The sequence below is a fragment of the Epinephelus lanceolatus genome, chromosome 12 (assembly GCF_041903045.1).
Source record: "Epinephelus lanceolatus isolate andai-2023 chromosome 12, ASM4190304v1, whole genome shotgun sequence".
NCBI classification, from domain to species: domain Eukaryota; kingdom Metazoa; phylum Chordata; class Actinopteri; order Perciformes; family Serranidae; genus Epinephelus; species Epinephelus lanceolatus.
The window spans coordinates 36,044,686-36,286,574 of record NC_135745.1 but is presented as its reverse complement, the minus strand read 5'-3'; the positions used below and the strand labels follow the sequence as shown (position 1 = coordinate 36,286,574).

Sequence of the window (241,889 nt, the reverse complement as noted above, 5' to 3'; positions counted from 1 at the left end):
TCGGGCCAGATGTTTGGGAGTAGCTGAAATGCCATTGTTCTTGTCCAGGATGTGTGTGAAATGGCATTTTGTTATTTTTTTCTTTTCATTTGACAGCCTAATACCCATAGTCCCCTAGAGGAAAAGTGGCAGCCTGTGTTAAGACTTTATTAAAGAATTATGAGATCCTACTGAACCTGTGCAGTAGCTATGTTGCTATCCACAAGGCTGAAAATGTGCCACTTTATTGGGTATGAACAACCTGCACAAATGTAGGTATGCATTCAGTGTTTGTCCCTTGTGTCTCCGTGTCCTTGCTATCACTCTTCTTTGGTGCAAAATTTAGTTTGGTGAAAACTCCACATTGTTAGGCTGCGCATTCCTCCCACTGAAGGAGACCTCAGAGACCTCTTATGGCATTCAATATGTGCGCCCAAGCGTGAGATCCAGATCCATTTGGCCGAGAGATCCGCTGGGAGTGTCTGGGGTAACCCAATCTCTCACACCGGCACTCCACATCCAGAGAGCCATCTTTTCACTTCAGAACTGTGTCAGCAAAATGGACGCCTGAACCTCAGTATGTAGCCCTGCCACAGTGTTTATGGATCAAGCACTAAAGGGCCTTTGCTATTGTCTTTTGTTTATATGCTGTGTAGTTTTGTAAATGCTGTGTCTGTGTCTTTCAGGGTCCAGTGTGTAGGATTTCGGGGGGTACATTGGCAGAAATGGAATATAATATAAGAAATACATTGTTTTTTTTAGTGTATAATCACCTGAAAATAAGAATCACTGTGTTTTTGTTACCTTAGAATGAGCTGTTTATATCTACATCAATCAATCATATATTTGTCACTTGTCAATTATACAAGGTACAGCTCCTTTAACTTGCCCACTGTACATATCTTACATTGTTGGCTGCTGCTTTATAATTGTTTGGGTTTCTGGATGTGGAATAATTAAACTGTCTGGACCCCAACAAGACGACCACATGGTCCCTTCTCCCAAACACGGGTAGGGCCGCACTACAGCCACCTCTAAATGCGGTCTAGCCCTATTCCACAGCAGGAACAGGACAGCACCTCACATTCCCACCGTCACACCAGCCCTTATTCGCCATAAAGCACTCAGCTCCTCTTCTTCTCTCGCCAGTCCTCTGCTCAGATAAGCATTAAGGTAGCGAGCCTCCTGGTTAAATGCGGTGCCCAGGATTTAGCCACATCCGGTGAAACAAAGGATATTACAGTTCCTGACATCCCGTTGGAAACTGATGCGGTACAGAGGTCACCCAGTTTATTTTCCAACACCTGCACAATGGCTAGCAGGATGCTAGTTCAGCTGGTGCTCATTTGTTCTCCATCTTTTTCTTGATGTTTACTGATGTTCACATTTGAAAACCTCAACCTGGGTAGCTAACTGAAATAGCAGAGGAGAGTTTACAAACTGGTGAGTTCACTTCTTCATCCCAGTGAGTGACTTGCAGCCACATGGCACCACCATCCAAAGACAACCACAAAAGGCACCACCAACCATTGCTAAATAGGAATAAGATTATAAATTTTGCGCAAATTTGGCAGAGCTGACAGAGAAGCTGGAAGCGTCCGCAACTACATCTTCCAGATCGTCATCCACATAGGGAGCATTTGCTTCCATGGAGTCCATCCCGTTCCACTGCGGTGTTTCTATAGAGGCCTACAACGGACAAACCAAGTGATGGTAGGGCTGCTCCTTGCGTCGGATATTCAAATTGTGACCCCTCAGTTGACTGAGATTGCTTTAAGTCGAGCAATTGTTTTGTTTAGTTTGTTTTTTGCTATTCAGTTTACTGTGCAGTGTACTTCTGGGGATGTTTTCCCCCCCCTAGATTTTGCTGCAAAGTGAGTGTTCTTGACTGTCACGCTACTCTTTGGTACAAGCAGCTGCGGACACAATGCAGCAGTAGAAGAGAAGGAGAAATCTTAAGTTATCAGATAAAATAGGTGAGTACACAATAGTAACTAGGTGCTGGGCTAGCAGCCCGTTTTTGAAGAGCCAAACAGCATAGGAGATATGCTGATTTGTAGGGTGAAACTGCTTTATTCAGTGTTTTTACAGGTTCAAATTACCTGGTCCATTTGAAGCAGAAAGGAGACCTCTGCGGATAATTGGCTCCTGGTAAAAACCTCCTGAACAAAATAGTGAAGGAATTCTAAGCGGGGGGAGTTTCAGCTGGTTGCAATCTCCAGTCCTTACTGCTAGATGCCAGTAAATCTCCCTAAATCTTACACACTGGACCTTTATAATGAGAATAACAAAAAAAAAAACCTGTTGTGAAAGCTACTGTATGTCTCAAAAAGTCCTCTTCAGAGTAGACTTACTTTACAGTCTGTTCTTCTGCAAACACATGGATGGCAAAGACAGTTTTCAGGTGATAATTATAAAAAGCGCCTGGAGCTGTGAATATCACCTTCAGAGGATATCCACCTTTATCCCACACTTGAAGCTAACAAACTATAAAATGTGAATAAATGTATTTTAAAATGAAGCTTTTATTCAGGGTTGATTTCAGTCGGGAAGATGCATCTTTCATTCCTCCATACATTTTCTAAACCGCTTATCCTGCTCAGGGTCACAGGGGATTCGGCCTATCCCAGGGCACACTTGGGCAGGAAGCAGGGCGCGCCCTGGACCAGTCGTCAGTCTATCGCCAAGCTAACACACATATAGACAAACAAACACATTCTTCCCTCCTCTGTAGCCCCTCGTAATGATCCCCCCTGTCTCCTGAACTGGGAGAGCTGAAGGTGAGTATTCCCCTCCAGTCATCTCCCTTTGCCTCACCAAGACAAACACTTGAAATAGACAAGGCACTAGATTCTTTTTTTTTTTTTTTCCGAGGATGGGACGGGGGGAGGAGGATTTTCAAAAATGTATTAAACACCAAGCAATAAAATATAGACCAGGTGGGGTCAAATTCACTGCAACTCTCCAGGCTCCACAGCCAATGTGGCCGGTGTGATGATATGAGGACAAGGTAGGAGTCTAACAAGAGGAGCGGAAAGGGAAAGAAAGTATCAATAATGCAGCAAACACCGTATGCAGCTGACAGTAAAAATGGAAAACACACTGCCTGAGAGAGGAGGAGGGCACGCTCAATTCTGGTCTGAGTCGCGTGTTGTATCTGTGTGGCAGAACCTAAAATTTATTGGTTAAATCAGGTCTCTTCAATGTTTTTCAAGCCAAGGACCCCTTGGCTCAAAGACAGACAGAGCACGTTCAGCCTTCTATATATTGTATAAAATTAGATTGTATAAGAATAAGTTGCATTTCAGATAATTCTCTCAATATTTTCAGGTCTATTATCGTTTGCGCAAGAGCTGCTAAGGCAGTAGCAGTAGCATGCTGGGCGCATTAGCTGGCCACTAGCTGCTAAATCAGCAGCAGTCAGTGGTAGCATGCTAGGTGCGTTAGCTTCACCCTCTGCACCTTCACTGGTGGTATCTGAGGTGGACGGTGTGTCAGAGCCTCTTGCTTGAAAAGTTACAAGAGCTCACATGAATACACTTTTAATAATAATAGAGCTAAGTGGCTAATATTTTACAATAGCACGCAACTGTTAGCTAACTAGTTCACCACGCTGTTCCGGATAGGTGCCGCACAGTAGTCCAGCGTTAGCTCGCTAACACGATTGCTAGCTAACAAACAGTTAGCCTACCATTAGAATGCACAGAAGTTAACATCCCCCTGGTGCCCTTGTCAGAAACCCACTGGTATTTTTCCATTAAATTTTGGATAATTGCAAAAACACAAGCTCTGTGGTAAACAAAAGTTTATGATACATGTTTTGTTCAGCAAGATAATGCTCACAAATGAACACAAGTGTGTGAATTTTGAAGCTAATATGGAATCGCCAGCAGTAAAAAGCTAACATTAGGCTATAAACAAACCATACTATCGTTAGATGACTTAACATCTTAACCACAATGAGGCAAAATCGTGTTCAGCATGACAATGTTCTGTAATCTCATTTACTGTAGCTACTTGTTAGCAACCATCTTTTTTAAAGACATGTTAAAGGCTTTAAAATGTATAAAATAGGTATTTACTGACATTTTTTATGTCATAGAACAAAACATGAAAAACATGTCTCTTAAGCTTGTGTTAACCACAGACATATTTCAGGCATCTAACCAAAAACCCATTGACTTTGAGATGGGGGAACCAGGAGTGCTAAAATAATAACTTATTTCCGGGTTTTCAGACTTTTGTTTGTTGTTTATAAATACCGTAAAACTTCATTTAAAAGCCTGGATGCAATTAAACGCCCAGTCTCTTTTTCTAGCCGGATGTAGCTACACATTTTGACAAATAAAGGCCTGTCTCAATTAGACGCCTGGTCTGGTTGCCAAGCAGATAATTTTTATAGAAGTTCTTTGGATGTATAAAACCAGATTATTGACTACACAATCCAGCTAACATTAGTTAGCTGTTTAGATACAAATACACATGCAAATATAAATGTTTTAACTTTTGTCATTAGCCATGTTTCCATCAGCCTGTTTAGATGTGCATCTAGAAATATCACATCGGAAAATTATGATGGAAACGCCAAAATTCGATCCCCTGATTCGCACAAACTAAAATATGCTCGCTTTAGCCGGGTTTTGGTTGATTCGAAAAAATGTTGATTCGCAAAATGGCGGATGGAAACAGTTATGTTCGAATTAAGTCTGATGGAGCACACCTCTCTCCATGGTGATATCCACACTCCGGGTCGGGAAGGCGGTAATGCATTTACAAGCTGGTTGCCAACTGCCAGAAAACGTAGAAGAAGAAGAAGAAGAATGCGAGACTTGTTTTGTTTCTGGTTCTGCGGAAAACTCGCGCAAGTTTGTAGTTTTCACCAAAGTCCATACATTTAATGGAAACACACAGGATTTGTAATTCTTTTAATGCGCATTTCCCAATGATTCGAATCACTTTTGGTGGAAACTTAGCTATTGTTACCTCTGTCCAGAGAAGACTCTGATTCATTTAGATTTACTGGCATGACAAAAAAATGGTGACTCCCTGCCTGATGTTATTCAAAGCATAATCTTTATACAAATAACAGTCATACTGGTTAAAATAAACAATGTGATTGAATTTCCCGTCTTGTGTAAAAGGAATTAAAGGCCTGTCCCAAATATAAGCCTGTTGAGTTTGGTGATTTAAGCAAATAATAGCCCGGGCTGCTAATTGAAATTTTATAGTCGACCATTTTGTCTTTGCTTAAAAGAAATTCATGTTAATGTATAATTTCAGACAAATTCTAATTATTAGGGGAAAAAAACTTTAAAGAAAACTTAGCCTATAAAACAATAATTTAAGTAAAATTAAATCTGCAGTAACTTTGGGGACCGAGAGGTTAAATGATGAGTTTGTCATAAAACCAGTTCAAATGTTTCAGCACAAGTAGTGCCAGTGGCCACATACGCAACACAGATTTTTCTACGATTCAGTGCTTTCAGTGTCAGAGCAGAAATCTCTGTAAATGTACACATTAACACTGATGTGAAATAATCTTTGCTTGCTGACATCTGCCATGTGTTTACTTAATGAACACGTGGCAGATAAACACTGGTATGTGTTGGAGAAAGTGTGGAGAAGGATGCCAAAGTAGAGTACAAGCAGGGCTTTGTTTTTGATTTTGTTAATGTTTATTCCATTTATTTTTGGTGAGTCTGTAAAGTCGGTTAAACACACACTGTCAGTTTCACAATTATTTCCTTTTTATTGGTGATGAACTAAAAAATGCTCCATAATGGAGCCCCTTGGGAGATCCTTCCTCGCTCTCTGTCTCATCTCTTCTCCTTTTTCTTAATTCTATCCCTCTCTTTTTAAAAAATAAATAAATTCAGGCATCCCGTTCTTGTCCTGTTGTCCTCATCCTTCACGACCATCCTCTCTCGCCCATGTCAGTCTTCCTCTCCCTCGCTCTTCCACCATCCCTCCTCCTCCCTTTGCATCTCTTGTATTGTAAACAGCTCACAAAAGCATGACAAGGTCTCTGCTCATGTTCCCCCTGCCTCCCTCTCTGTTCTCCCAGCTATTTGTTATTGTCTCCTCGCTATCGTGTGTGTTTGTCTCTATCACGCGTTCTTTATTCTGTTTTTCCTCTGCGTCAGAAAAGCAAAAGTTAATTAAATATGGAACGAGATGGAGCAGCATCTCTTTAAACCATCATGTCATTAAAATGGCATCCCTGGGAGATCAGCTTAAAAGGAGTCGGAGAACAATGTCTTCTCCGTCAGATATTTATGGGCCTGGTTATGTAAACATGCTCCCTTTATTCTCTATGTATATTTCATGTAATTATCACTTTTTGTAGCGCTTCCCCCGTGAGATTCGTAGAGGCAAGAAGTTACTAGGGGAATGTCATTAGAAGAGACTATTGTTACAGCGCTGCTATGATACTGCACCAGGAAAAAGGCTGCATTCCAGTCCTGGTGAAACCTTTTATCTATATTTGACTTCATCATATAAAAATCATCAATGTCTTGGTACAGTGTATGTGCAGACTAAAACTCTCGGCCCATTCTCTGCAGTTGCCCATCTTTATTTAAACGAAGAAACACACACTGACTGAAGCATTCAACAGCATTTTCTTCTCCATCCATGCGTCTGATGTAGATACCAGGAAATTCACAGATGATTTACAGGTTTTTGCAAAAACCTTGATGCCTCTCACTCAGCCCGCCCATGTATCCATCTGTTAGAGGAGCTGAAGATCTGGAGTGAACTGGATTCCTTCAGCAGCAGAGGCCAGTGACTGGTGCTTGAAGGCCTGGGTGCCAGCTGACGGAAGCCGCTAATTAAGAGGGCTGAGGAGCCAGTGGGGTGCCTTATGAAACAGGGGCACCTGGGTTTCACAAGAGGGGGCCGGGTATCCATCACAACTCATCTGTGTTGCACGGGGAAGACTATAGTCCGCTCCGGTGCTGCGCCACGTAGCACTCTTTCACTCGAGCATAATGTCAAATATGGCTTGCACAAAAGCCGTCCTCCCCCCTGTGCCCGCTCTCAGCTTGTTTGCCATCACAGAGGGAGATGTTATTGCATGGCATGATGAAATTGTATATGTCAAGGTGCATTTCATTCACTGCAGATGCACCTAAATGTAGATGCAGGAACAGAACAGCTGTGTGAGGACACAGTCAAATGCACATATGTAATGTGAAAAAAAAAACACACACACACACGCTCACACATCTGGACTCCCACATGCATAACTTAATGTCCCTCTCCTTTCTTTTGTTCGCTGAGTCTTCTTTGCTGTAGGGTCAAAATGTCTCCAAGTAATCTAACTAGCTCTGACTTAAGGGACAATATAAGGTCCGCCATGAGTTCTATCATTACTGTTTTACCCACCACAGGCAGACACCGCTCTCGACCACCACTGAACCTGCCATATTGCTATCCAACCTGACCCCACAGATGCAGTAAACCTAAGTGAACCACAGTTTCGAAAGTCGACAGCAATAACCACTGCAGAATTGCTTTTAATCAACGTCTGAAATGAGGGTGACTTGAAGCGTCGCCCCATGCTGATTAAATGTAATTGTTTAATTGCCAAGTGCTGGGAACCCATCCTAAGAGGATTCCAATGGAATTATTTAATCTCTAGTCAGGAAGTACACTGCAGGAAAAAGCAGAGGGAAAAACGGAAGAACGGAAAAGGCAAAAATGAAGCAGAAAATAGTCTGTTTTTTTCTTTTTGAGTATGTCCCTCATGAAATATTAAACTGCGGTTTACATTTAGTTAGCTGAGAAAGTGAACAGCCTACGTGGGGGGAAGATGTACACTAAGTGATGCTATGACTTCAAAAGAGGTCACAGTTTTGACCTGTATCCGCAGACTAAAGTGGTTCGGTCTTGTCTGGCGGTTCACTTTTATATTCCAGCTCCACTTGAAAATACTAGTGAAGCGTATTGCTCATCAAAGAGTGTGTGAAATGTCTTATGTGTTTTATCCTTATGCCAGACATTACAGTGGCTTCATTCCACATCTGCCACCTTTTATTGTGCATTGTGTAGGCCAGAGGTGTTAGCCAGTTTGAAAACAAGAGAATTCAGCATTAAGTCATCCTAACAAAGTGCTAAAGTGGAAGCTCTAAGAGTTTAACTATTCAGAGACTCTCATGGGGAAGTTATATAGGCCCTCTCCCCCTCTGATCGCTGACTGAGTCTCTGCTAATGGGACTCTATAAACTTAAGGGGCACAGGTGTGCTCCATTTGGGGTCACAGCTTTTAGATACATTGCTTGGGGTCACAGACATCCAAACCTCCCATAAACACATTCACACACTGAATAGGATTAAAAAGACACACACCTCTGCATGCACATAATTAAAATCTCTCATCTGTATTTTTCATGGCGCTACCCTTCCCAGACCAATTTAAGTTGGCATGATCTGCAACACAGCCTCAGTCAGTCGGTTTGGCACACATGCCATGACATTTCAATCTATCAACAAAATCAATAGCAGTAGTCCTCCTAATATAACTGCACACAGCACGAGCGTTCCTCACAGCTCTCGCTGTCGCATTTAGATACACAGGGAGTAAACCCAGGCTCGCCATTCTGCTGATAAATGCAGTTCTGTCGTCCCGAGGGAAATGTGCCTGCATCCCTCTGGTCAGAAGTGTGCCTCTGTCCCCCCACCACGCCACAGGCGGAGAGGGAGCGAGGAGGGGGGGGTAGCAGAGGCCTGTTCCCCGCAGCTGTGCCCTTATTCCCAGCACCTGACCAGGGGCCCAGATGTGCACATGGGCAACAGCAACAATTTGAGCAATGTAAGTCCCCTGTGGGACCCAGGCACCTGCAAATGTAACCCCACTATCTAACATGATGGCGTAATTACAGGTCTAATAAGTCTACATCTGGAAAGAACTCATTTAATCTATCAAATCAAACGTAGCCAGACTGGGGAACAATACAAAAATGGTATTGCACTCTCAGCATTTCATCTGCACATCAAACAAAAGCCACTCTGCACTTGGCACTGACCCAATTAGCCATCAGGTAGACGGTAACTACATTTAAAATGCATCACAGGGCTTAATTCATTTATTTTATGTTGTGCATAAAGATCCTCAGCTAGTAACAGAGACGTGTTTACTTTGGAAAATTATAAATATAATTCACTTAAAATAAGCACAGTATAGTGTAACTTTCCTCTGAGCCATGAGGACAACATTTAGGCAACCACTCCTATATTTGAGTTACACAAACAAAAAAAATATAGAGCATAACAGCACTTATAAAGCACCATATCAAACATTTACTAAAGCATTGGACGTACTGTAACTGTTTAAGTATTGCAATTACAAGTGACAGTGAAAGGGCTCGCTGTGAATAAAAAGGGAGCACTGTGTAATTTCATATAGACCGATGATTATTAGGTTACATTCCTCGATTACAGTTTCAATCAGTCAGGGTCCTGGTGCAAAAATAAAGCATGTATTTAACCAACAATTCAAACACGAACAATAAAGTAAAACAGCTAATGGAAACTGTGAAGCTAGTCTCAGACACTGACTTCACTCTGTGATGAATTGTAGCTTGATGCTGGAGCACTGCACACACAGGAAGCTGTAAAGGCTAATGGTGACATCTAGTGGCACAAAAGTAAACATGCATCTGCTGGCCACAGTAAGATGGTGTTTTGGCATTGATTGTAAACAGATTGCTTCTCTCTTTCACATAAATGGATGTGCTCAAAATTACTAAAAATAAATATAAATGTTTAATCTGTTTCTCTAGTTTGTTACAGTACAGCAAAGAAGGTATTTATGTTTTAACATGGGGTGATGACTGTGCAGACAATGTGCTCAGAGTGTGGAGAAATGTAATAATCTACTATATAATACCTATCTTAACACATTTCACATTACATACATGTATTCTTAATGGCACTTTTTCATCACTGTGCTTCTGTAATATGAATTATTAATAGCAGTAAAGTTTCTAACAGCAGAGGGTGATAGTGATCTGTTTTACTTCAGCTGGAGCAGGGATATCACAGTGAGAGCAACACTTACATATAATTCCTCAATATAATGTATATAAATTCAAGATTACAGCTGCATAACTTAAAAAAGTGGACAACATAACTGGTTAAATGATATCTAGCTTGTATGGCATTCAAGACTTGGTGTTACAGTGTGTGAAACCTGGTTGGGAGAAGTATTTCATTCCTATGATGGATGTTAATTCATACTTTACATGTGAAGACAGTGAATTGTAAATAACATCATACCTTACAGTACCAACCTTATACATCCAAACACGGAAAAGCACAATTGAAAACTAGTTATGGTCTATATGACAAATTCTGGTGCACAGTTTAGTCTCATCTGCTGAAACTGTAATTTATGTGTTGAATTTTTAATATTTCCATCCATAGTTTTGGCACATTGTTCTCCCCCATCCTTCCATGGGTATCTGCTCGTCACTGGCCAACACGAAGGACAGATGATGGGGGAGTAGTATGCCGCCTTGGGCAGAGAATCTTGCTGAAGGCCCTGCGGAAGCTGCTGTGGCAAAGCGGGTACAGGAATGGGTTAATAGCCGAGTTGAGCCACAGGAGCCAGAAGGTGACCTCGTACCAGTGATGCTGGATGCACCGCCCTCTGCAGGCAGCACGGATGATCATCAGTAGGGTGTACGGTGCCCAGCAGATGGCAAACACACACACTATGATGGCCAGGGACTTAGCAATTTTCTTATCCCTGGACAGACGGCTAGGCTGGGCAGCCCTGCTGGTTGAGGGATCTAGTTTACCCAAACTGGGAGAGGAGGTCTGGGAGTGGATAGAGCCTCTTACAGCCAGTTTCATCCCACACCCCCAGTTTTGGGACAGGGGGATGCCTTTCCCCTGGGCAGAGGCGGGCTCGCTCAGTTGAAGGTGGAGCTGGGCCTCCCTGCTGTGGAGCCTCCTCCTGCGTATGCTGAGGTAAATGCTGAGGTTGAAGAAAGCCACAGAGATGAAAGGAGAGAAGAACTCCAGCATGGAGGCACTCAGCAGGAAGTACCAAGAGTAATAGAACTCCGCAAAGCACTCATCCTTTGGCACGCTGCTTCTGCCCACCACCAGCTCCCAGAATATGATAGCTGGGCCGTACAGGACAAAGGCTAGCACCCAGACGGCAATCATCTTGATTATGGCTTGGTGAGTCATGCCCTGTCTGGCACGGTAACTTACCTGCAGTAAATATAAGCAGAAATCACAAAACATACTGAGTGATACAACCAGTGTGGGGTCACTCAAGTTTATGTGCAATTGCTGCATCCTAACATTACTGTACATATAGGGCAAAATAGCAATTAATTCTCCTAAATGCTGTCTTTAGCCGTAAAAAGGTAGGCAATGTACATTCAACGGCAGTGGTGGAAGAGGTATTCAGATTGTTTGCTTAAGTGAAATATTAATTAAATGTTTTAAACATATGAAAGTGTTGTCACACAGGCACCATTTGCTTAAAAACTGGATTGTTATTAGTGATGCATTATTGTGTGGGCAGCATTTTAATGTCGCAGCTGGTCGGGATGGAGCTGAATTTAAATGTTTTACATACTTTTATGTGTTTAATCTCTAAACATGGATGATATTTCATGAGCTGATCACGTGTTGTGTATGTAAAATAATTATCTGTAAAGCAGTGGTTCTCAAACTTTTCTTGTGTCCTACACCTCAAAAGATTTTGGTTGTTAGATATGATTAAGATCAGGAACCAAATGCACAAAACACCTTTGGTTTCCTCCTTAAGTATGACACTTAAAGCTTAATTTCTCCTTAGCTGAGGGACTTAGACAGTTGAACAGAAGCCCTTCAAAGGTTTTCTTAGTTAAGAAAAAAGGTTAGAGATTGTTTGTTTGCTTGGACTCACACTTGTGACACCTGTAATCATCTCACAAAGTTGACTTATAGTTAGACAGTGAAAAAATTGGCAGAAGAAAACAAGACAAGAAAACCATATTGGTCAGAGGAGGTAAAAGTTATACTTCTGAAAGAATACAATCATAGTAAGCACAAACTACAAAGGGAATTTGATCCCCAAATACCAGAAAACAGAAAACGATTGTAGGAAGAAATTGCAACTAAAATTAATTTAGTCAAATTTATAGTGTAAAATCAAAAGCGTATCTACTAGGCTCACCTGGTCACAGAACACTGTTCTTGGGGTGTGTTAGTTTTTTCTTTTTTCACCTTAAACTCAGTCATGTTGCAATTAAGATGGAGTAAAAGGTACCCTGAATTTTTTGTTGTTGTTGTTTTACCTAGCTTTGGTTGTTCAGATTTTGTGCAACAATCTAGGGATTCCTTAAGTATAAGACCAAGACAAGGAGAAAACCATCGATACTTAAGTGAACATTTTACGGAAACCTTAAGGAGAAGACTTTGTACAACTGATTTTATTTTGAGGAAACCTTAAGGATTATAAAGAAAATCTTAACTTGAGGTGTTTTGTGCAACCGGCCCCAGAATTCTGTAGTTGTGAATTACAGCTGAGGAGATAACTGTAGAGGAGGTGAAGCCTATGATCAGAATAAGCACTCCTATGACTCTTAACGTATATTGCACTCACTTCTGTAACTACCATAAAACTTCAATTAATAGGTTATTCTTTGCTCAAATCACTGAAATCAACGGGCCTATATTTGGGACAGGGCTTTAAGTCCTTTCGCAAAACTGTTGCTCAGCAAAGATCGGGAAATACAATCAAATTGTTTATTTAAACCAGTATGAAGATCACTTGCATTAAAATTAGGCTTCAGATAACATATGAATTATGAATCATTTATTTGATCTAGCTCCGACAGACAGCACATCAGAGAAAATGTGAGTTACAGCACTCAAGGATTATGGCACCCGTCCTACGGACACAGCAACACTTTATCCTGTTAAAACAATACTCACAACTTGGATTAATTTATATGAAAAACACCTTTGATTCTTTTGCTCTGAGGACCTTTAGGGACTAAAGGAATATGAATAATTTACAGGGTAATGGTAGCCTGGAAATCCAGTCCAATCCTCATCTGGCCATGAGTAATGAAAATGGCCCAACTCGAGGGGCAGCATCAAGCATGCATTTGAAAATATCACTGCATGCAATTGGATAACACTACGACCAATCAGAACAATACACGGGGTGATGTATACGCTTAGCTACCAGCGGAGCTAACTGGTAGATTAGACTCTTGCCGTATCCAGTCGGCAAAACAGCAAAAACGTCCTTCTTGCAAATGAAAGATTTGAGCGCCGTCTTCTGTTCCTCTTTTAGAGAAAAAGCCAAGTCTAACTCGTTCATTGTAGCGGCCAAAGCCGTTTCAAACAACTAGTGTTCATCTGTAGCCATCTTGCAATGTTTACTGACTGATTCCGGACTTCGTTGTCGCAGTGTTGTCGTCATCTTTTTAGCTCGCCTCTGGCCCGCCTATATTAGATACACCGATGTGATTGGTGCAGCTCGGCTACAAGGGCATGGATAATGAGCATCATTACTGATTGCCAGAGTGACTTGCTGAGCAAATTCAAATTGTGCTCTCGCGAGAATTTCCAGGGTAGGGTAATGGAGGAGTGGACGTACAATTTGAGGTAGCCAACAACCCGGTTGTATATATCTAAATAACTTCTGTCAAAAAAATGAGCTGCTTGGCAACCAGACCAGGCCTCTAATTGAGACAGGCCTTTATTTGTCAAAATGTGTAGTCATATCAGGCTAGTTAAAGGGACTGGGTGTTTAATTGGGACTAGGCTTTTAATTGAAGTTTTACAGTAATTAAATAGTGAAAGTAAACTATTCCCCATTCTTCTGGGGACCCCTGGAACTCCCTGAAGCACCCTAGATGAGAACCACTGCTGTAAAGTAACTAGTGATGTACCAATAGCTGTCAAATGGGGTAAGTAGAGTTGAGAGCACAACATTTGGGAAAGTAGCGTGAAGTAAAAGTATTGTATAGCGTCTGAGTTAATTTCTCCTTGAACTAATCACAGCACAGTGGTACAATGAATACAGAGGCTACACATCAACCAGAAGTCATAGCTTTAAACCACCATGTCTACAAAAAACATTCAGTGGATCCCTTAAAACGTGGAGACACTGTTGAGCCCACAACTGTGAGTTTTACATAATAACACTGGACCATCTTTCAACAGATACATAGTGTTATCGGCTCACCTTTTTTCTCCTTTAAAGGTGGTGGCTTTGTGGGTAGCCTGTGAGGGTGTGACGTGTGTTTCATGGGGTATAAGGAGGGAAGCAGTTCTCTCGGGGTGTCATGGCGAAGACACATGCAATAGTGATGATAGCAGTAGAAATAAATGTCTAGATGAGAGGGCCATGTTTATTGTTTTGTGGTGAAGACTGCAATATAGCCATTGTTGTGAACGGCAGGCGAACATCTTGCCGTCCTTCCCTCTGCAGAGTGGTCAGGACTGCTAGAAGCTAGTTATCAGCAAATAATGAGCCGAGCTAAAATTAACGTTAATGAGCCAGCGTGTTGCCAACTACGGCTCGGACCTGGTAAGCTGTCACTGAGAAAGGTAACAATAATAATCATGTTCGTGAAATCACAGAACGTTTTGGAGGAGAAACACAACATAAACTTTCCAACATCATGCACTGCAGAAAAGTGTGTGATCGAGTGTTAAGTCAATGGAGCACCTCTCATGACCACTTGTCTCAATTAGTTTCAAATCCTGTGTCCCTGTCCACATTCTTGTTCAGCAGGCAGCGTACTTTACACCCTCTCCAGCTGCTCTGAATATATGCCCCTGTTCTGAAAGACAAAAAATAAACTGCAGCTCTTCTTCATAGTAGATGGAAAATGGTTCCACTTAGGTTTGTATAAATTCATTGGCTGTATGCCAATTCTTGCCCCTGCTTCATGTGGCGAAGCATCTCTACAGGTTGAGTGCAACACGTAGAGATGTTGCACTCAATTGAGAGGAATCAGAAGTGCTGATAAATCCAATCTGATATGTTGCATATCTTTTGATATTGTTAGAGTCCCTCTGGGATTAATATTAGCTCACTCTTATAATGTTGTTAATGTGCTGACATTTCATCTAACTGCCAAACATATGCATCTAATCTGACTCCATGTTTTCTTTCAGAAGACAAACTTTGTCCTGTGACTGGTGACGATCCTTTGTCTTTCAATGTTCAGAGAGAAAGCTTTTAGGAAAATGCTGCTTGGCAGCCGGTGGCCTGTTTCTGCTGTGATTGATCTCTCCAGGTTGGAAGGACCATGGCACGGAGGAGGATTTCTATGATCAAAGCTAGCTAATTAAAGAAGAGGCTCTCTTTCTCTCTGGTGTTATTTGTATTCATTGCTCTGATGTTAAGTGTTTGCTTGTGAAAGGGAAGAGAACACTCCCTTTGTCTACTATGCCAAGCCTCGTCCCACCTTTGAGTTAACACACGTGTATAAGGTACAGTCAGTGGGCTAATGCACAGACAAGCCCGACGAGAGGTTCAATGGGCCTAAAAGCTGCAGAGGTTTGGAAATATATGCTAACGTGCCAAGACAGGCAGAAAATAGAAAATGGACATTACTGATGCTGTACAACTGTGTCTCAGAAAAACAAAGCAGTGGAACACAGTTGCATCAGCACAGAATAAATTACTCAAATCTGCTGATGTGGAAATATATTTAAGTTTAGACATCAAATGTTAAATTATTCACATCCTGCGTATTTTCTGAAGCTCAGTTTGTCCCAAAGTCGAAATGTGACTTTTTTTTTTAATCTTCGTCATGGGAAGGGGCTATAATTAGGGGTGGCACTGGGCCTGAATGGGTCAGGAATGATTAACCTCTGCAGATGGGCACATTTGGGAGAATGAGGTGGCACTGCCCCTACCAATGACCTGGGAGACTCACCAGTCAGAAATTAAGCCACAGACCACAAGCAGTGAACATTTGTATGGCTACAAAGGAAAAAAGGGCGCTTCAGCTTTTAACATTATAGACCACCGATACAGAAATTGCTTCGCCTGAGGGCCACTTTTGCAAAATAATAGGAGGCCAGCTAATAAACAGACATTAATAATAGTCATCTGCATATAAAATAAATTGTGTTTTCAACCTTTTGACATTTGCTGTCCTCACTCATCTTTGCCAAGAGGCAAATCCAGTCAAAGCAGTGCAGTGCAGGTCAGGTGTGCGCTGGAGGGTTCAGGAGCATCCAGTCCAGTCACTTGAATTTTTATTTGATAAACAAGCTGTATGAGTCATTTTTGTTTGTGTTAACAGGTAGCAGCTGAACCCAAAGTGTTTTTGATTTAAGCGTTAGTTTATTTACATGGCTATATCCTGTGTCCTCATAAGGCCATCACATTTTGGGTTTACTTGACCTTTTACTTCATTCTGCTTAACTTCAACTTGCTGTCCTCGTTTGTGGACACTTGTTTGTGCCATCTAGTTGTAGTAAGGGCACAATACACTGAGCCATGTAAGAGCAAGATGGCGGCCATCTCTGCTAAGTCAGTCTGCAGCCGATCCTGATACAAAAGTGGACAAAGCCTGATCACATTTTATAGTTGAGACTTGTTTATGTATGACTAATGATGTTTTTAGTTTAATATGGCAACAAATTTGACCAATTTTAGAAACAGTAACAAGCTAAGACGCTGTTAATTAGGAAGTTCTCGTTTAAAGACTTTGGACTTTATTGTTGTCTCGTTTGTGGACACTGACTTAATTATCGTTGACAATGTTTAGTGTTTTTATACTTTATCAGGTCCTGCTGATCCCAAATAGCTAGGAGAAATTAAAAATGCATACCAAACAAAAGTTCAGGTCGTAGGATTTTTGTAAGTGCTCTTATTTTGAAACCTTGACTCACCTACTGAGTGTGGATAATTAGGATGGTGTTGCAGGTGTGTCACATTAGTTAGTGAGCTCTGGAAGATGCCAGCAAACAGTTTTTTAACCATTTTGTTTGTCTCAGGTTTCTTTTGTTACCTGTAATTATTATTGGACTATCCTCACTGGTATCGCCATACTGGACCATGGAAATCAACCTGCTACAATTAACAATTTAAACACAGTAAAAAACGCAACTCATCACTTGTATCTGTGGAGAGTGTGTTGGAATCTCTGCTGGGCATCTACGTGTGGAAAATCACAGCAATTAGAAGCCAGTGCACAAGCTTTGATGCCTTATTTACATTCACAGTACAAAGAAAATCCCATTGTGAACCTGTTTGTTCTCATTGTAAGTAAGAAAATGGTCAGCATCCTATGGAGAGCCAGATTTGGCCCACATGCTGTAAAGAGCGTCACTGTTACAAACCTCTGCTAACTTAACAACATAAACATTTTAAATTGGCCCCTTTGTGCTTCCTGTTGCAATGTTTGTTAATGCAGTAGCTGATGGGAAATCAACGGGGGCCAAAGCTGTTCCCGTAGCAACAGAAAAGCAAAAATGGCTATACTTTTAAAGGTTTTACTCAAATTTATAGAAATAAAAAAGTTGTTTTCTGTCTGCGTTGACACTGAGAGCAGCAAATGATCCCGAGCAAGTTTAGAGTGAACTCCAAACATCCCACACACTCTGCTTTACCTTCATTTGACCATGACATTCAACTGAGATTTTGAGGCTAATGTGCTCCATATATGAGTCACAATCCTTAATTCATTTTGATAATGGCCAGGTGCATTTGAGGCACAGGATGTTCCACTCACTGCTCTGGTGACGGACAGGAAGCGGTCGTAGCTGATGAGGACAATGTTGAAGACGGACGCGGAGCAGAGCAGGTAGTCCATGACCAGCCACAGCTTGCACAGCCCTCGGCCCAGCGTCCACCTGCCTGTGAGGATGTAAGGCATGTAGACCGGGATGCAGAATGCACCTGCAGAAACAGTAATTGGAAAGGGGGTCAGAAACCAAAGCATACACATTTGACATACATTTCCAGTGATGCAAATTCACATATGATAAAAAAAAGGGGGGCTGGTTTAAGTAAAATCTCATAAAATCTATATTTATCTTGCTGTACTTTAAAAGAGAAAGGAAGTTGGCAAATAGTGATAAGCGGGTGTGACAGAGGAGATCATAGAGAGATTGCACATGTACAAGAACTTAGCAGTGATCTTGCCAAATAAGGAAAATGCACTCTAAATATATATTGGTGGTCCAATTCATTGAACTAGTTTGCAGCTGCTTAATTTATGAATGTAACTACTCTACTTAGCAGCACACATCTAGAGTGCAGAGACTGACAGTCATAAACTGGAGCATCAAAGATATTTTAAGGATATCATCAGTCATATATCAGCATGAATGCATAAATCATTGCACATTATAGCACACAGAAATTAGCCTTATCTCTAACTTATATTTGCTATTCCAGGTTCCTTTAAAAAGACAAGCTGGACTTACCTACAAGAAAATCTGATATTGCCAAATTCAGGAAGTAGTAATTACACTGTCTCCTCAAACTCTTGTCCACTTTAAAGGCCAAAATGACCAGTGCGTTACCCAAAACTATCACAACGACCAAAGTCACCATCATCCCCATCAAAATGACAAACATGGGTCCCGAAAACACGAAGCTGCTCTGGACTCGAGTTGAGCTGTTCTCAAAATAGTAGCGGCTGGAGTTGGAGTCAGTTTGTTCCACCGACATGGTCCCGATGTGATGCTGAACGATGTTAAATCCTCAACAGACCAGCGTTGGAAATAAAAAGCCAGCAACAGGTGCCAGGCGGATGGACACTGCATCCAACAGCCCCATATATGTATGCTCTGAAAAGCGTCGCTTTCCTGCTGAGCACAGTGTCCAAGAAAATCCACGAGAGAGCGCACGACCACCTTCACAAAACGCAGCCTGGACACTCGGTGAATTACGCATTGGTCAGTTTGAGTTAAGGTGAAGCTTTGCTGTGGTGAGATTACTTCTGCAAGCAATTATTGCCATCCCACATTGTGTTAGGAGCCAGGTTATGATTTTAAAACATTCCCACAATCTGTGTCGTCGATATAACGAAGTGGAAACACCATGGAGTTTGGTTCTCTTCACTAGTGCGTAATTAAAGAGTTTGTGACCATGTCTGAGGAAACATATGATGCTACGCCAGCCACATGGTGCACTTTGCTCAATGGAGATAACTTCCCAAACTAAGATTGGCACTTCGGAATATTTTCGCGGACGTCATCCAGTCCATTTCTATTCTATTCTTTTATGTATGCATTTTTTTTTAAGATATTCGTGCCGTGAATCAGCAGAGACTATTTTCCCTGCTGGAATCCATCCCCTCATATTTGATTCACAGGCACACAGCCCCTCAGGAGCGCACACAATTGAATGGGCTGGCTTGCGCACACCACCACAAAAACAGCCTCCCAATTTTGGCTGTTGCCTCAAATTCACGTGTGTGCAGGCGATATGACACAAGACATGAATATGAACAAGGTGTGCGGAAAGCATGGCACAATCAAACAGTGATGACCACTGCACAGCACAGGAGCATTACCTTCCAGCTACAAACAACTGATGAAACTACCAGAAACGCAGATCACTCTGTGTGTGTTTTATTTTGGCTTATTGGAATATCTGTGCAAGGGCATGTGTTTCTTTTCAGCATTGAGGTGGACTAATGTGAAACGCGGGGCATCAAACACATAATTTTCTTTCATGTTGTGGGTGACAAATGCATGTCCTAAATATTAAAGAGAACGCGTGACCATACACCTATGTGTCTGTGCATCCTCCATTTTCTTTGCAAACTGGTGACGGCTTTTCTTTCATCAACGCTGACACTTTGGACGCTGAAGGTTTTATGATTTATATATTGAGTTAGAGGATTTTTTCCCCCAAAACAAACTCACATCTTCTGCTTTTTCTCCAACCCTGCCACCAGCCAGTATCTTTAATCTGACTGATATGAAAAGCCAAGCTGCAAGCCAGCAACAGCATGATAAACCAAACAGGAGTGAGTGGGAGGCACATGTACCAGAGGTCTCTTTCTGAAGCTCTCATCCACACACCTTGTGAGATAAACAGTTTTTGTGCATATAAACTGAATTCTATTTCTATTGTTTTACCAGCCACAATAAAATATTTAGTATCATGGCACCTAACAGTCCAGTATGTAAGGATTTGTATATTCCATGTCCCTGTTTAGATACTTGTGGATGTATAACCTGCCAGTGGCGCACAGTGGAAGAAGCTGAAGGCCTTATTTGCATTCTGATACTATCCTGTCAATCCCCCAGCTGTGGTCCAAGAGAGATGAGAAACACTACAGAACAGTAGAAGTGACTGAAGGAGCCCAGCTTGAATTACTGTTATATTCTCACAAATGGAACCACCACCATCTCTCAGAGTTAGTCACGTCACAGATGCAACAGCAGTGCAGGTAAAGGCACGACGAGCGTAGGAGTTTCAGTGCAGCTCCATTCAGACTCCTTAGCTGTGCCAGCTCACAATAAGCTCAATTAAAGTAAAAGCTCAGCTCTTTAGAGATTTGACCATAACTGCTTTTGTGGATTCTCTTCATCAGGTGACTGGCAGTCTGCATTGACAGTTTTGACAAAAGAGAAATGATTGGGAGCTTCATCGTGTGAGAGATGTGTTATAATGAACAGTGCAGGAATTTGTAGTTGTGATTCATACCTCATGATGGCTGACTGAAAAGCAGCATACAGAAAATGTGTGTTTCTTTTATTCTCAAAGGCTAATATCTGAATATTTCCACATTTAGTAATGGAGGTTGGGGACTGATGTTCTGTTTTAAAGGAATGGCATGTAAGATTTAGGGGGATTTAGTGACATCTAGTGGTGAGAATTGCAGATTGCAACCAACTAACGCCACTCCCAGTTAGATTTTCATCAGTGTTCACTGTTCAGGAGGTTGTTATTGGGAGCCAAATTATCTGCAGAGGTCTCTTCCACTCCTAAACAAACGGACCACGTGATTAAAATTGCTTAAAACACTTAATAAAGCAGTTTTACTTTACAAATCAGTGTTTCTTATACACTGTTCAGCACGAAACATATGTGTTTTTCTCAGACACTCAGTGTTTCCCGACATGCTCGTCACAGGAGCTAACAGGGGCCAGTGCAACTTGACAATCTCCGTGGACAAGGACTCACCCCCTATGTAGATATAAAGCTCATTCTATCATAACAAAAACACAGTAACTTTTATTTTCAGGTGATTATACACTAAAGAAAACCTTATCATATTCCATTTCAGCCAATATAGATCCTCTATATCCTACACAGTGAACATTTAAATATTGTATATGAGCAAAGTGTACTCAAGTCATATACAGTACACATTATTTTCCCACTGCTGGAAAAAGATGACCCACAAATGGCTTCATATTTGAATGGTCTTAAACCCTGTTGAATTGTAACTGCTTGTGTCTGTAAATTTCACCAAGGCCACTATTCAGGCCACATCTGGCTACCTATAAAAAGGCTAGCGGTAGTGAAACACCCATTAGTGAGGAATGTCATTCAAAATGTCATTCAAGAACGCAACAAAGGCACAGAGACGTCATGGAAACTGGTGCCGTGCCGTCATGGAAACTAATGCACATACAGATTTACACCAGTGCTGTACTATTGTTGTGCTGCAGAGTCATTAATTCCGCTCTTATTTTTTATCTGCTTCTATCAGATTGGAAATAATCTGTTCCCAGTAATAAATGTCATAATATAAAGATCATACAGGAGTCTCAGCCTAACATTATTATCAGATCATTACTCCAAACGTGCCCATGGTGCTCTTAAATGGAGAAGCTAGATATTAGGAACAGCATCTCCAGAGCCAAGGTGTATTAATTTTAATATAATATTTCTTTGCCTGTGTAAAATATGTTAAACTGCTGTGAACACATTGAACAGAATGCAAGGAAAGTGTGTCAGGGAAGCAATGAATGGGGCAGGTGCATTGCCGCTGGATTTGGAAATACAAGTGCGGCGACTCATCTGAAAATGGAGGGCACTCAGAAACAAAGCAGTGCCACAGAGGGTACACAGAGGCTCTAGTGTCGCTGATTATACTGTGCCCTGCTGTGGCTCTCCATTACTCCAGTACTCAAGTGTTTGTGTTTGGATGCTGGGCTGGAGTGCTGATGCTATCACACTGTAACGGTGTGCCTATTCACAGTAATCACAGCTTAAATTAAACGTTAAAGTACAGAGTACACATCCCGATTCTCTCTTTAAACTGCAGTGGAGGCTTTATAGGAGTCCATCTAAAGCTGTATTCATCATTCATAGCAGAGTATATTGGAGCTTAAACATCAATGGTTGACATATTAACCTTTCAGTGATATACTATTGATTAGGTTTTGAGGTTTAGAAATAGATTTACCTGACAATACGAAAACTAGCCACAGGACTGCAAACACGCAGTCCTGACATATGAATAAAACTGTCAAGAATAAAAACACAAAAACTAGAAGCCTTTTACAATTTTGGTCCTTGTCAGAGAAAGAGGGTAAAATGACAGATCTTCAAGTCAGGCATGACAAGTTAAATACATACAAAACAAGAAAACAAACCTTGCTCACTTCAAAATTCATACATGTCATTCCTGTGGTCCATGACAGTCCAAAAGTGTTAGGAAACATGGACAACTCTCTTCCAAATCTAAAAACTGGAGTGCTAAAACTCAAATCTGTGACCAAGTATGAAGTCTGGAACTGCTCCATATGAATTGGGAAAGATGTTATAGATAATGAATTTTATTGAGGTGCCTTCCAAAGCACTTCTGACACCTTACAAGACAAATTTAAAACTAGCATTACTGCCCCACGGTTGTACACCTCTGGTCAACCAGTCAAGTTTCTCTTACAGTTTATATCCATGTCTGTAAAAACATGGATGCCTGACACACATCCTCCCTCCGGCAGCACAGAAGATCGATACAATCACCACAGTTTCAAGGTGGACACCCAAGATTAGTGTCATCAATTCAGTATCTGACCAACTGTCTCCCTTCTGTTCCTGAGATATGACGTTGAGTAATGGCGAGAAAAGTGTCTCCTGCAGAACATTATGATGTCACAGTGAAGCTGACCTTTGATCTTTCTGACATTAAACGCCATCACCTAATCATTTTATCCTGTTGGACATATCTGTGAAGTTTTGTCATAATTAGCATAAGAATTATTGAGTTATAGCTGAAAACATGTTTTAAGAGGTAACAGTGACTTTGACCTTTGACAATCAAATTCTAATCAGTTTATTCTTCCTTCCAAGTGGACATTTGTGTCGAATTCGAAGACATTTCTTCATGGTGTTCCCGAGATACCGTGTTCACGAGAATGAGATGGATGCAAGGTCACACTGAGACACACAAGGTCAGAGTGACCTTGATCTTAACCTATGACCACCAAAATCTAATCAGTTCATCGAGTCTAAGTAAACGTTTGTGCCAGATTTTGAGAAATTCCATCAAGGTGTTCTTGAGATATCGTATCCACGAGAACAGACAAGACACAGTGACCTTAACCTTTGACCTATGACCACCAAAATCTAATCAGTTCATCCTTGAGTCAAAGTGGATATTTATATTCTTTAGATGTTGCATTTCTGAGAATGAGATGGATGCAAGATCACAGTGACCTTGACCTATGACCTATGATCACCAAACATTAGTCAGTTCATTAATGAGTCCAAGTGGGCATTCTTGAGATACCGTGTTCACAAGAATGGCACTGACGGATGGACGGAAGGATGGACGGGACGGACGGATGGACAGCCTCCTCCAGCCATGGCTATTGCCGTTGTGGAGGTATAAAAAAGAAGGAGCCATGTATCCAGACATCATAAAATCAAGCAAAGCAGTAATGTAGCCTACAAAAGTCAATAAATAAGATAACAGATCCAGATCATGAAGTCATCATCAGCGTAAAACCCAATGTGTGGGTCACCTATAGAGTCAAGATCAGATAAATGACACCAAGAACACCCAGGAGAATAATCTGAATATAGAAAAAAATCACAATGTTTGTTAACAATAATTTCAGGGTAGAAAACTACTGCGTCATGTACATAAAATAAAAAACAGCACTAAGCAAATGCTGCTTCATGACTTTAGTTGTTCTTTTATCTCAGACATGTGTTAGGATGTTACATACCTTGACACGTTTCGGTGGAAACTTCCTCCTTCCTCAGAAGTGTCACTTGGTGGTGGTTGTGACGCGTCTTTATCAGCTGATATTAGGGAGACCTGCTGTCCATTTGCCGCCTTTCCAGGACGCTGCTCCAGGTGTGGGAGAGCATGTATGCCCCCTCGTCCCTGTTCATAGTCCCTTGGCCCCCCTTCCTTATTTCAATAGCCTCCCTGATCCAACGCCGGTATTTGTTGTCGTCGGTGAGTATGACTCTGGCCTTGTCCCAGTCCATAAGATGGTTTTCTCTTTTGCAGTGATCTGTTATGGCTGATTTGTAGGTTTCTTGTTGTGCCTTTTCTTTTATTGATCTTGCTGGTCTTATTTTTTTAGGTTAGTTTCCGCCAAAACATGTCAAGGTATATAACATCCTAACACATGTCTGAGATAAAAGAACAACTAAAGTCATTATCAGAAACTAAAGACATAATGAACACCATTGAACTAAATGTTGCTTCAGCTGGTTAGTTTTTAGCTACCTTAAAAAAAATCACTTAAAGTGTATATTTAGGATATTTTCACTGCTTTACCTTGCCATCAGGCAACGATTTCTGACCGGGAACTGAAGCCCTTATCTGAAAGCCACCAGACTCCATTAACGAAGACAGTAATTGTACTTCACAGAACACCTGAGCTGCCTCCATCAGTCAATGTGTATGGGAAGGGAATGAAAACAGCCAGTGGGTCCACAAATTAGTCTCCCATTCATTGTCTTTGGCAGTGGTTCTCAAATGGTGCGGTGCGATGCAGGTGTGTGTGGGATTTTGTGATAACCACATATTATTATTGCAATATTCAATGGGGCCATTATTCAAAAAGTTATGAATGAATTTTGAATTGACTGTATCAGTCACCGTTCATGTGCAGGCATTATAAGTGTGTGACACAACACGTTACATGTTATAACTTTACATTATTTCCCATTTAAATGGATGTGTTATTGGTGCTTTGGTGTCATTTTAAAAAGTTTAAAATTAATTCTTGAATGATTTTGTTAAATGTTTCATGAGTAATGGTTGTCAATTGTCATTTGATATTAGTAAATAAAAACAAACATTTATGTCGTGATAAGAGTGTTAACACACCTTACAGAGACTATTGTGCTCAGATATATAAACACAGGTGTGCCTTGAGATTTTAACTTACCCTTTGGTGTGCTTTGGGCACAAAAAGGTTGAAAACCACTGGTCTATGGAGCAGCTCCAGACTATCTATTTGATGACATCACAAGTTTGAGAGTTACTTGTCTGGTTTCTGGCTTTTAGAGAGAGTAGCTCTTGTTCATAAATATTGATTGAACTTGATGAACTTTCCTATAGGCAATAGAAATTACATATTGGAATTCATCTGAGTGGTTGTTATCCTTTAAGATTGATCGGTTATTAACCAATGCATGCTTATGGCGATCTCTCTTAAAACTGAAATGGTTCACCAAATAAGTGTATATCAATTTTAAAGTTACAAAGTGCCTCACAGGATACATACGGAAAAATAAGAAACATAAATATGCATATAAGCTAAAAGGATATATAAATACAGAGGACTGAAGTAAATTACAACTCCTGCAGGGAAGGCAAGTCGATAGAGATTTTAAGAACGTTTTTTGAAGCAGTTTATGGACTCTGCTGACAGACGGAGGGAGAGTGTTTCAGAGGGATGGGGTCCTTAAAGTAGCCAGGAATTGCAGTCTTCACAATTTTCAGAGTGAGAGCTAACTTGGCTGATGGCTGATGGGAAAACAAGATATAGAAAATGTGCAAAAAACAACCTTTAGCAATGACAGTGAGCAGGTTAGGGTTTACAGCTTTGATCCACTGACTGTATATTTGCTTAACTAGCTTCCTGTACTTGATTTGAATAATTTTGTCTTTCATTGTAAGATGTGTGAGTGACGGCTGCCCTTTAAATTTAAATTTTGATCATTTTGCTTTTGGTATTCGGGCCACCAAGCCTCCATCAGGAACAGGAGCAGTGCACTTATGATGTGAGAGGAACACTAACATTTTAAAAGCATACTCAAACTATTGAACTGGCAGGGCTGCATCAATACGCTGCGCATGGGCTAATTGCCATTTGAACATAACAGAAACATCCCCTGGTAGTCTCCGTCTCCACATCACATCAGAGCTGTCACAGTTTACATAATAACTGCTAATCATTAATGAGAGAGCTGAACTCATAGTTGGACGGCTTCACAGCCTCACAGTCTGTTTGGCAGAGATGCTTGCGAGATGAAGGGTGCTGGCATTTACCTTATGCTCCAGATCCACAGAAGCTCATTGAAATGCTGGGGGTGTGCCTCATCGTGACAGTATTTTGACTTGTTAAATTTTTCATTTCATTTTCTAAAGCTCCAAGCTGGGTAATCTGTGCGTTGCTGTACCCGACCCTCATTTCAGAATTTTGAGCTTTAGCCGGATGTCATTGTAAACATCACCGTGCAGTAATTATTAATGTGGGAATTATGTAAGTATAAATAGAAAACTTAGGTATTAACTAGAATGCACCATGTTTAGGCAAAGAGCTGTGTGTTAAGCTGTGTGTATAATGAAAATGTAAAAATGAGGGCAATGTGGTTGCGAAGGGACAGAATGGCAAATAGAATATAGATTTTATATCTCTTCTGCTCTCACCATGATGCATGAAGCACTGGTTGTTTTACTGTTGGCATGATTTACTGCCTCCACCTGCTTTTGAATACATTTAAGTCATTGTGATGTAAAAGTTAAAAAATGCATCATGATTGCCTGAAAATGAGGTTGTTTACTTCAATTTCCTCACTAAAGGTGAACAGACAAATAACTCGAGGTAATCTGTCCCAAAGCATTGTTACATTTATCCTGCAGTAATAAAGCAATTATTTTAGAATAATTTTCCTCATGAATATAAATGCTTTAGTATTCTAACATCGATCAGTGTGATTGACAGTACCCCTGTGAGAATAATGGCTAAACCTGATGATCTGCTGGGGTTCATTCAAAGAGGAGACAATGCACTGGAGAGCTTTTTAGAGAAACAATGCATGTGTCTGGTGATGAGTTAGTGTAAGTTACTTTTTAAAGCATTGTTAACTTTAATTTTCATATAAGAAGCTATAAGATATTAAAGAGAACAGATAGGATAACTATATCATTTATATCCTAGAACTCAGAAGTGCAAATTACAGGGCCATACAGTAGATCTTAAAGGGTGTTAGGGTTGGGTAGTATTCATAATTATATAATCAGATTTCAAAAAAATAAATCACTCTAATTAGCACAGATTGCATTTGAAAGATTTTTTTGATTGTCATCATGCTCACTTACATGTACCCAAACCTTGTGGGTTTAGAAGACACCATTACAATGACACTGCAGTAACAATCCAATCAAAAGTATATGTTATCCAACTACTCAGTCCAGAAACAGGATACTCTGCCTTCCATCCCAGGCCTGGCAAAGAAATTCACCCACGAAAAAGGGTTTCCCCTCTGAAACAAAACTCAAATTTTTCATGATCATCCAGCCAAAATAAATCAACATAGATAAAGGTCATCTTACCGAGAAGTACATGATTTTTTTATATGTCTGTGTTTGTGAGCTGAAACCATTTCCCTCAGTGGAAACAAAGCTTTTATTTACTTTAATTTCACAGATTAGAAACAATAAATTTTGAAGACAATAAAGCCTCCACAGCATATAGCAATACACAATAGCATTTTAAGTCTTGCATGCGATTTATCCTGGCTTCATATGAGCAGAGGAAATCTGAGCTAATATATACAATGTAAAATGCCATAGGCTTGTGTTAATAATGTTAGCATGTTGTATTTGTTTGGAAAACGTGTTTAATATAAGACAGTTGTTTTGTGGGTGAACCTTGTGAGTTGTAATGGAGCCGAAACTTGTACCATTACCTTTGTTAAATGCTCCTGTTGTTCCTGGCTTCATATGAGTAGAGGAAATCTCTGCACGTCGCTAGGCTAATTTATTCAATGTAAAATGCCATAGGCTTGTGCTAATAACGTTAGCATGTTGTATTTGTTTGGAAAACGTGTTAAGTATAAGACAGCTGGTTGGTCAGTGAACCATTTGAGTTGTAATGGAGCCAAATTATGTGCCGTTACCTTTGTTAAATGTTACTGTTGTCCCTGGTTTTATATGAGAAGAGGAAAAGATCGCTAAGGCTAATTGTTTACAATGTAAAATGCCATAGGCTTGTGCTAATAACGTTAGCATGTTATATTTGTTTGGAAAACATGTCCAGATAAAGACAAATGTTTGTCTGTGAATACTGCGAGTTATAGTGAAGCTGATTTGTGTACTTGTGTTTGAAATTGTTGCTATTCAGCCATGTTTAATGTGTGTTTAATGTGTTTTGAATCAACTAAACTTTACAGCACTTCACAGAAACTCCACCGCCCACCAGTGTTTTGGAGGTGTAACTGCAGAGTGACACAGACACACTGCACAAGGCTTCACACTGTAGCTATTCTTTATGAGACGATAAGTTCATAGTTTTGGTTTGTGCCATATGTCAACAGACCGAAACACCTCACTCCTGATCTCCTAAATACCACAAAATAAACTGTTCTGAAAAATAAATGACAAGTTGTCCAAATGAAATAATGATTTCAACTCGTTAGCCTGGGGATGACAGTGGGAGGTGTCCCAATTAAAAATATTTTTAGTGAGTCTTTGATCCTCTCAAGTCTACTCCACAGCCAAAATGCATTTGACATTTACGCCTGATGTTTGGAGGTACGCATCCCAAATCTCCACTAATGACCAAAACTGAAGTAAATTTATGGACACCCAGGAAAGATCGAATCGCTCTATAATGCATCGTGTTACAACTTATATGTTCTTGCACCCCAAACACCAGAAGTATAATCAGACACAGGACACACACATGGATGACAGAGTTGTGTATAAGAATGAAATCCTAGATTGGTACATTGTTTAACTTTGCTCAGTACAGATCCAAACGCTCTACCTGCTGACTGAGCTAAAGAAAGAATGTGTAATTGTATCATAGTTCCATTAATAAGGATTACTTAATCACATATTTGATTGCATCTTTGAAATAGCCCATGGCAATTTGAAAATTATTAAACTGTTTTTCATGATCACCAATGATTTATTAAAGGTCCAGTGTGCAGGATTTCGGGGCATCTATTGACAGATATGGTATGATATTCATTACTTTGGTTTCATTAGTGTGTAATTGGCTGAAAATAACAATTGGGATTTCATTACATTAGAATGAGACGTTTATTTCGACATAAATAGCGGGCCCTCCTTCATGGAGTCCGCCATGTTGTTATACGGGGGCGGCAGTAGCTCAGTCCATAGGGATTGTCTTGGGAACTGGAGGGTTCAAATCCCGTTGTGAACCAAGTATGGAGCATGGAGTGGTGGCTGGAGAGGTGTCAGCTCGCCTTCTGGGCACCGCGGAGGTGGCCCTGGGCAGGGCACCGACTGCCAACTGCTCGGAGCACCCATCCAAGGCAGCCCGCTTACTCTGGCATCTCTCCATTTAATATATGTATAGGTCCTGTTTGACAACAGAGTGAGTATATCTTCTTCTACAACAGCTCAGTATGGACAATTCAAAGTTCTTAAGCCTCTTTCACACAGAGCGCGATTTTCGCGGCACCCACCGCGGGGTAGGGCGCAGAGCAAGCGGAGAGCAAGGTGCGCAAGACAGGATTTGGGGGAGTACAGACTCGTTCAGGAGCTACAGCTCCATGATGACCGCTTCCGGGTCTACTTCAGGCTCTTCTCTGCTATTGGACGCGCCGAGGTGTCGTCACAGCGCGTTGTGGTGAAATTAAAAATTTTCAATTCGAGTGCAGGCTGGCGGCGCGCAGACGCCGCGGCATGTGATCTCTCGCGCGCCGCTCAGCTCGGCGGCAGAGCGGTGCGCTCTTGCGCTGCGGTAGCACATACACAATGAATGGGTTCGTCGGCGGAGGTCTGCGCTTTGCGCGCTCTGTGTGAAAAGGGCTTTAGTTCTGCAACCTCACCACTAGATGCCACTAAATTCTGCACACTAACTGATGAAAAGTGTGTCTGCCTTATGGGCTTTTTTTAGTTAAGTGCTCCACTTTGTGGTGGACCAGGTGGGAGAAAAAAAAAATTTTGTGTCAAGATGAAGGTTCAAGTGCCCCTCTTGTGTTACAGGAGCAAAGTCCTTCATGTGGTCTATGATTAAAAAAACAGCTGCAGCAAAAAGTTACACACAAAAGAAACATCTTCACATGTTATGGAATAAACGCAGTGGGTACACCTGTGGTTTGTGCCAGCGCTGTCTCTGTAAGGGTAATTTGATTTGAGCAACTCTGAATATGCAAATTGCTTTGTGTCTGCATAGAAAATGTTTTGGGATGTGGATTTGTGGAATTCAAATTTGTGTGACTGAATCCATTGTTTTAGTATAAAGCAGTGTTGTAGTAGTCAGTGTGAAGATCATTTGTTGAAGGTCTCTGTCTCATTTGGACTCTTTTGTTTTTGTCTTATGTTAGTTCAGAGTTGAATAAAGATGATTAAGCTGATTTTAGCTTCTTGGTGTTTGTACTTGTTTGCACATAGAAAACAAAGGAAACACATAAGCAGAAACACATAAAATTCATCTCTGCAACGCCTTTTGATTATTTTATCAAGACATTTATTACGCTTACATATCTACTGTCTATATAGCAATAAAAGAGGAGAATGAATGCAAATCTTTTTCCTTTTTTTGTGGGTATTTGCAAGGAAATGTGGATCTCTGATCAACATGAGGAGTGCCTTTGCTTTGTGTGTTCCACATTTAAAGTCTTGGTCATGACTTGAGGTCTCATTTATAAAACGGCGTGCAGGATCCATACTAAAACTGTACGTATGAACAAAAAAACTAAAATGGCTTCCACCTCACAATCTGCGTCGCCAGTTTCCCGTCTCCGAAATGTCCGTAAGCATGGGTCAAAGTTTCTCCTATCAAGTCTGTTTTAATAGACCACAACTTTTGCATTTTGAAGTGGTGCACACCTCTTCCAAATTAGACTCTTGACCTTGATTGAGGGGGTTTTGACTATATCTCTGTTATAAGGTGCAATATTTTCAATGCTTCATTTTGAAAGTCATCCACAAAGAACTTTTTAAACCACTGTATGGTTCTCTAGAGGTTCTAGTTCCTCCCTCAGTAAACTGAACAAAACTCAACTGAAGGACTGGTAGAGAGCATTTTAAGCCTCTGTATGGTTCTTTAGAGATTCTTTACTGCTTCTTCAGTTTAGTTTAGTTTAATTTACCTACCACTTGGTAAAGAATAAAAGCACCAGATTAAAATTGCCTACATTCCTTTCCTTTCCAGAGGAAAACACATTAAAGCAGCAGCTCTCGACCTTTTCGCCCCAATGTGCACTGAAATATCACAGGTTTAAAGAGCTAATGTATTGTGTTTCTTTTTTCAGGATTCTGATTTTTTAAGCCAAAATTTCATAATAAATAATTAATAATCATTCATATTTGAAGCACAATTGTAATTTAGAAGCACATTGACTCATCCATGGTATTATCTGGCATTATTCATTATTTTGAGAGAGACATTATGCAAACTGTAAATTTCCTGTGCAAACAGAAGACAATGCATGTAACAGGCAGAACTTGCAGTGTCCCAGAATGATGACAGCCAACGCACCTAGGGTACCTTTCACGTCGTATCAGGACGTGAAAGGTCCATGACCAAATGTCGATAAGTAACGAAGTCAGAGTGAGAATGTGTTGAAGTGGTTCTGTGTGCCCTATTTAGACAAAGGTGCCATAAAGCACCTTTAAAAGATGGGTCATATAGCACCAAAACAGGCTTCCCTATGGTTACAAGACTTTTGACTACTGTGTGGGTGTGGGTATGTAGTGGCTGCGCTTAATTGACACCCATCTGTCCCACCTGTACGGGTGCACAGAGTGTTTAAAAATATGTAACTGTATATTCCATAATTGTGAATGTATGATGGCAGCACAATTACTACTGTATAGACATGCTGCAGCAGACTGTAATCCTGCAAAGTGCTCCCTGCCTTCTCTACAATATTCTTTTTACTTGAAAAGAATTCAGCTCACAAAAACTCCTCGACACTTTAGAAAAAGCATAACGACTGGTGAATCCCAGTTAGAGTGAGCTTTTAATAGTGTGTTTCACACCATAGGTAAGCACACTGCATGTTGGACTCAAGGAGAAAGAAGGACTATTGATTTGTGGTTATTAGTCGAAACATTCACTGAGCTCATGCTGTACAACGCGAAGTATAGTAGAATCAAAAGTCATTTATTGGTGGCTATTATCTTCAAAATAGGTTTTAAAGCTCCACTATCCAGTAAAGAAAAAAAAGCATAATGTGTCAAAAGACCAACTTATCAAACCTGATTCCTTTGAAGCCAATCACTTTAGTAAGCAGTCAAATCAACCTCTCCTATTCAGACAGCTCTATGTGAAGGGAATACATGCTGAACTTCTCTCCCCTACCTTTCCCGCGCTCGCTGTCTCTCTCCCTGCCTGTCCCTAAAATGTCCCTGCTGGGGATTCTATCTCCTGGTTCCTTTTGAAGCAGTGGCCTCTCTTTGCCTCCATTATCTTGTAATTTGTGAGGGATTACGCTCTGGAGCACACACAGTCCACCCCGTTGCTTAAGAACTGTGACAGCTTACAATAATTGCCATGCTAATTAGCAAGAACTAGCCCAGTGCGCTTCTTTCCCTCACCAGACCTGATTTGATGAATATGCTTTGATTAACGTCTGCAGCAGTATTTCCATAACTTCCTAACCCTTATGCTTAAATATATAATAATAATGACTGACTAACATCAATAAAATGTGGAGGCTATTGTTTTTAAAGAGCAGAGAATGAGTGTGCATTCAGTCCAGGCACTGAGAAGGTTTTATATAGGTGTTGAACCAGTGTAGGGTGCCGTAATTGCAATGAGATCAATACAAACATCCCTGGAGTGTGAAGGGAATTACAGTATGATCAGCTCGAACATAATGACTAGAAAGGGCCACCTTTAACCCATGATGCATTTCTCCAGTGATGGAAGCGGTTTATCCTTTCTATCAACAGCATTAGAGCTGTACAGTGTGTGGAGCGTGGCACTAATTAGAACCAACGACCAGATATGTACACTTAAAATTAAAAGGAAGCTGTGCCATGGCTTTTTCTTGCCTCAGCTGGTGCAGTCCACATGACCTTGTCTGTGTAAACAGGTGAGAGAGCTAAGATTGAGCACATTTTCTCCCAATAGTCTGCAACATCATTTTGGCTCAGCGGTCATAGTATTATAAAAAGATAGAGTCGCTTAGATCGTACAAGGCCAAACATTGCTGTTTTTGTAAATAATGCACATTGCAAAACCATCTATGTTTTTATTATTGAATGTGGGCTCTGGCTCACAAAATTGCGAAAACACCATTCTAATAAGGACTTGAACACTGACAAACTAAATCATATATGCAAGCATATATTTGCTGCAATGTTAGGTTGCATGATGAATGATGACAAACCACTACACAGAAAACATTTGTCTGGCAGATCTTATTTGCGTTTCCTCTTTGTCAGACGAGTTTGTCTTTGTTTGGCATAATCGTCGTGATTTCCTAGACTTGTTACTCTTAATTTCCTGTGTGTTCTGCTGGATGCATCTGCAATTTCGGCACCGCTGAGTTGGCCTGTTTGGAGCTCTGTTGGCTGTCGCTTTGAAGAGTCATATAACATAGGGCCAATTTTCAGGCTTCGTTTACAGCTGACAAATGCTGCTTTCACTATCCAAACTCGAATGACTTAGCTCTGCGGCATTGTTTGTGCATGGGATCACAGCCGCCTGACTTGTAAGCGAACTATGCAGCTGCTTAGGGCCATGTCGCCAGCAGAGGGCCCCGAAGAGCACACAGAGCTGGGCAGCCTAAAGGGGGATTTATGCTTCTCCGCTGAATTAACCCCGTACCTACGGTGTACGCTCTGCATCGACGTAGAGCCTGTACCCTACACCATAGCCTGACGTGCACCTCCCCAGAAATGTAACTGCATGTCACAGCAATGCAGATCTCCTGTCTGTTTTTGTAAGCTGAAACCATTTCCCTCAGTGGAAACGAAGCTTTTATTTACTTTAATTTCACAGATAAGAAACAATAAATTGTGAAGACAACAAAGCCTCCACAAAAATAACATTTTAAGTCTTGTGTGTGATTTATCCTGGCTTCATATGAGCAGAGGAAATCTCTGCTCATTGCTACTCTAATTTATACAATGTAAAATGCCATAGGCTTGTGTTAATAATGTTAGCATGTTATAAAAAAATAAATAAATAATTTGTTTGGAAAACGTGTTTAGTATAAGACAGTTGTTTTGTCGGTGAACCTTGTGAGTTGTAATGGAGCCGGAACTTGTAAATTACCTTTGTTAAATGTTGCTGTTGTCCCTGGCTCCCAATTTATACAGTGTAAAATGCCATAGGTTTGTGCTAAAAACATTAGCATGTTGTTTGTGTGCTTGTATTTGAAATTGTCACTATAAAGCCATGTTTAAAGTGTGTTTTAGGTGTGTTTTGAATCGACAAAACTTTACAGCACTATTAGTGTTTTGGAGGTGTAACTGCAGAGTGACACACACACACCGCCACACAAGTATAAATGCTCACAACAGCGTAGGCTCTGCATACAGCTGACGGACAAGTGTAAATCCTGCTTAGCACTCACTACACAAGATTGGTAGGGCTCTGTAATTATGCAAGGGTTTTCCTATTTTTTTGGGTTTGCCATGTGAAGTTGTAACATGTTATTATGAGGGGGGCCCCAAACCAAATCCTACTCAGGACCCTCAAAAGTCTAGAGCTGACCCTGCATATGATTTAGTTGCTTCAGCATTTAACTCCTACCCCACTGGGTGTTTATCTTGTTTTGTTTATCCCTTGCAGCTCCACTGTGTATTAGCCTAGCCTCTAATTTAGCTTCCTGGTCAACAACACAGTCCCTCAAAAAGACACCTCTCTTCTCACCGGTGACGAGGCAACTAATCCTTGAAGTCCGCTCTGACAAATACCGTGCCTTCATTACAGCTGACTTCCCATCATCTTCTCCACCAGCTCTGCACTTACCTCAGGGGACCTTGTTGCTTGAGGTAAGCAGGGCGTTCAAAGTCACATACAGAATTGACCTTCAATTTAAAAAAAAAAAAAGACTGCTGCTGCTGTTTAGAGTAGTACTGGCCAAAATGTCTGGGATGAATGACCTTTAAAACACAAGTAAGATGCAATTAAGGGTAGGGGGTTACAATTTGACTGTGATGTGCAGATCTACGTGTGGTTTTTGCCCAGACATTGTTCCTGTCTCTCTGACAGAAGCTTTGGAAATAAACACAGCTGTAACCTGTGCAGGCGTCAGCTGCTGCAGCAAATACTTCCATCTAGTGTACAAAATAAGAACTGGTCATGAGCATTGTAAAGTCAAGACCAACAAAACTCATAGGAGCCACCATGTGGAAACAGTGTGTGCTATTGTGTTGTGACACAAGAGAGGATTTTGGAATTGGAATAATATTTTCAAAGGATGTGAGGGACGTGTAGTTTATATGGTTAGGATACAGAAACACAGTGACATTGCTAGAGTTAATCCACAGTAGTACAGTTTGGACATTTTACCATCCCTACACTCAGGGGCCGATTATCAGACAATGGGCCCCTTGGCATAGATATGTAAAAGGCCCCCACATCTCCTACATAGGAGCAAGACACACACACTCACTGTATAGCTGTTTAGCCTCTTTTTTGTTGCTGTTTTGCATCTCTTTGTAGTCGTAATGTATGTTCTTGTGGTTTTGTGTCTCTTTATATTAGTTTTGTGTCTCTTTGAGGTAACTCAGAGTCTTTTTTTGCTCGCTTTGTTTCTTTATGGTTGTTTCACCCCTTCTTGTAGTTATTTTGTGTCTCTCTGTGGTCATTTTGAATCTCCTTCTGGTAAGTATGTGTTAATTTGAGGTCAATGTGCCAGACCACAGAGAAAGTGGAGGCATACAAATACCTTGGCACCACAACTGACCACAAATGCACTTTCAAACCAGTGAAAACATTCCCTCCAAATGTTGGCAACACCTCTTCTCTCTGTGGAAACTGTAATCTCCAGGTCCACCAATCAGTCTTACAGGTGCTTCACTGAATCCACCATCACCTTCTGTAACAGCCTGGTTTGGTGCTTTGTGCAACATCCACCTCAATCCTCTCAACAAAAATCATTGGAATAAGCAGCATACTCATTGGACAGGACCAAGAATCAGTGAGCACGGTTACATGCGCACAATAATCAGATAACTGTGAATAATCAGATAATGGTAATAATCTGATTTGACGCGTTTACGTGCACTTCAATAATCTGATAATCAGAAAAACCTGGTTTACATGAGTCAGTCCTTCAGTTGGATTTCTCCTCAAGTACATGACATAAAACTCAAACTTCTTGTTACAGCAGGTACTCATATCTTTGAAAAACCTCGAAAAGTACGCAAGTCATATATTTGCAAAATAAAGCACTCATCATGCTGACAGCTTATATTCTTACAGTACTGTTTGTTTTTATCATTAACAAATACATGTGAGAGCATTCTAATGTGTAGTTTATCAATGTGGAGCCAATTTTACATACTTTGGGTAGATTTGGAGTAAAAGTACTGCAAGGTGCATTATACAAGTGTATTGTATATAAACTTGTCACACAAAGTGCATAACATATAAGTAAGATAAAATAAAAGTGACAATTTAAACACTGAGAATATAAAAATATATTATTTTATGTAAAATCTTTATCTGAAAGGAAACAAAAGCTGTCAGATTAACGTAGTGGAGTAGAAAGTACAATATTTCCCTCTAAAATGTAGTGGAGTGGGAGTATAAAATAGCAAAACCCGAAAGAAACCAGATTAAAGGGTATACATGCACTGAATAATCTGACTATTGGGGAAAAAGCTAGGTGTGTTTATCTGATTTCTCATAATCAGATAATGGCTTTTATCTGATAAAGCCTATCGGATTATGCTGTTTACACGACCACTTGAATAATCAGGTAACTCCAGAAATCAGATAATGATCGGTTTATTAGTGTGCATGTAAACGTGCTCATTGAGTCGCGTCTACTACACAACCAATACAGTCACTTGTCCTCGCGGCAGATACACTTCCACTCATGACCAAGTGGGCCATGTCAAGCTTTGTTGTTGCTCACAAGCAACACAAGCAGTCAAATTATTTAACAGGATGAGCCACAGTTTAACTCATTGGGGAAACCAGTTTATTGGCAGTGAAAAAAATGTCTGCTACAAACAGTTTGGGTAACATTAATTATTGTTAACTTGTAAAAACAGTATGTGTTTCTGGTAATGTGATAAATGAGGGATTTAATTACAACCTTAGTTGTTGGTGATGTTTTATTGTTTGTTGTTTTTTGGCATTTTGGGAGGATAGACAGGGGGTCAACAAAGCTCCTGCTGGGATCAAACTAGGGATGCTGCATTGACATGATAGGCTGTGCATCTGCATTCAGGTGGTTTTGGAATAATTGGAAAAATTAGTTCCTGACAGGGAAATTTTGCTTAAATGTTCCCTAAAGTTGGAACAAATACTCAGAAAGTCGGCCAAAATGTTTATACACGAGTACTGAGTTGACATCATGTATGCCGAAACATGACAGACGAATGTTAACAATGGGTTGATGGTATTAAACATTTTAATTAATTCATCTGTTGCATGTAAATGTTTTACTCACATGTAATTTAGGCTGTAGAAAAGTTTTTTACTATCATTACCTAATGCGTGTTTTTTTAATCTGATGGATGGATTTTTTTAGGTAAAGATTAAACAACAAAGTTATGATGGGTTAAAGTGTGATTTGCCCCATTGACCCCCAAAGTCTGGCTTCTTTTATGCTGTCACTGTCACCATGACTTTTCCTTTCTTATAGTTTCCTTGGTTTTAGGACTCAATCCTGGGGCACTCTATAATGTTGCTGTGTAACATCCAGACTTAAATACTGCAACAGCGTCCTCTACGGCACCACAAACACCGTCTGCAATAAACTTCAGTACGTACAGAACTCAGCTGCCCACCTTACCAGAACCGACTCACGTGACGTCATCACCCCGGTCCTCCACGACCTCCACTGGCTCCTTGTTAAACACAGGATATACTTCAAGATTCAACTCATCACCTACAAGGCCCTTAACAATCTAGCTCCTCAATCAGCATTCCATGAACCCTCCCATTGTCTCCATTCTGCTGATGCCAAACTTCTTCAAATACCAAGGACCAAGCGCCGAACCTGGGGTGACAGGGCGTTTTCAGTCGTTATCCACCTCTCTCTGTGATGCCCCCTCATTGCCAGCATTCAAAATGGCCCCCAAAACCCACCTCTTCAGACTTGCCACTCCATTTTTATTTCCCCAGTTGACTCCAATCAATTTTAGTATTTTATTTTATTGTCTTCAATAAAGAAAGTATACACTATATAAAGTCTTTGAGGACTTTGAAAAGTGCTATATGTGTGATGTATTATTATTGTTATTATTGTAAACTCACTCTCTCTTGTGTATCACTTTTTTTGTTTGTTTTTCATAATCTGCTTGTAAACTCAATACTTTTTTCTTTTATTTGTTTGTGTTTTATCTGTGTAATTTGTAACTGTGTTTTGTACTTGCTGCTGCCTATCTTGGCCAGGTCTCCCTTGAAAAAGAGGTTGTTAATCTCAATGGGATCTTCCTGGTTAAATAAAGGTTAAATAAAGTAAAATAAAAATCACTCATACCTGTCCCCACAAAAAAGGGCGGGTAGGAACCAATTAGCTCATAACCAAAGGAACACAATGACTCAACTTAAACACCGCACAGGAAAATACAAATGAGACAAAATACAAAATGCTATAAATGAAAATGAAATAATATTTTACCAGTAACTCAATAATGCTGAATTTATTGCTACTTAAATATAAATAACGTACCCATTAATAAATAACACAGTAACTTAAGTAATAAAAATAACCCAAAAATATACCATAGCATGATGGTGTATCATTGGTGAGAACATATATTTTACAGCTTGTATTATTTGTTTGTTGTTGTGTATATTATTTGTTTGTTGTTTGAGCAGGGGTTGGAGGGGCACAGGGCTATTTCTGGGGTGGACAAGGCCCTTAGCTGTGTCCCTGAACGCACCGCCAGTCTGGCTGCCTGGTCACGTGATGGCTGCCAACAGCTGTCAGCTGATTGACATGATCAAATTTCGGCTGTGAAATGTTGTGTACCTTCACTCTGCCTGTGAAGCAACTACAGTCTGCGAAAGTTGGGTGAATTAAGACTTGAAAAGCTTCACCTGTAAGTCTGAAGTTGTTATCTAATTGTAGCTAACCTTAGCTAACATGCTAAGTTAATTAGTTAGCTGGTTGGTGTCCAGGTGAAGTCGTGCCAAATGCTTTGGGAATGTGTTGCTGTTGGTTTTAAAGTAGGTTTCCTTCACTCTCAAGCTAGAAGACAGACAAAAGTCCAGCTAAGTTAAATAAACAAGCTAAACATGAAGTTAAATTTGTTCCTAAAGATTTGAGCTAACTCCCCATCCGTCCACAATGTCTTGGACAGAGATTTACTTTCATTACAGGGTCAAAGGAAGTCAAGTGCAAATGGAGGCAGACACACCTGAGGAAAAGCTTCTCCTCTATGCCAGAGAGGGCAGTTGTACTAATATTCAAAGACTCCTCCAGTCAAGACTCGACCACAGCAGCTCTCTGAACATCAACTGCAGGTGTAAGTGAAGAGAAAACGCCATTATCTGCCTGTTAGCATGACTTCAGGTGTGTGAGGAAAGTGCTCATGTCCCTCTCTGTGACTGTAGCCAGGTCTAAAGCCAGCTCAGGATGGACACCCCTCCACCTGGCCTGTTACTTTGGACACAGGGATGCAGTGGAGGAGTTACTCAAGGTGAGAGATGTTTGTATTACTATGTATAGCTTTAATGCACATATTGCTGCTCTAGTTAGGAAGCTTAAAGTGCAGATTGTCTTGTTTTACTTTCAGTGCAAAGAAAAAAAAATCGATTACGATGACATGTTTGGTGTTTCCCAAAGTCAAGGATCCTTCCTTGGTAGGATGAGTCCTCCCAAGAAAGGATCCTACACAGGCACGGCAAGAGTCCTTCCTAGTGAACACGCATTGGAACAGGCTGAGTGTCCCCAGGTGTGCGTCACAAACCCTCAGCGGACTGAGGGGGCTGCAGGGTGCTGTGATCATTTTTACACTCTCTAATGTTGTTGTACAATTTGAACACATGTAAGCACTGTTTTCAGATTCATGTGACTTTAAGGGGGGACTTATAAAATTCTAGGTAGTCTAAATGAAAGTTTTGTGGCATTAATATCACTCCTGTAAATGATTAATTTAAAAACTTATGTTTTATCTTAATCACGTTATTTAAAAAATCTTATTATGTGGCAGTGGACGCATTGGAAAGTGTAAATTATGAGGTTTCTGTCAATATTTTTTTCACGCTTGTATGATAAAAATTCGTGGAGATATTAATCCAAATAAATAACACATGTTTTTAAATCCCGCCGAGCTCCGCCAGCGCAGGTTTCATTGAAGAGGCCCCGCCCTCACTCGTGTACAACTCGTGTACTGTGCAAAGCATTTTGTGAAACTCGGAAAGATCCTTGACATTGGAACAGTCCTTTGGCGGGCTGATGATGTAGCATCCTTCAAACTCAGCTGTTTGAGAACTTTGAGTACTTGAGGACTTGACTTTGAGAAACACCTCCTGTCCTCTGTAGAATTTAAAGAACATCCTCTTTAGAGCATCCTTAATATTCAGCCATTTAAGGATCCTTATTTGTCTTTGAGAAGCACCCACTGTATATGCATGCAGCCTCCTCCATTTTACGTAGCTTTGATTCAGTATACCAGGCATCTCTACGTTTTAGTACAAATGCAAAGTCATTTACTCATCACTACATTCTTTATGATTTGGTGGGTTGGGCGTCATTGACCACTTGCAGACAGCAGCACTGGTATATTTTATTATTATTTTATTTTATTATTATTTTATTTAGTTTCTTTGCAAAATTTTAATTATTAATCAAATATACAAAGCTGCATCTCATCCATATTTGTCCATATGTTTCATAAATTTTGCAGTTGTTGAAACTCCAGAAAGAAAACTGACCTATTATCTAACCCTTCCCTCCCCTCCCCACCCCTGGCTGGCTTAGATGACCTGTGATGGAACAAGAGAAGGAATGAATAGATAAATATACATGCAGCAATAAGATGAGGAAAAAAACATAAGTTAGATCAATACGTATATGCACATATGACCACATTGAGCATAGTGAACAACAGATACAGACTGGTATATTTTTATCCGTAAAGCAGTATTAGGCAAACTTCTGGCCTACCTCTGTCTTTTTTTTCCAACATTCAAGATCATAATATCTGTATCCTCTCTATCATCACTAAAAGCTTTTATGCTGCTCAGATGTCCTGGAGACACTTCGTAACTTGTGCATTCAACATACAGCAGATGAGTAAATTAAAAGAAAGAAATCAGCATTTTAATAAATGATTTTTGATCAGGGAAAGGATTAAGAAGTCGAGGCAACCCATCCTCTTCATGTAAATGTTTTCCTGTGTCTGCACCCCTCTGAGTGTCAGCTCGAGTAGTTACCAGCTACGCTCTTATGTGGTAGATTAACAATGAACCCTGGGTTGTAATAGATTTGGGGAAAACGCATTCTCCTACTGCGCACCTTGGACATGGAACAATCTTTAAAGTTAGAAGCACTTACATCCATTGATGAATTTAAGGATATCATAAATGTGAATGAATGTGGTGACAGAGACATGTCCTTGTTTTTCTTGAGAGACCACTGTGTTTGAGTAGTTGTTTTTTGTATTACATGTTGTGTTTGTTGCATTTTAAATGTGTTTCGATTGGCTGCTACCTCGGCCAGGTCCCTCTTGTAAAAGAGATTTACAATCTCAATGGGACTTCCTGGTTACATAAATGATAAATAAATGATATTATGTCCAGCACATATTTGCAACCAGTGACAGCCACTTACTGTAACATGTTTGCAGGCAGGTGCTGATGCAAATCTGCAGAATAACATGGGCGATACACCGCTACACAAAGCAGCCTATACTGGAAGAAAGGTAAAAGACCAAACAGAATTCCTGCCTGCCCATTAACTATAAGGCGAGGTGCGTTCTGTGTTCTAACTTAAGATAAACCCCTTTGTCCTCCACACTAATGCCAGCTGAAATCTGCCAGATATTTTCCATTTTCCCATTGACGCTTTTAAGTGTTGGCAAATGATGGTCAGATTTGAATCTTTTCTTTGCTTATTAAGGAGATAGTTCTGTTGCTGCTGCGGTATGATGCCTGTTCCAACATAATCAATGGAACAGCCCAAATCCCTAAAGATGTCACAGAGGATGATGAAATCATTACGATGCTGGAGGGTATGAAATGATGGGAGTTTTTTTTTTTCCTTTGTCTCTTTCTTTCTTTTTTAAAATCGCTGATGGCTTCTCATTACTGCAGATCAGATGCCCTTGTTCTCAAATAGTGTTTGATTTGTGCAGCTGCAGAGAGAAGAGAGACGAGGCGGCGGGAGGAGAAGCTTCTAGAGGCAGCCAGAGAGGGGGACATCTCCACTCTGTCTAAACTGGTTAGCATCTGACCTTTTCTAAGAATTTTGCAGAATATATTACACTTTGACAGCATCTTTCTTTATTTAAAGAAGTATTTCACTGCTGGAAGGATGGTCTTTTCACAAAACTGGGCTGTCAATGCAGCAGAGAGATGCAAATACTTTTGAAATTGGTGCTACATAACCCAAGAAATCAGAAGGAAGGGGCTGTGGTATTCGCTTTTGCTACTACGACAATGCACTGCGCCATACTGGCCCAATAAACGCTTGACGTAGAGCAAGCGTGGCCGTTTTGACTCTGGAAACAATATGGTATCATATCAGCACTGCTTAGTTTTGTAGTTTGATCTCCGTTTCTTCAGTCTTCTGCAATACAGGAAATGGAATTGCACCCACTTCTTGTTCACAATTTCTCGTATTACGGCTAAACAGTCCACTAAAATATGTTTCTGAGGTCATTTTCGGTGAGAAATAGGCAACGCAGCTTGGTTCATATTTGATCAGAACTGCTTATTTTAAAGTTTGATCTCAGTTTTTTCAGTCTTCTAGAAGACAGGAAATGGAATTGCACCCACTTCTTGTTCACAGTTTCTCGTATTACAGCTAAACAGTGCACTAAAATATGTTTCTGAGGACATTTTAGGCATGAAATGGGCAATAAGATAACAGAATATTAGCTTATATTTGATGAGCTTTGCTTTGCTTTACAGACCAATCTTGTCTGTAAGTATGGTCTGAGTTTGAGAGAGAGGGACGTCTTTCTCTCTTATCTGCTTCTATACTTTTTCTGTCCATGGTGTCTTAGCATAACATAAATGCAGAAATGCAATTTGCAGCTCGAGCAACAGCCCCAGTTTCATCTGGCAGATTGGAGCAGAGAAATCTTGGCACTAACAAGATGGAAGAAAAGTTTACCGCAGTTCATTTACACATATTGTCCACATTGCTATGATACAGAGCTCATTGAAAATGGGCACAGTATCCCTTTTAAGAATATTTCACACAATGAGTCTGTCACATCTTATGCTGCCTCTGGAATTGGTAAAATGCACAAACTATGGGATTACATTTACATTTGTCCAGATTCTAGTTTCAGAGGTCAAATTTGAGAAGTGTCTGATATCTCTGTCTAGACAGGAAGCAACAATTCTGATTCATAGACAGCCACAGACAACATAATATGTGCCAATTTCCTTAACAACCTGCCCTGTTTTAGCAAACCAAAGCAGATTTATGAGGAAACCAGGTCAAAGTTAAAATGTCCTATTTTTCCTGTGTGTTGTGATACTGGCTAAAGGTGGATACTTTAGATATTTAGATATAGATGAGCTCCTGTTGCCATTAGATGTGTAAAAGAGGTAAATGTGAGGGTCTTTTGCTTTGTTAAGTTGTTTTCAGTTGTCTAACGGTTTTCTTTCCTTCAGCTCAGTAGAAAAGAGGCGCCAGATATTCACTGCAGGGACTCTGTAGGGAATACACCCTTACACTGTGCGGCCTACAGGGGGCAGAAGCAGTGCATTATAAAGCTGCTCAAGTCTGGAGCCAAAGCCAGTGCTAAAAACAACAACGGTATATCACTGAACTTTGAACATCACATCTTATCATTCTCACTAATGTATTATTAGCACAGTAACATTTGCAATGAGAGTCACAATTTGTGAATACACAGTTTTGTAAATACTAGAGTATGTTCTGCTAGTTTTGTTTCTGGGTATTACATGATGTTTATTCTATGGCTGATTGTGTTGCAGACCAGACAGCATTAGACCTGGTCCGCAGCGATGAGCTGAGACTGATTCTAGCTGCCTATCAAGACAAGGTACAGTAAGCGCAGATGAGTAGTTTTCAGTCACTCCTTTAATAGTAAAAGACAGGCACTGGCACATGAATTAAGGTACCGTTGCACATTTTCCATCTCTTTGTATGTGATGTAAAAAATGAGTGCATGTGCTATGTGTCAGTCTCATTCATTCAGTCTATGTCCAGCTTGAGCCAATAACTCTACACCACATTGCTATTAAATTCAGTATTTGAGTTATGGTCCACAAAGGATGATTCCTAATTATTGTGGTGATCCTCTGGCCTCTCTGCTATCACCACCACTGGGCGAGAATCTCGTCAAGAAAAAATCTAATGAGCACATTTTAGTGAAGTTTACCAAGTTTATTCATGTTCCCTAGAAGATTAAACTTTCTCATTTTTGGCTCTCTCTGAGCCAATAACTCATTTTTTGTATCTAACATTAATAATTGGTGTGTCTAGCGCCTTAATTACAGGCTGAATGCTTGCACCTAGGAAAAAGTGCTACCCTGCACCTGGCCAAAATATGGCTGCGCACAACTATCTTTTTGCATTTTCTCTTGTCACATCTCTATATAAGGTCTGATGACTGTGTAGAAAAAACCTTGCAAGTCAGCAGTTCTTGCTCTTGCTTGGATGTCTGATAAGCCTGGCACAGCTTCAGTGCAGAGCATTGCATAGTCACGGTGGAAGTAAAAAAGACGAGGCTATTAAGTAAATTAAAAGATATATTATTAACCTCTGAAACTTTTACTGTAATACAAGAAAAACTGAGTTGAGTGTTTCTGGTCTCACCAAAAACTCAACGCTGTCAGTCAGGCTCCATCTGTGCACAGGTCTGAGAGTTGTTATGTTTTTCTCACAAAGGATGTGAACAGTGGGGTGCAGAAGATTGAAGGCCCTCTTTGGAAGGTACCCAGATGCTGAAGTGTAACCTTTTCTATTCTTGATGTCAGGCTGTTTTTTTTGTTGAGACATGCTTGATAGTATAGACTTCACTTTTGTCCTGTAACTCCACACAATATAGGATATATATTGTATATATTGTAGATTATAATATAAAAAAAAAATCAGCTTACAGTGTTATCTGTGAATTCTTTAGTTTATTTTTAATATCATAAAAAATATTAGTAATAGTTTTAAATAAAAAATGAACATTCTACATATGATACATTTATATGATTTATATATTTGTTGACTTCATGTGTCTTTGACAGAGTTCACGCTTTCTTGGATGGCGATCCCACTGGGTGGTTATTGAGGATGGGACTCTCTCCTGGTACCCCAGACAGTGAGATAACTTTTTATGTATGCAGTTTTCTTAAGCTGAAAAATATACTATGTACATGTATAGAATATCGTATTGTCTGTACGTATGCAGTGTGAGAAAGCCACATTTAAAAGGGAACACCACCTAAATTAAGAATTGCAATATATTACTTCCATAACCAAGGGAATTTCAATCAATATTTGTGAACATGAGCTACTCACACTGAAAATCAGAAACCAGATAAGTCTAAGACACTTGAGATGTCATCAAGTGTAAAGTCTGGAGCTGCTCTATAGACAATGAATGGGAGCCTGATTTCATGGACCTACAGAATGTTTGCTGTCTTTTTTAATATCCAAATGAGCTTGATTTTATTGTAGTGTTCTCAGTCCTGAGGCAGAAATTGTACCCATATACGCAGAATATTCCCCTGGGTGCTCGAAGTGTCATCTATAACATCTTTCCCTATTAAATGTCTATGATGCAGTTTCAGACTTGATGACATCATACATTTGAGTTTTAGCACTCACACTGGATTTGAAAGAGAGTTGTTCATGTTTATAATTGAACTTTAATGGAATACATCACCTACCAAATGACTGTTTGGTAAATCAAATACTCACTGCATGTTACCTTGAATTCGTGAAGAAAACTCTCACATGCTTTTGTTGTAAATGGAGAATCCATAAAAGGTGAACATTCTTTATGCAGTCAGGGTCCTCATTTAACAACAGCAAAACTATATCAAAACATTTGTTTGCAAACTTTCACACAACCCGTAGAGTATGATCCAAGTCTCATTTATCCAGTCGTAGGCTCAGTACTTAACAAAACACGTGCATTTTTGGTGAAACGTTATGATATAAAACATTCATTCTTTCATTTTCTATAACCGCTTATCCTGTTAGGGGTCGCGGGTTTGCTGGAGCCTATCCCAGCTGACACTGGCTGACAGGTGAGGTACACCCTGGACAAGTTGCCAGACTGTTGCAGGGCTGACACATAGAGACAGATTTACACTCCCATTCACACCTACAGGCAATTTAGAGTTACCAATCAACCTGCATGTCTTTGGACAGAGGGAGGAAGCTGGAGTACCTGGTGAAAACCCACACTGACATGCAAACTCAGCACTGAAGGCACCACTGTGCTGCCCTGATTTAATACACTTCTCACAGTCTCACAAAGAGAGGGGAAGCACACCTGGGTATATGTGCGCATTTGAACTAGAGCTCAACTGCACCTGTGTGCCCAGGTGTGCTCAGGAAGTGCTACGCATATGCGGCAGTGTTTTATACTGTAACTTCTTACCAATAATTCATGTGTGGGAAGTACTGAGCACATAACTGGATAAACGACAGTTGAATTATACTGCCCGGGTTGTGTAAGGGTTTGTTAACAGATGTGTTGACGTAATTTTGCTGTTACTAAATGAGGACCCTGCTCACTTAGATTTAAGAAGAATGTCCACCTTTTTTGATTCTCCGTTGACTGTGGACGCATGCCAGAAAACCAAAGTTCTCAAAATGCCTTTGTCTTATCTCTAATCTGTTTATGTTTCTAGGTCTGATGCGCAGGCTGGTGTCAGAAAACAGGGCTGTAAGTCTCTGACACAAGCCTACTGCATGGTAGGTGGTCGAGGTTAGAGGCTCGTAAATTACCGTCCAAGGATGCTCAGTGCTTGGAAGTTTCAGTTGTGATTACCTTGTACCTATGACATGGCGATGTTTGACATCTAGTGCAGCATGCATGACTGTAAGTAATTTCATTTTGTCATTCTAGGTCAAACCGTGGGATCATTGCTTCTTCATGCTCAGGTGCTTTGATGACACTGTTCATAATTTTAAGGTCCCTTCAAAGACAGATTCAGTGGCAACAAGAAAAGTGAGATGAGATTCACCTTATATGCTGTTGCTGTCCCCCCACCCCCTCCCCAAACAAGCTGATTGTCTTAAATATATCTGCGAGGGTGGACAACGTAGTAAATGTTTCTGGTATTTGTTTATTTAGAGATGGTTGGATGCTTTTGAGGCACATGCATCCTATAGTACTCGTCACTGCACCCAAGAAGAGATTATCAGCGATGCAGGTGGTGAAGGTGATGAAGCAGTGAGGAATCTGTCACAAGCACTTCAAGTAAGATTAAATTCAGACCTTTTTTAGAAAGGTATAGTGCTGTTTAGGGAGGAGGATTCCAATGTATTTCTCTTGTCCTGTGCTCTTGTAGGCAGCCAGCGCTTCCCAGCAGAAACTGGAGGGTGAAGTGTCAATATTTCTATCGATGGTGAAGAATGAGGAGAACTGTGGTAAGGGTCCTGGAATTGGTCACGTATTGATGTGGTTAATCCAATACCCATTTCTTTTAACCTTTTACACTAGTGATTAAAAAATCAGCACTGGTATATTCATTAATTGTAAATATGTTGTTTAGCCAATGGGCAGAAAATTAATTGTAAAGTATAAAGATAAACTTCATCCACACCCTGTGGTACTCGACTTGGGGGTTGATTGGAAATGGATTTTTCTGGCATCACTAATATTGAGAGGTCACATGTAGGCATTGTTTGGACATTAATAGCCTATTTACATGTGGTATTAGCATGTGTCTTGGGTGATTTAATCACAAGTGGATAGTGCTAAATACAAGTTGTGAGCTCAACACTTTAACCACCTGCTGAGGTGGTCTGGGACGCATTTGACCACGTATCTTTTGTCGTGTAAATGCCAGTGCATCTTGATGCATCCCCGACAAGGACCACATCATTAGTACAAGGACGACATGGTTATTTCTGTGACAACGCACCAATGCTCTATAACTTGCCCCTTTTATGACATGCTGGATGAAGCGTTGCATGACCACCTGTCGTTTTGCCCCATGGAAAGAGTCATTTTTAACTGCTGATGGCTGTGCAGACACAACTGTTAACGAGCATGCTAGTGAGGACATAATAACTGCATGGAGCCCTTTGTCCTCCTGGAGTGAGTGATGTAAGCAGAAGTGAAATCTGAGCAGTGGTCAGCTGGAGAGGCATGATGGACACAGGTGTGTGCGGCGATGTGTCTCAGTTCTCCATTTGTGTTCAGATCACCAAAACACATGTTAATATCAGGTGCAAACAGGCTCATAATGGACATCAGTGGCCTAACCCCTAACTCTGTAATTGTTCATTTAGCTCGGAAAAGTTGCGTAATTTTTGTTTTGTCAAATGTGAGAATTTTCGGTTTCCTTCTGTACTTCAGTGTGCAAATTTTTGGGGTGTGGATTGTTGATCAGACAAAACCTTGCTATGAGTTCTTGTAAACTTACTTACTGAATCATAAAAATAGCCATCAGATTAATCAATATTAAAAAAAAAAAAGCTGGTGGGTGAAGCCCAATTTGTACATGTGCACTGAAAATATGATTTCTGTATTTTTCTAAAAGCATTGGCTGCCCCTCTCTTACTGAAAGCTAAAGAGACCAGTGAGCTCTCCGTTGAAACCTGTGCTGCTCTCCAACTGTGCCTCGAACTGCTGTCAAAACAGGAGGAGGTAGGGAAACATCTTCATCATCTTAATCGAGCCTGTGTCAGCATGTACACCAACAAACACCACACAGTACAGTCGCTATATTATCCACCGTGATGCCAGTCTTCACACGTACTTTAATGTAGCTGAACTATAATAACTTTGCAAAGGTTTTTCTAATAATTACTATATTATTGTAATGTTTATGAATGTGAAAGTGTTGTGATGTTTTTGTTTTGGAATCTAGTTTTCTTTTTAGACTAGCATCTGTATGAATCTTCATCTCGTTGTTTCCCATACTCTCCCCCACGTGCTGGGCTCCTATTGGCTGAATAAGTTATATTGAATGATTACAAAATCCTCAAGCCCCTCCCCTTTACGTTAGCTATCTCATACCAATAAGGTTTGAAGTTCGTGTGTGTCCCTGTCCACCTGTCCCAGTGGCTGTGCCGTGCCCTTGGGGGGTGGGGGGAGCAGTAGAACAGTGTGGTAATCACTGGCACGTCTGTAGGAAGGACACAGGCAAGATCCGCTTTTATGCTTAGGTCTGCATTCAGCACGCAGATCAGTGTAGACACACACAGACACCCTTAGACTTGGATCCACACACTCCCGCTCTAGGGAGAGGCTGTGCATTGAGCGAGGTAACTGAAGCGCGTGCATATTCACAGGCTCAGCTGGAAATGCATGCATTCACCCTCGCACAGTGAAAACACACACTCGCAGGCACACTTCCACATGCCAGAGCATCCGAGCGCAGGAGAAAGAGGAGACAGTGACGGCACGCTCATCCACTATCTGCACAGGTACAAACCAAACACTTCTTGTATCATCTCGCATCTCAGTATTTTTTTATTGCCGGTTATACGGCCGGCTGTGTTTGCAGTGGGCTGGTCCCTGATGACTAACTGTATCGTAAAGTGTTTGAAGTTTGGCATAGATTGGATTCAGTCTGATGTTTTTAGAGTGTTATTTGTTTGATGGTTGGTCTGAAGCGTCGGCACAGTGGAAAGCTATTCATTAATATGCTGAAGTCATTCTTATGGATTTAATCATCTTGATTCAGAGTGTGAAATTGAGCATGTTTGACATGGCACTGAGCCTTTCACTGCTCATTACATCTTTTTACTGACATCATCTCGTACTGTAATGAATTCTGTCAAAGTAAAAGCATGAAGAGGGGTAGATTAAATTACACTGAGTACTTATTATTTAAAGTTACTCTTAAGATAGACATTAACCATTTAAAAGCAGCTGTGCTTTTGTGTTTCGCTGTGATGTAGCGCCTGAATTAAGAGCTGAGGGATCATAAATTAGTCTTACCTTTTTTTTCCTCCCTTGTTATCAATTAATTTGAAATTGGCACTCTGTCAAAATGTAAAACCATTGTCAAAGCAGGAATTGAGATTATAATTATGTGGATATTAGTCACTCCTGTGTCTCCGTGTGTGGTTTTGTATAATAAGGTGAAACTAGCTGATTTCATTCCCCATCAGATACAGTAAGATGCTGCTTTGAAAGTCAGCTGGATATAAAACTGCACAACATTGCCCAAATGCAGCATGTTTACACGGTGATGTGTGCAGTTCCATCTTCATATCAATTGGCAACAGCTGCCGTCCTGTCATAAGGAATAACCTGGCTCTGTTATCACAGGGAGGCTAAGAACATTTAATGCAGCCTCATCACCCAGGAAGCATTGCAAGTGTCACAACAATGGACACTAAATTAATTTCTGACAAGCAGATAATAAAATAAGAAGGAAATGCCTTAACAAGCATGTCACATCCACTGGTCTCATGCTAAGCTGGTTCTACTACATGGTCTAACTGGATTATATTTTCTACACTGCTGAGATTGGCTGTATTAGGCAGTATTAACTCTAATCCCACATTCCCATTGTCTTGCCACAGATGCCTCTGTCGCTGCCAGTTACACATTCGTTGTTTACAGTGCATCACACACAGCTGTCATGTGCTGTGTCGTCGTGCTTTGATGTCAGGGCAGATGTGAAATGGAGAAGCATGATTTATAGCAATTGCAGCGTTACCCTTCAGCGGAGTAAATGTGGTCTGACCCATTTCAGCAGCAGCTGCAGAAATAAACTATGCCAGTGAGTGTCACATTTATACAGTACATGCAGGGCAGAGTTTAACTGGTCGAGGACGACACGGCATTTAAAGTGGCAAGATTTGTGCTGCTAACTCTCAGACACCTGACACAGATTTATAAGCCCGACCTTTCTTGGTGTTTCTCAGGCGGCAGACTTCCACACCTGTCAAGAAAACAAATGGAGGCTTACAGCGTGAAACCACTTAGTGGTGACACGCAGATAAGCGTGTCTGTCAGTTTGGATTGCTCTGAAGGCAGGAGAGTGGCAGCAAAGCTTCCTTTTTTCTCTGTAGTCATAACTTTTTGTCTACAGTTTGAAAGAAAGCAGATTGTCCTTCAAACCCTTGGGGATTGGAGAGAGCACAAAGAACCGTTTGACTTTTCTTCAACCATTGCCACATGGGTAACTGACCCTCTGACTCTCACCCAGGAGAGACTAATGTTGGTGTCGGCCCCTGCGCTGACTTCTCTTTCTGGTCATACGAGATCTGAATAGAGGGGGAAGTGTATATTCAGTCTTCTCTTATCTAGAGAGGTACCTGGAAGTATTTATGTGTAATTGCTCACATATCATACTCAGATAAAATCATTTTTCCATTGCTTAGCTCCCAGCCATCATGTAGTCACGTGCAGTAAGATATACAAATACAGTTAGTTACAGTTATTGCATAGTACAGTACTGTATGGAGCTATAATGAATGTGCCCCTGAGATTTGCCTCCCCCTCAGCAGAGAAAGCAAATTTCAGAACAAAGTAAATACACTACCCTTTGGGGTGTTGGCCAAGGAGAAGCTTCCCTCCCAGGCTCCAGCAACAGCTACTGCACACAGCCTCAGCAGGGCTTAAAATAGCGCTGTTTGTGCTCAGGCGAGAGGATGCTGTGAGAGTGAAAGAGCTGGCTGGGATAGTTACACAACAAAGTGTATCGTTCCTGGATGGGCTCTCAAGCCAAGTGCCTGGGACAGGTAATAACAGGCTTCTAAAGAGCGAGCTCTTTCACTTTAGACCGCACATTTAAAAAGAGGCTTTAATTAATCAGGGCCTCTCAATGACGTCCTTTTTGGCACACATTTGATATTTGAAATGGGTCCTATTATCCAGTGTCACGGTGTGTTTTTACTGTTGCTGATAGGAAGCGTATTCATTTTGGCAAAATGGTAGATCTGCTAAAACATTGTACAACAGCAGGATAATGCTGCATTTCAATAGATTAGTGGTTCCCTTAGCCAATTAATTTCCTCCAACTTGCTTCTGTATTTGTGTGGAAGGACAGATCTTAAAGTTGGAGGGAAAACCATAGAGATCTCTGAGTGTTTTAAATAAGAATTGAACATCACTGATTTACAACAATATTATACAGTGGAAACGACTAGCGATCACAGTTACAGTGATCAGCTGCTTCTATGGCTAAAAAGCTTGGGACAGAATCATTCCTTTACAAGTGCTGCTTAGCGAATTTGCTTACAGTAAGTAGTCTGTTTGCAGTGTTCATTTTGGGTCTTTTCATACCTGACAAAATATGGAAAATCAATTTAAAACTAGGGTAATTCTGATTTTTTTTTTTTTAAACTTTACTCCCATGATAATTGCCTCACGGTAACCTGTCTACTTCCAGCTAGCTACCTGAGGCTGCAACTAACGATTATTTTCATTGTCGACTAATATGTCGATTATTTCTTCGATTAGTTGACTAATCATTTTATCGAAAAATGTGTTAAAATGTTGAAAAATGTCTGTCTGTCTCTCCCAAACCCCAAAATGATGTCATCTAATGTCTTGTTTCGTACTCACGCCAAAGGGTTTTAGTTCACCGTCATGGGAGTGTGTGTAAAGCTGCTAATATTTGAACGTAAGAAGCTGCAATAAGAGTATTTTGGGGTACTTTTATAGTACTTTTCTATGAAAAAGACTCAAACCAATTAGTTGACTACTAAAATAGTCACCAATTATTTTAATAGTCGATTAGTCATTGATTAGGCGACTAATCGTGTGCTGAGTGCACATGGAGAATGTTCTCAGTGAGAAACGTAGTCTCGTTAAACTGCCAAAAACGAGCCAATGAGATGCCGCAGTGGAACTTGGTGTTCCTCAGGTTTAACTTGTGTAAACATACAGATAGTGTGTTCCACATGAGCGACCATGGCATGCAGCCATCTTGCTAAGGTCAAGATATGGAAACAAACTGGGCGACGCATACCCCCAGTGACGTGAGCGATGGTGTTAATAAGAGTCTAGAGCACGCATACCCCCAGTGACGTGAGCGATGGTGTTAATAAGAGTCTAGAGCACATTTCAGGACGTCACAGATAACATCAGTGAATTCACAGAGTCTGTAGTGGAGTTATGTGTAAAACAAAGAAACTGTGCCCAAAACTACAGTGAAAGCATTTCACAGCAGAAACCATGGATTACCAGAACCATCTGGAAACATGGACGACTATGAAGCAGCAGCCTACAATTTAACAGGAGGCAAAAAGGGCCAAATTGCAATGCACATGCTGAAGGAGCTGACAGGATTGTATTTCACTGGAGTTGATTAATTGACACTCAGATGAAGAACAGTCATGGCTATAGCCAAATCACAATTTGAACTACAGTAAACTATATTTTATATACATTACTGTACTGTATAATGGTGTATTGCAATTATACATAGTACAGTCATTTAAAAAAGAGCTGAAGACTACTGTGTTTTTAAACAGTCAGTAAAATTCATTAAATAGTGAAGCTGTTTGTTTCATTACCATGGTAATATGCATGAGAAAAAAAGTCCCCTTATAAAGATCAATCTGACCGAGATAGACGTAATGACTGTCAGTGGTTTCCACGGTTTCCATACAGAACGTGTCAGGGCTGAACATACAGTACAGTAAGTGTGATGACACATTAAGAGTGAAGGTGTTAGTTTGTCTTCTTAGCGTCTGTCACAGTCAAGTCCAGGTGTATCTTCAAGCACACATGGACACAGGTCTATATAAAGTGCACGTGGATAACTTCAGTGTGATTGTGGGTATTTGGTTACATTGTTTTTTGTTGTATTGGTGTAAATGTGATGATCTGTAGTGTAGCAAGGTCATGAATGCTTCAGTTCTGATAAACTTAATGTAGCGTGAAATGTTCCACCAGAGGTGTTTTATCGCTCTCTGTTGCAGAGGTAGGATCTGCACTTCGTTGCACATGAGTCAGTTTTATCGAGTCAAAGTTTTGGGCACAAGAGAAATCAGTTTTACATTATGTATTTCGGTAATGTATTTACATAATAAACCTGTAGCTGGTATTAGGGTGCTCCAATCGATTATGCGTGGATTGGAATGGATCAATATTTATTACCAAAGGCCGTATCAGCAGTCTTGAAGTTTGCTGATCAGAACAAAAACAATCAGCAAAGTGGTGAATGTGTCACTCAGGGCTCTCACTGCCTCATCCATCACGTGTGGCTGGTCTCCACCACACGAGAGTCGGAAGCAGTTTATGTTCCTGGAATAATGTTGGAGCTGCTGACAGTAACTCAGGGTCATTATCTACATACGTTGTATTCATACACTCACCACCACTTTATTAGGTACACCTGTTCAACTGCTTATTAAGACAAATGGCCAATCACGTGGCAGCAACTCAATGCATTTAGGCATGTAGACATAATCAAGACGACCTGCTGAAGTTCAAACTGAGCATCAGAATGAGGAAGAAAGGTGATTTAAGTGACTTTGAACGTGGCATGGTTGTTGGTGTCAGACGGGCTGGTCTGAGTATAGGGATGGGGCCGATCCGATCCAGTATCGGTATCGGGTTCCGATATCAACGTAATTCACGGATTGGAAATTTCTGATCCACGAGCTGCGTCTGTGCTTTCACGTTGTCTGCCAGAATGATATGATGATTGCAACATAGTAGTGTTGCACTGACCGAGGTTCTGAAACATGAGAGTACATATGATACCATAATGTTGGAGTACTGTAGTACTACGTACCTCAGGTACCACTACTGTGGGATAAGATCAAAGTCCAATCGCAAGAGCGTGAGTGTCCCTGCGGCATCCAATAACGGCGCGCGGCACTCGCATTTGCGACTAAAAATAGTTTTGCGTGCACAAAATAAATCATTCAGCACGCTGTGCCAGTACAGATTTCAACCAGCAGCAGAAACTAAAGGCAAATCCTGCCGGTTGTGGGTTGAACGGGGGTCACAGACACAGACAGGAATCTATTCCTGTCAAATACGGCGGAGGCTCATAGTGCTGCGTGGCGCAAGAACGGCTTACCCGCAACAGCTCTGAAGTCCGACTCCAGGTCCAATAATGTCCTCTTCTTGGCGTCATGACTGCCCAAAAGTACTTGAACAGCCGAACTGTGGCGGCACGCAGGTATGTGACGTGTCAGAGGAGAAACGAGCCGTTCACATTTCTCTCTGTGTGGCAGGTAACGGCCCACAAACCTCACCGCACTTTAGGGACTGTTCTTTACTTATGAAGGGACTGTTCTTTACTTGTCAGGGGAGGAGGGTGGCTGGTTGATTTTTATTTCATTTATTTATTTTATTTTGATTCCCCCTATGTTAATCACTGATTGATGCCGTTTTTAAAGTATGAATAAGTCAAAAAGTAATTTATTCCATTGAAATATCATTGATGTATTATAGAAAAGTGATTTATCTTTTTATAAATGACAAAAGGCACATCTGCCTCATTTTTGCTGTGGTATCCTGATACTACTCAGAACCATGATACTTTCACTGGTATCGTACAGTGGGTCCCAATTTTGGTACCGTGACAACACTACTACATAGTAGTGTCTACTTGATTTGTATCTGTGCTGTTCAGATTAATATGACAGGTACTTTTTGTTTTTTGATAGTGTAGATTGCACTAGTAGTTTAACACTGTCTTGGAATTTAATAAATATTGACAATCAATTTGAAACCCTTACAACTGCATATTTGTTTTCAGGATGGGATTTTTCCTGGATTTCCTGCTTTTCTGACCTTATACTTACCTCAAGTTGCCTTTTGGGACATACATGCATACATACGTACATATCATACTTGCCTGTAGAGAGGAGTTTATTACAGCCTCATATAAAATCAACAATAATGATGATAATAATAATATTAAAGCAAACAGAGCTCTGGTATCGGAATAGTATCGGTATTGGCAGATATCCAAATTCAGGTATCGGGATTGGATCGGAAGTGAAAAAATGTGGATCGGTGCATCCCTATCTGAGTATTTCAGAAACTGCTGATCTACTGGGATTTTCACACACAACCATCTCTAAAATGGCTTGTTGATGCCAGAGGTCAGAGGAGAATGGCCAGACTGGTTCAAGATGATAGAAAGGCAACAGTAACTCAAATAACCACTGGTTCCAACCAAGGTCTGCAGAAGACCATTTCTGAACCAACAACACGTCCAACCTTGAAGCAGATGGGCTACAGCAGCAGAAGACCACACCAGGTGCCACTCCTGTCAGCTAACAACAGGAAACTGAGGCTCACCAAAACTGGACAATAGAAGATTGGAAAAACGTTGCCTGGTCTGATGAGTCTGGATTTCATGAAAGCATGGATCCATCCTGCCTTGTATCAACGGTTCAGGCTGCTGCTGGTGGTGTAATGGTGTGGGGGAGATTTTCTTAGTACCAACTGAGCATGGTTTAAACACCACAGCCTACCTGAGTATTGTTGCTGACCGTGTCCATCCCTTTATGACCACAGTGTACCCATCTTCTGATGGATACTTCCAGCAGGATAACGCACCATGTCACAAAGCTCACATCATCTCAAACTGGTTTCTTGAACATGACAATGAGTTCACAGTACTCCAATGGCCTCCACAGTCACCAGATCTCAGTCCAATAGAGCACCTTTGGGATGTGGTGGAACAGGAGATTCACTTCATGGATGTGCAGCTGACAAATCTGCAGCAACTGTGTGATGTCATAGTGTCAATATGGGCCAAAATCTCTGAGGAATGTTTCCAGCACCTTGTTGAATCTATGACACCAAGAATTAAGGCTGCTCTGAAGGAAAAAGGGGTCCAACCTGGTACACAGGCACAATTTATAACCAACCTTGAGCACATCAGCAGATGCGTTGACAGGTGTTTCTTTGTGCATGGCTGTGCACACAGCTGATAACACTTCAGGCAGTATCAGAGATGAGGATGAACTTTTCTTCTTCAATAGAAGACGATGGTCCTGCTTTGCAGTCTCAGATTTACAGTGTGATTTACAAGCTCCTGTTTCTCTCCGCTGCCTTCCTCAAGGTGACTCTGGAAGGGTTTTTAACAGGGCAGGCTAGGCTCCATTTTTATGAGCAGCATTATTTTATCAGTGCACTTTGTTTGCTTTGTGATTGTGAATGATTTTTCTTGTCCGTTTATAATTTCTGAAAATGCATTAAATTCATAAAAGTTATATGATAGTTTTCATTTTTTAAGAAAGATGGCCATTATCTTATTCCACGTTATTTTTGTTAGTATCTGTGGATTTTTGTGAAGTTGCCTGTCTTCTTTTTGGTCAGTAAATGACGCACAAAGACAGTGTTAGACAATAGGAAACACTGATCTGGTCTGTTCCACAGTGGCCTGGCTCAGGTTGCCCTGTAGAGACACTCAATCCTGGGCTACAGAGCTGTCAAAGACTGGGGTGTTTGGTTCCGACTGGAGGAAACCAGATATGTGGGCAGGGTTAGAACAATGACCTGCCATCAGAACCACAAAGACGCACACACTGTGGCAGCTACAGAAGCAGATCAATACCTTCATATCAGTCAAACCATCAGTAAATCTCAAATTTGCCAGATTTTCCATTCTGTCTGTACATTGGATCAAAGTACATGAGCATATTCTTTTATTTACTTTACTTTGTCTCTAGTGTGTGTTTTATTTCTGTGGTGGTCCTGTGTTTGCAGGTGTGGAGCCTGAAGTTAGAGCAGGAGGTGGAGAAGAACAAAGCTCTGACTGAGGCTCTGCAGACATTGGCAACTGAGGACCACAACCTCAAGCAGTCCCTGTGTAAGATTAGGAGGTCGTCGACCCTCAGTACCCTCACTGGAGACGACTTCTATGATGCTTTGTCAGGTCAGCAGCCTCAAGGGGGACAGTTAGTGAAGTAATCAAGAAGTTAATATCCTACAGGGGTTACAGCAGATCAGTAAACTACAAATTGTTCCTCATACCGTGTCGTGGCTAGGTCATCAATTAGATGAATTTAATCTCAAGCATCATCTGAAGCCTTTTCTTCCCTGGTTATTTCCTACTTTTACTGATGTTGCACTTAAAGTAATATTGACTTTAAAGGTAACTTTGATATTTTTCAACCTGGATCCTATTTTACCATGTTTTTGTGCCTAAGTGACTAATGGGAACAAGACTTTTCAAAATTGATCTAGTATTGAGATGGGATGGGAGATTGGGATTTTGTTTACTTTAAATGAAGTATGTTTTACACTGGTAAAATGGAGTCCGGTGGGTTTGGTGATGGTGGTTTCTTGGCTGTTTCTGGTTAAACAAAAAAGGATCTAAGGGTGCTTTCAGACCTAGAGTTGTCTCCTTTGGTCTGAATCAGGGAATAATTTTGTTGTATAATTATCTAGAGTTGGTTCGTGTTCTCACGGCAGCATTTATGGACCAGATAAAATGCCTTCTGTGAGAAAGCTGCTCTTGATTGGTCAGAATTTCCATGTGGGAAAAATCCAGGAAGTAAACAAAATGTTGAAGAAGAGTACACTTGCAAGATAAATGTGACACTTTCTAATGTCACAATGGAGGAACAATTACGCAGGTTGATTATAGCGCTGCTCATCGTGGACTATATTGCTGTCATTGTTCATTTTAGTCAAACCATACAGTTTGAAAACGAGGCGCGGCTCCAACTAGAAAACAATGTTTTGATGCATTGGATGTGCTGAATGTGCATATTAAGGCAGTACAGGAGGAGGTGCACATTAATAATCCTCCAGGACTGTAACATGCTCATGTTTAACCCAAACAATGTGTCATGTGACTGGAGTTGCTTCAGATCCAGGTTGTAACACGTTCGAACCGCACCAGTTTGTTTACAGCCAGACCAAGACCACCTCTTCAAGAAGGTCTTGGTTCAGTTGTTTTGGTGCACATCTGAGTGCAATTGCTGTGTTCACACGTGCCCAAATGAACCGCACTTAGGGGGCAAACGAACTTGAGTTTAATTGAACTGAACTGAACCAAACCCTTACTTTTTGACAAAAAAATCTATCTCTGTAGGGCCCTTTCCATAATGCTGTCAGCAGAGGTGGACAGAGTACACAACTTCACTACTTGAGTAAAAGTACAGATACTCCTTGTAAAATATTACTCCAATACAAGTAAAAGTAGCTTAGTCAAAATATTATTTAAGTAAAAGTACTAAAGTATTTGCTTAAAAATTACTTAAGTAAAAGTAGCCTACTTAAAAAAAATCTCAGGAAATACAGGAAAGGAAAGTAGCTTTATTGTCATTCTGACGCGATTCTGCTACAGAAATGTTTATGGCTCAAAAAGGCAAGAAGCCTCAGAACACAAACTCAGCTGCATTCATCAACAAATGAAATTGCTTCATATTGCCAAGAAAACACAAAAACCAAAATTTCCTTTTCTTGTAGTTACATTTGAACACATCATGAAGTCATGCAGTCGACACTGCAAAAACTCAAAATCTTACCAAGAATATTTGTCTAATTTCTAGTCAAAATGTCTCATTTCTAGTCAAAACAAATCTCACTACACTTAAAATAAGACACATCACCTAAAAAGTAACTTGTTTTTAGACAATTTTCATATTGTTTCAAGCAAATTTTATAAGTAGAAGAATCTGCTAGATTTTTTTTTTTGCTTGTAATAACAAAAAAAACCCCCCGAACTGATACGAATCATTCTTCGTATCAAAAACCTCGAACATGGGCTTGAGATACGGCCATGGATGCTTGGGGCCGGGGACAGTTTCTCCATCGGTTTCTTCCTCCATCGCTGCTGAAGCAATCGACACCGCTATCGCACGATGTGGATGTGAACCGCCAAAGTCAAGTTTTAAGCATGACGTAGTACAGGTACAGCAATACGGCTAAGGCAAACCATACGCGAATCAGCAGAAACAGTTTATTTTCTCTGGTATCAGAATTTAGCAGAGAGAGAGAGAGAGAGAGGGAGAGAGGGAGAGGCAAAAGTAGCGAGTAACGAGAGCATCAAATGTAGCGGAGTAAAAAGTACAATATTTGTCCTTCAAATGTAGTGGGGTACTCAAAAATGTACTTAAGTACAGTACTCAGGTAAATTTACCTTGTTACTATCCACCACTGGCTGTCAGACACTGAGCCTGTCAGTGGCAAAAACAAGCACTTATAGTGGATGTAAACTGACGATGTACAATTGCCCATTGTTACACTGCAGTCTGTTTTGCCTCGACCAGCTGCAGTGCTCTCTCAACCATTTTCAAAAATTGTTGTCTCCATTAGTCTCTTAGACACAAAAACGTGGGAAAACAGAGTCCAGGTTGAAAAACACTGGTTAGCTTTTAAGTGCATTGTTCATTGAGCTGCATGCCGAGTTTTTTAAATGTATCGTAGAGTTTTTGCCCTCTGGTAGCACTATGGAGCATTGCTTCTAGCTTTGTTTGCATCGTCCATATGCACGAGTATACTGGCTTTACATATTCCTGCTGTTGGTTTCACACTATTATGACAACGCTCGATAGTTTGGCAGTAAAGTGCAAAGAAGCAGGGCAGGGAAGAAGAAGTACAAGCTTGCAAACATGGATGTAAACAACACACAATGTTAAACATTAAAACATCATCGTTCCAAATGGTGTATGAGGAAGGCATTTAACAAGTTCGCAGGCCTCAGGGATAAACAATGTATCTCCAGTAACAATGAATGTAAACATAACTTTGATTGTTTGCAAGAAAGCTCTACAGGGCGACTTCAGAACAATTGTAACCTTTATTAACTTATTTGTGTCGGAACAAACGCCTCCAGCACTGCATGTTGTCCTGATATGTAACTGCTTCACAGTTTCCAGTTCTCACTTCAGTGATAGAATAATTAGCATGGTTAAAAAATACAGCTTTACTCTGTGTGTGTTTGTGTGTGAGTGGGTGTGTGTGTATACACGGTGACACTCCTTTGGCTCTCTGTCTGTCTCTGAGATTGCGCAGACAGTGCTGCCAATGTCTTCTTGTCTTATACTGAAGGGTAATGAGATAGTGATCAGCCTGATGCTGTTACTGCTTCAAGTACAGTTGATCAGTAGTTGAAATAAATTATTTGACAGTGTTCACTGCTCTGTACGTTGATAACATACAGGCATCCATTAGCAACATGTCTGTGGTTAATTGAGTCATACAAAGTTTGCCTCTCTGTGTAGCCAAAAGCTTCACTATTGTGATTATTTACACAAGACTTCCTTCTACAACATGTTTGCGCACTATGGGCCAATCTGTCTCAGGAATCACTGCATAATTCATAGATAGCCCTGAGTTATCTGCCAGCTGGAGACACTCTGCCCACAGACTCTAAACTGTGCTCCGCATACACATGAGACTTTTAACATGCCGAGGTGAGAGTGTAAAACCCAATCACATGTTTTTGGTTGTGCAGAGGATGTTTATGAAGCCATGTTGTAACTGCTGCCACCATGAAAATTCTACATGTGATGCATTTTTCAGGATGCAAGTGAAAGTGAGCTTTAGTGACTCGCATATAGCTAGTGCCATACTGTACACACACTATTCTCCAATCCTGTTGTGAACAGTATGTGACAGTACTTGTATGGTCACTGACAGGGGAGGAGTAGCATCCAGCGAGCATAGAGCAAACAATGTTAGAGGAAATGAAGCCTCTGTGTGGCCTCTCAGTGGAACACAATCCTCAGGTGGGGTTTGGCAGGCAGCAGGGAGGGGGAAGTGGGAGAGGAACTCGAGCACGAGTGCTTATTTGCGGACAGTGCGCTCTTCAGGCTGCAGCGTTCTGAGCCTGGCCACTCGAACCCGTATGTGCATGCGTGTGCGAGCGTTTGGCATGACCTGGCATCTGCCCCCTCTCATCATCCCACAGAGTCGGAGTCGGAGCTCTCGGTGAGCGGCTTCCTGTCCGTGGCCAGTCACTCCTGTGAAGAGGACGAGGGGAGAGACACCCCCCTTCTCAGCAGCCTCCGCCATCCCAGTGCACTCAGGGGGCCTGCCGGAATGTCAGGGGAAGGTAACCATGGCAACCAACCCGCCCACCACAATGGAGTCAAGAAGCACAGGTGGGACATGCTCCAGTTATGATGTCATGCTTGTTTACTGGCTTAAACGATGGAAAAGGGACGAGTGGAAATGTAATGTCAGCTATACTGAGTGCTCATCAGACAACCTATTCACTGTTTATCATGTGCACGGATACATTTATGATAATTATCACAGCTGGTTGCAGAATTCAGTAGTATTTAGCTTTACATTGCTGAGCAACTAAAATAGATATCAGTGTTGGTGCCTGATGACAGTTTACAAACCTCAATCAGCAAGAGGATAGGCCAGTGAAGGCAGCGTCGGTGTAATCGGATACCACCTTTCCACTCCGGTTTGTATCTGTAGTCAGGTGTTTTTTGTTTGAGCACCCAATCCATAGAGAATAGCCTGTTTTGTTTTCCCTGAAAGATCCAAGTCTCCAAGCGAATAATCAACGTAGCGCTCTGTGTTTGTGAGGGATTTTTTTTTTTAATTATTATTGTGAAGAGTTGAAAATCTCTTTAATTTCCGTGGATGCCGATTCTGGCTCGGCTTCTCTTCCTTAATCCAACAAGTGATCCATGAATAATTCAGCATGTGCTGGCTCAAAGTATGAGTTGGAGGAAAGGGGACTGGCTGACTGGCTAGCTCTGTGTGCATATGTGTAGGCTCGTGTGTGTGTGTGTGTGTGCGTGTGTGTGTGTGGTGCATTAAAGATTTATGAGGTGTCTGTTTATTTGGAATTACTCCTGTCATTCAAAGATACGTCTGTCCGTGGTTGCCTGTAGATGGGCCTCAGTCTAGTTGTTTAACATTTCTCTGACTCTACATTTCTGTAACTGCTCCGTACCATAAAGTCTCTGGTGTGTTGGCTGCAAGAACAACATGCTTAAAGGTATCGATTTTAGCTTGTGTTTCAGTATCATTTGCTGAACAATGCAGTTTGTATTTTGGAAAAAAGTGTTGAGGATTCCTTTCCATATTTTAAGCTAAATGGATGAACTTTGTCGTTAAAATTGGAGCATTTCTTCTAAAGTGTGATTTTTGTGCTCAACAACTACAAGTCCCATGAATCTTCAGACATTCACAGTAGTGTAACGGATACAAATGAAATATTAGAACAGCTAGAACAGTCTGGTAAGTCCAGAAAATGACATAACTTTAAAGTAGCCTTTAAAACCAGGGAAACAACGCATACGATATTTAAAATCTAAGATGATATCTAGTCTCATATCGATATCAATATAACATTTATATATTGCCTATTATCACATTTCAGTCCAGTGAAAGACATCCTTTGTGTGAAAAATAATTTTGGGGCTGAGCCTGATGGAGCACAAACTAGGCCAGAAATGTAGTGTGCCATGCATCACTGCTGCTCATCCTACAGATGGAGCAACCCCGCCTCCTACCTCTCTGTTTATTTAGCTGAAGTAATGGCTTTTATTTGTGTAGTTGCTTCAGCACTCAATTTTAAACAAGGACACCATCTGCCTTCTGCCGGTATACCTGTCACAGTCCACACTGCTGCTGTTGGCGAGGCTGGAAGGTGAAGTTGGCCTCAAAACACACCAGATTTAGCAGCAAAGGTTAAAAGTTAAAAGTCCAGTCATAATTCAGTGAAGTTGAGTTGTACATTCATTCATTGGTATTGCATGAGGCCTGACCTCAAGCTGAAAGCTCATTAGCTTACAGGTGTCGGATGACTTTGTTTCCAAATGGTGGTTCAAGCTATGTTGTCTGTTCCGCAGCTTTTAAATGGTACAAGCTCTCAGCAAACAGTAGGCAACATAAAGGTTTTAATGTGTGGTTTTCCCGTACTTGTAGGTGAAGCTGGGCAATATATCAGTATTATATCAATAGTGTGATGAGACTAGATATTGTCTTAGAGTTTGGATGTTGTTTTGTGTTAAATATCTCTTCCTGGTTTTAAAGGCTGCATTACAAGATAGTGATGCAAGTTTCAGAATTATTTGCCTTAATCCACCTAGTCAAATTATTTATCAAACATCTACACTGAACAAAAATATAAACGCAACACTTTTGTTTTTGCTCCCATTTTTCATGAGCTGAACTCAAAGATTTAAAACATTTTCTATACACACAAAAGACCATTTCCCTCAAATATTGTTCACAAATCTGTCTAAATCTGTGTTAGTGAGCACTTCTCCTTTGCCGAGATAATCCATCCCACCTCACAGGTGTGGCATATCAGGATGCTGATTAGACAGCATGATTATTGCACAGGTGTGCCTTAGGCTGGCCACAATAAAAGGCCACTCTAAAATGTTCAGTTTTATCACACAGCACAATGCCACAGATGTCACAAGTTTTGAGGGAGTGTGCAATTGGCATGCTGACTGCAGGAATGTCCACCAGAGCTGTTGCCCGTGAATTGAATGTTCATTTCGCTACCATAAGCCGTCTCCAAAGGTGTTTCAGACAATTTGGCAGTACATCCAACCGGCCTCACAACCGCAGACCACGTGAAACCACACCAGCCCAGGACCTCCACATCCAGCATGTTCACCTCCAAGATCGTCTGAGACCAGCCACCCGGACAGCTGCTGCAACAATCTGTTTGCATAACCAAAGAATTTCTGCACAAACTGTCAGAAACCGTCTCAGGGAAGCTCATCTGCATGCTCGTCGTCCTCATCAGGGTCTCGACCTGACTGCAGTTCGTCGTCGTAACCGACTTGAGTGGGCAAATGCTCACATTCGATGGCGTCTGGCACATTGGAGAGGTGTTCTCTTCACGGATGAATCCGGGTTTTCACTGTTCAGGGCAGATGGCAGACAGCGTGTGTGCCGTCGTGTGGGTGAGCGGTTTGCTGATGTCAATGTTGTGGATCTGGTGGCGGTGGGGTTATGGTATGGGCAGGTGTATGTTATGGACAAGGAACACAGGTGCATTTTATTGATGGCATTTTGAATGCACACAGATACCGTGACGAGATCCTGAGGCCCATTGTTGTGCCATTCATCCACGACCATCACCTCATGTTGCAGCATGATAATGCACGGCCCCATGTTGCAAGGATCTGTACACAATTCCTGGAAGCTGAAAACATCCCAGTTCTTGCATGGCCAGCATACTCACCGGACATGTCACCCATTGAGCATGTTTGGGATGCTCTGGATCGGCGTATATGACAGCGTGTTCCAGTTCCTGCCAATATCCAGCAACTTCGCACAGCCATTGAAGAGGAGTGGACCAACATTCCACAGGCCACAATCAACAACCTGATCAACTCTATGCGAAGGAGATGTGTTGCACTGCGTGAGGCAAATGGTGGTCACACCAGATACTGACTGGTTTTCTGACCCCCCCCCCCCCCCCCCCCAGACCCCCCACAATAAAGCAAAACTGCACATTTCAGAGTGGCCTTTTATTGTGGCCAGCCTAAGGCACACCTGTGCAATATTCATGCTGTCTAATCAGCATCTTGATATGCCGCACCTGTGAGGTGGGATGGATTATCTCGGCAAAGGAGAAGTGCTGACTAACACAGATTTAGACAGATTTGTGAACAATATTTGAGGGAAATGGTCTTTTGTGTATGTAGAAAAAGTTTTAGATCTTTGAGTTCAGCTCATGAAAAATGGGAGCAAAAACAAAAGTGTTGCGTTTATATTTTTGTTCAGTGTAATCGTTTAAATATCTTGTAAAAGCACCAGTAGTCAGTCCCACAGTGTCATTGCAATATCAATTTTGAGATATTTGGTCACACATATTGTCCAGCTTTACTTGTAGGTATTAGGTTTGTGCTCAGTGCCATATTACAGCTGTAAATCATTTTGAGTGTTTACGAGACCAGGTGTCATGCCCTCAGGCATCAGTGTTTGCCTGCTGTACATTGAAAACCAGACACAAAATAAACAATCGACTGATTTCCCATTGATGAAGTTTAAAATATATTATATTTACATGTAGTTTGATGTCATGACACTAATATAAATTCTCCTCATTGACTGTGTTTCTCTCTCTTTATACTGCTGCCCCACAGAACATCTTTACCGGCTCCCATGTTCTCCAGGAATGATGTCAGCATCTGGAGTATCCTGAAAAAATGCATTGGCATGGTGAGAACAGACTATTCTCCTCACACGCATCCTTTTAGTGTGCTTCGATTTACTGTTTGGAGAAGCTGAATGCTGACTTGAGTTATCGTTTTGAAGCATTCCTGCTGAATAAAGACCAAAAGTTAGGTAATTGGGATGAATTAGTTTTTGTACTTCCTCCTTAACTCGTGGCTTGAGGAATATAGTCATTAGTATCAGTGTCTTTGAGTCCTGAGGGATCTCAGTCCTCACTCAGCCCTGCCTGGATTTAATTACATTTAATAATGTCTATTAATGTTTTATTCCCCAATTAAATTTGGCTAATGATTCATGCATACGCACTTGAGCAGGCAGAAAGATATACAGTCACACGTGGGGTATCCATAAGGTGCATTGAAGAGTGAAGTCATGTGGTTGTTCAGTTATGTTAATTATCTTAATGTCTTTTCTCCACCTCATCTATTTTTTTTAATTGTAAACCACAGCATTATGTTTGTGTGCATGTCAGGCCAAATATTGTTGCAAATTAAACAGATGAATGTTAGAATAGACAGAATGGAGTCAGTGTGCAACACCACCAAAACATTGAATCCATATCTCAAACACCGAAGTAGAACATTAATTTGTAAATTATGATATTATTCTATTTAAAGATGACAAAAATTGAGAGAAAGATATTTTTTTCTTTACCACGTCTTGTACTGTACTATGCGCTAGTTTCTGGACCAACAATGACAATGGTATTTTAGTTTTTTCATTTTATTTCCTGAAACAATAAAAGATGTTAATGTCTCATCCTGCACTCGGGGACGTATAATATTTTTGTGTCCAACTAAAACGCTTTCTGGAATTGTTACGTCATTCCCCCGTGACTATAAATTCTGCCAGTAACCGTTCGGCGCACAGGACCTACAAACTAGCTCGCAGTCGAGTTGGTCATCATTTTGGTTGTGCAAACTCTCAGAGTTACCACTGATAATGGCATCCCAACCTGTAGTGGTGGGATGGTGGCGTCACAGAAGTCTATGTCCACCCTCTCTCAAGGCCCCCCTAGGTTGCCCTGATGAGTGTGAGCGAACTGCCATTCACGTTGTTAGCTCCGTTAGCACCACTGAAAAAGACATCCTGACCCACATTGGCGAGACAGCATCATTGTGGAAGAGGCCTCTCTCCAGTCCCCCATCCCTCAGCCCCAGGTCCCCAGGAAAGCAGATGAGCCGTGTAGCCAATTTTTTGCCAGAGGCCACTTGCGGTATTTCGGCAAAAAAAAATCCCCTGTGGCCAAAAAGCATTTTCTCCATAGGCCACCTTTATAAAACAGACTTCTCTAAAACTCAACAGGACACCTCGAACTGCAAACAAGGTTGATTATGTTTTTTTTTCTATTATGAATTTTTGATCCATGGAGATTTTATAATTATAAAACTTTCCTGACCCCAAGAAAAGAAAAATCTGTGATGTCGTCACAGTGTAACGTCTATGAGCTGAGCAGGAACTCAGGGGTGGGGCCAGCAGCAGACACATCACTGTGCATAGTCAGTTGGCCACATACCGTGGAATTAAACCGGGAACCTAAACACTTTTTTTGGCATATGCAGCAGTTGAGCAACTACATCAGAATGCAAAGGCACCATCTTGGCATGTGGTATCTAGGTATTATTTTAAACAGTGTTGGGAAGGTTAATGATGAAATGTAACATGTTAAAGATTACAAGTTACCCTGTTAAAAATGTAATAAGTAATGTAATACTCTACATATAGACGAATATAGACAAATGTTGCCCACTGTAATCACCAACATTTTGATGTGTAATTGTTATGTAATTACATACTTTTTTTCTCAGAAACTGTAACTGATTACAATTACATTTATTTCATATTTTAACTACTGTAAATAGTTACTCTCAACACTGATTTTAGCTCTTTCGGTTGCCCGAGTGCCCAGTTTCTTTTTCCTAGGATGGCAAAGGCATTACCTGCCCTACTCTTTCTCTGACTGGCTAGTACTCGTTGCCTTCGTTGGTTAGGGTGGTTAGGGTTAGGCATAGGAAGTTGGATTGGTTAGTGTAAAAATATCAGGGTAAGCCAGTCAGAGGCAGCGAAAGGCAGAAAAAAATTATGTCCTGGTTGGTGTGAACTAGCTCCCATTAGCATTGTTAGCTCTGTCAGCACTGTAATCATGTTTGCACTGTTCGCGCAGCTGGCGTTTGCTGTCGCCATTCTGGCTTAGACACCTCTGTTTGCATGTGACATCAGATTGGCCTCAATATTACCATCAGCCACTGAGACAGGTCCCTCCATCACTTCCTGTCTTTACAGAAAACACACAGCACTCTGCTCGCCGTTTCATGGGAACTTTAACTGTATAGAAACGTGTCATTGATTTATTACCACATATGTGTGCTTTACAAAGATGAGATGTAGCTCTGTTGAGTTGTGTTAGATTTTAGAGCTGTACCTAATGAGTAGAGATACACACAATCCATCCCCCAGTAGTTTGTGTCCTCACAGTTTCTTGTATCTTCTCCAACATCTCTTTCAGGAGCTGTCAAAGATTGCCATGCCTGTGATATTTAATGAGCCTCTGAGTTTTCTCCAGCGGTTAACGGAATACATGGAGCACACCTACCTCATCCAGCAGGCCAATGCTACAACAGACTCTGTCGAGAGGATGAAGGTAACACAATGCCCAAGTTTACTTTCTTAAAAAAAAGACACAAAGCTAAATCTAATGGTGATATCTCATTTGTTTCATCTCATGCAAGGTTACATTATTTATTTGCGTCGAATCAAATACTACGGTAGAGTTCCTTCATAGTCTTCCATAAAATTATACACCACTGTCTTTTTGAATAAAACAGCAGCTATTTTAGGACTCTATCATTATCACATATTGAAAAAGTTACCTGTACTTTGTTATAATGAGTCGATGCTCTGTAGTGTGTTGCAGCATTTGCTGTGTCAGCTGTAGCATCACAGTGGGAGAGGACTGGGAAACCCTTCAACCCACTACTGGGAGAGACCTATGAGCTCATCAGGTAGAACAGCGGACTCATCAGCACCTTAAATGCACAAATATGTTTCACGAGCAAACCTGTACACAAAACATGTTGTTCTTTTCCCCATCAGAGAAGATTTGGGCTTTAAGTGGCTGTCGGAGCAAGTAAGCCATCACCCTCCAGTCAGTGCCTTTCACGCTGAGGGCCTCAACGAGGATTTTGTCTTCCATGGCTCCATCTACCCCAAACTCAAGTTTTGGGGAAAGAGCATAGAAGCTGAACCCAAGGGAGTCATCACACTGGAGCTGCCCAAGTGAGTGCACAGTCCCACTGCTTTGCAAGTCTGATTTGGTTCCCTTTGAGGAAGTGTCATCTTCTGCTTCTCTGCCTCTGCAGATATAATGAAGCCTACACCTGGACAAACCCCACCTGTTGTGTCCACAACATCATTGTCGGCCAGCTGTGGATTGAGCAGTACGGCAGCGTGGAAGTGATCAATCATAAGTAAGAGAAATCCTCTTCTCTTTGTGCTGCTCTGTGTCTGTTTGTCTGCGAGTGCATTCTCGCCCACTTCATTTGCATGCACAGAGACTCGAGTGCATGAATATCTTTTTTTTTTTTTTCAGCGCTCTGCAGTGGGGTGTTGATCTACTTTGAGATTCAGCTTATTGATCATGGGAGCAGAACTGGGACAGTTGCCATTAGAATAGAAGAGCTGGATAATTAATGTTTGAAAGCCTCAGCTCGCAGAAGCAGAACAGTGAAAGAGAATCAGTAAAGAGTCTGTCATTCTGTGGCAGGACCGGGGAGAGATGCAGCATGATGTTCAAGCCCTGTGGCCTCTTTGGAAAAGAGCTCCATAAAGTGGAGGGATACATCCTTGATAAAAGGTATCTTCTTCATTTAATTACCAATGATTTCATTACTTGTCTCATGTTTAAAGTGGCAATACACAAAAGGTTCTTGCTTTAACTTATCATGAAGATCTAAGTATTTATTGCACATGTAATGGCTGTGGAGGCAAATCTAGCCCACAGCAGGGTGCCATGTGGCCCTCTGACCATCCTCTAATTCACAATGAAATTGAAATTAATTCACACAGGGATTTTGTTTGTACTTTGAATGTAAGGTGCCAGAGTGCATAAAAAGGCATCAAAAAATAGCTTGTTTACCAGAATAAAAGTACCAGGAGGAGGATCTACATACACCCAGAGGTCCAGGCAAATTATTTATGTATTATTTGTTAATGTTAGCTTATTAAGTGGCCCTTGGCCAGAGTTGGGTACTTTGATTACTTTTTGCAGTAAAGAGTAACCTAACACGATAGTTTGCTGTTTGAGTAATCAAATACTTAAGTACATTTTCAAACAAGACATCAGTTACTTCCGTTATTTGATCCTTCAGTTCCAAAACAGCAACAGCTGTCGTTTGGTTCTAATAACGGAGATAACGTTAAACCTATCAGTCTGAAAGAAGCCACGGAGCAGAGCAGGAGCTACATTTGAAGTGCCATACGTAAACTGTCAAGCTACTGTATCTTCCACAGGAAGTTGTGACAAATGTTTCAGAATAAAAGCCTATGTAGAAAATGGAGGGATTCTCTCAGCCGAGGTTATAAGGGGCTTTTAATTTGAAACAAGTGTTGAGTTTGAAATGACGGTGCGATATATTAACTTTATAAAGACAATAGGGCTGTCACGATTAGTCGACTAATCGATGACTAATCGACACTTAAAATAATCTGTGACTATTTTAGTAGTCGACTAATCGGTTTGAGTCATTTTTCATAGAAAAGTACTATAAAAGTACCCCAAAATACTCTTACTGCAGCTTCTTACGTTCAGATATTGGCAGCTTTACACACTCTCCCGTGACAGTGAACTAAAACCCTTTGGTGTGAGTACGAAACAAGACATTAGATGACGTAATTTTGGGGTTTGGGCGAGACAGACAGACATTTTTCAACATTTTAACACATTTTTTGATAAAATGATTAGTCGACTAATCGAAGAAATAATCGACAGATTAGTCGACAATGAAAATAATCGTTAGTGGCAGCCCTAAAAGACAACGGAGCGGATAAAAAGTAAATATATAAACACACAGAGGGATTAATAAAACGGACCGTCTATAATGTAGTCTGTTTCACATGAAGCTGGGAGCCTCTGCAGTTGTGGTGAATAAAAGCCCCGCCGCTATTTGTTAATGTTATTACTTTATGTCCGACCGTGAGGATGTACCATTGTTTGCTAGCTTGATGCTAATGACAGTAATGTTTAACTCAGCGGGTTGACAAAGTGCCTCTGCTGTTTCACACCATCATTTCCCCCTTTTACTGTGTGGTAACATTCCTAGAGGAAATATTAAAAACGCTGGGGTGTTGTTGTCATACAGTTGTCTACGGCAGCAGATCGTTCTGTGTTTCTACTGGTCAAAGTGACGGCTGTGATGGGAGAGCTGGATCTCAGTGAAGGGCAAGTGGTCCGTAACTTTAATTTTGGAGGCAAAAACATGTAGGCTTAGCGCCCTGTGGTCCATTGCCCAATAGGAAATGTAGAATACTCAAAAGTACTTTAAAAGTGCTTGAGTTACTTTACTCAGGGAGTAACGCAGGAAAGTAACTGGTTACTGAGGAAAACATAAAGCGATCCATTTGTCTTGCAACAGCAGCTCCAACAATAATACAACTTGGAAATGCTTTTTAAAAAAAAAAAAAAGCTAAAATATTAACAATAAAAAAAGTACATCTAGAGGAGGTGGAAAAGTTAATGTATCAATAAAAAGTTAATGCGACTGTGTGTAATGGAAACAGATTCAGCAAATAAATGGTGACATACAGTCTTTGCATAGACCACTGCAGGCTCGCTCTCTCTGTCTGTGAATGTCTTTTAATGCGCTCATGCACACAACGCTGTTACATCTCTTCCAACAGTGCATAGCTGTGACAATCACTGTTCACAACTCTGTTTCCATTGTTCAGTGTGCTCTCCATTATTATATAACATTGTTTTCCTTTGTTTGAGATTTGACTCAATTACGTCATGTCATTGTACCCTCTTCTGCAGTGGCACCTGACCTGACCTGAGAATTTGCGCCGTCTACTGTCTCAATATTCGCAGAACAGCAGTGGATGGAAAACTTGCATTTTCTTTCGCTGATTTTCTTAAAATTCTGCTAAAATTTGAGCCACATTTGGACCAAAACCCGACATATTTTACTCATCAGTATTGTCAGAACAGTACTACTCAGTCATGATGTATCAAATATCTAAATCTTAAATCTAAAGATTCACATTTGTTCCTCCGTTTGCAGCAAAAAGAAGCTCTGTGCAATATATGGCAAATGGACTGAATGCCTGTACACAGTCGACCCTGCTGCCTTTGACGCCCACAAAAAGACCGACAAGAAGAATTCAGAGGAAAAGAAGGTTAATAGGTGTTACATTATTGCTTTCAAAGTCATCTGTGGTCGGCCTCCATTCGGTTCAAGTTAAACTTAACGTGTGTGTATCTGTGGCTGCAGAACAGTGTGGATGAGGAGCCAGAGGAGATGCCTCCACCTGATGCTGAGACGGTGCAGGTCATCCCCGGCAGCGAGCTCATCTGGAAGATAACGCCGCGACCAGATAACTCAGCCAAGGTAGGAAAAGACAGGCGGGGTGGAAGGAGAACGAGTTGTAAACTTTGGTTGACAAGGCACAGTAGCTTAAAATGAGGTGTTGCGTTACTGCTTTGCTTCTTGTCCTCTGTGACTGATGACATTTGTGGGGATTTAATTCTCTCTCTCAGTTCTATGCATTCTCCACATTCGCCATGCACCTAAATGAGCTAGAGAAGAGCATGGAGGGAGTTATACCCCCCACAGACTGTCGCCTCAGACCTGACATCCGCGCCATGGAGAATGGAGATATAGGTACAATGTATGACCTGGATTTGAGTCCCTTTACACCACCTTTACACCATCTGTTGTGGTACTTAGATTTTTATATCCACATCTTTAATAGATTTGGCAAGTGCAGAGAAGAAGAGACTTGAAGAAAAACAGAGGACGGCACGGAAAAATCGCAGCAAAGCAAGTGATGAATGGAAAACAAGGTTAGTCACCGTGTACTATGATGTAATGTCTTTGCTCCATTGCTAATTCATTGTGGTAATCGCCTCCCTGTTGTCTTGTGTCATCAACTATGCTGCCTGCTTTATTATAATTGAGAAGGAATGCTGCACTTGGCCCAAGGTTTGGTTCAGTGCTTTGCTTACTTAATGTTGTGTGCTCTGGTGTGAAGTGCTGCACTACACTGCCCTCCTCAGGACAAAATGCACAACTACAACAAACTATTTAGTTGAACAAGAAAAACTAGTCACATTTTTGCCATGAATATTATATACTTTTAAATGTGTGTTGATTGTTGTCTGTGATTCTTTAATATCTCTGTGTACTCGTATTAAACAGCTCTTTCTGTTGTTAAAACTCTGCAGGTGGTTTCAGCAAGGACCCAACCCTCACAACAAAGCTCAGGACTGGCTCTACTTGAAAGGCTACTGGGACAGGAACTACACTCACCTGCCTGACATCTACTAATAAGTAGACACACACACACACGTAACAAACACATGGATATCTACTTTCACCACCTTTGGACTTTATCTGCTGTACTGGGGCGTTTTGCAAGGGCTCCCTAACACATGCAACAGTGTCATGGAGTTGGTACACAGCAGCAGGTAGGGTTGAGAACACGCTAAAAAAAAAAAAGAGTCTGAAATCAGTCAAACCCAGAGGCATATATATTCTTAATAGATGTGTGTGAACAATGAAGCACAAACTCTCTTTTGCTTATTTATTGTGGTTTTTGACCACTTAAGTATGGTATAGGCATGTCTTGGATAAACTAGAATGTATTTTAGAAATATTTATATATATAGATGGAGTGTTTAAACAGAAACAGTGGTTTTGTTGTTGGTAGTTCGTCCATAATTCTCCTTCAGTGCAGAGAAACACTAGGCTACACCACTACAAAAACAGTGTGTGATGCATCCTGAGCATGTGTTACATGTTTATTTAGCTCTGAAACTGACTCTACCTGAACATGCATACTATAATGCAGTGCAGTATTTGATTATATTATGCTAGTTTGCAGATTCTGCTTCAATCGACTGTAAATCTGTCTGGCTGTTTCTCTGCACAGTTGGCAAGTAAAATGTCACTCAAGAATTGTGGCCAGCACCACAATAAAACTTAAATAATATTAAAACATCATTAAGCTCTAAACTATGTACTGTATAGATGTGTATAGAAACTAACAGCGTTGCACATAAGTCTACCTGACTCTGTGGACACAGTAGCACTTTTTTCTAACTGTACTGAAGCAGGGACTCTGGCTCTGCACTTATAGATTTGTGTGTGTAAAAAGTCTTGCCATAGTTGAGTCTGATTATATATTCCTGATCTATTTGAAATACAACTATTATACAGTTATTGCATGTGCATCACTATAACTATGCAAGCCTTACCTTCACAATCAAGCACTGAATACTCCTTTAATGTTGCAGATAGCTGCTATACGGTTTAGTTTTTCTGTTATCACTCGTTTGGGTATCAAAACGGAATTTCTATTGTTGCTAAATAAAAGCTTAATGTTGATTGAACTTTGTTGGTTTTGTTTTAAGAAAACACGTTTACACAAGGTGGATGTCTGCCTGATTAAAGGGATAGTGCACCCAAAAATGAAAACTCAGCCATTATCTACTCACCCATATGCCGAGGGAGGCTCAGGTAAAATTTTAGAGTCCTCACATCCCTTGCGGAGATCCAAGGGGAGAGGGGGTAGCAACACAACTGCACCTAATGGAGCCTGATGGCGCCCCAGATTCAAACGTCCAAAAACACATAATTGAAACCACAAAATATCTCCATACTGCTCGTCCGTAGTGATCCAAGTGTCCTGAAGCCCCGACATAAAAATTTGTTTGGAAAAATGTCATTTGAACTCCTGTAGCTCTAACTGCCTCTCTGTACACCGCGCTCGTGTGCGTGCGCTTGTGCGAGACCGTGAGACATGGGCACCACGTTCATGTGTGTTCCCGTGCTTTTGCTGGTCTCGCGCACATGTGAGCGTGGTGCACAGAGAGGCAGTTAGAGCTGCAGCCTACAATGAGGCTAAAAAACAGAGTTCAAATGACGTTTTTCCAAACAACTTTTTACGTCGGGGCTTCAGGACACTTGGATCACTACGGACGAGCAGTATGGAGATATTTTGTGGTTAGCTGTAATAAGATCTTGATTTTGTGGTTAGCTGTAATAAGATCATTCGCAGTACGTGCAAATATCACACGCCTAACAAAGTATACTGGAAACAACAATTTTACAGTGCCCATTTTATTATCTTAAAACAAACAATATAAATGAGATCCAGTTTACAGCCAAGAGTAGCACTGTGTATCTAGGGCCACTCAACATGATGTTGGCACATCTATTAAAACCTGTGTGCAAGACATATTTACACAGATAAAAACAAGTCTGCTTAAAAAAGGGGGCTGCACTAAAAAACAATCACTGTTTGGTACTCATGCCTATGGATTAGCAAAGCCTTTACAACCAACACTGAGATGGCTGAGTCATTAATTTTAACTGCTTTGTCAGTTAATAGTTTATGTGCCATAACTTGACCTGACTCAGAGGAAAAACTCTGAAGCGATTTCACTAACCCTTTTCAAAATTAATGTATAGATTTGACTAGAATCTAGTTTTGAGATTAGCCATGTAAACAATAAAAACCTGATTAGTTAATTTATTTTAAAATACAGTAACATAATACCTTCTGTAACTATTCTCCCTTAAAACAGCTGCTGTTTATTGCACACATTTTAAAATGATGCACTGGCTCAGAATATGAAAATAAATTAAAACAATATAACAGTGATGACTTGAATGGTTTTGTGGCTTTTTAAAAAGACATTTCTTCCAGTTCTTTCTGAGGTGCAGATGAAATGTCAAGGCTGTGCTGCAGCAGCTCTCATAGAGGCCAGAGCTGAATGAATGCGAACATGGAGCCTGTTCTCAAAGTCATAGCCGGCGTAGTCCTCCTGCACAGTCCGTGAAAAACACACAACAGTGAATCAAATAAAAATGATATTTTGTCCGTGCTCTGCCCTCTAACAGTCTCTCCAGCCAGCACTCAGACTGATCAATGCACTCGCTGCCCAATCATGTGGCAGCATGCCCATTAAAGAAGCAGGGAGCCCACTGCTCGGCTCCTCCTGAGCTCCTGTCAGACAGCGCTGCATCTGCTCAGGCATGCAGTCGGCTGTTACAGCAACAGCAGAGAGAGTGAAATCAGTGCTCTGTCAATGTCAGCTGCCCATCCACTAACAACGTCAATGCTGTTGCATCAGAAATCCACACAATTCAGGTGGGTGAGGCTGCACCCAGCGCCCCACAGACAATGCAGATACTATTTACTGTGCTGATATTCTGGGTGCAGGCCACTCTCAGCTCAGTGTGAGTGGGATGTGGCCTAATTCACTGTGTCATGACTTCATGCTGAAGTCAGACAATGCAAATACACCTTAGCTAAACCAACAGGGCAGTATGAGGTCTGCCTCTCCCTGAAGGCGCAGAACATTTCAGATGTCCTCAACATGGGGCGGCGTACCAGCGGAAGTCCAATTACCTGGCTGCTGCACGCAGACATAGTGACAGAACCTGGCATAGCTTCAGCCAGACACTCATTGTTTCCAAGGAGAATGAGTATCACCTGTGCTCATCCCTACAAATGAACGTCACCTGGCTTGTCCCCTCGTTAAAGCTGTAGTTACTTTTACTGATTACTGATACTGATTTTAAAATCTGATTCCTCTACCGACTATTGCCTTGTAGCACTTCTAATGGCCTTACCGCATATGATCAAAAACAACCAATCAAACTGAGGACTGTAACGCAGCTGTCACTCATGTCAATCACTGCTTGTGAACTGCAGTCAAACTGTCAAACTCAGCAGCTCTGACCAAATATCAATAAAGATTCTCTTACTGAAATGGACATTTCTCACCTGAAATGTTCTCAGAAACATATTTTAGTTCACTGTTTAACTGTAAAATGAGAAACTTGGTCCAGCCACTGGGCAATGCTCTGTACTTTGGTCAACTTTTTCCAACATGGCGGCCAGGTTGCAAACTTTTTTCATTTGACAGCTAAACACACACTAAAATATGGGAAGAAATGGAGTGGAGCAGGACAATGCATTTGAGTTAGGTTAAAAATTCAAAAAACACAGCTACTTACATTAAAACACCGACCAGTTTCAACCCTAAAGTCTTCATCAGGGTGCAAAAGGGTAGACAAGAGTCGAGTGAAACATTTATAAGCTTGGTAGGGGGTGTCACCCAATCCTGATTAAGAAGTGAATGCAGGTGGGTGACTGCTATGGGTTACAATGAGAGGCCATTTTGAAGATGACATCACACCAAAAAAAAAAAAAAAAAAGTAAGCAAAGAGAATGCAATCCTTAAATTTAGTTGTATCCGTGCAGAAACATACAACAGAAAAATAAAATAGAAAAATAAAATCAAGTCTGTATGTTTACAAGACACACTCAACACATAAAAATGTTTCTGAAAATATTTGAGGCAACAGAAATCTGATTCTTTTCTGATCAGCACTGCCGAGTGTGGCTGCAGTCTGGAGCCACGATCAACATGAATGACAGCTGTGTTAGAGACTCCTCGGCTCTGATTGGTTGTTGCAGCAATAGATTTTAGTGAATGCTAAAATTCAGCAAAGCTATTTTTATAAACGTTACCAACTTTAAGGTAGACATGTTAACACACTCTCAGGGCTGCTGAACACTAGCGATTTTCCCCAACAACTAATTTCTGTGACATTTAAACTGTTAAGTTCATACTTGGACTAGTCAACTAGTCTAAATGCAAGAAAACACTCATAAAATTGAGCACAATTTACTCTACTACTTGTATATATAAATACTGCGAGTAAGAGCCACTTAAAAATGTTAACGACATTTTTTTGGGAGGGTGATGGAAATGCATAAAATAAGAATTTTAATAATAACTTTAGCCAGCTGGTGAGAGTTTAACTGATTAGTCAAGTAATGGCGCACAAGCCTACTGAGCACGTCCTTCTCAGGGAGTGCTCTTTACTTGGCCTCATGATCTGGTGGCTGAGCAGGGGAAGACAAGCCTCCCTTTAGGCAGCTTTTCAGACCACACATACCCAGTCTACATCCAGGGCCTGTAGAGTTTGTTGGCTGCTATTTTTCCAGCCGGTATGTCACCATCAGCCCCCTGTAACTACAGTTCAGTGTCCTGCCGCGACCCACTGTACTTAGCCGGCTGACTTTATAGGGAGCCAAGCATTGGGCTTGCCACACCTTTGTTGGATAGGCTATCACCTGATCAAGTAGTGAGTGTATTGATCCGTCAGAGTGTGCACATCCTAAAAAGTTAACACAACTTTGATCAAAAACTGACTGAGGGTGGAAACAAGACAAATCCCAAACACTCTCCTAATAGCTCTTCTAATGAACCCTGCTACAGGAGACCGAGTCACAAAACTTGCTACCGACTACTTAAAGCTTATGAACAATCTATAAGCAAATAAGAACCAATACAAATTTTAGGAAGCATAAAGTAAAAAAAGGAAACCTCCTGTACCTTAGCCTGAAGCATCAGCATTCTGCCCTTCCCTGCAGACTGGAAAAAAATACAATGAAATATTCAGACTGTGACTTTTCCGCCATTCTCAGATCAGGGAAACAGTCTCTCTTTGTGTCACACACACTCATAAACTTACCTCTGGGGTGTTGAGCAGCACACAGCCCAGCTCATAGCAGGAGTAGGGCTGCACGTAAGAGTTGCTCAGACGACCGACCTCATCCCTCGCGGCCAGATGGAAATACTGAAAAAAATCAGATATGATGCACTTGATCAGTTATAGATATTATCACTACAGTGCTGACTGTTGTGTGATGAGAACACTGTTTACAACAATCCTACAGCTACAGCTGATGAGCGATTCATATCTCCACACCTTATACAATGACTGTATTATTAATGTGACAAAAGAGTACCTGGATGGCATCTTTGGTATTATGAAGACATCTGTTAATGGCACCGAGAAGCAGGTTTTTCAGGCCTGCACATGAGGCATCGTCAATCCCCTGCAGGACTACAACGACAAGAACACAAGTCAGCTACGCCCAATGACGACAACAGCAAACACAAACTAGTTCACCTAAGCTATAGTCCAGTACCTTGTGTCATCGTCTGCAGCTTGGCGGTGGAGCAGTTGGGCAGAGCTTTCCAGAGGTAAAGAATCTCAATCACAGACAGGATGCAGAGTTCTCTGGACAGGCTGGTGGTCCTTAGCTTCTCAGCCTGATAACATGAGCACATACATTATTATTGTCACTGCATTTTGCTCCAAACATTCCCAACAGAAAACCAGCTGGATGCACACTCACCCTCTTCATGGAGAACAACTCGATCTGATTATTTTTGCGTTTGAAAAGCCTTTCAACATCCTTAAAAACCCTGACAGCTCCCTCCAGATCACCTGTGGCTCCTTGGCACACTGCACAACATATAAAAATATAATATGGATTAGGAGCTGATTAAAAAAAAAAAACTCACGAAAAATGCCCTTGAAGCCTTATTCGTTTGTAGTGTTACCACCTCCAGTTAAATAGGCGTAGTAGCACTGGGACCAGCGAGACTCTGTCTTCAGTCGCTCAAAGGCCCTGTAGGCTTCGCTGTAGTTCAGTTCGATCATGCTGCACCAACCTAAAATGTTCAACAATCAGAAATTATGATGCAGACTAGCGCTGAGCAAGGTGGTTTGAAAACTGAGAGGGAAAATAGTACCTATTTCATATAAACACACGTGCTGAATCTCCCTCTGGTCAGAGGCCAGATCTAAGGCATCACGGAAGGACGTCAAGGCATTACTGATCTGGCACTAGAAAGGGGAACTTTGTGGTGTGAGTTACAGGCTGAGACAATACTGAGCTTTCCCAACCGAGGCTGGAGAACAGGCCACAGAGCAGCAGATAATAAGGTTTATGCTTAACGCGTATTTACCTCGAGGCGTTGGACTCTGCCTTTGAAAAACATGAAGAGGGAGGAGTTGGGATAGATGGCCTCCCTTTGTTGTAGGATGGACTTGGCTTCCATCAGGCCTGCCTGTGTGTCTGTGCCGTCCAGAGCAAAGAAAGGCTGCACTACTGTGTGGTACCACAGGAGGGCCAGGCTGTGAGGGGAGCACACAGACTGTAATGAGTCAGAGAGTAGAGATGACACCATCTGGTATGAAATTAAAACAATTTGTAATGATTTTTATTTAGCTGCTTGATGAAGTGAGATTAACCACGTTTAACAAATGCTGATTAAACATGCTGAACAGCAGCTTTAACATTTTAGACAAATATTAATCAACATTTAGATAACTCGGTAGACAAAGCTAAATTATCACTAATCATTTTAAAACAGGGTTAAGTACAGACATGGGGCTTCATTTACTATTATCTTCTCAAGTATTTTCTCACATTTGTTGTTGAGAAAGAAAAGTCTAGGTGAGATTCTTGACGTGTTCTTAAACCGCACCTGTGTTCTTTTAGAGTGTTTTGACATGTGGTCCTTTTCAGCCCTCTAAATGGACGTTGTATTTAGCCTTATAGATCACATGCTATTGCACTGGGACACTTGAAAAATCAAAGGAAAACACGTCGGCCTGTAAAGCTTGCAAGTACGCAGGATGAGGAGTAGTTTGGTCCACTGGAGACACTGCGTATCTGCAGATGTGGAATGTAGAATAAATCAAACGGCAACAGTCTACAGCACAGAAACACTAAGGTTTTCCTCCATTTTAGGTTCATCTGAAAGCAAGAGGCTTCATAACTGCACTGCAGTGCCACATCAAAGTAAAAACAAAAATATGTCAATATATATTATATATATATATATATATAGGCTGCATGTAGCTTTTCTAAAAGTTTATTGTTGTGTGATTTATTTATTTTTTGGTCTCTCTCTCTGTCCCTCCCTCTCTTTATGTATCACTTTGTCATATGGATGACTAATATTTTTATGTTGATCTTCCTGAGGTTTCCACCATTTTTCCCCCAGTTAAATGTTTTTTGGGGAGTTTTTCCTTATCCGCTGTGAGGGTCCTAAGGACAGAGGGATGTCGTGTGCTGTAGAGCCCTGTGAGGCAAATTGTGATTTGTGATATTGGGCTTTATTAATACAATTGAATTGAAACTGTATACGCCTGCAAAACCCCATGAAAGGGCATGAGACTGCAGGGCCGTGTGCACACACAGAAATTAAAGAAGAGGAGGACCAATAAGAAGAAAAAGAAAAGTTTAGCACTGGACTAAAAACATGAGAAAAAATTCCAATAGTTCTGCAGGGAGTGAACACCAAACGTATGTCATATTTAGTTACACAATGAGTGGATAAGAAAATCCATGGGATACTAAAAATAGACGCTAATCAACCACCCGAACCCGACCCGTCCTGCAGCCGCCAACTTTATGCACTTTAATAGCACAACTGTCAGGACTGAGGACAGACACAAGCAACACGGAGCTCTCCAAGGTGTGTGTGTTTCTGGGACACAGAGAGAGATGGAGAGAAGGTGGAGTTTTTCACATGATGTTTCTGAAAGTTTAATTAATAACTCAGAACGCTGTTTTGTCACGTTTTGTCCCGGCCGCATGAACCACCTGTGTAGTTTCTACAATGATCAATCACTAATTTTAAGCCAAAATGCTTTTTGTAAAATAATCAAAATTACTACTTAAAATATTTGAAATTATTAAAATATTATTGTAATTTAAATCCTACATTATATACTACGATTGAATTGAGGAAAACACAATAACCAATTAAAACTGAAAGCAGCGATGATCGGGCCCTCGCACCTCTGCACAACTCGGGGGTCCTGGCAGGACGCCGGCTGACGCGGCTGTTCTTTTCTGTGAAAGTCGGACGCCACACACTGGCGTGAGATGGTGTTCTCTACATCGAGCGTGGGCACTGGAAGGATCTAACAAACATCAGTAGCACTCTTTTTGTTCCTCCTACATTCAGCATTGTCTCTTACTGTTATATGAATAGGGTGACAATTATTTAATTTGAAAACATACTGGGAATGTAGATAAATTACTGATGGCAAACATTGTAGTATGAGCACAGTGATGTCTAAATAAAATCAATGTATTTTAATGAAACTTGTGATTTACACCCCTCGAAATGTTGCGTATGTCTACAAATGCTAAGCTAAATATCATTTTTGTCACCAATGCTGCATTTATTTTATGATTAACTTTTGTTTTTCTTTCAGCCTCAGCACAAAATTGTAAGTAAGCGTGCTCTTGAGTGTGCTTACAGTAGATCATGCAATTATCTAAGACCAAATCCGGAATAAGCAAAATCGGTGCATGTCAGAATTTTTGTGGAAACTGCGGGTGGGTTTTAGGAAAAGAAAAATCTCAATGGCTGGTGAATGAGGGCCATAACTGCCTGCATATTCTAGGAATAAAACACAGTTTAAAATGATTCATTATTTAAGCATGATGGGACAACTTTTGCTGCAGGGCCTGCCATCAGTCTGTTATTAAAGCTGTTCACAGGAAGGTTTTTATATTATGCATTTCATTGATTCTGTTTTTATTATATATTTGGTCCATGCAGTAAATTAAATTATTGCTATGATTCATTGTAGCCACCAACACAAGACAGTAATTCATCTCAGGAGATAACATTTCTTTTCTTTCCTTCACAAATGATGCCTCCATTACTTCATCGTATTGTTTCCAACTGAATGAGTTAGATCATGTTTCAGTATCGGCCAGAGTACAGACACACATACTCACTCACATACTCACGTAGCTAAGGGGGCCTTCATGTCCTTACTTTCACTGGCGTACGTGAGCGCTGACAGGCCCTGAAGGCGGTCGCCAGGGAAGCCCAGCAGGTTGACGATCTTCAGGAGGTGCGGCGGCACCATGGAGATGCAGAGGTGGAAGAGGCCGTAACCGAAGCTGACCGAACCTTTTAGTCGATCCAGCGCCTCGGGGTTGATGCCGTCTAGTCTCAGGGATGGGCTCGGCCCGGGCGAAGAGGAGCGGCTGTGCTCGGACTTGTCAGAGGACAGAGACGGAGGCGGCAGTGCTTGCTGTTCGGAGGCTCGTCTTCTGCTGCCCTCCTGCAGGTGTGTGATGTCGCTGTAGCATTTGTTGTACATCTTCCAAGCTTTGCGGAGGATCCAGCCTCCTTTGATGTACGCTGTTAGGAGATTAAAGTGGAGGTCAATGAATCATGCTATCCTCTGCACTGGACTACTGATATTTAAAAAAACAAATATGCATCTGTTAATATTAAAACTAAATATTCAGAACTGCTACGATCTGTATTTTCATTCCACATCAATAAATGTGCAGTCTACTAAAGGTTCTCTTACACGACAGCTCTTGTTTGATGAAAGACAGCACTGCAAGGTAAACCTGGCAGTCTGCGATGATGATCTGCCTCTGGAGTCGGTCCACTGCGGCCACCCCCGACCTCTGGGAGTCCATCTGCCCACACAAACACCTCACACATAAACTCATGTGACATGCAAGCTAACAAACAGCAAACATAAAATGCTCCTTTTCAGACTAATTACATTTGTTCTATACATATCACATACATTCAATTAAATGTTGCAGAGGTTACTCACACTCCTCTTGATCTTGTTTTTAATGGTCTCAATGACTCCAGTGTTTTCACTCTCACACAGTCTCTCTGTAGCTTTGAGGTCCTCAAAGGCCATCTGCATTTTCTCCTCCTCAAATGTCATCATGGCGTTCTGAAAGAGCGGTAGAAAGTCAAATAACCATGTTACGTACTAAATGAAAGCTGGTGAGCCACAGCTCTTATAAGTAAGGCAACATGTCTAATCCTGGATTGAACCCTGGAGTCCAGAAAACAGGGAAACAAAACCAAACTGTAATCTTCTTAGTTTTCAGATTTCATACAAACAAACTTAAGCAGTCAGGAGTCCTGTATTTCTCTTCCATATACACTCACTGGCCACTTTATTAAGTACACCTTGCTAGTGCCAGGGTGGACCCCTTTTGCCTTCAGAACTGACTTAATTCTTTGTGGCACAGATTCATCAAGGTGCTGGAAACATTCCTCAGAGATTTTGGTCCATATTGACATGATGACATCACACAGTTGCTGCAGATTTGTCGGCTGCACATCCACAATGTGAATCTCCCGTTCCACCACATCCCAAAGGTGCTCTACTGGACTGAGATCTGGTGACTGTGGAGGCCATTGGAGTACAGTGAACTCATTGTCATGTTCAAGAAACCAGTTTGAGATGATGTGAGCTTTGTGACATGGTGTGTTATCCTGCTGGAAGTAGCCATCAGAAGATGGGTACACTGTGGTACATGCCCAAATGCACTGAGTTGCTGCCACAGGATTGGCTGATTAGCTATTTGAGTTAACATGCAGTTGAACAAGTGTACCTAATAAAGTGGCTGGTGAGTGTCTTTAAGATCAGTTTATCAAAACCCTCTGAAGACAACATGAAACCACCTGCACACACCCAGGAACACTTCAGCTTGGCCTCCTCCACACACATCAGACAGGAGATTATAACTCTAATCCTTCAAACACACTGCAGTGCAAATGCTGTTGTGTAACAATTATTACCAAACTATGCGACCATGTAGGGCGTGAGATGCGTTAGAATTATTGCAATCATAGCTCATCTGTCTTTGAGTGCAGATTTGTGGTGACGTGTGTTCATGTCGTGACGCTCTGAACCAGCCCGACACTTCCTGAGGTAAAGCTTTTGCTTTACAGAACTTATCACTTATCATGTTTAGCGGTGACGCAGCTGTTTCAAAGCTATGAGACCAGTAATGTGACAGGCTGAGGGTTTTTAATAATCATAACAAACACTGGTCGAAGCAATATTCACCTTCACCAGCCCTGTGCATGTTGTGCTGCTGCAGGAGGTGAACATGGAGACTCAGTATTTCTATTGCTTTAAAGGGATAGTTTTGAAGTGGGGTTGTATAAGGTACTTATCCTAAGTCAGTATATAACCTACAGTAGATGTCCTTTCAAGCGTCCCCAGTTTGTAGAAGCAGGCTAAAGTCTTAGACGAAAGCTAAACAATGCCCTGCTGTGGAGGGGGCAGCAACAAAACCTATTTCAGCCACCTAAAAAATCAATATCAGTTTAAGTGTACACTATACTGGGACGCTGGTGGCTTAGTGGTAGAGCAGGCGCCCCATGTACAAGGCTGTTGCCGCAGTGGCCCGGGTTCAACTCCAGCCTGTGGCCCTTTGCCGCATGTCACTCCCTCTCTCTCCCCCCTTCACGCTTGTCTGTCCTGTCAAATAAAGGCTAAAAATGCCCAAAAAATATCTTCTATCCATCTATCTAAAAAAAACAAGTGTACACTATAACTATAATATTATTACTTTCATTAATGTTGTTGTAAGCTACTGTCATTACCTGCATCTCTCTCTCTCTCTCTCTCTCTCTCTCTCTCTCTCTCTCTCTCTCTCTCTCTCTCTCTCTCTCTCTCTCTCTCTCTCTCTCTGTCTCATTGTGTCATATGGATTACTGTTAATTTATTATGCTGATCTGTTCTGTACGACATCTATTGCACGTCTGTCCGTCCTGGAAGAGGGATCCCTCCTCAGTTGCTCTTCCTGAGGTTTCTACCGTTTTTTTTTTTTTCCCCGTTAAAGGGGTTTTTTTGGGGAGTTTTTCCTTATCCGCTGTGAGGGTCTTAAGGACAGAGGGATGTCGTATGCTGTAAAGCCCTGTGAGGCAAATTGTGATTTGTGATATTGGGCTTTATAAATAAAATTGAATTGAATTGAATTGAAATTGAACTATACTGAGAATATTTTCACTGCTTTACCTTCCCAACAGATGGCAATTTCCAGCGGGAAAATGGAGCTGTTATATCGTTCTCCTCAAAGCCAGACTCCATTGAGGAAAACAGTGATTTACCATTGCTGAACGCAGGAGCTGCTGGTCTACTGCTGCCTCGATCAGTCAGTTTCTTTGTGTTATCCTATGACTTTTGGCGTTTAAAAGGGTTAGTTCGGATTCACCAAAGTCACACAAAAACACAAACAAACAAACTAACTGAGGCAGCGGTAGATAAGGAGCTCCTGTGTTCACTGAGCCAAAATGACTGTTTTTGTCAATGGGGTCTGGTGGCTTTGATAGATGGCAAACTGAAGCCATTTACAGCCTCCTTGGCAAAAAAAAGATGAATAAAGAACTCTCAATATCGGGTACAATTAAACTGTTGTAGATTTTTTTCAGCTGGACTGTTTTGGTGGCTAAAATACGTTTTGCTGCAGCCCCCGTCCACAGCAGGACATTACTTTGCTTTCGCAGACATCTGTAAGTACTGCACCGACTATGGATGAGTCACCCATACAACTCCAAGTTGTCTATTTGGTAGGGTTTTCATGTTTTATGACATCTTCCTCTTGTTCCTATTGTGTTTGAATCCACCTTCTGAAAAGGCATTACTTCAGTCAGTCACACTTCTGTTTTTGTGCCAGAAAAAATAAGAAGTCTGGCTCTGAGCCCAGCAGCAACACAAGGGAGATTCCTTTAACCTCATTATGAAACTGAAGCGCTTTTTAACTGGAATTTACAGTCATTTTTGTGTCGGCATTTGGACCACAAAGTAAAACAGCACGGCGCTACATCTTAACTCACCAGAAAACTCACAAAACTGGCTCCGAAACTCATCAAAGGACTGTGGTTCCTGAAACAGAGGATAGAGAACAGATGCATGACTTGAAAGTGACTGACGTGTTTGAGCTAATAACAGATCTAGAGGCCGTAAGACGTCCATCGGTGGAGCGACAAAAATGTGTTGAGCCGGTTTCATGCGTGAAGCACTAGATTGATTGACTGTGACGACATGAACAAGTTGAGGCACAAGGTGACAGTCAGACAAGAGCAACTTGATCCAAAGGGGATGTGGTTTTTTCAGATATCCGTCCACAGCGCTGGTGGTGATTTAAAGGGACAGTTCAACCCAAAATCAAAAGGGCATTTTTTTTCCCTCTTAGCTGTGGCGCTATCCATCAGTCTAGACTGTTTCGGTGTGAGGTGCCAAGTATTGGAGATATCGGCCTTCTCTCAGATATAAAGGACTAGATGGCACTCGGCTTGTGGTGTTCAAAGCACCAAAAAATACATTTGAAAACTCAACAGCAATGTCTCTTTCCAGAAATCATGACCTAGATACTTGGGGTAATCCACAGACCTTGTCAGCAGTTTCATGTAGGAACTAGAGTTGTACCGATACCAAAACCAGTATCGGAAATGCCTCCGATACTGCCTAAAATATCGGGTATCGGCGAGTACAGCCTATGACCAATCCGATACCACGTAATGCCTCACGTCATTACGCATACGCACGCTACAGGCAAACGAAACAGAAACAGAGAGGAGTTTAAAAAGCATTCTACTGTAGCCTTTAAAATGTCTTTTTTACCAAATTGTGTGGCTGCACTTTAACCTGTGTCTTGATCTTTGTCAACACTGAATAATAATAATTAAAAAAAAGTTTTATGGCATTCATTCTGCTATTATGTATTTATTTCTTAATATTTTACATAGAGTTTTAGGAGTTGAGACATACAACAATTCATATTCCCATACATTTTTTATTTTACGCGCTGGTATCGGATCGGTACTCTGTATCGGCAGATACCAAAGGTTCAGGGATCAGAATCGGTATCGGGAAGGATAAAGTGGTATCAGTACATCTCTAGTAGGAACCATTTCCTTTCAATTGAATCACCACTCAGAAGGAAGCATGCATCTACTCATGGACGAGAGGCTCATGACAGCGCGAGACGTAAACGGTAATGGCGTCCTCCTAGGCTGAGCTGTAACTCAGCGGCGCTAGGTGAGCTAGCAATAGGTGCACACTTCCTTCTGCGTAGTGATACGGTTGGTGGGTGTAGTTTGTTGGAAAGAAAACAGTTCCTACATGAAACTGCTCACAACAAGGTCTGTGGATTATCTTGAGTAATCAGGTCATGATTTCTGAAAAGACACACTACTGTTAAGTTTAAAATTTATTTTCTATAGGGCTGCCCCCTGAAAGTCGGAGATTCGAATCATCAGTCAGAGACCCCTCAGTCGACTGAGACTGCTTCAATTCAAGCAGTCTTTTTTTTCAGTGTGCTGTGCAGGGTACTTCTGGGGATGTTAATGTCCCCCGCCTTTGCTGCAGAGATAGCATTCTTGACTTTCATGCCACTCTTTGATGCAGGGCACTGCTGACAAGCAGGCAGCGGCAGAGAAAGAGAGGGTTTGCATTGTAAGGCTCTAAGACAACTTTATTGTCTCTCTTCTGTTTGGAGGTGGTGAATTTAGAGCTCACAGACACTTTATATGTTACAGTCTCTGGCTTTTGTTTGATATCTAGTGTCGGCAAAAAAATGTTGTAGCACATCTCTGACCGGTCGTTAGCAGCTTGTTTAAACAGCCAAATCTGATTAGACTGACATAATTCTGAGTCTGGTACAGCCCTAATTTTTGGGCGCTTTGAGCACCACAACCCAAGTGTCATCTAGTTCCATTATATCCAAGAGAAGGCAGACATCTCTGCAGCTGATATCTCCAACACTCTGCAACTCACACCAAAACAATCTAGAATGATAAACAACACTGCAGGTAAGAGGAAAAATATGTATATATTTGATTTGGAAGTGATCTGTCTCTATACAGCATCACTGAACCCATAATGCAACAGACACCACCCTAACAGAGCCATGGAGGAACTGGTTAATACAGTCACAAGTTGGTTTTATGTTGCTGTGTTATGCATCTTTCACTTCTCTCAATCTTTTCTGCTGATGCAATCCAAACAGGATGACACCTAGTGTTTAATGCAATTAGTGGAAGAGATGACATTTAAGATTTCACCAGGGGTCAGGACACATAGGGTTTGCCCTGCTGTGGCATCAGCATGCAAGTTGAAAGCGAACCTTTCCTAGAGATAATCAGCCCTTAGAAACTACACAGCATGAATGAATGTATATAAATCCTGTGACCAGGAAGGGTACTTCCCAACCAGAGGTTCCCAACCTTTTTAGCTTGTGAGCCTTAAACCAAGTAATGTCGTCAACCAAAAACAGTGTATTTTTTTTAATGGGTATCCAAAAGATTAAAAAATTATACAGTTATTCACACAAAAAAGGGAAAAATTAAGAGTTACATGTGGAAAAATATTATTTATCTTAACACAAATGTTTATTCCATCTTTCCTGTGTTGTAAAATGTCTTGTAAACCCTCAGGATGACCTCACAGGACTGGAACCACTGGGTTAGAGCACTGGTTCCCAACCTAGGGGTTCTGACTCTGATTTGGGGTCATTAAAACTGTACAAGGTGGTCACAAGACCTTCTTGATTTTAAGGGGTGTAAGAAAACTTTATATACAGTAGGCCTCAGCATTTAATTAATTTCTGTAAAGACAACTAAATTAACTTGTTATTTTAAAGTTCAGATTATTATTCAAGATATAAACTTTTAAAACAGGATAAGGGCTTTAACACAAGCGATATTCACAGAGCCTTCACTCTCTGTTAAACAGCCTCGTCCGGCACTAGAAAAATACGTGGGTAAAACAAACTGCCAAGCATCAGGAGTCTGTTGGTGAAGATTCTCAGTCATCCAGGTCATGGTGATCTTAAGTGCTGTATCGCAGGCAACTGGACGTTTCAACTCTCATCCAAGAGGCTTCTGCAGTTTAGTTGAACTAAAAAAACCCTTGAGGACTTAACTGAGAGGTCTCCGACAGATGATTTGAATCTCAGACTTTCGGGAGAAAGCCCCACAAAAAATGCATTACTCTACCAACTGAATCACTTCACAGAAAGAAGTGTGCATCTACTGCAATCACCTCCTTCTGCAGGGAGATTCAATTCAAAGAAAATAGTTCCTCCATGAAAGTGCTCACAACAAGGTCTGTGGATTATCTTAAGTAACCGGGTCATGATTACTGGAAAGACACACTGCTGCTGAGGTTTTCCAAGTGTATTTTTGGTGCTTTTTGAGTTGAACTGAAGAAGCTGAACTGAAGTCCAGTTCCCTACGATATAGCACTTATGAAAAGCATCAGGGAGAAAATAAAACACTGAATTTGTCAAAAGGAAGCCTATTAAGTATGTACAATTGTTAAAAAAAAACAATAAAGACAGAGAACTAGTAAAAAAAATCCTAAATCTATCAGGAAAACTTGTAATAATCTGCTTAAAATTCATCCAAATCTCTCAAACTTCCTGTAAGTGTGCACTATCTGAGGGCACTTTCCCTTTATTCCACCTGGCAGGGGATCTGTGACACCCTATCCACAATCCTTGAGTCACTTTCCCAGTGGATCCGGAAGTATTCCTTTTGGGCAACCTCTTATATTCTAATATCAGACAGAGCCATTCCATGAAGCTTACAGAAATCCTGTTGGCCAAAAAAAAAAAAAAAAAGTATTGCAATGAGGTTGAAGAAAATATGGCATCCTTTAATTAATTATATGGAAGTGTAACTCTGAGTCTGGAAGCTACAGTCACTGTATTTGGCTTTGTGTGAAGCTACACAGCTATTGGACTCTATGTGCCTCCTACTATGACTCCAGGATGGTCATATTACAAATATCAAACACAAGAGACATTTCAATCTTTTGACTTTTGCTGCCAAGAAGAATATTCTTCTCCTCTGGACCAAGTACGCTGCTCCGACAACAAAAGCCGTGCCACACTCTTATAATGCAGTGTGTTCCCAATGAATATATCTCTTGTATGCTTCACTCCTCAGAGGCCTTTCATACAGTTTGAGACCCTTACTTAAAGTACATTGGACCTTCGCTGTCATGTTCTATTTTATGGGGGTTCCTAAATCGGCTTAGCCAGTCTCTCTCTACACTTCCTGTAAATTAGCCCTCTCGCAACCTTGTTATTTGTCTATATGGCCCAATTGTTAGTCTGTTTGTTGCTGCCTTTATAAGGTTGTAGGAGGTGATGACTGCTCCCTAATTTTCTTATTTTCAACTACTCCTTTTATTCTCCGTCTTATGTCCAAGCTGTTCTGTTCTGTGTCTTATGCAAAAAAAAAAAAAAAATTGCAATAAATATATTCTTTAAAAAAACAGAGACTATGCAATTGTGGAAGACTTAAATTCAAGTGTTCACATATGGGAAAGCTATTAAAAAAATCCATGCATTTTGAAGTAGGTGATCAGAGAGGAGTTGTAGGCACTGCCGTCCACCTCCATACAACCACCAGACTACCCTATCTCTCACACCCCCACCTCCCATTTTTGTGGTGTATTTAATTTCATTACATTACATTTTACGTTACATTTTTTATTTGCATTGTTATGTGCCGATTTATTTCATTGTCTGTTGATATATTTTTGAAATGTTCGTAATGTAAAACAGGTGTTTGTGTACTGTCAATTTGTGACTGTGTGCTTTTAAAAATCTAAAATAAAATATACAAACAAACAAAAAAAAAAATTCCTGCAGCTACTGTGTTTGCTATTTGGGTTAAGTCTACAGTTCATCAGCTGTTCTGTATCGTTATTGTCTGGCCACACAGACACGACCTCTAGTAAGAAACCTCGGTGTAAGTTTTGATCGTGATCTCAATTTTAAAGCTCATTTTAATTTGTTAACAAAAACTGCATTTTATCATTTGTGCAATACAGCTAAGGTACGACCTCGACTGAGCCAGCAAGACGCTGAGAAGCTTGTTCCTGCTTTTGTTTCCAGTCGTCTTGACTACTGTAACACCCTATACACTGGCCTATTGTAAAACTACAGAGCATTCAGAACGCTGCTGCTGCCAGGTTTTTTAACAAAAAACTAAAAAGAGAGACCGCATAACTCCTAGTATCTTTTAGAATTGATTTTAAAATCCTTCTTTTGGTTTTTAAGGCTCTTAATGCCATCAGCCCCTCCTGTACGATAGATTCCCAATCACCTTATGTCCCTCAAGAACCCTGAGATCCTCCGCAGCTGCTGTTTTATCTGTTCCTAATGTCAGTACAAAAACCTCTGGGCTACTACGCCCCAAAAATACAAAACACCCTGCCTTTAAATATCAGACTTGCTGGCTCAGTGGACAGTTTTACAACGACTCAAAACATATCTTTTTAACATAGCAACTATCTGTTTTAATATTGTTAATAATTTATTCTTCTCTTTTCTCCTTGAATGAGTCTGTGACTATGAAATATCCATAACATATGTCACTTAGGGGTCGTCGGTTAACTCCGTGTTAGAACAGGGGTCCCTTAAAGAAAAGGTTGGGATGCACTGGGTTAGATGACCAATCTTTACATTTAAATACTAAATTACTTGGTAAAAACAAGCCTCCACAGGTGCAACTGTGCAACAACTAACAAACTACCTGGGCCAGGATGAGAAATTCACCACAAACCTGTTTAAAGAAACTAAAAGACAGTAACTTGCACATCAGGAATAAGAACCTGTTGTTTCTTCTTTGACAACATTTGTGTATTTACACTGTCTGATGGTCACAACACTTACAGTAACACCAGCCTGTTGCCTCACAATAAGAGAATTATTATTATTATAATATTTAAGTGTTGAGGCTGTTTGAGCATCACAAGTTACACTGTGGGTGTGGATATTTGCCCTGGGTATTTACCCAACACTCATCCTGCTTGTGACCTGATCATATGGCAGTACAGTAGACAAGCGTGACAAGGATGTTGGGTTATGTTTTGCAAGCTGAGCAAAGACAGAGACAGAGACAGAGCTGAAATGAATTAACATGTCTTGTGCTGGTTGACCACAGTAGTTTGGACACAATGGCTACTTTGCAACATTCACTGACCCCCTGTAGAGAGTAGTTAATCACAGAGATTTTCAGCAGGACGTTAAAACAGACAGAAATATTGTTTAATATGTGAGACATGGACTCTCACAGACCTGTACAATCTGAAGAGCTCGTCGCTCTCCTTGAATCCATTGTTGAGGAGCATATTGATCCCCTTCAGCGCCAGCTCTGCGTCGTTGATAGTCTCTGTCTTCTCATCCTCCACGCTCCTCGGGGCTGGTTCCGTCGGGTCCGCCATTGAGACACCCGATACCGGAGGTGAGGAGCTGAACGCGGCCGCGGAGGAGGAGAGGGAGGGAGGGGAGGTGCGGCGGTTTGTCTCGGTAGTTTACTTCCAGGCAGAGTAGCTAGTCTCAGCCGGTGGCGCAGTTTGGAGCAAACGCAGTCATGTTCGAGACTAATGAGCGGACAGGTTCAGGTAACTAACCGCTGACTACATGCGTGTGTGTGTCAGAGAGAGTGTGTGTGCGCCGTTCAGCCAGCGGTTGTGTCGCTGTTCCGTATTCTGCCGCCGCCTGACCGGTGGCTCGTGTGTTCCTGTGCAGACAGGAAATGTGCTGCGTTTGGGTGCTGTCGGAATTATTAGCCTTAAGAGCAAACACTTAAATTGAACATTTGGATAACATAAAAAAGCATAAACATCTCGTAGAGGATGTGAATTCTGTACAAATACAGAGAAAAATAAAAGTCAACCTCTACGAAGGTGAGGAAAATTAAATAAAGAAAATAAAATAGACTAGAATTATATATAATTAGATAAGAATAATAAAACAAATAAGTTCATGAATTAAAATAAGAGGCATACAAAATTTGACCAACTGGAGCAAAACATCAAGATCCAAAACAAGGACCACAATTAAAAAATAAAAAAAAAGTGAATTTTCAATCAGACACCAGACGAAGCAATAATCACTAAGGTAGGGCTTTTAGAAAAAAAAAAAACATGTCTGGGGTTGGGTATTTATCAGAGGAGGGTATGGGTGCAGATCCCGGGGGGGATGGGGGGGACATGTCCCCCCCAAATTCTGAAAAACACAAATTGTCCCCCCCAATTCTAAATAGCTTAAATGATTGAAATTGAACAAATGTATACAGTAATCCTATATACTGGGAGAAAGGGAAGATGATGAGGAGAAATGGGAATCCGTGAGAGGCGAGAGATGAGAACGTGAGTGGACATAACATGCCTGAGACCCTGAAACTAGAAGTAGCATTAACTAACAGCGAAGCAGTGAAAAGGAGGGTGATGGCTGGTTCCATGTACTACTGGCTGTTTAAGAGAAATAAACAGTAAAGGTAAGCATATGATTCTCTTTGTAGTGCTTTTTGAATGACTTGGTGATGGTGATGAGCCTCTATGAAATCGTGAAATATGCTGGCAATCTCAAGCGCTCTGTGGGCATGATTTGCACATGTGCAATTAAAAAAAAATCACAACTGATTGTGTCCCCCCCAAACTTGACATCAGATCTGCACCCATGGAGGAGGGTATGGCTGGGATGTCATTTCATTTTTTATTATATATTTTTCCTTGACCCTCCCTGAGCGACTGGCGGAAAATGCACGACCCTGCACAGGAGAAATAGCTTCACATGCACTCGATGACATTTTTTTATCTGTTTTTTTGGACCCTAATGGCGTCTAGTCAAAATATTTCTTGTTGCCAAGGTCAACTCATTTGGCAGCCATCTTGAATTGATGTCCACACTAATTCAAAAAATGTTTTCACAACTCCTGAACCAGACAACAGACAAAGACAAATTAACCCACTTGTTCATATAATTTGGACACCAGGAATCAAATGGAAAGGTTGTCGACATGCTACAGCCACTCTTTATGGCAAAAAAAACTGGCAAATGACACATTTTAGGCTCATAACAATATAACTTATACTATTTTGTCTCACCTTTGTTTCCTGCAATAGCCAAGCCACTCAAGTTACTCCAGATAATGTTCATTTGGCAGCCATCTTGAATTGATGTTCACGCGGAAGCCGTCAAGCTTCCCAGACAACAGTTTATCTGCTCACCTGTGGAGTACATCTGCAGCAGGCATTATCTGGAGTACCTTGAGAGTGATGTAAAATAATAAAGTAGCTACATCTGGCTATCACAGAAAACTAAGGTGAAAACTAAGCTTTGTTGTTTTTTTTACCAATAAAGAGTGGTTGTAGCATGTTGATGATCTTTCCATTTGATTCCTGGTGTCTAAATTATATGAATAAGTGGGTTCATTTGTCTTTGTCTGTTGTCCGGTTCAGGAGTTGTGAAAACAGTTTTTGGCAATTAGTGTGGACATCAATTCAAGATGGCCGCCAAATGAACCCTGTGGGCCATGAGTTAACCTTAGCAGCAAGAAATATTCTTAACTAGACACAATTAGGGTCCTGAAAACAGGTTACAAATATTTCTGTGTGGGTGCATGTGAAGTCATTTCTCCTTCTGATGTTTTAAAGTTAAAAGTCAAAAGTTGAAGACGAACTCCTGGAGTTGAAAAAAAGCCTCGGGTTTTTTTTTACTGTTGTCGTGCATGCTGGTTAGTTAGTGCAAACAGTTTATTTTTGGCCATTTTTACAGTGAGACATAGAATAAAGTGATTTTGATGAAAAATCACTATTTTAATTTCATTTCTTTTATTTGTATTTATTTATTTATTTATTTATTTTGGAATGTGATGTGTCCAAAGACTGTTGAAAAGTTGAAAATCCAAGGAAAATTTCTGTTTCTACAGTTTCTGGCTGAGATCAATGGTGTCATTTTGGTAATAAAATCTGCAGTAAAATACATTGGCTTCATTTGTCATCCATACTGTATTATTCATAATAAGGGACTGTCCATTACTTAAGAGAGGAGAGGGGGTGATGCAAAATGGCTGTTGCAAGAGGCTCTTCAAGTATTGTTTTTAAGCACCAGGAGGGAGTTACGTTTGGTTTAAGAGAGGCATTCAGTCTTAAATTGCTATATTTTGTATGCAATTTAAAAACCTTCAGAACCCCAAAACTCACAAGTGGATTTGAAAAGCATGTTTTCTTTAAAAATCACCAAAATCACAGTTTGTCAACCTTAAACTGTTAAATATGGTTATTTATGGAGGAAGGAGGGTCATGCATTTCCCCTCATCACTCAGGGAGGCTCAAGGACAAATATTCGTACAATAATATAATTCTGAAATAGGCAATTCTGCATAATGAGTAGTTTTACTTTTGGTATTATAAGTAGGTTTTGAAAAGGAAAAAAACTACATGCATGACTTTTACTTGTAACAGAATATTTCTAAATTACAGTACTGCAACATTTACTTCAGTAAAAGATGTGAGTACTTCTTCCGCCTCTGTATGTGACAAAGCTGTACAAAAACATTTGCTCTGGCACATAGCTAAAATACCTCTGGTCACAGAAGCTGGTGAGTCACATCATTTGGTGCAGCACCTGTTTGCACAACTCTGCAGCTTCTACTCGTGACTTCACAAAGGCCCTGAAGGCAGCATCAGAGTGGGCGTGGTGGTTTGTGATTGAGATGCAGCCAAAGATGTGAAGAGCAGGTCTGAGAGGCAGCTGTGGTCCAGGATGTCTCTCCCTGTCAGAGCTGCTGGTGTAATATTAGAAATACTGATGTGAGGAATCCAAATGGAATAAGTTAAAGAAAAAAAAGGTCAAATATATTTTTTGTAAATTAAATGATATCATGATGATGGTGTAAATACTGTGTCAGAGCCTTCTCCACACAAGAGAATAATTCCTGTGGAGAGATGCTAAATTCCTTTGTATTCTTCTTCTTCTTCTCATTATTATTATTATTGGCCTTTTATAACCCCTATTGTTTTTAAGCAAAATATACCCTAAAACTTCAATTAAATGCCCAGTCCTGTATAGGCCTGTCCCAAATATAGGCTTGTTGATTTGAGTGATTTGAGCAAATAATACCGCGGGCTAGTCACTAAAGTTTTACGGTCGTCAAATTTTAAAGATAGCACCCTTTAAAAATGAGTACAGTCATCTTGCAGGATGTATGTGTTTCCTCAGGTCGTCGAAATCCTCATATTCCCAGAAACAATACTGAGGGTGTGACTCCAGTGTCCTTATAACAACTGCCCTGCTCTTAGTCAAATTATAGGAACATTATTATTCTCAGAGGGCCTTAAAGGATGTGTTAACAAAGAGGAAAAACCTGCTCGGAGGTGTAATTACTGAACACCGCCTTATCTCAGTTCAAGCCGAACCACTCCCAAAATGTAGGCATATGGAGATAAATCAACATTATGTACTGTATTCCAACACATAAGACCAAATTATATTTATCCGATCGTACAATTACATGTATCCACATGTTGCTGAGTATAATTCAATATTAATCCCGCTTGTCTGCAAAAAAAGATGCATGTTTTAGTACATATAACTGAGTCAAGACCTCATTATGGCACTGAGGAGTATTTATAAAGAACATTAATTACAAAATGGCTTACAAATCAGTGGTCACAAGACAGGAATGCATGTACAAACCATCATGTCCAATCATCATGCATATTGTTTCTCATATCACATTATGTACAAAGCAGGTAAGTAAACATTTGCAGGGGAGTTTTAAACACATCAGATACATGTTGTTTTTTGTTATATCACTTTATAATATGGGCTACATGGTCCCAAACAAGACTTGTGAGACTTATTAGAAGCTAACTGCACCTCGATGCTCCACAAACTTCAGTTCATGCTGTTTTCTTGTGTGACAGCCACACAGAAAGCCCTCATGCATGAAAAAAGGAATGCAAAATGGAAAATGAATTCAGAGCAACAGTAATACAGTGTAGGAACAAAATGATTTCATGGCCTGTGTGAAGACTCAGTGTCTATTAAGCCATGCTGGCATGTGGATATGAATATAAAACAGCGAGGCAGCCCCTGAAATGTCACTAAACTGAGCACCGTGGGTGTAAACGTAATTATTCTGGTATAAACTTTCCAACAAACAAACAAAAAAATAAAGATCATCATAAAAGCACCATCACAAAAGGCATCATTTGTTTTCGTAAAGTGCTGGGATGCTCCTACTGCAGCCCGACTGATCACAAGCATATTCAGTAGCATTTGATTGTCGACAGAAAATAAATGGAGCGACACGTCAGACTGTAAAACAACTGTTAGAGCATGTGAGCTGGTATGCACGATTTTATCACATAATAAATACAGAAATGTTTAACCAAGCAGCAAATATTATGAACCTGTAAGCTGCTGTTCATATCTCTATTTTACACACAGACCTTCCCACACACACACACTCACACACACTCGCTCACACTGAAACACACTCCGCATGATATATACATTTTTACACACATTCTCTGTCTTGGCAACAGATTGCACATGGGTGGCAGCGGACGTGGTCCCAAGGTTTGTTTCATGATGACGCAGTGAGACATTCAGCCTGGACACTCTTTGACGTTGACCGGACCGAACGCACCAGACAGCCTTTCCAAAGAGACAGGGTCGCCGTTGATCCTCATGTCCTGGATGCATCCCACAAAGGATGATGTGACAGGGAGCGTCTGATGCCTCAACATCTCTGCAGGAGGAAGGCAGATGTGGTGAACATGAGATGTGTGTGGAAAAAGTTAAAGGGACAGTTCAGAGTGGACACCGTAGAGGTGTTTGACTTCTCTTCGGTATGATGGAACTAGAAGGCACTCAGCTTGTGGTGCTCAAAGCGCAAAAGTAATACATTAGATCAACTCCTCAGCAATGTCTCTTTCCAAAAATCACGAGCCAGTTACGCAAGATAATCCTCAGACCTTGTTGTGAGCACTTTCATGTCGCAACTATTTTGTTTCCAGCGAACTACACCCACCAACCGTATCGACACACAGAAGCAAGCATGCATCTACTACTAGCTCACCTAGCATCACTGAGCTAGCTAATGTTAGACCCTTTTCCCATTGTCACTCTTGGCCACGTCGAGTAAAGCCATGTGTTTCCGTTGTCACGCCAGAGATGGACCTTCCCCTAAAAGCCAGGCCTCCCGCCCTATAGCGGTGACGTCTCACCGTCCGCAGCCAACCCTTGACGACCCCCCTTCTACCCCTCAAACAAGTGTCTGTTGCATGACTCCACTCTCCTCTGTCTGCAGGAGACCCGAGAGAAAGGTGTTTTTAAAAGTCGTTGTGTTCAGCTTTCAGTACTTTTGCAGCTCTTGCAAATCTCTGTGGTTTGGAGTTCAGTTTTTCTCCTGTTTTTACTTTAGATATCTGATTTATTTTACTGTCTCATGTTCACTATCCACCACGGAAGAAGTTGTGTGAAGTTGCTGCTCAAAAACGCAACATTTCCTTATTTTGCTGCTTCACAATAAAAGTTTATACATGACAAAATAATGTGGCTCTTTGAGAGGAATCTATAGGATATTAAATGCAGCTTCTCTCCAAGAAAGGCAAGTCTAACAATACGGCAGGAAGGAAGAGTCACAGTGAGATGTTGATGAAGAGCTGCAGACACCAGGCTCTTACTGCACCGCTGCAAACAGCTCACCTCCAACAGGTAAAATTCTTTCACTTGCCCTGCTATGGAAAAACACATGCAGCAAATACAACAGCTTTTAAATGTCATCACTCAAGACAAACCATCATCAGTTTAAGGCCATGTTTACACGAAAACGATCCACTGAAAACAGAATCGTTTCTCAGACGATAACGTTTTGATAACAATCGCCGTGCACACGGATCCACAAAAATGACCAAAAACACTGTAGTATACATGCCAGGCCAGTAGTTGGCGGTGTGACTTCGCAATGAAACAACATGCGCCTGGACACATACCCTTCCTTCTACAGAGCGGCGATGTTTACAAACAAAATGGCAACCGCACAAACGTTTGTCTGGACGGTCGATGAGGTGGAGTTGCTACAGTAAATCTACACTTTGACGGGGAAGCATTGATAAACTCAATAGGCTGAGCAGCACAAGCAGAGTTCGGGAGTACGCCATTGTTGTTGCGATGGTCGACTTTCTCGCGCATGCCTAGTGACTGGAAGCGTAACGTGCACGTGGGAAAAGTCTCCATTTTCAGAGGAACTGCATATTGCAAGTTTACGTGACAACGGAGACGGTGCTGTTTCCAAAAAATTGCACTCTGGAACCTGTTTTCAAAATGATCGGCCAAAACGCAACTAAAGTTTACCATTTTCAGTTGAAACCGTTGTGGTATAAACGGGGCCAAAGACACACCTTCAAGAAGGTAGCCCTGTTGTAATGGAAATGCAAATCCCTGCTGTGCTAGGCTGACGGCCCATAGCAAGCCAAGTCAAGCTAGCCCACGACTATCGAAAAGGGGCATTAGCTCACTCAGCCATGTGAAAGAGGACTCCATAATATTTACATCTCGTGCTGTCACAAGCATGAGCCTCTCATCTGTGAGTAGATGCACGCCTCCTTCTGCACAGTGATATGGTTGGTGGGTGTAGTTCAGTAGACAGAAAAATAGTTCCTGTATGAAACTGCTCACAACAAGGTCTGTGGATTATCTTGAGTATCTGGGTCATGATTTATGGAAAGACATACTGCTGTTGAGTTTTTCAAATATATTTCTTGGCACTTTGAGCACCACAAGCTGAGTGCCATCTAGTTCCATTACATTTGAGAGGAGCCAGACATCTCTGCAGTTGATATTTTCAACACTCAGCAACTCACACAAAACAATCTATACTGATAAACAGCACTACAGGTAAGAGGTATGTGTTTTTGATTTTGGGGTGAATTGTTCCATTAACTAAAATGACACTAAGTATATTAGCTCTCAGATGAACAGGTTAATACTCACCAGGAATGCCGCCCACATACAAGGAGTTTTTGGTCAACGTTGTGGTGGAAGATGGTGGTCCAATCTTGTAATTGTCCACTGTGTCCACGTGCAGCTGCACAACATTTTTCCTCTTGATCACTAGAAGACACAAGACCAGGGTGTTAATGCAGAACACAATTTATAGCAGAGTCCAAATAGGTTCTAAAAGCAGTTTTAATTTGTCTTTCATGAAGTGAAATGTACCTGAAATTTTATGAAACATCCCATCACATAAAGAAGCCTTCGGCTTCACCGACACCATGAATTTTCCTTTGCCATTGTCGGCTTGTGCCACTACCTGGAGATGAGAGCAAAGAAAGTGCTTTTAATCACATGTACAGGAAACACACTTTAGGTTGATACAATTTTTCAGCCTAGGCTTAAAGGTAGGATCTGTTCTGTGATGATAAAGCATGCAAAACATGACACACAATCCAGACTCAGTTCAACTTGGGTTAGGAGCCAGGTAAAAGCAGCTGATGCAGCATCATCACAGTCCAGCCTCACCTCTCCTCTGAGCATGTAGACAGTGAGATACTGGTTCCTGCTGGAATCACCGACATGTAGCAGGAGTCCGTTCAGACTCCGCGGACGAATATTAAACAGCAGTTCAAAGCTGTAGCCCACGACAAAGGAGTCATCTGAAACACAGAAACCAGATATCATCACGCCTGTCAACACTGACATTGTTATAGACATCATAATTTACACTCTAAGTATTAAAATAATGAGGACACAGCTGTGAAATGAACATATCATGGAGACTCTTACAGGTCTCGTGGTTTCTTTGAAGTAACTGACATGTAACTAATTTCCTGAGAAGTGTGTTAGAAAGGACTATCTAATTTGGATCTAATTATAGAGAACAGGGAGACGGGGTTCTTTAATTAATCAATTCCAGTTAATATCTAGTGTGTGACGTAGAGAGTGTTTCACTCAGTGCACAGCAGGTAAGTGAAACATGATGAAATATGAAATTTCTGTGTTGTTGTATATTACTAGCATACAGGGAAGGTAACAAATAAATACAATTAATATTTGAAAAATACATCACTTGGACTCTGTTAGTTGTTAGAGTTTAGCAGTTTTTTCAAGGAAATTTCTGCTTATAACACCCCCCCCTTTTTATGTAACTCTATTTTTTGGGGTATTTTATCCACATTCAGTTAAATAAATATCAGAATGCGAATCAGAAATACTCGAGGGGGCACTTTGATTTGTTACAGTCGCTCCGATATAAAGAATAGAGAATTATACGAAGTAAGAATAAGAGTATGAAATAGAAGTATGTCAAAATAAAGCAATAAAATAAAATTAAATAAAACAAATAAAATAAAATTAAATTAAATAAAACAAAATAAAATAAAATAAAAATATAAATAAAAAAGTAAATCAAAAATAAAAATAAAAACATTATACCAGTACTTAAGATATTAAAAATGTCAAAAATAAAATATATATTGTCAATGTGCTGAGGCGAAAGTGTGAAATTTAACTACAATATATACATCAATAGAATAAAACAAGAATAAAATAAGAGTAAACACGTGACATATGTACAGTTATGTGCATGATACAGTCATATAATGAGAAAAAAGTGCACAGCTGAATAATTGCACAGTCTATCTAATACATTAGTATTGGATATAATTATCAGATATAAAGACACAGTCCTGGTCAGGATATTAACTAGGAAGTTTAAGATTAAGAATTCACTAGACCTGTAAAATAATATAGTTTTCCATATTTTTGTATAATCTGTGGACTATTTCTGTGAGAAATTCAGATTTTTACTCAAATAATAATCAATAATTCTTAAAAAGATCACTTACATCCCTCTTCTCTTTTCTTTAGGAAAAACAAAATAAGGGAAACCAAACTTATGCCCAGTGACACTGGCACTTTTGGATATGTCTTTATTTATTAGCATTTTGTGTCGCTGACTTGTTCAGAAGTCGTCAGATTATGTGGATACGATTAAAATTCCTAGGCTGATAGAGTTCATTATGGTGTTAGAAATACATCTGCAGTGTTATATGATTGTTATCAGAGGTGTGTACTCACTGATCATGACATGTGCTCCATTCCCTGAGAAATAGGCCCCTCTCTGTGTCTGTCCCTCGAAGCAGGGGCCAGCACCGTGGTTTGAGGTTGGATTTACCATCGGTGCTCCGTTCATTTTAAAATTGCGGATACAGCCGGAGACGCTCTGCCTTGGAAGGGCCTTCAACTGAAAGTATATATTTAAAAAAAAAATGAATAAAGAAGAAACAGTGTGTATCAGTGGTTCCCAACTGCTGGGTCGTGCTCCAAAAGTGGGTCGCAGGTCCATTGTAAATGGACCGCAAGTGACTCACAAACAAACTTTATTCTTAAGTATAAAGAATTTCTGGCACAGAGTTTTTATTGTGATGAGCTGCAGAGTGAGTGTATAATGGACAGATTCTTAACAGAGACAGCAAACTAGCTTGATGATATGGCCAAACACAAGTATGGCGCTGGATTTATTGAACTGTGTGGCCCTTGAGCTAATGACTAAAAAGAAATCTGGACCAGCTGGGGACCACTGGTATATATAACAGTATATAATGACATTTGTGAATGAATTGTGTCAGTGTGTGGGGTTTCTTTTACCTTCAGCTCTTTGTGAAGGGACTCTGGGGTGCTGCCCAGGTACACGGGTGACACAAACTGCTGCATGGACGTCAACTCGGCATTTGTCAGCTGACCATCCTGGGCTCTGATCCCATCCACAACCAATCGAAATTTCTTCCTCTCCAAACTGAATATGACCTGCAGGATTCACCACACACGTACAGACTGATAAAGCTTTGCTCTGTAATGTGGATTAAGTGATGTTTGAGATTGTACATAAGTTTGGATACATCTTGAAGTACAGGTATGATATGAGTCCACTGACCGTGTGCCACTTCCCATCATTGTACTTCTCCCTGTTGAAGATCTCCTTCTGTTTGCCTACAGACAGTCTGATCCTGCCTTTGGATATGTACAACGCGAGATGAGAGCGCCCTCCTCTGGTAGCAGCAAAGAACAGCAGGCCCTCAGGAGCTCGAGTCCTCACATCCAGAGAAAAGTGAGGCCTGGGGAGGGTAAAGAAGTCTTCAGTGTTTGTGTGTGTTGGCTCTGACAGAACTGCAGCAACTGTTCTCAAGCACGCTTCTCATTTGGAAAACCTCCACTGAACATTTCATGTGTGTGCTTGCATGAGTTGTGAAATGGCAGTTCAGCGGGGTACGACGGGACTCACCTGGGCTGCAGGACCTGTAGGGGAAGGCTGTAGGTGAGGCTGCTGACAGGGCCGCCCATGCGATAGGCATTTTGAACCAGGGTGGGTAATGCACACGCTGATGGACTCTCGTTTATGGGCTGCATCACAACATCCTGAAAACAGCACAAGCATAAAGACAAGACACTCAGCACAGGGGACAAAGTTGGCCCTCACATCACGGTTTCCTCACTCATCTCATCATCTCCAAAGCGGCTCCAATCTGTCGATTAATAAAGCTGGCAATGTATAGTGGTGAGAATGAGAATAATCCTCGTTTACATCCAAAATGTCTTTATATTCTCTTTTTAGTTTTACCCACAGACGAGATCATTCAGGACGTGATGTACACTGAATAAATAAATGTAGGATTTCATTATTTTCATTGCTGATTCATCTGCAAATTATTCTGTAGAGTAATCGACTAATCGTTTGGTCAATAAAATGTCAGAAAACAATCATCCAACAGTCTAAAACCCAAACACATACAGTTTACTATCATAGATGACTAAAGAAAGCAGCAAACATTTTCAACTGTGAAACTAGAATTAGTGATTTTTTGGCATTATTTGCTTTAAAACAATTATCAGAATTGTTGCAGGCACATTTTCAGTTGATTTGCTGCTCAGTTGATCCACAAACACCATCACGCAGTGTAGAGAAACAGTAGATGTCTTCCAAAGACGTCACCAATTTCATAAATAGCAAACTATAATCTGGTAGTTATAACTGAATCACTCATGAAATTAGTATGTAATCATTAGTATCTTGTAATTAAAACTACAAAATCACACATTGAATGTTTTATTTTGGTTACATGGAGGGTTTTACTGTAACATTGAGTTTCTTGAAGCAGCACAACCTCCGGCAAACTTCCTGTTCAGTCAGAGGTGTTTGGTTTCAACATTTTGTTCTTGTTCTGGAATGTAGTTGCTCTGATATATGATTTTAGTGATTTCAGATTGTCATACACTCAAGGATAAATACTTTAAATGGAGTTGTAGTGTTTCTAAACTTTAAACACACTCAAAGACTTTTTCTAAATGGCTTATGTGGTCCTGATATTATAGAAAACACCAATAAAGGACAGGGAACCAAGAAAAGGTGTCATGTGTGATATGATATGCACAGTCTCATCTGTGTTTTGTCTTTCTGTGACTCCTCTGGTTATATTTCTTTCTTCATGTCTAGACTGTAGCGTCAAATGATTATTGCACTTGTGTGAACTCATGCAGCAGCTGAGAATTCATTATTCAGGCAATCTGCTGTGGGTCAGGGGTTGTCGGAGATTGTGGTGGTGATACGGCCCGCGTTAATCACATGCTCTGAATTAAATGCACAGAGCTTAGTAAATTATGACGGGCATGCGAGATCCACAGTGATGTGCAGAGATGATGTAACCATGCTTTGATAATGTGTCTGAACACGGTAAGCTCTGCTAGGCCCTCACATATTTCACTGCTTATCTGTGAAATACCGACAGTTCATCACAGGAAATGCTGCCAGAAACGTCCCGCTGGCTGTGTTATTTATTCTAATGCACAGCAGTGTTTCTCAGCCTTAATGCTGAGAGCCCAGTCAGAGTTGTTAGAGATGGAAGACTGATAAATTTAGATGTGGTTGTTAAGTCAAGACAAGTTTATTAATGTAACAAAATCTCACAGGGCTTCAGTGGCCCACAACAGCAAGGGTTTCCATTTAATATGCATTTTAATTTAAAATAATTTAACAAGTTTAAAATGTTTAATTTGTGTCCACCTGTGTCCTTAAAAGTAGAATATAAAAATATTCACATGAAGTCTGTCGATGATGTTATCATCTGTCAATGATGAGAAACTCAAATGCAGACCTTGTTGTGTTGGATATTAGCTGTAATGATTAGTAATTTTATTTGATAATGAAATTACAGTTTATATCATTTCATAATCAGGCATGAGTGTCTGACAACAGTGAGTTAGAGTGCACGTGCTTGTGAATGACTGTTAGTGGTTCATTAATGTTACATGAAAGAAAGAAAAGAGACATGAGGTGATTTCAAGCTTGTTATTCACAAGTTTTTGTTTGTAATTAATGTTTTTTTTTAAATAGAACAGACAGTGATACAATACATGTAGTAATTCTTGTGATTATTGTGAATGTTCATGCAACTTTTTTATTTAAGTACACTGCAGATGAATAAGATTGTGCACAAGCAACAGAACATTGTGGTGCAAGGTGCCAGTTTTTCATGTCAATATTAGATTCTTGTCAGCATCGGCAGGTCATAGGGTTCCTCCTTCTTCATCTCTGGAAACAAGGCAGCAGAATATCATGTAAGCAATGTCAACATGAGACAAGCAATGTGCGATTATCAATTCGCCCTCAACAATAATATCATGCAGTGGTTTCACTCTGCAAATGTGTGAGAGTTACAAAAGGTAAAGATAAAAATAGGTATGACTTACTGCTAGTGAATGGAAACAACCATCAAGTCATCATGCTCTTAATGAACATGCTAGTTTTGACAGTTATACCTTTAAATAAGATGGATCGCTCTAGTTGTTAAACAATAACGTCAATTAGTTGATTTGCTTTGAAAAGAAGTTTTAATTATTTCAATCAAATGTCAGTGGAGGCTCCTGAGCGGCCAGTGAGAAAAGCATTTTCTGGTGATCCATGTTCTTAGTCTAAATGGTTTTCTCTTTAGTGTTTATGATTTAAGAACAAGTGAAGGTTTTGCCGGGATAATCTTTGTCCGTTACTTAATTTTTTTTCATCTATGAAACAAGTGGTAAGAAAAGGTATCGAGGCAGACCCTTTTTTGCACCTGTTCTAAAGTCATGAACACAGGAGAGAAAGCAATTTAGATCAGACTTAGAACATGCATTTTTTTTCTCACATGCCACTCAGGACTTCGGTATTTTTGTCAGTTGTTTACAATCACAACAAACAAACCCTCACCTTCTTAGAGGCGCGGTCAAGCATCAGTTGAGGAAGACTGTCAGCAGTACACACATCCAGCAAGACATCTCCAGAAGCCTTAAACTTGCTGAGGTCCTCGGCCTTGTACAAGTGGGATGGCCTGCAAACAGAACAGATGACAGATAATAAGATGACACTATAAACACCCCACATCAAAGTGTCTAGACATTCAGTGTGCAAACAATTGATGTGTAACCTCAATAATAAAAGCTGTGCATGAATCTGGAGGTATTTCTAAATGATGCAGCCATGCAACGCAAAGGGAGGAAATATTACCGTCTTGTGTAGAGGTTGGAAACGCAGCCTTTGAACGTGTCCTTTCCAAGGATTGTGGAGCCACCTGTGTTAGGTATGGAAGCAGTGCCACTCTGCTCCTGACCACTGACTTCATCATCAATGAGCAGCTCAGTCCTGTTTGGAAAATCATCATTAACTGCTACGTAACAAGTGTCACTGTCCGTGTTAATTTCTTAGCCCACATATCTGCTTGTAAAATTAAAATCACACAAAACCACAGACTACTGTATATAGTTGTTAAAACAATATTAAATCTGTATGGATGTCAACATTATTCATTGTATGTCTGAATGTAAGATCATTGTCTCCTTCATACCTTCCACTTTTTCTAATTGCAGTCAAATAATGCCACTGGCCATCGTTATATTTCTTGTTTGACTTCCAGAGTTTGTTGTTGAAACTGAGAATCACGTGGCCATTTTCCAACGCAAGATTAATCCCATTAGCCTGGAAAACAGAAAAAATTAAATGGTCTAAAAATCAAATCAAGTTCTACCTGTTGTCTCACACAAAACTCATCTCATCTCAGTCTCATAAAGTCACAATTAAAATATCACATTTCAAAATAAATTTCAGGACTGACCTGATCTTTGTTTCGCAGAATGAGACCCTGATTCTCTGTGCTCTTGAATCCGAGGGACACAGTAACGTCATTGGCCAGACTAAAGTCTGAAAGGTCAGCTAACAGAGAGCTCGCCAGGCTGAACTCTGCTTTACGGGAAACCTAGACAAGTACATGGACACGATGCATTAGTTAATTAGTTGACACATAAGCCTTGTGATGTGGGAAGTGATATGTTGGTAACTGGTTTGGGGAGCAGAGGATAACTTCCTACCAAGGAGTCCTTGGGACAACCTTTGCTGATGCCCACTTGCTCGTCAACAGGTTGAAAGTTCGACCTCAGCTTCAGGTTCCTCAAGCATCCTCTGTATGGCTGTACGGTGATGTTATGTCTGTAAAGGGGGACAGAAAATCAAGTTATTTTCAGTAAAGGGGGAAAACGTTGACCACCTAACTCACAACACAAAATAAGAGGAAAACTGATAACCACGTACCTTTCCCTCAAGTCTTGTGGGGCACCACCAACGTAGAATTCTTTTATTTTGCTGTTGTCAAATGCGACTTGGGCTTGGACTCTCTCTACATTGCCAGACTGGATTTTAATTTCTCCTTTATTTGTACTAATGATGCGGAATTCTGTCCAGTCCTGTGTCTGAAGAAAGGTTAGAGAAGCAAGGTGTGGTTGAATGAATGATTCTTGATTTACAAATGTTATCTCGTTGAGTAACATCAATTTAAAAGGAGGAGCACACCAGTGTTTTTTGATTGAATTGTCAGGGAAGAACCTGACTGCAGAAAACAAAACCAAGAAAAGCTTCTTACCGGGAATGATTTCTCTTTCGCTTTAACTGGTGCTGGCAGCAAATTACTACGTATGACAAAGAAGCCCTTCTCCATCTCCAAGGTAAAGTAATTGTCCTGTGTTGCAGGAGAAATAGAATAATCAAATTCTTGCAAATAGAACATATAATTCGAACAAAACTTCATCAAAACAAGATTTATTAAGTTACCATGTGAACAACAATTTACCTCACTTCCTACGTATAAGAGCAGACCGTTTTCTGAATGAGTGAGCAGATTCATACTGATGATGAGGAAGGCATTTGGTCTGTCTATGTTCACTTTTCCATAACCGGTGCCTTCATAGTAGTCAGAATCCTCTGGCGGTACATATCTGGATAGAGGGGAGAAAAGGTCAGAGAATTATATTTTAAAAATCCGATCCTTAAAAGAAAACTTCATCCACAAAATGACCATTTGTATATAAATTAGTCAAGCCGGTTTTAATCACCTGATCCATTTGTTTTTGAGAGTACGGGTACTTTCATACCTGCCCTGTTTGGTTCGGTTCAATTGAGCTCAAGTTTGTTTGTCCCCTAAGTGCAGTTCGTTCAAAACAAGAAAGTTTGTTTGTCACCAGACCAAGAGCTACATGTCCTGGAGGATTATTAATGTGCACCTCCTCCTGTACTGCCTTAATATGCACATTCAGCACATCCAATGCATCAAAACATTGTTTTCTAGTTAGAGCCATGCCTCGTTTTCAAACTGTATGGTTTGACTAAAATGAACAATGACAGCAATATAGTCAACGATGAGCAGCGCTAAAATCAACCTGCGTAGTTGTCCCTCCATTGTGACATTAGAAAGTGTCACATTTATTGTGTAACATTTTACTTCCTGGATTTTTCCCACATGGAAATTCTGACCAATCAAGAGCAGCTTTCTCGCACAAGGCATTTTATCTGGTCTGCTTGTAAATGCTGCCGCGAGAACACGAACCAACTCTAGGCAAGTGAACTCTAAGTCTGAAAGCACCCTAAGAAACCTCTGTGTATAATTCGGCTCCTGGAAAAAAAACCCTCCTAAACAATGAACACTGAAGGAATCCTAACTGGGAGAAGTTTCAGCTGGTTGCTATCTGCAATCCTCACCGCTAGATGCCACTAAATCTTGCTAAAACTTACACACTGTTCCTTTAAATAGTAAGGTTTTAATGAAAATGCATGTGTTTGGAACATATTGAGCATACGCTTGGATAATACTGCAGGAGTTGTGTGAGACTTTTGATATAGTTTGGCTGTTGTTAAACAAGACAATGTTTTCCTCATGAATTCAAGGTAACACTGCATGACTTACTGATTTAAAAATAGTAGTAGGTGAAGTATTCCTTTAAGTAAGAGAACGATAACCTCCGCTCATCTGTCACTCCAACAATCTTTAAAGAAATTTTGCTTATCAAACTCATGCACTCAGGATCACAGTGGGGATGGAGCCAACTAAAGCATCCACTGGGCTAATATGCTGACAAACACTGAGTAAAAGGCTATAACCAACCTGACCTACATGTCTATTTGAGGAAATAGACCACTACACGAAATCCACAAAAACAAAAAACAGGTAGAGCATATGAGCACCTCATAGAAAGGGCTAATGCATAGACATTGCATGGCAGCTTGCTGCAGGCCGCATTTACTTGCTTGGTGTGTTTTCGGTGTATAACATACTACACAACACTAATTATACCAGGACCCACCTCTTGCATGCAGTCTCCAAATTGATCCCCACTGCCTTTTGGAAATTGTAGAGACTGACGACTTTGTCGTTAAAAGAGGAGAACTCAATGCAGCCCTTGTACTTGGGGAAGTTGAGAGGAGGTGGCGGCTGAGGAGAAGCAAAACAGAGATTTCTTAACACATGCTTGTCAAAAATAAAAAAGAAATGAACAGTATTGCTGGTTTTATGTCCTTGCTGCTTACTGTGAAGTCATCAGGGTAGCCTCCAACATAGAAAACAACATCACTGGGACTGATGTCCAGGAGGTTCTTGTTCGCATTGCCTTGGACACTGGCCTTGTATTGCTGACCGGGGGTGGTCGAGGTGACATCTTTGGTGAGGGTCATAACTGCATCTTGGTAAATCCTAAAACCACAACACATTTACAACATTCACAAATATCCTTGGTCTTTTTCACTTTAAGTCACAGAGGATAAGAGCATGCACTTAACCATAAAACACTGAAAACAGGTGAATTACAACAGAATCATGTTGTCAGTTTACCTGTGTAGGTCCACTCTATCAAACTTGGCCGGCTCGGACCCAGACATGGTGATGGGACCCGTTTTCATCTCATTCTGGACTCCGTTGAGCTTGTACACACCGTAAAGCACGCCGTCCCTCAGAAACATACCGATGTAATTCTTTGAAGGCTATAGGATGCAGTTTGTTAGTGCCCAGTGTCAAATCTCAAACTTAATCTTTATGTTAAACTATGGATATGGATTTGGAGTCACTTACATCTCTATTGCCAAGGTACAAGACAAACATGTTTCCTTCGCCTGCTGCCTGTCTGCGTCTGCGACGTCCATCACCCCTGCCAGGAGGTCTCTGCAGCTTCAGAGACAGAGACGTGTAGGCCTTCAGATCATCCAGATTCTTTGGCGTACGCATTTCCACGTGGCCTTCACCTGTGAACTTCATCGGGATCACAATCTGGAAAAGAGACATGAAAAAAGGGAAATTAGATCTATGGAGGCAAAATAGGGGACTGTTTGCTTTGACTTTGTGCTTGGTTATGGATGCTTTTACAGAGTGGGACCTCACCCTGTTAGCTGCGTCCCGGGCTTGTTCAATGAGGTCTTTGATCTTCTTAATATTCTCAGATATGTTGCTAATGGGTGTGAACTGGGAGGTCAGATTCTCCACCTCTGAGATCTTATCATTCAGAGATGGGATGGTATTCAGCAGGTCCTTCACTGTTAGTAGAAGATGAGAGAGGGACAACAAATTGAAAAAATGCAGGATCTATACTTTGAATCCAAAAGATTCATAATGTAAAAAGTGGTTATTCCGTACCTTACAGTACACAAAAAGAACATCGTGTCTAATGTGTCTAAAGACATCATTTAGAATTCTCACCTGACTTGTCCACATCATCCAATACATTGCCCAGGTTGGGGTCTACGGGACTGACATTGATCTTTTTCATTTCATCTTTGATGGCGTTCAGTCTGTCCATAGTATTGCTGACTGTGTCATTGGCTGCAGCTGCCTTATTCTTGGCTTCATTAATCATATTAGCGATGTCATCTGATGTGAAGAAATGAGTGGTTAGGGAAAGTGAAAAATAAATTTGGACACAATCAGTTAAATACTCATGCTGATGCTATAACGCCTTGACTTGTTTTACCTCGATTGATGCCATTTAACTGGTTCTGTGTATCAAGCAGGTCTTTTTGAAGAGCTTTCTTTTTCTGGTCAGCATCTTGTAGGCGCTTCTTCACGTCAGCAATGACATTTTTAGTATCTATTTAAAAAAAAAAAAAAAAAGCAGAATTAGTGACTGAGCTTTCGGTTCTTTTAAAAACAATAATTTCATAGTAGGGCTGAATACCTTGAAGGTCTGCTTTTGCATCCTTTGCATTCTTCAGGGGGTCGTCACTATCCCCTAATAGCTCTCTTGCTCTCTCTGTGAGCTTCTGGTTATTCACGTTCTAATAGTGGAAAGAAAAAAACAAACATTTGTTAAAGTGAAAAAGGTTATTAAAATATATCTGATACTTTATGCATTTTGTATCAATCCAGGAAGTGTGTACAATTACTTGTTTAAAGGTCCAGTTTGTAGGATTTAGGAGAATTTATTGGCAGTAATGGAATGTAAGTATGTTTTCTTTAGTGTATGATCACCTGAATCATTGTGTTTTTGATACCTAAGAATGAGCTGTTAGGGTCCTCGTCCACCACTATGTTTCTACAATAGCCCGGAGCGGACAAACCAAACACTGACTCTAGATAGGGCTGTTCATGTTTCTGCATAAGGCTTCTGTAGTTCACAGGCCCTCTGTGACGACAGCATTGCAAAACCCTGTTTTTTAGCATGGAACTTCTTCATTCAGAGTTTTTACCAGTTTAAATCACAGGGTCTGTTTGTTTTGGAGAGGAAGAGACCTCTGTGGATAATTTGTCTCCTGATAAAAACCTCCTGAACATCTGGAGGCTATCGGAGAAAAGCGATGAGCGCGCATTAGCAGGTGCTAGGCTAGCGGCCCGTCTGCAATGAGGAGAAACACTGATTTGTAATGTGAAACTGCTTTATCCAAATCATCGTGTCCGTTTGTTTTGGAGAGGACCTCTACAGATAATTTGGCTCCTGAACAATGAACATTAAAGGAATCCTAACCAGGTGTTCATACTTGGCACACTGGAGAAGTTTCAGCTGGTTGCAATCTGTAATCCTCACCGCTACATGCCACTAAATCCTACACACAGGTATCACATCTATGGCTTACATTCAAGGCTTTGTCGGCAGCATCTTTGGCCTCATTGGCAGCAGCCTCGGCAGCATTTATTGCATCTGTGATGTTCTTGTAGGCGTCAATAGCGTCTTTGGCGTTACGCACCTCAGGACGTCCACTTGCTTCCTTCACAGTACTGTTATACAGGATAACAAGTGAAAAACAATAAACAAGAAACATGGAGAACGGATGCAAATGACATCCATCTCGAAAAACTAAGCAGACTACTGTATGCTTGAATAGCACTAAGGAGATCTTCCATAGTATAAACAACAGACAGTGGTTTGCTACTCAGGTTATAATGTGTGTCTTCATTGTGTGCACAAAATACTTACTTTTCAAGATCCTTTGCCAGCTTGTCGAGGGTTTTAGCATGATCTTCTGCAGATCTCACAAGGTCCTCCTTGGCTGCAGCCTTGGCAATCTCATTCACCTTCTTGATCAAGTCAGTCTTGGCACCATCCATCTGTGCTGCCAGCTGTTCATATTCCTACAGATAAGCAAGACAGGTGAATGGGTGCAGGTTATTCATAACAGCAGGAAATACCATTTGGCTTGCCTCAGAGCACAGCGAGCAAAAGCACTGATCATTATCTGAGCGGACTGCATGTTGGGACCTGGCAGGTTGCTCGTGTGCATCAGAGATGGGACTTTTTATTATAACATACTGTAGCTACAGCGTGTCAAATATGTTTAGACTCATGCCAAGAAGCAACAGAATACAAGATATCTGAGTGTATGATTCTGAGTACAGAGAATATTTCGGGAAAGGGACATGCAGGCTACAGTTTGCCAAACGTACCTTTTTGCTGTCAGATAGCTTTTTCACCATGTCCTCTGTTTTCTGCAGCTCTTGTTCCGCCATGTCCATTTGGTCCTTAACAGTCTCCTTCTCCTTTTGTAAGTCTTTGATACGTTTCTGTAGGGAGCACATGAGTCAATTAAGAGTACAACTGAGGAGTTAACATAAATAACATTAATAACCTGCAGGACATTCTGCTAACACATTTCCTATAATCTTAATGTTTAACTGCACTTTTATGTTATAAGCCACTAAACAGTCCCCAGACATCATTGGTCATCAACCAATTCACAATCCTACATATGGCCCCATTACAATTTCTTTCCTCACTAACCATTAACCAACACACACACACTTTTGTCTTGACTGATTAACTACTCGATTATGACTTATTACCTGCAGATCTCCCATTGCCTGAGCATTAAGCCCGTTCTGGGTGTTGGCTTTTTTCACCAAGTCCACTGCCTCCTTCAGGGCCTTGTCCAGATCCTTCAGCTTTGCCTCGTAACCCTTCAGAAGGCCCCGAAGCTTCTCGGCTGCTTTCTCGTTCTGCTCAGTCTGCTTACTCACATTGGCCTTAATGTAGTCCAGCACTGGAAAATAAAATAGAATATGTTGATGGACATCTTATTGACCAGTCTACAGTGGTGTTTAAATTTTCCAACAACCACATCAGTGCTTTGATATGAAATTCTGAAGGGGGATTAAAGGGATTTATTTATGCTTAGTCCACAACATACTGGTATTTTTTCAAACAAAGCTTTTTCTATGTGTTTCAGCGTTTAACTGCATTTTAGGTCTGACATTTTGTAAAGCTCCTTCCAGGGTGAAGATTGTCAGAACTCTGTTTTCACTTTTGACATGTAGACAGGGAAAACTCAATTTTTGGCCTAAAATGTCAGATTGTGAGGCATCATAAATAAGGCGACATTTTGTGTAATGGTGGACATGGCCGAAATTGCGCTGGTTCTAACCGTGCTAACAGGACTTTTTACATGTTTACACATAAATGTACAGTTACTCTTCAACTACTTTGAGAAACAGAGCCATCAGAAAGTCACATACGATTCCCCTCTTCCTATGACAGTGCTCCGCCTACTGAGCCTTTTGGCAGCTGCAGACCAGATCTTACTGTGCACGTGTTGTACTACAAGGACATGACGTCATATGACGCTGCGACGTCTCCTCTTTTTAACCTCCTTGGATGCGTCCTTGCAGCCAGGCAGCCCCTCGATAATCACTGTTTGTCAGGCTTCTGCCTGGCCAACATCATCATTCTTTTTCTCTGCATGGCTTTAGGGTTAGGATTTTATCGTCACCTGCTGGTTTGGCATGCTCTTGACGTCGCTTCATTCATGTTTTTGTGTTTGTATTTATACAGCGATTGTTTTAAAATTTTAAAATGTGGATGAGATTTTTTTTTTTAACACAGAAGGAAAAATCCCATGTTCAAAAATACTTATATACTTGTGGATAGGATCTGAAGTTTCTACTGACTATGTATAGACTAAGTATCGTACGTTTTTTGGCCTCATCTCTTTCTTTCTCAGCAGCTGTCTCCTGAGGGGTGAAGTTCCTATCCTGCATCTCCTTCACCATGCGCTTAGCATCCTCTAGCATGCTCGCCAGGTTTTCATTTGGCACCGTCTCACCACTGGCACCTGCATCCTTCAGTTGGTCCAGCAGAGCTGCAAACGCACAAACAACACACTCAGTCAAGCAAATATTTGGGATATTTGACAAGCAATGCCACTGAAATGTAATAAAGACTATTAAAGTGCCTGTGAAGACAAACTATATATACTGATGAACCAAGTATAAATGCAGAAACACAAGAGAGTAAGTGAAGACACTTATAAAGTACAGACAGAATTTTGCTGCTGAATTTAAGTTCCCTTTACCTTGGATTTTTTTGAGCATGTTTTCAATCTCTGAGTCCAGAACTTCAGCCCTCTTGTGGGTTTTCCCAACTTCCATCACTGCCTTCTCAGCATCAGAAGCCCTCTCATCTGCCTAAATAAAAAATATATACTGACAATACATACTCACACACCTTTTTTTTTTATACATTATGCTGATATTTTTTATAAAATGTTACAATAAGCCTTGTCTCCATCGCTCTACCTTGTCTTTGAGAGCCTGGATGTCATCTGAGAGATTGTCCATGTCGTCATCCAGCTGGTTGACTCTGGACTTTTGGGTGTTGACAGCAGAGCTGAATTTGTTGACAAGTATCTGCAGAAAGCACAGCAGCAGAAATGTAAATGAAGCTGCATAAAAGAAACTTCAACCGCTGTAGGTGGTGTGCTGCAGCCTGAGGCTGATACAGGCTGTTTTAGAACTGTGCTGTGCTTATTCACTTGTGTCTCGTGAATGCACAAAGGATGCGCACTCAAATGAAGTGGACATAACAATGAGATTATGAGGGAATGAGGAATGACAAGGCGGCAAGACAAGCACTGGCATCCAGTGGTGTGGTCTCTAACTCGTGTTGACACACAGGCTGTGGGACAAAATTCACTGAGATTGCTTATCAGCAGGAATCTCGAATGTTTGAACAAGCACACCCATCCTGTGCCACACAGTTTGTGTGTGTGTGAGTGTGTATTTGTGTGTATGTGTTTGTAAGAAACGGACATGTGCAAAGTGCAAAAACAAACAAAGGATCTCATTGTGCTTGTAACCGTGCAGTTAGCACCAGGGTTTGGCATGATCTGTGACTGTTTTAAATGTCTTTAACTGCTCTTCTGAAGTTACCTTGGTGTCAGCCACAGCCTTCTCCAGCTTCTTCAGCCTGTCCTGAGAGGAGGCACTGGCAGTAGCGTTGTCCAGTTGAGTCTTGATCCTTCCCAGCTCATCATCCAGCTTCTCAAGATCATTTAGTAAAGTCTGGGCACAATTATCACAGTCTGGAATACAAATGAAGATCGGATTAAAAAGGGATCATACTCAATTCATTGTAAACTGCATGTCACAGCATCCAATCTCAGTTCCTCTTGTTAATTTACCTTGGCAGTGCTCATCTGTGTTTGTGTCTCCCGGCTCAAGGGTGTTCTTGCAAACTGGAGAAACATAAGAAAATGTTTGATGATGTATAGGTATAGCAGTGTGACTGAATTGAACTACGATGTAGCGTAATTAAATAGTGGATTAATGCATTGTTTCATAATGGGAGTCCACAATCTAACCTCCAGTCTTGGGGTCACAGTTGTTGCTATTGCCGTTGCATTTACAGGGCCGACAACTTCCTCCTGGCGTCAGTGGATCGCCATAGTAACCAGGAGCACATCTATGGGAAAGAGAAACAAGTATGATGAAGAAATAAGTAAATCTAAATTATTCTAAAACACACAGTATCTGCACAGGAATATGACATCATTGCATGGCGTGTTCGGGCCCTGATAGAGCAAGCTGCCGGTCAGCTGTTGGTCAGTATCGGGCAGTTGGTGAGCATTTGTCACCCTAGTTTGTGCAGTGCTTCCTGCACTGTTGGCACTAGTCAGCTAGTCACTTGTTGGCTTTTTTTCAGCAAATTCAGCATGTTGAATTAGAGACAGAGACAGTTTAGTCTATCGCTGAATGAAATCACACTGACTGGCAGGTCAGCTCCGTGCACGAGAAGAGAAACACAAGTAAGGAAAGCAAATGACTAAAGTCAAGAGGGTGTGAGATCAAAATAAACTTGTTAGATGAAGTAAGATTATTTTCTAGCAATTGAGCTCTTTAGCAGAGGCAGTTCGTAACTGGATGTGTTATTGTCATCCTCTGTTCTTTCAACATTGGCTTGTGTTGTTAATTTGCTAACTGGCTAACTTGTCCTGTCGGTCTTTCAGTTTCCCTTTTTTAATAATCAATACGGACTACCGCCACCTGTTAGTATGGAGAGTTATTTCCTCTCACACAGGTGCACAAAGTATGTGCTAATTTGCCATTGTCTCTGGGCCTTTAAACTGCCCATATATCTGCCATTACAGCCACTCACCTCTCACACTTGTCTCCAGTGTAGCCTGTTCTGCATACACACTTGATGTCTCCAAAGAACTCCTTGCAACCGACTGCAAAACTGCAGATTGACAGAGAGATTGTGATTTAGTTCTTGAAACACACATTTCCATTTAGTTACTGTACAACTGTTTGGAGATGTTTTGTTTTTATTACCCACCTGTTTCTGGCAAAGCTGAATGGGCACGGGCAAACTATGCATGTTCTCTGAGCTGCGTTTCCATAGTAACCTTCTTTGCAGCGTTCACATCGGTCCCCTGCTGTGTTGTACTTGCAGTTCTGAAAATGACAAAATGTATTTAATAAACCACTTGCAACCTAAATGAGAAGCATTAAGGGTGTCAAGAAGCAAGATTATAGATGGACAATGTAAAAAAAAACAGAAAAAACACATTTCCAATCAAATCATTCTTAGAGTGTGTCTGACGCATGGTGTGTGTTCAGCCGCTTGTGTCCATTTGGCTTTGAGCTGCTAGGGTGTGGATCCATGGCTGCATTGCAAAAACAGGCCCGGTCTTGAGTGTCTTACATAACAGTAACACAACAGAGTCGACTGAGATTTGGAAATGCGTAAAGGCTCATCTTCCCATCAGAGAGAATAATGAACACGATAACCCATGTCTGGAAATCAGGAAGCCCTATCAAACAGTGTTTCTGATGTGGCCCACAGATGTACCCTGAAGGTTCGAGGTCTAGACTCTGACTAAACTGTGGCTCACACTGGAGTCAGCTGGGGTGAAGTAATTGCCCTTGGTTTTAAGGTATGTGTGGGCGTCTATGGTATACCTGAAGCCACTGATAAGGGATGAGGGTTGAGTGCGTTTCTTACCAGGCATCTCCCTGTCTTGTCCTCACACTCATCAGCGAGACCGTTACAGTCACAGGGCACACAGCGGCCCAGGAAGGGTCCACTGTCATCTCTGTAGAAACCAGGGGCACATTTCTGGAAAAAAACCCCACACACAAGTAAAGACATGATCACCAAACCTGAAGTTACCTCTTATTTACAAGTATATACAACTACTCATATACCAAAGTGCGTCATTGGATCAATAATGATACTATGGGCAGACAGTATATTTGTGGATAAAATCTGGAATATCATATAATAGAGTATATTTTTGTGGAAGTGTTTTGTTGTTGTTGTTGTTGTTGTTGTTGTTTAACAGATTTTTTAAAGATTAAATAACCAGCCAGAAGTGTCTGTTTTTGGCTAATCCAGTGAATTAAATACGGAAAAATCAGTCATTTATCAAATTGATGTCAAAATCCCAAATTCAACACTCGTAAATAAATAAAATACGATAAAATAAAATAAAATAAAAAATTAAATTAAATAAAAGAACAGAAAAGAAAAAAAGAAAGCATTCCGCTTCCTGATTTGTGTCATAGTTTGTAACTATAATTATTTACAGTATATGTACATATACACATTTTTATCTTCTTTGGTTATATACTATCATATTGCATTGAACCTTGAATGATACACAAAATGTTATTACTGCTGTTCAGTAGAGAGACTAAACATATAAACTGTGGAACCAGCCTCTGTTTTATTTGACCTAAAACTACGAGTATTAAAAATTGACTCTCCGAGACGACTGTCTTTGATCTATCATGAGGTTTGAGAATTTGCGAAGCACACAGCAATAAACTTGACCTAAGGTTAAGTGTCATTAACAGTTAACGCTGAGGAACCAAAGCATGAACTTTGCTTTCAATGATAACAGTCTTCAAGTCACCAACAACCCACACCTGAGACGCTGAGCAGTGCAAAACAATATCACTCCAACAAGAAGACGCATCACATCTTCACAGATTTTTACCTGAATCTGAGAACTGGCAGCACTGTCATTAACAGCAGGAGGGCGAGTTGCCTGTCCTCTGCCAAACAGCCAGGGCACGCGTATCCACCTGATAGCCTGATCATTCAGTGATGGATACTCTATCTTCTGTGTTCCCTGGTCATTAAGTTGCGGGTAGTGTATCCTCTGAGACAATCTGTCATGATGCCTGGTGTGGCGGGTTCGTTCCCCTCTCTCTCGGGGTCTGTGGCCAGCGCAGCAAAGACCAATCAAAGCCCAACATAGCAGGGTCTGGAGCAAAAGTCCCGTACGCCGTCGTCTATCCATACGTGTAATTGACATTCCGAACGTTTAGTCTGTGTGAAATAATGCTCGACTCTCCCCTGCCTCAGCCTCTTAAACACACACGCACACGTACATGAAGAGGACACGCCCCATCTTCTACCTGAGTCAGTCTTGCAGATCAGCATGAGTGTATGCAGGCGCACAAGCACACACATGCAAGTACTCTCCCTCTCCTTTCTCTCCCTCTTTCCCTCACTCACACACACACACACACACACACACACACACAGAAAATAGCTTAGACATATTCAGACAGGGTGTACACACAAGCATGCACACAGGAAATACACTTTTAGCATTTCTGAATAGAAAAAAGGAAAATGACAATATTATAAACGCTGTTGTGTTTACTTAAAGCTGTAAGGGTGTGGCGATAAAGCCACGGCATGAAAAAGCAAGCAAAACATATTCTGTAAAATTATGTGTGTATGTGTGTGTGTGTGTGTGTGTGTGTGTTTGTGTGGTTCATATCAGTGTTTGTGCAAGCATATGTGACTGAGAGGAAAGTCAGATGTCTTCAGACAACACAGACAACAAACTCACACCTGAATCACGCTCCTCAAACACACAACAGACACAACTAGGTGTGCCGGGTTTACTCACAGACACACGCACAAACCGTGGCGCACTCAGGCGAATGCACTCAGGTTTATGAGTAACAGTGTGTTGCCAACTGCCACACCCCGTGTGTCAAGCGCGCCGTCTTGTCATACTACCTCGGGGCACATATAATCAACTTCCTTTAAACACTCCCGATCAGACGATTGCTCACATACACACAGGAAGGTAACCACATCTATGGCAACAGCACTCCAACAAACACAGGAAACTTATATTCTTTCTATCACCAATAAACGCTCTCTGTTACCTAAAACAACTCCCTTTTAATTAGTGGTTGTTTTATTCTCATTTTTAATTGGCCTCTGTGGGCAAAACTTCTGCAATCATGTATATACAAATCAGATTTGAGAAGCACAAACACACTCAGTCGTCAAGACCATTCCCAGGATAAAAGGAATTCAAGTAAAGCCTTTTTCTAAGCAACGACATCACGGTTGTTTGCACTACGTTGCTGTGAGCTGTAACCATGCCAGTGATTATAGCAGTATAATCACTAATATAATGTCTGTGTGATTGTGCATCATATCCCAGCCCTGAGGCTACGAAGTTTGGCTGCGAAGCTCCCTGGATGGTATTTTCCAGTACATTCCATCCAAAGCTCCCCTGCTGATGAATTTTTCCTCTAGAAAAAGGGTGTGGTACTTCGCTCAGGCGTGTTGGGACACCCTTAAAGTATGAGGAGGAGGTCCAGTTCCTCAAAGATGACAAGATGCCATATCAATCAACACCTTGCCCCACCCTGCTTGTTTTTTCCACTGTTTCTCAGACCTTATGAAATGATCCGAATCCCCCCACCCTGTCTTTAATTTTCAAGTTCATCTAAACACCTATGTAGATCTCAGGTATAGTAAAGACTGGAAATTTTTGTTCAGTATGAAAGAGTCAATAAGGCTGGATTCACGCCAAGTAGACCCAAGACAGGATGTAACATGCTAAGTTTCAGACAATGCTACACTTGTTTGTTGTTTTTAAGGACACATATTATTATTTTCCTTATTTTCTGTCATGTATGTAATATTACAGTGTCAGATGTTCATACTGAATGTGGCCAATGTTTCAAATAACGAGGTACACATATGTAAAAGTAATCCCTGTTTCCAAATACCTCAGGCTTCACACCATTCTGAATACTCTGTCTCCAACAGTTTTTACGACTTTCAAGACAAGTTGACATCAGCTTGTGAAGACTTTCTTTATGTGGTCATCTGCTCCAGGCACACTACTGCAAGTGTTTACATTATGTAGCCTATACTGCTACATGTAGCTACATGCTAACATCAGGGAAACATTTATGTGCCCTTCTATGGACATGCCATCAATCCGCTTCATGTATGTAATGTCTTTTTCTTATAAACCCACAAACCATCAACCTGCCAGTGACTGCAGATGAAAATTAGCCTGTATGGCTAAATCAGGCACATTTACGTGACTTAAGTGAACATATTAATTAATGTACACTGTCCCTTTTTAAATAAAATAAACAAAACCGATTCCAGATCATATTCTTGTTGGAACGTGTGTTTGTGAAGATTTTGGCTTAAAGGATTTTATTTGTATCTTTTTAACAGTAGAAAGTGCAGCTATAAGCCCTTACAATCATTCCCTAGCTGCACGTACACTGCTACATGTAGCTACAAGCTAATGTAATTTCTACCCAATTTTGGAACATATTACTCTCCAGTTGTGAAGATTTTGATTAAGAAGCTTTAACTGGTGATTTTTCTTGGCATAAAGTGTCGCTATACTCCATTACAGTCATTCCCTAGCTGCAAAGTACACTGCTACATGTAGCTACAAGCTAACATCAGGAAAACATGTAATCTTAGTTACCTTTGATAATAATTTTTAGCTAGTTTCGTATCATATTCCTGCTGGAACATGTCTGGTTGTGAAGATTTTGTTTTAAAGGATTTTATTGGTGAGTTTTCACATTAGAATGTGCAGCTATAAGCCCTTACAATCATTCCCTGGCTGCAAGTACACTGCTACTTGTAGCTACATGCTAACGTAATTTCTACCCAATTTTGGAACATATTACTCTCTAGTTGTGAAGATTTTGATTAAGAAGCTTTAACTTGTGATTTTTCTTGGCATAAAGTGTCGCTACACTCCATTACAGTCATTCCCTAGCTGCAAAGTACACTGCTACATGTAGCTACAAGCTAACTTCAGGAAAACTTGTAATCTTAGTTGCCTTTGTTAATAATTTTTAGCCAGTTTCGTATCATATTCCTGCTGGAACATGTCTGGTTGTGAAAATTTTGGTTTAGAAAGTTTTTGGGTGGTTTTTCACAGTAGAAAGTGACACTATACTCTGTTACAGTCATTTCCGCTAGTGCAGAGACCCAAGTGCAGAAGACCTGGAAATGCTGACCAATCAGAGCAGACTGGGCTTTTTCAGGAGGGAAGCTCAAAGAGACAGGCACTGAATGTAGTGTTTCAGACAGAGGGTGAATACAGGTGTTTCAACACAGACAGGTATGGGGAAAATAGCGTGTTTTTTGAATATTAAAGCATGTAGAAATGTTCTAGTAGAGACCCAAAATACAAGTATGAACCTGAATAGTCTCCTTTAAATCATAAAATCACTTATCTTCACACCTATACACATTTTTAGTCAGGGAAAATAAAGTCAAAGCAGTATTGACGAATATTTAACAGCCTTTGAGCTCCTCACCTCACAGGAGTCTCCGGTGTACTCAGGGGGGCAGGAACAGTCTTCCACTGTGTTTCCAGGACCACCGGTCCCCATGTCAGTTGTCCCCTCCAGGCCCACCTCTCCTAAGCTGAGACGCTGAGTCTGAGTAAAGTACAAGGCTCGGATCCTCAGGCCAACCAGACCAGTGAGGACCATCATCAGTTCCTCTCTGGAGACAGGCCTGTTGGTGATAGCGTGGCGAAAGTTTCCCTGCAGACAACATATCAGTCATTTAAGATGAGAAATCTGAAGAGGGCAGGGGGGCGCTATGTTCAAAAATCATATTTCATTACATATTTCATTAGACGTCATATAAAATATCTCTGACCTTATCTCTGGCATCATTATCGGGATAAAAGGGCTCTTTTACACTCCCCAGAAGATGACAACTTTACATTCTAGACATTCATGCTTATGCTTATCGGTTTGAATGACCTCAAGTCTCAAAGAATACAAAAATCGTCAGTGTGTTGTTCATCTCCTTCCATGAGGTTGATTCAAAGTCACAGCCTAGTGGTGCTTTAGATTGTCAAACAGAGGAACTGGCTTGCACTTTACCTCCAAGAGTTGGACTCTGCCCTGATACAGCTTGTCTGGAAGTGGTGCTTGTGGAGCCATGTGGACCAGGGTCATATTATGACCCTAGGGGGAAATAACAAGATGGATGAACGAAATGTGTATCTGCCACTGATAAAAATGAGAGGTCTTAGACTGAAGAAAGTAGAAGCACTACGTACAGTCAGCACAACATCAGGTCTTCTCTCCATGAGTGTCATCCCCTCACTGGGAATCCCAAAGGATTTGGACTGGTAGGTGAGGAAACCACCATATGATGAAACCTAAAAGAAAGGAGAGAAAAATAAAAACAAATATCCATCAGCTTATTTGAAAGGAGTGCAGAAACCACTGGTATACAGAAATGTATTAAAGGATGCTGGGTCTGTTTTCACAACTAGGAAGTAACAGCTGAGACCATCATTTCTAATAGTTACTTTATCTTTATTAATCTAATTACTAAGATTTTATGGGCATTGTAGCCTTTCTGAAACAGACTCAATAAAAGCACAATACTTAAGAAGATGAGGGCAATAAAAAAAACTGATAAACTTAATTATCTGAGTTCAGTTAAAACACAGGTCTGATAGGAGGGTAATCAGAAAGGTAAAGAGACAGTTCGGCCCAAAATCTAAAACACATATGTTCATCAGTTTGGTGTGAGCTGCAGATTAGAGATGTCTGCCTTCTCTTAAACATGATGGATCTTCATGTCACTCTGCTTCATGTGCTTAAAGTGCTGAAGATACATTTGAAAAACTCAACAGCAATGTCTCTTTCTAAAAAACATGACCTGGTTACTCAAGATAATCCACAGACCTTGGTGTGAGCAGCTTCATGTAGGAACTATTTTCTTGCTACCAAATTGCACCCACCAAAGGAAATGTGCATCTACTCATGGACAAGAGAGTTGTGCTCATGACAGTGAACTCTGCTGAGCTGTAATGTCAGCTAGCTTAGCACGGTAATATGTTGGTGGGTGTAGCTCACTAGAAAGGAAGTAGTTCCTACATCAAATTGCTTGCAGGGTCTGTGTACTATCTTGAATAACCAGGTCATGATTTCTGGAAAGAGACATTCCTGTTGGGTTTTTAAATGTACTTTTAGGCACTGTGATCACCACAAGCTGAGAGCCATCTAGTTCCAATATATTCAAGTAAAGGCAGACATCTCTACAGCAAAATGTGTTTTTGACTGGGGCGGTAAGTGAAGTCATGAGTCATTTATATAACCTGTTTGAAATAGAAACACAACTAGATTGCATATGTTAGTGAGTGCAACGGGGAACAAGGACACAGCTATGAAAATATGAAAATAAGACCCAACAAACACAGATGTTTCTTGTAATATCACCTTTTATTTGGCTTGATTTTGTAATAAAATAACTATGAAGCTATTGATCAGGACACACTGCATCTGTTTCACACCCAATTATTAGTGAACATTTATTGACAATCTTATTGTCAGCATGTTGTCTCTGTTTATCAACTCACCCTGTCTCCCAGGTAGGCCGATGGTGCCACCCAGTGTAGAGTTTGAATCGTGGGAGGAAGCTCCTGGATGTCTGCCACCACTGTGTTACTGGCTGTGTTCAGCACAGAGGTAACCTCCTCCTGGTCAGGGCTTTCCAAACGCCAGACCTGCATCTCAACAAACTAATAACAGGGAGTATGTGGGGGTTAAAGGAAAAAATCCACCCTAATGCTGAAATGTATTCACATTTCACAAGTGATAACCAACTCCACGGGGTTGTAATTAACCATGCATATAAGCAAGAGATGAATGTGAATCACATTATGTACCCAAATTCCAATGAAATCACCACCATGCAATTGCAGATCATTCTCCTGAGCACCTGTACAGCATGTGCAGCTTTCATTAAACAAATTACATTGTTCACAAAGAGCTGCTATCAGCCAGAAAGCTCTGCAGGCATAAAATTTCCAAAGGCATTCATAGACATGCAGGGGCACGAAAAGCAAACACACCTTCCCCCTGCGCTTGCTGGAGCTCTGACACCGGTCAGTCGCTCCGAAGCAGAAGCAGCTGGTACAGCCGCGAGGATTCGAGGGGTCAAAATAGAAGGAACCTTCCCGACAGGTATCGCACTTGATGCCAGCAACATTTCTCTACAAACACGGCGGCAATAATAGAGAGAAAGTCAGAGCAAGAAAAGACATGTACACCAAAATGAGCCAGAGGGAGGGAATAAATCAGCATTCTAATGAAATGAACTCACCTTGCAGAGACACCTTCCAGTTTCTGGGTGGCAGATGTCGGGTGTGACGCCACCTTTCTTACAGTTACAAGGTAAACACTGAGGGAAGCCGTAATACCCTGCGGCACAGCGATCACACTGCCGGCCTCCAATCCTTGGCTTGCAGCTGCATAAAAATACACAAGGACATTGTCTTAACATTCAAAACAATCATATGAGGTTTATATATTTATAAAGTCAGATATTAACAGATTTTTGTGAAGAGGAAAATACATGTAATCAGATTTTATGCATTGTACAGTATGTGGCTTTATGCCTCCATGCGTTTATGCATTCCATTGTTTCCTTATTAACGGATTAACCAAGCTGCTTTTGAGACTTAATACATATGTGATAGAAAAGACGACTGACATGACCGGACCATGAACTAAACCCCTCATTAATCACTTCAAGAATTTTGGTGTCATGTTTTACTTTCACTGTTCGAGGCTGTAGGTCTCACATTCCAACTTCCTCATCACTCAAAAATAAGTGCATGAAAGAGAGAATGTATTGGCAGCATGGGACAGTCATTATTTGTACAGCTGACAACTCATTTTACACAGAATTTGTTACCTACCAGAAAACTATGAAATGTCACAAAATCACCTCACTTGTGTTTTCTTGGCACACAATATGGACCTTTCGTCAAACTGTCTTTGATCACAGCAAGGAAGTGCCTTACAGTCCACTGGAAATCTGATCACCCTGCTTCAGTTTTACATTGGTTAAATGAAATGTCAAGCTACATCCCACAGATTAAATCTAGATTTTTTTAAATATGGCAACCACATATATATTTATGGCAAGAGGGGCAGCCCCGGGGACTACTGGGTGATTATAATGTGCTTGTTGTCTGTTGCCCACTAATTGGGAGATTGCAGTTCAATCCCCGGCTCCTCCAGTCGGCATGTCAAAGTATCCTTGGGCAAGACACTGAACCCCAAATTGCTCCAGATGGCTGTTCCATCAGTGTGTGAGAGCGTGTTAATGGTTACAGAGTAGCAGGTGGCACCTTGTATGGTTGCCTCAGCCACTAGTGTGTGAATGTGACATGTGGTGTTACAGCACTTTGAGTGGTCTAAGACTAGAAAGTGCAGTCTATTTCACTATTTGCCACATATGGCAATTTGCTTTCCAATGCAAATTGTTTTGTGGTATGGCACAACTTCCCCACTATCAAAATGTCAACTTTTCGAAACCCATTTTTCTGTTAATTTTGTTTTCTTCCCCTTTTAAGATTTTACATTTTATTTCATTTCATTTTATTGATTTATTTATATTTTTGAACATGGCTGTGCCATGGGGTGGGGTGGGCAGAGAAAGCTAAAAATTGTGTAATAAACTTTCATCTAAATATTTTTTTTGAAACTCAATAAAAACAAAAAAATAAGGTGCCAACTCAACTGTGTGGTAGACTTCAGCAAATCTATGGCTGACATCAAATAAACACAAATAGCAAACAGAAATATTGCAATTTATTATTGAGTTTTAGAGAGATTAGGATTTAATACCCATGTTATTATTTATTCTTTTATTTTATTCTATTTTAAGTATTTGCTCTTACGAAATGTGGAGAAAAAAAAAATTGTACAGGCCGGTCTTTTCATCCTTTTTGTCATTTTAAATTGAGATTTTTTTTTTTTTTTTTTAATAATACTCTCTCGTCTAATTTGAATCTTATGCTTTAAGTGAGTTTTTGTTTTTGTGTCAAGAACTTTTTTGCTTTCAGTCACATAAAATTTCTGTAACATGGCAACATGTTTTTTCCATCCTTTATTGTTAGTTTAATACACAGGAAACAGAAAAAAAAACATACGGTACAGAGCACTGTTTAATTTACTTATCTCACTAATAAACCTCAACCTCCAATTTTATGTGTGTAGACCTTGTAGTACGTCTGGGCCATAAATTGTTATTATATCAATATTGTGACATGAGACTACATGTTGTTTTAGATTTTGGATATCGTAATATTGAAAGTGTTTCCTTTCCCTGGTTTTAAAGGCTGCATTACAGTAAATTAATGTAATTTACTGAACTCACCAGACTGCTCTAGCTGTTCTATTATCTGCCTTTACTCACTTGGTCAATTACATCCACATTACTGGTGAGTATTAAACAAAAATCTTGTGTAAATATTTTGTAAAAGCACCAATAGTGAATACTGATCTTGTATTTGGTGAAAAATATTGTGATATTTGATGTTTATTCCATATCGCCGTAGGTTTTAGATTTTCACTTACCTGCACTGTCCGGTGACGCGGTCACAGTCAGGCCCTGCGTTGGCTTTGATGCCATTAGGAGAGCAGTCACAGCCCTCACAGCCCAGTAACGGGTGATAGCTGAAAGTCTGATTCTGACACACATCGCAGGCTGGTTTGACTGTCTGAGGCGGGCAGATACAGCTTCCTGTCACCTCGTCACACAGTCGACGGCCACACTCACACGCTGCAGAAGAGAGAGAGGGGATTTTAGAGATTAAAGAGTGGGAAACTGTCACATTCAGTGAAGTAACCGTTCACTCACGTCTGCAGTAGGGGAAGCCGTAATATCCCGTGGCACACTTTGTGCATTGTCGACCGATGACATGCTGCCTGCAGGGACACTGTCCTCCAACTGGATCACAGGTGCTCCCTGTGGAGCCGGACTTGTCACAGTCACAAGACAGAGCTCCGTTATTATACGCTGCTACAAGAGAGCGGGCAGAGTCTCTGCAGAACTGGGGAGAATTTCTCGGGCTGAGGAGACAGAAAAATAAAAGGAGTTCTTTCAAATACAGATGTGGTTTTGTACTCCATCATCACAGCTAGAGGGCACTGTTTCCAAAAACTTCCACTGTGTTTATTGTTTTAAAACTGCTGCAAGGGGGAGTTAAGGGAACATTACAGTAGGAAAATCAAACAAGGCATCAGTATCTCACAGATTACAAGATAAAAGAGCTTATAATAAAATTATTAAACAGCTGATCTTTAAAACACCATTTCAAATGGATTTGGTGGATACTTACTCAATGTAGAAACTCTCTCCTCTACACTGCTGTATGAAATCTGTAGATTTATCCTGCGGCTTTTCTTTCAGGAGATCTGGAGTGTAGCTGCTATCAGGAACCAACATGATATAATCCTACACAAAAGACACAAAGCATAACAACTGATTAAAACACACAATCTCACCAGAAACTTTCAGTTTGTTTTGTTTTGTGCTTAAATCATATTTATCAGTACGACGCAGAGACTGATAAGCAGATAAACTGAGGATTTTAAGTGTTTTATCCACATTTTTCTGCTTGATTTTATCTGAAGAAGAGAAAGTAAATGTAAGGGAACAACAGGAAAGCAAAGCCCGATCTGCCCCCGTGCTACTGAGGTTGGAGGCTTAGCTTTTAGAAAGCTGTGTGGGGCTGCCAGGTAGAATACAGTCCCTTCATTGTTGTTGTTGGGGATATGGCATAACACTAAGGAAAGAGGACCTCAGCATGCCAACCTCTCCAGTACAAAACACACACTAAATGAACACAGAAGTGTCTTACTATTTTTTCCCATTTTCTATTTCTATTTCTATTTCTACCACTTTCATTTTGTTGGTTAAACATCATTTGGACAGAGTTTGACTTGAGCATCGACCAGAATAAGTGTCTTCTTAGGTGGCACGATCACAGAGATGGTGGGCGGCTGCCAAGTATTCTCCTCAAAGTCAAGGGTGATGCGCCCATCAGCGATCACAACCCCCCTGCAGCCTGAGACCGCAGGGCAGTAGGATGCATTTACTGAACCTGTAAGAAAAGAGCAGAGTTAAAGTTGAGTAGACAAAGAGGGAGAGACTTTTGCATGCTGCACAATAATCCGTCCCTCCACTAAAGCCATATAGGGAAGTGTGTCCAAGGCCTTTGATCATCTTGTCATGAGCCCAGGGACTTAATCTGCTCTTAAGGAGGAATCACCCCCTCACTGAGAGGGCTCACTGCCCGAGTAACCGCACTTATATGTGCTTCAGTGGAAGCTGATAAGCGCTATAATTCTATTTTATTTCACAGGAGTCAGCCTACCGCTCCCTCCTACACACTTACCCTTCCACTCACGCCCTGCATCCACTCGGACCTCTACGGGGAAGGAAGTATGTTCAGGCTGGTGATAATGGACCACAACCACATATGTGCCTGGGAGGGGCACCTTCGGTGTGAAAGTGATCTCCGTCTGGAGAAATAAAAAATAAAAGGAGGAAGCTTAAGCGTTTAAAAGTTGTGCTGGAATTGAAAATGATTGTCAGGGCAGCGGTTGCTCGATGAATGTCTCCCAGCAGCAGGGGGAAGTCTAGCAAAGCTCAGATTATTCAACAAAGTTTTTACCTGAGGGTATTTAAGCAGAACCCCATCACTCTGAGGTTCACGGATAGGGAACACGCCGGTCTGTCGCCTCCGTCTCCAATCCTCGCTCTCCTCTCGCTGGGGAGAGACAGCCGGTGCTGCAGAGAGCTGTCCATCACGGGCAGCATACAAAATCCAGGCTGAGGTTGGCTTGTCGAATTGCCTCGGAACGCAGTATCGACTAGAAAAGTAAACAGCAACAAGATGTTGTTACTTAAAGCCTGTTGAGGGTGTTTGCCAAATGCTATTGTAGCAGAACAATGTGACTTAGGGGAGGCGTCAGGGGATAGTCAGAGGTTACGACTAATAAAACAACACGAATCTCCAATAATCCTTTTTTAAATCTTGAAATCCTCTAGTTATCACACTGTCTCATCAATGTGTATTAATTCTGACATCACACACTATATATATACACTTCTAAGGAAAGCCTTTGTTTTGCAGGATAACACTTTGCCCTCAGGTTGTACGCCCTCCTTCCTGATTCTACCTCCCCATTTCACGCCAATGCTTTGTCAGACTTACTTCAAATTATCCCTGAATTTCCCTCTTGGTCAAATGTGTGCTTTTCTTTCCAGATTTAGAAACTAAACCGGTACACAATCATGTGAAAAAGTCCTGTTATAACTGTTTCCTATGCTTAAGAAGATCTTTAACCTTCTGTAAAAATAGAGGCTCTCTTAAATCAATTCCATCTCTTTTTTGTCATATTTTCCCTTTTGTGGAGGCATTTTTTACACTGCTCAGAAGTGAATTACAGTAAAGGACAGGACTGCACACTGACAGCTGTAAACACATGCTTAACTGTAACATCTAACCTGGTCTTTAGGTTCAGGGTGAGAGTAAATTTAGTGTGTCAGAGTGAGAAAGGAGTTGACCCTAAGTTCATCCTCAGGTATATTATCTTACACAGCTGAAGGGACGCCTGCAATCGCACCTGGAAAACAGGTGTGTGTCTCTGCACTCCGAAACAACAAGACAAGACGAGTGACTAGTCTTATAGCATCATCTCCTAAATTGCAGCTTACATTTACAGGCCTGCATGATTAATGCTATTAAAAGCATGCGAGTGAGTTTATTCAAGGTGACTTACGTGGCCTCAGTGAAGCGGCCATGAGTGGAGACACACAGCACCTTGGGTTCTACATAGTCAATGGAGAACTCTTCTGCAGGAACTGCATACACTTTATACTAGAGACAGAAACAAGTGTATTTTAAATTGCACATCTAGATATTGAGCTATTAGAAATGTTTTGTGGAAACGTTTCTCTCACCAACAGGAATGATGTTGTGGAAGTTTGCAGAAGAATCTCCGTCTTGTGATCTAGCTGCAAAAATGTCACCTGGTTGCTGCTGTCAACGGCCACACTCCGGCACAAAAAGCTGCAGGGGTTAAAGACACACAACAGCTGAAAAACACACGTGTTCTCCAACTTTCCAGCTCCAGAACATTACTGTTGTTACAGATTATAAAGACATAAATCAACAAAACACTAATATAAGAAGTGTTTGGACAGCTGAAGTAAGAGATACAAATTCAGACTCACCTGTAGGCACAACTGTAAATGTTGGCCCTGGCTGGAATCTCAAAATCTGTTTGGCCACTGATGAGTATGTTGACATTTTGGACAGCGTCCACCTCGCTGGCGTACTCCAGGATGAGGGCGTACGGGCCGGGACGGGGCACACGTAGACTGAGTTGGAGCTGCGACTACAGGACACAGACCATACAGTCATTTTATGTTAATGAACTCCAATAAAAAGAAAAACAATCTAAGGGAGGTTAATAAGCAATAAGTGAAAAATTATTAAAGCATTACCAACTACTGACTTAAAAGATTTAGCTTTAGCCAACTGGGCAGAAGTTCCACAGTCTCATTGCCAAAAACCCAATCATCTGTTTTTATTCTGAACTCTGAAACAGCTGATAAGAACTTCTGGAATGACCTCAGTCTTTTTTATAGCTTTGTGCTCAACCTATTCATGCTTCAAAGGTGATCCCTACAATAATAAAAACAAACTCTCTGTGCGTTACAATATCCAAACTACCATACTATTTAGGATGCCAGAAAAAGATTTAGTATGGCCCAATACATAGTATGTCATATCTAATATGCCAAAAATACCAGGATGGTTGGTATTCAGTCACATTTTGCAGCATTTCTGCACAGCGGAAGATTCGTCACATCGACTGAGCGCCAGACAGATGACAGCTCGACAGCTCTTTGACAGCTGTCAGAGTCCACAATAATGGATGATGGAGCATTCAAGTAACTGATGACCAGTCGAATAGTATTAACAGGAATATGAATTGTTAAAGTGAAAAAAAATAATCATAAAGATTACCAACGACAAGGAATGCATATGTAATTTTACTGTTGTAAATATATTGTGTTAGAATCTACTATGTATGCAGTTATTGCAAAGTAACAACAGCTGAGCTCTGCGGATTGACCTCTGTCTCTGGCTAGCTCGGTAAATGTTTTATATCCGAGGTAATGGATATATATGGGGGGTCAGGGTGCAATGTTATGAGGAAGTAGCATGTCCATATTGTGTGGATACTGCATGTGACAGTATGTAGTTTATATGGGCAGCTGCTGTGAAGAAAAAGGAAAGTGAAAGGAAAAGGTATGTGATTGTATTCAGGCCTTCTACCTGTCTGCCATTGAGAGCAGCCATCTCGGGGTGATCTGGGGTGGGACGATGCACACGAGCCTGCCTCCTCTTGCGCCCCTTGCGGCTGGAGAGTACTCCTTGTGAGCCCAGAGCAGAGCTGAAGCCGTCCATGGCCACATGCTTGTACAGCAAACAGCTGGGAAAGAGACACACAGAAGAGTAAGAGTCAGCAAAAATTATGAGAGATAATTACAAGTTCATCCTGTTTTCCTGACTTCTCTTCTTACTCGTTGGCACAAAACAACCAATCTGTATATTATGATTCATTTCAGCTATAAAAAAAACACCTGCACCCTTTACACATACTTATCATGACAGACTTCTTTAGTTAGTTAAACCAAGCCAGTAAACTGGAACCAGGAACTGTATAAAGATTTACTTTGTATCCCTGCGTGCAGTGGGTAAGTATGTGCAGGGCTCTGTGATCTTCTCCTGCAGCAGAGGTGCCTCGTAGTAATCTTGCGGCAGCAGCACTAAATAGTCCTGAGAAGTAAAAGTGACAATATGAACTTAGTATTCAGTCTTTTACTATTCTTCTCCTATAGAGAGGCAAAGTCCCTCCTCTTCCATTTGACATGGGACCTTATTTCATGAAAAATATGTATGGTAGTTAATGGCTTGGGACAAATGATTGCTTAAACCAGTTTGAATCGTGTCAGGAATAACACATATTATGTTTGTCAGTTTAAAAGATAATTTTGAAAGACACGACAATTGCAGTTTGATGTGAATCTGTATAAGACTGAAAACGCAGAATTAGAAAGACTACACAAGTCGTGTAAGTCATGTCATAACTTTCTTTCTCACCAAAGAAACCCAAATATTCTCACGCAAGCAACAGGTCTTGCTCGTTGTTTTGCTTCCTGGCTGATAAGTAGCTGGATAAAACGCATCAGGAACGATAAAGTTACATTTGTGGAGTGTGAAGCCAATTTTCCTAGTGGCCAAACGTGAAATTACAACTTCTGGGTCGGTTACGTGATGTCATTGGACCTTTTCCATAGATTTACATTGTGAAGGCGACGTCTGTTAATCAGCGAATTCTTTTTTTTTTTTTTTTTAGTGTTACAAACCCCACAAAATAACTTGTTTTACCATCAGGATTTGATCCATTTGTTTGGATAACATTTGGGAAGTCTAGAAGAGGCGCACGATTAAGTCATTTTATCCCTATTCAAGTAAGCAGAGTGCTTAATGGAAGTAGACGGTCTGGCTGGCGGAGTCTCTTGTGCAGTTGCTCTATGGGCCCAATGACAAACTTTAAATCTGTTCTCCTCTCTGCTCATGTCAGCTGTCATTTCAGGCGGAATTGTCGCACCCTCCTCCAACCCATTCGCCTCCAGTCACCTTATCCAGAGCCCAGGACGAGCTCATCAAAAGCCCATTCCTCTTCACATCCAGACCCTCAGCTCCCTCTTCATTTCAGGAATCCCTAATCTACTACTCCCTTACCACCCTTCAGGAATAGATGACATCACGATGGGGTCTAATCGCCAAAGACTTGTTACATTTCTCAGATAGTTGTGCACATATAAATAAATATCACTTTCTCTCAGCACGAGTCTCTCCTGACTGAACTGATGTTGGTGATGTTTATCATGCAAGACAAGAGTAGTCACACAAACCTAAATGGTTTTATAACAAACCTACGGCAAACTGCACATTTTTTTTGACTCACAAAATTATCTTTTAAATTGACATACATCATTTGTGTAACTTATGGCAAAATTCAAGCAGGATCAAAAAATTATTTGCCTCTCGCCGTTGACTATTGTTCACGAGAAGGGGAGGGACTTTGCCTTTCTATGAACAAATGAACAGAGGAATAAACACAGTACAACATTACACAGTAAGACTTAAATTCTTGTTCTTTTCACATCTTACAAGACAATTCCTACAATTTTGTCTTCAGTACAAACTCACCAGCAGAACCCCTTCTGCCTTTATGTGAATGATCCATTTCCCAGGGGTCAGCGCAAAGGGCTCAGCGAAGCCCTCTCCCGGGACAGTGAGAAAGGATGGGGAGGGACTCCTGGGGAATATTACTTCCTTACTCTGATCTGACCCTGAAGAGCAGCAGGAAGAAAGGTCTGTAATCATACACACTCACAGCTGGAGAGTGGGACATCATCAGCATGGGACACATCACGCCCCAGCTTACATAAACACATGGCAAAAGGACATCAGTTATTTATTGTATTTCTTCAACAATGGGTTAGACTTGATGATATGAAATGTACATGAAATGTCAGAGCTGATACAATGGAAGAGGCAGCCTCACCTGCAGTGCCTCTGTTATTGGTAGCCTTGATGCTACCGGTCACACTGGTGCTGCTCGGGTTAGTGAACCGCAGAACCACACGGAATAAGTGCTGCTTTTCATCTTTTGGGTCAACATGCACTGTTACTCTGACTTCACTCTGCGGGGGCGAGAGTGACACATGGCTGACTGCAATGGCACAGGTTTGAGTAGACGATGACGATATAATGTTACCGGAAAGGTTAAAAAATCATGAGAACTTGAGCAAACAGAGCGGGTTAATCAACAGACAGCAAGCGAGGCGGAGGGATGAAGATACAGCCAAAGGAAGGCAGGCCCTTCACTTACAGTCACAGCAAGACTGAGAGCCAGCTTCGTCCACCACCAAGATCCTCGCTCTCACTCGTGCTCTCCCCTTTCTTTTAGGGGTGGAGTAGCGCATTACAATATGGAAAAGGCCAGGAAAGCCAAGCGTAAGTGTAAGGATCACCTCCGGCTGAAGAGAGATAGTGTTAGTTCTAAGAGAGCTGGTGTCCACAGTCCCACATCACCCCTGATATCATAGAAGGTTGTGTGCTTTAAGCAGGAATATCAGAGCAGAGGTAAAAGCAAAACAATCATGGTGGCATCAGAATAGACTGAAAAAGGAAGCTAATAGCTTATTGAAGTAGCAGATAGTCCCCAAAATAGACTGGCCATAGTGCAATTTATCAGAATAACCACATCAAATATATCAAGGTACTGATGTGAGTTTGTACTAACCTGTGCAGGAGACATTACAGCATAACCTCTCCAGCTAAAATCTGGGAACTCTTGGGGGTCATAACCAAAGCGCACTGGTCTGGCATTCGGCGTGGTGCCATCCTCAACCTCAAATTTCAGTTGGTGGAGGGTGGGGAAATAGTGGTTTGGTGCAGGCCTAACAAGATGCACAAAAAGTTTAATTTAATTTATTTGCAAAAGTGAAAATATGTCATGCTAAATGTGACATTCAAGAAAACCACATCTTACTCTGTGCATTCACGGCCAACTACATTCTTCCGACACCAACACTGTCCCGACATCTCATCGCATGCCATGCCAATGGCACCACCTACATCACACTGACAACCTGCCAGGGAGAGTAAAAGTCAGTATTTTTTATTAAAGAGTAACTTCACTGCTGGAAAGATGGTCTTTTAATAAAACTGGGCTATCTATGCAGCAGAAGAAAGATGTAAGTACTTTTGAAAGTGGTGCCACATGATGAGAGAAAACAGAGAAAAAGAGCTGTGGCATTTGCTTTTTTTTCGAGAGGAAGAAAACCTACAACTACCAGAATGCACTGTGCTGCATCAGGCAAATAAACTCTACTGCTGGTGAGTGACGTAATTTGAGCTTGGCTGTTTTGACACAGGAAACAATATGGCGGTCGGCCTCTTACAAGCAATTTTGAATTACAGTTAAACAGTGCACTAAAGTATGTTTCTGAAAACATTTGAGGCAAAAAATAGGCAACGGAGTAACAGGCATACGAAAATGCCGAAGTACAATCTGTAGTTCACGCAACAGCCCTTTATTACCAGACTAAAAAGCAGTATTTCCCTGCTCTTACTGTCTTGCCTATACACATGTATGTGCAAATAAATACATTAAACTAAACTAAATCTAATAATTTTGCCCAACACTGTTCTGCAGAGGGTTTAATGTAGGCTAACCTAAAGCCTTGTATGTGCTGACCTCCAGTGGTTCAACCTCTCATCTTGTTGCAGAGATAAAGTGTGCTCAGGGTGTGGTCAGTACTGTATGGTGACATCACTGTTGGGCGTGGTCACAGATGCAATACACTTCAAACTTTGAACCAAAGAGAGCAGCAATCAGCAATGCAATCTTTGTTTATATCGTTTTCTTTTTTATGTGCCATTTTTGGCTTCTGACCTCTCCTGCACAGTGTTTAAACATTTTAAACACACAGTAAGTATTTAAAATGTGTAAACACTGTGCAGGTGAGGTCAGAAAAATGGCTTATGAAGATACCTCCACTATTACATAGCAATAATGACACATAAAAAAAGAAAAATATATAATCAACGATAGCATAATTGATCAAAGTTTCAAGACTAGCAGTATTACAAATTACAAGAAATGTGCAAATTACAAAAAAAATGTTTTGTGTGAATCAATGAAGTGTTAAGAGTCTTTGTAAATTAGAGTCCCATTCAGATGTTTTTTGATTTAAAAATAATGCCGATGTTTATTGTAGTGATGGAAGCAGGTTGTTCCAAAGAGATGGTCCTCTGTATCTCAATGAATATTAATTAAAGGAAGTCAGACAATACGGACGGTTATGAGGTGATTCATAAAAGAATCTGTACACCTGATCTAAAATATTTAAACATGAAAAAAAATCTATTTAATACAATATCTCCTCTATTCAAACAATGGCTCTTTTTTTAAACTCCCATGTGCAACAACATCACAGCATCATGTTCCGTTTGACATTATTATCTTATCCTTGATATCACAATCAAATTATATCCACGACATTAACTCTTCTCATGGAGTGCAGAGCAAAGTTTTGGTGAGCAGGAATATGTAGAACGGAGATGCAGGATGTCAGATCCATGGAAAAGAGACGGCAAACTGTTTGTAATTAAAGATTTAAATTTCACTCAACACTCGTTCTGATTAACGGGCTTCAGCAGGCAGACACCATGCTCCAGCAGTAACATTTCTGAATGCGCAGCAGGGTGCAGATACCAGAGATTAGCCTATTTTCATTCAGTCTTAACTCTAATAGCAAGTTAGTTAAAGTCGCCTTAATACTGGCGTAGGAAAAACCAATTGTCAGTATACGATCAGATTGCTACTCGACATAGTCAGCAGCACATAGTATAAAGTATGTGAGTAAAAGAGGTGTTTAAAGTTTGGCAAAGAAGGGTGTCTTACCTTGACAGCCAAAATACTTCTTTTTCTGCAGCAGGTAGTATCCGTCCTTACAGGTTTCACATGCAAGTCCACATGCAAAAGGCTTACAGTGACACTGTCCGTTTTTCTAAACAAACAGATCATCAGGAGAATATAAGACAATACGATTAAATGATACGACATAATGGCTGAGCCTTTTAGTCAAAGCTTTGTAAGATAATGGTCTCATCTGAATCACGATTTGATTAATAGATGTGTATCAGTCACAGCAGGTAATATTGAAATACTCACCTGTTCACACTCTCCAACACCACTCAAGGTCCCTTTCAAATCACACTGACACTCTGGTATGAGACACACACAGAGAGGGGAGAGGTTATGAAAGTATAAAAGGGGGGATCTACAGTGAATAGACTCTGATTACAGGATTTTGTCACTTTCATGGGTGAAAACACAACGACACAAAACCCCATAATCTTCAGAGATCTGCACATCAAAGGCCCAGAGGAACTTTACTGCCACCGCTCACTTTCAACACAGTGGAAAAAGCTTCCCCTTAATGTCCGGCCGCAGTCAACCAGAGGCATTCTTAGGATATTAAAAGCTCTTTTTTTCCCCTCATCTTGTGTCTTCAGGCTGTGCGGTAGTGACAACATTCTTGTTCTGTAACATTAGACAGGTATCTGGACAAAGCCCGAAGCTGTTCCCTCATCGGCTGGATAATGGCAGCCCACCCTATTATTCCCAAAATTACGTTTTTTCAGAGGATTAGGGCAGAGTTATTTTGTGGGGGTGGAGAAGTCCAGAGTGTCTGATGTGCCACTGGGTACTCATTACTGCAGAGTCACAGCATGAAATCTCGCAGGTTCACTTGCTCGCGCCACGTTCAAAGCGGTTAACAGGAATTTGCCTGTGTGAGTTATTCCTCAGCTCCCCTCTGAGGGACAGGAAGGCAGATCCAGCCTTGTTGACAGGGGTGTGTTGACATATCCTCTGGGTAAGAAGGGCCAAGACCCATATCAGTGCCTTGTCAGATTGCTGCTGGTGATTTAATACAGTGGGGGAAAATGGGGTCAGTGATCAGAACTAATACTCCTGGAGAGAAAATAAATGAGACAGGGGCACCTTTGACTGACAGGTCAACTAAATATTTTTTAATTGTACCTTTTACAAAATTAAGTCAATGATAGTTTTTCGTTCTCTTCAGATTTCTGGTCACTCACCTATACAGCCACGAGGGTTGTCCGTAGCCAGACTCCAGTAGAGAGGTTTACATCTGTCACACAGGGTTCCCTCCACGTTTGCTCGGCAGCGGCAGGAGCCCTGAAACAACAGATAAGGAATCTATGGATTGTTGAGACTGGTAGCTACTGTTGAAAGTCCACTTATATTTGTTTAGAATATAATTGACTGAAATCAGCCACGAGCGCCTGCGTATTGTGCTGCAGTGCCAGTTTTCTGAATGACTGGATATTTGCAGTTTTTCTTTCTTTCAAACACAGGCGCTGTTCCAAAATAGGGGGGAAATGACCTTCCAGAAAATCGTTATTGTTTTTCTTCCTCTTCAAAACGGAAGGAAGTCTCTTTTCCTTTATTTTAATTGCATTTACATTTCAGGGAAAAACACTTCCTTTTGGAATCTGCTGGAAGAACTTTTAAGCAGCAGCGGCACAGCTGTGTTATCAGTTATGCAACTTTGAGGTAATGTAAATCCACACCCCAGTGCTGGATTTAGACTGAAACCACTTCTGTTATCAAGGCTAATAAAACCATGATCAAGGCTGGGCTTTGGTAGACAGAAAATTAAAGTGTATTGAGAGTGGCATACCGTTTGAGGATCGGCGACCTCGGTTCCTACGGGGTTACACACACTGATCGGGGCTGGAAGCACAAAGTAAAGTGTATATTTAGTGTCTGCTGTGGAATATAAACATATTAAACAAATGACATCCCTAAGTTATATGACATTGCTGAACCCTACCCCCCAAATGACCATTTGTATTTCAATTACTTGCCCTGTGTTACACTGAATTTGTGCAGAAAACTTTTTTCTCATATGCCTCTGATAAATAGAATCCAAAAACAGGGAAAAATCTTGATAAAATGAAATCATAGGGTAGAGGTCGACAGATTGATCGGCCGATTGATCGGTGCAGATAAGACTTTATATAAACTATCCTTAATGGCAGAACAAGGCTCCGATAGTGGCCAATAGCTGTAACGTCCATTTGTCACGTGAGTACGGCTGTGGGGCTTTTGGACGGAGTACCTCACATGCAAATACAAGGTGTTGTGTGCTTTAGATCATTTGTATGATTTAAATGAAAGTCAACTAATGAAGGACAGCTTTACTTTTTTAATAGGGACATAATAAGGTTGCTGGTTATAGAATAGCATTACGTGCTTTCTGTGTTTTACTAGCTAGCATGGTCAGTATAATTTAGCTAGAATTAAGTAGCAAGCCTTGCAATAGCAATGTGTGTGAAATTAATTTCTGATAATCTAATCGATGATTAACTAATGATTACTTCAAGACTGGGAGGGGCCTGCACTCAGTGCGCTCCAGCGATGAATGCACAACAAACTTTCAACCTCATTTTTCAATGTATATCAGATATAACTTTCTCAGAAAGCAATTAACTCGACATTTTTCTGGCGATACAGAATGTGGCTTTGTCCCGGGGAACAGCTGATTTTACCGCAAGCTTTAGTGGCATTCAGGGGCTGGTGTTACCGGCCAATTAATCAGCTATCAGCTTTTCCTCCTCCAAACTATCGTTATCATATCAGCCATTAAAATCCCACTATCGGTCAATATCTATTATAGGGGGCTGCGTATACAACAGCAAAACTACACTGACAAAAACAGGTATTTTACCTTTGCTGAACACAGGAGCTGCTGGTCTACCCCTGCCTCAATCAGTTAGTTTGTTTGTGTTATTGTGTGACTTTTGTGTTTGAAGGGGTCAGTTCAAATTCACCAAAGTCACACAATAACACAAAGAAACTAATAGATTGAGGCAGCAGTAGACCAGCAACTCCCATGTTCAGTGAGGTAAAATTACTGTTTTTGTCAATGGAGTCTGGCTTTGAAGAGAGGATAGTTAAATTCATAAAGAATTTTCTCCATTTCTGGATTCTTCATTCACCAGAGATGTGCAAAAACAACAATTTTTCCTTCATGAATTCAACATTACACAGGGTGAATAACTGATAAATACATGCTCATCTGGTGTGTGAAGTATTCCTTTAAATACCACTGGTCTAACTGCTGCTCCTGCTCAGTCCCAAAATAACTTCATTTTGAGTATGATGGCTCCTGATGTGTTTACCTGAGCACTGGGGGAACCTGAGTCCAGAGGCACAGCGGTCACACTGTTGGCCCACCACCCCTGGGAGACACAGGCACTGACCCGAAAGTGTGTTGCATATGCTGCCATATGAGCCATCCGGTGAACACTGGCAGGCTGTGGACAGGAAACAAGCTGATGTAAGAAATTCAAATGTAAGCCATGAGTGATATCAGCGTAAGAGTTAGGTGAGGTATCAAGAGAGTTTTTTTTCCAGAATCTGATTTCCTTCAGTGATTCCCAGTTGTCTATTCTTGGGAATATAATTCCCTGGAAGGAAGACGTTTATATATATATATTTCTCATGCTCTAGCTCTGTGTGAAATGCTGTGTCACGAATAATACATTCATAAAAAATGCGGAAGACAACGCTGGCTTTTACAGGATGCTGTGGGAGAATGAGCATGTTTGCTCCACAGAGTCATGAGAAGAGGCCACAGTAAGCCCAGTGAAACCAGCAGCAACATTTTTTCCACCAGTGCTCACGTCCCATGCACCCAATTGGTTTATCTATCGTAGTTACGCTTGGTGGACATGGAGGGATCAAAGCCACTCACCAGCACAGTCTGGGTATCCATAGTAGCCTGGTGCACATTCGTCACACTCTTGCCCTGCATAGTTGGGAAAGCAAATGCACTGGCCAGTTGGACTGCACACACTGTCAGCCACACCAGCCCCATCACAGACACAAGCTGGAGGAAGAGAAAGAGGGTCGTCAGCTGCTGCTTTTGCACAGTTACACACTCATTATTCCTCATTAGAATCAAAATTCATTGTATCTATAACATAAGATGATGATAAGATAAAATAGATTCTGTTGGTCTGGGCTTCTCAGGAAGGTCATTTTGGAGTCTGGAGGTTCAAGTGGCAGAAGTCAAGTTCACCAAATCAAGTTTTTAATCTTGTTAACATGTAAATGTGTTGTTTTTTTGTATGTTAGAAGACATATCATAAACAAAATAAGCAGTCAACGCCATTGCCTTGGATCTGCAGTTTACCAATGATCTTCTCAAAAACAAAGATCGAGGCTTTGGTAGTTTGTTACATCACAAACCTAAAGAACCAATCCCATAAAGCCACAGCGACACAAGTGTTGTCAAAGGAGAAGACTTTTTTTTGCAAGCTAAGTTTCACTTTTACTTTTACTGTCTAGCACTCAGCCCTATGGTTCATAACAGGTGATTATTAGTGAAGGTTGGCTGGCCACATTTAGCTTTGAGGCAGGAGCAGCATTGGTATTTGTTCATTTATAAAACTTTGATATAGATGCTGACCTCAGATAATCTTGGTATTTGCTCACATAACAGGTTGTTGCTTCACATTCCCTTAATCAGAACTGAACTAGGCAGAATGTCTTTCTCTTAAAGTGCACCTTACACATAGAATAATCTGCACAGACCTGGCACTTGGCACACCTTAGCATGTTTATCACCCTGTATTTCTACCTTTAGCTGTCATTCATTGCTATTGCTGTTTTGTATGATTTCATTTGTGTTTTAATTGATATGCCTGATGGTTCTTTGTTTGCTTATTGATTGTTTTTTATGTCTTTGCTCATACTCAGCATCACTGAAAATGAAGGTCTCCCTCCATTGATTTCTGGAGTCTTATATAAAGGCTTGAATGAATGAATGAATTTGTCAGAGCTGGTGATCATGAACAAGGTTTATCTAAGATTAGCAACACATTATAAGCTGTTTGATAACAGTCGTGTTTACAAGCAGGTTTGTGAATGGATGAGCAAAGTTTAAGGTGAGCAGGTTCACCTGAACTGCAGGTGACGCTTGAGGGGTGGGGCCAGTGGCGGATCCTGATATGGGCCGGATGGGCGTTTGCACAGGGCGGCACTTGGTCACGACGTGTGGGGGGGGCGGCAGGAGCGGCAAGTGCTGGAATTTGTAATTTACGTGACAACGCCTAAACGCAACACAGGCTCCGCTCCAGTTGACTGTGTGTTCAGTGCTGTGCTGCGCTGCTGTGTGAGCTGCGTGTTACACACTGTCCATAACAATAACAATGTCAAGTAACAAACTGTGTCAGACTCGGGTCATTTTCGGCCATAGGAGGGTGTCGCCCAGGGCGCCATTTAGGCTAGAACGGCCACTGGGTGGGGCCAACTTACATATCTATAATTGTGTGCATAAAGAGTTACATCTAAGCCTTTTTAAGGGATAATTAAAAAATGGTAAGAAAAAATCTTCATGGAAAAAAAAAACTTTCAAATATGTCAATTTAATGAACAGTCATTAGTTTTAAGGGGTTTAATAAATTCTCGGAGAGGAGCTTTAAATTTAGACTTTAAAGTGGTCAAAAACAAAGCCCTGCTTGAAGTTTACTTGATTCAGAAACTAGTGCAATCAGCATTCATGAAGACAAAGGGACACTTTTGCGTAAAACAATAAAGCAAAAGATTGCTGGACAAAATGCCAGCTTCGTAGCACACCAACCCTCACTGTGAAACTGTTTGCAATAAGTTCCTTTTACGACATGCTGTCTTTGTTTTCATCTACATTATAGCATGTTGCGGCCTCTCTTTCAAAATAAAGGTCACATTTCATAATCATTCAAACAAGTTACACTGATGATGTTGTGTCTTTATGGGGTGTAAATACTCATTGGCATGGTGATGCTTTCTCACCCTCGCAGTTTGGGAAGGAGTGGTATCCAGGTCGACAGCGGTCACATCCCGCCCCCTCCACACCCTGACGACACAGGCAGCGGCCAAAAGCGTCGCACACCCCATATGCTGTCCCTCTGTAGTCGCATCTGCACGCTGTGCACAAACACATTGGACATGTATATTTCAACAATAAACGTAATCAAATTAAATCCAAACTAAAAGAAATTCAAATGAGTAACCCTGCTGAACCCTGGAGTCTGCTTATTAATGAGCCTGAGCTCTTTCTTCGGTCCCGCTGAATAACAGGGAATGACAAACACTTCCTCTAGTGGAACTGTTCTTATATTGTGGCACACAGTGGTACGGCTACACTGGTGCCTACATCTTGCCAAGCCTCCCCTGGTATTGGTATGTGAATAGACTTGGCAATATGACAGGATGGCAAACAGAAAGACTGCCACAGTTTGGGGTTTTTTTGTCCCTAAGCAGCTCCAAAACATTAAAATCAGCTTTTCGAAGGCTGCTGAATAAATTCCTTTTCAGTCACCTCACAGGATAAAAGACACGTTAACAAGTTAAGGGAAAGTCATTGTTTACCTTCATTCCCTGACAAATGATAAGACAGGGCTAAAGGTCTTTGTTCAAATAGAAATGCCATATTACTAATAATGGGCTTCCCAGCTAAGAGAAAACCAGAAAGGGCAGTTTGGAGCATCACTAATAATAGACTGGTTAGTTCTCACTGAATTGTCCCAACTGACTACTGCAGTCTGGAGAGGACAGAGACCACTTGAGCTTAAATCCCTACTGACGGACATAATAGTTTACGACCATCGCAGGATTTTGCTCAACAATTGTACGCGATCTGCTGTCACTGAGCAGCAGATTTACTCTTCCTGATGATATATTGTTTAAGTATTTCCCCATTAAATCCAACCATAACATACAGCTAATTCTGTTTTCATAAGGCCTACAAACATGATCTCACCGTTAGTCAAACATGTATACATTACGCCTTTTCTTGACCGACTCCTGCCACAAGTTCATCACATTTAACTCTGCAGAAAACCAAGTCAGACTCAGTGGTGCCTTACATGGTCCTCCCTTTTTAACAACCTGGACTGACTGTGAGTAAATGTGACTCAGGTGACAAAAATGTCAAGGACTGTGCTGTAAAAAAGCTCTTTAAGAGGATACAGTTTCAGCTGTTTTGTTTTTCTTTAGATACAGTTGATGCAAATGAGAAGAAGCAATAAAAGCAGTTAACATAACACAGCCTTGTAAACACCTCCATAGCAGCACAACATATCGGGTGTAATCACACTCACGCTGACAGCTGGGTGAGCCGAAATAACCCGGAGGGCAGGCAGTGGGCCCTATATGGAGAGGAAGAAAAAAGAATGGAAAAAAAAGAAGAGGATCAACAGTAATAGCATTTTTAAATGCTTGTTTAAAAACATCTGTTAAGCTAAATTGTGGTACAAGACATTGCTTGTTTTTTGAGCTTACCCACAATAGGTCCTGCAGGGGATTTGGTGGTCGGCTCGTATACGGGATATCCTGATTGCAAAGGAAAAGCAACGCAATTAAGACCTCCACTGATGGGAAACTGTGATCACGTAAAACCAAAAGTGTCAGCTTTATTTATCGCAGTGGGAGGTTGCTTTTGATGTAAGATTTGAAAAATTACATCAAACTCATAAACAACAAACTGCTATGCAGTTTGAGGCATACATTATTAAAGGTGGTGTGACTGTGGGAATCTGAGGTGCTGTCCTGTTCCTGCTCACACTGCGCCACAAGGGGAATAAACACTCTGGATCACTGATACACGACGTTCAGAGAAGTCCAGAGCAGAGTCACTTCCCATGTTTGGGAGGAGCGACCATGCGGCCATCTTGAGGTCGAGATATGTGAACAAACCATGATGATGTCATCGATGGGGGTGTGCCATATCATATAATTCTCGATTATACCGCTATAATTTTGTAGCATCATAATATGAAAAATTCATATTGTGATACTCACAATATTTCGACTTGTTGACATACTGACGTCATACTGTTACCCACAGCAACAAGAAGCATGGCTGACAACAAAATTATTTCAGACTCTGCGATGGTTCTAAAAACAGCAGCAGCCTCAGTAGTGTGGAATAAACAGTGGCGTCCTGAATGTTTTATGAACAGCCCCGGACTCTTTTAGCGAGTTACTGCTCAGAGGGAACTCATTCAGCGGCTCCTCTGGCAGCAGCACAGCGTCTCTCCCTCTCCTCTCTTGCCGTGAGCACATGATGATTAGAGGAGAAATGGCAGAGCATAAAGGTCCAGGTGGAAAAATACAACATCATTTGGGATTTTGCTAAAAGAAGGAAATTACCTGTTGATTCATATATATATAGATCCCAGGGGACATTTTTTGCATTTAGCTGTTTAAATGTGTGATTTGTGTTAGATTTTATTTTGTTGAACTTTTAATATTGTATACAGAATATGAATCTCACTTTGAGTTACTGTTGTTGTTCACAAACTAAAGAAATGAGATAATTTTTCTTTAGTTTTTACTGAATATTTGAAGGCAAAGTAGTGTAAAACTACATGACTAATTCTGTTGCAAGTCTATTTTCTGAAATTAATAATTTATTTTTTACTAATTTGTCATATCGTCAAGAATATCGTTATCGCAAAAATACCCTGAAATATCGTGATACTTTTTAGGGCCATATCGCCACCCCCTGTCATCAATGAATTCACTGAGTCGCAGCTTAAAATGTAAGAGGACACAAAAAAGGACTGAATTACAGTGCACAAGTTAAAGGGAGCTGATGGCATCACATTTCACTGGAGTCGTACCTTGCACATGTGACAAATAAATAATTGTTTGATTGATTGTATTTTGAAATAAGTAAGTCATTATTTTGAGATACAGAGTAATTCTTTTTAAATTCATGTGATAAATAAATGATTAATTGAATAGTTGACACTTTGGGAAATATGCTCATTGACTTTCTTGGTTGATTCAGTAAATTTGAACAGAGCCAGACAAGCTGTTTACCTGTGTCCAGTCTTTACGCTAAGCTAACTGCTACACATCTAGCATTAACATACAGACAGAACAGCAATATCAATCCTCTCATCTCACTTTTGGCAAGAGAGCAAATAAGGGTATTTCCCAAAATGTCAAACTATCCCTTTAACACTGAGACCCCTATGAATCACAGCATTCTGCCAGCAATAAACTGAATCAACTTTGATCTACTGTATCACAAACACAAATCGTAAAAATCTTACAGTGACACAAGACAGCAGAGAGGAGTCTCTTGAAACCCAGACAGCCTCTTAAATACTGTGTCCGCATGTTTAGACTAGTTTGTCAGTGCTAATAGCCCGGAGATGAGAGACCCGGTTTTAATAATAACTTCAAGTAATAAATCTATCTTTCACTCATAAAATGCCAAGTCTGAATTTAGCAATCTGCAATTAATTTAAAGTTATATGACATAAGAAACAATCCGCCAGGGGGACAGATTAGATTTGTTGCTTTTTCTTCTATTACTGTAAAAACTTTAAGAATGATATCACTGGTTCATCAAAGAGGTTTACAATGATGCCTCTATGACTCATTTTATGGACTAGTTAAAATAGATTAAGTTAAAGTTTAAAACATAAATGCCCCATCAGACAAAAAACAAGTGACTGTCAGAACACTGAATCCGAACACTGCAGCAAGTTCAACCAGATAGGCTACCTTAAAAAGGATTTATGACAGTCAAAGACTGGAAGAAAAAATAAAAAAACAACTCCAAAAGATGAAAGACTGGTTGGCTTATCTCCATGCCCTGGCAGACACCTGAGTCTGTAGCCAGATCAGAATGAGATAAGAGGGAATTCCTCCTTTGTGTGTCTAATATTTGAGTTTATTTGTTTGGATGGAGGTTTGGCATGCGTCAGTCCTGTAGCATGTGCATACATCCTCCTGTGTGTAGCCCTGCAGCATTAAAGGCATATTTCTTTGAGCATATAATAACAAGTCCAAAATAGTTGCATTTTTCTCCTCTGGGCAAAAACTGACAGACTGTAACACACAAGGCTAAAAAAGGGTGAACATGAAACTGATCCCAAACATCAAAGAGTGGGTTCAGTTTCACATGATACTGTATACTGTGACACACTGAGCTCCCAAACACAGACACATCATTTAATCAAATGATAATGTTTTCTCTGTTATGCATGATCCTGAGGGAGAATTGGGTATCTAGGATTTGATAAGGGAAAAAAAACTTACGAATGCACTGAGGGTAATAATAGTATCCGTCAGCACAGCGATCACAGTTTTCTCCAGCAAATTGTGGCTTGCAGATACATCTTCCAGACCCCATCTCACAGCCGGCTGTCGTCCTTTCATCACACCTGCAGGCTGGTGGGGTCACATGTTTGTTTTAAATTAACATTTGCAGACAAATATGTACACATGCCAACAGATGCATCGATGTAGACCAGAGTTGGGGAGTGAGAGAATACAAGTAACAGTGTTAGGGTTATAAGTAAATGTATTGTGTTAAAGTTATAGCTCAAATTAACAATATTCTGAATACAGTAACTTTTTAAAAAAAAATAGACAACTTGAAGACGGATTACTTTATGTGTATGTTTTGATTTGTTTGCTCTAAAACAGTGGTTCCCAACTGTTGGGTCACGGTCTGAAAGAGGGTCGCCGGCCCATTCTGAGTGGACTGCCAGTGACTACAAGTGAAAACAGACTTTATTTTGAAGTACAGTGAATTTCTGGCACAGAGCTTTTATTTTGAAGTGCCGTTTCCTGCAGTAGAGTGAGTGACTAAGCCACAGCTACTTGACAGACAGCAAAATAGTTGGACAAATACATGACCAAATGCAAGTATGATGCTGAATGCATTCAACTGTGTGGACCTTGAACTAATGACCAAGGAGAAATCTGGACCCCGTGGCCGGACCAGCTGGGAACCACTGCTCTAAAATTCATATGAGGCACACATTTCTCATAAACAGATTTCTTTTTTAAATTGTAACAATGCGTGCACGTGCAGTGCACCTGCCACATGGTGATGGCAGAGGCGACGCACATCAGTGACACTGTCAGGAATGAGTCTTTGGCGTGGAAATCTAGAACAGACAAATGTGCTCAGCAAGAGGATTTTGAAGTATTCAAAAAGTAATCCCAAGTATTTAGGGTAAATGGAATATGTTAAAAATCACATTTTAGGGCATGTATTCAATAATCTGTAGTGGATTACGGTTTAAAGGGATAGTTCAGATCTTCTGAAGTGAGGTTGTATGAAGGACTTATCCATGTTCATTCTTTTGCAGACAGTGGATGTTGGTCAGCTCACCCCCAGACTGGAGAAGCAGGCAGGAGTACCGACATAACATGGGTGGGGCAGCAGCAAAACGTATTTTAGCCTCCTCCAAAAAGTACCACATAAAAAAATGTAAGTGTTTGTCATATTTAGAATGTTCTCAAAATGTTACCTCGCCATCAGAGAACCCTTTCCAACAGGGACGCCATTAACAGTTTCAGTTCCTCGTCTTTGCTCTCTTCAAAGCCGCCAGACTCCATTCACAAAAACAGTAATTTTAGCTTGCTGAACACAGGTTAATAACTGCCTCAATCAGTTTTTGTGCTATTGTGTGACTTTGGTAAATCCCAACTAAGCCCTTTAAAAGCCAAAGTCATTTAATAGCACAAACAAACCAACTGACAGAAGCAGAGGCAGACCAGCAGCTCTTGTGTTCAGCAGCGTTAAAATTCTGTTTCTCTCAATGGTGTCTGGCTTTGAGGAGATCAATATAATGGCTTTGATTCTCTGTTGGAAATGGCTGTGTGATGTGGAAGTGATAAAAATATTCTAAATATAGCAGTCATTTTTACTGATATTGATATTTTATTGAGGGACTTTTTTAGGTGGCTAAAATACATCTTGCTGCTGACCCCCGTTTAAAGCAGTGTATTGCTTAGCTCCTGTACTGGTACTCCTGCTTAGCTGTCCAAACTGGGAACATGCCATCTACTGTGTGTAATACCCTGACTATGGATAAGAACCTCATACAACCCCACTTCAAATGATCCCAACTATCCCTTTAAAAGCAACACTAATGCAGACTAACATGGATATCCACACACATAAAGACAGCAGAGGATTGTTGGTTGTAAGGCAGAAAGAAATTCACCATATATGAGTCAAATATCAGAAACAAGCACAGGAAGCTTTCAGTCATCCATCATCTCAAAATGAGAGATCTCAGGGGCAGATAATGATTACTGAACATTTACTGACTCTGCTTTTTGCCAAAACCAACACCTTCCTCTGCTAAACAGACCTAAACGAGTTTGTGGATTTTATGATTTACTTTTCAAAGTGCTCAGGGCAACCGGTTTAATTCCACTGCCCTCTAATGTCCAAACACAACTGGCAGCTATTTATATAGCGAGGAACAGCCACGGACCATTAAAGTAATGTAAACAAGAGCGGAGCCCAGTTTAGCAATAATACAAGCAGTGGTGCCGGTGGTGCTTGTTCAGTGGTGCCATTTGTGTCTGTCTCAAACAAGACGCTGATGCCTCTCTTTGAATAGAAGACTGTTTTGGCTTCACTTTTTTGTCATATAAACTGCAGGTCAAATGCCTACATGGTGAGACACTATTTAGTTCTAAAACCCATCTAGTGCTGTGTCCTGGACATCTGACAGATGGCAAAGTTCAACCCTCACAAATAACATTTTCTCTTTTTTCAATTGCATTAAAGTAGTGGCAGAAACTGATTTGAAATGGCATCTGAATTGGCATTTCCACTCTCATTTATTTAATATAATTCCTATTTCCATATGTCTGGAAATACAAAATGAAAACAGATTGCAGCACTCGCACAAACAATGACCATTTCAATCCATGCAAAGCAAAAAAAACAAACCAGCAACAACTATTTAGGAAGTGTCCAATTATTAGTGTCCAAAAAGTTAAAGTTTGCCACAGCTTACATGGATGTACAATTAGTGTTGATGGTAAATGTAGTCGAACTAAGCAATAAATTCCTCAGTGTGCTTAATATTGACCAAGAAAGCTGAGTTTTTCTGTGCCTACATGTACCAGGATGCATTGTGCACAAGCTTCTGACGCCTATAACTATTATTTAATTGGCCAAATCTTAGGGCTCTAGTTTCCCGGCGCAGCGCAGGGTGGCGCGGGGTGGCGAACCCCGCGCAGAGCTAGTTTCGAGCAGCGCAACCCGAGGCGCGCTCAGTTTGGTAGTTTGGCAGACCGAGGTGTGCTGAGATGGGTGTGGCGGCGCAGCAGGGGGAGGTGTCGACAGATCCAGCTTGGCGCAGTGACAGTTTCGTGCCAAAAGGCTTCACCGAAGGTGTGCTAAAAGCTCGCCAGCTGAAACCAGGTCTACTGTCAGCGCAGGGGGAGCGCAGCCGGTGTAAGCCGAAGTTTGGCTGACCGGCGGACAGTGCGCACACGTCACCAAAACCTCACAGGCAGGTTTCCAGAATATCAGGCACATTAACGATGCAATAAATACCCAAAAAACCACTATTCAATGCAACTATCTGCAATCAGCACATAAATGTATCTCTATATCGACTGTCCCGTCACATCTGACGTCAGATCAAAGGGGATTGGCACCGTTTGGCACGTTTGGCACGCGTAATGGAAACCCAACCTGATTTGATTAACACAGCTGCCAACTAATGAGTTCACATCCCTCTCAGCCAACCACAAACAGCCACAGCATCAGATAGGGAGTATATATTCAGCATCTGTCATCTTAGAAAAGTCAAAAGAAAAGAAACAGAGTGAGACTGCGAGAGAGAAAGAGAGAGCGTGCACGCACGAGAGAAACGCAACATTGATTTACAATTGTGGTGACCTCCTCCCAGGCTACCTTTGCATCATCAGCCCGTGGAGGTCTGCTCGCAGTTCCGTATATTCGGACACTGCGAGCTTGGACCTCCCGGACCAAAACATCAGTTTCCTCCTGGGAGGAGTTTGGCCGTCTGACGCTGCTGCTCTCTTCTGCCATGGCGAATTGAGTAAACTCTCATTACGCCTTCGCACAGCGCATTTAAGGGCGAGGAGAGGGGCTCATTTGATTGGTGTGATGTGTGTAAAACCCACTCCACGCCTTCTCTCCTCCCTCTTTCCGACTTGCGCAGGTAGGAGGGACGGAGGTGGGAAAGAGGAGTAGCTGCACCAGGCGCACGGTGTGCCAAACTTGCAAAATCCGCCTGCCCACACCCAGTTGGCGAAGATGCCACTCTTTGCCACCCAGTTGGCAAAAAGCACTTTGCCAAGATGCAGCTAAATGAAATAGCTTACAATAGCATTATGTGACAAAAATACTCGCTCAATGGTCATCTGCCCTCTCGGCCCTGCTGGTCTTGGTTATTTTCGTGTTTATCTGTGGGATCCTTAAAAAGGTCACCAGCGCATCTCTGTCTTAGTGAGGAGTAACTCTTTGCATAGTAGTGTGCAGATGAGCTCTTTCGGGGCTCTTCTGACATCGGTGACAGCGTCCAACTAAAACTGGCCATGCTGAAATTCATCGCAGCAGAATAATTCAATTTCTGTTGGTATCGGAGGGCCCTCTGTGTAACGACACCACCAGTTGGTGTTTGCCCTCCACAGCTCAGGTTCTGGAGGGTCCTCACCAGCCGTATCCTCTTGCAGGGCTTCAGCTCAAATAAATACTGCTGCATATCCGAATCAGTCAAAACGCTATAAAATGTATCCTGATCTATAACATCCTTTGCACTCACATTTTAGGATGTCATTTTCACGGTTAGCTTCTATAGTTTGCGATACAAACTGTAATACAGCCTGTAGTTCTACCTTGCCTCCACCTACGTCACTGTCATGCCAAATGCCCTGGATAGATGCAGGAAGAACAGATTTTGCAGCTGCAAACTCAGCCTTCTCAGTCAACAAGGCACGCACTGAAGAATTTATTGCTTCAATCAACTACATTTCCCATCAACACTGATTGGACATAAAAGGTGGTCAGTCTCCCCTTTAAATCAAGGGGACAAAGACAGAAACGCAACTCACGTATGCATCCAGAAGGGGACTCCGGAGGTACTCCATAAGGTCTGTAGAAACCTTCAAGGCATTGCTCACAGTTCACTCCATCAGTGTTGTGCTAAAGAAGAACAAACAAATAATGTGTGAGCTATAAGTCCTACATGATTGATCAGGGAGAACAGAATGATAAACACAAGAGTCCTCTTTGCTCTGTGAAGTGGAATTTCTCATTTCAAATGCACACTGACACATTTGATGAGACACAATGGTTTCATACACTCTCTGCTTCTATTTTCCAGAGGCACATCATATAAATAACACTTGATGTAACTTTATTTTGATAAAACATGATGACACAGATTTCCTGGAGAGCTAACAGCAAAGTGTGTAAATGGAAAAAGTTTGTTGCGGCCTCACAGACCCGTTTGCACAGGTTGCAGAGTAAGTGGTGCGGTATCAAATGCCCCACGGAGGACACAGACAACATGGAATTTTTCCTCATTTTTTTGATACCCTCCTTCTCCCCTACAACCACACACATGCACACACAGGAATCAGTTTAGACTTGACATGCATTTCATACCTGGCAGTTGATGCACACTCCTCCTCCGTCGTACCTGCCGAAGGTGTCTAAACTTGCTCTCCTCTTTTCCACCTCTGGGTCGTAATAACAGTCGAAGGCATGGGAGAAACACTGGCAGCCTGAGGAGGAAACCCCCAAGACACACAGAGAATTATTCTATATGCCTCAGCAAATTACCCCAGACTCCCCTGTCTGTATTTAAGAACCTTAAGCCACTCATTCTCCAAAAAGGAGTTTTAAGTCTGGTTGTTAAATATGAGGAGAAACTATAAAATCCAAGTTAAAAAAGAAAGCACATCCTCTTCCTGTATGGGTCTCATTAATGTTTATGAATGGTTAGGGCGCATTTCCACCACATGGGTGCACTAATTAGAGTCTTCTTCATCTTTCTCTCTCATTTGTGGCTGCTTCAAGGTCATTTTTCATGACGGGGAAATTTGTCAACAGTCCAAAGCAATTAGATTCCAGCTGACACAGGCTCTCAGATAAGCTGGCATGGGGGACTAGGTGGGGGGCCTGGCTAGCCGGCTGACTAGCTAGCTAGGATGACAAACAGCAGTTATCCTGGAGCTAGTCGTGCACTGTGCTGTTCATCATACATACCGTATGAGGAACGTCCTCTCAACTCCTCACTGAGGCTCTCTACAATACCATAACAGGGCATTCACAACAGGGTTTAAATAACAGAGGCAAGGGGACACTTCAGGCCTCTCTGGGGGTCGTAATTCAAGAAGTCAGCAGCGTGGGGAGTAGCAGAGTGTGGTTTTGTTTCCACAATGAATGAACCATTGTACATGTACACTTACGTTGACACTCGTTGGGGCTGTCAACAGTTGCAGCACGCCATGGCTTCTGGTTGAAGCCTGGGCAGCAGCGGTCACATGACTCACCGCAGGTGTTGTGTTGGCACTCACACTGGCGTCTGCAAACAGGAAATGAGACACCTGGATTTAGTGATGATCAGATTTTTATTTGCAGCACCCCCCCTCCCCAGTGCTTTCTCTAAACATTCATTAAGTAAAGGACAGAACAAGCTGTAAACACAGGCATATTATTACCTTATTAAGTTGTCATGTATCAGCAAACAGCTGCCTATTTATACAAACAACATGTTTCAGACAACCTCTTGAGTCCATCATTCACTCTAATTTTAGCTGTTTCCGACTCCACCAACTTCTGAAGAATGTATCTGGTTTTCAAGCTGCTAGTTGGCTAGTGCTAATCTGTCTATTATTTGGTGCTGAGCAATGAGCTGAAAACAGTGGGACAGAACCAAAATAGTATTACCGCGTTCAGGGATGGGCAGTGTTTCTATTACTTGTATTTAAAATATGTATTTCAATTACATTTGAGTATTTTGTAATTTGTATTTGAGGCCGATAAAAAGTAAATGTAATTTGTAACAAAACACTTTTGAGTGGAGTACTTTTGTATCTAAAATACTCAAAATACTTTCTCAACGAATCAAAAAACAAAAATAATAGGCTACACATTCTTATAATATTGGATGTAACAATATTTTTTACTTATAGGTTACTTATATGTTTTTTTAAACTTGGGCCATTCAGTGTGCCCTTCAATGACCTAGTGGTCTGTTTTATTGGACTGTGCATAACATAGGAAATTGTATGTTGTTGTGGTTGATGCCTCACGTGGGATCAATAAAGTTGTCTGAATCTAAATCTGAATCAATGAATAATATTTCAGGGTAGCCTACACCAAATTGTGAGAAGACAAGTGCAAATTTGCAATAGCTGCGACCAAATATGCTACTATCACGCCATTAATGGATGAATCATGGTTGTTCTTTCTGGCATAGTTACTTGTGGTCTTCAATTGCAGCATGTAAATTTTGAGCATTTTTGGTCAAGGACTTTTTGAGTTATTCACAAAAAAATTTGAATCAGTTAGTATAGCGCCACCTATGGATGAATCATGGGCATTCTTTCTGGTATAGTTCCTCATGGTCTCTAGTTGCAGTATGCAAATTTTGAGCATTTTTGGTCAAGGACTTTTTGAGATATTCACGAAAAGCTTTGTCAACCACCCGACCAACTGACCGACCAACCAACCGACCAACCGACCAACAGAGTTACCTATAGAGCTGCGGGTCGCTGCTAAAAAGAAAAAGAAAAAAAGGATTTTCTGTATTTGAAAATACAAAATACATGTATTTTATTTTGATACATTTTCTGGCACCAGTATTTTGTATTTTATTTTGATACATTTATTTGAGGGGTATTTTGTATCAAAATACATTTTGATGTATTTTTGCCCATCTCTGACCACATTGTGGTTGTATCTTGTTGACAATGCTTTGAATATGAATGATACTGAAAAGAAGCTACATATTTGAAAACATGGATGCATCATAAACATCTAAAAGCCGGCAGCACTTAAGATTTCTACCACAGATGGACACTCAGGATTAGTCTGCTAACCCTGACCAAACGTCTCCTCTTCTGTTCCTGAAGTATGGTTTTGAATAATGGCCAGAAAAGTGTTTTTGCAGAACATCATGATGTGACATTGAAAATGACCTTTGACTCTTTTGCCTTCAATGACAGGACAGTTTTGGGCATCAAGGAAGGGAGAGAAGGGGGATGACATGCAGCAGGGGGTCCTGGGTTGGAATCGAGCCTTGCAGCCGCTGCTGTAAGGAAACTGCCTTTGTATGTGGGGCCCGCTCTACCAACTGAGCAACTGGGTGCCCCAGACCTTTGACCTTTCGAGTATATAATGTAATTCCTTTATCGTTTTATCTTATCAGATATCTGTGTGAAATTTTGTCATAATTAGAGTATGAATTTTCGAGTTGTGGCAAAAAAGATGTTTGCATTGCTGAATCTCGTGTTCACATGAATAGGACCCATTTGAGGTCACGTTGACCTTTGACCACCAACATCTAATCAGTTCATATCTTGAGTCCAGGTGGATGTTTGTCCCAAATTTGAAGACATTACCTCAAGGCGTTCCTGAGATATCGCATTCACGAGAATAGAACAGACAGATGCCTGGGGGCCGTACAACCAAAACAATGGGTTGAAAGACACTAAAATGCTTCATAGAGACGAGGGTAACTGCAGAATCAGGTGATAACACTCCCCTTTCACTATGTTAACTGTGTATGTTAGTCATTGCTCATACAATAATATTGAAAGGAGCAGCTTTAAACCAACGGGAACCAAACAATGAAACACAATGAAGCATGACTGAATGCTTTGTTGCCTTGTTGTTTAGATGTTCAGGGTACAGAAGGCAACTGTGGCTCGAAGGAGAAGTTTATCACACATCTTGATCTTTAACCAACTATTTGTAACATCACATCAAGTAAACAGAGTAAGTACAATGATCTGTTGCTCTTTACAATGGTGATGTCAATTCACAAACATATGAGGTAATTTCCCCTCCTGAGAAACAATTCACTATCTTTAAAATCACCAGATTTGGCTGCATCTCTGTGGTTTTGCCTCTGTATGTTCAGCATTAAGTCATCTCAGGTTATACACAGGAGCCCATTGTACAAAAAAAACTACTACACTCTGTTAATGAATAAACAAATGAAATGGATTCACTGGTTGAAGTTATACTTTAAAGGTAACTTTGGAAATGCTCACAAGAAACCAGGTCAGGTTATAATTAATGAGTGATGAAAAATGCTTCAACCAGAGCTTTCCACACAGAAGTACTGGGTCAACTATTTAAAGCATTGCTTGAGATGAAGGGCATTACCAACCTGCTTGGGTTGTCCTGGTTAGGCCCCCCACCACACGCCTGTGCATGCCCATGACAAACGCAGCGTCCGCCAATGCTGATGTCTTTGATACTATAATAATACTGTCAAAAAAAGGGAAAATGTTATTAACTGATTCATTTCAGTAATAGCAGTGTTATCTGCAACATCAGCCACACCAAAACAAATGTCTGGCTTTGCTTGGCAGCAGACGTGAAGTGATCATGCTGAGTTGTACAAACTTAGACCATGAGCTAAGCTTACTTTTATGGGGTGAATCAGTGCATTATAAAAAAAATAAAAGACAAGAATCAACAGCTGACATCACAGATTTATTCTCAGCACGTCAAATAAAGCAGAACTAATTTGTTGTTTTTGACATGAACCCTGAGGATACATTTCTGGAATTACATCTTCAATGATTTACTGAGAACAACTTCACTGAAGGTATGCTACAGAAAATCATAACTCAAACACATAACAAGAAACTAAGGTTTTAGCCTCATTACTCTGATGCAGCACACTGTACAAATCTGACATGATCTTGTTCTAAAAAATCTAGGAAACTGGTAAGTAGGTAAGAAGGTAAGTAAATGTACCTATTAGTCTCAAGTTATGTTAACTTAATATTTAATTGTTAAGTTTATCTACAGTTAAACTGTATTTACTTATTTTTGTAAAGTTTGTCTGGTGAAATTAATTTGTTCTTTCTAAGTGTTAGCAAGTTCAGTAAACCTAGTCTGACTTAACTTGACCATGACAAAGAAAATTTTGCATGTGGTGGAGTTAGGATATCTCAAGTTCTGTTATGTTAACATGTTTAAGAATACAAAAATGTGACCAACTAGTTTGCCTCGAGTAGAATACAGATGTAACACCTACAGTGTTCTTTTATTTATTACATATTCAGTGGTTCTTTGGTGTGGGTTGAGGTGCTATATAGTACCACTATCACACAGAGAACTTTTTGAGCCCCTTTAAGGTTCTTTAGGGATTTTCTACTGGTTCTATCACCTGTAAACTAAACTAAACTAAGCTGAAGAGCCAGTCGTTCTTTAGAGGTTCTCCACTGGTTTTTAAGTTTAGTTTAAATTAACTAAATTAAGTTAGGTTATGATTAGGTTAGATTTGTTTAGTTAGTTTAGTTTGCTTTCAATTCAGTTTAGTTTAGTTTGGTTTAGCTTAACTTAGTTTAGTTCAGTTAAGTAGTAGTTTAGCTTTGTTTAGCTTAGCTAATTTTAATTTAGTTTAGCTTAGCTTAGCTTAGTTTAGCTTAGTTTCACTGAGCATAGCTTATCTTAGCTTAGCTTAGTTTAGTTTAGTTTAGCTTAATTTAGTTTAGTTCAGTTAAGTGTAGTTTGGCTTAGTTTAGTTTAGCTAATTTTAGTTTAGTTTAGTTTAGCTTAGTTTCAGTGAGCATAGGTTAGCTTAGCTTAGCTTAGTTTAGCTTAGCTAATTTTAGTTTAGTTTAGCTTAGTTTCACCGAGCATAGCTTAGCTTAGCTTAGTTTAGTTTAGTTTAGCTTAGTTTCACTGAGCATAGCTTAGCTTAGCTTAGTTTAGTTTAGCTTGGCTTAGTTTAGCTTAGCTAATTTTAGTTTAGTTTAGCTTAGTTTCACCGAGCATAGCTTAGCTTAGTTTAGCTTAGCTTAGCTTAGTTTAGTTTAGTTTAGTTTAGCTTGGCTTAGTTTAGCTTAGTTTAGTTTAGTTTAGCTTTGCTTAGTTTCACTTAGCATAGCTTAGTTGAGTTTAGTTTGGCTTGGCTTAGTTTAGCTTATTTTGGCTTAGCTTAACTTACTTTAGTTTAGCTTGGTTTAGTAATTAAAGAGTAAGATAAAATTGCTTACAAACCTCCCTGCCCATTTCCAGAGGACAACAAATTAAAGCAGTGGCTCTCAACCTTTTTTACCCATGTGCATAGAAATATTCCAAATTTAAAGGGTCCCGTAGTGTGTGTGGCATCTTTAAAATATGGGTGCCATATAGCACCAAAACAGGTTCCCCTATGTTTACACGCCAAAGAACTATGGTGCTGTAAAGCACCTTTGTTTAGAGTGTGTATAATATGTATATGGAAGGTGGCTGAAGCACGACTAAAAATTGGTATTTTTGATAAAGCTGTGTCATGGAGCCCTGTTGAAATCCTGAGTGACATCTGAGATTTTGTCTTTATATTTCCAGATTTATTTCAAATATAATTTCATAAACCATAAAAGTAGATTTGTTGTGACTTCATTTGTTTCAACAAACCGTGGCCTTGTTGTTATATGAAAAATAATTCCGCCAATTTATCACCCTTTATTGTGTTTACTTTATTTATCTTGAACAATCAGTTTCCTAAATTCTACTGAGTAAACACAACTGTTTGGTTAAGTTAAAGTAACTTTGTTTGATTACGTTGCTAACAGAGAGAACAAGTTAATTTCATTTTGTAACAACTTCACAAAATCATGTAAACACAGCTACATTTTAAGTAAATATAACTTAAGATTAATATTTATATTACTTATTAGACAATAGGTTTCCTAGATTTTTTAGATAGTGAGATCAAGTTGTCAGATTTTACAGTGTGTGTTCTCCTGCTGTCGGGAGAGTTGCCATGTTATGCACCTGCAGTCTGGTGGAGCTGTCCGAGCCAGTCTCGCTGTCTTTACCAAAGGAATTACCATGATGACTGGACAGAAAGATCTGGCATGAGTCCCTGACAAGGATGAATGTGTGAACAGGAGGGAGCAGGTCGGTGTGTTTGTGTCAGCAAAAAGGAAGCTGGAGAGTAGGTGGTGCAAAGTTGTAAATGTGGCTTTCCCAAATGGGAAACTTGAGTCTGCCAGCACGACACCTTTGTGTGAGATTGTACAGTATGTGCCTCACCCTGCGTGTGACGGTGGGATCCCTCTGGGCCTTGGAAATCAGGTGGCCCAGCAGGGTGCTGGTGCGGAGGAAGCGAAGGCGGATGTTGGTGGCCTTTGTGAAGTCTCGTAGCACTGGCGAGTAGGTGAAGTTTCTGGACCCCGGCCGACCGTTAACCAGAGACACCACAATCTGGACAACACAAATGTATTTATTTCACAAGATTGTTTCGATAGGTCATAAAACGCTGCAGTTTTGATTTCATTGATCAACTTGATATGATATTTTACCTCTCCATTCTCCAAAGGGACGATTTTTGAGTAGTCTGTGGTGCAGAGCTGATCATCATCATGTAATATGCGAGCATTGGGCTGCTTTCCGAACTTTTCAATACACTCACGCTTTGAATCTGCAAAAATTAAAAATAAAATTAAGAAATCCTTTTAATCTCTTAATCCATATTCCATTCATTTTTCATGTCAATCTAAAGAAAGTAATATTATCACATGTATAACTTCTGGAAACCTCCTCTATCACTAGTTAATATGACACACCAGTGTGTTCAGGTACTTGCGTAAAGCTCTGACATCTGATATTTAGGGGCCATCTCCTAAAAAACCTTGTATTTAAAAATCATGTTGCTGACTACAGTTGGATCAGTTTCCAGTTTCACCAGTCCAGTCAGGTGTTTGAGCTTAAACTGGTTGATTTTATGCAAACTGGCTGAACCAACATTTGTCATTAAGACAGACTCTAGCAAATCAGAAGGTAGCCTACATCAGCAACCTGTGCTGACATCACGGTGCTAACTCCAACTTGAATTGCATTACAGATAAGCAATATGTCAGCGTGACAAAGTTCAGCAGATGTCGGAGGGGTAAGAGTGGGCATGATGTTTTTGTTTACTAGAAAGTTCATGTGTTTTTTGGATGATAAAAGGAGGCATGGCAGAGTCTGAAAAAAACTAAAACTGCATAAATAGGGTTACAGTTTGGGTTTGAAGCCGACGAAAGAGGTGTCCTAACTGGCTGCTGCGCTGTTTTAAGCTGCTCTGTTTCTATTTATTCCTGTTGCTCACTTTAAAGGCGCCACAGTGGATGAGGAATGGGTGATTCATTGAGTTTGAATGAGGAATTATCTTTACGATGTCTCCTTAAGTGACTTTGAAAATTTTAAATTTAGTGGCAGTGGGCCGGAGGGTGACTGCCATGGAGCTGAACGTTTATGGTAGAGTAAATGACCATCACTATTAACAACCTACTTGCTGTTGGCTATACTGTTTGTCATTTCAAGTAAATATCACAACAGAAAAGTGTTTTCTGTAAAATAATGTTACAAATGTAAGAAAATAGCAAGTCTGATCTCAAGCGCACAGCTGATATTTACATGCTTTGTTTACATGGCATACCAGAAATGCATATTTAACAGATTCAGTGTGGACAGAGAGCTCCGATGTTATGGAGATACGGCGTCATCATGTTCCACGCGGGAGCAGCTGCTAAGTCAAGTGCGACACTTAGTGGTAAAATTTGGTATACCGGTCTAGTGTTTGGCTGAATATTAAACCGGTTTGAAAATATATACATTGGCCACTGGACTAACCCTATTGTTGACCACTCAAAGCCAGAAAGCTAGTAGCAACTGTTATGTTGAGTGAATTCACCTTGATTTTTAAATACAAGAAAAAGTAAGATAAGTAAAGTGGAATCTGTATTTGTGGAAAAAGTAAACAAAGGCTCCAAACACATTAAAGCTCAGTGAATAAATCATTTGATTTAATTAGTTGTTTCAGAAGTTGAGTCTGTGCATGAACATGGACTTGGATCAAAGTGGCAAGGAGAAACTCAGACACTGTAAATCTGATGAGTCACAGCTGTGTGTTCCTGGCAATCTGTGTGCACAGGTGCCTCCCAGATATAAGACAACATAACTCAGATATGCCAGCTCAGTAAATTAAGAGGATGTATTCAGGTATGAAGTTTAGGTTACCTGGAAATGGTACGACATCAAAGGCCTAGTAATTAAGTTTGAAACATACTGCGTGCCACCACTTGCCACTTTCTAAACAAAATCTGCCCCCAGAGCATAAAAGTTTAAATCCTGACATTTATCCTGGAATTCATTTAAAGTTATAATGTTGTGTTGTTAGTTTTGATTTCCTCTTCTTTTCCATGCACCGTAAACACACGCACTTCCAGTCTTAAATTTTTAAGCAGGCTGATCAGTGAGCCGGGATTAAACGTGTGCTAGTAAACAAATTTTAATCCGTCTTCACAATGGGTCTTTCTCAGAGCAGGCATTTTGACTTGTCATGGCAGGAAAGACACCTGTGTAATTAATAACAATAATAATAAGAGCTGTATTCCATTCAGCAGTGCCAGTTCCGGAGCTCTGGTACTCCACATGATGGATCTTTGGCATGGCTTAGCGAGCCCATTGTTGGTTACACCTGTGCATGTCCTCATATAGAGTCAAAATGTCTGCCATGAAACAGGACTATTTTCAACCAAAATCTGCTAATTATCATATAACAATTGTTTATTACAAAGACAATAATCCTTCGTGTCTTTTTTTTTTGTGATTCTGATAGGATTTTGTTGATGGGTGGTTGCTGCTGTTGTGTTTTTGCATGGCACATTTTAGAATCACTTTCCAATCTCCTTCTATTTATTTCATCACACCATTGTTGCACCTGAAGAGAAAACATGCTGCCAGGTGCAACGGACAAAAAATGTAAAAGCTTTCGGGATGAAATCAAAACTGTGTTGTTTAGTCAGCAAAGAACAGCAGACATTACGTATTTGAAGTGCCCCTTCTGGCACATTTTAATGTACGCAAAAATAAGATAAATATTTTGTTTAAGATAGCTTTCCCACATCAAAAGCAAAACAAAACAACTCTGAAAAGGGACTTTAAGCTGATCCACTCAGTCTCCCTCCATGAGAAATTCCAGATCTGGCCTTGCGCCTTGCCCCCCACCACTGCTCGCAAGTTTTGCTTTGGCCTTTTTGCTTTTCCCAGCACTGGCAAAGTGCTAAATCAAAGTGTGGACGTTGCTCTGGTTATGGGAGACTAGCTCTAGGCTGACCAGTGAAAGAGTAGTGTGCATCAAGATGGCATCAACATTAGCGTTAGCATCAGACTGATTCAGCCATATGTGTATGTGTATGTGTGTAGGGTGCTTTCAGACCTAGAGTTGTCTTGCTTTGGTCTGAATCAGGGACAGATTTTGTTCCAAAGTTGTATAATTGCCTAGAGTTGGTTCGTGTTCTCACGGCATGATTTATAAGAAGACCAGATCAAATGCCTTGTGTGAGAAAGCTGCTCTTGATTGGTAGAATTTCTATGTGGGAAAAATCCAGGAAGTAAACAAAACGTTGAAGAAGAGTACACTTGCAAGATAAATGTGACACTTTCTAATGTCACAATGGAGGGACAACTACGCAGGTTGATTTTAGCGCTGCTCATCGTGGACTATATTGCTGTCATTGTTCATTTTAGTCAAACCATACAGTTTGAAAACGAGGCGCGGCTCCAACTAGAAAACAATGTTTTGATGCATTGGATGTGCTGAACGTGCATATTAAGGCAGTACAGGAGGAGGTGCACATTAATAATCCTCCAGGACTGTAACATGCTCATGTTTAACCCAAACAATGTGTCATGTGACTGCAGTTGCTTCAGATCAAGGTCGGAACACGTTCTCACCACAAACGAACTGCACCAGAGTTCGTTTGTAAGCGGACGAGACCACCTCTTCAAGAAGGTCTCGGTCCGGTTGTTTTGGTGCACACCTGAGTGCGATTGCTGTGTTCACACCTGCCCAAATGAACCGCACTTAGGGGGCAAAAGGACTTGAATTCAATTGAACTGAACCAAACAGGGCAGGTGTGAAAGCACCCTTAGATAGGGAGTGTGTTGTGCTTCAAAATCGGTGACAAGTAGACATATCAGAATGGCAAGTGTAGTTAGCATCTTTTTTTTATATTTTTTGTTAGCTTGTTAACTTTTGACCAGCAGTGGCTGACACAATGTTAGTAGTTGCAAAACATGTTACAGAGTGTTTACATTGCCATATTGTTATTGTGTAATTATATACAAGAGGTTAAATCAGTGTTTGCAGAAAGATATAGTCTGTCTGGCTGAGATTTTTCTTCCAAATGTAATAATTCTGCTCTGCACTGGAGGTTTTAGGTTTCTTTGCTGGTATTCGTTCTCCTGTCAAATAGTGTTGCATATTGGACAGCAATTGGCTTTCGTATTGGTGACGTAACTAATCTCAGATTTTAGAAGTGCACAGACATCGCCCCTCTCAGAGAAATATCACGACACCTCTCTAGTGACAAACTTTTGCACAGATACAGTCAGTATAGTCAAGGTCAGACATTTCAGGAAACATAAACAGAAGAAAACACATTTTTGAGTGGAGGAGATCTTTAAAAAACACAAACATGCATTCCAGATTTACTAAATTTACTCACAAATCATTGATAGTCAGGGGAACGGCAGGTTGTATGGAACATTAGCTTTGATTTTCAAGCCCACAAGTAATGAAGCATTGTGCAGGAAAGTGTTGTTTTATTTTTTTAAGAATACAATAAAAAGTAAAACATTGCAGAAAGACAGTGACATGGAAACTTACGTGCAAAATACTGCCATGGGGTGAAGGTTCTCCCGTTGTCTACAGAGCGCTCCAGCACCCAGAGGTCAGGCCGAGGTGAGTTAGCAAACTTGATGAGGACGTACGCCACATGGAAGAGCTAGAAAACAAAACAGAAAGAGCAGGCTGAAAAAAGCACTCACTACTCTGAAGGGATTTTTCCATTATGTTGTACTTTCCTGTGCTCTACTTGCTTTATCAAGTCAGGCCTCAGTCTTGGCTCACAGCTCTGACAATACTCTTATTTCCTTTCTTTGAAAGCTGGGACACAACTTAAGCTTGGTTGTTGTATCTCTGCAAACAATTGCTACCAAACTAATGACTTAAATGAGTATTTAGCCACTGAATCAAGGCCAAGGCCTCGTGCTCTGAGGTTTTATTCTGAATTCAGCACTGTCTGTGTGGCCATACAGCAAAGTATAAACAGTCCACCAACATTTGTCAGCATGGAGTCAATAAGAGTGGTGCAGGTGCAGCCACGTTACTGAAAAGACATCAGCTAAGCCCACATGATCTACATCTGTTCTCTGAACTCTCTATCTCCACCTCTCATCAGACTATACAGTCCATACAAGGGCAGAAAATGATGCCAATGATTGTTTCTGCCAACACTGAGCTTTCTGTCAGGCTCAGAGCAGCACAGTATGTTTCCTTTGCAGTTCATCAACATCCGACTCAAGCCCTAAAAGCGGGTGACTTCAGCTTGATTGAACATTGAACAATGGAAAGGTAATTTGTGATAGTCAAAGCTCTCTTTGTTACGGTCTGGCATGGACTTGGCGTGGCTTGGAATTTAAACCCTGTGACACCAACCTGCATGTGACACGTGCAGTGTCAACAAAGAGCCTCACCTACACCTGACCACCACACCCCTGTCTTGTATCTATGAGGCTGAAACACAGTTTATCTCGATGCAATTTCAGTGCTGGCACGAATCCTAAAGCAACATTTGACATGTTTCAAAAACAGGGTACTGTAGGCATATTTGCTAAACTTGTGGTACCTGCCCTCAGGATTGAATGATGAATGAAAACTGTGCCTAAAATACTGAGCGCTATTGAAATAAAAGGCATTTCTACAGACTGTCTTCTCTTTGAGGAGGATGAAGGCAGGCCCACACTCGTCTAGCATCCCTCAGTGCCTTGATGAAAACCCCAGCGGGCGTTTGAAACGTTCAGGTTGCTGTCTCACCTTGCGTGAGGCAGGGAGCTATGCTAACACGAAAATCAAAGCAAAGTAAGAGTCATGGACTGTGTCAAGAAGAATCCACAATTATCTTGATGGATTCCTCTCCCAACCCAAAAAGTCATGGCCTGAAGTTCAAGTAGCTCTTAGGTTGATGGATTGTGAGAGAGTTGAGAGGTCAGCTAGGGAACTGTCTGGGCTTTTTCTCTGAAAAATGTCAACAACCCCTAATAACAAACAACACAATCATTAGGTTTTGACTGTCCTTTAATCACTGTTGTCATTGAGCAAAAATCTGCAAGTAAATAGAATAGCTTACAACGCCTCTTTCTGACCTCAGCTTTGAATGGGGTGTGTCCTGAAATTAATCAGAGAACATTTCCACCCACATCCAACAGGATGTGCAAAAAAGGGTTCGGGCACACGCAAACAAGACGTGGGCTGTCATCCGGCTGAAAACAGAAGCGAGGCTCCTCCAGAGGAGCTGCCTTCTATCAATATGCTGGTTCTGCTGAGGACCAGGAGGAAGTTTAGTTCACACGGGCTGCCATGACGTCAAGGGAGGGCCAGGGAAAGGGAGGAAGGAGAGTGAAATGGGGGGAGGGTAAAAAGGGTACGGGTGGCTAGAGACGTGCTGGCTGGCATGTGGACCCATCTCAGATTCCAAACATAGCGCCACATTCCCCTTCCCTCCTAATGCCCCCAAAGCAGAGCATGCCACTGCTTTCAGGAACCTGTCACACACGGCAATGCACAGCAGTGAAAATCTTCACCGCCAATTGTCATTGGTACAGATAAAGATGGGAACTACAAGAGATTCTCCTGTTTCCAAAGAAAAACAATACCTTTATCACACAAAAAATCAGCTGTGGTTCTGCTACAGCTAAAAAATGTGTATTCTCTGAGGGTTTTTGGGGTTGGCTAGGGGCACATTTACATTAGTCTGCATTTCATTCAACCAATATGTTTCAGCACATATTTTTTACCTTGTGGACTTGTGAATAAAGCTGGGTATCATTAGAAATACAGGAACAGGTGATGCTGCTGTGCCCTCATTGTTAATGAAACTTAACTCCTGGCATTTGCTCCTGGAGTTTTTCACCACTGTTGTACGTATTTTCTTTTTAAATAAATGCTGTGTGGTGGATTTAATTCATGGTGATGTGAAGAGGGGTTCATGTAACTTTGAAGTGTTAGATTTGAGAGCAGAACTTGGTGTGGCGATAGGTGGAAGAGTGAGTGTTGAGTTGTGTAAGAACACCCCCTATCCCATCTGTCAGGCCAGAGCTGTCAACCTTCGGGGAAACACAAGGTGCCAATATGATAACTTGTCAGACAAAAGCATATCATGCCAACCTGCAGTACCTCATGAACATTTCAATTAGCCAGTACTAAAAACACACTGAAGTTCAGTACAGTCAAAAATAAGGGTTTCTTTATTGCTGGAAAAACTGAAACCTTTAAAAAAAAATGTTGAACTTAATTTCATTGGAAAATAACAAACCTTTACCTAATTCTAATCTAGCCCGATTGTTGTGATGCCATCCACTATGGTATCTCACACTGACTTGATGCCAGTAACCGAGCGATGGTGAGAAGAATCCTCCGGAAACAAACCCAGTGAGAAACAGACAGCGTGATCTTGGAAGACGGGGCCTGTCCTGGCACGGCTGTGCTTAATTTCAGGCCTGTCTCTCCAACTGTGTCCTGCCAGTCTAAACACACACTCTTGAAATATGTCCAGCACCTACGTATTGTTTGCAAGGAGCATGAAATATCGTGATGGCACGCTGAGCAGAACAGCGCAGGATTCCAGTGGCGTACTAAGACATGAAACAGATTGACAAGCTCGTGGCAAAAACACTTGGAATAACACTTGAGCAGAGCCATCCTCTGCCCCTCCCTGCATCTGCAGCCTCAGGCTTTAGAGCAGAGTGCCATGCCAGGAGGTTTAGCGGAGGAGGATGCGGGTGGGTGTCAGAAAGGTCAGGGGTTGAGCTGTGACAGGTATGGACTGTTTGACACCCACCCTCTCTGCCTCTTCACCCCATCTCACATTCCTGACCTTGACCCCTATAATAGTGTCACATACACAAGGTATAAAGTATCCAGACCTCCTCTAACCTTCTAATTAACACAACAGGGCAACACAGCCAACAACGTCCCTCAGGACCAAACACCATTTCAACAACAGCAAATTAACATTTCCCCTTTCTCAGTACACTTGTATACAACTTGTAAATGCATTTTGACAAAACACACAGTCACACTCCTAAATGTGTTGACCCCTGACATTTCATGCCCACTGGTGTTTGTGTGTGTGTTGTCATTTCTGGATTATCGAACCCCTGGCAGTTAATGCTTAGTTTGTGTGTGTGTGACAGCTTCAGGGTGATAAATGTGGACCCTTTCGTGTCAACTTCAGCTACCCTGCTTCACTTCGTACATGCCTACACTTCACGTTATCGAGCTGTGGAGCTGCGTTTCATACTCACAGAAAAATCAAAGATCTTAAGAAAAAAAAAGGCCTGATTGCGTGACCCTTTGCCAGTTGCTCCTGCTGCTGTGCCTGCCACGTGGATCTCTTCAATTATAATCTCTTTGTATTAATCAAATGAGGTGTACTGTAAAATGAACTGGTTAGGAATTTCCCACAGCCTTCACAAGCAGGAACTGCAGTACCTACAGCAATTACTGTTTCTCTATTTCATATTTCATATATCTGATATTCTAATGTTACTGTGCCGCGGTAATAGAAGGTGCTGTATGCTACCATGTGAAGATGAGATGCGTGGACACAGAACATAACGTCTAAACTTATATTGGATCTCAGGATGGGACAGTGAGGTTTAACATTAATGGGGTTTTTTTGCCAAGCAGATCAGAAATCTTTTGCCCAAAGTCAGTCTTTACCAGCCCCTATACAAATTGTTTGCATGTTCTCCCTGTGTCAGGGTGGGTTTTCTCCGGGTGCTCCAGCTTCCTCCCACAGTCCAAAGACATGCAGGTTAATTGGTGACTGAATTGTCCGTAGGTGTGAATGTGAGTGTGAATGGTTGACTGTCTCTATGTGTCAGCCCTGTGATAGTCTGGTGACCTGTCCAGGGTGAACCCTGCCTCTCACCCAATGTCAGCTGGGATAGGCTCCAGCCCCCCCACGACCCCCAACAGGATAAGTGGTTACAGAAAATGAATGAATGATGAGTTATTAAATCTCAACAAAGACTAAAGTCAATTGTGATTTTTAATCTTTGTTTTGCCCACATCCTCTAACATTACCCAATCAAACTCCTGTTTCCAGAATAATTTAAATACTCTCTTGTGCTTCAGCTCATCTTTGTCTTTATCTACCACCATTTTCTTGTGAGTGCACGATCGCTACTGCACATTTGCAGCTCTCAACAGAGAGAAGAGGGAAGTGTGATGACTCACTTCTCAGCTACCTCCATCATCAGCTCCACACAAAATGATGGGTTTAATTCTCTTTTACTACTCGTGCAATCAGGCTTGCGACTTTCTGGATTCACTAGCCTGACGTGGAATTTTACTTGCCCCGCGCAATTGGGCATTTCTTATTGTTGCCCTGGACAGCATACAATGTTATTGCAGATCCCGATAAAAAACACTCACAGTAAGTTGATTGCGGTGACTTTCTATTATCAGGATGATCATAAATATAGTATCGAGCAGCACCCAAAGGGACTGTTGGACAACCAACAATAAAAGAGTCTGCAAAAACATGCTGCATACCACCAACCTCAAAAAACAAAAATATATTTATCAAGCATTGGCATATCATATTGAAAGATATGATGTGAAGATGTTTTTACTGAAAGGATGTTCACTAAAAAAAGATATGTCCTGTCTGTGATGCAATAAAACATGATGATGATGATGATTATCAGGATACCATTGTGAATCGCAATAATTTTGGCCAGAATAACGGTGACATGAAATTTTCCTATCATGTAGTGCCTAATCTGATCTGATTTTACAGTTAACAGGCAGGAAATGGAAGATAGCAGTCTAACATCAAGGTGCAGTCAACAAGCAGATACTGGAATCCAAAATTTCAACTAAAGGGCACCGAAGAGCCAAGAGGATTAAATCTACAGTGAAATGACGGATAGAAGCCATCTGAGCAAACTCCTGAGAGTCCAATGTGAGATCAGAGGAATGCAATTCAAAAGAGAGGAGGCATCACCTTCTGTTGGAGTGGATCAGCCCTGCCAGACAGAGCATACTGCAGCCCAGTGGGGTGGAGCAGTTGGCCTCCAGTTTGTAACAATACAATGTACAACTGTTTGTCTGTGTGCAACAGGTGGGCGGTGGAAGGGGAGAGGGGGAGTCTGGTGTATTTTTCTCTGTCTCCACGACAGAATTAGTTATATGGTGACAAGGAAAAGTTGGCCCATAGTCACTAGAGAATTGTCGGTGTAACAGAATTTCATACAGTAGGCCTACATGCAGGTTTCTACTTGTTAGCAATCCTTCACATTGTAAAAGCCTCTAAGGTGCAGCTGCTCAAGAATTGTCTGTTTGCTTTTCTGCGGTGAACACTACACGTTTGCCTGCTCATGAAATCTCATTACGAACCTTAAAAAGCTGTGCAGAGTTCAAACTGGGCCGTAACATAAAGGATTCAGCATGAGTGGGTTTACGTGCACAGTATTATTCTGAATATGACAATACTCTGAATTTGATACGGGTCATGTCAACAGCATATTATGTTTGGATACTCCGAATGAAGCATTTTCTGATTGAGAGATGTGGGATATGCTGGTATCATTTAGGTTTAAGGAGGATTCTTTGGGCACGTATACAGCGTATTTGGGATATGCATCTTAGTTGGAGTGTTTACCGCAATTTGCGACACACAGCTTCTTGCCTGTTTAAGGTCAGCTCTGTGCGTTGTCATGGATGTGTTGTACACAAACCAACAGTTAGCAAGGCTCGGGTAGAAATGCATGCCTTAAAGTAAAGCCCAAATTTCTGGTCAGAAGGACAAACAAACCTACTTTTAAAAATTATTTAAGACTGGGATATCAACATGTTTTTGATATGTGCAAATATTGTTATGCTGACCTTTTGAAGAAGGTAGTGTAAAGAATGAAAAAGAGAGGCTGTGTTTGACCAGTGGTGGTAAACTTTGAAAAAATCCTGGCACAGGTGACAGTCATTCTACTTTTCCACAATTTGTAGAAAAACTCCCACACACTGTCTAACTTGCAAAAACAAGGATTTTGATGCCACAAATGTCACAGCATTGAAACAAGTTGTGTTTTGCTCGTGCCTCTCCTACGCACCTGTATGGAAACAGATGTGCAAGGTTTTCCTTTACTCTCACTTTTCCATAATTTGACATGGTAAATGTTGCACGTGAACATGAATATAAGTGGAACATTCATTTTCATTAGCAATGACAATAACAGCTCTGTAGGAATATTGTCTTTTATGGAATAAGGGCAAAAACCACAATATAGGAAAGTAACAATTTTTGTATTTTCAAATTATTAGTTCAATTATTTGTTCGCAATAATCTCTCTCATAACATTATGAATCTTTATTATAATTTTTTCAAGACCAAAAACTCTTTTTCAGTCAAAAACATTAAAATGTAAGCACAAAATATTTAGGATTCAAGATTGCAATGTATCAGAACAATGTATGTGATGATGAATTATTGCAACACTTCATTATCAAAGTGATGCCGTGTTTCCATACAGCTCTTGCATATGGCTGTACTGCTATTCATGAAACAGCCCCATGAAACTGACCTAGGAAAACTCCTGCTCTCGAACACATCCCATTGCATCAATGCCTGCGTCAGTAAGCCTGTGACTGATTAGCATTTCCACGTACGGACTGATGACAAAGGCCTTGAAAAGGTTAAGAGATCCCACAGTAAACCCTGCAAGCTTTTCCCAAACAGGAGCTCCAGATTTAGGAGGACCTGCAGTCCAACTGTCACTTATGATGCACACGCCAAGTGAGACTGCGATACTGCTAACTAGCACAAGGTGGCTGTTAGCGGAGTAGTAAATAGCTGCTGGGTTGGCCTGGAGCCTCAGGCAGCCTGGCTAAAGACGGGCACTTACATCATCTCCGTCGTCACTACAGCAATAGGGATGTGTCTGACAGTCAATCTTGTCTCTAGGGTCAGACGGAGCCAGCTGCACTGTATGAACAAATCTTTATTACTGAGCACACAACATGACAAGATTTTCAGCAGCAATGCGATCCATTGTTTGTCTCAGATTTTTTTTCTGTTGCACATTCAAAAACATGACACCTCAATTATTACAGCCTCTACATATTTGTCAACCACCTGTCGCATGATTTGGAGGGATGCAGCGACACACAAGTGCACAGGGGATCACAAATGTATGCGAGTGTCATGGTCGTTTGTAGGGATAGACCGATATGGATTTTTTAGGGCCGATGCCGATACCAATTTTTTTTCCATCACCCTTAGCCGATGACCGATTATGGACTGCCGAATTTCTTGAGCCAATATTTGGGGCCGATACTGCTTTTGTTCCCTCAATTTACATCAAAAAAATGACACAATGATAACAAATATTACAGGTCTCAAGTTTAAAATAAGAAACATTTATTGAACAGTAAAAAATACTAAAACAAGATGGAAAGTTGAGGTAGAACAGGTAGAATATTATTATTATTATTATACATTCAAATAAAAAAAAGAGTTCAGTGCTCTTAAATCTTCCAGTAATGTCTTTATAAAATAAACAAATATTTAAGCTGAAGCATAAATAAAACAACAACTACTGTACACAGTAGGATTCGCTGCATGTGCACTGCAGGGTCTTCCGGCAACACAGAGCTGCCCGTGGATGCCTGTTTGTAAATCATGCCAGGGAAAAATAAATCCGCGAACCCACGCGCGTATCGGCCGATGCCGATACAAGTAAAAAACTCAAATATCGGCCCGATATATCGGCCGGCTGATGTATCGGTCTATCCTTAGTCGTTTGTATGTCTACCATACTCTTAATGTTTTCAGTCTGAGACTTGTGTGTTTGTGTTTTCTGTTTAAGTACTTTCTCACCACCAAATTACACCACCTCTCCATTTCCATCCATTTATCGAGTGAAAAGAGAGGACCAGGTCACTTTCAGAGAGACTTAAAAAGAAGCAAACCTTTGTGAGAGTCTGAGAGCACAGAAAGGATGTCACACAATACCGCCTAGAAGGATTCTGACACAAAAGGGGGCGACGGCTGCAAATAAAACATTCAACTTCGGTGGGAGGTGGACCCCTGAGAGAGGGGATTAGGTTCCAGGGGAATGTCTCTAAAATTGAGTTCTTGGAAGTTTTGTCTCCTGATGGTGGAAGAACTGTGAGCAGCGGCAAAGCCATAGCACTAACCTCAACCAGATCATGTCTTCTTGCACTTACTCACAACCCCAATAAACTGAAAAGCATGTATATCTTATAGCAAATGATCTTTAAATCACAGATAAACAAGATACACTGCAATCATACTTTTAAAGCCACAGGAACAAAACACCAACACAATAAACACCTGTCACCCACAGAAATAATACACAGCAACAACCATATAAAAATGCCAGTTAAGTCCCTCAAACATCAACTAATCAGAACTTCATTTAAGCCAATAAAGTCCGATGTTCATTCAGTGACTGACGCCAACAAATCAAAAGCAGCTCAGTCTCATCAGATGGGAGACAGACAGCAGTAAGCCCTGGTATGTTTGCCTCGCGTGGTCTACTCTGGGCTCACTCAGGCAGATAAGCACATGTGGTCAGGGCTCCTAAAATACATTCCCCAGAAAAAAGGAGTGACTGGCTGTCTGATATGTGGTGTAAATGTTTTGCAGAACAATGGCTTGCCTACTGTGCTCTGTAAATAGTTTAAGGGCAAAAGTTCCTGGAAGAGTAGCCGGTACTGTGGTGGGTATAGATGTGGAACACATTTATAATGGGATAGACAAAGAAATGTTTTACAGGTTCTTGACTTATGGCAAAACAAAATGGTAAAAAGATAAGCAGGGCCAAAGCTGTTGTAGTGAAAATCAATGAAGATATGATGCATGTTCCCACAAATGCACTCATTCTAGGACACTCAGGAAGTAAACAAGCCCTTTAGCCCAAACACCATCTTTATCATATAGAAGCCACCTTAAGATGATTAAGGTCATTTTCTAACTCAAGGTAGGATTTGCCACGGGTCACGGGTCAAAAGCCAAGAAGTCACAAAAACAGGCAGCAGTTAACCTGCTGGCGTTGACCTGTCTGAGACACAGGGCTTATGCAGAGGAGACTTCTGAGCTGGAGGCGATTTAGGGGGTGATCATGTCACTCAAAGCACTCAAACTTTGGGCTGCCTGATGGAAGTTGCACCAAGATTTAAAGATCACCTGAATGAAAACAATACTAAAGGCTCATTTATGCTTAACGTTAAATACGGATCCGGATACGAACAGAGCCTTCTGTCCGTGCTCCGCGTTCATTTCGTCCGTATTTCTGCACGTTTCCATAAAGCTTACGGATACGGGCCAAACGGAGCAGTACCATCGGGAACCATCGGGGCAGTGTTGCTGTCACTACCCGATACGTAGCTCTAGTGAGACATGAAGAAGAAATAACAATTCAATTTCTTTCATCGGCAGTACTAGAGAAAAGAATTCTCCGTCCTCCAGTCGTGATGTATTTAACGGCCTCACCGACCACCGTCTCCTACAACGCTGCCCCTATTTTTGTCTTTTATGCAAGAGATACATTATCAATATCTCCTCCACAGTCGCCATGTTTGTTTTTGAGTTTGTTGTTGTCATAAACTTTTGACGCTGCCTCCTGGTGGATATATTGGTTAACATCCATGCCATCGTAAAGGGCACATGGGAAAGTATGTGGGCAGTGACGGTAACATCATTTGAAATGGACATATACATTTTCATATGTAAAGGGAGCATAAAAGAGCCTTAAGAGTCCACACTCTGCTAGCGGCTCTGTGAGGCTGTACTTAAGCACAGCAGTTCTTTGAGGTAAAGACTAACACAAGCAAACAAACGTGCTTACAATGGCAATGCAAACATGCTGGTGTGTAGCAGACACTCTGTTTACCATGTTTAACATTTTAGCTTAGCATGTAAGAATGCTAATATTTGCTAGCAGCACTGAACACAAAGTAATGGCTGACAGGATCATTAGTTAAATCATTAAACAAAGTACACACTTAACATTTGATTTGATGTTGGCGATAGATGAAAAGTCAGGGGGGCACCAGAGTCAATACGATTCATTCTCTGGAGACATCAATGCCTGTGCCTATATCACTATTCTACTTGTATTTCCTCTTTTAAAGTTATCTTTTCATGCATGTAAGGAAATCTATAATTCATGCAATCCATCTGACATTTGTTGAGATATTTCAGCCTGGATCAAAGCGGTGGACGAACTGACACACCGACCTATTGAGATCACTTAGTCAGATTAGTCTAGCTCTAAACTTGGCATGCCTCTCTTCAAACAATCCTCTGTACAGCAAAAACGGAAACAGCTCTGTCAGAAAGGCCTCGCTCTTTGAACCTCAACATCTTAACATAAACATCATCTGTGCCGTTATCTCTCTACATCTACTGAGAGCTGTACAGATTACAGCAGACCAGCCACCTGTGCAGGTCTTAAAAGAAACCACAGATCCCATTCAGCTGGGTTTAGCCCACATAATTCATTGAAGACATCATTTATCCTGTGTATTTGAGAAAAGAATCTACTGTACAAAGCTATCAGAGCTTCACAGTCAAACAACTTGACAGCTCTAATGCATGAGATAGCATTTGTGGGGTGTAGGGGAGCAATGAAGCACTCTGAGAGGCAAATAAAATCCCTTTTTTAAACTCAGGAAGATGCCTGTGGAAAACCTTCCAAATCCAGATCACAACCTATTTCAGACATAAGCAACCTTCATCATTAAAGAAGTATTTCACTGCTGGAAAGATGGTCTTTTTATAAATCTGGGCTGTCTATGCATCAGAAAAAGGCAAACACTTTTGAAATTGGTGCTACATGACCAGACAAAACAGGAAAAGGGCTGTGGAATTTGCTTTTGCTCATGAGGGAGAAAACCTACAACTATCAGAATGCACTGCATCGCACCGGATCAATAAACGCTCCTGCTTGTCCGTTTTGACACAGGAAACATTAAGACTAAGGATAGACCAATACATCGGCCAGCCGATATATCGGGCTGATATTTGAGTTTTTTACTTGTATCGGCATCGGCCGATATGCGCGTGGGTTCGCGGATTTATTTTCCCCTGGCATGATTTACAGACAGGCATCCACGGGCAGCTCTGTGTTGCCGGAAGACCCTGCAGCGCACATGCAGCTGTGTACAGTAGTTGTTGTTTTATTTATGCTTCAGCTTAAATATTTGTTTATTTTATAAAGACATTACTGGAAGATTTAAGAGCACTGAACTCTTTTTTTTATTTGAATGTATGATAATAATAATAATAATAATATTCTACCTGTTCTACCTCAACTTTCCATCTTGTTTTAGTATTTTTTACTGTTCAATAAATGTTTCTTATTTTAAACTTGAGACCTGTAATATTTGTTATCATTGTGTCATTTTTTTGATGTAAATTGAGGGAGCAAAAGCAGTATCGGCCCCAAATATCGGCTCAAGAAAATCAGCAGTCCATAATCGGTCATCGGCTAAGGGTGATGGAAAAAAATTGGTATCGGCATTGGCCCTAAAAAATCCATATCGGTCTATCCCTAATTATGACAGTCAGCTAGTAATAAACAATCTCCAATTACAGTTAAAGAGTAAGCTAAAATATGTTTCTGAAAACATTTGAGGCAAGAAATGGGCAAAGCAGTAACAGAAACTTAGTTCACATTCGATCAACACTGCTTACTTTTACAGTTTAATCCCAATTTTTTCAGCTTTCATTTTTACAATACAGGAAACAATATGGCGCCCATTTCCTGTTCACTAATTCTCATATTACAGCTAAACAGTGCACTAAAATATGTTTCTGACTTTACAGCCTGACAAAATATGCTTTAAGGTTGCGGTACCAGAATACAATGGGCATTAGGGCTGTCAAAATTGCTCAAAAATGACGTTCGAATATTCCTTCTAAAAATAACTCATAGGTTCGAACCATTCAAATTTTTTTTTTTGCATTATGTCCACAAGAGGGCAAACTAATACAAGAAAAAATACTTGTATATGTATTAATACAAGGAAACATAACTACTTGTAGGTATTTTTATTTCAACATAAACGTCTTTGAAAACATTTACATACCTACACATTAAAACAATTATCTATTACATTACGTTATAAACGATCACGGACCTCTCGCTCGCACCCCCTCTCTGTCCCAGGTCACACCGCCTGTGGAAGCGCTGCAAATAGCCTCGAAGCGCCGAGAACTGAAGCCAGTTTCCTGGCGCCGCGCAGCTCCGTGGCCGGCTGCAGCGATCATTTCGGCGTCTGGTCTATTTTCTGCGCGAGCCACGAGCGAATGTGTCAAGCCGGGTGATGGAGACAACAGCTGGGAGCAGAATCGCTTGTCGACCAGCGTGGAGCGTCTGATGTGAACGGAAGTGCTCCGGCTCGCGCAAGAATTTCGGTGCGCTGCTCTTCGCAGCACTTCCGTGGGTGGTGTGGCTCCAGTGTGTTCAGTGCAGCGGCCCAGGCCGACGCCCACTCGCAAAGAGAACAGCTGCGTTGGTGGGGTTTTTTTCTCCACAATCGAACATCAATTTTCACATTCGAAGGTCCTTTTTTTTTTTCAAATTCGAATTTAAATTCAAATTTAGAACATCTGTTGACAGCCCTAATGGGCATGATGGGTCCTCATTTACCCACAGTTTTAGGTTCTGGGGGGTTGGTAACACATCGTATGTAGCCCCTACCAGGAATCTAATACGATTCTCCTCCATACTCCACAGCTCCCTCTAACCCTAACCCTAACCCAACTAAGCTTCCTCTTCTCTACACTTTCCCAATTCAACCACTGTCCCTGCTTACCCTGGGCCACTACCTTTGCACCCCTTAATATCTCCTCCTGTCTACGTGTCTGTTCCACAACCAGCTTTCTTTTATCTTTGAGACCTGTTTTATTCCATACCGGTTTGCCTGAGCCAAGTCCCAGGCCTCCCCGGCCAAACTCAACATTACCTACAATCTCTGCATGTCTAAGAGCTGCCTCTGCCTCCTAAACTGCCGATCTTGGGTTCCACTTCCTCCCCTTGGTTGGATTTGGAACCACACTCCTAACTACCACGTCCTTACTCCCAGATAACAAGAGCTCTGTCCTGATCTTGGTACATTTAAATTCCTCTGTTAAACTAGATACTGGCAACTGAAGTATCACTTTTCCATACAATGCAACACTACTTAGGGACCAAGGAGCCCCCAACCACTTCCTAATGTAGAAGCTAACCGACCTTTCAATTCTCTCCACAACGGATATTGGAATTCCATAAATTGACAGTGGCCACATTAACCTAGGATATAGCCCAAATTGCAAACACCACAACTTCAACTTTCCTGGAAGTTCGGATTTATCTATTCTATCCAATCCTTCTGCCACATCTTTTCTAAATTTCACCACCTGTTCCTCATCATTCAACTCGACATTGTACCACCTACCTAAGCGCTTTACTGACTTTTCCCTAATTGTTGGGATGTCCTCATCATCTATGACAAACTTCCTATCACTTATAATACAAAGCCAGTTCCCAGTTTGTGGGTTGTGGTCCAAAAGTGGGTCGCGGGTCCATTCTGAATGGATGGCAAGTGACTTAAGAACGTGTCAAGTCTGTACACTTTATTTTGAAGTACAATAAATTTCTGGCACTTTTATTTCAAAGTCTCTGCTGTGGAGTGAGTAACTAACGGAGAGCTACTTGACAGAGACAGCAAACTAGCTCGACAACATGGCCAAACGCAAGTATGACGTTGAACATATTAAACTGTGTGGACCTTGAACTAAAGATTACGGAGAAATCTGGACCCCATGGCTGGACCAGTTGGGAACCACTGCCCTAAGTGATACTGTATTCATATTCTGCATGTCTCTCTCTCAATATAGGCTTTTTTCTCCATTTATAGAGGACTGCTTGAATGCTGAGTTTGCTGATTTGATACACCAGACATTGCAAAGCTGCCAACTGATAAAGTTCTCACTAGTAAATCACAAATCTAACCCCCACATGCCAGACTTTTTCTCACAGAGTCAGTTTTTCTGCTTCACAGAAGATTTGAGTGCTAAAACAACCGTGTGGCATGCAATGGTGGCAGGTGAGCAGTGTTTACAGTCCTGGCGATTGCATCAGATGCCATGAAAAGAAAAATGTGTGTGACAGGTGTGTGTGTGTGTGTGTGTGTGTTTGGGGTGGTGGTGTTGTAGTGAGGGAGGGCAGGGTGCTGTGCGCTTGGTAGTCACCATCGGAGATCTAGCCACGCTCTTTTTAGCACACTATAATACAATAATGCTACTTTCCCGGCTCCCAAATAAACTGAGCATTACCACGTATTAGAGGCAGACATCCCTACAAGCCCTGCATGTGTCCATCCTCTTGTAAGTGTGGACTATATTTAGCCGTATAGGATCTTTGCTCAGCTCAGTTGGCCTAAAATAGAGAGAGAAAAGCCAACACCCATTGTCTGACACAGTGCCCACTGGGAGCCAAAGATGCAACACGTGTGGCGAGGAGCTCTTTTGTTGCTCTCTTTTTTAAGTCTATTCCAGAATGGGTCAAAACCCTCCTTACATAAGAGATCCAGGCCTCCACCTGCACTCTTCGAATCTGATTTTACATCCTTCTGATCCCTAATCCAGAGAAAGAATTCCTCTCTTTCCTCACAGTGGATAATTGAGCGTGAGGTGCAATTTTACGGGCCGCGAGCCAAACTCCTGCCAGAGACACGGGTCATGATGGAGGCGTTTTCGTCGGCTAAGGGGGCGTGAATCTGATTCCTGGCAAGCATCCAACTACAGGACATTATTCACATGATCACTGCTGGTTGAGGTGATGCAGCTCAAAGTGAAAACATGATCATGTTTGGAATATTTGTGAATGAAACACCATGAGTCGAACAGCATTTCTTCCCAGCATATCCAAAGCAAATAAGCAGCAGCAAAACCACAGCACTGAAGAAGAATATGGTGTGAAAAATATTGCCCTGCCACCTCCCACAAATGACATCTCACACAGCAGCAGAGCAGAAGCCAAGGCAGAAAACTTTCCTTCTTCTCCCTCTGTTAACACCCAGGTGCTACATTTTACCGTCACCACACAGCAATCATCTGTCACACTGCATGCAGGAGCAGGTAAACAGCTGTTCATAGCAGAGTTCAGGTATGATAATCTCACCTGTCCAAGGTCCAGGGTAACATCCACCTCGTTGTAGCCCAGTCCCCTGGAGAGAGGAGGGCTCTGCCACCACCGCTCTGTCCCGTCGATGGCGTTGGTCACCGGGTGGGCTTTGTTTGGGTCAATGGAGTTGCAGTAGTCACAAAACTGACCCTAAATGACAGAGTTGAGACCGAGTCATTGTTTTACAAGTCACAAGTAAGTCTCAAGTCATTGCACTCAAGTCCTAAGTCATGACTGACAAGTCCCAAATCCTACACATTGAGTGTCGAGTCCTAAACAAGTCATAATGCCCTCCTTACCAAATGTAATGCCATTTTAACATCAGAATAATATATTAGATTTACAAAAATCCTGAATGTTTTATAAAATTTGTACTTATGTGTTTACACAAGTTTGGGGAACTTATTGCCTCTCCGTTTATTATGTTTCACCTTCACCTTTTTTGTTGACCACCCTTAATTTTTGTACGCAAACAAACTTGTCTTTGGTATAATCTTTTTCAATTGGCACTCATTAACTTAATGTTAGCTCTTCATTCTGTTTTGCAACTTGACCAGAGGCTGTCAGACAGGCTCAAGCCAAGTGGGTCTGGGAAATTAAGCGCAGACTTTCTGGGAATCAACAGCATTAAAGTTAGTTGATTCAGGAAATGAAGAGAAATGATAGGACACGAACTGATTCATGGCACGCTTTTCAAATAACTTATTTTTCGATCTTTGGGCTTGGAGGAAAGTATCAAGTGTTTTTTTAAGCCACAAGGCTTGAATCCAAGTAAAATCACAAGTCGTCGAGTTGCAAGTCTTTTTGATTTTGTCACGTTCAGTCTAAAATCATCATCATCATCTGGTCATCATCAATCATCTGACAAGTCCCAAATCCTATAATTTGAGTGTCGAGTCCTAAACAAGTCATAATGCGCTCTTCACCATATGAAGTGCCATTCTGACAACATAGGAATAATACATAATATCGTTTGTACCATTTTTTCCAATTGGCACTCAGTAACATAACTTAAGTTCTTCATGGTTCTCTCCTGCAACTTGATTGGATGCTGTCAGATTGGTTCAAAGTGGATCATCTGAGGACTTAAGTGTCGACATATTGGGAATGAATAGTGTTAGTTAATTCAGGATATGAAGGGAAATTAATCAATTCATGGCACACTTTTTAAATAACATATTTCTTAACCTTTGTGCTTGGGGGGGGTTTAAGTATTTTCAAATCAAAAGTCCAAATTAATTCAAAAAGTAACTGATGTTAAAGTCCAAGTTGAGTTTCAAGTCTTTCCTATCTTGTCAAGTGGGGTGTAGAGTTATCAAATTTTTGACTTGAGTCGAGTCCAAGTCATGTGACTTCAGTCCGGATCACTGCCAAATGGAGTCAAAATATGAGTATTCAGAAACATGCAGAAAACCACATGCAGGTTTTACACTAGAGGCAGGCACTAGCAAATACCTGACCTAATGCAAAGATGAAAAATAGTGTAATAAACACAAACAAAAGATTTTGCACGTCCATGCCAAACTGCTGTTCTCACAGTAATGTACAGTAGTGCCCTTCCCAAGAACTCCTAAGAGAGCAGGACCACTTTGGAAAGGGCATTTCCTCTTAGAAAAACTCAACCGCAGTGGTGTAAAACTTTTTCTAGTAGCTGTACAACTGTGTCAAGGCAGAGCTGACATTTGTACGGGACCATATTCATAAAAACAGCTATATACTTTCTGTTAATAGTTATTTATTGAGTATAACTTACTGCTCACCATACGTATCCGGCTATTATATATCACTTCCTATCACAGCGCCTGCATATTGTTCTTTACCTTTTACGCACGAACCGAAATCTTTCTCCTACCTGTATATTTTGAGTAGGAAGTCCGGTGGTCGGTCCTCCAACAAGTTTACAATATAATTCATATCTCGGTGTCCCAGCTTCATCCTGGCCGCAGGTTGCTGTGGCAGAGATAGTAGCCCCTTCAGCGAGGTTGAAATACGGAGGACTCAAACTAAAACCTGTAAAGTCATTAAAAGTTCCTTGTCCATCTGCGTCCCTGAAAAGTGTTAATAAAAAAGTAAAAACTACAGCGAGGAGATGAGCTCCTCTCATCCCTCTCGCCATGTTCCACATTAGAGATCCCTGTAGATGCCGAGAGCAACCCGCAGCGTGCAGGTCTTGTCATCTATAGATCTCCATGAAATGCGCTCAAGGGGCTGCGCGGGTTACGCGCGAGGCTGTTTCGGTTGGATTACACGTCCGCTAATGTCAGCAGCAAATCTTTAAGTTGGTCTCCTACTGTTGAAGGTGTGCTCTCCTTCCGCCGCATGTCGCTGAACTAACAACGCCATGCTCTCCGTCCTCCTGACCAACTGTGTGCCACACTAGAGCGATCAGGTGTCGGGCTGTCGATGGTCTGAGCTCCGTGTAATCCACTGTGAGGGGCCAAAGGTCTCCCATCACACTTCACACTGTGTTTCCCAGCAGCACCTCTGCTGACGCTTTTCTTTTAACATGAGAAATCTCTCTTTCATACAAGTTTAAAATAAATACACAGGTCTATTTTACGCACATACTAGTTAATTAACTGTAGAAAACTATTTTTATATCCTGTCATTTTACAATCATCCTTCAAGAAATTGCTTTGATGATGTTGCTGCGTGTCATTAAAACAGACACTGCATTATTATAGTAACTCTGAGAAGTATTCTGCCATTAAGAAGGCAATTTTAACAGCTGTCACTTGTGCAAATACAAAAAATGGGTTTTATTATGAAATTAAAATATCTAACCATATGAAAAATATTAAAGTTGGTTCAGACAGCTTCTATATACATACGTCTGATCTATAATTTGTATCAATACATACAGTGCTGGAGAGTGAAGAACTAACTAGTACTAGTTAAACCACATTTGGCAGTAGCATGCTGGTATTCAACTACATTCATTCAAGGGGTTAAATTACTCTTTTGCCACTTTGTGTAGTGAACTACTGAAACTACAAACATTTTCGGCCATAAAAGTAAAGGGATTATTTTTTATATTTATTTTACCAATGCTTCACCACTGTAATTGAACTCCCTCTGACCACAGCTGGTCATTAATGTTGATCACTGCCATATATTTACACATGTTCAGAGAAGTTGCTGCATGCTATTTCAAGAGTTACCTGGCTAACTGAGTCATCCTGCTTGGTGCAACACCTCCACCTAGACTCTAGTTTCTGCAGAGCAGGTGTCTGAGGGACATTGTATATAAAACCAGAGCTGACATTCCTGCACTTTCCTAAGAATAGTGGGATATTTGTTTATTTACTCAGCCTATTTATTGTTTGTGTGTGAGACGTGAACAAATGGGCACCTTTTGCAATGCGATTGGGAATGTGACTCTCATATTTTGTTACATATACACTGACGATTTCATCTTCTTCTACTACTAAGTAGCTGAACTTTTGATGAGTAACTTTAGTTAACCAAAGTAGATTTCTCCCTAAGGTAGCTTTGCTGTAGTTCAACTTTTTCCATAGGGAAGTAACTGGCAGTTTGCAAAGCCATATGCTTTCAAAGTAGCTTCCCCAACACTGAATACATATCTTCTTTATATAATTTTACATTTTTAGTTTAGTTTGATTATAAGGGGACAGTGTACAATGACATTAATCATGTACAAGGAATGAAAACGTGGTTGCACCAGATTTAGCTACACATAACAAGAAGACGCAATGAATAAGAATAAAATACAAGGTGCAATGCAGACTACAGTGAATCCATGTGCCTAACATAATAGAAGAAGTATGTACACACTGCACAATACAAAATACAATATGAAATGCACAATATTATAAAGTGACCAGGTTACCAGTGCAGGCACCTTACACAATAAAAACACTAAGTACACTCTGCACAGTAAGTTTTGATATTAAAGTATTACCTCTTATTGCAGGATCAGAGGAGCCCCAGACATGTGAGGGACCCCATCAGTGGGTTTGCAGGCTTTTTATAGCGTAGATGCCTCTACAGTGATGTTGGAGCGACCTCTGGTGGAGAAAACAGTCATCACAAGAGGGTCATTAGTGGAGTGGAGTTTAGTGTCGCGCACACGCACATGCACGCCACTGAAGTCTCCGATTTTGCATGTCACTTGACAGAAGAGCTACTATATTGTGTTACAGCTAAAAGACTCTCCTCTGTCTGACTTTATGCATCTTGGTGTTTGTTATTTCTACTGTCCTTAAAGGATTCTTAGTTAAAGGTAATAATTTAATAACTCTGACACAGATGTTTCTATTTAGGTCATTAATACAATGGCTCAGCAACTTGTATTGTCTTTGTAACTTGCACGACAACAATTAGGCACCGTGACTCAGCGGCAGGAGGCTGTCCTCGTCCCAGCAGCATTGTTGCCATTCCTGTGACGGGGCAGGCTGTCTTTCCTTGAGCGCCTGTGTCACTGCCGAGGGAGTGATAAGCAAACAGGAACTTGTTGTGCTCTGACACACGGCTAGGTAAACGAAACAAGACTGGCGGAGATCACGGCTTGAGTCTCTTGTGTTTTTCATTCTCACAGGACTCTGCATGGAGCCGACTAATCTACAGGTGAGATGAATAACTTTCTTTAACACCGCAAGTTTCCTGTTTGTCGATGCAGTGGAGTGTGACAAGTGTATTCACTCAAATAGGAACAAGGACACCGTGTGTATTCCACTGAGTGCAATCTGATGGGTTTCATTTTGACAAATGCTGAGTTTGGATTCAGTCTAAATACGTCAAAAGGTGCTGAGTGTTTAATTAAAATAGTTTTTAGTGAACTATAACAGAAAAAGCAGTTATTAATTTGAATGCAGGACCTTTGTGTGTCAATATTTCTGCACTGCAAGAGCTGACTGAACTCCATCATGGACCTAAAATAATGAATCACATCAGGTCCACAGATTCAGCAGCACTCTGTGAAATGATTCATTCACAGTTTATTAAATGTTTTAAGCAGGGAATGTGACTAATTATAAGACTACATCTGTGATCTGGATGGGCTGATGAATATCTGAGATGCAAAGAAGCCCTTTTAAATAACTAATTTCCTCTTAGAGTTATGAGGCTCAGTCTGCTAACACAGATGCTAAGCGTACAGTTTATTCTTTATTAATAAAATTCTAAGTAAATAATATGCTTTGATACACAAATTTACCATATAACTCAGTTGTCAAACATATGGCTCGTGGACCAGAACCGGCCACCAAAGGGTTTAATCTGGCCCTCTGGATGACTTTGCACATTTAGTATTGCTGCACCTGTGAAGGCTGAGAGGTGCCAGGTTTCTGGAGCAAGTTAAACAGTGAGTAGTCTACTTCAAGTATGAAGGATGCTGCTTCAGAGGCGTTCCATCGAGCCTGGTCTCACTCTGTAGTCGTCGAAATCTGGCACTTGGGCAGTGACTTGCAGCATCAGAAACCAACGAAAAGCGTCCTTTAACGTCGGCATGATACAAGGCTGGTTGCGGTTATACTTTAATGGTGCCTGGCGGTGCAGGGGGAAACGCAGTGTGACAAGGATGGAAAATTAAGGCAGCGAATGTCTGACAAGAACGGGTGGTGGATGGGTCCAACAAACACTGACTCACACCCGAGAGAGCGGTGTTCGCATCCTGTAACATTCTAAAGCCAAACCCTGTTCTTTTGTCCTAAACATAACCACGTGCTTCTGTTGACCAAACCCAATCATGTGTGTTTGTCGTTGAAGGAAAAAAAACATCAATTCGCAATGCTGTACCAACGTAGTACATTTATTTTGAAAGAGACAGTATCTAAACGTTAAATTTCCTGTGAAAACGGAAGTGTATTTTGAAAGAAGACAATGCATGTAACAGGCAGACGTTGACACGGTGTCTCAGAACGTCAACAACCGACACACCCAGGGTACCTATTGACCAAACGTCAATATGTGATGAGGTCGGAGTGAGAATGTGTTGTTCAATCCCAACCAAAATACAGTTCTACTACTTATTGTGCTCATATTTAAAGATATTGAACATTGTGCAACATAGAACAGTAAAAAATCTGTATCAGACGTTATCTTAAAACAATATTGGTGAAACCCCTTTGATAAGGCACCGCCAAACCTTTTGATCTGTGAATGGTTTGCAATGGATAGCTTCCACTTTAGTTTGGAAAAATGCACATGTAATGAGAGTGAGTAGTAGAGCGACTGAATGTGGAATAACTAAGGGTGTTTTCACATACAGTCCTTTTAAAACAAACTGAAGTCAGTCCTCTGAAAGCGCACCAAAAAGTGGACCGACAGAAAAGGGACTCAGTTCTTTTTGTGTTCACACTATAGCCTATATATAATATATATTGACATAGTTTATTTTTTAACTTTGACGTGGCACTGCAGTGCGGTTATGAAGCCTCTCACTTTCAAATGAACTTTAAATTGGAGGAATCTTAGTGTTTCTGTGCTGTAGACTGTCATCATTTGATGTGTTTTACGCTCCACATCTGAAAACGTGCAGGATCTTCTGTGGACCAAACTACTCTTCATCCTACGTCCTTACAAGCTTTACAGGCCGAAGTGGTTTTGTCTGTTTTTTCAAGTGTCTCAGTGCAACAGCATGTGATCTAGAGGGATAAATACAATGGCAAAGAGCAAAGCGAACCTGGAGCACTTTGTGTTCACAGTGCACAGACTTGAAGCGAACTGTACTCAGACCACCTCGGTTCGCTTCAGAGGGGTCTGAGTTCTCTTGGAGTGATCACACCGCTCTGAGTCTGTTTAGAGGGCTGAAAAGGACCAAGTGTGAAAACACCCAAAGACATATTGTTAAAATTGCACATATTTTTCTTGTTTTGTAAATGGATGAACATATTCAAAATGTACTTGTACTTCATTATGCTTAAAATGTTGATGTGTTGTTATTTATAGATTAATATAAAGTGGTTTTACCGGTCAAGCCCACTGAGATCAGACTGAGTTGTATGTGGCCCATGAATGAGTTTGACACCCACAATATAACTGAATGGAGTTACACTGTAACTGTAAGACAGTCAAGATGTTTCAGTAGCAGTTTAGACACTAAAGCCATTTTGCTCACATCCCCTAAATGCTGTCTACCATTCAGCCCTTAGATTTATAACTGGAGACAGCTATGGCACACATCACTGTTTGCTTTATCAAAAAGTGGGCTGGCCCTCTCTTTCTATTGGAAGGGACCAGCATTTGTTTTTATTTATTTACAATGGTGTTCTTCAAAAATTGCCCTCATATTTGTCATCACTTATTGGCTGGAGAGCTGCAACACATAACACATGTTCGCAAGACTGGTTAGTACTGCAGGTTCCTAGAACTAATACTGACTTGGGAAAGATTGCTTTTAGATTCTTTGCACCACATACCTGGAATGAATTGCAGTGTATTTGATACTTGATACTCTGGTTCCAATGGGTCAGTTCAGAAATCTAGTCAAAAACCAGACTAATTTAATTGTTGCTGGTATTAACTTGTTTCAACTGATTCATGTTATATATGTGTATATGTATATACAGTACAGGCCAAAAGTTTGGACACACCTTCTCATTCAATGCGTTTTCTTTATTTTCATGACTATTTACATTGTAGATTCTCACTGAAGGCATCAAAACTATGAATGAACACATGTGGAGTTATGTACTTAACAAAAAAAGGTGAAATAACTGAAAACATGTTTTATATTCTAGTTTCTTCAAAATAGCCACCCTTTGCTCTGATTACTGCTTTGCACACTCTTGGCATTCTCTCGATGAGCTTCAAGAGGTAGTCACCTGAAATGGTTTCCACTTCACAGGTGTGCCTTATCAGGGATAATTAGTGGAATTTCTTGCTTTATCAATGGGGTTGGGACCATCAGTTGTGTTGTGCAGAAGTCAGGTTAATACACAGCCGACAGCCCTATTGGACAACTGTTAAAATTCATATTATGGCAAGAACCAATCAGCTAACTAAAGAAAAACGAGTGGCCATCATTACTTTAAGAAATGAAGGTCAGTCAGTCCGGAAAATTGCAAAAACTTTAAATGTGTCCCCAAGTGGAGTCGCAAAAACCATCAAGCGCTACAATGAAACTGGCACACATGAGGACCGACCCAGAAAAGGAAGACCAAGAGTCACCTCTGCTTCTGAGGATAAGTTCATCCGAGTCACCAGCCTCAGAAATCGCAAGTTAACAGCAGCTCAGCTTGGCCTGTACTGTATATCAAAGATTACTTACTAGAACTGACTATACGGTTAATCACTTATTACATAACTGATCGACAGTTTATGAAAAAGTCAAATTCAAATCTTTGGGACAGACCTTTTTCACGGTAGACATTTTGTCAGGTGTAATCAATACCACTACAGACAATTTCATTTAAATTTGGTAAACAAGTTCCAGGGCCCTGGTTTTGTGGCATGACTTGCTGGTACACTTTATCATGATTGATGTTTTTAATTACACTTGAGCTTTTCCTGCAATGACAAGTGAAAACACCTGTCATGAACATGGTCTATTATTACATAATAAATGACTGGATTACAAAATGTGGAATTAATTAATATTCTCTTGATCAACTACTCAATCAGTCAATTTATTATTTCAGCACTAGCTCCAGAGCATTAAATAAATCATTATGATTTGTTTATAATATGGCACTAACTGTCATTCATATAATAACAATAATGTACTATACTTATTTTGTTTTGCCTGAAAAAGATTTATGCAGCTTTTAAAATACTGAGATGAAGTGAATTCACTGACCTTTAGGTTCCGACCAATATAGACTCAGACTAGACTGTCATGTTGTCAGTAGAAACACAAGATATGACTGTATCTGACATCTTAATCAATTTCCTGCTCTTTCAGAAAGCCATCGCTGTGGCACAGAAGGCCTCGGAGGAAGACCAGGCTGGAAACTATGAGGAGGCCATCCGCTCCTACCAACATGCTGTCAAGTACTTTCTGCACATTTTAAAACGTGCGTGACTATGGCTGGAAACAAAGTACATCTAATGTCACATAATGAAACCAATCAGGTCATTCTTACAGTCTGTGCAAGAGTGTGCATCACTGTCAATGCCTGATGACCAAGTAGCATCTACAAGTAAAATTACTCAACTATTAAAGGGATAGTGCACCCAAAAATTAAGAATTCAGCCATTATCTACTCACCCATATGCCGACGGAGGCTCAGGTGAAGTTTTAGTGTCCTCACATCCCTTGCGGAGATCGGCGGGGGGAGCGGCTAGCACACCTAATGGCTGACGGCGCCCCAGACTAACGTCCAAGAACACAAAACTGAAACCACAAAATATCTCCAGCGTGCTCATCCGTAGTGATCCAAGTGTCCTGATGCCCCGACATGAAAAGTTGTTTCGAAAAGCATCATATGAACTCTGTTTTTAGCCTCACTGTAGCCTGTAGCTCTGACTGCTTCTCTGTGCTCCGCGCTCACGTGTGTGCGCTCAGGGTGATCGGTGATGCACGGTCTCTGAAGAGCAGCAGTCTCGTCAGTACTGATGTCCAGATTCTCAAGTGCAGGCATCGCCAATTCCCAGTCTGAGCAGCAAAGACTTTCCTTATCCATTGGCATTGCTTTGCATTTGAAACAACTACACCACCAGGTTTTCAGTGCTCGACTCCGGTATTCTGCGGCTGGCTGAGGCTCATGAGCTGCGGCGGCTGCTGCTTCGTCCAGGAGCCCGAGTTCCGTCCGTATACTCGGGCTCAACAAAGAAATGCTGTTCCTCCTCAATTTCAAAGTCTTCAGACATGTTGGGCTGTCCTTTGCTAAAAGACCATAGGGCAATTTATCTTTTAGCTACTGTGGTTACTGTTGTCTCTCCCAGCGGTGCACGTGTCACGTGATGTAAACACGGGTAAGCAAAGCTCATGCTTTCGCTGGTCTCGCGCAAGCGTGCACACGTGAGCACAGAGCACAGAGAAGCAGTCAGAGCTACAGGCTACAGTGAGGCTAAAAACAAAGTTCAAATGATGTTTTTTGAAGCAACTTTTTATGTTGGGGATGCAGGACACTTGGATACCTACGGATGAGCATGTTGGAGATATTTTGTGGTTTCAATTTCATGTTCTTGGACGTTAGACTGGGACGCCGTCAGCCATTAGGTGTGCTAGCCACTCCCCCCGCCAATCTCCGCAAAGGATGTGAGGACTCTAAAACTTCACCTGAGCCTCCGTCGGCATATGGGTGAGTAGATAATGGCTGAATTTTCATTTTTGGGTGCACTATCCCTTTAATGTTTTGTTTGTATGTGCTTATTTTGAGTTGTGCCATCCTTATGAGTTGGTACAAAAATGAATAACATTACAGAATGGTATTAAATGAATGTTCTCCTTCCCATCAGGTGAACCTCAGGGTAAAGATGGCAACCAGAAGATCAGAGATAAATGTAAACAGTACCTGGACAGAGTGGAGGAACTACAGCAGTACCTAGACTATAAACAGGTTACTGCAGAAATCCAATACTTCATATTTGTTTTACAAATATGGGTGTTATTTTTTTCATGATGGTAAAATCAAAGCAGTGTCACAGGTTCACAACAGTGTGTATGTGGAGGGGACTTTTAAGACATTTATACTTAGTTTACGGCTGGGGATGATAGTTCATTCATTGTCTGGCAGTGTTTCCTTTTGATATACCCACAGAGTGCACATACAGGTGGGGGTTATATGGGCTATGGGTTAACCACTAACCAAAGACACCACAGAACAAGCCACGTGACAGGCAGATAAGAAAAGGGTAAGGTTTATAGTTTTAAATCAGAGCTACAGTCTTTTTATACTAAAATTGCGGTCATATGTGCCATATATTCAGAATAATTCTAATAATAGCAATGTACTCTGAACTGTACCGAGGCTACGTCTTGACGTCATCACATTCCGTGCACGCGAGTATCGACTTTTCAATGCGGAAGTTCCCTCCTCGATCTGACTCCGGAGCGATCTAAGAAAGGAAAACAAGCTTCATAATAACCTCGATTGTCGATTTAACAGTCTACTTGTATGGTTAAATCCTGAAACGGAGTGTTTAACAGTTGTTTACCGACGGCGGTGTTACATTCGTTTCGATTACGGGAGCAGTGATCAGCCATTATGGCTACCAACAATAATTTACAGGTAAGTTGAGGACCAACCCAAAGCCTGGCTAAAACGCGTTAATAAGCTAAAAAAAGTTGTTAAAATCTTGTAACAAACCAAAAAAGTATCGTAGTTGTTGACAACCGATATGTCTGACGTTGTTTAGTTGGGTGGTGTTCGGTATAAATGCTTCTAACTGTGTACAAAAGCGTAACGTTTGGAATATTAGCTGCTAATTAGCATGTTAGCTAACATGCATGAATACGGCTGTGAAAGCTAACTTGTGAACAACACAAACCTGTAAAGAAGAACACTACGGCCCACATGTGTTATAAAGACGGACGTTTCCTGCTTTTACAGTAAAGTTATATGCAGTTGTTGCAAATGTCGTATAATGTTAGCGCGAGCGTGACAAACAAGACGCCTTGCTAATGGGATTAACGTTGCTAGCTAGGTAGCTAGCCGGTTGTCTTTAGCCTCTAAAATGGACCTCAACTAAAAGTGGAAGGCAAAACTGTCAATGTTATATTCTGTACAGATTGTGTTACAAGTACAAAGTGTGCTATAGTTACGTATTACAGCTACGGTGACCAAAAGGAAGTGAAAGAAGTGCATTCAAATTTAGGTCCAGGCACTCCTACCTCGGTGTGTGTCATCACACAGGACAGGTGTTTGATTAAATCTGATCTTCACATACAGCCAGTCATGGCAAGTATATATAGAAAGGTTGCCTGTGTCTGACATATCCACATACACTTGTCATTTTGCTTTGATTGGCTTATATGTGTGACAATGCTTCATTAATATCACACAGCTCTGTCTCTGTTTTTCATTAATTCCAGTACCTGCAACTGACATTGCTCTGTCTTTCTTATTTTAGAAAGCCATCGATCTTGCCAGCAAGGCGGCTCAGGAGGATAAAGCTCAGAAATACGATGAGGCTCTGCGTCTTTACCAGGCTGCTGTTCAGTACTTCCTCCATGTGGTGAAATGTAAGGCATAAAACAGCACATTGCCATCAAGTGTATAGCGTCCACAATCTGACACCCACAGCTGATTGCCTCAACAGGAATTACAGTCTGATGATACTCCTTTTTGACATGGCGTAAGAGTGGGCTGACATGTCTTAAAATGACATGAAAGCTATTCTGTACAGTGCCATAGCATTGGTGATAGCAAAAATAATGATAATAGTGTTTAATTATAGATGTGATTTTTTGTTTTGTTTTGTTTTTAAAGCAGTCAGAGTGTACTAACACTGAAATGCTAAGAGGAACAAATACTCAAGCTTGAAGTCATTTTTGTGAAACTTTATTTGTTGTTTTTCCTGACAGATGAAGCCCAGAGTGACAAAGCTAAACAGAGCATCAGGGCGAAATGTGCTGAATACCTGGACAGAGCAGAGAAGTTGAAGGAGTATCTAAAGAAGAAAGAGAGTGCTCCTCCCGCCAAGCCTGTCAAAGAGTCAGGGTCTGATGACAAAGGGTGCGTTTATGGGTGGGGCAGATGTGATGCCATTCAGACTTGGATGGAAAACCATTCAGTGTTTCTTTGATGTATATGAAGCTGTAATTCATTATTTTGTATTTGATATGTAGACAGAATTCTATTATTTATAATTATATGTTTGTGTTTCCAGGAATGAAAGCGATGAAGGTGATGATCCAGAGAAAAAGAAGTTCCAAAATCAACTCTCAGGTTTGTAATATTCCTTTTGAGGACTATTAGGCTTTCAGCAGGCTTTGTGTTTTTTTAATCTGAACTGAGTTGTCAATAATTTGTTGATTTCTTGTTTGTTGTCACACGCAGTCTGTCATAAATCACACATCAGTTAGACTCCTCAGTAATGTAATTTGTTATTTTTTTCCAGGTGCAATTGTTATGGAGAAACCAAACATCAAATGGAGCGATGTTGCTGGTTTAGAGGGAGCCAAGGAGGCGCTGAAAGAAGCTGTTATTCTTCCAATCAAATTTCCCCACCTTTTCACAGGTGTGTATTTTAATGAGTATAAAGGCTCTATCATTACCTTGCTCTCAAAATATAGAAACAAACATCTTTGTTGCATGGACCTGTTGTGTTAGGGTGCAGGTGGTGGTTAATGTGACATGAATATGGAGTAAATTACCTTTTTATTTGACTGACAGGAAAGAGGACTCCATGGAGAGGGATCTTGCTCTTTGGGCCTCCAGGTACAGGAAAGTCATATCTGGCTAAAGCTGTTGCCACAGAGGCAAACAACTCAACCTTCTTTTCCATCTCCTCGTCTGACCTTGTCTCCAAATGGCTGGGAGAGAGTGAAAAGTAAGTCACATTAACAGTAATCCACAAAAGCATGAGTTGCTTATAAAAATACAGTGCAGCCGGCAACATCTTGCCATTTTATTTTTAAAAACCTTCAAATTTGCTTCCCAGGTTGGTGAAGAATCTTTTTACCCTCGCAAGGGAGCACAAGCCTTCGATCATCTTCATTGATGAGATCGACTCACTGTGCGGCTCAAGAAGTGAGAACGAAAGTGAGGCTGCTCGCCGTATAAAGACAGAGTTCCTGGTTCAGATGCAGGGTGAGTCTGATGAGCTAAAACAATTGTTTTGTAATTACTGAATGCAGCGATGAATGAAATTACATTGTTATTGTTAAAGAGTTTCCAAATGTAAGATTTAAGGGACTTTTTTCAGTAGTGTTCTATAGGATAAGTGAACAGCCTTTGGGATCTAAAATGGCAGTTTAAATAGAAAGTGGATGGTTACGCAATGAGTGAAGCAACCCTTTCTGTTTCTTTCTGCATCCTAGATTTGCACTGGAATCATTTTAGTGACACAACTTGGGAGAGACAAATGTATCACCATATAAACTTGAGCTGCGCACAGGAAAAAAAAAATAGCTACAGTGATTGGGTGACTGAAAAGTACTTTTGGGCAACCTTAAAAGACATGTATACTTGGCTCCCTCAATACATAATTCCACTGGCTGGCAAAACTATATGATTTGTTCCAGAAAAAGGAAGTAGGCAGACTGTCACTCTCTCTTTACTTCTGCCGATTCACTTATTTCTAACTGAAACGTGAATAATTTAAATGTTGAATGACCACTGAGTCACATGGGGCAGGAAATTGCTGCTGCCGTGCCATTGAGTCAAACTTTACAGCATGCTCATTCTGGTCACACCCCTAAAGAGATGTCAGAGCAGATATGTTCTTTGACAGGTGAGTGGAAAACAAGCTGCTGTGACATCACGGATTGAGGTGTGGCTGAAGTGCAACGTGTTGCTTTGATGAGAAGCAGTTCTCATAGATTATCCATCCACTATGAGATTTATATTTTGTAAAATGATAAAATAGTGAAAGTTGCTTATCTATAATCAATATTGACCTTTTTGTCAATTGTTATGTGCTACATGTTTAGCAACTTTCAGAGGCTTACTTCTGTATTTGCATACTGTGTCAGCAATAACAGGAACGTGTTGAACAACGGCGATAAGCTAACTAGATCTTGACACATTTCATCTCATGATCAACCAGGTGTGCAGACGACAGCAGAAATTACAGCCAAACTCAATACATGGATTTATTTTTATGATTTTTGTAAATATGTAATTTACTTTGCATGATGTTTGTGGAGGTGTTTTTTTTAATTCAGGAGAAGTGGCACGCCTTTGCAATAAAACGCTGGGAAACCACAAATGGTAGTGTTGCAATAATCTCATGGGCAGCTGCTCTTTAATATAACGTGGTCACAGATCTGTGGAAAGCTGGTGGCTTCAATTATCTGAGTATTCAGGTGTGTACTTATCCTGACTTTTTTGTTATGCAGGTGTGGGTAACGACAATGAGGGAGTCCTTGTACTCGGGGCAACAAACATCCCATGGACCCTAGACTCAGCCATCAGGAGAAGGTAATAGTTATTACTTGGTGAAAGTGATAAGTAACCATGTCGTCATTACCTTTGCTGACTGCGCCAATACTCCTCTCTCAGATTTGAGAAGAGGATCTACATTCCGCTGCCTGAAGAGCACGCCCGCTCCTTCATGTTCAAGCTCCACCTGGGCTCGACACCCAACAGTCTCACTGAGAGTGACTTTGTCGCTCTGGGCAAGAAGACGGATGGATACTCAGGAGCAGATATCAGCATCATTGTCAGAGACGCTCTAATGCAGCCTGTTCGAAAGGTCCAGTCAGCAACCCACTTCAAACGGGTGCGTCTTTTAAAACATCTCTCTCAGTTTTATGCTTGAGTGTAACATATTGCAGTCGACTAATCGTCACTTTTGATTCTTTTCTTATATTGTGATTTAAATAAGGTACGAGGTGCATCACCAACTGACCCCAACACGATTGTAAATGACCTCTTGACTCCTTGCTCACCTGGCGACCCCAACGCAATTGAAATGACATGGATGGATGTCCCTGGGGAGAAGCTATTGGAACCTGTAGTCTGCATGGTAAGGGTATAAAATATTAGATGGTAATAAAATGCAGATTATAGGCCTTTCTTTAATGTTTGTTTTTCTTCTTTTCAGTCTGACATGTTGAGGTCTCAGGCCAACACAAAGCCAACAGTCAATGAACAGGATCTGGAGAAACTGAAAAAATTCACAGAAGACTTTGGACAGGAAGGCTAGGTGGGATTATTGAGCCAAGCCAAACCAAAGCAAAGGAATTGTGATTGTCTCTTTGTACTGTCCTTGTCCCTTTCTCTCTCTCTGTCTCTCTCATCGTAACCATTCACCAGGCTTTGTGGTTTTCACAAGTGGACAAAATTACTGCTCTATTTTGCCAATTTGATGACCACACAGAGGTGAGAGGATCTGGTTTTATTTGATATTAACCACTGTCCAAAGAAGATTAAAGACCTCCCAACTGCAACTGACCTGACAAACGAGTTAATACAACATTGGGAATTAAAGGGTTGTTTGATTTATGCACTAAAAACTAATGGTATTGAGGAGCAGAACCCCCAACAACTTAGGGAAGCTAATGGTAGACATACACAACAGTTATTCCAAATAAGGCTTTTGAAATCAAGATAAATTATTTTAAATTGGGACTGGCGCTTGTGTCCTTATTTTCCAGTCAGAATGCATCTTGCAAAACTAATAAATAACCCTAATGTATTTTCAATTTTATATTAAGAAAAAACAAGCATTTTATAGTGTATAATGTACTTTGTGGAATGTACAAATTTTGGGCTGGGGGAGTGAAGTGAAGACATGAGCGTATAGGATTTGTTGCGGTGAAATATGTCGTCTCATGGTGGTGGATGTTTAAGAGTTCTGAGACAGAGATACTCAGGATGACAGTTGCATAAGGCCCATGGAAACTTTGGATTGTTTATCCAGTTTCCTAACAAAGGACAGTTGTGTTTGTTTACTCATTTGTCATTGAAATTAAACACAGCTATAAGGGTGGATCACCAATGGTGCCAGACCAGCATTATTTTACCAATTTTCAAGGACTCAGTAGCTTTGAGTTGCTTTGTCGCTCCGCTCATGGGTTTTTCACAATGTACTGTACATATTTTTTAATACTATCCACAGGCTTTGCTGGTTATCCTTAATATAAACTGAAAAAGAACATGCCTTATGTTAAGATAAAGTCACCTAATGAATTTTGATAAAACAAGACTGAGTTGAACACTGATGGCTCAGATGGAGGAATCATCTTCTTGTATACCTAACAATATAGGAATGCATTCCCAAGCATGAACTATATGTAGCCATGACGGGCAGTGTGTGCACCATGTGCCTTCTAGAAAAGCTGCAAGCTTCTTTTTTTATTGGTTTATTTCTAAATTGGTCATACTACTTATATATCCAGTGCTTTGTCACTACAACTAAGAAATGTATATTACTTTCACGTGTCATGTAAGCTCTTGTATACAGCTGTGTTACTTTGCTCCTAAGGTGTGCAAACTGTCTCTTTTGAGTTTTGTCGGGGAACATCTCTTTATTTTATTGTAAATGTCTATACATATAGCCAACTCTTGAGCCTTTTTCTTTGTAAAGAGGTCACCCATGCATAAGATTTTCTTTTTTTTTGTTTCCATAATGTAAATAAATAAAAGTTATAGCTACATCGAGAACAGCTGTTTACTTAGTTTTTTGTAACAAATTCCCTTCTTGTTTTTGATAAGGATTTACAATAGAGAGGTAGGTTCATTAATAAACACCAGTCAACATAACTACTTTTATGTAGGTCACACAGGAAGTTTGTTTTTATAGTGTTTTGGCTGAACATTGAGTCAAATGTTTAAAGATCTGTGCCAAAGAAGCATCAAAATAATATTGCCATATCACATTAATAACGCAGGAAATATTAAAATAATTCAAAATAAACTGCGTATGCATATAATGGCCAAATATATAACACATCCAATTGGTGTAAATGAACATCAAAGAAATACTACCAAACACAGAACCTTTAAATTATACTTTTTGCCCACAGTTAATGTCAAAAATATTAAATATTTTTTTGCCAGGTGCAGCTCTTACCTGGTCGAATACATTTTGGGTGAGTGTTTTTAACTCATTACTGAAAATTGTGAACATAGAGACATTAATTAGCGCACCTGATGGCTGGTTGGGTGGGTGCCTAACTGAAACGGATACGACGAATGAGGAAGCGGAGCACTGCATTGTGGGAGTTGTCATTCACGCACACTTGAGCAGCGTTGGTATTACATAGAAGCTGTTGGCTTGAGAACTACAACTACCAAGCACGCCCATCAAGCGTCCGTTTACAGTGCACAGTTCGATTTGTTTTGGTTTATGCAGACTGCGCTTTGTCACGGGGAGCCAAGGTCCACCGCCGTACTTTAACCTGGTCGTTACACATCTTTGACTGACTGCCAAACCACTGCAACTCCTCCTCCGATATCTGTGTATCGCCTCCCCCTTTCCGGGCCGCCGCTGCCTCGTAGCTCCTGTTATCGGACCCCAGAAGCTGGCCTGCTAGTTAGCAAACAAGCTAACGATTGCCAGATTTCACCCATGTCCTCTGAAGAAGCGTTCAGCTCATCGATCACAGATTGGTTTTTCATCAATTCCTGGTGGCTCCTCCTGCCATTCATCATGCTCCTTGTAGTGGCAGCCTTCATCGTTGCCTTCGTGCTACTGTTATACATGATATCGCCTCTTATCAGTCCCAAACCTCTGAAATTGAACGGGGCCCACGTCGTGGTAAGTGCATCGTAGTGCTAACTACTAGTTAGGCTGGTAACGGCAGCTAACGTCCAGTCATCTACGTTACTGTAACGTTAGCTTTACAGCTAGCTTTAGGGTTTAAGCTAGCTGACGTTACGTCTTTAAATGTATGTTATATAACGTTATGCCTGTTAACACCAAAATTACTGTTACCAGTGGTAACTTTTTGACTGAAAAATATTAAAATATAAACGCTAGTCAGCTGTCAGTTTTAAGAAAGACACGCCCACATGACGAGTGAATTAACAGTTAAGCTAACGTTAACTAATACTAACGTCCGAACTTAAGCTAGCTACAAGTTTTCAAAGGTTAACCCAGATAAAACATTTAGTATTGATACTTCTAAATCATTCGTTAACGGCAATAGTCTTTATCTTACCTTTTTAAAAGTTATAATGTTCAGTTTTGTTCAAACAGCTGTTGATAAGTTGTAATTTAACTTAAGTTATTGGTCAGATTCATGGTTATGTCATGGCGGGCTGACCAGTTAAATAATAGAGACTCCTTGTGTACAGTTCAAACAGCAGCCTCACCATGTGTTTGATTCAGCACCTGTCTCTAACAGTTGCAGCAAAAAGAGCATTACAACTGTCTGTTTGTTTTAGCTAAATGTACCTAATAAACTGACAAGAGAGTGTAGCTTGACTCGTGTCATTATGCAGGTTAGGTAACACCATGGTGGAGCTGACTTCCACATGTTTTATTAGCTTTACTAAGATACATTCAGTGGTGGAATAAGTATTCAGATTCTTTACTGAGGTAAAAGTGTTAATATAGTGCTGTGATAATCCACTACAAGTGAAAGTCCTGCATTAAAAACCTTACTTGCATTAAAGTATGTAAGTAAATAAGTAAGCAAATTGAACTTAAAGTGATTTATGATAATATATAATGCTTTTGGATTAATATTACTGCTGCATAAATGTGTATGTTGCATTTTACTGCTGTAGATGTTTAAGGTTGTGCTAATTTTAACCACCTCATACACTGTTGGGTAGTTTAATCTACAGTAATGTATTATTCTGTATAATCATCATATGTTTGTAGCGTCACTGTCTTGTGAGAATCTCCCGTCTCTAAAAAGTCATCTGTTCATGAGATCAGGAAAACTGCTCTTCAGCTTTCTGTCATGCGTTTTCTAGCTTGAGGGTTTTTAAATAGGAGTAGGAGTAGGAGTAGGATTATTTTCTCAGCACACAAAGGAACTCCTTATCCTTATGTTTATCCAAAATTTTAAAAATCAACTAATCTGTAGATGCATTATTTTTACTGGACAAGAAGGGGATGAAAAATTATAATCTGTAAAGTAATTAAAGCTGTCGGACAAATGTAAGTAAGTCAAGTAAAGTACAATCGCCTCAGATTTGTACTTAAGTGCAGTACTTGAGTAATTGTACTTAGTTGCATTCCACCACTGGTTGCATTATGGGTATATGCATTAAATATCCAGCTTACCTGCACCCTCATTGCAGATCAGCCAACCCATACTTAACCTTTGATTCATGATCCTCTTACCTTTTCAATTTTCAGGTGACGGGAGGCTCAAGTGGGATTGGAAAATGCATTGCAATCGAGTGCTACAGGCAAGGAGCATTCATCACGCTGGTGGCACGAGATGAGGTCAGCACAAAACCACATTCAACCAATCATTCATTTCTTTCCAGCCAGATCACAAACTGTTTGTTGTTATAGCCAACTCGTTTGATGTCAAACAAGTTGGAGAAATGTTCCAAAGGTTAATTTGTTCCATTACAGCTGAAGGATAGGCTTCTCATGCATGCTAAATTTACTTTATTTTGTGTTAAACAGATTACCTGCATGTGAGCATTCATGTTTTGTGATTCTTAAGTTTTTATATTAAATACGCACGTTTCCCCTCAGGCTAAATTGCTCCAAGCAAAGAAAGAGGTGGAGAAATTTGCCATCAATGACAAACAGGTAAGGGTGTTGCACTTGTTTCAATGAAAGGTGTAATTTTAGGATGTTGATATGACTGTATACGTGTTCATATAGTGCACACCAGCTGATGCAATGTTGAATTACATTGAATAAGTTTAGTGCAATTTTCCCACTCAGGTGGTGCTCTGCATATCTGTGGATGTTTCCAGTGATTACAGCCAGGTGGAAAGTGTGATAAAACAGGTAATGGTAGCCTCTTAGCAGCAGTGGAACATCTCAGATTACTTTAATAATTCAGTGCTGAGGTACTGAAGTAGCTTTTTCCTGTCGTGCAGGCTCAAGAGAAGCTGGGGCCTGTTGATATGTTGGTGAACTGTGCGGGATCATCCATCTCTGGAAAGTTTGAGGATGTGGAAGTGGACCGTTTTAAAGTAGGTACCTAGGAGTGTAGCAAAGACACCACCATGGTCCTGTTTATTTCCAGACGCCAGAAGCAACTCTTAACAGGACTAAGAACAGTTTTGATAAAAGTATGCACTGCTTATATTTTACACCTGACTGATTAAAATGTGTCAGAATAATTTTATGATTTTAACAAGTTTAAATTCATAAAATTATGAATTCAAACTTGATATGAGAGGACAGATAGTTTTATTTTATTGGTATAGATCAAATATTGCCGTGTAGCTGCCAGACCAATGGAATTTAATGACTTACTTTACATCTATTAAAGGTAAATATTGCACTCAGACCACAGAATTGATCTTTAGAAATGTGTTTTGTGCAATCAGCATTTCCTCAATAGGTAAATGGGAGGTTTGAGTGCTGTCTGACTGTGAAGCAGATTTTGTTATTGTCAAAAAAGATTAAGATGAGGTTAGCAGATAAGTGTATTAGAGACATTTTTTGACAGTATTCAGGTTGTTGAATCTGTAGCTACATTTATTCAGCGCCACACTGTCAACAACCTTGTTAAAAGATGTGTGAACTTCGACCTTGCTGCCAACAGAAACTGATGGAAGTGAACTACCTGGGCAGCGTTTACCCGACACGGGCCGTCATAACCACCATGAAGGAGCGAAGAATGGGCCGCATTATGTTCGTGTCCTCCCAAGCGGGCCAGATTGGCCTGTTTGGGTACACTGCCTACTCCCCGTCCAAGTTTGCCCTGCGTGGCTTAGCGGAGTCTCTGCAGATGGAGGTGAGTGCTTTGGACTCTTTTGCTTGAATAACCTTTTGCACAGATTTCCACCGTACGCCAAGCAAACACGCTGCATTTGCAAATCAGCTTCACGATTCATCTAGTTGAAATAATTTAGCTCATTATGCTTTTCCACTGCTTTGCTGCTGAGGGGTGATGAGCTGCTGGTGTTAATGTTATAACAAGGATTCCAAATGTATCACAAGGGGGCATTTATAGTTCATTTCCTGTTTGTATAAAATGTTGATTGCTGCAAATGGTAGGACGCAATGCTCAGTGAGTGGTGCTGTTCTTCCTCTCCAGATAAAGCCATACAACATCTATGTGACTGTGGCCTATCCCCCTGACACTGACACTCCAGGACTGGCTGAGGAAAACAAGACAAAGGTAAACACCTCTTTAACACAGTAAATAGTAACACGACTTAACAATACCCTCCCTTATTTATTTTGTTCTGTTCTCTCATAGCCTCTGGAGACCAAATTAATCTCTGAAACCTCTGGAGTTTGTCAGCCAGAACAGGTGGCCAAGATCATTGTCCGGGATGCAGTGGTAAGAAATTCCCTTCACTTGCCACTAAACCACCGTGCTTCTTATTTAGTTTTAAACATTAAGTGGACGGATAATCTGTTGTTAATCAACCTGCCTGTTTTTCCTTTGCTCTCGTAGCAGGGGAACTTCAACAGCTCTGTGGGACCCGATGGTTACATGCTGTCAGCCCTCACCTGTGGAATGTCACCTGTTACCTCCATCACAGAAGGTCTTCAGCAGGTAAAGCCAAACACATGATACTGTCACATTGGCAGAAGTAGTGCTGCTCCAGGCTGCTGTGCAAACTGTGCAATTCTAACCTCAATTTATATCGTGCACAGATTGTTACCATGGGATTATTTCGGACCATCGCTCTCTTCTACCTGGGGAGTTTTGACAGCATTGTACGCCGCTGCATGATTCAGAGGGAGCAATCAAAGGCGGCCGATAAGAGGGAGTAACAGCAGCCTTACCTTCTTCACAGCCCAATGCCCCCCTCCTCCTCCTCCTCCTCCTCCTCCTCCTCCTCCTCCTCCTCCTCACCCACACACCCCCATCCCATCCCCTCCTCCAGCTGTACAAGTGCACAACCATAGGTGGGAAAAAGGCCAAGCTTTGAGTGCGTTTCTGATATCAACAGATGGGATGAAAGGAAGCGGCAGATGTTTACTCTTTGCTTGTCCAGTGGCGTAACTCCACCGTAGACTTCACTGTCAGTTTGATTTTTCTATCCTCTCTGAGCATTCCAGTGACTTTTCTTTAGTTTAATGTGTCCACCTGCTTCTTTTTGTGGGAGCAGCCTTACTTTAAAGGAACGAGGGCAGACTAAACATCCCACAGTAGGTAGGATTTATGAACCACTGACTAGTTATCAGGCCTCCTTGCCGTCGTCATTTGCACATGCTGTTTTTTTTTTTTTTTTTTTTTTTTTTTTTCTCCACACAGACGGGGAAAGCAACAGAGAGCTTGTCTGACCGGTTGTGCCAAATATGGCTTGATATTCCCTCCCACCAGGGGCTATAGTGAAAACCAGAATGGTAACTTTAAGCAGTCATTTTGTTTCATGCATCATAAAAGTCAGTCCACATGTAGGAATTTCACAGTTTCCACTAAGTGAGGCCCGTCGTCTCGACCTTTTCATACCACGAGTCTTTGCAGGCAAAGCACCTCCCTTTTTGACTGAATAACCTCTGTGTTTGTGACCCTCAGTGTTCTGTTTATGTTGTGGGATGTTGTGTTAATGTGCTCTGTGTGTGAACCAAGCCTTGATGTGAGAGAGGAGAACTCTTCATTGATATCAGAGAGAGAGAGCGAGAGCATGTGTGATGTTGTTTTTTTAAATTTTACTAATGCAAAAACATAATTTCCAGAAAATAATAATATTCAGACATTTTAGACGCAGTGATGGGGGGGGAATATTTTTGGGTGAATCGTGTGCATAGATGTGTGTGTGTGTGTTTTGTGTTTGCTGTGACTGAGCCAAACCCCTGGGGAGAGAAAAGCCATTAGATTTTATCGTCTCGGGAATAAACACACCAAATTATTTTCTCGGCGCCCCATCTTATTTCTTGAGAAAGGAAAGCAGGTACTATGGGTTGAAGCCATGAAATCAAAAGATGGAGGAAAGGGGGAGAAAAAAAGACCAGCACAGGTAATTTCACTTCTCACCTGTGAATATGACCACGTTCAATACACTTTTTTTTTTTTTTTTTTTTTCCATTAAATGTGTGAAAGGAAGCGTATCGTTTATACATGCAGTTTTATGTTTCGGTGCACATATTCAGCCACCCCAGCCACTCGAGATCCAAGTAGGATCCATAATTTGTTGGGGCGGTGTAAGTGAGGGCAGGGCAAGACTTGCTGGTTCGAGTCATGTCCCTGTAGGTCTAGTGAGGGCGTTAGAGATTTGTTTTACATTAAGGCCAAAATAGTGGAGGGACCAGCATGGAAGTGTGATCCCCGTCCCTCTGATTTTGACCTCCTGTCACCCTGTCGTGCACAGTCGGGACTCTACAACCCCGAAAATGACAATATCGATTCCCTCCTTGAGAAACCTTGTATTTACCACGTTTTCCATATGTTTTGCATACAGAGGGAGGAAAAAGTACAGTGTCGACTCTTGCAAGTCTTCCTTCGGTCCATCACAAACGGGGAGAATGTACTTTAATACAAAGCATACAAATCAGAGCATATTATTTTTAAATACACCAATATTTGAATGCCAAAATGTGTTAAGACAATTTCTGTAGATGCAATGCATTTATTTGAGATTTATTTCGATGTTGCTGCTCTGTTGATCTTTAGAGGTAGTTTGTTACAGCTGTGGAGCAGTGTGGGGACCCATTCTAAGCCTTAAGACGTGACTACTGATGAAGCTAAAGCTATAAGAATGGACCTGTCCACAGAGCAATGGGGCTTAACCCACATGTGGTTTACCAGTTCATTTAATGCTTAATCGTTAATACTTTTCAATGTAAAGTTGCCAACTGTTTTTTGTGTATTTTGTCAATTTCCAGTCTTTGTACGACAAAAAGAAGCCTTACAGAAATCCAAGTTATGAAAGTGAGAATAGATGACTCATGTTTGATGATGTTCTCATTTGAAATTGGTTGAAGGCATACTGTCCTGCACTCAAGAGCTTTTCATAATTGTACATTTATTGCTTTCAGACATTCTCTTTTACCTTGAGGTAGCAACACATAGTTGATAGAACATGTAGCCCATATAAAAGCAGTTTTCTTTTACCCTCGTAAGCTATGCAAATTAAGCCTATGCTTAGATTATGTTCCAAACATACAGTCAAGACTTAAATTCTGTAATGGCCACGCTAGTTTCCCCATATTTAACGGTGTCATCATCAGATACTTAACATGAGTTTTCAAGTATTGAACATGAAAGTCATAATGCACTCTGTGGTTTCATTCTCTTTTTGCTTTTTACTTTATTTTCTGCCAAAAAACTTAACACCTTCACCTTGTGTGCCATTGAAAGAAAATGTGAGAAGTGGAACGTTTCTTTGTCTTATTTTCTTACATGATAAACTAAATAAATACCTGTGAAGAAAAAACAAATCGAATCCCTCGTCTTTATCGTACAGAGTTTCCGTGTTGGTGGATGTTTGCACAGGCGTAGAATTTGGGGGGGGGGGTGTTAGGGAAACGTCTCCCTTAATATTTATAACGTGCGTTTGCACCCCCTAGAAATGTGCTGTATCTTATTGTTAGTGATAATACCGGTATCATTTTTGGTTTGACTTTCAAATTGTTAAGAATGATAGTGGCAGTTTATTGACATATTGTCAGAATGTGTCGTACAGCAACAAGCATGGCTAAAAGTGAAATTCTGCCGGCTCCATGGTTGATGAGATGAGCTCGAAAGAGGGGAGTCTGGGTGTCTGATGCTACATCCCTCAATGTTTTATGAACAGCTACGAACTTTTCAGACACTTGTAGCGACTTGCTGTTTTGAGCAAACTCAGTCAGCAGCTCCTCTGGCAGCAGCAAAGCGTGTCGGCCTCTGCTCTCGCCAGAGAATGTTTACAGGAATTGGCGTTGCTATCCCAAGCCTGACACAATGTCAGGCTGGTGATGGAAAAACAACTCAAATCCTTTTGGATTCTTCTAAAAGAGGAGGGATAAGAAGTTAGCCTATGTAGTAAGTTTTACATATTGTTTAAAATCACCTGTTGATTTAATTTTTTATGTATCGATTCAATGGTATTTTATTTTATTTTTATAATGATTTTTTTTTTGTATTTCGCAACTGTTTAGATGTATACTTTGTGGTTGACTTTATTGTGTTATATTATTTATATTTTATACAAAATCTGAACATCACTCAGTTACTGTTTTTGCAAAATTAAAAATTTACAGATTATTTTGTTCAGTTTTTACTGAATACATGAGGTTAAATGCTACATTGATGTTTACATGAAGCTATTACACTTATTTTTTTCAATTGCATGTTCTTGAAATTAATAATAAAATATTTTTAAATTCTTTTAGTATTAGCACAAAAATCCTCTTTAATATCCTGATATTATTTGAGGGCCATATCACCCTCATATTCTTAATTTCCACCATAAATTGGAGCATAAAAATTCACCACAATCCAGGAAATGAAGTGTCTGATGCTCAAAACTTCCTTGCGCAGGACATATGTGCCCCATCTCCCAAATGCTGAAATGAAACTTACACCCTTGGGTGTTTGTATGTCATCTTGTCTCATTTTGAAACTGCTCTTAATGTCATGCTTTCTCACAGCCATTTCCTACTTCATTTAGTCTCATTTCAGCATGAGTGGGTTGGTTTCTCAGAAGTCTGATGTTGGGGAATTTGGGATGAGATTTTAATCTTCCATGAGCAAACTTTCCAAAGCAGAGACAGGATTTTAGATGTTTTGTTTGTCCCATCAGAGACTAGAAGACATGCAGGACAGATTGAGACGAGACTAGATAGGGAAGCAAAAGAACACAGGGATGATGTGTACAGGTACATGAATTTTGTACTGCAGGGTTGGATCTCCATCCACAAGGGGGTGGCTGGACCACATCAAAGCAGCCCCTCAGCAGATACCACGGTCCTTATGAATTAACCAGGATCCTCTAAGAGCTTTTTCTTGCACGTGTTTTTGTGAGCAACCAAAGGAATGCTCTCTGTGTGTATCTCCGAGTGAAGTTTGAGCGGATTCCAGTCGTAAAATTGATTGTTTAAACATGCAATCACCAGAATAGGGGCCATTAATGATTTTTAGTGCAGTTCTTCATGTGCACTTGGAGTCTCCGAGCGCAGCCAAAGGAATTACTTTGCGTAGCTGACGTCAGGAATACCTCACCAGCAGCACTGGCGGTGGGCAGGGAGCTGCTGAGGAGGATATGAGGAGCAATCGTGGAAGAGGACTCAGTCCGACCTTGTCTGGCTCACAGTCCCGCGCCTGGTTGTGCGTAAACGCTGCTAAAATAGTTGGCGGCGTCTGAAGCCCCTTCAGGCGCGTACAACTTTGGCCCTCATTCATGATTTTATTCGCACGTCTGGGTGATGTGCACAGGAATAGATCAACACTACTCCAACCTCTTCCGCATATTGGATTTCAATGCAAAGAGAAGGTCGCCAGCGTCCCTCTGAGGATTCGGGAAATGAAGACTGCTGCTGACACGGACTCAGTATTTTTGGACTTTTGAAACGTTTTTCTGTGCGCAGTTTTGACTGAGGGATTTTCTTCAACTCGCGAAGCATTTGCTCCCTGTGTGGGATTACTCGTTGCATTGCTTGTATTCGATTACAGTCGAGTTTTGGATGAGCCCGTGCTGTGCATTGAGCAGCGCACAAATTCGATCATAATGTATTTAATTTAGGACAGCCTCTGTTTAAATACAGTAAGTGCCAAATTAAGCCGGGATGGCGAACGAGTGTAATCGCAACATTGTGGAAAAGTATATCTGCCATAAACTCTCCAAACGCGGCTACGTGTTTGGGTTTGATGATGTCCGGGATGAAGATGCTGCTAATAATGGGTCGATAGTTGTCCCTCCGCCGACTTTGGTGCGCCGGTGCCGTGAAGCCAGCACCGGGCCTGACAGCGAGAGCATACCCCACCTCTGCAAACGGCACCCCCAGTCCGACCCGTCCGCCGCCATCCACAGAGTCCTCCGCGAGGCTGGGGACGAACTTGAAAGACTGTACCAGCCGGACTTCACGGAGATGTCGCGCCAGCTGTATCTCACCTCCACCACGGCGCAGCGGAGATTCGCCGAGGTGATAGACGAACTGTTCCGGGACGGGGTGAACTGGGGCCGGATTATCGCTTTCTTCGAGTTCGGGGGCACGGTGTGCGTGGAGTGCGCCGGCAAGGAGGAGATGACATCGCAGGTGGACAACATCGCGGAGTGGATGACGGAGTATTTAAATGGACCTCTGAACAGCTGGATACAAGATAACGGGGGATGGGTAGGTCTAATTCCGTGTAGTTGAGCGCTTTGCAGTTGTGTGCCACGGGGGCGCAAAAGTCCTCTTTTGCTCTGCTTGAAAATGTCTCAATCAATAAATTCACTCACTGTATTAATGTCTAACTGAGATCAAAACACTGATATGACCTAATAGAATATGGAAACTACAGCTGTGGCTAATTAATAAAAATCTATTTCTCAAGATGTGCCTATTACACACCACACCACGGACGCTAGACATGGACGACCTGACTTATGAGCAGCTCTGATTGGATGCTCATGGTGGCTGTTAAACTTGCTTAACCAATCAGACCACGTGCTCTGTCACACCTCCCGACGCTCTATATAGATCCCGCCCTGTGAGCAGGAGAGCCAGTGGCAGCCACGCAGCTGTCATGGAGCACAGGGGATAACGTGGTAGAAACTGGAGCTTTTGAAACAGCATTTAATTCTTCACATTAAAATAACTCAATGACAACTTCAACATTTAATTGCATATAAAGCTTTATGCTGCAAAGTGCTCCAATACTGCTGTGATGTGATGTGTTAGGTCATGGCTGCAGCAGCAGCAGGGAGGAGGCTAGACACATGTCAGCAAGCAGAAAACTATTGAATTAATTTGTTTAAGCCTCTGGGCATGGCTGGACAGAGCTCAGCTATCAGGGTCATTTTCTGCACCTCTGTATGACACACAAACTCCAGGTACTAACAAGGAGCGGCATCTACACTCCACCTTTACCTGCCTATACACATTCATAGAGAAATGACAAGAGTTTCATATCACAGCAGAGCACAGCAGCCTCCTCGACAGCTATTACACCAATCTGCCACAAATTAGCCTCTAATCAGCAGAGGTGCTCTTAATGAGAGCATAACATTTGTGCTGCTTGGTTATCTTAGCCGGAGGGTATCAGAATTTGGGGGGCATCATCAATGATTCATATTGAACATTTCATCTCAAAGGGAAGGACCATTTAACATTCCCCTTGAGTCTGCCTTGCCCCCGGAGGTGGCAGGTTGTGCCACATATCAAAGGCATGCAACAGAGGGAGGGCCCCTCCAGGAACACATAATCACATAATCTGCAGCCGCTGTGTTTAACACACGGTCTTCTGTGCATCTAGGTTGGAACTCTTTTGTCTGCTTTTTTAGACCTGTGCCTTGAAGCCGGCACAGGCTGGGCTGCCGAGATGCCTGCTCGGGGTCTCTGGAGCCTGTGCCCACTGTGTGATAATGTAGGTCATCATAGTCTGTGTTTTCCAGCTGGGCGGAGATGACTGTGTCTCTGCAGCTCTGCATCCACCGGAGATACAGAGAGTAGAGTCTTTTAATCCAAAGGATTATTCGGGATTATTTAAAAGCGTATGTTTCCACTTTGGGTCATTTTGATGGATTTCTGCTCTCAGCACTGAGGAGAAATTATTTTGGCTCAAACTAGGCTCTAAATCAGTTTAATACAGAATATATTAGTGTTGGAGCTTATGAGTTTGTACCTGGAATGTTTTCATCATAGGCAGATAAGAGTCTAACAGACACCGATGTTGATTTATATATAATCATTTGAATGCCTGTCAGGTGGGGGATTTCCTGAGGTGTGTTTTTCAGTTATTACCTGACATTTAATAACCAACACTGCAGACACGGAGCTTTGTCTGTGCTCTAGTTTGGCTTTGTAAAATTCAGCTTCTCCTTTTTTATTGACTGGGTGTGTGTGAAATATAGAAAAGTCACTGTATCATTCAGCATGTGCCAAAAAGGTTGTTTCCCCGTGTTGTTTGTAGCTGCTCTTATATGCTGAGGAGTCTGGGATGTTTCTTTGGCAGCTTAAAGTTTGTTGTTTTTGTTCTAATGTCTGTCTGAATTATGCATCCACACCCCAAGTTGCTAAGATTTCTTATCAGACATTTCCCCTGAGTGGTCTCAGGGCTGTAGCCAGGACTTTAGAGATACTGAGGTAATGTGTTTTAATTATTTGGATTTCATTATTGTTTATTATTAGAATTTATTTCTGTATATTAAGTTCTAAATGCAGATTCAAAACCATCTCTGTATTGCCAGGAATGAAATTCTGGTCTCGTCTGGAAGTAGAAAATTCCATTTTCTTAAAATGGATATTTTCCACCTCAGTTAGAAAAAAAAATGTCTACAAAATATCTCCGTACACAGTAGGACCCCAGAATACTCCAAACGCTTTCTGGCGGTAACTGTCTTCTGCAGTCTTCCCTCGTTGCAAAGGTAATGTACCAACCCAGTCTCACTCTGAAGTTGTCGAAATCCTGCGCTTGGTCAGTAACTTGCGGCATCAGACACTGATGAAAAAAGCTGTCCTTTAACGTTACCATGATACGCCGTTGGTCACATTTATAGTTTAATGGCGCTTAGCAGCATCAGCAGCGAAAGTCAGAGTATGGTGTTATCTGGGTCCAGCAAACACTGACTTTAACCCAGGAGAGCGGTGTTTGCATCCCGTAAGATTCTAAAGCCAAACCCTGTTCTTTTTTCCTAAACCTAACCACGTGCGTTAGTTGCCTAAACCCAACCGTGTGCGTGAGTTATTGAGGGGGGGAAAACGTAAATTCAGTGTTGTACCGACGTAGTGCATTTATTTTGAAAGAGACTGTATGTAAACAGTAAATTTCCTGTGAAAACAGAAGTGTATTTTGAAAGAAGACAATGCATGTAACAGGCAGAACTTGACACGGCATCCCAGAGTACCTTTCATGTCGTATCTGGATGTAGAAGGTCCATGGCCTAACATCGATATGTAACAAGTGTTTTAACCAATACGCAGGCTAATGTTACCTCTTATAAAACACCGACTTGAGATCTTACCTTTGGATAACAGGATGAAGGAGCTCACTGAAAGATACAAGTTATGCTCTGAACATGCTCAAGTGTTCTTCCGTTCTTCACTGATAACAGTCACTCTCAAAATTGTCCCACCTTCTGCTGGTTCGACGACTGATGCAAAACCGTAATTTCTGGTGGACTTTTCGCTGACGCTAGGGTGGAGCAAATAACACTGGACGCAGCAGACGCCTCCATTCGTTCGGATATGCTCATTGCAGAGAAATAAAAAGAAACAATGGGTATGCATGAATTGAGGAGATTATGTCATCTTTCCCCAAACACTCCATTTTACATGTCTATACAGCAAGAGTTTTAAAAACATCTACACCTGTTTGTGTGTGGACGAGTGGCCAAAACTTAGAGGAAAATATTCTTTTTATAAATATCTATATAGATGTAGACAGAGCCTTTGAGTACTCAAAATCAAATATATTGTGTCTAAATATAGTAGAATCAGCCAATAGATCCCCATAATGTTTACATTTTTAATTGTAGGACGTAAACCCCCCCAGCTGCTAAAACAAGTTCCCAGAAAAACGGAGGACATGACCTCAGTGTCCTCGATGGGGGCTACGGCCCCGACAATGGCTGCTTTTGTTTGGACGTAATCTGGAAACCAATCTGTTTTAGCATGAAAGCTTTTTGTGATGAACCAAATGTGCTACATATTTTACGTCTAATCTGCTCATCTTGGACTTTGCTGTGGGCTCCCATCCGTTTAGGGGTCACACATCTGGGTCAAAAACATTTTGTTAATTTCATCCACCATCTGCCAGGTGATGGTGCCTTTGGCTCTGTGAGGGCACAGGCCGTAACAAGTGTATCATTTTTTTCTTAATTGGGTTTACACAGCTTTGACCTAACAATGAAGACGCAGGATAAACATGTGCATTTAGACAGTTTAGACAGGTTGTGTTTATAGTCACTCACACTGCCCTTTGTGTTATTGTATGTAAGAGGTTAGTCTTGTGTTTTTCCACCACTCTTAAAATATAGGTGGGGGCTAATCAACCTATTACTGTCATTTTGACATGTGAGAGTGGTGTGGAAACAGCTTTCTATCAGCCACCCTCTGTTTCCTGTTGTTTTTTGAGACAATTTGAGCCCAGAATAGGAGTGCCCACTAATCACTGTTGAGTCTAGGCATCACCGGTGAGTCAAATACACCTTTAGTCAAACAAAACTATCTGCCCTTTAGACATAACAAAGCAGTTACTGTATTTGCAAAAACCCAGCTGAGGGTGAAATAGGCTCGCATTCTGTACTGATTACTTCCCACACTCCGGGATGTAAAACACTGTCCTTTCATTGTCCTCCGCACTCACTTTTCTCCACCTGTATAAATTCATCCTTTGTGGTGGCAGAAATTGCACTCATCAGGGGACGATTGCGTTTAGGCTGCAGCCTCACAAACACGTGGTGCACCTGTGTTTATTTACAGGTCCTCGCAGTAAATACCAAGTGATTGAACAAAGTGGCGGACGGCGTCCCACTTCTGAAATTACATGCTTGACCTCAGACATTTGACTGCCTGAGGGGGCGGCACGGAGCGAAATGCCAAAATGTGTTCTGAGAGGAAAACAGGGGTTTCACAACTTTGGAAGGATAACAGAACAGCTCCAGAAATGATGTTGAGAAATTAATTTATTTGGTCCAACATGACACATCTGAACAACTACTGGATTGATGGCCATGAAACTGTGTACAGACACTTTCACAGTCCCCAGAGGATTAATCTTACTTCATCTAGCAGCAGCATCCAAGCCTGTTGCCATAAAAAATGTTGGCATTGTACGCTTCTGCAAAACAACGGATACTTCACATTTGCCCGTTATTATGTAGCTGATATGTTGACACTTAATGTTTCAACAGCGCTGGGGTTAACGTGTGATTAGGTTGGCACAAAAACCACTTGGTCATGGCGAGGAAAAGATTATGTTTAGGCTTAAAATATCCTGTTTTGGGGCACAATCCCAGCTGGAAAAGCCACAATGTCTTTGTTAAAAAAAACAACCGCATTTTTAGCCACTATCTCCACTGGAAAAACAGACAGGTGACTACAAAACACCCACGGTGGGTGCCTAAAAGCAGCTAGGAACACAGTGGCAGGTTGCTACAAAACATCCATGTTTGGTGCCTAAAAAGCAGCTAAGAACACAGTGGCAGGTTGCTACAAAACATCCATGTTTGGTGCCTAAAAAGCAGCTCGGAACACAGTACCAAGTTGCTATAAAACACCCACATTTGGTGCCTAAAAAGGAGCTAAGAACACAGTGGCGGGTTGCTACAAAACACACACATTTAGTGCCCAAAAAGCAGCTAGGAACACAATGGCGGGTTGCTACACAACATCCCTGTTTGGTCCCTAAAAAGCAGCTAGGAACACAGTGGTGGGTTGCTACAAAACATCCCCATTTGGTGCCTAAAAAGCAGCTAGGAACACAATGGCGGGTTGCTACAAAACACCCACATTTGGCTCCTAAAAAGCAGCTAGGAACACAGTGGCGGGTTGCTACAAAACATCCCTGTTTGGTGCCTAAAAAGCAGCTAGGAACACAGTGTCAAGTTGCTACAAAGCACCCACATTTGGTGCCTAAAAAGCAGCTAGGACCACAGTGGTGGGTTGCTACAAAACATCCCTGTTTGGTGCCTAAAAAGCGGCTAGGAACATAATGGTGGGTTGCTACAAAACACCCACATTTGTTGCCTAAAAGCAGCCAGGAACACATTGGCGAGTTGCTACAATACACCCACATTTGGTGCCTAAAAAGCTGCAAGGAACACAATGGCAGGTTGCTACAAAACACCCATATTTGGTGCCCAAGAAGCAGCTAGAAACACAGTGGGAGGTTGCTACAAAACACCCACATTTGGTGCCTCAAATACACTAGAAACACAGCAGTTTCAGACTAAATCACAACTGGTTTTGTTGTTTGTTGGTCTTGAATAGTGGTCTGCAGCTTGGCAGGCATCTCACCTAGGTGATACGCCATCCACCATCCCCTCCACCTCCTCATGATAAAGTCAGCTCCTATACTACTTCATTTTAAGAAACGTTGATGAAATATGCAAATGTAATGTATTCATGGTTTGCAGAAATGTACCTTGTCAACATTTTTTTTGGTAACTTGGCTTCAGATTCAGGTAAAACTTTTATGGCCAAATATCTGCAAAACTAACAACATCCCCATCAGCATCAGGTGTCATTTTTACTGCTGTTTGGTAAATGTCAGTAAGCCTACACTAAGATGGCAAACATACTTGCGAAATATCATGTTAGCATTGCTATTGTGATGATGTCAGCATGCTGTTATTAGCTTTTAGCCCTTTATAGTTAGCATGGCTGTGGGTGTGTCTTTTTTACCCATAGTAGACGAGACAGAGTTAAATCACCTGGAAACCTTTTTTGAAGTCTCAAACAGCAGGATCAGGTGTCTGAGGAATGTTGTGAACCGGGTGGCCTATTTCTCTGTGTGTGTCACAGGTGTGTGTGTGTGTGTGTGTGTGAGGAGAAGACAATATAAATTGGCTAGGGTTGGGTCCATCCTGTGGGGGATTCCCTGAGCACAATCTGCTAGTCGATGGGTGGGACCTGCGTGTTGCTACGGTGTTACGGGCATCTGGCTGCGCCCCACTCCTCTCTCGTTGAGGCCGAGTGAATCTGGGACAGCAAGGAAGTCATTAATCTCCATATAGGTGACATGTCAGCAGAGTAGGGGAGGAAAAAAACCCAAACAAACTCACTCACAAAGGAGGCACATGCAGCTACTCACAGGAAAAGGAAGAAAAAATCCCGATGAGATCTCACTTACATCCAATTTGTGTCTCCTGGATGCAACTTCAATCTATTAAACACAAGTCAATACCAACCATGGCAACGTTCAGGAAGTCTTCATGGCTCTGTTTCCCCTGGCTGTGAGCTGTTCTCCTAACAAAAACAAAGCCATGTTTGAGGAGACATGCTTTTACAGTGTAATGAGCTCTATAAGTCATGATTGATGTATCCGTTCCGAGCCAGAAATCTTCTCTTTTCACTCTGCGTGCTGTCACAGCCAGTTGTTTCCTTTCTCCATCTGTTAATTTGTAGTTGTTTATCAGTCTGGCCCCACAAAAATTAGAGTGCGGGACGAACCCTGCTTTTTTGTTTCTAGCAATCAGACAGAGGAATAAACAATTACTCATGCAAATAGCATTTAGGGGCTTTTCCCTCCCACGCATCATTTCAGAACAGAGAAATAACAACTTAATTTCACTGCTGGAGAAGCAGAAAATGTCTGTAGCCAACGCTGAGTTCTGGGTATGTCTTGATGTGGACTCTCAGCTCCATAGTGGAGACCATAGACCACAAAAGAGCTCAGTGTGCAGAGGAGCAAGCCAAGATTTTCCCCCGTACTGTACCCCTTTTGCTGCGCAGTCGCTCACCATCTGCCACTGTGTTTACACCCATCAGCCCGGCAACTGTAATCTCAGAAACATTTCCTACAGACGCAGGCAGCTCTGGGCTGTAACTCTCTGAATTAGTCTGACATGCACACTTTCTTTCAGGAACAGGCCTGGAGAGATCTCGAGTCCCTCTGCTGTATGGCTCTCTGATGCTCAAAGCACAAAGACCTTTGTTCCAAATCTTCAGTCCTGTGTGTGGAATACTTTGGAAAGCTGGCTTAATAACCCTTTCTTTTTTGGGTGGTGCAATGACAATTAAGTGACTGCTTTGGTCAGTTTTTACTCTGAGATATCTGAATCACTGCCTGAATATAAAACTAGTGGCTGACTGCTCCTATGAAGACATAAATTAATGATGTAATTTGTCAATCTGTGTCCATGCCTGCATAAATGTCTGTTCTGTGGCCACTGAATGCCACATGTGATGCTGCCAGACATTTTTTAGTATCATATTTTTTCCATTACAGCATTCACAGAAGAAAAAAAATGATAGATTTTAGACCTTTGTGTGGCCTTTTTTTTTTAAAAAAAAAAAAAAACATAGTTTCTTACACCAGTGCCTGTGTCGCCTTATCAGCCTACAGCCTTTCTCCATAGAATACACAAACATAAGACATTTTGTTGCGGCTGGATACAGTGTGATGAATAATTCAGCTTTGTATTCAAAATTTGAACCGCAATTCTTTTATTTTCCCGACAGTAAAATAAAGTCGATGCTCAAACTGTAGACGTGCTGTCAGTCTTAATTACAGAAAAGGCTGGCATCACGAAGACACACTGTCTCTCTCAAACTAAAAGCCACCCAAACAAAGGATGTTTTATGATACTGTTGACTGCAACGTTAAGGTCAGACATCGAGTTTGATCTCTTTTCAGCTTGACATGACACTCCTTTCTTTTATGTTATGCTTACGCCATCTTTACCATTCCACACATGCCGAGCATTTCACGCACACGGCAGAAATGTGCAGCTTTGTTGTGAATGGAAATCACTTTAACAACAGCACAGATTTTTTTTTTTAACATTCCTGGAATATAATTCTGGTGCTTTGTGAGTGCTGTGCCTATTTCCACGACCTCACTTCTCCCCAGAGACCCTCCACCCCGTCCTGTGTGCTTATTTCTGGGCATCCTCAGGAGAGGCGGAGGAATGTCTGCTGGGGAGCAGCGACTGTGAATAAATAATGGAGACGACCTGGGTGTTTCTTTCCTGAGTGGCCGGTGAAGGGTGTGGGCGATTTTGTTGTCGGACGATCATGTCAGCTGAGCATGCTTCATTCAGGAACCACTGTAGGCGGTTTGCCTGCTGACGTGTGTGTGGTTTATTTATGTGTGTTTATTTTGTCTCTTGCAAATTGTCCTTATGTACGCCTCTGGGGCCATGTGAGCCTACAGATCGGTGTTTGTGAATTCAGCCATATGATTGTGTTTTCTTTTATTGTTTTGTTCAAATCAGTAATCACCTCAACCTGCTGTTTTCCTGTTTCATGAGGGACACGTGCCTGGGCTGTTTAAAAGCACCACTATCCCAGCCAGAACACACACTGATGAATAATATATGGTGCAGATAAACTCGGACACTAAGTGGATGTCCCTCAAGTAGAACCCCAAAGGCGGTCTGCGCTCCAGCCAAGAGATTACCTCTACTTTTTCCATTTTTGTCTCACCCTCTTTCTCCCTCTATCCACCCATTACCCCCACATGATAGACACACTCACTTACGCACTCGCACACGTGCCCAATCCCTTCATAAACAATACAGTAATACCCTGAGACCTGGCTTTCAGTGTCAGGTAACGTTCCAGATTCCTGAAAAATGCAGGGACATGTGAGAGGCCTCTAAATATAGAAGCGTTACCATCGCTGCTCCCGTGTGGTCCTTTAATTGTCATGTTACACATAAATCCCTGCCCTGTTGGCTTCCGTGTTATCGTCGCCTTCTCATCACAGACTTCCCCGCCAATCTGCGTGGAAAAAAAAAGGTCCCAATAAACCATTTGAGATGGCAGATAAAAGAGTTTTCCACCTTTCCTGTCATGGTGGGAGCTGGATAATGAGGAGCCTACTGAGACGCTAGTTGACTTTGCCACTGGGCACACCCTTGCAAGCTGCACAGCATATCAATATAGGGCAAGGTTAAATGGTTCCTCCCATTGTCTGGCTACTGTAGATATTTCTGGGACAAACCCCCAAAAGGCTTTTAAAAGAGATTTGATCTTCTCAATTAATTTTTAGAGCAACAATAGCTACTACTGATTGAAATGCAGCTGGGACTGGATCATAAATGACTTCCTTGTTCACAAAGACCGAGCCTGTTGCATGTATAGCATAACCTAAATAGCTGATAAAGGGTCAGTTCACCCAGAAACACAGAAGTTTGTGGAAGAAACATAGGGGTTTTTTTTATGCTGATGATAAATACATTTTAATTCACCTCCATTGTATTGGGCTTTTGACAGAAGACTCAGCGGCAAATATTCTGAAGCGGTAATTACCACTGCTTTGGCCACCTGGGGGCGATGAAACTAGCTATCAGTGCAACATTGAAATATCATCACCTACAGGCTATTTACACATTAAAGCCCCATGTCCACCAAAGCATTTTTTTCCCCAGCCAAAAACGGCAGGCGCTCATGCTCTTCAATTCGACCATTTATTAAACTTTAGCACAGTCAAACTCTCTCATATTCGCACATACTACCTTACCCAGAAACCCTTGTGTGTGAGTCCCAGTAGCACATACTTCTTACAGTCACAGTGACCTCTAGTGGCTAATGAAAATAAAGCTACATTCAAATCACATCACGTGTCCTTGCTGCAGCAGACACGGGTTTGATTCCAACGCAAGGCCCTTTGCTGCATGTCATACCCCCTCTGTCTCCCCCGCTATATCTGTCATACCATCAAATTAAGGCAGAAAGCCCCAAAAATTATCTTTAAATAAAAACAAGTGACAAGCGCAGCATTTTGAAGAACATTTTTCTATTTTTGACACTAAACATGCAGTGCTCAGGGCAGAATAGATGCTCAGCACCTCAATATGTTGCTGGCGTTTGTAGCGTAGCATAAATACGTGGCACTCCCGTTGCAAAGAATTGAAAAAATACACCAGCCTCAGGGAAAAAACGCTTCGATTGACACGTAGAGACACATGGTTATATTAGCATTCGTTTGAAAATGTTGTGGTCTCCATCATCCAGAGGGAAATATCTGTCTCTTTAGCTGCTAAATGCTACACTATGTTTACCAGACTAGCTAGTGGCTAACTTTGTCTTTGCTGTAGCCAAAAAATTATGCACATGAGAGACAGGGAAAAAACAAAAATAGCTGTTAGTTGCGGGTTGTAAACCAAAAAATTACGAGCAGAAAGAGGCTAAAATGCTCTGTAGAGCTGAGAGAAACTGCAGCGATAATCTGTTTAATTCAAATCAGTACAAGCGACACCTTTGACATTCACCTCATTTGATCAATAGGTAAAATAAAAATAAAAATATGGACTGTTGCAGCTTTTTAACCGTACAAAAATCTGCCTGGCCTGACAACACCATATATATATATATATATATATATATATATATATATATATATATATATATATATTTGTGATTTGGGTGAATTGATCCTTTAAGGTTTATAGAGTCCATACGCGCACACAAGCAGGCAAACACAGAAGCGGATGTACTGGTGCAAATCAATTATTTGCCATCCACAAAATGGCTGTGTACACACTCACACACATACATACACACGCATACTGTGACACATCAGCGTGTACACACAGAAGCGGATGTGGTAGTGTGAATCAATAATGCTGTGTTGTCACAGTGACATGTGAGCCATGGCAGGGAGCAGATGGCCCCAGGGTGCCTAGCTTCCTGTTAGTCGTGCCATTCAGCCTCAACACACACAAACACGCGTGCACACACACACACCACCACTATCTCCTCTGGGATTTCCCGGTGCAACTAGCAACAGCACTGGCCATTAACAAACAGCATGCCATTATTGGCTCTTCTCTGAAATGCTGAGTACATGCCCTCCAAAAAAAAAAAAAAAAGACAACAGCCAGATGATGGTAAATAGATTTCTCTGCCTCGTCCGTGGAGGTCTGGGGTAAATAATTCTCTGCACCCCCCTCCCCAATGTGATTTTTGGCAGCAGAGCGAATAGCCCTCAGGAAATCTGATCTGTGTCAGTGGACGCTGAGTGAGGTCAGCTACTGCTCAGGTATCACTTTGACTACGTGGTATTGATTGAGCATTTCCGACGGTTTGTGTCGGTATCTCTGAGCAAAGACTCAATTAACGCAGTGAACCAGTGGCTGTAAATGTCAGATCATGTATGAGCTTGATTTATTGAAATTCATGCTGTAGGAAAAAAGTGTCTCTGTGGAAAGACCTTGGCGAGATGTTTTCACACTTTTATGCTGACGGCATTCAGTCGGTGTGTGTGTGCGTAACCGAGAGCTCTCACTCCTGGTAAAGCTCACACAGCACCACCCTGTTGGCAGTCACCTTTGATGGCGACTGATTAAGTTTGAAGTGCAGAGAAAACGATTCGCCCCTGACGTTTGGAAGATAAAAGCTTTGCCAAGGGAGCGTTGGTGCTACCTAGTGTTTCAGGGCAGCGATCAGCGTTCATGAAACTCCTCGCCATGCCGAACTCTTGATGTCCTCCCAAACCTACAACCAAATTCTGTCAGCGTGCTGCAGCGAACAGACATTTTGTTGCTGTCACAGATAACCCCTGCTGTTTTCAGAGGACTACTCCTGCATGCTACCTCTGACAGGGATATATCTCGCCGGCAGGGGCTTACCCAGTATTGCCGCGGCGTTATATTACATCAATTTCACTGGGTCTACTCTGAAGGTGCGCTGCCTTTAATTGGTTGTTGGGCTGTCATTACAACTTCAAATAATGACAGATACTTCAAAGAAAACAGAGAGAATTGAAAACAGGAGAACCGACATTGATTCCTTTTCGTCTTAGGTATTTTGTTTAGCATTTTTGGTATTTTCTTTGACAATACAGTTACGCTCCATGCCTGTGTATGTTCTAAGGATGCAGTCGTCTTGTGTCATCTTGTGTCAGAGCAAATTTTTTATGATGCCTGGATTCAGTTATGTCAGGCGCCATTTTGCTTTATAGAGGAGTGTTAACTGTGACATGTCTAGACGAGCCGCATGTCGGCAAATCTAACCACCAGAAGTTTAATCAACTCTGCAAATTGACCTATAAAGTGCTTCATTTATCTTTCACATTTATTAGCACTTGGTAGTGAAAAAGCTGTAAAAAATGAAAGAAGAATGAGCCCAGTAAGTATGTATTTTCTGCGGTTAAAAAAAAAGACCTTTGATTATCAGCTAGCTTTGCAAACTCATTTTCTGATACCACCCAATCTATCCGGACAGGCACTCAGACCCCTTGACCTTCAATGTTTCCAGATTTGAATTAAAGTGAGCCCACATTCCTGCACTCCAGGGAGGGCACTGGGTTAAAAAATATTCCTGGATGGAAATGAACGGACTTCACAAGGTGGCTTTGATCAGGAGGTGAGGCTAACAGGGTTGAGGAGGAGGAGAGATAGAAGGGCAAGCAAGGAGAGGAGGCTTATAAAGCTATAAACAGGCAGTCCAGTCCTTCTCGCTGCCACATGTGCTGCAGCCAGGTTGAAACTACTGAGGTAATTGCTGTAAAACAAATTACGGATGGTATGGAAAGTGCGATTAGGCCACCCGGGTTGACAGACCAAAGTACACCGGAGCTAGTTGAGCAAATGGTTTTATTTAATTGGAGCTCACGCTGTTTGAAAAGTTGGAGAAGTAGGAGTAGATTAGCTCAGTCCATAGAAATTTATAGGGCAAACTTGGATAAAGTTGCCTGTTAAAGTCATCTGACTCAACAATCATCTGATTCTCAGCTGATCCATCTGCTGACTTAGAAAGTAAAGGAATGTACTCGTGAAACACCCACATGGGCATTACAGAGCACAAAATACTGATAAAAAACATCTTTTTCCACAGCCTCAGCTCAATTTACAGTATGTGTGCATGTGTGTGCTTTAAAGGGACATTTCAGCCCCAAACAAAAATACATATTTTCATTTTACCTGTTGTGCCCTTTATCAATCTAGATTGTTTTGGTGTGTGTTACCCAGTGCTGGCAAAGTGATGTCTGCCTTCGATTGAATATAAAGGCCTAGATACACCAAACCAACATAACATCACCTTTGTCTCGGCCAAAAAGTTGCACCTGAACACACCGCAAAGACTGCAGCCAATGGCCAACTAACATGTAAGTTCTGCGCCTGCATGAGAGGAAATAACTCTCCACACCAGCAGGTGGCGATAGTCTGTATTAAAAAAGGAAAACCGGAAGACCACAAGGATGGATTCAAGATGCTAATAGCCAGTTAGCACATTAACAACACAACCCGATGCTGAAAGAAGAAATGATTTTTACCGTGCACTAGCCAAAACTAACCCGAACAATTCCTCACTTCCGTTTCTCTTCTTGTGCACTGAGCTGAACTGCCAGTCAGAGATTTATCATTCCCCAACAAGCTCCGCCGTCTCTGTCGCCGATTCAACACGCTGAATTGGCAGAGAAAAGCCAAAATAGGTGGAATGGTGCCAACAGTGTGGGAGACACTGCACAAACGAAGGTGACAGACGCTCATGACATTGACCATCGGTTGACTGTCCACTTAGCGTGTCGGGCCACCATGGAACCAGATGGCACTCGGCTTGTGGTGCTCAAAGCGCCAAAAAATAAAATCTTAACAGCGATGTCTCTCACCAGAAATCCTGACCCGGTTATTCATCTACTTGAGAAGCTCATGCTTGTGACAGAGCAAGACGTAAGCATTAATGGTGTCCTCCTTGCCTGAGCTGTTACGTTAGCTAGTGGCAGTGAGCTAGCAGTGGATGCACACTTCCTTATGAGCTGTGATATGGTTAGGAGGTGCAACTGGGTCATGATTTCTGGAAAAGAGACACTGCTGTTAAGTTTTTAAAGTGTATTTTTTGGTGCTTTGAGCACCACAAGCCGAGTGACATCTAGTGCCATCATATTTGAGTGAAGGCAGACATCTCTGCAGCTGATAGCTCCAACACTTGGCAACTCACACCAAAATAATCTAGACTGATAAACAGCACTACAGGTAAGAGGTAAAATATGTATTTTAAATTTTGAGGTGAACTGTCCCTTTAAAGTCTCAGTTTGAGGCAGAATATTCTAAAATTTGCTGCCTAGTGGCATCAAGGCTACTCAGGCAGTCACTGAATACCACTAATGACATTTTCCATGGATTATTCCAGAGAGAAAATACCAAGAGGAAAAAAAATCCTCCTCTATTATGACACTGACGTGTGCCTTATTAGCTTTCCGTACATTTTCACACCAGACCTTCAGTGTCACAATAGGCAACTTATTATCATTCATCAGGTAGGCTGTGCTTGTTTCCCTTTGGTCTCTGCATACAAGACAGGGAAGGTCACACCGCTTCGAGTGAGCCAACCTGCTCCAGATAGTTCAAACAATCGGCCGTTTTGAAAGCATGCTGCTCAGCGTAGCTGTCTCCAAGGTCTCTGCGAGTTACATTGAACCCAGACCAAAGAAAGGATAAAAGACCAGGACTGAAGTAGTGTCCACCCCGGCCCTTAGCTGCTTGAATAGGCTTTAATTGCATTCATCTATCTCAGTAAAGGATTTAAATGTTATTTTATTACATAATGCCACAGTGCAGTGCAGTCATGTTCTTCTCAGTCGACTTGGTTATCTCAAGGTTCGCTCCTTCACATATCAGGCCTCTCAGGCACACAGTGCAGTTGTTTGTTTCCACACATCAATGCATTCCACTCATTCCTCTCCCCCTTGGATGAAAATCAGCTGGTTGCCTGAGAGAGAGAGGTCATTGAACTTTTCCCCAGTATTCCCAGCCTGAAAAGGAAAAGGGGTGGAGGAAAACGTTTTCTCAGCCACTAGAGCATTCGAGTTCAATCTGAGATTGCTTTGTGCCCAGCTGACGGTTAAACACAGTATAGACTGCGGATATACGCTTAGATTTTTCAGCCGGAAGTAAAGTTGTGCAAGAGTAATTATTGCTTCCCCTTCCCCCCGCTTTCAAAATGACCTCATGTTCCATGCAGGATAGAGAAGTTTTGTCACGCATTGCACAACTTCAGCTTTCAGCCTGTGGGACAGACGCTTTCCTTTCCATATTGAGTTCAGCTTTTTCTTCCAGCATGATACCTTCTTTCTGGATTCCCTGATGCAAATGTGGCAGCAGTGGTGAAGTACTGAGGTTACTAAAGTTCAATAGTACAGCACTATAAGCATACTCTATTGTAAGTAATGGTCTTGTTTTCAAACTTTAATCAACTTAGTGATGGGATCTGACATGAACATACAATTTTCTGCCAAAGCCAGAACAGTTTTGTTGATTTCACTTGAGAGATTTCCTGTTTCTTATCAGTTTGAAGTACACTGGGCTCTGTTCAGAAAAAGGTGATGTCATGAATCAAAATGCAGTGACAGCCAAGAGGTTGTTTGTTCATGTTGCCCGACCTGTCAGTCAAATCTGACCAGTCCTCACCCACACAGTCCTGATGAAGCACACTGGCTTAGGAGATTTGAAAGTAAGCTTCAGGGGCTTTAGAAGGACAGTTCATACCAAAATCAAAAACACATATTTCTCCTCTTACCTGTAGTGTTATTTATCAGTCTAGATTCTTTTGGTGTGAGTTGCTGATTGTTGAAGATATCAGCTGTAGAGATGTCGGCCTTCTCACTAAAGTCCAGTTCCCTCCAGACACTTTCAGTAAGGTACCTTTGGAACCAAAAGTAACCCTTCAGACATGGTACCTAGACCCTAGAGTTTTCCTTAAATGTGGGTAGAGTTGTTCTCACTCACTGCTCCGTCAAGCACCCCCTGTAATTCCTTATGACACAGAAGGAAGTCTGCACCTCGTTTATCATCCACAGAACGAGGCTGCACGCCAACATTTTCAGAACAAAACAAAACAGGCTGCAGTGAGAGTCTCTCTCCATGGGATATTTAGAAACAGCAGGTTTGTACATTTAGTCCTTCTCAGGCAAGCTCAGGGGTTTAGTGTTGCCGGAGCCCACAGGAACGACACTCCGCAACAGATTAGAATATATGCAGTTCACATAATCAAATTAATACATAAACACTTATGGATCCACTCATTACTAAAAGTCTGTGTCATCCAAGAGAGACAATAAAAACTAAAGTAATGGTCAAATTTGTCACGTTGTAATTTAAGGTGTGCTTGCATTGCAATATAACAAGTTAATGTTCCCCCTTAAAAGTCACCGGCAGTTGGCTCACTAAACTAAATTGATTTCTCTCCGACTCCAGCTGCTGCAAGAGGCAGCAAAACATCCTTTCATTTTACAGTTACAGTTTACTAATGAATGTTAAATTCTCCACAGTATGAACAGTGGTTACATGAGCCTCGAAACCAGCCACTGACTGTCCACTATTGACCAATTATGGACTGCAGTGTTCACAGCTCCACCTTTTAGTACCAGATCCGTGTGCTAGGTACCCCAACAGAGGGGGGACCAAACATGGGGACAGTACGGAACGCTTCCATTGGTACCATCCACAACTTTTCACAGAGGAAACAGAATAAAAGTGTACTGAACTGAACTGCTCGGTGGAAATAATTTATTAAATCTTAAACTGAAAAGTAACTACAGCTGTCAGATAAATGGAGTTGAGTACCTTTACTGTAAATATAGCACTTGAGTAAATGTACAGTCACTTTTCACTGCTGACAGTAGATGTCTTCACTCTGACTTTGGAAAATTTTCATTGTGGTTCGGCTCCTCTTCTCCTCACTTCAAAGGTATTCCTGAGGGAGCTGCACCTCAAACAGATGATTGTTTTCTCTCCGACATTATCGGACATCTGAGATCCTGGATCTGCTCTGCTCCGCTCACAGCGTGCCCTGTCCCAGACTGTGGCCTCTCTCATTTACATGGGTACACGGAGAACACAGCCTGAACCTGAAACCTGGCCCCGTGTACTCCAATCACGTAAACCGCTCCAATATCTTGTTGCCAAAACTGACAAGCTGTCATTTAGCAGCCCGACTTTACAAGACGTCTCCTGTATGAAAGAGGAGACTGCGAGAGGCACTGGGCGTCTAGCTTTGATGTTCTAATACTTTCTCCTTCGCCAACATGTTTAATTCTCTATTAGACGATATTACACTCGATTTGTTTGGCAGTGCTCGCTAAATTACAGAGGTAACTTGGGATTTCATCAAAGCAAAAACATTCCTGCTTTTAGTGAACCTAAAACGTGCCCATTTGTTACAGTTGGTTTTTTCTTAGACTTGGAGCTAAGATTTAGGAGTCAGTTAATGGTTCAAAACAAATACAAACCTCTTAGTTACAGTGTCTAACCAACTGTAGCTCTCCGCCGCTCCCCCTCCCTTTCTCCATGGTATTAGTGTGACTTCATGTTTGGCTTGCCTCTAGTCTTTCCCTAGTAACCCGCACAGAGTCTGTGATTTAACCATACTTGGCTCTACCACAGAGAAGCCATAGTCTCAAACCAGACAGTGATGTCATCCCCGCAGCATCTGGCACAGGAAGTGACTTAACACTAAGTGAACTGTCAAGCTCTTTCACAAAGACTTAGTCAGTCGCTGCTGCCTGAAAAGCACCCTTTTGAACATCAGGATTGTGTCATACTGTTACATATGGGTCCTTTGACGCATGAAAACCACAACAACGGAACAGCTGAATGCAGCCGTTTCAAGAAAACCAAGTGACTTCATTTCTTAGGGCGAGTTCAGAACAATCAGCCACCACACGTGCTGCACACAGGAGCGTGCTGCAGATGGTGCTCCCACATATCCCATTCATTACACCATATACAGTAGTCATTTCTGGCTCAGATCACTCGGTCTATTTTCAGCTCCAGTGCATTTGAGATGGTGGTTGTGTGGTCTGGAGGTCTTCAGGGGTCAGTGGATGTGACTTTTAAGGTTTGAGGCAGCGTGCCGCCCTTGTCACAGGAAATGAGCCTCTCCCATGGGCTCTGTTACAGGAGAAGCAACAGGCCACCTGGGAGCCTGCTGGTTCCCACGGTCTCTATCAGAGGTTTCTATCTGAGCCTGTTAGGAAGAGCGGCGCGGTTATGGAGGTCTCCCACACTCCCTTGTTTTGCCAAAAATAAGAGACACTCTGGTTCATGTGCACAGCAATCTGAAGCCGATTTAAAGCTGATAGAGCAGCTTGAAATGTGAAAGTTTTACATCCGTGTTTAATCATTAACCCCGCACTGCGGTGAATGTGAAGAATGGCACTGCCTTTTTTGAGTGCTTCTGCGTGTTTTAAATGCCACAAGTACTACTTTAATTTACCAAGTGGCTCTTTGTACAAGTGCCCTTGCATTCCTGAGTGCGAAATTTGAACAAAACAACCCATGGAGAGGGAGAGCTCTCACAATTATCTCAGAAAAAAAAAAGCACCACAGGTTTTTGGCTTTCACACGCTTACATGGATTTCTGAAGCCTCGAACACGTCAGTGGAACAGCCGATGTACTGAGCAAGGCTTCCTTGGAGAAAACACAGAGCTATTACACATCCAAGTGGCAGACATCCTGTCTTTACTGGAAAGCCACTCAAGCCAGGTTTAATGCACTCCAAACACACCAGCCTCCACAAGTGCTGATGATGACTCAGCGGCCCCCTTTCCACTCTCTCCTCTGCTCTCGCGTCATCAGTGGCCTTTTAAACAGGCCGAGCAGCGGAGATGTGAGTCGTTTTATTAGATTGGGCAGCCTTGAACCAGGAGCTCATTCGACGGCTGATATTTATAGCAGCACAGAAGTCTTGCAGCTTCGACTATTGTCACTTCCTCCTCCGCTGAGGGGCTGGATGGGCTCAGCACAGACATCCTCAGACGAGGCAGACATCCCCTTTCAGCTTCATTGTACTGTATCTATTTGAGGAAGCCATTGTGCCAAGTTTTGGCTAGTGCGAAGGATTTTGGATCAATCGTTAATGCTGAGAAAGGTTTCAAGGTCAAAATCACAGCACTGGCTTTTCTTCAAAAGAATAAAAGAAACATATTGACTGAGCTGCAGAGGTTGTCTGATTTATTGTTAGAGAAAGGGATTGTCTCTCTTTGCTTTGATGTCTCTTTGTTCTGCATGCAGAAGTGACTGATTGCAAATGATACACTCTGAGCTGCAGTGCAGAGGTGCAGATAAACCCGGAGAGCAGGAGGAGAGCGAGTGACAGGAGAGCAAACACTCTCTCTGCATCCATCCCCTCGCCCTCACCTCTCCTCTTTGCCTGCAAGGTCACTCAGTCCTTCATTTTATGTTGGATCAAAGCAGTTCAATAATAATCAATGGGCTCAGCAAGAATAAAGAGCCTGCAAGGATCATATAACTGCTCAGTCGAGGTTAAGTAAATAGATCAGAAATGTTTGTCAATTCAAAATCTGTCTGCACTCCAAAAAAAGAGAAAAACAGACGCCGCTGCACAAATTGGATGGTTTAACTCCAGTGGTTCTCCTCCTGCCTCCTTGATGAGATAAAAACCAGGTTTACCGAAGCGTTATTCATCTCCAAAGAAACCAAAGTCTCATGTGTAAAGTTACAGTCCTCATTTATCTGGCTGGTTTAGACAATGAATAATGGAGACAATAAAAAACGCAGAGTGTCATGAGGAGTGTGGGTGATTTACTGGCGATCACGTTTCATGTTCCAGTAGAGCAGGCTCACTCCCACGGGAGAGCGTGCTGTTTTGTAAACACACAAATGCTGCTGCTGCGGCTGCTGACGTACATCTGAATATTTATGAGCCTTTAGGGTAGCATCCAACGTCTAGAGTGTTTCTCCCTTTACGGCTCAGTCCAATGAAAAGTATAATGCCAAGCATGAAACCTGAGCCTTCAAATGACACTCAGAGCGAAAGCTAATTAAAAAGGTGTCTTTTGTTTCACGACGGGATTTACTTTCTGTTCTCTTTTATCAGACAGACTGATATTACTCTGTAGTAACCATATCGTCTAGCCTTTTAAAGGGCTGTTAAATCCGCGGGTGAATTTATAGGATCATTTCAAAGGCCTCATACTTTTAAAGGATGTGTTAATGTCAAGTTTTCTGAAGCTACTTGTGCTTAATTCTCCGACTACTGCAAGTCAAAATAATATCCCTTTTAAACTGATGTTATTGTATCAGTAGAAAATGTCTTTACATAAGAAACTGCTTTGCCTGGTTTTACCTGTAAAGATGGTTTTCATGGTTTAGACTGAAGAATTATTTATCTCTATTATGAGGTTTCCTGAGGTGCTTTAATGTCTCCCAAGCAGTTTTATAGCTTTCTGTGCCAACTTAAAAATAAATCATTAAATTAATTATGATACACTGGATTATGTTTGCATTCTCATTAAAAGATCCCAGACATTTGTAGCCTATACACTTTAGTACTACATGTTTTATCCAACCAACAATCCAAAACCGAAAGATATTCCTTTTAAAAAGATACAAAAAAGGCAGAAATCTAAGGAGGTTAAAAAGAGGAGAAGTCACGGCACCATATTGCCTCGTATCTGTGGGGTACAACATAATAAAGCGCAGTAAAATCTGGTCTGCTCTTCCCAAAAGGCTCAATAGCTGGTGCACTATCATACATGGAACATGGGGATGATTGATTTATTTCACTGGGGCATCTGCAGTCCGAAATATATTTAGGAAGATATGGGTGAGACTATTACAATTTCGCAACTATTGAAAAGATCCTTAATGAAATGCCAAAAACCAGTGATTTCTATATGAACGACTGCACTATCTATTGTATACTGGCCGCCATCCATTCAAGTGTACTTGTCCCTTTATTTCTAGCGCTGTCTGGTGTTACCCATCAACATGGCAGCTCCAGTTACATTGTGCATATGTCATACCCTATAGGTCCCATGGGGTCAAAGAGCGTGTCCCAACCAATTTTGAATAGAAAAGAGGAGAGAAAAGAAGGAAACCCTCACATTTGAAATGCAGAAATCAGAGAAAAACAATGCCTAAAAATGTGTTTGTTTTGAGAAGATGAATACGACTGTTTTGTCTGTCTGTAAGCTAACTGTAGCTGAATGTAAGTCTTAACCAAGGCATTATCTCAGGGTCTGTAAAAGTGAAGCTAACGCTGACATGTCGTAAACCTGCATTCTTTCTAATGGCCAGCAGGGGGCGACTCAAATGGTTGCCAAAAAATCTGCTTGTATAGAAGCCTATGAGAATAAAATCCTGCTTCACTTGGTTTCTAACCTCAATGAATACTTTCCTAACAGGTTTATGGTCTTAATTGCTTGTTTCAAGTCTTTTCAATTCAGCGTGATGTTAATTTGTAAGTTAGGATCCTGTTTAGAGTAAAACAGACGAAAAAGCCAGGTTTGCTTATCTTGTCTTGGCATAAAGGCTGGGAAGAGGTAACAGATAGCTTAGCTGTGTCCAGAGATAACAGAACCGCCTAGCAGCACCTCTGTAGCTGACTAATTAGCATATGTACATATATATCATGTTCATTTAATCTGTGCAAAAACAAGAGGTGCAAAAATGACAGCACACCATTTACAGGATATGTGCCGCACCATTTCTCGACTGGAACCAGTAACTTCTTGGAGTCTCAGCTAGCCTGACAAACACACAATATGTAACTGTTAATTAGTGAGATTCAGAGGTGCTAGTCGAAGGATATTTTTACCTGCGGATAGAGTCACGCTAGCTGTTTCTCTCTGTTTCTATTCTTTGTGCTAAGCTAAGTGTATAGGGAGGACAGTCGCTTCACACTGAACATACAAACATGAGAGTGGTATCAGTCTTCTCGTTAAACTCTGCCAGACAGTGAATGAGCATATTCCCCAAAATGTCAAACCTTCGATGACAAGATTAATAGACTGTGTATTTTAAACCAAGGATGCTATTCCCACATTTCAACACACAGTATTGTTTTGCTTGTCTGACCCACTAAAGGTTTGTGCAGTGATTGGGCGTATTTTCCACATTTGTACAGCTTTCCACCCGGTTTGTCATCATCACTTGGCTGTGAGCTTGTTGTTTCCAAGTATTGCAGTATTGTCACAGTGCAGTGAAGGGCTCAGCGTCCTCCGCTCCAAGCTGTTTGACGGTGCTGACACAGGGGGATTTACTGGGTAATGAGTATTGCAACAAACTCCTCCGTCATCTCATTTTTGCCGGCCCAGTCGATGGATGACACTCCGGAGACTTGATCGAACCTGACCTTGCTGCCAGACAAGAGGTTGCTGTCCTGTCACCTATTGTGTCTGGAGATGAGGGTTTCTGTGTGTGTGTGTACATGCACTGCAAGCATGTATGCATTCATACATGAAATAATTATATACACACATAAAAGAGAGAGATATTAGAGTATATTTGGATCAAAACAGATCAATTACAAAGGACATTAATGCCTTCCTTGCATTTTTTTATCTCCCATTACTCTCCCTTGGCTCCTGAAATGGGAGTTTTGTTTGACTTTAATTAGCTGCGGAGAAGTCTGCAAGAGGCTCATTAGAAAATCAAAGAGGGGCGGCAGCAGCAGCATATGCAATATTATAAGTACGTTACTATGTGAATGCTTAGGAAATAAACAGAGCGTGGGGAGAAGCTCGGTTCAGAGGTGAATATAGCAGCGAAGCCACAACAGGCACTTTAATTACAAGTTGAACTTTAACCCACATCCCTTTCTCTTAGTCTCAGTCTGCCCGCAATTACCCACAGAAACGTCCCAAAACAGAGATGACTGCCTAATCATTTTTCTGTTTTGGCAAAGCGCTGCTTTGGGTTTTTAACGGAGCAAGCCAAGCACACAAGATGACTCATTATCTTCCACACAAGTTGAGCAATCATTCCCAAAAGCAGGGGGATACCCAAAGGATCTGGTAAATATTTGGCATTTCCTGTTACCCTTTAAGATAGTGGAAGGCCATCCGAGGAACAACAGTGCAAAATACAATCCCTTTGTGTTCATGAGAAAGACTGAGCAAAAACCCAGAGGTCTAAATCATGTGAAAAACAAATCAGAGGTCGAGGACAGGCGCTCTCCCGCTGGTGGGAAAAGCAAATCATGTGTGAAGCTTCCAGCCGGGGTAACCATGACACTCAGGCACCAAGTTGCCACCCGATGGCTGACGATGGGATCCTCTCAAGTCTGACTCCTTTGCTCTGCATGCGTCTCTCGGAGGGATTCATTGTGTGCAGTAAAAACGAAGGAAAGGGAGTGTGTAAACCTGGCCAGGCATTTTCCCATTGGATTCTTGGCTTCTGTAGGGTGGCTGTGACCTTTATAAAGCCATTGATCCAAAAAATGAATACTGTGGAGAGCTGCAGCCTGGACTTTATGTCCCAGATGCACACCTGCTGTCGGTGGCAGATGGTTTGCTGCAGGGCAGTGAGATGAGTTTTTGAGGATTATAGAGTCTTTTGTTGATGTGATGAATGCAGATGTTTTGTCCTTTCCTGTCCCTGCAAACTTTCTGTGCCCTTCTTTGCCAGCTGCTTATTATTATTTCCTTCAAAGGCCCAGGTTTTTTTTGTAATGACAGCTAATACAGAAAAAGAGTTTCGAGAGAGAGAAAAAAAAAAGAAAGTGCCAAGGTTTGTTTTTCACACCACTCACATGGTTGCAGCAACACTGCTCGCTAACGTGTGGGTGAAAAAGTTCCAGGAGCATGCCTCAGTCTCATGATATCCACCTGACACCCTCCTCTCCCTCCCTCCCTCCCTCCTCTATCTCTACCCAGCTCTCCCCTGGGTCAGTCTCGAGTTATTACCGTCCATGTCCTTGCGGGATTCTTTTAAACATCCATCACCGCTCTTATGAACCTCTTACCGTAATTGGCCCACTTTTGTTTCAGACTTAAATAGGAGATAATCTATGCTGACCGTCTGGGACGTATTGAGGACACACATCATGAGTTTGCCATTTTGCAGAGCCTCACTAGCGGTCAGTCACATGCACTTGCTGCTGGACCCGGTGGCTGGTTTGTGTTGTTGCCTCAGTAAGCTGTTATTTTCCTGGAGTAGGTGGAAAGGAAAAAAACACAGAGGCAGTGTTTATGCCAGCTAACACATTCCCCTCAGCTGGAGGTCTGACTGAAGAGCTTGTTCTCTAATTAATACCTGAATCCTGGAGAGAAGGAGGGAGGGAGGGTGTCATCACCGACAGACAGGGCTTGTTCACAGTTCTCTAGAATAAAGCCGTATGACATTTGCTCTCCATTTTTAGCCACGCTAGCGGCATGGCTTAGAAATGGCAATGTCTGTTGGTGAAGCCCTCAGGAAGTGTGCTGGGCTTTGAAGCCAATTTGACATAGTGGCCAAACCATGGCATTACAACTTCTGGGTCTGTCACATGAAGCCATTACACCCCAAAATTTCCCATTGACTTTCATAGTGAAAGGGATGTCTGTAAATCAGTGGAAACATTTTTTTTGAGCATCACAAACCCCCCAAAATGATTTGTTCCACTATCAGAATTTGATCCATTCAGTCCAGTAACATTTGGAAAGTTAACAAGAGCCACACCATTAAATCATTTTTATCCCCATCCATGTTAGCAGAAGGCTAAACTGGAGGTTAGCCTGCGCAGCCAGTGGAAATCCCCAGTGGAAAAAAACTGATGTCTGTGAAGATTCTCAGTCATCCAGGTCATGGTAATCATAAGTGCTATATCGTAGGCAAGTGGACTTGCTTGAGTTCAAATTCAGGTCGAGACTCAGCTGTACATTTACATCTAAAGGAGAAGGGACACGCCTTCGAGGACAGCAATGTCCGCGTCTTGGCCAGAGAGGATAGATGGTTTGAAAGAGGCGTTAAAGAAGCCATCGACGAGGCCGTTTACACGTGGCCGGCTATTTTCATAAACGGACATTTCACCGTCTCCGTTTTCAAAAAGATCTTCGTTTACACTTACCCGTGTATATATACACAAGAGCATGCCAAACCTGTAGGTGGCAGTGTAACGAGAAGCTCAAGCCTTCCATGTATCCATTGTCACCATAGCAACATAGGTCCCACTTTTGACACAGGCACAAGTTCCGGCGCATACTGTGACGTCGGCTGCCTATAACTCCGTTTATCTCCGTTTATCTCAGTTTACATGCAAACGCGCAACCGGAGTTTTCCAAAATCTCCACTCTGGCAGGAGTTTTTAGAAAGACTCGTTTTCAGAGGAGAAATCTCCGTTTGCGTGTAAACGAAGGGCACAAACGAAGGAAGATGTCTCCGTTTATCAAAATCACCGTGTACGTGTAAACGGCCTCTACATCAAACTGGAACGACCATTGTTAAACAGGAGGTGGCTTACGACACCATTTGGACCCATCAAACCCAAACGAGGTGCCAGGTGGGTCAACGACTCACATGTGACCTTAACGACTCTGTAAGGGTTCACACCCACACAGAGTCTAAAGCCTGCTACTCCGCACCAGTCCGTTAGAATTGAAGAACCTTTTTGGATGAGAGGCGGAATGTCTTCAAGAAACTCAAGCGAGTCTAACTGCCTACAATATAACACTTAGGATCTCAAAAACTCACTGATTGCCATGAAATTTTTTACTGACACTTGTGGTCGCCAGAGGAGAAATCCTGTAAAATATGGATGGACACAAACTTTGGTCCAGATGTTCATTGTTGCCAGAGGATGAATCCTAATGATAATCCTCTGACTTCTCTTTTAGCACCACAACGAGGTGATTTAGAGAGAGAGATCTCAGCAACTATTGGATGAATGCCATAAAATGTATTTCAAACATTCATAACTAGCTCAGGATCAGTTGTGATGGTGATCCTACAAAACCAATTCCTTTCCCATCAGCCTCAGGCCCTGTCCACATGTTTACAGGTGTATTTAAAAACATAGCTTTTACTATGCATTTTGGTCTTTTAATTAACCTCAAACTGCATGTTGGGTCAGACGTTTTGTAAAACACTGTTGTCATGAACCGGCTCCATGTTCAGACAAACAAGGGAGACCACACAAGTAATTCTGGTTAAGTAAAATAAATGTATTTAACCAGTTTTAAACATTGCTAAAAAATGAGTTTGTCTCAAACTAACATAACAAAATAGCCCAAAAACCCTGTTGGCCAGGAGCAGAGAGAGACAGGAACTGAGACATCCAGCCCTCTATATAGACTCAGTGGCTTCATCAAGTAACTGGATTCAGGTGTGGCTCATCTTCCAGCCACACCTCTGCACACTGGCCTGCCTCCTGCAGGGGAGCAGAAAAAAAGACAGCACAGGAACAACCACCAAAGGGGGAGAGGTCGTCACACTGTCCACGTTGAAGGTTTTCAGAAACATTTTCAGTGTTGATATGTAAACAGGGAGACAGAGTTTTTGGCTTGAGATGTTAGAATGTGTGAAGCGTCACAAATGAGGCAACGTTTTGTGCAATGCCAGAGATGCAGATTCTAACCTTGCTGACAGGACTTTAATAAGTTCATACATAAATGTACAGTTAAGGGAGACTGGGGTTGGTTGTCACACTATTTACTCTTGTGTGAATTGCTCATTAAGAAACTACAACTACAGTGGCGTCAAAACGAGCTCCAGGTAGCCTTCCAGTGACAGCTTTTTTCAGGCTTCTTGCATCTTCTTCTTTGTGTGGCTTTAGGGGTTACATATTGTCACCGGTTGGTTTGACATGCCATTGAAAGCTCTTCAATTGTGTTTTTTATTTGGACAGAGATTTTCTTATAACTGTGTGTGGACGGGAATTTTCTGAAAACAAAGGAGGGAAAAACCCTGTTTTCAAAAATAGACGTGCCCGTGTGGACTAGCCTCGTGTGTTTAGTGATAACAGGCCCATGTTAGCATGCTAACATGCTAAACTGAATTGGTTACAGTGATAAACATTACCTGCCTAGAATTAGCATGTTAGCATGCTGACGTTAGCATTTAGCTCAAAGCACAGCTGAGATGAGTCTCACAGAGCTGCTGGCATGACTGTGGACTCCTCAGTCTTGTGTTTTTGCCCTGGATAATAATTAAAAACGCTCAGCTGCAACAAAGGAAATGCCATGCGTTTAAAGATATTGCAGACTGATTTAAGAGCGCAGTGTGTTTTGACACCAGAGGGCTTTAAGTGGGAAGAAACTGCTGATCCTTCCTCCTCTGTGTCACTGACTGGCCCCCAGCCTCAGGAATGCGACAGGACGGGAAGGGAGGAGAGGGAAACAGGAAATACTTTTGTCTCCCCGCAGCACTTCAGAATGGATGTCTCCTTTTTTTAGTCCTGTGTGGGCCTTTTTTTTCTCCTTTTCTTTTGATAATTCAGAAACTGTATGTTAAAACGTGAAACTTGTGTAATATAATGTAATGACCCAGTTTTGCTGCTACTAGATCAAGGTCGAACGAAACACGTGTATTCCAGTTAGAATTACAGAAAACATAATTACTGTAGGTAAATTGAGTTAAATCAAGACTGATTAAAATAGAATGATAATAGATTCCCATGGGAACTGACACAGTAATGTTGTAGTGAATTAAACTTAACAATTCACCATTGTTCACAGAAAGGTCACATTACAGCTAAAAACAGACACACAAATACAGCGTTACAACACTGCTACTAATGTGGCTAGCTTCATAACAATAGAGTCGATATTCAATAGGAAACTGTTGATATATCCTCTCCTAAACCCCCCTAAAACACACTCTATTCTACTCGGGTTCAAGATAATCTACTTGTGTGTCTGTGTGTGGGAGAGCGAAGGGCTTAGCACCATGACTTCCTGTCCAGCTGTTCCTGCTGTCACTGCTTATGAGCAGATGTCTGTATTTCCTCGTCGGAGACACGCAGCCGTGGTATTGGCTCCATGGACCCTCGCATACGCTCACACACTCTGAATTTGTAACAGGCCTCTTTTTAAAGCCCCTGTTAGCAGCCGAGAGCAGAGCGCCCTCTGAGTCACATTAATATATTTATGCGTCAGTGCTGCAAGCGCTCGTCCACTTGTTAAAAAAAAATAAAAACAGCAACACCCAAAATGTGTTGACGTGCAGTTTGGTTCTTTTTGGTGATTCCCATGTTTGTTTAGTGTGTGTTTCTGGGTGTGTTGTGTGTCTCTGTGCATGAAGGGCATCTGAGGTTGTGCGTAGGAGTGTGTCTGTAAGCTGAACAGTAATGCATCTGCTTGCAGCATGGGTGTAATAACACTCTATTTCCACCCATATTTGGTGCTGGCCAAGGGATTTACATCTTAAAGGGTCAGTTCACCCAAATTTCTCACCTCTGGGTAGATAGTTGTGCAGTTTTATTTTTAGATTTTGAGATTTCTGCTGCCAGGTGACCACAGCATGTTCATGTATTATAACTGTGTATTTTCTTATTTTATTGCATTTTAACAGGATGTTGTGACAGTGTGCAGCTGTATTTGTCTGTGTTTATTGTTGTAAGGATGTGATAAAATCTGAATGAATTAAGAAGCAACATATTGACACAGCGTTCTGTGGATTATGTAAGAGATACTGTTACTGGAAAGAAATGTTGTGTTTGAATTCCTTTAGTATCCATTGTCAAATCTCAAAGGTGGATATCTCAAAATCTGGTGAGATCAAGGTGAAACCAAAACAACCACCCACCAGCAGAAAGTTTCACGAGTTACATCATTTGGTGAACGAGTCCTTAAAATGATGAGGCTCCTCTTTGTTATTGTCATCAAACCCGATTAAATGACCACAGCCAAACATTAATTGATCATACTACCACGTATTGGCTGTGTGTTCAAAAACTGATGTTTATTTTCTCTGTGCCGTAGTGCTGCATTGTTGTCCAGAATTATTAAAAACACATCAGTGAGTTACTCTGTTGCACTGGATGACGTGTTCCCTCATTTCAAGGAACATGGGCACTGTTAGTTTATTCTGAGTCACTGCCACATGTTGTCCTGCTGGTGTAAATACTCACAAGAGCATCAAATGTGTATCAATCCGCAACTGAAAATAGTCCCCCAAAAAATGCACTGTTTACTGCTAATAAATGAATAAAGTTATATATTTGTTGAATGTTTTTGAAAGAACAGTTCACCCCAAAATCAAACATTAGTATTTTATAGGGCTGCCACCAAATAAGAATTTTTCTAGTCGACCAATAGTCGTCATTTAGGTCCATTAGTCGACTAGTCGCCTGCATGTTTACAATATTAATTCAATTATTAAACGATATATTTTGGTGGTTTGAGTTGAAGGTGTGAGAAAGAATAGTATCAGTAACATTGTTAACACTGTGCTACATTACAGAGAAATACAAAACCGTACTAATGAACCTTCATTAATATAGGCCTATATTTTATCTACAAGTGCACGTCACACACTGAGCGAGCCGCCTGTTAATGACGCTGTGGGCTAATGGGCATGTAGCTACTTCCATGTTTCAGATGATACGTCATGTTTGTAGTCGACCAATGAAGATGAGTTTACATATCACCTTGGGTTCATCCTTCACCTTCTCAAAATGATCCCACACTTTGGATTTCCTGCCCGACATGTTATTAACTAGCCTGTGGAATAACCGCAGGTACCAGCCCTGGAAATTAAAGCTGAATGTGGCCACTTCCTGTGTCTGTCCCTTCAAATCAAATTCCCACATGGTCCAGTCATATAGGTTTTGATTTATTTTGACAAGGTGCAGCTCCTAATAGAGTGACTGATAAATAGCACTACACATAAGAGGTAAAATATTTTTGATTTGTGGTGAACTGTCCCTTTAAAGATATTAGTCTTCAGTAGGAACAAAAGGGATGCCAGCCTGATCCTTCATGGTGGTTACTAGTTGACTCCACCCATCAAATAACCAGCTGATGCAAGACCACACACAAAAGTAAACACACGTTCTTTGACAGCTCAGTTAACTGTCCGTCTTTCTCCTCCTGTCTCTCTCCCAGGATGCCTTTGTGGAGCTGTATGACAGACAGAGGGACACCTTCTTCAGTTGCTCCTGGCCCTCCATCAAGACGGTCTTCGGTCTGGCTGCACTTGGGGCAGCGAGCCTCACCATTGGAGCGTACCTTACACAGAAGTGAACGAACCCTCTTTCTACCAGCTTGACTTTATTCCTCATCCTTCTCCTCGTGCCTCTTCGTTTTTTTTTTTCCTTTTCATAGACGCCCCTGACCCCTCAGAGACAACCTTCAGACTCTTCCGAATCTGGCTCTCTTCAAAGCCCTCTCTCAGAAAGCTCCCTCTTCCTCGCCCCTCCATGTCAAAACAGACACGAATCAAAACAACTGAAGCAACCAGATGCACAGCCCATACAGAGCAAAGGACGTCTTGAAAGGAGGCAGCTTAGATGTAATCACACTAAGCTGAGTGCAGCTGAGGAGTGAGGAGGTGGCATCAGTGGCATGCATCTTTTATTTTTTGTTCTGCCTGCTTCTGTACTAGTTATAGCATGAATGTTGAGTGTTAGTGTAGACGTTGCATGTGTCAGAGCTCATGCAGGACCTCTGTTTGGAGGCCTTGATGATGGGGGTGCAGGGACAATGATGCCCCACACCGGAGCGGCCGCAGCCCCGCCCCTGCTTGTTAGGGTGAAGAACCCTGTTTGAACTATGGACTCTGGTTACCCCCCCTTCCCCTGCAGCCGTCCTTCAAAGGACTTCCTCCACAGAACAGCTGCTCAGAATGTATAATGGAAACAGCTTGCTACAACCAGCGCTCCTCAGACAGCTCCAGTGAACTCTGAACACACTGCACCATTATATTTCCCCCGGCCTTCGATATGTAAAGGAAGGACCAGTGGAAGACCGAGCTCTGCTCATCTCTCTTTAGCAAAGCTCCTTGATTTTTATGTTGGCTTTAATTTTTTGCAGCACGCCAAACTCCAAATTGTGTGGATTTACTGCAGATATGGAGGCGAACGGAAATTTTCAATGAGTGAAAAACACGCTGAAGACGCCTGATGTTGCATAGAAATCACATTGATTAACATGCTTCGAAAAATGTCGACCACAGCACAAAAGAGCACGGTAGAAGTAAAATAAGCATTGCATTTTGCATCTTAAGAAGGGAGTGAGGCCCCTGCGACACAAAGATTTTAAGAGTGCATTCCTCGAGCAAAGCGATGTGAACAAGACCACCCCTCGGCTTAAATCACTCCCCTCTAAAAGCAACATCATTGTTCACACCGAGCAGCTCTGAAAACTCACCTTTTCTATTTTCTACCAGCTTTCTTACTCCACTTGTGGTCAGATTGTTTGGGCTCGCCCAGGTCTGAGAGCTGACCCTGTCAACATGTGTCCACCAGCTGCTGAGGCCCCACAGCGACCCGGTACTGCTAGAATCCACTCCGACAAAGACGCTTGTTGAATGAGAAAACCTCACTTGGCTACAGATGACTGAGTGGAATACCACGGCAGCAGGGTTCAAGCTCAGGACTAAAGCCAGCGTGTCCCGTGTGCTGGAACCTGAGATGTCCCCTCTCTCCAGCCTGCAAATGCATTCAGTCATTGATTTGTTTTATTGATGTTTGTCTTGTGTTACAGTCTGATAGAAGATTTGCTCACAAAAGCTCCAAAACATTTTATTGTACACAGTACTTAGCAAGTCGGTTATAGAATATAAGTGATTTTTTTTCCTTTCCTCTGTCATTAAAAATCTTCTTTGTTGCATGGATGAAAGATTCTTCACACAATAAATATGTGTAACCATATTTATAACAGAATAGTGTAGGACAAGACAAATTACAGCAAAGGAGTTGCTTTTTTCTATTTATTGAGAGGTACAAGATCACAGATTTTTTAATAGTACTTTGATGAAAAATAAATTGTTTTCACTTTTTTTCTATTCTATGGAATCACACTGTAATTACATTTTTTTCCTGGCTGCTATTATAACAAGAAAGATGTTTTTTTTTTTTTTTTTTTTTTTAAAAAGTGAATTTCTGTGTCGTATTAATATTGGCTTAAGGCTGCTATACTGTCGATTTAACTTTTACTTATACAGCTTAAACTGCCACAGATTTACAGT

At 41.3% G+C, this 241,889-nt stretch overlaps 7 protein-coding genes across 16 annotated transcripts; 4 read left to right on the top strand and 3 right to left on the bottom strand.

Moving 5' to 3' along the window:
• Positions 1-9,043: 9,043 nt before the first annotated feature.
• LOC117264082 (histamine H3 receptor-like) lies at positions 9,044-19,734 on the bottom strand. The gene is made up of 3 exons (XM_033637896.2): positions 18,391-19,734; positions 17,694-17,860; positions 9,044-11,202 (listed from the first exon to the last, which is right to left on the bottom strand). Exons 1-3 carry the CDS (start codon positions 18,635-18,637, stop codon positions 10,450-10,452), a joined length of 1,167 nt encoding a protein of 388 aa, XP_033493787.2. The 5' UTR covers positions 18,638-19,734; the 3' UTR covers positions 9,044-10,449.
• Positions 19,735-39,383: 19,649 nt separating this feature from the next.
• LOC117262991 (oxysterol-binding protein-related protein 1-like) lies at positions 39,384-75,445 on the top strand. Of its 6 annotated transcripts, none has more exons than XM_033636109.2 (28): positions 39,384-39,506; positions 39,787-39,932; positions 40,021-40,106; positions 42,258-42,332; positions 42,530-42,641; positions 42,765-42,850; positions 44,257-44,401; positions 44,584-44,651; positions 45,500-45,544; positions 45,850-45,923; positions 47,467-47,530; positions 47,685-47,786; positions 47,913-48,038; positions 48,130-48,208; positions 49,327-49,433; positions 58,431-58,599; positions 62,587-62,779; positions 66,752-66,827; positions 69,349-69,483; positions 69,747-69,844; positions 69,936-70,118; positions 70,202-70,309; positions 70,606-70,695; positions 73,118-73,232; positions 73,328-73,444; positions 73,594-73,717; positions 73,809-73,899; positions 74,281-75,445. In XM_033636109.2, exons 2-28 carry the CDS (start codon positions 39,809-39,811, stop codon positions 74,381-74,383), a joined length of 2,895 nt encoding a protein of 964 aa, XP_033492000.2. In that variant the 5' UTR covers positions 39,384-39,506; positions 39,787-39,808; the 3' UTR covers positions 74,384-75,445. The 6 variants fall into 6 exon arrangements, with proteins under 6 accessions (XP_033492000.2, XP_033491999.2, XP_078029497.1 ...); XM_033636108.2 differs by having other exon boundaries at positions 39,397-39,506; positions 39,768-39,932; XM_078173371.1 differs by lacking the exon at positions 39,384-39,506 and having other exon boundaries at positions 39,621-39,932.
• Positions 75,446-76,161: 716 nt separating this feature from the next.
• Positions 76,162-94,289, bottom strand: LOC117263092 (tetratricopeptide repeat protein 39C-like). Of its 2 annotated transcripts, XM_033636223.2 has the most exons (14): positions 93,828-94,289; positions 87,571-87,619; positions 84,539-84,667; positions 84,281-84,395; positions 83,706-84,105; positions 80,896-81,064; positions 80,680-80,773; positions 80,491-80,598; positions 80,280-80,389; positions 80,070-80,193; positions 79,887-79,984; positions 79,610-79,714; positions 79,471-79,509; positions 76,162-76,884 (listed from the first exon to the last, which is right to left on the bottom strand). In XM_033636223.2, exons 1-14 carry the CDS (start codon positions 93,971-93,973, stop codon positions 76,792-76,794), a joined length of 1,779 nt encoding a protein of 592 aa, XP_033492114.1. In that variant the 5' UTR covers positions 93,974-94,289; the 3' UTR covers positions 76,162-76,791. The 2 variants fall into 2 exon arrangements, with proteins under 2 accessions (XP_033492114.1, XP_033492115.1); XM_033636224.1 differs by lacking the exons at positions 84,281-84,395; positions 84,539-84,667; positions 87,571-87,619; positions 93,828-94,289 and having other exon boundaries at positions 83,734-83,871.
• A 3,857-nt stretch (positions 94,290-98,146) lies between these two features.
• Positions 98,147-184,098, bottom strand: LOC117263515 (laminin subunit alpha-3-like). Of its 3 annotated transcripts, XM_033636947.2 has the most exons (77): positions 183,541-184,098; positions 181,686-181,838; positions 166,093-166,210; positions 161,741-161,859; positions 161,472-161,642; positions 158,605-158,705; positions 155,675-155,790; positions 154,869-154,987; positions 154,313-154,403; positions 149,513-149,644; positions 146,738-146,788; positions 146,557-146,604; positions 145,247-145,381; positions 143,166-143,300; positions 142,591-142,725; positions 141,087-141,139; positions 140,482-140,581; positions 139,550-139,602; positions 139,280-139,385; positions 137,363-137,462; positions 137,114-137,270; positions 136,373-136,511; positions 136,015-136,157; positions 134,471-134,574; positions 134,071-134,227; positions 132,960-133,123; positions 132,687-132,795; positions 132,506-132,603; positions 131,395-131,593; positions 131,116-131,242; positions 130,673-130,821; positions 130,057-130,172; positions 129,576-129,787; positions 129,293-129,497; positions 127,029-127,173; positions 126,778-126,918; positions 126,283-126,444; positions 124,972-125,073; positions 124,793-124,876; positions 124,214-124,444; positions 119,595-119,708; positions 118,926-119,044; positions 118,746-118,826; positions 117,952-118,052; positions 117,772-117,825; positions 117,521-117,672; positions 116,888-116,998; positions 116,665-116,776; positions 116,284-116,451; positions 115,160-115,356; positions 114,764-114,880; positions 114,297-114,451; positions 113,956-114,097; positions 113,061-113,160; positions 112,857-112,973; positions 112,586-112,756; positions 112,271-112,422; positions 111,965-112,159; positions 111,728-111,876; positions 111,427-111,589; positions 111,204-111,331; positions 109,697-109,841; positions 109,490-109,585; positions 109,162-109,319; positions 108,942-109,059; positions 108,689-108,829; positions 108,422-108,552; positions 108,085-108,219; positions 107,788-107,908; positions 104,830-104,963; positions 104,482-104,662; positions 104,196-104,354; positions 103,626-103,791; positions 102,069-102,202; positions 101,766-101,859; positions 101,541-101,660; positions 98,147-99,294 (listed from the first exon to the last, which is right to left on the bottom strand). In XM_033636947.2, the coding sequence occupies exons 1-77, from the start codon at positions 183,811-183,813 to the stop codon at positions 99,152-99,154; spliced, it is 10,227 nt and encodes a 3,408-aa protein (XP_033492838.2). In that variant the 5' UTR covers positions 183,814-184,098; the 3' UTR covers positions 98,147-99,151. The 3 variants fall into 3 exon arrangements, with proteins under 3 accessions (XP_033492838.2, XP_033492839.2, XP_033492840.2); XM_033636948.2 differs by lacking the exon at positions 126,778-126,918; XM_033636949.2 differs by lacking the exons at positions 98,147-99,294; positions 101,541-101,660; positions 101,766-101,859; ... (3 more) ...; positions 104,482-104,662; positions 104,830-104,963 and adding an exon at positions 106,877-107,133 and having other exon boundaries at positions 183,541-184,096.
• A 2,022-nt stretch (positions 184,099-186,120) lies between these two features.
• vps4b (vacuolar protein sorting 4 homolog B) lies at positions 186,121-198,865 on the top strand. 2 transcript variants are annotated; one of them, XM_033637952.2, is made up of 13 exons: positions 186,121-186,275; positions 190,552-190,663; positions 192,051-192,151; positions 193,665-193,776; positions 194,119-194,269; positions 194,424-194,482; positions 194,655-194,774; positions 194,930-195,086; positions 195,198-195,346; positions 196,597-196,678; positions 196,760-196,979; positions 197,085-197,225; positions 197,304-198,865. In XM_033637952.2, the coding sequence occupies exons 1-13, from the start codon at positions 186,255-186,257 to the stop codon at positions 197,403-197,405; spliced, it is 1,527 nt and encodes a 508-aa protein (XP_033493843.1). In that variant the 5' UTR covers positions 186,121-186,254; the 3' UTR covers positions 197,406-198,865. The 2 variants fall into 2 exon arrangements, with proteins under 2 accessions (XP_033493843.1, XP_033493844.1); XM_033637953.2 differs by lacking the exons at positions 186,121-186,275; positions 190,552-190,663; positions 192,051-192,151 and adding an exon at positions 192,588-192,823.
• Positions 198,866-199,513: 648 nt separating this feature from the next.
• Positions 199,514-206,687, top strand: kdsr (3-ketodihydrosphingosine reductase). Its single transcript, XM_033637834.2, has 10 exons — positions 199,514-199,961; positions 201,516-201,605; positions 201,867-201,923; positions 202,062-202,127; positions 202,220-202,315; positions 202,894-203,085; positions 203,389-203,472; positions 203,554-203,637; positions 203,755-203,856; positions 203,958-206,687. The coding sequence occupies exons 1-10, from the start codon at positions 199,773-199,775 to the stop codon at positions 204,075-204,077; spliced, it is 1,080 nt and encodes a 359-aa protein (XP_033493725.2). The 5' UTR covers positions 199,514-199,772; the 3' UTR covers positions 204,078-206,687.
• A 1,829-nt stretch (positions 206,688-208,516) lies between these two features.
• bcl2b (BCL2 apoptosis regulator b) lies at positions 208,517-241,572 on the top strand. Its single transcript, XM_033636122.2, has 2 exons — positions 208,517-209,561; positions 239,807-241,572. The coding sequence occupies exons 1-2, from the start codon at positions 209,013-209,015 to the stop codon at positions 239,942-239,944; spliced, it is 687 nt and encodes a 228-aa protein (XP_033492013.1). The 5' UTR covers positions 208,517-209,012; the 3' UTR covers positions 239,945-241,572.
• Positions 241,573-241,889: the final 317 nt, after the last annotated feature.

Coding starts and splice junctions, on each gene's coding strand:
- LOC117264082 (XM_033637896.2), bottom strand. CDS start 18,637: ATGTCGGTGGAACAAACTGACTCCAACTCCAGCCGCTACTATTTTGAG. Junction 17,861..18,390: donor AATATCAGATTTTCTTGTAG/GTAAGTCCAGCT, acceptor CTGTTTCTGCAG/GTGCATTCTGCATCCCGGTC. Junction 11,203..17,693: donor TCCTGTCCGTCACCAGAGCA/GTGAGTGGAACA, acceptor TATTTACTGCAG/GTAAGTTACCGTGCCAGACA.
- LOC117262991 (XM_078173371.1), top strand. CDS start 39,755: ATGTCTTGGACAGAGATTTACTTTCATTACAGGGTCAAAGGAAGTCAA. Junction 45,545..45,849: donor TTGAAGGCCCTCTTTGGAAG/GTACCCAGATGC, acceptor TGTCTTTGACAG/AGTTCACGCTTTCTTGGATG. Junction 69,845..69,935: donor GAGACCTATGAGCTCATCAG/GTAGAACAGCGG, acceptor TTTCCCCATCAG/AGAAGATTTGGGCTTTAAGT.
- LOC117263092 (XM_033636223.2), bottom strand. CDS start 93,973: ATGGCGGACCCGACGGAACCAGCCCCGAGGAGCGTGGAGGATGAGAAG. Junction 87,620..93,827: donor GAGCTCTTCAGATTGTACAG/GTCTGTGAGAGT, acceptor CCTCTGTTTCAG/GAACCACAGTCCTTTGATGA. Junction 80,390..80,490: donor CTACGCCTATTTAACTGGAG/GTGGTAACACTA, acceptor TATGTTGTGCAG/TGTGCCAAGGAGCCACAGGT.
- LOC117263515 (XM_033636947.2), bottom strand. CDS start 183,813: ATGTGGAACATGGCGAGAGGGATGAGAGGAGCTCATCTCCTCGCTGTA. Junction 161,860..166,092: donor CCCATGGCAGTATTTTGCAC/GTAAGTTTCCAT, acceptor TAATTTTTGCAG/ATTCAAAGCGTGAGTGTATT. Junction 145,382..146,556: donor CGGCTCACCCAGCTGTCAGC/GTGAGTGTGATT, acceptor GTTTGTGCACAG/CGTGCAGATGCGACTACAGA.
- vps4b (XM_033637952.2), top strand. CDS start 186,255: ATGGAGCCGACTAATCTACAG. Junction 195,087..195,197: donor TGGCTGGGAGAGAGTGAAAA/GTAAGTCACATT, acceptor TTTGCTTCCCAG/GTTGGTGAAGAATCTTTTTA. Junction 195,347..196,596: donor GTTCCTGGTTCAGATGCAGG/GTGAGTCTGATG, acceptor TTTGTTATGCAG/GTGTGGGTAACGACAATGAG.
- kdsr (XM_033637834.2), top strand. CDS start 199,773: ATGTCCTCTGAAGAAGCGTTCAGCTCATCGATCACAGATTGGTTTTTC. Junction 199,962..201,515: donor TGAACGGGGCCCACGTCGTG/GTAAGTGCATCG, acceptor TTCAATTTTCAG/GTGACGGGAGGCTCAAGTGG. Junction 203,086..203,388: donor CGGAGTCTCTGCAGATGGAG/GTGAGTGCTTTG, acceptor CTTCCTCTCCAG/ATAAAGCCATACAACATCTA.
- bcl2b (XM_033636122.2), top strand. CDS start 209,013: ATGGCGAACGAGTGTAATCGCAACATTGTGGAAAAGTATATCTGCCAT. Junction 209,562..239,806: donor TACAAGATAACGGGGGATGG/GTAGGTCTAATT, acceptor TCTCTCTCCCAG/GATGCCTTTGTGGAGCTGTA.